Source organism: Cheilinus undulatus, linkage group 2 (assembly GCF_018320785.1).
Source record: "Cheilinus undulatus linkage group 2, ASM1832078v1, whole genome shotgun sequence".
Classification (NCBI taxonomy): domain Eukaryota; kingdom Metazoa; phylum Chordata; class Actinopteri; order Labriformes; family Labridae; genus Cheilinus; species Cheilinus undulatus.
In genome coordinates this window covers 6,406,214-6,694,571 of record NC_054866.1, presented here as the reverse complement: position 1 = coordinate 6,694,571, position 288,358 = coordinate 6,406,214, and the positions used below count along the sequence as shown (strand labels likewise).

Sequence of the window (288,358 nt, the reverse complement as noted above, 5' to 3'; positions counted from 1 at the left end):
ATAGAAAATTGTGTGGTGATGACGTCTCTACACTTGTGATTAGTTTGGACCGGTTGACACTCTGCCAAGACCTCCAGTTTCTTCCCCTCCGCTGTCAGCCTCATGAGCAGTGCTCTGGCCCTCCCTCCACAAACTCACTGAACCTCAGAACCATCAGACAAAAATAGTGTGTGATTTTATACATTATAGAAACGCACAAAGCGGCTTTATGTCCTCTGTTAACAACTGTGTGTGTCACACTCCTTTAGAAAGCTGCTGTAGGACCTCTTACATCCTGTACATCCTAACACTTGAATATGAACAGGGATACGATGTGGCATCAGCAGGTCCGTGGTCGTGTAGACGTGCGCTCTCAGTGGAGCATGGACTGAATGTTTGTGTAGCTGAGGGATGCTGCGAGAGGAATTATGGGAGAGCTAACAGGATTAGTGTAAGGAGGTTTAACTGGCTTCTAGCAGCTTCAGAGGAGGAGACTCTGACACTGTCTCCTTTTAAAGCCTTTTTTTTGTCTTCATGAATGATTTAGCAGTAAAACTAATGACATCCTGTTTTTATTAAACAGTCTGCTGTGTTTCATCTCAACAATCAATAAATACTGTACAGAGAGTGAAATACAGAGAGCTTGAAAGAAAGCATCAAACCAGATCAGACCAACAGGAGAGTGTAATGTTCTCAGGATTTCAACATTTTAAGTTTTTAGTGTCTGTCAGGGTCAGGGCCGGCATGTTACCAGGCTGTATGTCCAGATGTTCTTAAAAGTTTGCACAAATGTCCACTCTGTCTGGAGGATGAGCTGATCATATTTTGGAGGTTTTATCAATATATCACTAATTCTTGAGACAAAAGATGCTCCAAATCAGACTCTATACTTTTGTTCTCCTTCAATAATTTGAAGCTGATGTTTGTGCAGTTTGAAGTCTGAGTGACTTGTGGGAAGGAACAAATTGTTTATACTTTTTTTTTTTTTTATAAATCATGACTATTTTACCCAGCATATCTTTTTTGTCAACTCCACCAGACACAATAAAATTTATTTAATTTTTATTTTATTAATTCAAGTTGAATGTCAAGTTTTCAGTCATCTAATACTGGTATTCACTCATGATGTTAAATAAAATGCATTATTTTATCTCTTATTTTTTTTGTCCGGACATGTCATATCTAAACTTCATGCTTTTCTCACTTTATCTTTGATCTTTGATTAACCATAAAAAAATAATCTTTTTTAAAATAAATTGTTTCTTATTGAACATAGATTAGCTGGTATATTGACAAACTATCAGAAAAATAAAGTGGGAATAGTGTTGTTGTTTTTTTTTTGACCAGGAATTCCCTCATAATATATGCCTATAGAAAATCTACAAATTACAAGTTTACCTGGATAATTAAATAGCCTATGTCACATTAATGAATGCATTAATCCCTAATTCTTAAGTTTTTCCACACTCATATTTGGAGAAAAACTTCCTGTTTTAGTTAAGACATAAAAACTGAAAACACAGAAAATTTAATTCTAAAATGGCATGAACAGTTATAATACAACTTTGTATAACCATCACAACCCATAAACACTGTCCTCACTGGAATATCATCTGAAACCATAACATTACTGCTCTGTAGCCTGTTGCACAAGTTCTGGCTTGAGTTATGGTGTAGAGTCCACACTAAACCCTACGTTGAAACGGGTTAAGTCCTATCTTATGTTGTGTCAGTGTTCGGTTGCACCACAGAGACGTAACGTTGATTGTAACTAGTAGAGATTTACATCCAAACTAACCAAAATACTGTCATGGATATGACGTTCTCTCTTACTTTAACCAATCACTGAAAAGCATTTTTTAACCCAGTGCTACAGATGCTAACGGATAAAAATAACGTAAGCTCACTGCTGTGAATCCTCAAACAGCGTCCACTGTGAATAAAAAATCTGACAAGGCATTTTGCATATTTGAGTATTGTGAAGCCTACACCTTAAACCTAAAGCCAGTATAAAATAATAACACTGATATCGAGTGGTGAAATTGCTAATAACACGAGATAATTTAGCAGTGGACGGCGGAAACGATCTCATGGAAAACAACAGTGTTACTGATCATGGAGAAATGGAACTGTAGAGGAATGGAACCGTAATTCTTTCTTTTTGTGGACACGGCGTCTGAAAGAACCTCTGGGATTATTTGGGAGAGAGAGAGTTAGAGAGGTGATTTCTAAAGAAAGAGTGTGTGATTGTGTTTTTATCAGACGGACCTTTAAAGAATAAGGTGGTCAAAGACTTTTTTAATCGAAGCTCCCAAAGCCTCAGCGTGTTCTTGGGCTGGTTAATAAAGTTCCTGTGATCTTTATCAAGGCCAGGATTGCTTTATTTGCTGCTTTACTGAGACTCCAGCTCACGCTCCAACAAGCACAGTCATGATTATCGTCCAACAACTCCAGGGGAAGATAGAAAAAACTGGCTTCAATTTGTCTTTCCCAAAATTTGATTTTAGATGCTGTTTGTCTTTAATGAGGAAGCTCTCACTGTTTGGTACAAAGAAACGACTTTATTTTATATTTTATGAGAAAGCTGATGTAAAAAACATGAAGAAAATTAATATTGCAGTTAATCTAGTCATCAGGAATGGATTAGAAATGTTGACTTCATAACAGGGAATGACTTTTATGTCTCTTTAAAGATTTCCCTTTTTGAGGAAGTTTGTGAATAATATTTTTATGACGATACAGAAAAGTATCTGCCCAAGTCCTGGTTTGAAAAAAGAAAAAAAAAAAAATAACATCCAAAAACCTTCCTGGCCTCATGAATAAATTAATTGCCTGATTACTGCCAGACCTGTTTAACCCAGAAACCTTAAATAGAACCTGTCTGACAAAGTGAAGGAGGCTAAACGATCTCAAAAAGCCACACATCATGGTGCCATCTAAAGAAATTCAAGAACAGGTGAGAGACAAAGTCACTGACATCTACTGAAGCCATTTCTAAAGCCATGGGACTCCAGTGAACCACAGTGAGAGCCATTATCCACAAATGGGGAAAACTTTGAAAAGTGGTAAACCGTCCCAAGAGTGGCCGGCCTACCAAAATTAGTCTTAGAGGTGGCCCCAAAAGATCCCAGAACAACATCTAAACACCTGCAGGCCTCACTGGGCTTGGGTAAGGTCAGAGTTTATGATTCAACAATCAAAAAGAGACTGGGCAAAAATGGCGTCCATGGGAGAGTTCAAAGACCAAAACCACTGCTGACCAAAAAGAACACAAAAGCTTGCCCCACATATGACAAAAACATCCTGATTACCCCCCCAAGACTTTTGGAATTCTGGAGAACATTCTGTAAACTGAAGAGACAAAAGCTGAACTTTTTGGACAGTGTGCATCCCATTACACCTGGAGCAAAACTAACAGCATTTCATTCAAAAGAAGTGTGATGGACCTGGGGCTGTGTTGCTGTTTCAGGACCTGGACCATCTGTCGCTATTGATGGAACCATGAATTCTGCTCTCTAACAGAAAATCCTGAAGGCTAACATCCAGCATCAGTTCATGACCTCAAGCTCAAGTGCACTTGGGTTATGCAGCAGGACAATGATCCCAAACACACCAGCAAGTCCACCTAAAAACAAAATGACAGTTTTGGAGTGGTCTGGTCAAAGTCTGGACTTAAAAATGATTGAGATGCTGTGTTGTGACCTTGAACAGTCCATTCATGCTAAAAAAAAACAACAAAACCCTACAGTGTGGCTGAATTGAAACAGTTCTGCAAAGAAGAGTGGGACAAAATTCCTCCACAGTGATGTGAAAGACTCATTGACAGCTTTTTTCCTTTAACAAATGAAACCATCTTAATTTTGTTTTTACTTAGGTTATCTTTGTCTAACATCAAAACTTATTTGATGATCGCACACATTTAAGTGAGACAAACATGCAAAAAGCAGCTAAGCCTTGTTTTAATGTATAATGATGCTGTTTATTTTTGTGGTATAGTAGAGAACGTCCCTGCAGAGTTACAGTGAGGTAAAGCATCAGTAATTGAAGACATCACTGTCACTGCAAAGCTCATACTCATCAAACCGCTGTCTGTGCTGTCATACTTCATCCTCGGCTCTTTAATATTTAACTGTCAGAAAAGACTGATCCAGTTTGAATCTCTGCTGCGCTCGTTGAAATCTCAAAGATCTGCTCATGAAAACAGGAACAAACACTGACATGTCAGGCTGACGGCTGCAGTGCCTTTAACCAAAACCATTAACTACTTTATTGACTTTTTTAATTTTTCATGGTTTCAGCCCTTCAGGAGTTGGATCTATGGTCAACATCTATGTACAAGACTGTAAGCAGATACCGTGGAAGTAGTCGTGGAGTTTGAGCTCATATTGACAGCACAACAATCGTCAATGACCAATCAGCAACACTCATAATTCACATGCTCACACTAAATCAGGACAGACTGTGAGTAATGTCCATAACATTGTCTTTAAAACGCCCACAGATGGAGATGAGGTGTGGCTGTTACTCCATGTGAACTACAAAGAGAGTAAATTTAGAGAAAATGTGGACAAACCAGAGTCACCCAGACATTTGCTTTAGAAAGCTTATGTGACTGATAACCTTCATTTAACTAACCTTCAATACTAAGCATTTGGGAACGGGCAGAGGATTTGAAAAAAACTCAGAGTGTGATTGGATGAACGTTCTGTCTGTCATATCTTTACGGGCCAATCAGAGCAACAAAACACGTGACATCATCGTCGCTACCGAGGTGCACGTGCACAGCTATTGAGGAATAACATGAACCATGGCGACTGTAGACATGTCAGTACAGACTTGTGTCGTTTTTGAAAAGACAACTCACTGCTGTTCTTTGTTCTTCTTTTAATGAAGAAATGTCATCAAGCTCTGATAAAACTGATGCTTTAGCAGCATCCACACTAATGTCTTCTGCCATAATTGCACCGGCCTCTTGTTGCTACTTCCTTATGTCACGACTCCACTGTGCCTGAAAGTACTGCCCCTCGACGCTGATTGGTCCTGCCACTTTGTAACCCCGCCCAAACAGTTCAGACGGGAACTTTGAAAGATGGATTCGCCAGTGAACAACAAGAAAAGGGGTGTTTCCAACTGCTTTGGAAGGTTAGCATTTAACAGCAATAAAACACAAAATCAGAAACCCTATGATACAGCTGCACGTCCGTGCTAAAGCAGGACTGGGGACGCATTTCTGTCTCTGAACCCAACCCAAGACTGAGTAGAAACTGAGCCAATAGTTACCTAGAGTAATAGTTACCCTGTTATTACCTGCTTCTCTACTAGTGTTGTAGTACTCGAGAACGGTCTTGGTCTTCAGATTGGTGTCAAGACCACATTTTGAATGTCTCGGTCTTGTCTTGGACTGGCTGGACTAGGGATTTTCCATCAAGAGACCAGCACTGATCTGCTATTCTTTAACTTTATTAATGTGATAATATGAAAGCACTTGCTAAAACAACAAATAGCTACACCTGCAAAAACCTGGACATCAGTCCGTCTTATTTCTTGTCAGAAATACCTCTGAACACTTACTTTAGGCCTCATTCACCTGACAAATCTCAATAAACATCAACAAACATTATTTCAGATATTTAAAATAATTCCAGACTTGTCTGGCTTTTAAATACATCCAAAGATTTATCTTTTACAAGAAGTTTGTTGAACAAATTTGTTAGAATTTGAGATTTTTGCATGTTCTTTGAAAGAGTTGCAGACACCTTGTTTTTATCTGTCAATTTTATTTAAAAGAAAACTAAAATTAAAGAGAGAATGCTCTTTAACTATTCAACCTTGTCATGGTTAAAAAAAAAAAAAAAAAAAAAGATTTTTATGGTCTCGGTCTTGTCTAGGTCTCAACCCCCGGAGTCTTGGTCTTGTCTTGGTCTCAGAGCACTCTGGTCTCTGGCAAGTCTTGGTCTTGGATAGTGTGGTCTTGAGTACAACACTATTGTTTACACAGATTACACATGGCCAGATCTTGGAGATGACTGAAGAAAGATTTTCTTGTATTTGTCTTTGTGTAAGCTGTTTAAATGAGTGTAATGAAAACTGTGAGCTTTTCCTCACACACACATAGTCAGTTGCATGTGACTGCACACCTATGTTTAACACCGATACAACAAAAACACTTAGCTTCACATTAGCTTCATTAGCTCTAGGTTAGCTGGTTAGCACATTAGCTGCTACCATAACTTAGAAGTATACAACAGCCATATACCAGGATTTTCCTTTATTTTGTTGCATTCATTTTACTCTCTACCTTTACAAGCCTTCCTGGGCTGACTGATGAGAAGCATCCCCACAGCATTATGCTGCCACCATGTTTGGAGTCCACCAAACGTAGCTTCTAGATGACAAAAAAATGCAATTAGGCGAGTGTCCACTAGAGGCTGGCTGCAGGAACACCTGAAGTTCCATCTGAGCACATGTTAAAAAGCCGGTTTTTACACTACAAATAAAATGTTTTACAGCCAGGTTCAAAAACCAAACGTGTCTCATTAGCTAATGTCTTCATGTGCTCTCACTGTATGGGGGTGAATTTTTTTTGTACCACAATTGTTCTGATTATTTTTAGGAAAAATCTCACTGTGGACTGATTGGTGCGTCTCATTTGATTGACAGTTAGCTTGACAGGCAGAAGCTACGTTTCTGTCAACCAGAATGCTAGCTAGCTGACAGGAAGTCGAGCTTAGTGGGCGGGCTGTTAGGTTGATCCAAAGTTCAGTTAAGACCGCGATTTCAATATGGAAGCAGACTGACTTCAAGAGCAGTTTGAGTCTGCATATTGTAAGAAGACAACTGACGTCACACAGGCTTTGTCCAATTCTTTCTACAGCCTGTGGTTAGCACATTAGCTGCTACCATGACTTAGCAGTTTACGACGACCATATACCAGGATTTTCCTTATTTTTTCCACATTCATTTTACCCTCTACCTTTACAAGCCTTCCTGGGCTGATTGCTGAGAAGCATCCCTACAGCAAGATGGTGACACCTTATTTGGAGTCAGCCAAAAATAGCTTCTTGATGGCCAAAAAGCACCATTTTGGTCTCATCAGACCAAAGAACTTTCTCCCACTTGACCATGGAGTCTCTCACATGTCTTCACTAGTCCAGATTTAATCTGAGTTTTCTTAAACGGTTGCTTTCTCTTTGCCACTCTCCCATAAAGCTTTGACTGGTGAAGAACAAGAGCAACTGTTGTTGTATGCAGAATCTCTCCCATCTCAGCTGCTGCAGCTTGTAACTCTTCCTGAATAGTCAACAGTGTTTTGGTGGTCTCTCTCACTATAGTCTCCTTGCATGGTCACCAAGTTTGTAAGGACGGCCTGATCTAGGCAGATCTACACATGTGCCATATTCCTTCCATTTGTTGATGATGACTTTAACTGAACTTTGGGGGATGTTCAGGGCATTGGAGTTTTTTATCCATTCCCTGACGTATACTTTTCATTAACCTTTTCCCTGAGTTGCTTTGAATGTTCCTTTGTCTTCAGGGTGTAATGGTAGCCAGGAAAACTGATAAACCAGTGACTGGATCTTCCAGACACAGGTGTCTTTATACCACAATCACTGGAGATACATTCATTGCAGTCAGAGGACCCCCATTTCATTAACCTAATGGCTGTACCTCTGTTGAATTAGGCCAGTCACTTTAAAGGGGTTAGTATTTAAACAGAAATGTATTTTACGCTACATATTTTAATTAACTGACTTTACTTTGTAGAAATCTGTGCAGAAACTTTGCCGTTTAGACCCAGTTAGTCTGTGTGACAGAATCAAATCTTCCCACGCCTGATGATGATGACTGAGTGGCGATGGACCTACGTCACCGCCTGACTAAAATCCTGCTCTTCTCTTTGTTTCCTGCTCCATAACTAGCAGTTGCTCTAATCTTCACCGGAAGCATTAATGCCAAAGTAGCTTAATGAACCCCTGGCACAATTACAGAGCAGTGAAATTACTGAGTAGGCCAATAACATGTCAGAGCACAGAGTAATACAAAGACCCTGGCAGTTCTCAGCAACAATGAGTTAATAATAGTTAAGAAACAAAGGCATCAACATCACCAGGCCAGCCTCTCTGGCCAATCAGAGCTCCCCGCTGACTTGCTCTCTTACTGCTCTCAACAATGGAAGATAATAACAACAGACGGACTCTGTTCATCACCATGCTGCTCTGTGTCTGGATGCTTTCTCTCTTTGAACGCTGTTATCAGCGGCTGAACCCTTCAGATGATTCCTCCCACTTATCTCCATCCTTTCTCCCCCTCACAAACACACTCAGAACAATCCTGAGCAGGTAAAAACAGGAAAATGTGGGCCACTAAATAATTCAAACCCTCAGCAGGACATGTCACCATCAACAAACGACAACCTACTAGGCCTTTTTCACATGTTTTTGTCATTTTAAAAGACTTTTCAGGACAAATGGGAAACAGAAAGCTCTAAGCAGTAGGTTAAAAAAAAGATGTGAAGGCATCTGGATGTTTGTCATATTCAAAAAACAGCATGACTTATTCATATTGGCCCAGGATGACACAAAGTCCTCTGGATCCATGGTTCATAACTGGACTCAAACCCATCACCAAGTCTCTTACATTTTCCATCATCACTGATTGAGTTTGATGAAAAATGGGGCCGTTAGACGTTGCGATGGACAAAGATCTGTGACAGGACAGAGAGATGGAAACTTATCCTTCAAAATGAAAGCACATCATAGAGTTTTTCTTAAATCTTTTTTGAGGCCCCCATCCTCGACCCAATGAAATGGCTTCATGACCCACCAGTTGAGAACTAAGGCGAGAGATGGCCCAAAGCTAGAAATTTGGAATTCAACCATTTTGACCAGAGGACATTCTGTATTTTTGAAGTTGGGTTGTATGAGGTACTTGGTGATACAGATGCATGGTGTAGTTTAGCAAGTTTACCATAACAATGGGCTGAAAACCAATGCTTGGCTAAATTATACGCTATACTGATGAAAGTTTGTCAGAGCCAAAAGGCGCAACATTATAACAAAATCAGTCTGACAGTCTCCTGATCCATCGCTGCTTTCAGAGACGTATACCTGTCTGCTCTGTTTGACGTGGTTTCATTCAGTCTGATCGACGTTAGGAACAAAAGTTAGCCACGGACCACGATGGACTTCACATTATTAATCTATCTCTGATATGACTTATGTCAGCGCATATTTTTATTCTTTATGTAAAACATCAGCTTGCTTTAAAAAAAACAAAAAAACAACAACAACAAAAAAAACAGACCCCTAAATATCTGCATTTGTTAAGCATAACAGCCTGTTATCATTTGGTTTTATGGGGGAAAACCGTCTGTCAGTTGTTTGTGTATGTTGTACTTGGTACACAAATGTTCAACTAAAAAAAGTGAACTATAATAACAGTTATGAAGTCAGAATAATTCTTTGTTTTTTGAAAAACATGAGTGATATTAGTTAAAATAAGTTATAAATATCTTTGCTCACTACATATTAACCCCTTCTTACCCCCAGACGTGCATAAACACATCAAATAAACTTCTTTTGTTAAATCAACGATTGAAAAAAATATGTCGGTTATTATCGGTTATCGGTCATCAGGCGTAGGAAATTATCGGTTATCCGTATCGGTTCAAAAAAATAGTTATCGTGCATCACTACCAATCAGCATTGAGGGGCAGTATTTTTGGGCACGGGGGATTTGTGACATAAGAGGCAAGAAGCCGATGCAATTATGGCAGAAGAGAGTAGCTTGGAATGCTATCGTCAGTTTTATGAAAACTTCGTTAAAAGAAGAACAAAGAACAGCATTGATTTGTTTTCTTTCAAAAAAGTCATGTACTGACATGTCTGCAGCCGCCATGGTTCGCAGTTCTCTGTAGAGTTTACTTCTCGGTAGCGGTGCACCTTGGAAGCGGCTACAGCGTCACGTGTTTTGTTGCTCTGATTGGCCCATAAAGATGCGACAGACAGAACGTTCATCCAGTCACCCTCTGGATGAACGTTTTTTTCAAAGGCTCTGCCGTTTCCCAAACACTGTCTATAGGAGGTTTCCCAGATGGATTTCCAGATGACTTTGTGAAACAAAGAACAGCTAATCCATCTGGTGTGTCAGGTTAGCTAATAACCAAATCTGCTATAAAGTAAATAAAAGGGATTTTTACTTCTGGAACCTAACTGTTCAGCCTTTTGACCTACTATTCTCAGTTGAGGGGAGAAGGTCCCAACATCCACAGCTTCACCAACATTACGTCCTCTTACTTTGATGATGAAATGATGATGTCATCAAGCGTATGAACATTCCATCCTTTAAACCAGCCAAGTTAAACAAAGAACAGAAGGATGGCAGCCTGCAGTAGCTGGTTTGTCATTGTAATACTTTGGTGTTTATGTTGATTTCTTATCATAAATATTCATCTATATGCTCAACAACAAACTTTAAAGCATGAACTTCACAGCAGAGAGGCCTTATTGGACAGACTGGGAACATAAAGGGTTTTTTTATTATTATTTTTAGTAATCCAGCCTGGGGTCTGTTTTTTAATCTACCAGCAGCTACAGCAGTACTATTCACCAGGTCGCTGTTTCCCTTAAAGTCGCTGCTGTAAAAGAAAGCAAGTGTTGGTTTTTGTCTCCTCTCTTGGGTGTCACGCTGCTCCACTAAGCAGAGGACATTTTTATTCCTCTCTTAGATACCCCAAGGTTAATTTTACTGAATACCAAACAAAAACAAATCCGTCTGACGTCGTGGCCCCCTCCTTCTGTGATTATCTGTGTGTTGGAGAAAAACGGCAAACCAGCTGAGATAACCAGAGCTCTACATCCTGAAAAACTGATGCCTGAAGGGACTGTTACTACGAGAGGAGGGCCCACATACAGCGGAGATCTGTCCTGGTTTGTTTCCAAAGAAAAGCTCACACAAAACCCTTCTGTCATTATTATTCAAAAACTGAACAATACTTCTTCTTATTGCTTGTTGGTACTGTTTTAGTCAACACTGAGAGCTTTTAAATCAACTGCTTTATATCACATCCTCCAATGACATTTATTACAATCTGGATATCAACAATTCCTTTAAACAGGAAACCAGACAGAGCAGCTATCAAAATAATCCTGACAGTTAATCATTTGATAACGGGGGTTGGTGAAATGTTAAATAAACATCTTAGATAAAAAACAAAAGTGAATTTTCTGGCTGATATTTGAGTTATCAGGCTTTCAGGGGCTAACAAACACACAAGAGGCTCTCATTTTTCCACAGTGACGTACAAAAGTCTCTCTCCATGACTTAAAGCTTTTAAGCTCAGATTTTTCTTCAAACATTCTGTTAAAACCTGTTTTTGTGCTCAAAGCTTTTGCGTACGAAAAACTTTCTCTGCACCACAAAGCACATTTCAGCTCTTTTTAAAAATAAACCAACTAATAGGAAACAGGTAGAGGTTGGACCAATCATGTTCGCTCTGACTGCTCTAGGACAGTGGTTCTCAACCTTGGGGCCAGGACCCCCTTTGGGGTCACAAAACAGTGAGAGGGGGTCTCCAGATGCCCTAAAAAACCAAGAACATTTTTTTAAATTACACTGTTGCCACTTTACACCAATTTTGTCACATTTTTTACCCCTTTTCATCTTTTTTCCCACCAATTTTAACACATTTTTGACATTGAACACCTATTTTGGTCAGTTTTAAACTCTTTCCATCATTTTTTTCTGTCTGTTTTTGCCACTTCTAAAACAATTCTTGCCACTTAAGCCTAATGATGCCTCTGTTGACCCATTATTGCTACTATTAAACCCTTTTTACTTTTTACACCCAGTTTTCCCCATTTTAACCCCAGTTTGTACATTTTGAGATGCCCAATTTTGGTAGTTTAACCATTTTTCGCCAATATTTGCCTATTTTTTGTTTCTTAGTTAACCCTTTATTGCCAGTCTGTATCAATTTTTTCATCACATTTCACCAAATTTCCACCCATTTTTGCCAATTTAAAGGCATTCCTGATTTTATATCTGTTACCACTATTTATGCCTATTTTTGCCACTTTAACCATTTTTTGCCATTTTTATCTAATTTTTGCCACTTCTAACCCATTTCTGCTACTTTTAAAATCCAACTTCACCATCTTTTCCACCTTTTTTTTTTTTTTGCCATTATTGACCCATGAAGATATTTGTTTCTTTGACAAGAGCAGTTATTATTCAGGTTAAATGTAAAATATGGGTATCACAGCTTAACTTTACAATGGACCATGGTTTTGCTGACCTCCATGGTCCCCCAGTTTGGCATGGCACCAGAAAGCGCTCCCATTTACCCCCCTTATTGACAGCCTTGTCAGCACATGACTATTCTGAATTTTGCATGGCTTTTGAGCCACCTCCAGGTACAGAGGGGGTCCCCAGTCTCTGGTACCTTTATTTCAGGGGTCGTGGGCTGAAAAGGTTGAGAACACCTGCTCTAGGAGACATTTGCTTTGATCTCACTAAGATAGTCCCAATATTCTATCACATACACACACACACACACACACACACACTGTGAAAGGCTGAGAGCCAAAAGTCAACATCAGACTTTTAACAGTAATTTGAGATCTAATAGATAGCCAAAGAGTGAATCCAGTATGAATAGCTGAATAATTGTTATACTTTTAAAAGCAAAAGTAAAGTCTGTCGGAGGAGCTGAGATGTAATTATAGGGCTTGAACCTTGACTGTACGTGATATAATGTTGGGACTCTCGTAGTGAGCAAATGTCTCCTGGAGAACAGCACAGCAACAACAGGCAGAGCAAACATGATTGGTCCATCCTCCATCCTACTGTCCCTTACCAGCCACAACATCATTCAGCCTATGTTGCTATTTAGATTTGATCATAAGATGTAATGTCATAACCATTCAAGGTAGACCTAACACGAGCTACCTGGGTGATAACCCATGAGAAGACACTGTTTCTCATGTACGCAACCTCATTTTAATAAAAACATGGTTTATTCACAATGTTGGTCAACAAAACTACATTACCCACAATCCTACACAGCAAAATCGCCAGTGTTAGATTAACACTGAGAGTGTTAAATCTAACACTAGAAAAGTGTGAACATGTGTCCACTCTTTTGAGTGTTAATTTAACACTTTTCAAAGAGTTACTTTTTTACACTGAACCAGTGTTACTGCAACACTGTATGGTGTCAGAAATTTACACTGGTGAGCACTGAGTAGTGTTGATAGTACTTGACACTGGCGTCAGTGTTAAAAAATTAACACTAAGGAGTGTATCACAGTTCATTTCAGCAGGTGTGAAATACTGTGGGTAGCAACTGCCCCTCTTCCACCAACTTGATAATAACAAGAAACAAGACATGTAAGTTCAACAGAACGGGTGTTAGTAACCAGACAGTCCTGACAAGACTGACTGCCACCTCACATTGTTAAATATTCGGCAGTGATGAGAAAATAATGAGGCAGACTCATAGACAAAGTTTGTCCTTAAATGGCAACCTGCCCTCATTTCACGGTTATAATTAAAGTGTTACCACAGCCAAGACTTGACCAACCTAGAAGACAACTACACTCATGGTGTAAAAGTGTTTATGCATCAAAAACTTAGGAACTCAAGATAATTCAAGAAATATGTGCAAGTGAATCCCAGCAGTGACCCCTGTACAACAGGCAACATCTAAACACAGCTAATCATCTAAATACATCTAAAAACATCTGAACCCAGCTTAACACTCTGCACTAAGGCATGATGGGAAAACTCTGCCCCCCAGATTTGAAATTGCAGTAGTTGGGGCTTGGATCAACTGACTCTCTACAGTGTTGGAATAACACTGGTTGATTTAACACTGTCAAAGAACTCCAACACTGAAGACCATTTACTCTGAATGGAGTTAAAATAACACTTTGAGTGTTAAAATCTACACTGAAATGTTTAACACTGAGAATTCAACACTCCAGTTTTTGCTGTGTAGAGGGTCACAGCAACTCTGTGATTGGCTGAAGCCACATTAACATGCAAAACTTACTGCCATTCAAAGTGAATTTAACGGTCAATTTTTTAATAAAATATGGTTTCTTCAGAATTTGAATGAGTGTGTATGTGATAGAATGTTAGGACTCTCTTCAGGCTGGCTCAGACTACACTATTGTTTTTCTTTTTTTGTTTTCTTTGTGGGCTTTTTAGTGCCTTTATTTGACAGAGGAGGACAGTGGATAGAGTCAGAAATGGGTTGAGAGTGGGGGAGAGACATGCGGCAAAGGGCCACAAGCCAGATTCGAACCCAGGCCACCCGCGTACATGGGTCGTGCCTTATACCGCTAGGCCATTAGTGCGCCATACATTATTGTTTTAGTCATTCATAATGGCACCATGTCAGACTATGAAACAAAGACCTTGTCCTGTCTTGGCCGACAGACTTGCCACACTCGCATAATCGCTGCATGCTGTCTGAACAGGATTTATATTTGATAATGTACATTGGGGTCCAACAGATAAGGGGGTCCTGTTTACTGTTATAAATGAGACAAGCCTCTACCATAGGTGAATGCATCAGGAAGAAAAAAATGTTATGGGTGGTTTTCCACCTCAAAAGCTAACTCTTAATCATCAGCGGCGCCGTAGTAGCTCTGTGACCCTCTGACTGACCTGGGAACTGTAGCTTGTACCACAGGATGAGATGTAAGATTGATATAGTGATGATTTACTATCAGGAGTCTGTGCCCTGTGTTGTATTTAACCTGATGTTTTGCATCTTTATCTGGCTCTTCGGATCAGTCTGCTCTACGGTGCACATCTGAAGCCAGAGATGGACCAGAGCAGCGGAATTAAAAAAAAAAAAAAAGACTACAGAAGAAGTGACATTTTGTGAGCAAAGTGCCTTACAGATTTAGGATGTTGCATATGGGGGTAGGTGGTAGGGCCGAGGGGAGCTGGCACTGAGCCTTATATTTTAGGATGTGGATGGACATTTAATCCATGTGGACACTTTATGTTGGCGTGCTTCCAACATGGAAGGAGCCTAAGGAGTTCAGAGAAATGTTTTGACAGCCATATTGATTTTTTTGACAAATGTCTCTCTAAATTATGGTTTGGATGTGGGGTTAGTTGAAGCTTAACTCCTGTATTGATTTTCTGATTAGGTATCCGTTAATCCATACATGTCAACGGTCAAAGTGACACAACAAACCAATAACAGTACAGCTCTTTAAATTAGATCAAACCCTGCAGGGAGCAGGAGAATCGGTTATAAATGTCACATGTGTTTGGCGTGATTTTAACCCCCTATCTCGTCCCAATGTGGACACGTCTCCTGGAAACGGGGGAGGAAATGAAAGGGTGCGTTCAGAGGTGAACTGCCTCCTCACAGGACCATCCATCATACACCCGGCTACAGATGGCAGCGTTGACTCTCCTTGTGCATGTCAGCAGCATATGTTAGTGTGTTTTCTTTGTGTACATGTCAGTATATGAAGATATGCTCGGCTGCTGGGGGCCTCCGCGGTGTCCAGGGGCCCGCTGTGCAGGATGCTGTCAGGACAGTGATGACAATCTGCCAGTTTGACAGCTGATGTTCTCCAAGGAACAGTCAACTGGAAGGACGGGAATAAACAGGATCCCAGATTGGACATGAGCCCTAATGGTGTTTGGACTGACACCGAGGGGTCTGGGAGGGTTTAGGAGAAATAAAAGGACTCAGTAACAATGATAGAGATCAGCGGTGGGGGTCCAGAACCCATCCCTCCCCCCAAAAGCAAAAAGTAGACTGGACTGGAAGAAGGAAGAAGAGGAGGGAACGCGAAACAGAAATAAAACATGATTAGTGATAAAAATGTTTAATACATTTTATCTGAGATGTTATCTGCCCAATTCTGAGCCAATCTTACAACACAAACACATTAAAAGACAAACTGAATGTTATGGATGAAAACGAGAGAGAACAATTGTTTTTAAAGTGTTTAATTAAACTTTTGCTTTTGATTATATCTGAAAAAAAATTAAGACTGTTAAAAGAAGGTCATTAAAGCCATTATTAATTTATTATTAATTTCATCAACTAGAACTCCAACTGGAAATGTTCTGTATGTACAGTTCTCCTGTTTATGTTTTTACTTATTTGTTGTTTATTTATGTTGACCTATTGTTTTTTGAATCCTTCAACATTTTTACAACCTTCCTCTCTAATGATGCTGAGAGGCCAAAATTTCCCCTTTGGGGGCCAATCAGGTATTTCTTATAGAATTTCAACATTTTCTCATATTTTAGACTTTATCATCTCATATTTTAGACTTTTTCATCTCATAATTTTGACTTTTTCATCTCATAATTTTGACTTTGTAGCTGATAATTTTGACGTTTTAATCTCACAATTTTGACTTTTTTCTAATAATTATGAATTTTTATCTCATAAATATGACTTTTATCTGATAATTTCTACTTTTTATCTGACAACTGACTTTTTCCTCATAATTATGACTTTTTAGCTCATAAATTAATCTTTTATCTTAAAATTTTAAATTTTATCTTTTTTGTTGGTCTACTCTTGCTGTTATAGTTTTGCGTCCTTCATATTTATAGTTTTATTTTATGTTGGTTATTTGCCTTTTATTGATATTTTACTGTTTCTACTGGCTCTTGTTCTGTGTCTTTTATCACATTTTGCTGCTTTCACACTTAACTCCTTTTATTGTTCTGATTCTCATCTTGTTTTTATACCTGGCTGTTTCTCTTTTAACAGCTCACACCTTGTTGGTCCTCTTGGTCTTTTTTCCTAGCTGTGTGTTTAAAGATGAGAATGTAACATTAAACGTTAATGTTGTAAGAGGACAGAAACTGAGAGCAGAAACTGTGAGAGAATATTTTGAAAGGCTGATGACATGAGGGCAGTAAAATCATTGTATTTATTACATTATGTGTCTGAACAGCTGTAGTTGATAGTACACTTGAACAAATACAGTGTTGACTTTCTTAACTGACTGCTGTCTTGCCCGTTCCTTGCCCCAGGAAGTTTTAATAATATTTCAGGTTTCAGGTTGATAATAAACCCACATCTTCACATCAAACCCAGATTTTATAAAACCACCCCCTGTCCATTGTAAACCAAGCCTCTCATGGATGGTTTCCTGGATTTTCTCTGAAATAAACGGAGCGGGGTCACCGCTCCTTCCTCTTCGTCTGCCTCTGACTTCGGATCAGCTCTGACAAGAACGAAGCTTTAAAGAGTGAAGGAGCACCAGGGTGAGGAAAGAGAGAGACGGGGGGAGGAAAGGTGAGAAGAGGAGGCAACAGGGAGGAATAGAAAGAGAGGGAGGAGGAGGAGGAGGAGGAGGGATGTAATCCTGTTAGAGAGGGGGGATCAGCTCGCCGTTCTGCTGTCGCTCTTTAACACGTTTTCTACCTGCTCTCTGAAAAACCTTACAACATGTCATTGATCTCCTTTAACTGAATCCTTTCCTGGGACTTTTTTAGCCACCGTCCCTGAACCTGAAAATCAGATTTAACCATGCTGAAGTGAATCGAAATAGTTCTCTAAAAAAGCTTCCTTTAAAAAACCGCAACAACATGCAGGGAGTGAGGAGAGACGGACGAGTGCTGCAGGAACATTCACCCTTTTCTTCTCTTCAAGCACTAACTACTCTCTCTACCATCCTCATTACTAATTTAATCTATCTGTCGTACAACGTGCTATTTTATTTGCCATAGTAATCACGGTTTTCATCCATTACCATACTCAAACATTATAAGAAATCAATCGGTTCAGTGTAACTCAGATACTGTAAGAAGCTCTCACCTCATATATCACAATGATAAATCTACCAACTGAAGCTTAAATTGCTGCTGTGAAATGCCTCACCTCGTATGCACATTGCACTAACAAATCTACTAGCTGTAATTTAAATCACTACTGTAAAATGCCTGAACCTTAATAGAAATTGCCTGATTAATTCACTAACAATAACTTAAATCACTGCTGTATTATGCTTGACCTCATATGTACATTTCACCAATGAATCTACTAAACGTATTTTAAATCACTGCTGTAAAATGCCTGACCTCAAATGGAGATTTCACTGATTAATTTGCTAGTAAAAACTTAATCACTGCTATAAAATGTCTACCCTCATATGGACGTTTGCACTCACCAACAATCTTTAATTATCCTATCTGCCTCTGGTAAATCTGCCCACATTTCGGCACACTTTTATCTGCAAACTTCTAATCATGTCTAACCAGCATTCTTGTGCTTTTTGCACATCTTGCAACCACACGATCAATGCACACTTATTTTTACAGACTAGAACAATACTTACAAGAGCTTTTACCAGCTAAAATTGATTTTTCACTTTAAATTGTATATGGGTCAATTTGTGTTATTCTGCAAAGGTTTTTTATGTCTAATTTCTATTTAAGTTTTTGTTTTAGCATAATTTTTTTTATCCACCTTATTCCTGGGGCCGCTGCTGTAAATCTGAATATGGGCAAAACTAAGGCGGTGCATAAATACATGTATTTTAATACAGTAGCTAACGATAGATGCTAACTATGAATGATAGTTGTTGATAGGAATTTACAGTGAATTTGTAAATATTAATATATTTTTGTAATCATGTGTTCACATTGTTTGCTTTGTAAGCTTTAAGTTAGTAAATAAGGTGGATACTCCATTATTCCTGGGGGGTTTACTGTAGCAAATGTGGGTGGAACTTTTCGTACAGTAACAATAATAGCAAAACGCGATTCTTCCAAGGGTTTACTAAAGTGATTAGTGTCAACAGTGGTGGAATAAGGACACCTACTGACCCCCGCACCACAGGCCTGTACAGTGGGTGCAGTGGTGTGGGGGGGCACAGTGGGTCATCGGGGGGGCATGGCCCGTGAATGCCCCCCCATGACACTGACACCAAAGTAGAGAATGACAATAAAACGTGAGCTTTCCTCTTTATTTTGCTCAAACAGCCCTCTATTGATCCCTTGGCCTCCTTTATCTCTTTCTTCACCTGACTGATGCTGTTAAGTGTGAACTTGTCTTAGCTTTTCATGCTTCTTTTAATGTGATTACTGTTCATATTCTCCGCTGACACTACGTTAGTCCGACGGACATACCAGCTTAGTATGAAAGGTATGTTGTTTCCACATCCCGAACTTCCCCGGCTGCTAAACCAGATTTCAGAAATTCAAAACTTTACTCGTATGATGAGCCCAAAACTCCCGCTTCAGGTGTCATTTGTGACAGGACCGTGTCCAGACCTTTGTTCCCAAGACAGGAAAGCGCCAGTATGTGCTGCACCATAGAGGCATATGACGCATATTAAGTTGATAAAATAGGCCTATTTATAAAAATGAAGTTAAAATAAGAGATACACATTTCATAAATAAAATATACAAAACTATCTGAATATAGCATTACAAAAAATATTTGTTTAACGTTTAAAAAAAACAAAAAAAAATTCCTTTATTTCAAATTTGACACAGCTGCCGAGAGCCATGTGGGGAGGGGCAAAAGAGCCACATGTGACTACGGAGCCGCAGGTTCCCAACCCCCGGTTTAGACAAACTTGAGGAAATGTGAGCGTATCATTTATTAGAGACGTCTGGACAGAGATCCTAGATGAGAAATCTTGCCTCTTGGGCCCTGCAGTGTTCATCTTGTTGTTTTATTAAAGAGCTTTTCATCATGTGGAGTAGAAACAGAGGAGAGGCCCTGACAGCAGCAGTGGGAGAAGATATCAGATGACCAAGGCCGTCCTCATGAATCTAATCCCTCAGCACAACTCCACGGCTCCAAATTAAATAAAGTCAACAGCAGAGCAGACTGGGCAGCACGTCCAGAGACGTCCTCCCTCCTTCAGTGATTCTTCTTCATGTTGTCCTTTCTCTCTCTCGTCCCTCTGATGCGTCTGTTTAATCGTTCACTAAAGGTTGTTTAAATGATTGTTTCCTGAGTTGGCAGCGTCTCTCTGAGATAAATGTATTTTCAGATGAGATCCTGAGTCGCAGCAGCGGGAGTTGTGGGATGAGCGTGTCCTTATCACTGCCGTCCACAGAGCCCCAGGATCCCCTGGCTCATCACCCAGCAGACGATTACCTTCGCCCTGAATGTCTTCTTTGTTTCTTTATAACTCTGAGTGGTCTGCTCTGAGGAAAGTGATGGTAATGTTAAACTCCATTGTTGTTGCAGAATATGTCTGTCAGGTTGACTGAGGGTACGGAGCAGAGAGAAGGGCCTGCTTTGAAAGAGACACACAAATATGAAGGAAACGGAGAAATGGCGCTCAACCATGAATGATCAATGTAGCAAGTCCTTCTTCATCGTCTCAGAGCCCGGGACTTTTAAAGTTTTCAGCTGGAAGTTTAAAAAAACATGCAGTAATGCAAGCTTAAGAACAAAAGATAAGTAAAAGGGGGTGACAGCCTGTTATCTTTCTATTTTATTTTTAGATCCATTTTTATAATAGTCTGCAAATCAAAACATTCTTAACATTTCTGACTAAAAAGTCAAAATTCTGGCATTATTCTCAGAGTTCTGACTTTTTTCAAGAATTCTGACTTTTTGTTTCAGGATTATGACTTTTGGTTTCAGTTATGACTGAAATCTATAAATTCTTACTTTTTGCTTCATAGGTCTGACTGACATCTCAGCATTCTGACTTTTTGTTTCAGAATTTTGACTTTTTGTTTCAAAGTTCTGACTTTTTGTCTCAGAGTTATGCCTTTTACCTCAGAATTCTGAGTTTTGGTTTCAGTTACTACTGAAATCCTAAAAAATCTGAGTTTTTGTTTCAGTTATGACTGAAATCTGTGAATTCTGACTTTTTGTTTCAAAGGTCTGAATGAAATCTCAAAAATCTGACTTTTGGTTTCAGTTATAAATGACATCTGAGAATTCTGCATTTTTATTTTAATATTATGGTTTTTGTTTCCTGAATTTGGACTGAAGTCTCAATTTTTTATTAAATCTCAGAATTATTACTTTTTGTATCAGAATTATGACTTGAATCTCAAATTTTGTATTTAATCTAAGTATTGTGACTTTTTGTTTCAAAATTATGACTTTTGTTTCAGAATAATAAATAATTGTTTCAAAATTATGACTGTTTCAGAATAATGACTGTTTTAGAATTAACTTTTTGTTTCAGAATAATGACTTTTTGTCTTAGAATAATGACTTTTTGTTTCAGAATAATGACTTTTTGTTTCAGAATAATGACTTTTTGTTTCAGAATAATGACTTTTTGTTACAGAATAATGACTTTTTGTTTCAGAATAATGACTTTTTGTTTCAGAATAATGACTTTTTGTCTTAGAATAATGACTTTTTGTTTCAGAATAATGACTTTTTGTTTTAGAATAATGACTTTTTGTTTCAGAATAATGACTTTTTGTTTCAGAATAATGACTTTTTGTTTCAGAATAATGACTTTTTGTTTCAGAATAATGACTTTTTGTCTTAGAATAATGACTTTTTGTTTCAGAATAATGACTTTTTGTTTCAGAATAATGACTTTTTGTCTTAGAATAATGACTTTTTGTTTCAGAATAATGACTTTTTGTTTTAGAATTGTGACTTTATGTTTCAAAATTCTGACTTAAATCTCATTTTAAAGCTCTTCTGCATTTTTGCGAAAGACCACGTAAAATCGGGTCAGTGACCACTAAGGTGCTCGGTGTGTTTGCCCACACTCTGCTGATTCCATAGCTGAAGATTTCTTAACTTCCACTGACATTAATGTAAGCACAAAATATGTACAACTGGAGCTTTGTGGATTGGGTTTACATGGCTGAGCAGATGCATGATGGAGTGACGTAAAGCTCACTGACACTGGACTGTAGTGTCACCGTGTGAATGGTTCTGTAGAGTGACAAATCACGCTTCTCTATTTGGCAGTCAGATTGGTTAGTCTGGGTTTTGCTGATGCCAGGAGAACGTTACCTGCCTGACTGCATTGTGCCAACTGTGGAGTTTGGAGGAGGTGGGATGATGGTATGGAGCTGTTTTCCAGGGTTTGGCCTAGGCCCCTTACCTCCAGTGAAGGGCAACCTTAATGCCTCAGCAGACCAAGACATTCTGGACGATGCTATGCTCCTGACTTTGTGGCAACAGTTTGGTGAAGGCCCTTTTTCCAACATGACTGTGTCCCAGTGCACACAGCAAGGACGATAAAGACACGGTTTGATGAGTTTGGTTTGGAAGATCTTGATGAGCCACACATAGAGCGGACTTCAGCCCCATCCAGCACCTCTGGCATGGACTTGAACTGAACTGGAGACTGTGAGCCAGGTCTTCTTGTCCAACATCAGTGCCTGACCTCATGAATGCTCTACAGAATAAATGGGCACAAAAACACCCCAGAATCTTAGAGAAAATCTTTCTGAGAAGACTGGAGGCTGTTATAACTGTTAAAGGGGGGCATGTATTTGAACACAATGCCACCTCTAGCAGCAGCTCCAGATTGAATGTGGAGGTTTCTGGCATAAAGGTGGGACTTTGCTGTGACATGATAGATCCATGAGTAACGCAGCACCATTATTTTCCCCATGAGAAACAGTGTCCTCTCCGTGACCATTTATCATGGTTTCTCACTCAGGAAGCTCCTTCTACATTGAATGGTTCTGACATTAAGGCTAATAATCCAATCAAAAACAGCACAGACTGAATGATGTTGTGGCTGATAAGGGACATTAGGAAGGAAGGAGTGGGCGTGTCTAATCCTTCCTTCCATCCTTTATGACATCACAAAGACAGTAAAGACGTGATTCATAAAGGCGTCTCCTTAAATGCTAAAGTAGATGAACCTCAGCTGGACTCTGGGCTTTAGTTAGTCTATCGTTAGGAGGAGATCTCTGTGGATCAGTGGTGGAGTCACTCCTGCCGTCACGTTGATGTGTCCTGCTGTGTCAGTGGCGTGTAAATGTGTAGGGCTAGATTAGGTAATAGTAATGGAGACTTTCCATAGCAGCCTTACCTTTGAGTAGTCAGACAACTGGAAGAGGACTGTACAAGCTCTGGTGAACCTACCACTGACTCCAGTACTCTGCTTGGCTGTTTTAAACATGACTGCGTGACACCAGGCCCTCCTGAGCAGGACAATGAACTTTTAACATTGAAGGCTGAGCTCTGGGTGATTAGCTCCATTTGTCATAAGACAGTGAGAGAGAGAGACGGGAATGAGGCTCTCACCAGTGTCCTAGATTAATGGATTAGAGATGAATGGGCTTTTTCCTCCCTCTGTGTGATAAATGAAACACTTTATTTTCCCACTCTGAGCTTCTCGCCGTCTCACACGCTGACACAGTCCTCACCTCGGAGCTGCGCTCTTCCTCAGCGGGATGGGAATGGATTTTTAATCTGGAGGTGTGGAGTGTGCCGGTCCAACATCGGCTAGCTGCATTGGGAAAGGTCGCAGGTTCTGGTCATTTGGGGGGTTCTACTGTTCCCACTCGTCTGTGTCATCACCGCCACTCGCCGCCTCCTTTCTTTTTCCTTCAGAGAGACAGAGAGAGCCTCATGTCACTGCTGTCTGGCAGTTTCTGTTTGTCATCACCTTTTCTCCGTTCTCACTGACAACAGGAAACCAAAATGCTTCAACACGTCAGATTTAAAAGTTGCTAGAGCCTCAGCAATATCAAAAACGGCGCATGTAGTATCTACCATTATCAAGATCAAGCCTGAGTGGAGTGGGTACACAAGGGCTGATGGGAAATGTACATCCCACTTCACTTTGCTCTGCTTCAAAACTACACTCTTTGCCCTGAAGACCGACCATTTGGAACGTCACATGTCCACGATGACACCAAGGCGCTTCTTTTTTTTTTTTTAAAGATTTATTTTTGGTGTTTTTTTGATAGGACAGGAGTGGGGGGAGATGTGGTGAATGGGACCATGGGCCGGACTTGAACCTGGGTTGCCTGTGTACATGGCACGCACCTTAACCACTCGACTACTGGTGCGCCCGACACCAAGGCACTTCTGTCCCCACAGTACCGCAGTATCAATGATACTGATGCATCTCTATGATGTAACATTATTTTTTCTCTATATTTATGTGGCCCACAGCAGGTGTGGTGAAAAATTTAATGTTTAATCACCGGTGTTCCATCCTTTGATCTGCCTTTTCTTGATTCAGAAAATAAAAAAAAGATGAGATGGAAAACAATCTTTCTTTTTGAAAAAAAAAAAAAATAAATAAAAAATAGGAGAAGGGTCTGGCTGTCGACCATACAATCTTGACGGCTCCTGTGAGATGCTGTCTCTGTCAGAACGGAAAAGTGTGCTAAAATAAGTCAGACTGGCTCAGGGACAACTCTGTGGATGTCCTAGAGTGGCCCAGCCAGAGGCCTGACTTGAACCCTCTCAAACATCTCTGGAGAGACCTGAAACCGTCTGTCCACTGACAGTCCCCATCAACCTGACTGAGCTTAAGAGGATTTGCAAAGAATGGCAGAAAATCCCCCGATCTATGTGTGCAAAGCTTGTTGTGTCATATTCTTAAAGATTCGAGGCTGAAATCACTGCCAAAGGTGTTTCGACTTGGTTCTGGTAAAGGGTCTGATTTTCTTCAGATTTGCATTTGTTTACGTTTTGTAGAAAAGAATAAAAAGAAGCTTCTCTAAAGCTTGATTGTTGCTCGCTGCAGTAACTAGATTGATTAGATAAATATGAAGCATCTCAGATCTGTTTTTAATATCAAATGTAAATCATTTGGTAGTTATGTGTGTGGATTAATGTGCTATCTCTGCTTTGCATCAATTTCAGGTGAACTTTTGAATAATTGTTTGGATAAAAGAAGGACTTTTGAGATGACATGTCTTCTTTGCACTTTAAAGGAATAAGAAACAAGAAATTAATCAGTGGAGAAAATAATTAAAAGTTGAGGATTCTACTTGCATAAGCACATTTCTGAAAAGTTCAGGCACAGCGGCTGTCATCCCTCAGAAAGTCTGCATTAGTCATATTTTTAGGAGCCTTTTTGGTGGATTTGGAGAATTATTTTTCCTATTTATAAACTAATAGCAGGCCATTTAATGTCACACATCAGGTATCAGGCTCTGCATTAACTGCCTGCAGTGTTCTTCCAGCTCTGACAAATTGCTTTAGTTAGCAGTGTGCTCGGTCGTGACGTGGTGAAATATGAGCAATAAGAAAATGCAGTGCCGTTTGTGCTCAAAGCAGATCGACTTCAACCCTATTACAAGTGGAGTAACACAGTCTCAGCAGTGAGGACTGTTTTTAACCTCTATTTTCTGTGCTCACATCCAGCCATATGGCAGCACAGAGTCGCTATTTTTTATTTCTATTGTCTGTTAATGTTGCAGCTCTGCAGGGAGTCACTGTTTGCTGAGAAGAGCCAAGTTTGGTCAACTTTAAAGAAGCACAAAAGATGCAGTCGACAGTTTTAGTAAGGAACAATGTGGCCCTTCCCATGTGCCCATCTGTTAACTACGCCAGCTTTTCCCAAACTTAAGCATACCGTAGCCCAGTTTGAAGCCTGAATATCTTCAGCAGTCCACCAAAACTCTCCAACACTCAAGGTACCTATCAAAATACCTTCAAACATCCCTTTTCAATGCTCACTTCCTGACTATCATTATTTATCAGTGTCTTCTGAGAAATGTATCTAAGTAGGATTCATGAAGTCACAAACTGCAACAAACAAACCACTACTGTTTGTTTGTTTTTGATCAGGCATCTGCAAAGTCAACTCAATTTCCTTTCTAATTTTTATACTAAAGTGACCATGCAAACTCTTTTTACTCAACTTTAATGTCCCAAAAGCAGATAAATCATCAGACTGGAATAAAGAGGTAGAGTAGAATACAAAGTAGAGTGTCAGCAATTGATCCCATACTATTTAAACTGTGATAGTGTTCCTGTGGATAAGCAGGTGACATGTTAATTAGATAGATTACATTTTTTGTTAAGTTCTGAGAATGTTTAAAAATATAAATGAGTAAACAAGGATTTTAGGATCATTTAAACTGTTATTTCTTTTTAAAATTATGTTTCAGCTTTTTAATCATTGTAAAAGACCTCTATCAGCCCACCTGCGCAGTGCTCTCATTATTGGAACTCATATTTACCAAAAATCTTTCCCATATGTTGGCTGTCCATATTTGGCAACTTTTGGAAAAGTGGGTGGAACTGCAGACGAGCTCCTGGCCTGTTCTACTCACTTCCTCAAAGGTGGCCAACAATGACTTATGACCCAACATCCCTTGCTTTACAAACATTCTGTCCTCTGCCTTTGAAGATGATGTCATCCTTTAAAGCTCATAAAAGATTAAATCCTCTGCCTTTGAAGGTGATGTCATCCTGTAAAAGTAACAAACCTTGTGTTCTCAGACTTTGAAGATGATGTCATTCTCTAAAGCTCTTAAAAATTCTGTCCTCTGTCCTTAAGTATATCATCCTTTAAAGCTCATAAAAGTTTAAATCCTCTGCCTTTGAAGGTGATGTCATCCTGTAAAAGTAACAAACCTTGTGTTCTCAGACTTTGAAGATGATGTCATTCTCTAAAACTCATAAGAAATTCTGTCCTCTGTCCTTGAATATGATGTCATCCTTTAAAGCTCATAAAAGTTTAAATCCCGTGCCTTTGAAGATGATGTCATCCATTGAAATTCTAACAATTCTGTGATACGCCTTTAAAGATGATGTAATTCTCTAAAACGTATAAAACATTCCATCCTCTGCCTTTGAATATAATGTCATCTTTTAGTCTATAAAACCTTGTGTTCTCAGACTTTTACGATGATGTCATTTTCAAAAACTGATAAAAAAAATTCCATCCTCTGCCTTTGAAGAAAATGTCATCCTTTAAAGCTCAAAAACATTCCATCCTCTGCCTTTTACGATGATGTAATCCTCAAAGTGCATAAAACATTCCATCCTCTGCCTATGAAGACCATATCACTCTAGAGCTTACAACCCAGTCCATCCTCTGCCTATTAAGATCATGTCAACCTTGAAAGCATATAATACATTCCATCCTCTGCCTGCGAAGATAATGTTATCCTTTAAAGCTCAAAGAACATTCCATCCTTTGCCTTTTAACATGATGTTATCCTCAAAGTGCATAAAATATTCCATCCTCTGCCTGTGAAGACCATATCACTCTAAAGCTTACAACCCAGTCCATCCTCTGCCTATTAAGATCATGTCAACCTTGAAAGCATATAATACATTCCATCCTCTGCCTGCGAAGATAATGTTATCCTTTAAAGCTCAAAGAACATTCCATCCTTTGCCTTTTAACATGATGTTATCCTCAAAGTGCATAAAACATTCCATCCTCTACCTTTGAAGATGATGCCATCCCTTATAGCTCATAATACATTCAATCCTCTGCCTTTGAAGAGGAAAAAAAAATCTTTTTCTTTTTTTAAATAAAAAATTATATTTCAATTGCTGTCAAGTAGCATATTTTATATCTTGTTTATATCTTGTTTTCAGTGGAACTGAAACTGGACTGAGTTATATCACTAAGAGGGTCCCATCACTCTATCACATACACATACACATTGTAAAAATCTGACAGCCAAAAAAAAATCTGCAAACTTTAACAGTAAATATTAGAAATCTGTTAAAGACAGCAAAAAAAAGAAAGAAAAAAAAAGAAAAAAAAAGAACCCAACATAAAAAACTGAATAATTTGTCTACTTTAAAAAGCCAACATGAAGAAAACAAAAGCAAAAGTATGTTTAAGTGTGCAGAGAAAGTTTTGTACACAAGAAAGTTTAGAGCACAAAGGCAGGTTTGAATGGAAATTTGAAGAAAAATCTGAGCCAGAAAAAAATCAAACTCACTCTCAAAATGTAAAAAAGTGCTCCATAATGACTCTGTTGCTCCACGTATCATTAGCTTGATATGAAGATATTTTGGGTTTTATGAGGAGCTTGGACCTTGATGTTAAGGCCTTGGGTCCTCCTTAGGGACTTTGTAAGATCAATAAAATCGATTTTGATGCTGCTTATTCACTCTTGAACCCTTATTCATTATTTTATAGACACCTATAATAACTGTATCTTGAGACCCCTTGCTGCCCTGAGGGGCGGCTGTGCCTCTGCAGCAAAGTCCGTCATCTCTCAACCATAAGTTTGAGGGTGAGACATTTAATAACACATCACTCCTGAGCCAGTGGTGTGTGAATGTGCAGCAGCCTCTGACATCAGTGTGTGACTGGTTGAGTGTGATCGTTGAAGATTACTTTGAGTAGTCAGACATACAGAGAAGGAACATTTTCGAGCACTAAAGCTGGATGTTAAATCTGCCTATGACTGGATGAGGGAATCTTCCTCACAGTGATGAATTTTTTTAAACATGAAACATTTGTATTACACAGACAATGTTTGAGAAATGTGAAATACTTAAACAGACGCTGGCTGTGATTCTGATTAGACATGTGTCCCTGTGCGAGTCCTGCAGCGCGGTGCGTTACCACGTGCTGTTGATCATTAATATGCACTGAGGAGCTACGTGACAAAAGGCCACAGCCAAGGCAATTTCATTTCCTAAGCAGGCCCTCGGAGGAGTTCATTTCAAATGCCCTCCAACCATGGCTCAGTCTGAATTTCATTTGGAGGGAGAAAAAGTGAATGACTTAGAAAAAAACCCCACCAATTCAGACTCAGAAATAACACAGCACTGTCAGATATATATAAATGTCATGAATACATAATCACCCTCCAGTGTGCACTCCATCATCGTAGACCACGGCTGAGACGGAGGATTGACTGTCCTCCCTGGGGCAGCGGCCATCAGGTCAAAACAAGAATTTCAACACTTTGGCTCCACTTGTTGATATTCCTGCAATCAGACCGGCTGCTGCGATGGTCGGTGAATGATACCATCAGCACAAATCTGGATGAAAATTAGGTTTGTGGAGTTACTTCTAAATAGCAGGTGAGGGAAAACGGTCCTAAAATGGATTTAAAATGATATATGAGAGCATAAAAATGTAGATGGAACAGTTAGGGATTCTGAGGGACCTTCACTCATCATTTCCTTTACCCATTTTAACATGTTTCAAAGGCTTTACATCCCTAATACCAAAAAAGCTGGGGCGCTATGTAAAATTTAAATAGAGACAGAATGCATTGATTGTCAAATCTCATAACAACTTTTTTTTATTCACAATAGAACATAAACAACATAGAATTTGAGACAGAGACATTTTACCATGTCATGAAAAACAGCCCATTTTGAATTTAAATATCAGTAACACTTCCCAAAAAAGTAGGGACGGGGCAACAAAAGGCTGGAAAAGTAGGTGGTTCTAAAGAAAAACAGCTAAAGGAGCATTTGCAAGTAATTATTTTAAAGGTCACATATTTTATGCCTTTAAAACAAGTTCATATTGGTCTTAGAGGTCCCCAAAACATGCATGTGAAGTTTGTTGCCAAATAAAAAACTCCAGTATTGGATTTCTGCATGTCTAAACACCTCTCTGTTTCAGCCCTACTCAGAACGAGCTGTTCCTGTGTCTGTGGCTCTAAATGTTAATGATCTATCTGACTCCGCCCCTGACTCCATCCCTTTCAGGAAATGGGTGGAGCTTTATGTATTAGCTGTCCTGGTCCTCGACTCAGCTAGCAGCTGAGAGGAGGATCAGGAGAGGAGGGAGGAACTGTCCTCCGAGCTGGAAGGCCCAACCGAACTTGGGGGTGGGGCTAACTCACAACATGACATCATGAGGGGAAAATCTGTGAACGGCTCGTTTCAGCACACATTTTCTAAGAGGTGGTGAAAGAGAGAAGGGGAAGGAATGGATTTTTCTGATTCTTGGAGGGACTGTGGGCAGGCCAGAGGCACAAATTTTTGTTAGAAAAGCCTGAAAATGTGATTTTGCATAAGTAACATAAATGGGTATAAAGGAGCATTTAAGACAGGAGGTTTACTTATCTATGGAAAGCTGTCTAAAATGGTGGACCAATTTCAGAAAACATTCCTATATAAAATTGTGAAGACTTTGAATATCCCACCATCCACAGTCCAACATATCAATAGATTCAGATAATCACGAGAAATCTCTGTGCACAAGGATAATGAGTCTGAAGGACAATATTGGATGCTTGTGATCTTTGGGGACTCAGGCACTGCATTAAAAACAGTTATGATTCTGCACTGGAAATCACTGCATGGGCTCAGGAACAGTTTTAGAAATCATTGTCCATCAACACAGTTGGCCGTGATCTAGAAACGCGGGAATGTCCTCTGGGCCAGAGCTGATTTAAAATGGACTGAGGCATAATGGAAAACTGTTCTGTGGTCAGATGAATCCAGATGTGTTATTCTTTGTGGAAACCTCCCTTTGTCCTTTGTAGCATGTTGCGCAGACACCTTGCGCATGGCAGTGACCCCTAGAGTTATGCAAGCGGGAGCACAGTCTGATAGGGTCACCCAAACTGAAGGGTAGAGGCCTTAAAAAGAGTGATCCGCTGGTCCTCCAGGCTGGGCATTTGGCATAGTGCCAACAATGCCACACTGTTAAAACCTGTTACAGAGCTACAATATGGAATTCTACTGGCATCATAGGCCCATCGAACCCTACCACCCAGGCATTGTGACCACTACTGATGAAAGCCAAAAGGAAACTAGTAGTGCGAAAGGGGTCTACTAAGTCCAAACCCAAGTTCCGCATTGGAGCATGAAATGTCCAAGCTGACGGATGCCATGTTGAAACAGATTAACTGTTTGATGCCACTAATGAGTTCTGACCTCATACATGTCTAGACAGATGAAGGGAGACAACAGTCTAGTACTGACCTGAGAGGCTAGCTGAGCCCTTAAATAGCGTTTCTCCCCTATTTTGTCATAAAAATGCTTTAAATGGAAATTCTGACATTTTATTTAGACTATAAACCTTGTTGGGTACCAGTTAGACTGGGATGAAAACTGGGGGTCTGGACCTGATTGCATGCAGAATGCAACAATTAAATGTTTTATAGATATAAAGGGTTACGTCATCTTCAGAGGCAAGAGTAGAATGTTTTATAAACTTTAAAGGATGACATCATCTTTAAAGGCAAGAACAGAATATTTGATAAACTTTAAAGGATGACATCATCTTCAAAGGCAAGAATGTAATGTTTTGTCAACTTTAAAGAATGACGTCATCAAAGGCAGAGGATGGAATGTTGGTGAAGCTGGGGATGTTGGAGGCTTTTCCCTACATCTTTGTTACATAGTAGTCCATAGTTGGCAACTTTGGAAGATTGAGTGGAAATACAGTCAACAAAATGAAAGATTGTTGGTATGTGTATGAGACTGAGTGATGACGTGTCATTTATGAATAAGCCTGTTCTACGAGCCAGCTCGCTTACATGAATGACAAAAGCTGACTCCTGTTTGAGAGCCAATTTTTTTTTCTTCCATTTTGGTTATTTAATCCACATTTAAAAGTCAAACTGGTTTGGGAGCCAAAAAACTTGCTCTTACTACTGAGCTGAGCCAAATGATCCAGATCTCTAAAAACAGTTGGATTTCCCACTATAATAAGCGAGGCAGGATGGGCATGAGCTGTTGAGACACAATGAAGAACACTATGATAAACTGCACTTGGTGGAAATGGACCATATGTAAGCACTTTCTGGCTCCAGAGTTTAGGCAGCTGTTTAACCCATGGCTGCTGACATTTCTGGTAGCTTTCTAAAATATTTTGGCCTCTGTCAGTATTTTGGGAATTTTTTTTTTGGTCACAATTTGGCCTGTTTGTATAGTTGTAAACAGCACAAAACTTTTCATATTAGCAGTCCAAATGATGGCGGTCCATCCATAACTGTAACTGTGGTATCAGGAAAATCCCAAATGATACCCAACCCTTGTTAGTTTGATCTAAAGTTTGTTCTAGACAGGGACTGCTACAGATTTGCCTCCAGAGCCCTCCTCAGTAACTCCATGTCTGACATCACTCAGTACTTTCTAATGTCCACGGTTGTACTGCAGTTCAGAGGACAGAGAGCAGAGTAGTGAGAATCTTCACATTCAGGACTAGGAGCAGTATGAGAAGGACTTTAGAGGGGGCCGTCAGTAGAGGGAGCGTCTGTGGAATCAATGGTGTTTAATTAAAGTGATATGGTGAGCGAACAATGCAATAGATCACTGGAGCTGCTGCTCCTGCTGCTGATAAGAAGCCTCGGCTGCCCCACAGGTCAAGAGCAGAGGTTGGCTTAACACACTCTTAATCCATCACACTCACACACATGAACTCTGCTCTGTCTTTATACTGATCTGTTTTCAGCACACAAGATCACAACTTCAGAAACTCCTCGAATTTGTTGCAGCACTCAATAGATTATGGGATAACTTTGCTATTTTTTTGCAAATGTATTAATAGTAAAAACTGAAATATGACATTGACATAAGTATTCAGACTCTTTGCAAAAACACTTGAAATTTCCCTCAGGTTTCATCCATTTCTCTGATGGATTTTACATCTTGATTTGTGCTAAATTAAAAGGATTGGACATGATTTGGAAAAGCACACACCTCTCTGTAGAGGGCCTCACAGCTGACAATGAATATCAGAGCAAAAACCAAGCCATGCGGTCAAAGGAACTGCCTGTAGAGCTCAGCCACAGGATTGTTGGACAGATCTGTCGAAGACTACTAAAAAAATCTGCTGCACTGAAGGTTCCCAAGTCACAAATGGAAGAAGTTTGGCACAACAAGAACTCTTCCAAGAGCTGGTCACCTGACCAAACTGAGCAATCGGGGAGAAGGGTCTTAGTAAGAGAGGTGACCAAGAACCTGAGGGCCACTCTGACCGAACTCCAGAGAGCCTTTGATCCTCCTGAGCTCCACCTGGAGTTTGTAAAAAACACCTAAAGGACTCTCAGTCTGTGAGAAATAAGATTCTCTCATCTGATAAAACTGAGATTGAACTATTGTACCTTAATTCTAAATGTTATATCTGGAGGAAACCAGGCATTCCTCCTCACCTGCTCAAAACTATCCCAACAGTAAAGAATGGTGGTGGCAGCATCATGCTGTGGGGGTGCTTTTCAGCAGCAGGGTTGGGAGACAGAGATATCCTCAATGAAAAACACCAAAAAATGAAAAAAGTGAAGGGGGTCTGAATATTTTCCGGATGCACCGTATTTTACTTTATGTTGGTGGATGTGCTGAAGATTGCAATCAGTGGTTCTTAAAAACCACCCCTGATTTAAAGGAATACAAATCTGGATACCACTCGATCCTAATTGCTTTGCAATTCACAATTATTACAGATCATTTTGAATTAGAAATAAAATCGTCATCAAAGTCATCATGATTTTTCCATACTTGCAGTGTTGTTTTAGCTAAAAAAAAGAGCTTTAGAAGTAGGGACACAGTTGGCCTTAATCTCAGCGCTTCATGTGGACAGGACAGTCAAACTCCTGGCCTGAATTATCATCCTAATCTCAGCTGATACCTATAATCTCCAGTCGCAAACATTAAAATGAGTAAAGAAAATGTACCTATTTTTTTCCTCTTGGTCTTCTTTACCACCCAAGGTTGTCAGGATTAATTTAAGCTAAAAAAATTGTCCCCTGAGCTTTAAATGCATCTCCATCTGAAATGTTTCTGTTTGAACAATCTGTCTAACAACAGCAGCCTTCATGCGTTTTCCGTCTTTTCTAATATTAGAATGAAAAAAATTACAGCCTGTCACGACGCCCCGTCAGCTGAGGAAGTGTTTGCACTTTTACGGCTCCTTTTTTTTGTCTGAAATGTTTCCTTTTCCAGAGAAGATGGCAGGGGTAGAGGCGTGGGCGTGTAGGGCTCCATTTAGCCTGCACGAGTGCACTAAAGGAAAAAGGCCAACCAGAAGGCATGGCGTTTTAGTGAAAGGTCATAGTGGGCTTTTCTTCCTCCCAGTGGACCGGCCGTCTCACTCAGGAATAAAGACAACAACAAACACTCTGCTGGCTGACTCACCGGGCTGTAAAAGGAGATTAAATTCCTGTTTCTACCTCCCCAGCAGGCCAGTAATGGTGCTATCCTCCTGTGGATCGGGGACATTGTGGCGAATGTCCTGAGGTGAGCCCATCATCTGATGTTGGATGTATACAGGTAATATTTAACCACAGAGAGGCCGCCCTGCTGTTCACCTTCATTTTCAAAGCATGTATTTCTAATATGCCTCCACATGGCGAGGCTAAGTGGGGTGACAGTGACACTAACCAGAGAGGCCAATACATAAAACAACAAGCTCTTATCTCAGCCCATCCATGCTCTGAGCCCAAAACCGATGACCCCGGCCCTCCAAACAGAGCATCGCTGCAAGCTTCAAGCCCCAAAGATCCCCTGCAGATTGCTTATTTCACGGCCCATGTGTGCGATTTCAGCGAGGCCCTCAGGAGCGGAGCGGGATAATGTTAAATGCAGCTGGCTTCTCCATCCCTCAACACAACCCAGAGACACAGGCTATTAATAGCATCCAACACTAGGAATCAAAAGCATCAAATCCCTATTAAAATAGGCATCAGAGGGAGCTCAGAGCTCTCACCTGTTCACAGGTACGGAGCTTAAACTGTTCCTTTTAAAGAAGGGAAGCAGAAGACGGTCCAAAGAGTCTGTGAAGTTATTTTCACATAAAAGAAGTTTGATGTTGCTAAAAAAGGCTGAATTAATGAGGATTCATGTTCAGATCCTCAGAACTACTCCACTAAAAATCAAGACTGGAGAATAAAAAAAGACCTGAAGACAGAAGGAAAAGAGCTGTAGACACTTCTACCTTTAAATAGTTAAAACTGGAACAAGCAGCACACGACGTGAAAATTACATCGCAAGAAAAGTGAGAGCTGCTAAGAGTGAGAGAAGTGTGAATTCTAACAGCACTGTTGGAGGTTGAACTATCACGCACACGTGCACAAAACATAAATATGCACACGTGCAAAAACACATACAGGCACGTGTGCAAACACTGAAGCAGAGGCTGTCGGGATTGAAGAGCAGCAGATTAGAGTAACGGTTACCAAATTTGCTTTGATTTTTGGCTTTGCTGTTCAATATGCTTGTGACAGTGTGCTAAAGTCAGATGGTGGGTCAGGAAGTGAAGAAGAGGTGAAGTTATAAATCAATATGAACAAAGTAAAGTTTGTCTGTTAAAGCTCTATAATAATAATAATAATAATAATAATAATATCTTTATTTGTATAGCACTTTTAAAAACATGGGTTTACAAAGTGCTTTGACAAGTGCGGAAGCAAGTACAAAAACAAAGCAACAACCCAGACAAAAGACAAGAAACAGAACGTGACATGTAGACAGATAATAATTCATCTACATCGATAAAGAGCAACAATATAGAACCAAACCTAGATGACCTGTGATGCCATGCAAACTAAGACATCACAGACATCAGTCAGAGTGCAGACATGAAACTATACTGCACAGCTAAGACATCATGAACATCAGGATGCAGGCAAGACACAGACATCAGTACCATAAAATGATAGGAACCCAGGCAAAGCAGGAACCCAGCTACACAGGCTGAGACCGAGAGGACCAAAATTAAAGACATAAGAAATTAAAAGAGAAACAGTAAAATGTAAATAAGAGGGCAAAAACAGATATTAAAACAGGGCGAAACAAGCTCTAAAACTGTAAAAGCAGTAAAATTGATAAGTATTATAACAGAGGTAAACATAAGGGGAAGCAGTAAAGGAGAGATTAAGAGGAAATTAAACTAAAATATGTAAGAATCTGTGAGAAGATAAAAATTATAAAAATTAAATAAGAAGAAGATGAAGATGACATCACATAAAAGCCAGTCTATAAAAATGAGTTTTAAGAAGTGATTTAAAAGATGTCAATGATTCTGCATGCCTTATCTCCTAGGGCAGGTTGTTCCAAAGTCGAGGGGCTCTGATGGAGAAGGCCCTGTCACCCTTAGATTTGAGTCTCGACTTTGGAACGACCAGGAGGTTCCCACCCAAGGATCTGAGGCTGCGGGCTGGGACATAGGGGAATAAAAGTTCTGTAATATATTCTGGAGCCAGACCCTTCAGTGCTTTAAAAGTAATAAGTAAAATCTTAAAATCAATTCTAGAAGTAATGGGTAGCCAGTGTAAAGATGCTAACATCAGGGTGATGTGATGTCGTCTGTTAAAACCAGTTAGAAGCCTAGCTGCTGCATTTTGAACCAGTTGAAGGCGTGAGAGGGATTTTTGGCAGAGACCTGACAGGAGAGAGTTGCAATAGTCCAGGCGGGAAAAAATGAGAGCATGGATTACCTTTTCCAAATCTGACTGGTGGAGAATTGGTTTTATTTTGGCAATTGTGCGTAAATGAAAAAAAGCATGACTGTATAACTTTATTGATGTGTGTTGTGAAGGTGAGGTTGGAGTCAAATTCTACTCCTAGATTTCGAGCTGTTGATTTAATGTTTGTAGACAAAGGACCAAGGCTGTTTGTGATTGTATTGGGAGAGTTTGGAATATTGAAAAGAATGATTTCGGATTTGGAATTATTGAGTTGTAGAAAGTTTTGTGCCATCCAGCAGTTAATATCATTTAGACAGTCTATGACAGCAGCTAGGCTTCTAGGATCCTCAGGTCTCAGGGGCAGGTATATCTGCCCTGTCTCTAGGTCAGTGGTTCTTAAACTGTGTGCTGTGGCACACTGGTTTTGCCTTGAGACAAGTCTAGGTGTGCCTTGAAAACTTGTCTGACTTTACATAAGTACTACAACTATGCAACAACTAAAGAGACTTTAACCAATGTTCTTACTGCATGCAAGCGTTACGCTACATTGCATCATATAGCATTGCATACTCACCATGCATCTGTTATCTGTTAAATATGCAAATGTAAATTTACATGTAAAAATAGACATCTCATGCTTTTACTTAGAAAATCTGAGATATGGTGCCTCTAACAGCTGTGAGCCACATAGTTTTGTCTCCATGTTAGCTCAAGTCAGACCATAAAAATTCATAAATGGGTATGGAGATTATCCATGCATCACACTGCTCTTTGTAAAACAAGCTAACAAGTTTAGGGAGTGAGAAAAGTGGAAGAAAATTAAGAATATCCTCTGGTGGGACACTCCTGGTGTCTTGTCATCCTTTGTGCAACCTCTTCCCTTGTTACTTGTCATCTTAATAGGAGTGACAGAGAGAAAATAGGAACAGGGTGACTGGGGATAAACCTGGGGAGCTGCAGTGCATCACTTGCAGAGTGTCAGGATGCTACAAAAAGAAACTCTGTAATCAAACTGATGTAGCTGGCACTTGCTATGCAGGTGGGACTGGGACATGTTGCTACTTGCTACACATGCTATAGAGGCTATTTTGCAAGGACATTAATATGGTGCGCCTTGAGACGTTAGCTTGCTTTTTAGTGTGCCTTGGGCAAAAAAAAGTTTGGAAACCATTGCTCTAGGTAGACCTGCACACTTTAGTTATCATCAGAACATTTCTACATCCGTTGACCATGGTCCCTACAATTTACAGAAAAGTGAATTTTCCTGCAGACCTCCAGCTACACATCTAGACTAGAGAAGTCAAGGACTGAGCTAAGAAGCTAGCTGAGCCTTTTAACAGCTTTAACAGACTTTAAAGCAGGGGTGTCAAACTCAATCACAGCAGGGGCCGGATTCTGGATTCAGGTCTAACCTGAGGGCCTAACAGGTTCACCTTTTTAACCATAAACTATCAACCTCATGCCACCACCACCTCATGCACCAATGATAAATAATTTTGAGGTTAAAGTCTCATAACCTGAGAAAAGTAAATTTATTAGTTCAAAAAGGTCAAAACATAAAATTTATATCGAAAAAATATTTTTAAAAGGCAAATATATTAAAAAGTCAGAATTATAAGATTAAAAGGTCAAAATGTGAAATAAAATTTGTATTTATGAAATTAAAAGTCAAAATATAATTAAAAATTTTAAATTGTGAGTCTAAAAGGTCAAAGTATTGGATTACGAAGTTGAAGTCAGGAGTTGAAAATATGAGATAAAATACAAAATAATTAGTTAAAAATGTCAAAACATGACTTAAAATTTTAAATTATGACTCTAAAGGCTCTAAAGGTTAAAATTATGAGTTGAAATGCTCAAAAGATAAAATAAAAAGCCAAAATCCCAAGTTTGAGTCCTTATTGTGAAATGCAAAATTGAAAATATGAAATTAAAACACAAATCAATATATTTTCCCACACTCCTGACTTTTTTTTCTAATTATTTTTACTTCATAATTTTTCAGATTTTATGACTTAACGGAGATATCTTAAATCATCAAGGGTAAGTTGACATTTTTATACATGAGGAAATTTGCATACTGGTGGGCCAGTTATAACAGAAATATCACATAATTTTGCAGGCCGTATTTAACTGCTCCATGGGTTGGATATGACCCCAGGGCCTGGAGTTTGGCACCCCTGCTATAAAGGATGACATTATCAAAGGTAGAGGACAAAATGTTTCTTAGCTTTAAAGGATAACAGCATCAAAGGCAGAGGACAAAATATTTTTTAGCTTTAAAGGATAACAACATCAAAGACAGAGGACAAAATGTTTCTTAGCTTTAAAGGATAACAATATCAAAGACAGAGGACAAAATGTTTCTTAGTTTTAAAGGATAACAGCATCAAAGGCAGAGGACAAAATATTTTTTAGCTTTAAAGGATAACAGCATCAAAGACAGAGGATGGAATGTTTTATAAACTTTAAAGGATGACATCATCAAAGGCAGAGGATGGAATGTTTTATAGACATTAAAGGATGACATCATCAAAGGCAGAGGATGGAATGTTTTATAGACATTAAAGGATGACATCATCAAAGGCAGAGGATGGAATGTTTTATAGACATTAAAGGATGACATCATCAAAGGCAGAGGATGGAATTTGCGTGACCCTGGGGATTTTTTGTGCTATTTTCCTCCACTTTTGCCTAAAAGTAGGCCGTAGTTGGCAACTCATTGAAAAGGCTGTGCAGTGAGCATGTACGTGCATGTGTGTTGGTGTGGTCATCAGGCTGATCCCTGAAGGCCCCTGCGTCTCCCTCTCTCATCTGCTTTGGCATGATGAAGCAGCAGAGTTGAAAAAAAAAAAACATTGTTTTTTATTTGTGTTATTTCAGGTTGAGTTGATTAAAAATATATCCTGAAAACCAGTATTAGTAGTAGTTTCACACCGTAAAGGTCAGGACAGTTAGAGTCGTTTGTTATAACACATCAGCCTCCTATCATTCTTTCATCAGCAGCCGCTTCAAACACCAAAGGACTCTTGATTGTAATTGTTCTTTACTCTCTTGTCTCATTCAGAGATTTATTTGACAGCTCTTCATGAGTGACCACCGTGTGAAGTTAACAGTCGTCCTGTAAAACTGCGTGAAACAGTGCGGGCAGCTTTTTATTCATCTAACAATGTTATCTAGACCTCTAGGCTGGACAGCATGCGGCAATGCTCCCCAAGATGCTCTGACTCTCCAACAAATCAACAAATTCAGAAATAACTTGGATGAACTTTCAGGGTCTGGAGAGCTCAGCTGAACTGTAAATTAATTCAGCAACATCCCCCATCTTCTTCTCCCCTCTGAGGGGTTGAATCTCACAGACACATAATCCAGACATATGCTCGGTCTCAGCATTAACTGTAATTGGCTCCTTGTTTCAAACCGAGCAGCTTGTGGTGACAAACATTCTCCCACCGGGAGCGAAATCAACAGATGCTCTCGGTTTCTCTTCTCCCTCTGCATCTGTCCGTCTCTGCTCTCAGTCATCCCTTGCTGTCTCTCTCTTTCTCTCTCTCTCTTGCTGTGTTCCCTAAAGTCTCGCCAAGCTAATCATCCTTTGGAGCAGGATGGAGATAAATGGAGCTGACGACAGTGCTGGATTCAGCTGTGATAACTGAGTCTGTGAGCAAAATTTCAGTCTGAATGTCAGATTTGGAACTGACACTTGGATACAGATTAACAGTGTGCTTCCTGCTGTATAAAAATCCCATCAGTTTATCCGTAGTGGATCTGATTATTCGCCATGAAGTCATAACCATCCATAGTAGACTATGCATGAGCTACCTGTGTCTGAAATGATTGTAAATCTGTAATCTGGTTTTGGTTAATCCAGTGTAAATCGTAGCCTCTGTTTGCTGCTCTTAGCTGACAGTAGCTGACATCACCCGCTGTGGTCCCGAGAGACCGTTGTGATGGTGTAAAATCCCAGTAGGTCAGCAGTTTGTAATGTAATTTTGGAGCTGGAAAACCACAGGATTTTATTTGAGACCACACATTCTTTCTAGAAAACATAAACCTTTAAATTCCTAATGTAGCGTATCACATCACAACACGATATATCATGACATGTCAAGACATGTAAAACCACAACTTGTCACGATATGTGACAACATCTCACAACACGTCACGACATGTCAAGACACGTCACGTCACGATACAATACATCAGGACGTTCACAATACGTCACGTCTTGACACCTCACGACACAATACACAATACATTATAACCCTTCAAAATATGTCATATGACACACAAGACGACGTGATATGCCACGACATGTCAAGACAAATGACGACATAACGTCACGATATGTCCCGTCACAATATGTCACGACACTTCATATCATATCACAACACAATACATAACAACGCGTTATGCCACACCATGACACATCATGACATGATATATCATGACATGCCACAACACGTCACGTCATGACTTCACTCAACACTTCCCAATATGCCATATCACAACACGATACATCACGACATGTCAAGACAGTCATGTCATAACATGATGTGTCACATTATGACATATGTCACATCATGACGTCACAACAAGCTACATCTCATCACATCACCACATGTAATAATGTCACAACACATCCTGTCACGACATGATTGATTCATTCAGACGTCATGTCACATTGTGACACAATACGTCAAACACGTCTCATCACATCATGTCACGCACCTCAAATGCCACCGTTTGCTGGCAGCAGCATGTCACAGGTAAAACTACCCACCAGCCACTGCTGGGCCAGGCAATTAATGCCAGAAGCTAAAGTCTGCTTGGAGCTCGCCTCCCAGAACACCTGGCAAGTGAATAAAATGAAAGCAGTGGTTTTCACTGGCAGCTAAGGCCTCCCACTTAATCTACGCCTCAATAGAAGAAAGCTCAAATTTTCTTCTTCGCTGCCCTCAAAACAGAGCTGCTACTACGGCAGCTGGAATGCAAAAGCAGGAGTTTTCTCAGCAAAACACTTTGCCAGCTGCAGCCGGCTGCTTTGGGAAAAGTGCAGTGGTATAAAGTTGTGGTGTGTTACATCCAGCCACAGGTGTGGGTTTGTTAAAAAAAAGTACAGGAGGCCAATGCTTGGATATTTGTTGGACAGTGCAAGCCGTTTTCCCTATTGGCAGGAATCTGTTTGAAGTAAACAGGAAACGGCGTTATTTCAGCTTAAAAGTGCTGTCTTTTTACTAACTACAACTTGGTAATGTTCACCATGGTCAGTCTAGATACCTTCAAGGATAAGGAAGACCTTTATTTCAGCAGATCTACCATATGGATAAATAATACTAAGATAAAAAGGCATCTAATGACAACAGACTATGTTTAATAGCTGTAATAGTCCCCTGATGTTCCAGTTTTTTTCTATTTTCCTGAATTTTTTATTAGCAAACCTAATGTAATTATGATTTTGATTTAACTGGATCGACTCTATCGTCCCAGGAACATCCCGTATAGAAACGCTAATATATTTTTTTGTCATTATCTTAATGAAGACACTTCCCTTCCACTTCTCCCTCCAGCTGTTAGAACTCTTACTACTGTGTGATCTAGAGCCGAACAGTGAAACACTAAAGACTCTCATTGTCAGACGAGACTTGGAGTGTGATGGCATTGTTTGGAAAAATAACTGAACAAACCCCCACCCCTCCTCGCTGGAGATCTCTGACAGTTTCCCCAGCTAAACCCTCGCACGGCTCATGAGTCAGCCAGGGAACAGAAATAGGACGTTTTTGACGTCGTCTTCTTTTTTTTTTTTATCACAAATCTTGGACTCATGCTCGGCACGTCGCAGGCCAGACACAAACGAAGCGTCTGTTATCACAACACTCTGGTGAAAGGCTGCTACTACAGACTTCAGTGTGTAGACGCATTTAATCACTCCATGCTTGCTTCATTTCTACATCGGTGTTTGTAATCAGACCTCTACAACCCTGGGCTGTAAATAGAGTTTAATTTAGCCGGGATAACGTTGTGGCATTGTTATGCTGATGGAGGGTTATGATGTCTGCTCTCCATACTCTAGGGAGATTTGATCAAATCCAAACTGATAGAGATTCATGTCACTTTCATTTATCGAGGACAGTTTTCTCCCCTCAAGGAGAGTTTCTACTTCATAGTATGCAACATAAATATTTAATATTTGACTGTGCTTATTCTCCATGAATCGTGCAGTGTTGATGTCATCGGCTGAAACTTACAAAAATGTTCATCACTAACTTTCTTCTATGATGAAGACAAAACTAAGACTAGCTAAAACTAGACCATTGGTGATAAAAACTCTAAGTTTAGTTTCACTCTAAAATCTAGTTTCTTGCTCAAACTTCCTCAAACCATTCTCCTCAAAACATTTCTGCTCATTTTTTGAGAGGCGTCTGGCCAGGCTGGGCTTGTGCAAATCCAGGCAAGAGGCTATTCAGTTTGCAGCTGTAGGTAACAAGAAACAATACTTCAACCCTGAGGTCACGGATAATAGTCATTGTTTTTTCTGGACAGTCAGAGACAGAGAAAAAGTCACGAAATGCATCAGAATGTACAGTGCCTAGAGCACAAATAATGCCTTTATATGAACCGCAGCTGTCAATTCAGCACCATGGACAGCGTCACATCTACAAAGGCTCCTTCTTGAGCTAAAACACCAACAATGTCCCTTTTCACAACAAATGCTCACTTACACATCATGTGGTTTAATAAATATATTATATCAGCCCCATTGCAGCTAAACAAGAAACAACACAACACCATGCAAAAGAACGCAAACAGATTTATGCAAAGCAAGTCTGCTTAAATTGTCAACAATATTAAAGTCAGTCTGAGTCAACAAGCGGGCCTTTGGCAGCTGTGCACAGTATATAATGTATGGGTGTGTATAATAACTAATAATCTGACTCGCCCAGAAGCACTGCCCCTTGTCACTGATTGGTCCTGTCACTTCTAACCGGGCCCAAACGGTTCAGATGGGAGCTTTGCAAGATGGATTCGCCAGTGAGAAACATGGAAACAGGTGTAGTCCATCTGCTTTGCAAGGTTAGTAAAAATGTTTAGACTGAGATTTGAACCACCAATCTCCCAGACTGTAGTCAGCAGGGTAACCCACTGAGCTATCCAGCATCTCAGCTAGTAGCTGAGAGGATCAGTAGAGGAGGGCAGAACTTTCCTCAAAGTGGGAGAGGCCAACCAAACCTTGGGGTGGGTGCCTATGCCCCTGGTGAGGTCACTAGATGTAAAATCTTGTTTCAGCACACATTTTCTGAAAGGTGGAGAACGAGAGGGGGAGAGGAAATGGATTTTTCTGGTACTTGAGGGGACTGTGGACAGGCCAGGGGCACATATTTGTGTTAGAAAAGCCTGGAAAAGTGGTTTTGCATCATATGTCCCCTTTAATGTAAACATAGTTTGTTACAGTAAACTGATCTGTCATTGGCTCGTAAGGGTTAGAGGTGGGAGGTGAGGGTGTAGGAGGAATGATTGATTGATGGGTGCGGATTGAGTGACACATGACTCAGCTATTCATTGTGTGTATAGGGTGTTTACTATACTGAGTGGGAAAATTGCAATTGGTTGGATATTCTGTATATTTTCTGATCCTTATTTTTGCCACCCCTGCTAGAGTGCTACTCTAGTCACATGCTTAGTTCGCCTATATGGACGTGCCGGCCCTGCGTCTGGCTGCAGACCACTAAAGTGGGGCAACCTTGGCTGTGGAGTGATGTACCAAACCTTGTTGGGTTTTACTTTGTTTGTGGAGTGTTGTTTCTAATTTTATCCCCCTTACCCTAACCTTTAGGGCAGTGGTTCCCACCTAGTGCACCCATAGGTGCACATAGGTTGGATCAATGGCTGTAGAGGCCCCCTCTGGCACGTCAGACCCTCATTAGGGCATTAGTGACGTTATTATTGTGACGTTAAGACAGGAGACAGCCTTTTTGGAATTTCCCCTTGTGGGACTAATAAAGTAATATCTTATTTTTTGAGCTACAGAAAAGGTGAACGCTCAAACAGCAGTTAGAGTGCTCTGCAGAGTTGCTTCATGGTGATGATATGGAGTGGGGGTCCCCATGGTCACTAGGGGTGCTATAGCCATGCCATTCAAGAACAGTCATGTGCAGACCTAAATTTGAAGGATTTCGCAAACATTACATTGATTTCAGCATAAATCTCACCAGATGACCATGTTTTGTTTCAAACTGAACTGAACAAAAATGGGCAAAACATACCATTTAGAACATTCTTTGTTTTTTGAAAGCATCTTGTGACCCTCCAGGGGCCCCAACCCCCAATTTGGGAACCACTGTTCTAAGGCACTTCAGATCTCCCCTGTGGTAGGTTTGGAGAGTGCTTACCATAATGAGTCACAGATATCTTGTCCATTATTGACTAGGACTGGCGTGGGCTCAGACGGACATTACATTGTGTTGCTTACCTTTTTAAGGAGCGGGTGGTTGTTCTTCAGGCAAAGACATAGAATTTCTTCACCATCTCATCTATTAATACTGTCTCTGCATGCTTTACACCGTGTTTAATGAGGTGAGTCTCTGCATACATAAAAAAGGAAAATGAAGGTTATATACTCTTGGCATTATACTCATTATTTTCTGTCTTAAAAGGCTCTCAAAAGTGAATGGGGCTTTGTGTCTTTTTTTGCATAAGAAAAGGAAAAGGGCTTATATGATCACTGAGACACTGAGATATGATGAGGATCAGACCAGGTGTGAAAAGCACCTCTTAACGGTAGGACTGCTCACCCAGATAGGCTCTTTATCTGCAGATGCTTGTACGGACACTAAAGCCAGCGCCACTTGCCGTCTTTTTGCCTCTACGACTAATTTACACTGGGAGTAACGTCAGGATTTTCTCTTCACTAACACTAACACTATCGTGTTCAAAATTTACCGTGTTCCAAATTGTTATGCAAATTTGATTTTAGTATTATAAACATTCAGGTATTTGTTCTTCAGTTAAACTCATGGATGGTATTTTTTGTCAGGACTCTCTGGATCACTGAAATCATTCTCCGACACCTGTGATCATTAGTTTGCCAGGTGAGCCCAATTAAAGGAAAACTACTTAAGAGGAACGTTCCACATTATTAAGCAGGCCATAGGTTTCAGCAATATGGGAAAGAAAAATGATCTCTGCTGCTGAAAAGCCTCAAATAGTGCAATGCCTGGACAAGGTATGAAAACATTAGATATTTCAAGAAAACTGAAGCTTGAACATCATAATGTGAAGAAATTTGTGGCTGATTCAGAGCACAGACAGGTTTGTGCAGATAAAGGCATAATGAGGAAGGTTTCTGCCAGACAAATTCATCAGATTAAGAGAGCAGATGCTAAAATGTGATTACAAAGCAGCAAACAGGTATTTGAAGCTGCTGGTGCCTCTGGAGTCCCACCAACCTCAAGGTGTAGGATCCTCCAGAGGCTTGCAGTCATGTATAAACCTACTATTCAGCCACCCCTAACCAATGCTCACAAGCAGAAACGGTTGCAGTGGGCCCAGAAATATATAAACACTAATTTTCAAACAGTCTTGTTTACTGATGAGTGCCGTGCAACCCTGGATGGTCCAGATGGAGGAGTAGAGGATGGTTGATGGATGGCCACCGTGTCCCAACAAGGCTGTGACATCATCAAGGAGGGGGCGGAGTCACGTTTTGGAATGGAATCATGAGGAGAGAGCTGGTAGGCCCCTTTAGGTCCCTGAAGGTGTGAAAATGAGCTCTGCAAAGTTTCTTACTGACCACTTTCTTCCATGGTACAAAAAGAAGAACAGTGCCTTTTAAAGCAAAATTTTCTTCATGCATGACAATGCACCATCTCATGCTGCAAAGAATCCCTCTGTGCCATTGGCTGCTATAGGCATAAAAAGAGAGAAACTCATGGTGTGGCCCCCATCCTCTCCTGATCTCAACCCTACTGAGAACCTTTGGAGCATCCTCAAGCTAAAGATCTGTGAGGGTGGGAGGCAGTTCACATCAAAACAGCAGCACTGGGAGGATATTCTGACATCCTGCAAAGAAATTCAAGCAAAAACTTTCCAAAAACTCACAAGTTCAGTGATGCAAGAATAGTGAAGGGGATATCAAAGAAGGGCTCCTATGTTAACATGGAACTTGTCCTGTTAAGATGTTTTTGATTGAAATAGCTTTGATTTCAGTAAGTATGACCTCCTTATGCTGCAAATTCAACAAATGACCATTTCCAGCTCTTTACAACCTATAAAATTTTTTGAACGCTGTTGTGCATAATAATTTGAAACAGTGCATTTTGAGTTATTTTTATTTTTGAAAATAAAATAGTTATTATTGGGAGGTTTGTTCAACAAACTTGAATTATGCTCTAATGGTTGATGACTTGAAAATTATACTGACTGTCATTTTCATCAACTATTTGAGAAAATCAAGGAAAAATATAATTTGCATAATAATTTGGAACGTGGTGTATATTGATCATGATTAATTTATAAAATTAATAAAAGAGTAAATATCCAAGGAGATGAATACTTTTATAGCCTTAGTAAAATAGCTGCTAAATCAACACTGGTCTGCTGATTTTATTGATTTCATTGGTGAATTTCTTTGATTTTTCACTCCGTCTTTTATTGCTCTGCTCTCCTAACCAAATTAACAAAGGGAAAAACAAGCACACATTACCTCAGCCATCAGTCATGAAAGCCAGATGGAGCTAATTGCATTAACCGGTCGGATGCACTTTTTTTTCCACTGAGCGTGGTGTCATTTTGATTTTCCATTAGGGTCACCTTTCCCACATCACCTGGTTTGTATCGATGACAAAGGGAGGAGACAACTATGTTAGAATATGGTCGTAGTATGTGTAGTTAAGGTTTAAGTCCTGCATTAATCATTCATTTCCTCATGAAACATGGATAAAGATTTACTTCTGCAGTTTTTAGACAAAGGGACATAAATGATGCATAGCTGTAACTTCCACGTTTTGTCTTTGCATGGCCGCCTTTCCTGGTCGTGCTTCTCTCAGCGTGTCTTTGCCCACATCACCCTTCTTCTCTTTCATCTCACAGCGCGTCATCTGTGCAATCCCTAATTACAGCAGCTAATTACACCATATTTCCAGAGACCAAATGGATTTGATCTGCATTGACCTCGCATTATTTGCATCAAAAGACATGAGGGGAAAATCTATTTTTCCGCCCCGCCCCGCTTCATGTTCCCCTCCTTTTTCCCGCTCATATTTTCTCCTGTTTCTCATGCATTTGGACTTAAACGTGACACCACAGCCAGCGCTGTAGAAACATCCTTACATGCACATACATAATGCATATGCATGGACAAATATAGCCACATGAAGTCAGGCGTGATGCAGGTTGACATGATTTAGAGCTTTCTACATGCATCAGAGAGGATCATGTGAAGCTGGAACGTCGATACAGATACAATCAGGCGACTGTGAGACGCAGAGTCTCCTTTAGTAGGGCAGAAATACTCCACTTTTCTCTGTGGAGAATACAGCCTGTAACACGCATGCCAACAGAGAGACACGCAGAGACAAAACCCACACATCTTTGATGACATGAGTGCTGCATTGATCAGTGACCAGGAGGGACGCCACTGTCAGTAATATCAGCTTTTCTTCGGCCTCGCCACAGAGGCAGAAGGATATTGATTGGTGGGTAATGTTAATGTATGGATCTGTCATACATGAACTCATTCATACAGTCAAAGCAGCGAGCTCCAAACAGCCACGGAGACATTTATAGAGCAGATATTCTGACTACAGCACTGCTGCCATTTTACAAACATGGGGAGAGTTACCTACAGGCAGAGGAAGGAGCCTCTGGCACAAACGGGCCTCAAGGTATAAGGTAAAGGTGTGCATTCTCTTATACTTAGAAAGTACAAAACGGTTTGTGAATAAACAGCATCAAAATAAAGTCTGATTGTAGACCCCTGCGGAGTTCAAGTCCCTCAAAAAGTCAGAAAATGCCTCTTAAGCAAGCTCTACATCAGTCAATCTTTGTGTATTTAGAGGCGGGGCTAGACCATGACTGACATACAGAGGTAGACAACAGGCCACCAGAGGTTAGATTCTCTGCCTGAGCCCAACATGGCCTACAGCCCTGGAACCAGGTCAGGTCAGGACCCCTCGCCTTTACCATTGGAACCTGGGCCAGGTCAGGGCAATCGGACATCCTGTCAGACATGGTGGCATAACCGTGTTTAACCCTCACTTTATTAGATTTCTGTCTGTTCTTCTCCATTTTTAAACTGTTTTTAATGTTAGATATTGATACTTCCCTTCTTTAAATGCATGTTTTTAAAATTATGAGGGCAAGGCACCTACCTTTCAGGACATTTTGGTAAATCCACGTCTTCTTTGCCAGCTCCACCAACTCTGCTAAATGTTGCCAATGTAAATGTCCCATTAGAGGAAACACTCTCTCCTTGCCACTGAATTAAGTCTGGCAAATGTTGTCGACATATTTGTGCAATTGAATAAAATCCCATTTTCAGCAACCTTTCCTAAAGTTGCCAACACTCTAAAATAAACCCCTTGGCTTGACATTTCCACCCATTTTCTAAAATACTGCCAACTACTTGGTGCAATTTAATGAAACAGTCCTCACCAGTTCCACCCACTACTCCAACATTGCCTACATATTTGTGCAACATGTGGAAACCAAAGTTTTCTTGCTAGTTTTACCAACTAGGCTTAGTGTTACTGGTGAAAATGTGCCATTAGAGGAAACACTCTTTCCTTGCAAGTGAACCAATTTTGGCAAATGTTTTCTACATATTTGTGCAATTTCATAAAATACGTACTCCCAACCATTTCCACCAACTTCACCCACAGTTGCCAGTATACCAGTGCAGCTTAAAAAAAATCCCCTGTCCTTTACATTTCTGCCTATCTTTTTCAAATGTTGCCAATGTATTTATGCAACTAAATGAAACTCTTGTCAGTTCCCCACATCTTCCCAAATGTTGCCATTTACCTGCTAGTTCTGCCAGCACTGCTATATGTTACCAATGTAAATACACAGTACCTTTAGAGGAAACATCTCCTTGCTAGTAAACTAATTCTGGCAAATGTTGTCAACATGTTTTTTTCAGTTTAATGAAATTCTTATCCACCATTTGCACCAACTTTTCCTAAAGTTGCCACATGTTTATGCAATTTATAGAATCCCCCTGTCCTCTACATTTCCCCACACATTCCCAAATACTGCCATCTACTTACTGCAACACTCCTATCCCATTCCACCAACTACTCCATAGTTGCCTACTCATTGAGCAATTTATGGAAACCATAGTTTTCTTGATACTTCTACCAACACTGCATAATATAACTAATGTAAGTGTTTCATTAGAGGAAAGACTCTCTCCTTGCCAGTGAACTGATTTTGGCAAATATTGTCAACGTACAGTGCTTAACAAATCTATTAGACCACCTGTCATATTTGTCTCAGAGACCATCCAGCATCATGAAGTGCTTTAATGCGGACTCTTTCATTTTCAATGAGCTCTCCACGTTTTACCATTTTGAACAGGAATGAGGAATTTCAAACTAAATTCACATTTTTATACCCAAATTTGAGCTGGCTCACTGGGCTTCTCTGAGAAGTCAGAAATGAATCAAGCATAACATTCAACCACTAAAACTCATTTTTCTGTTCAGGAATGAAAGTAAATAACTATAATTTGACATATTAATCAAGAAATATTAATGTGCTTTACTATTTTTTTCAGTTTTTTTGTAAATCAGTACATTTGAAAATTCATGGATAACAATAATAATTAAAAGCATCAAAAATATCATTTGGGTTAAAGAGCTTCTACATATTGGTGTATTAACCATTGCAGAAACATAAAACATGATTTTGGTGATTACCAATGCTGTTCATTTAGGGCAGCTGTGGCATAAACCTTAATTTGGTGGTGGTCTAATAAATTTGTTAAGCACTGTATTCATGCAATTGAATGAAACTCCTGCTCACAATTTCCACCAAACTTTCCTGAAGTTGCCAAGATTTTAAAATAAACCCCTTAGCTTGAAATTTCCACTCATGTTTCCAAATGTTGCCAGTATTTTTATGCAACTTTTAAAACTCTTGCTTCTTGTCAGTTCCCCACATCTTCCCAAATATTGCCAACTACTTGCTAGTTTCACCAGCACTGCTTTACGTACCCAGTGTAAATATACTTTTAGAGGAAACACTATCTCCTTGCTAGTAAACAAATTTGGGCAAATGTTGTCCACATGTTTCTTCCATTTAATGAAATTATTATCCACTATTTCCACAAATTTGTCCTAAGGTTGCCAACATATTTATGCAATGTAAAGAACCCTCTTTACCAAACATTATTTTTTAAGCAACTTTTTAAAACTCTTGGTCCTTGTCAGTTCCTCACACATTCCCAAATATTGTCAACTTATTGTGTTCATCACTCTCTACCAACCAGTGCACACTTTTCCAAAGTTACCTACATATTTGTGCAATTTATGGAAACCATGGTTTTCTCACTAGTTCTACCAACACTGCTAAATGTTGCCAACATAAATGCCCCTTTAGAGCATACACTAATTTTGGCAAATGTTCTCAACGTATTTGTGCAATTAATGCAATTCTACACCATATCCACCAACTTTGGCTGAGGTTGCTATTATATCAATGTTACTTCAACAATCCCCCGACCTTTTCACCCATGTTTCCAAATGTTGCCAAAGTTTTTATACAACTTAATGAAACTCCTGCTCCTTGTCAGTTCCCCACACCTTTCCAAATATTGCCAAGTACTTACTGCAACTTAATGAAATGCTCAGTCCTCAGTATTTCCACCCACTATTCCAAAGTTGCCTAAATATTTGTGCAATTTATAGTAACCTAAGTTTCTTGCCTCTTCTACAAACACTGCTCAATGTAACCAAAGTAAATTTGCTCTTTCCTTGCCAGTGAAGGGATTCTGGAAAATGTTCTCAACATGTTTGTGCAATTTCAAGAATGCCCCTCTTTTACATTTTAACCCACTTTTCCAAATGTTGCCAATTATTTTTTATGCAAATTAATGACATTCATGCTCCTTGTCATTTTCCCAAGACTTTCCCAAATATTGCCAATGACTTAGTGCAGTTTAATGAAACACCTCATCCTCACCACTTGTCCGCTCTTTTCCAAATGTTGCAAATTATTTTTTGCAATTTATGGAGACCCTCGCTCCCGGTTGTTTATTTTGCCTTTAGACACCACTGAGCATTAAAATAGCAGAGATTTGATCAATTTAACACACATGGTTTAAAGAGGGTAGATGAGTTTATCCACATTGGTAAATATAAATGTTGCCAACTTTTTTGCACAATTTAGACAATACACAAGAGTTAATCTGCATTTTTGATCATTAAAATTGCCTAATGTTCTTAGTCTAGGTAGGACCTCTGTTGTTGTTGCTGTGGTATCAGGCAGGTTTCCAAATGGTTTGAATTTCACTGGAATCATATCGTACATTATATTTCTTATTTTCATATCCATCCGGGATTCTGGGTCCACGTTGCCCGGCCCTACGGCCTTCTCATGGTCCAGTGGTGGGGACCTCTGTTTAAAGCTGATGCCATCACATTGACCCCGATCCTTTCAGAGTGAATCAGCAGTAAATAAAGAAAAACAAATAATAGTAATAATGATGATGTTTTTTTAATGAGGCCAAGGATGACACCAAATGAGGTAACCCTTCAAAATAAAGCTCCACTTCCTTTGACTTTGCTTCCTCAACCTTGTTGTTGATGATAGCGCTTAATGAAGACATACTCCGGCGTGGAGTCACTCCATCATCTGTCTTTTTTGGATCGACTGGACCATTAAAGTGCCTACAGCCGTCTCTGCTCATTACTGTGAATAGGTGGCACATTAGGTACCCCGTCATTATACTGAAAAAGCTTTCAGCTTATGTGGAATAAAGAGTCAAAATGACTCACTGACTACTGTTTACTGCTATTGACTTTACAAAGTGACTTTTAAAGAACGAAAGGTTGTCACATTGATTCAGCGTTCCTTTTAATTGCTGCTGTAACTTATTTAAGACCATTTAAAATGTTCTAGTGTAATCATACGTTCCTAATTACACATAATTTGCACAACTTTCTACCTGATGAAAGCTTAAAAAGGGTTCAGTTCTTTGGTGTGGAAGAATATCAAGGGTTTTTTTTTGTTGTTGTTTTTTTTTTTTGCTCTCCATCCAGGAGTTATTTTCCTTCTTTACCTGATGAGTGTGCACTGATTTTAACTCAGCATTTACTACAGTAGACGTCTATTATGTTTTAACATTACTGTTTTAAACTGTGCCCAAGAAACCCTCCACCACAACTCAGTAGCTCCAAACACAGTCACATGCACTATATTGCCAAAAGTATTCGCTCACCTGCCTTGACTCGCATATGAACTTAAGTGACATCCCATTCTTAATCCATAGGGTTTAATATGAAGTCGGTCCATCCTTTGCAGCTATAACTGCTTCAATTCAGTCTCTGCTCTAATTCATCCCAAAGGTGTTCTATCAGGTTGAGGTCAGGCCAGTCAAGTTCATCCACACCAAACTCTCTCATCCATGTCTTTATGGACCTTGCTTTGTGCACTGGTGCACAGTCATGTTGGAACAGGAAGGGGCCATCCCCAAACTGTTCCCACAAAGTTGGGAGCATAGAATTGTCCAAAATCTCTTGGTGTGCTGAAAGATTCAGAGTTCCTTTCATTGGAACTAAGGGGCCAAAGCCCAGCTCCTGAAAAACAAGCCCACACCATAATCCCCCCTCCACCAAACTTTACACTTGGCACAATGCAGTCAGACAAGTACCGTTCTCCTGGCAACTGCCAAACCCGGACCTATCCATCAGATTGCCAGATGAAGAAGTGCGATTCAACACTCCAGAAAATGCGTCTCACTGCTCTAGAGTCCAGCGGCGGCGTGCTTTACACCACTGCATCTGACGCTTTGCATTGGACTTGGTGATGTATGGCTTGAATGCAGCTGCTCGGCCATGGAAACCCATTCCATGAAGCTCTCTACGCACTGTTCTTGAGCTAATCTGAAGGCCACATGAAGTTTGGAGATCTGTAGCGATTGACTCTGGAGAAAATTAGTGACCTCTGCACACTACACGCCTCAGCAGCTGCTGACCCAGCTCTGTCATTTTACGTGGCCTACCACTTCGTGGCTGAGTTGCTGTGGTTCCCAGTCACTTCCACTTTGTATAATATAGATTTTGTGTATCTGTGTCTTATTTGATTGATTAGTAGGGATGATCTTTCATCCTCTACTGTAGGCACACCATGCATTAAGGGCTTTAGTTTTGTCATACAGCCCAGCCAATAAGCAGATTTCATCTGACCCACAAGGTGTTTTTAGGAGACAGTACATTTTTAGAAATAATACATTTAATCAACTTTAAAACTGCGCATACAGTTGCACGAAAAAGTATGTGAACCCTTTGGGATTTCTTGGATTTCTGAATAAATTGGTCATAAAATGTGTTATGATTTTCATCTAAGTCACAACAATAGACAAACACAGTCTGCTTGAACTAATACCACACAAAAAATGATATGTTTTCAGGTTTTTATTGAACAAAACATGTAAACATTCACAGTGCAGGGTGGAAAAAGTATGTGAACCCCTAGGCTAATGACTTCTCCAAGAGCTAATTGGAGCCAGGAGTCAGCCAACCTGGAGTCCAAGGTGATGAGATTGGATGTGTTGGTTAATATATATCACTATTTATCAGAGGCAGAGACGGGATTTATGGCTCTTTGAAGGGAGCCGGATCTTGTGGATCCGTTCCTTTCAAATAACCTTTCAAAAATCCCATAAATATATATTCTATTGGTGATAAAATCACTGAAGGCATCTTTAATAAATCTAGTAGGCTATACAAAAGAAAAATATACATATATACCGCAGTAGTTCTGTACTGTTAGTATTGCATACATGTATGTAGTACACCTGAGTGATTTTAGAGAAAACATTTCACACAAGAATATTTTGATAGAAAAACTCAATACTTTTACAAAACAATATTTCAAGTGTCATGAAAATAGATAAAACTATAATAAATGAGAGGAAAATGTGCATACAGCCTACTAGTACTACTATTAACACTGCAGTGGACTGGTGACCTGTCCCAGAGTGCATATAGCTGCTTTGTAAAAAAGTTGAGCCCTGCAGAGGACTCCTGAACTGTCCTTGGGTGTATAGTCTTCTCACTCTGTCGAGTAGCAAAGGAGGAGCTTGAGTGTGCATCTGTGAGAAACATAGGGATAAAAATAAACGAACGGCTCACAACTGTTGCTTGGTTCCTGTCGTTCATGTTAAAGAGCCATTTAAAAGATTCGGATCGTTCATGAACGTAACATCTCTAATCAGAGGACAGGAGGAAACAGCGCACACTTTTGCAGCATGAATTTTTTGTAGAATGTGCAACATTTATTTGCAAAATTGTGTCGCTCCTGATGTGCATAGAAAGGCACAATAAAATTCACCTCTAAATTATTTGCATTTTAGTGCCGTTTTTTCCCACCGCCCTTAATGTGTAAAGTCCTTTACACTGGAATTCTATTGAAATAATTTTTAGTCATTTTAACATGTTTTTGCATGCATGCTATATTATAAATAGCATACATTTATTTAAAATTCCACGTACCAACTGGAGTGCCTTCACATATCTCCAGGAGCACGTGTAACCCTATTTGAGAACCACTTGCCTGTTGTACCATATTTGATGCACACTTTTATCATACCTCTATCTCAACAATAGGATCAATAAATTACTAAAAAAAAACTCTGAATACAATCTGATAAATAATAAAAAAATACCCTCAAGTGGATTTATCAGTTACCAGAAACACCTAATGTATCAAATGAGATTCAAAAAATATATATGTTATGGAAATCTGGATTTTTTTATTTCAGTAGAAAGTGAAATAAACATTTCAGCTCCAAAAAATTTCTATTATTTGTGTTTTCAAGCTTTAATGGTTTAAAGGTTGACAGCATCAAAGTCAGAAGACATATTTGCATTGCCTGTGGTGTGTAAAGGCCTTAAATGTAAGTTCTTCTTTTTCAACAGTTGCTTTTGTCTGTAATGTTCTTTTTTCAGTTTAACTTACTTTTCTCCAGACATAACCACCTGTATACTTCCATGGCTGCTTTTTTATATCTGTAGGTTAGCGTTCAAATCTGTGATGGTTATGGCTGGTAATATTCCAATAACATTCATTATTTTAACCTACTTCAAACCAAACAACCCCCATCTGGCCTCCTTCAGTCCTAAAGTCTTGATGGATAGCTGGACATTTGTCCTGATGGTTGAGTTGTATGGATGATAAGAAATATTAGCATCTAACACGTCTGCTTCATGATCATTAAATAGCGTGCTCCAGCCATCACTGGCCAGATGAGTGGGAAAAGGACGGCGAACGCATCTTCTGATGGAAACGCTGTGGGGGGTTGATGAGAGTGGCCAGTCCTGATGAAGTCTAACATTTGTTATCTAATTTGTCTGCAATAACACGCCTGTTGGTATACCCTGCAGTAGAAATGTATTATTACAAAGACTCGCCTGTCCATGTGGTTATTTTTACAGTGGCGTGGGGCTTTGACAAGCAGATCCAACATGTGTAATTGTGGCGTGACGGTGTGAAACATCCATGTAGTTAGAGCAGACACCTGCTGCCTTTAAGCCTTCAGTGTTCCTCCACTAACTCGAGGACTTACAGAGCTTCAGTTTCATTCACTTACCTGTTGCTCCTCTTCTGCATTATGTTCATCAGTAAACAGACTAAATGAGAGGAGAGGAAACACCCCGATGGCGTGCTGCCTTCTCTCCCTCGTTACTGCTTGTTGTGACTCTGTGTTAGTCACGCCATGTCTGTCTTGTCTCTGCATGTTTACGCCGCCATATGATCTGTGTTCTCCGATACTGTCACTGTCCCTCTCCGCCGCCCGGCACCCGTGGAAGAGGCTGTGACGGGCTAATAGCTTTTGACGGGGCAGAAAATTGATCAAGTGGCAATGAGAAAGCTGGGAGCGAGAAGCTGTAAAGTGACGGTTTGGGCTGATAGACGGGGGTGGAATTAGAGCTGTAACAGATACCACGGCACGGCAGGGAGCACACTGAGAGGAAGAGTCCGAAATATCAGCATCTACTAGGAGAACATGTCCTGAGGCAGAGGAAGAAGATTACAGGCAGTCATTATATTGATCCAAAATTTAAGAGAGCATTTTAACATTTTGAGATCATGACTTATTGATTTAGCCTTTGATTTTTCATCAAAACTTTACGTGTTTCTCACTAGTGAATCCATCTTCTGTCTGAACAATCTGGGCCCAGCTAGAAAGTGACAGGACCAATCAGCGTCGAGGGGCAGTACTTTTGGGGAGAAGCCCTTGACTGCAGCGTGCAGATCGGGCGGCACTCAACGTTCGGCGTTTGACCCACAAGAGACTAGTTTAATTATGGTGGAAGACGTTAGCGTAGACGCGGCTAAAGCACCAGTTTTATCAGAACCTGACGACATTTCTTTGTTAAATGCAGAACAAAGAACAGCAGTGAGTTGTTTTCTTTTCAAAAAACGACAAAAAACATGTACTGACATGTCTACAGTTGCCATGGCTCACGTTATGAAGTTCTATGTGGAGTTTACTCCTCATAGGGGCTCACCTCAGTCGCGGCTACGTCACGTTTTGTTGCTCTGATTGGCCCGTAAAGATGTGACAGACAGAACGTTCATCCAATCGCCCTCTGAGTTTTTTTTTTTTTTTTATCAAATCCTCTGCCCTTTCCCAAACGCTGTGTATGAGTGGTTTACCAGATGGACGTGGGAAACAAATCCATCTGGTGTGTCAGGTTATGTACCTCAGTGGTGTTAACAGTGAATGTGTTACAACTCAATGACCTGGTTTTCATTCTTAACTGTGGGCGTACGAAACTTTCCCTGCACTCTTTGCTTTGATCTCACTGGGACGGTCTCAACACTCTATCACATACACACTCACTGTAAAAGTCTGAGAGACAAACATTAACATCAAAGTTTAACACCAATTATTGGAAATCTTTAAAGGACAACAAACAAATGAATCCACCTTAAATAGCTTAATAAGAATCTGATGGTTTTTTTAAATCATGACATAATTCCCAGTTAAAAGTTCCATGATCCCACTTTGTGCTCATTGGGTTTGCTCTCCTTTGTTGATGTTGTTTTTTTGTCTTTCACCCCCCCCCCCCCATCTTAAAATAAGGCAAATAAACTAAACTAATTTTCCCTCCAGAGGCAGTATTTTTATTTAAAAGGAGCTGTATTTTAATGATTGCACCAGAGAGATAAAATAAAAACGTGGTTTTACTGTGATTCTCTGAGGCTGCTGTCTCTTTCAGACCCACTCTAAAGCTTTACAGTCTGTCAGCGCTGGTCCATTTAATCCTGTCCTTTTATTTTATGTCTTTGGCTTGCATCAGCGTTGAATTAGTAACAAGTGGAGGTATTAACACTGGGATTAGTGCAGTATGTGCTGAGGATTATGGGTAAAAGTGTTCTTTAGTTCTTGGTCACCTTTGGTCAGTGAGGAAATTGAATTTGGAGTTGATGATCCATGAAATGGACATAACATAAAAACCTTTTCAGGCAGGAAGTCATCAGAGTGGAGGTTTTCTTTTAACCTCTGAAGAGGTCATCTAACTCCACGCATGGAGCTCGCCGTTAGAGAGGCTTGTGCGGGGCCGCCTCGCTGCCCTGATGGTTATTGATCGAACAGTTTAGCAGATCAGTTTAAGCCTGGGAGCTCACCAACAAGATACAGCCTGTTCACCAGCAGCGTTTCACTTTTGATGGATGTTGAATTACTGATGGATCTTTGGATTTGGAGTGTTTAACCTTCGTCACCGTGTTTTCTAGGGCTGTGGTCAACCACTGAAAAACACCCACACATCAGTGATCCATATGTGGGAATAATACAACAAACAAACCAAAAAGGCATGTTATTTCAGACCTAATCACTTTTTTTCCTAAGAGTTCTGACTTTAATCTCAAATTCTGACTTCAGTCTCCAAAATTTTCTGAAACGGCTGTCCAATAAAGTCTGCCTCTGTGTCCTCACCTGCCTCCTTCAGCTTACTTTATCTCTGCTTATTTTCTTTATTAATTACTCAGTGCATCAGAGAGCAAATAAAAGCAAGCTTTCATTTAAATGTTAAATCATTCCCGTCTGAATCCCAACATCTTACAGCCACTTTTGGTTTATTTATTTGACTATGTTGATATTTATTTTGGGCTCTTGTTTTTTGTTCAGACAGGGCAGTGGATGAAGTCAGATACTAGGAGAGGGAGAGAGAGAGATCGGGGAATGACGTGCAGGAGAGGAGCCACACACTGGATTTGAAAGAGGGCCATCTGCTTTAAGGACAACAGCGTCTGTATGTGAGGTAGGCTGACACAAGACTAACACCGACCCTTAAACCAGGGTTGCCAGGTCTGAGTGAAAAATCTTGCTGAATGTCTGATAAAAAACAGCCCAAAACCAAGCCCAATGCTGCTAAATGCTGCTAAAACCTCTGCCACACAACATACAGTACTGCACAGAAGATTTAGGCATGTTTGGGCTGAAATTTGAGGCTGAAGTAAGGCGTGTAACAGCGAGTACACCCATCTGAGGGCCCCATCGGGTGGGAAGGAGGATTGACACAACCTAGGTCATGCTCTGGATGTCTTTGTACATTACCAAGGGCATGGGAAAATAATCTGATGAAAACAAAACAAAAACCACAACTTTAGGGAGTTATGGGTAGATGTGGTGCTTAAACATAGCCTAGGGTGCTGTTAGGGCAGGTAGGAGGGCTGCCACAACCCCCTGGTTGTCGTTTGTATGTTCTAAGCACCTGAAAACTGTTGGTGGTTGCTGGGTGTATTGCCAGGTCTGGACAAAAGAAATGCTGTTAAGCTTGACGTTGGCTGCTCAGCGACACATGTACATGTCAAATGTGTCGACACTGACTCTGGCCGCCCTCCCTCCTCTCTTCAGCCCAGGGTTGTGGAACATCAGGACCTGTGAAGAACCGTTAGCGCTCTACATGCCTAAAACTTCTGCACAGTACTGTATATATTGTGTGCGTACAGGTGTGCTGCTTCTGTATGTCTGTGTGCCAGTGTGGCACAGCGGATCTTTGGTTGGTTCTGTGTTCTGTGTTTTCCTGCTTCTCTGTTAGTTGATTAGTTGTATTTGAGGGTAAATAAAGTAGATTATTCTGCTTTAGATAATAAATACACATACACAAGACAGCAAAAATTAGTCTGCTCAACCAGTGACACTATGTAAAAAGTAGCCCAATTCCGCAGGTAAACTGCAAACCTGGCAACCCTGCCTTCAACCCTTTTTTAAATGTAAATGTGTACATGTTAAAAGGTGTTAGCTGCTTTAGGGTGTGCTCAGTCCTGGGTTAACAGTAGGAGTTTTTCTGAAAGGCTCGACTATGCATCAGTAGGTAGTCGTTTGGTCCTGGTTTTGATCCCGGTCACATTTTGATGTTTATCCTGGGCGAGACACTTAACCCCAGGGTGCAATTTTATTCACAACAGAACGTAAACAACATATAATATGTTGAAAGTGAGACATTTTACCATTGCATGAAAATTATTAGTTTGACAACTTAAAAAAGAAGGGACAGGGCTATGTTTACCACTGTGTAGCATCCCCTCTTCTTTTAACAACAGTCTGTAAATGTCTGGGAAGTGAGTAGACCAGTTGCTGGGGAGGAATGTTGTCCCCTTCTTGTCTGATGTAGGATTCTAGCTGCTCAGCAGTGCTGGGTCTTCTTTGCTGGATTTTTCCTTTTATGATACTCCAAGTGTTTTCTACCCCATACCATCAGAGGTGCAGGCTTTAGAACTGTGCACTGATAACAAGCTGGATGGTCCCTCTCTTCTTTAGTACATAGGACACAGCATGTGTAGTTGAGGAATTTCAAATTTTGATCCATATGACCACAGAACAGTTTTACGTTTTGCCTCATTCCATTTTAAATGAGCTTTGGCCCAGAGAAGATGTTGATGTTCTCCGGATCATGTTCACTTAAAGCGTTTTCTTTGCATGATCCAGCTTTAACTTGCATTTCTGGATGGCTTGGTTAACAGACAGTAATTTCTGGAAGTATTCCTGAGCTCATGCAATGTTTTCCAGTACAAAATCTAACTGGACAAAGAGTGAACAAAGATGGGACAAAACAAAGAGGTGGAGACATATCCTTCAAAATAAAAGCGAGTCACAGACTCTTGCTGCATATTTTTCTCCAGGCACACAACCACGACCCACTGAGGATGGCTTTGCAACCCACTTTTGGGTCCTCACCCACCAGTTGAGAGCCAAGGCTTTAGCATCATGAAGAAGGAATAGGCATTGATGTATCTGCAGCACTCATACACATGTCTGCACATGAATGTACGTTCATGTTTACATGTGCTTTGGGAAATTAGCCAATAAGACTGAAGAGAAAAGGTTGACATCCCTGTGGGGCAGCACGTCCACACATAAACCGGACAAACAGCCTGATGGAGCAATTAGGACGGCTCCTACTGGCTTAACAAGCCCCCCCACCCCCCACCCCACTGCACAGCTTATTAAGCCTCACATGTGTGGGCAAGCAGAGTGCTAATGAGCCAAATCTACGGTATGAAATCAATTAATGTGTTTGATGAGGGAACTGAGAGCAGGAAGTGGAACCTTTGAAATAAATAAAGAAATGAGGGCCGGGACTGATTTTTGTTTTTCTTCTGACGTCTTGTTGGACTCTTTCCCCCACCCCACCACCAAAGCTGTTACGTATTTTTGATTTTTGTGAGCTGTAAGCCGTGATCATCAACATTAAAACAAGAAAGTCTTCAAATATTTCACTATTCATAAGAACAATCTAAAATAAATGATAGTTTCACTTCTTTAATTCAATCACAGTAAAAAAATAGGTATGTTTTGATACCATTTTTTCCTTTCCGATACCAAGGTGTTCGTTATTGGCCGATACCGAGTACTGATCCCATACCAGTCTGCACTTTCTGAACTGACTGTTCAGACTAGCAAATTATTTAAGACCTATATTTGACTCAAAACATGTCTCAATAAATAGAACTGTAAATGTACAGCATCTCTGTGACCCTAAAGTTGTTTTTCTGCTGGTTATTTTGCTGCTAAATATTAAAATAACAGTAACACAGGGGGCTGCATCACAGGCTCTCTCTGTCTCTCTCTTTTTTTAATACAGACTTTATTGCACTTTTCCAAATACAATATAAAACTTAAAACTCGCATATTAGCATTTGTTGTATAGAGATATGAACTTAATGTATACAGTTGTATAAATTATCAAGTGCATTGAACTCTGTCTCTCCTTTCTGCTATTTTGTGCAGCATCACGTGATTACAGAACAGCCTGCTATTGGCTGACGGACACTCACAGAGAGAAACAATATGGCAGTAAGCATTCAAGCTAGCAGTAATAAATGATCTTAATTTGATTAAAATGGATAAAAAGACGTTTAATATCGGGTTTACTGGCGTGGATTCAGGGTATATGCAGGAATCTTGAAGTTCATCTTAATACCTTTTTAAGACTTTTTCAAGACCTTCTCAATATTTTTTGATACCTCACCGCCACTTCAAGCTGTAACCATTTACATCAGTGATATAGCTCGCCCTGGCGCTCTCAGAGACAATTTACGAACGCACCTACAATAGCCTAATTTTTTTATGTACCTGTTCATCTTTGTTTTTTAATAAATTCACACACTTTTACAATGTTTTTGGGACTCAAACTCTTCACAATAAAAAATAAAATAAAAATACTTTCAAGATTTAAGACTTTATAAAGTCGTGATAAGACTTTTTAATACTTTTTAAGGGTCTTAATTTTCCCAAAATTGATTTATCACCTTTTAATACTTTTCAAGACCCCGCGGATTTAATCATTAAAGTCCCCTAAAGACACACGAGTTCCAGGGTCGCTGAAAATACCGCAGCAAGGGATTTAAAGGCATCAATACCATCAATGGAAAAAAATAACGGCTAGCTTCGGAGGGAAAAACAAATGAGAGGCAACAATTTATGGTTCAGAAGTTATTTAACTTTGAGAAATTGTGTCACTTGTTGTCTTGTACAGCAGTGCTGGTCTTTTATGATCACATTCAGAGAAAAACGGTCACCCAGTCAACATTCTTTCAGCTGCAGTGGGTCCCTTGGTTGTTCTTTGCTGCCACTGTGCTTAAAACTGAAGCCCGTCTATACGGTGGCAGCGAAGAAGAATTGATTTCCGGTTAATAGCGCTAACAGTTAGCATGGCTAAAACGAAGCAAAATATAAAGCTAAACCGAACAGTATCAAATTGGTGCATAAACTCATGAACTCGCCGAAACCAATACCTGCATTTTAAGCAGTATCAGACGTATTTCCGATACTGGTATCGGTATCAGAACAACCCTAATATCCTAATTCTTTAGATGCTCTTGTAACGTGTTGTAGTGTCTTAGGCCTCGTCCACACGGAGACGAATTCAGGAGTATACACAAAAGTTTTTTGTCATATTGGCGTTTTGTCCACACAGAAACAGCGTTTGGGTGACTGTAAACGATACTTTTCGAAAATGGGTCCCAGAGTGCACAAATCCGTAAACGACTACCATTTCGTCTTCGACAGCTATCCACATCTTTCTTGAAATGATTACATCACACACAACGTAGCTCCCTTAAGGCACCTGCGCGGGTCCAACCAAAACAACATGGAGAACAACCAGGAAGGCAGCTAGAAGAAAGTTTGGGGCAGTTTTCTGTGTTCTTCTCTCTTTTAATGCATTTCCGTGGCAGTGCTACAGTGCCACGTATAGGCTTGGCACATGCACTACAGCGTTTTCAGTCATTTTCAGTGGTTCCGTGGTTACGCGGATATGTCCTGAAACGATCCCGTCTTTACAGAAAACTTTTTCAAAACAAAATGGCAATATATCGTTTTCATCTCCATGTGGACAGGGCCTTAGTTTGCCCACATAGAGGGAAATCAGGCTGTGATGTAATGACATAAGGCAAGCCAGTTACTGCCGAGAGCTTTGGCCCACTTTACAATAACACAAAACAAACCATCTTTTTACGTGGATCCGACAAAACAAACAAACTGTAGGAGTTAAAACAGCCTTTAATATATTGAAGGGATCAATAATGACTCCAGATTGAAAGAGTTCTGATTTTCTGACAGCGTTTGGCTGCTTTAAGTCATACGGGTTACATGAAACTAAACGTTATTGTGAGCGCTTCAAATAGAGAGAGCCTCTTCATAATAAAAGTCGTGATTTTTGTCCACGGTTTCTCGTCTCTTCTGGTCTGCATCACCTATTAACACTCATTACTGAAATACGTTTGCAGGACATTTCTCCCTTTCATTATTACTCTGCCAGTTAAGTGCGTCCTGATTCTATGTGAAGTGGCTGTCGTGTTCACTTCATTAAATCTCCACAGAGCTGGAATCTGCAGGATATTATGCAGATGTAGCGCAGGATTAACTGAGGTCAAATTAATTCGGCTGCAGCCACATTAAGGAACCCTTCAGTGCTCTGATGATACAATGAAAGTGTTTTATTACTGTTTCTGTGATAAATGCAGATGATACGGAGGTTTGTTGGACTCTAGCACTTCTGAACTTTAACCTAGATTAAAATTACTGAGTTCATATCTGCAATTATCCAAAAACCCATGAAGAAAAACAAAGACTAACTTCCTGTTTGGCCCACAAAAGTACATCATCCCTGCAGCACGTCCCTGAATAGATAAAAATAACAGTTCTTTGGTGCTCCAGACTGCTTTGTTTATTTCTGTCTAGTTTTAATTTCCAGGTCTTTTTGTGCTAGAGTAAAGGAGAGCTTTACAGATAAATCAGCAGGCAGTAACCCTCTCTTAAACTTTGAAAGCTCTCCGCCTGCTCCCACTGCTGCGCTGCCTCACTCTCTAAGGCTGGTTTCAAATCAGGGCCCCGATCTGAGTCCATGACCCTAAAGTGCTGTTCGTTTGATTTGTATGAACCTAAGCATGTCAGACCTGAAAAAGCAGGAGTGAAAAGTCGGATTCATTAGCACAGCTTTCACTCTTCCTTGAAGGCTTTCTGTGGGAATTTGTGCCCATTCTTTTTTTAGAGAAGTGGTTCTCAACTGGTGGGTCAGGACCCAAAAGTGGGTCATGGCGCATTTTTCAGTGGATCAGGACTAGGTGTCTGAAAAATAAAATGGTGGCAAAAGTCCTGAGGTCACTATTGGATAGGCATCGAGACCTTTTATTTTACCCTGTTCTACTGTGAAATTGGTTCAATTTAAACATTTGATCAGTATTTCAACTAATTTATCTCCTCTTCTTGTAATAAATGGCTACTTTTCCCATGATAATGAAGTAATTTCACAAGTTCTCTGGAAATTGGGACAAAATGTACACATAATGACTGGGAAAGAGGGTATAAAATTTGTCAGTTTTGTCCCTTTTCTTTTTTTATATCAGGTTTTTTGGTCCAATCATGCTCCAAACTGGAACATGTTCAATTAACAAAACGTGTTGTTGAAAAATGTTTGGAAACTTGGGTCACGATCTGACGTAAGACAGACTGGTGGGTTGCAATAGTGATTTAATTGCGATTATTTCTTAAGGTCCTTATCTCATGTATTTTCCAACAAGCAATAAGTCATTCTAAACTATAACCGACACAATATTAGTTTAAACTACGGCTGAACAATTCTGAAAAAAATATCAAATTTTGATGATTTTGACTAATTTTTGCAAATTGGATATGAACTGTTGTATTAAAGGGAATGATATTCTTATATTATTCTCATATTAAACAAGTAAAACATTTAAAAAATGAAGAAAATCTAACTTTTTTGTACACTATTCTAAAAATATGCCACTAGAATGATTGCATGATATGTAACACATAAAGTTTCTGCTGCAAAAAAGTTTGAACTCGTATTTTGACTCAAAATTCAGGTAAAAGAAATATTGCACCTTTTGCAATCTGAAAATTGCAGCAGGCCATATTGTGATTTATTCTAATTTGCAATTAATTTCCCAGCCCTAGTCTTGAGGCCAGACCAGTTGAGAACCACTGCCCTGAAGCATTTATGAGGTCAGGCACTGATGCTGCATGAGAAGGTTTGGCTCGCAATCTCTGTTCCACTCAAAGGTGCTCGACGGGGTTGAGGTCAGGGCTCTGTGTGGGCCAGTCCAGTTCTTCTACACAGTTCTTTGTTTGCTGGGGTACCGTCATGTTGGAATGAAATAGGGCCTTTTATTCCAAACTGTTGCCACACAGTTGGAAGCATAGCTTTGTCCCAAATTTCTTGGTACACCGAAACATTACTCTCCTGAGTTCTGAGCTTTTGTTTGGAATACAGTTTTAGTTTCTAACGTTCATATGGTAGAAGTTAAAACCACAGCATTTTTTTTGAACATGAATTTCATTCCTCTCCAAATTAAAAGCAAATTCTTCAAAAATTACCTAAAAGTTCGGTGAAAATACTACTTTAACATATTTTTGACTTTAAAAGCCTATTGTGTCATTTGATACATGATTTTTTGAGACCTTTGCTAGATAAATATGACCAATAATTTCCTTTAAAGACTTTAAAATTCAGTCTAATAAATTATTTAAAAAATGCCCTCCAGTGAATCACCAGTCACCACAAATGCCTGATGCTTTAAATGTAATACAAAAAAAATATTTGATCAAAATATGATTATTGAATATAAAACTGTGGTATAAACAGATAATGTGTCTGAAAGTTTTGATAGACAAAGGGTGTACAATTATATATTTATTTCTGTTTTCTTCATGGCTTTAAGTAAACTGAAAATATTTATGTGAAATTTCATGGCAGTTTTTCTGCTTTTATATTTTGATAGAAGGTTAAATAAACACCTCAGTTCCAAAAATGAGAATTTTCTGGCTTTTATATGTAGCCTGAAATGGTTAAAATATTTCCAAAAAACAAAAAAATTGCTTTAAATATTCTTCAAATGTTTCAGCGAGACTTTATTAGGAAGCCTTACCCCCCTCCCAAAAAAAAATCCCCCAAAATTTTGATGTAAATTGCTTCAAACTTTTCAAGAACCTTCCCCAAATTGCAAAGCAAATTCCTCGAAGCGTCCCCACGGCATGATGCTGCTACCACCATGCTTCACAGTGGGGATGGTGTGTTTGTGTGATGTGCAGTGTTTGGTGTCCAACAGATGTAGTGTCTTGTCTGACGGCCAAAAAGCTCCATTTTGGTCACATGGAGGACCATAAACTCTCCCACAAGTCTTATGGTGAACTCTAGTTCAGATTTAATCTGAGTTTTCTTCAATGGTGTCTTTCTCTTTGCCACTAAAGCTTTGACTAGTGAACTAGCAACAGTTGTATGCAGAGTCTCTCCCATCCCAGCTGCTGAAGCTTGTAACTCCTTCAGAGTAGTCATAGGTGTCTTGGTGGTCTCCCTCCTTAGTCTCCTTCTTGCACGCTCACTCACTTTGTTTGATCTGCACAGATCCAATCTTGGTAGATTTACACATGTGCTACATTCCCTCTATTTCATTATGATGGATTTAACTAACTCCCAGGGAATAGTAAGTGTCTTGGATTTTTTTGCATCCATCCCCTGACTTAGGAGTGTTCTTTTGCCTTTGTGGTGTAATGGTAGCCAGGAACTCTCATTAACCAGTGACTGGACCTTCCAGACACAGGTGTCTACAACCACTTGAGACACATTCACTGCACTGAGGTGATCCCATTTCACTTATTCTGAGACTACTGGCACCAATTGGCTGGACCTCTGTTGAATTAGATCAGTCACTTTACAAGGGGTGAATATTTATGCAGGCACTTGTTTTACCTTCATATGAGCTTAAAGTGAATAGTGGCAGTGTTTAGTTGATGTAAGAGAGGATGCATGGCTCTGGGAGGGATAGCTGTGATAGAAAATGTATGAGGGCGAAGGGAGGGTGTACCATGAAGAGAGAGTGAAAGAAACAAAGGAGCAGACAGGGATTAAATGGATGAGAGCACACATGTTCTTCTTCCACTACGGTGCAGGCATCGCCTTCCACGCTGATCCCAAAGGGTCAGAGCGCTCCGCTAATGGACACCGAGACCATTGATCCCTACAGCGTTACTGGAACACACAAGGCAGAGCTGCCAGGCACGCTCAGACACATATAGATAGATCTACACAGCTTATACTCCAGGAATAGAGCCTTGAACATCTGTCCATTAAGAGGACGGAGAAAACAACACAGAGGATCAGTTAAGATATCACAAACTTCCTGTTTTCATTCAGACTGACTGGTGTGGGAAAATAGCCTGACGGATAAATAATGCAGAGATCATGTTAAAAACAGATGAATGCTAGAGAGTCAGAGGACAGTGCTGTTGGATTATTTTACATAGGTTATATTGCAGCTGCCACTCAGCTGTTTGGAAAATTTGACTGATGGCAGCAAGAAAATTTCACTTTCTAGACAGTTTACTTGACAAGTTGTAAAGCAAATATACACTATATTGCCGAAAGTATTCGCTCACCTGCCTTGACTCGCATGAACTTAAGTGACATCCCATTCTTAATCCATAGGGTTTAATATGACGTCGGTCCACCCTTTGCTGCTATAACAGCTTCAACTCCTCTGGGAAGGCTTTCCACAAGGTTTAGGAGTGTGTTTATGGGAATTTTTGACCATTCTTCCAGAAGTGCATTTGTGAGGTCACACACTGATGCCTGGCTCTCAGTCTCCGCTCTAATTCATCCCAAAGGTGTTCTATCAGGTTGAGGTCAGAACTCTGTGCAGGCCAGTCAAGTTCATCCACACCAAACTCTCTCATCCATGTCTTCATGGACCTTGCTTTGTGCACTGGTGCACAGTCATGTTGGAACAGGAAGAGGCCATCCCCAAACTGTTCCCACAAAGTTGAGAGCATGGAATTGTCCAAAATCTCTTGGTATGCTGAAGCATTCAGAGTTCCTTTCACTGGAACTAAGGGGCCAAGCCCAGCTCCTGAAAAACAAGCCCACACCATAATCCCCCCTCCACCAAACTTTACACTTGGCACAATGTAGTCAGACACGTACCGTTCTCCTGGCAACCGCCAAACCCAGACTCATCCATCAGATTGCCAGATGGAGAAGCGTGATTCGACACTCCAGAGAACACGTCTCCACTGCTCTAGAGTCCAGCGGCGGCGTGCTTTACACCACTGCATCCAACTCTTTGCACTGTGCTTGGTGATGTATGGCTTGGATGCAGCTGCTCGGCCATGGAAACCCATTCCATGAAGCTCTCTACGCACTGTTCTTGAGCTAATCTGAAGGCCACATGAAGTTTGGAGGTCTGTAGTGATTGACTCTGCAGAAATTTTGCATTCCGTCATTTTACGTGGCCTACCACTTTGTGGATGAGTTGCTGTCGTTCCCAGTCACTTCCACTTTGTTATAATACCACTGACAGTTGACTGTGGAATATTTAGGAGGCAGGAAATTTCACAACTGGACTTGTTGCACAGGTGGCATCCTATCACAGCACCACGCTGGAATTCACTGAGCTCCTGACAGTGACCCATTCTTTCACAAATGTTTGTAGAAACAGTCTGCATGCCTAGGTGCTTGATTTCATACACCTGTGGCCATGGAAGTGATTGGAACACCTGATTTAATTATTTGGATGGGTTGGCAATATAGTGTGTTTTAAAGGTGTTTGCATTGGTGGACAGTAAAGGGAAATTCATACCAACATTTCTCTGCACTTCTTCCATCCGTATTTTTGCACATTTTTCCAGAGTTCAAGGATACAAACTAAACATTGCAGTACCACCAATAATCGTGCAGTCGGTGTTGAGCAGTGTATCCAGTGGTTCATAATCTTGCAAAGCAGATGCATCAGCCAGACTCCATCTCTGTCATCAGGCAAATCCATCTTGAAAAGCTCCAAGCCACAACATTTGTGTCGGTTCAAACACTGTTTGAATCAGTCGTCATTTGAGGAGAGCGATTTGAAGGCGGGGTTTACTCGTACTCAAAGCAATGGCTGCCCCCAGCGTCTGGTAGGGCGTCAATTCCACCAGAACTTTGTGTGAACTGAACTGTGTGAAATAAAGAATAAAAACAACACTAAAAGTAAAGAGCCACACTGAAATCTTGTCTCAGTGGAGAAGATGCTTACGCAAATCTCCCGCCTAGCCTTAGCATCAATTTTCTTCACTGAGAAGCTCCGCCATTAACAATCTACAGCAGCGGGAGCCCGTCAGTTCAAGAGAACCGCATGCATACACTGTCATTTTGTCATTCTTGTTGCTCTGATTGGCCCATCGTGAATGTGACAGGCAGGACGCTCCTCCAATCACCTTCTGAAATTTTTTTTTAATCCTACCCTTCCCATACACTTTCTATGGGAGCGTTCCCAGATAAATATGAATTACATCCATGTATAAGATATTAAACAGTCTATCTGGCATGTCAGGTTAAATGGTTCAAGCCAGTGCAAGTAAACGCAATGGAAACTTGGAAAATGGTGGACCTTTACTCAAACTTCTTGTGTGAGACAGCTAGTGGATTAATCTCAAGCTAGTGTCTAATCTCAACATAACAAACATACGGAGATAGTTGTTGTGTGTTTTGTTTTAAACTCTGGATTGTATTTTTTAATTAAAGGGAGCATAAATTAGGCTTAATTCGGGTTGCAAGCAGCGCTCACCGGGCCCTCACACCATCACACAAGTTGGGTTTGGGCACATGTCTGGCTTGAGGCCAGAGCTGTTTCAGAGATGTCAAAATAAGAGCATATAGTGAGAGCAACTGGATCATCTGATGCAAATACTATAGGTATAGCCTTTTGAAGTATAATCAGAGTTGGCATTTAGAAATGTCAGAACAGATCTGTAATCAAACAAGAACAGTATGATGCAGTTTGGACCCTGTATTTTTTAAATAGTAGTACACTTCCTGTCTTAGGGCGACACTTCAAAATTTGACAAGATGTCTCAGCCATGCCCTTTGAGCTCCCTTTCAAGAACTGGATAGAACAAGATGTGGATAGAACACCTTGTTACAAGGTATTTATTAGCTCTACAATCAAATTTAAACAGTTGAGTTCACATAGTAGGAGTTAGTCCTGGGGAAAGGCCTGGAATTGCTGGATATTATTTTTTAACAAAAGTGAAAGTTGATGTCTTAATGGGTCCCAGAGTCTTTTTGTGGGCCCTGGCATGGTTCATATGCCAGCCAAATTTCATATTAGTATGTGAAACTTGTCGCGGGGGCTGAATTCTTAACATTTTATAGGGAGGACCACTGATCTGTTTTACCTTCACTTACAAATTCAAAATAACCCCTCTAACTTTGTGACTGGGCTCATTTCTACCTACATTAATAGCACTATTAAGTCTTTAAGCACTTCAAAAAAATGCCTTGTCTAATGACGTCGGCGCATGACATATCCGTGCCCAGGCCTGGATGCGTTGAGCAGTGTGAGTGTGGGCCAAAGGGGGGACAGGGGAGGGGGTCAAATGGGCTTCAGCACGGTTAGAATATGGAACGATACGGATGGCCTAGTGTGAGTGCGCCCTAAAGTACATTTAAAGCAGCGTGACTCCAGTGTTGCGAACAGAATGTTTTATTAAAGAAATAGATGTGAAGGAGCAGCTCACTGACTCATTTTCAGAAACACCAAAAGCTTCAAGATTACAGATGAACAAACTCCCGCCTGCCTCGGCTGCTCAGACTCGCTGAGGATGGAAAAATAAAAAAGCTTCTTCTAGCTGTCTGCCGTCTTCCTCCTTCAGGGAATGGCAATGATATCAAAAATTAATTTTCCCTTTCAGTGGAATCACTCTAACCACAATGAGCTGTTTGCTCAGTGTTTCAGGAATCAGAGCAAGTTTAACTTTATGAAGATTGCTGTGACATGTTGTTTTCCCCGGTGAGCACAGGCATTATACGACGCTTGAGATCAGAGAAAATAATGTTTAAAGCATGTCTCTCATGATAAAAATATATAAAAAGAACGTCTGAAATGTTTAAGAAGATGAGGAAAAAAACTACATATCAAAAATTGTGAGCTTATCTACCAGTTATAATAGTTATAATATAATAGATAAGCACTGCTATCCACTATATTACAACAGTTGATCTCATCAACTAGCTATAAAATACAGTGGGGGAGAACAGGGTTGTTTGTCACACTTTCTACTCTCGTGTGAACTGCTCATCATCAGAACATGTCAATAGTAATTTCTACATTAAATTGTGGTTTAAGGTGTTGGTCTTAAATGTGTGTCTTCTTATTTTCCAACTTTTTGACACAAAAAGGAAATTAATGATCAAAAATACTCTGACACTTTGTGACAACCAACCCCATCACGGAGATAGTTGTTATACTATGGGGCTTTTCATCACAATGTTGTTTAAATGCAAAAAAATCTTAACAAGAAGGCACTAAGGCAGAATTAAAGCTAAGACTTTAACTACATTGATAAGTTGATAAATACAATGGGTCTTAACACAAAAAGAGCAAGAAACATGAACGGAAACATATTTGCATGAGCCTATATGCCTATAGGGACATAAAGAACAAAACAAATAGTCCAAACAGTAACAGCCTACCAAACTAGGTTACATGTATTCACTATTTGAGTGACAATGATGGAAAATGTTGGATCCACGCATTCTAACTGAGCAGAGCTTGTGTGCCAACTGGTTGCACATCCAACACGTCCCCTGAACATCCCTGACAACCAGCCCCAAAGACAGCGTGACGACCAACCCCAAAGAGGAGGTGACGACTAACTCCAAAGAGAATGTGACGACCAACCCCAAAGAGAATGTGACGACCAACCCTGAAGAGAATGCGACGACCAATACTGAAGAGAGGGTGACAACCAAACCCAAAGAGAATGAGACGACCAACCCTGCAGAGAAGGTGACAACCAACCCAAAAGAGAAGGTGACGACCAACCCCAAAGACAATGTGACGACCAACCCTGAAGAGAATGTGAGGACCAACCTCAAAGAAAATGTTACAACTAACCCCATAGAAAATGTGAGGACCAGCCCCAAAGAGAAAATGACGACCAACCCCAAAGAGAAGGTGAAGCCCAACCCCAAAGAGAATGTGATGACCAACCCCAAAGAGAATGTGACGACCAACCCCAAAGAGACTGTTACAGCCAACACCAAAGAGAATGTGACGACCAACCCCAAAGAGAAGGTGAAGACCAACCCCAAAGAGACCTTACAACCAACTCCAAAGAGAATGTGACGACCAATCCAAAGAGAATATGACGACCAACCCCAATAAGAATATGATAACCAACCCCGAAGAAAATGTTACAACCAACCCCAAAGAGAATGTGACGACCAACCCCAAGGAGAATTTGATGACTGACCCTGTTGCATTTGCTGCTCCGTCAGCCATGTCATTAAAGACATCTCGTTATATCTTCACTCAAAATTTTATCCTCCATATTCATCATAGTCACTGGTACATCCTCACTTCAGTGGCTATGGGTAACAACAAAGAGGTTTTCCTGCTACAGCAGTTCAGAGTAAAATGTAAAGTGATGTAAAGTGGGTCGCAAATCAAAACATTACAACTGGAAGTCATATACATTTCAAAATAAAACTGAAAGTACATCTCATATTGCTTACCAAAATAAATGTTAAATAAACAATCTATGGATGAGGACACAAAGCTTAACAGACCCCAAAGACAATGTGACAACCAACCCCAAAGAAAATGTGACGACTGACCCCGTTGAGAATGTGACGACCAACCCTCAAAGGAGTGAGATGACCGACCCCAAAGAAAATGTGACAACCAACCCCAAAGAAATTGTGACGACTGACCCCATTGAGAATGTGACAACCAACCCCCAAGGGAGTGAGATGACCGACCCCAAAGAAAATGTGACAACCAACCCCAGAGAGAATGTGACAAACAAACCCAACTGGAATTTATTGCTAGCATCAAGGCTTACAACTTGTAAAAACTAGTTAATTAGCTTTCAATCTAAGCAATAGCTTTCCTTCACAGTTTTTGAGGTAACCAATTGCTTCGATATAAACCTAGTGTGTAAAAGCCTAGAAGAAAAATACAGAGGAACTGAATAGAACAAGAAAGTTCCTCTCACCTTAAGTTCAGTTGTTCTCCTCCAGAGAAGACTATGTAGGTGAGCTTTTGCCCCAATTCTGGAACTTTCCCTTTTAATTCCAAATTTTGAGAGACCGCACCCTCTTGCAGTGAGTTTTAATGAGTGTGACAACCAACCTGTGTGAAAACCAGCCCTGTTTTCCCCTTGTCTAGCACATCTACCAGCTAATATGGTATTTGGGTCCCTCTACCAGTTATAATTTGGTAGTTGAGCTCACCTCCCATCTATAATATGGAAGTTGAGCTCTCAGCCTTCAATAATGAGACTTCATCCTCTTTCTTTAGCTGTGTGGAACAGAAACTCAGAAAGGTTCAGGCTGTGGTGAAATGTTCTTGACATTTTTAAGGTGTTGTGTTAAAGAGTTGTGGAGGTATGTTTGCTCCATTCTAACAGCTGAAAACTGAACAGATTTCTGCAGAAATGAAGCATGGCTTTAAATGATGATGCTTTTTTGGTGTGTTTCTTTAACATTTCTTTCGTCCTGAGTGTGAGCAGTGAATGCAAACCAAACACAGTGGCAAATGGCTCTGTGAACACTGACTCACACATGCCCTGTGCTCACTGCTTTGTCTCTGCTGCTTTATCTCCTCACCCACTTGTTTCTCACTGCCGGCCTACTCTCTCAGCAGGGAGGAGGGACAGACGCTCCTTAGCTCGTGTTCCTGCTGCCTTGGTGTTAGTTTGTGTCATTTTTTTACTTTCAAATACAAGTCAACCAACAAATGGCCATTATTAAAACATAACCAGCTCATCTCCGCTCTTGGCGGGACATGTGGAGACTTTGACACCTTGTCACCAAGCAGTTGGTCTGAAAAGGACCCTGCTGCTGCAGGACTCATTACAAACCTGCAGAGTCAATTAGAGCTAGATTTTAGCTACATGTATGCATGGATGGACATACATCTCACAAAAAACAGAAGCGGAAAACGTACAATAATATAATTCTAAGAAAACGCAATGGCCAATAAATTTGCTCAAGTAAAAGTTAAAAGTGTCTCATTTAGAATACTGAGTAGCTTCTGAGGAGTTGTGCAGTAAAATCTTTATTGGCAACAACACATGAGAGTATAAACCTCCAACCAGGTTTAGTAAAGTCACACCTTTATGATAATTAAATCAGACAGCTGTTTTTAATGTAATGTGGAATCACTCTCTTGTGTGTGTGCTACAGATATTTTATCCTTTTTTGACTTTTCTTAACACCATAGTTTATGATTATTTTCTGAAATGTGGTGAAATCCAGTACTTACCCAATAATATACTTAAATAGAAGTAAATTTACTGAGTTCAAAATGTGCTGAAGAAGTGCAAGTACACAATAAGGCTATTATATTACAGGAAAGTGAGTTAATGTTAATGTCCAGGGAAATTAAAAAAAAAACTTTTAAAGTAAAAATTCAAGATTTTGCACTTTTTCTATTAAAATAGGTAAAATGAGAGTAAATTAAATTTTTAGGATTAGTTGCCGGAGTTTTCAAAAGATGGTAACCCTGTATTACAAATGAAAAAAAAATTCTAGCTATAATATAGCAGTTAAACTCATCTACTAACTGTAATACGGTAATTAGCTGAGCCATGGACAGGTGTTGAACATTAGCACTTTGCTATAAACACTTAAAGCAGTGCATCTTGGGCCTGGGTATGATTAAATATCACTGCATCAGTGTTGCTGTATGTCCATGTCAAATAAATGCTACGTAACTAATACAGTTGTGAGATAATCTATTACCAACTATAGGGTGGTTGCGCTCATCTGTCAGCTATGGCAGCTAGTCTTATCTATTAGCTGTAATATGGTAGTAGAGTTCATCTACCAGCTTTAAAACCTAAGGTCAGCTCATCTAATAGCTATAAAGTGGTAGCTGAGATCATCTACTAGCTATGACACAGTGGCTGAGATACTCTATCACCTATTATATGGTAGTTGAGCTCATCTTCCAACTGTAATATGTTATTAGGACTAATCTATAAGCTATAATATGGTAGTTGAGCTCATCTAATAGCTATAATACTGTAGTTGTGCTAATTAATTAACTACAACACAGTATTTAAACTCATCTACTAACTGTAATACGGTAGTTGAGTTAATCTATTAGAAACAATATGGTAGTCAAGCTCATCTTCCAGCTAAAATATGTTAGTAGGGCTCATCTATTAGCTATAATATGGTACTTGAGCTCATCTTCTAGGAATAACCTTGAGTAGAGCTCTTCTACTACTATAATATGGTACTTGAGCTCATCTTCTAGGAATAACCTTGAGCAGAGCTCTTCTACTACTATAATAGGTAGTTGAGCTCATCTACCAGCTATAATGTGGTAGTTGATCTCTTCTAGCAATAGTATGAAAGGTCAGCTCATCTATTAGCTATAATACAGTCACCTGTTGTCCTTACTGAGGAGTGTTCTCAGTCAAACCAGCATTCCACACTTTATTTACTTAATGGTATTCTCTCTGTTTTCTTTATGTGCAGTATTATGACCTAACAGGGAAGAAAAGCTGTTAAAAAGTGGCACCAGCCCCAGCATGTATTCCAGTCTGTTCTGCAGATGGAGTCAGTTGGAGTCATTGGTGACAGTTCTGTTTGTGGCAGGTCCAGCTGCATGATCTTGTAGTCATGACGGCATCTGTCTCAGCACTGTATCCTGGTATACTGGTATATCTGACACAGCCAACTATTCAGATGATGGTACAGTTATTAAAAGTTCATCTCATATGCTGAATTTTTCAAATGTAACACTGATAATTAACAGGCTCCGGTGTCTGTATGAAGAGCTGCAGGGTCTGCTGATAAATGCTAATTTGCTTTAGTCTGATGGCCGAGTATATCAGCCTACAACCAAATCAGAAATCAGGACATGGTGTTAGCGGCATTGTTCTCCCCCTGGAGGTGTGACTGTAATTAATCAGTGTTTCTAAAGCAGTCCAAGTGCAGCATGTGTGAGCAAACACTGGTTTTACCTCCATTCTACATTTTCTCTGCTCACATAGGCTCATGTGGACTTTATGTGTGCTACGGAGAAGTAGTGCATCTATAAATAGAACGGCCTGATGATGGATTTACCTGCAGGTTATGGTCATGGGGCTCAGGCAGCAGCGGCCCGTGAGGCAGGACAGGAGAAATAAACAAGCTTTAGCACAATGCTCCAACTGGGGATGGGGGCAGGGCTGGCTCTGTCTATATGAAGATAATGCACCATGTGGTTGGACCTCATTCTCTAAGAAGCCTCTTGTTTTTGCTAATATTTTTTCACCCCACATAGAGAGAATGTTGGTGAAGCTGGGGATGTTGGGGGCTTTTTCCCTCCAATTTTACCACTCAGAATGCCATAGTTGGCAACTTTTGAAGTCGTAGGTGAAGTTCTCAGTTGATCTAACGTCAGGACCCATCATCAACTCTTTCATGACCAATCAGGAAAAACATTTCTTACATTTCTTAATCAAAACCAAATGTTTTGATAAAAACAGGGCTGTTTAGACTTGAGATAGAACAGATGGATTTGACAGAACAAAGGGACATAGAAGTGTTGTTCAAAACAAAATGAAACACTTTCTGGTCCTGACCCACCAGCTGAGAATCAGGGCTGCAAACTGAGTGTACTCTGTTGAGATGAAGGGAGGAGATGGGGCCCCTGGAATCAGAAACACACAAAAAAATTGAGGTAGCTTTCCCCACCTGTCAGTTACATGAATGCCAATACCTGAAACCCGCATGGCCCAGAAAGCTTTTCTGTGTATTTATACAGGTGTATAAAATCAAGCACCAGTCTCCATTTGCAAACATTTGTGATCCTAAATGTGTTGTTCTGAAAAGCTTAGTGACTTCAATACAACGATCTGTAACATTTCACCCCTGCTGGATATCATACAGTCAGCTGTAAGTGATGCATGGTGTGTAAAAGTCCCCAACACTCTGCTGGTTCCATAGCTGAAGAGTTCTGAACGTCCACTGGCATAAATTCAATCTCAAAAACTGTGTGGTGGGAGCTTTATGAATGGTTTTCCATGGTCTGGCAGCTGCATGAAAGCCCCACATCACCAAGTTCAGCTAAGTCTCAGATGGAGTGGTAAAAAGTACCCATCACAGCAGAACAAAGCAATGGAAATGTGTTCTCTGGAGTGACCAATCACGTTTCTCTGTTCGGTAGTCAGATGGGTGAGTCTGGGTTTGGTTGATACCAGGACAACTTTACCTGCCTGACTGCATTGTGCCAAGTGTGACGTTTGGTGGACAAGGGATAATGGTGTGGGGCTGGTCCAGGACCTGGCCCCTTATCTCCAGTAAAGGCCAATCTTAATGCTTCAGCAGACATAGACCTTTTGGATAATGCCATGTTTTCGACTTTGTGGCAACAGTTTGGGAAAGACCCTTTTCTACCCCAACATGACTGTGCCCCAGTGCACAAAGGAAGGACTATAAAGACAGTTTAAGGAGTTTGGTGTGGAAGAACTTGACTGGCCTGCACAAATCCCTGACCTCAACCCCACTGACCACCTTTGGGATGAACTGGAACAGAAGTCAGGAGGATATTTATGAAATACCTTTCAGTTAAAAATATGGTTGGGCAATGTTGTTATCTTTAAGGAGTGCCAAGATGAAACTAGAGGGCTTTCTGCAAACTAAAGGTTTAACATCACCTATGCATTGCAGAGAACTAAAGCTGCATTAGCACTGAGTCATCTTCCCCCTTGTGTCACAGCATTATCATAACATGCATCATCTGAGTCAGTCTGATAAAACTGTTTTTATCAGTTCAGCTTCCTATGCTGTTTGACTCACGCTTTACAAACATCATTTTGGAAACTCACCTCTTATGGATGCAGGGGCCACAAGCGCCGCTGGGTTTGAGAAAATGTGACTCACAGTAACTTTAAATCTGTATTTATTAGTTTACTCACCAACTTTGGAAACTTCTGCCATTATTCAGGAATCTGCTGTTCTTTATCCGATTCATGAGGTTCCACTGGCAGCTTCCTGTGACGAGGAAACATAAAGCTGTGAGCACAGACTTTGGAAACCGGACCGCCGTCTGCTCGTTAGACCACAGTCCTTCTCTGTTCCCTTCACTGAAAATGTGGTGTGTGGTTGCGGAGGTTTTCTGTGGAACTTGACAAACTGATAAATGAGCCAATTAAACTTGCTGTTCGACAAGAAGTAAAGCAATTTATTTTACTTTGAATAAATAATAAGATATAAATAATTAATCATATTTCTAAGTAACTTGACCAACACTGATTAAGTCTCCTCTTTACCCACTTTCTCCACAGGATCCATGCCTGCAGCATTCTGTCTGCACCATGGTGTTTCTTCATTAGACAGCACATGCATCCTCTGAATCTGTCCAAGCTTAGTTGTATGAATTGAGGATTTTTTCTTTCAATGAAACTGCCCTCTACATGGTGTATTTACCTTTGTGTAAATCAGTATTTTTGTGTTATAGAAGAAATTACATTGAGTGACAAAAGCTTGTTGAAAGAGTCATTGTCGTCTTGTTTAATGCTGCAAACACTCCCTGAAAATGCCTCTAACATCCCTAGCTTCACTGACATTTGATCCTCTGCCTTTTATGGCATCTTCCTTTAAAGCTTATAAAACATTTAATCTTTATCCCTATTAGTGATGTTGTAGGTCCCTGCTGCTTCATATGACACTCTTTTGTTCCAGTTTTTGCTATTTCCCACTTATTTTTTTTGCCTCTTATATACAGTTGCAAGAAAAAGTTTATGAGCCCTTTGGAATTTCTTGGATTTCTTTCTGCATAAATTGGTCATAAAATGTGTTCTGATCTTCATTTAAGTCACAACAATAGACAAACACAGTCTGCTTAAACTAATACAGCACAAAAAATGATATGTTTTCATGTTTTTATTGAATAAAGCATGTAATCATCCACAGTGCAGGGTGGAAAAAGTATGTGAACCCCTAGGCTAATGACTGGTTGACCCTCCTTTGGCAGCAATAACCTCAACCAAACGTTTCCTGTAGATGCAGATCAGACCTGCACAACGGTCAGGAGGAATTTTGGACCATTCCTCTTTACAAAACTGTTTCACTTCAGCAATATTCTTGGGATGTCTGGTGTGCATCGCTCTCTTGAGGTCATGCCACAGCATCTCAATTGAGTTGAGGTCAGGACTCTGACTGGGCCACTCCAGAAGGCGTATTTTCTTCTGTTGAAGCCATTCTGTTGTTGATATACTTCTATGCTTTGGGTCGTTGTCCTGTTGCATCACCCATTCTCTGTTGAGCTTCAGTTGGCAGACAGATGGTCTTAAGTTTTCCTGCAGAATGTCTTTATAAACTTGGGAATTCATTTTCTCATCAATGACAGCAATCCGTCCAGGCCCTGAGGCAGCAAAGCAGCCCCAAACCATGATGGCCCCTCCACCATATTTCATAGTTGGGATGAGGTTTTGATGTTGGTGTGCTGTGCCTTTTTTCTCCACACATAGTGTTGTGTGTTCCTTCCAAAGAACTCAGTTTTGGTTTCATCTATGGACAGAATATTTTGCCAGTAGTGCTGTGGAACATCCAGGTGCTCTTTTGTAAACTTCAAACATGCAGCAATGTTTTTTTTTGGACAGCAGTGGCTTCCTCCGTGGTGTCCTCCCATGAACTCCATTCTTGTTTAACGTTTTACTTATTGTAGATTTGTCAACACAAATGTTAGCATGTGCCAGAGATTTCTGTAAGTCTTTAGCTGACACTCTAGGATTCTTCTTCACCTCATTGAGTACGCCTAGGGAGAGTAGCAACAGTGCTGAACCTTCTCCATTTGTAGACAGTCTGTCTTACTGGGACACATGAACATCAAGACTTTTAGAGATACTTTTGTAACCCTTTCCAGCTTCATGCAAGTCAATTATTCTTGATTGTATATCTTCTGAGAGCTCTTTTGTGCCAAACATGATTCACATCTTGAGAACAGCAAACTCAAAAAATGAGTGTGTGTTTTTTATAGGGCAGGGCAGCTTTAACCAATACATCCAATCTCATCACATTGATAGGACTCCAGGTTGGCTGACTCCTGGCTCCAAATAGCTCTTGGGGAAGTCATTAGCCTATGGGTTCACATACTTTTTCCACCCTGCACTGTGAATGTTTACATGTTTTGTTCAATACAAACATGAAAACATATCATTTTTGTGCAGTATCAGTTTAAGCAGACTGTGTTTGTCTATTGTTGTGACTTAAATGAAGATCAGAACACATTTTATGACCAATTTATGCAGAAAGAAATCCAAGAAGGGTTCAAAAACTTTTTTTTGCAACTGTATATATATATATATATATATATATATATATATATATATATATATAATATACTACTATATCCTAAGTATAAATCTATACTTTTAAACCATTTCTGACACTTTTAAAATCCCATTTCATCACCTCTTCTGCCAGTTTACCCTTTTTTTTTTACCCATAATATTTATGTCTTCAAGAGAAGAGGGTAATGTTTAAGATGGCTATATACTATGCCACAATAAAAAAAAAATAGATATTTGGTGCTTTGATAAGAGGAGTTATTTTTCAGATAAAAAGACAATAGATATCACAGCATAATTTATGATGGACCATGGTTTTGTTGACACCATGCAGTCCCAGATTGGCAGGGCTTCCTGAAAGCTGTCCACTTTACCCCCCCTTATAAGCAGCCTTGCTGAAAGTGCACCAATCTGAGCTGCTGGAGATGAAAAACAAGCAGAAGAAAAACAACTTTTTGTGTTTGATCACTGAGAGCAGCTGGAGCCGTGCACAGAACGGCAGACACAAAATCAATAGCTGCATTTAGAAAAGTCTTTTTTCAGTACAGTACTCTGACTGTAGCAGACGAGAAAGCTGGGCATGAAGATTTGCACACACCAGGCTGTCAAACATGCAGCATACATAGAGAGGAAGGATGGGGAGATAACAGTAAAATCTGACAGTCAGAGCAGAAGAAGACGGAGCGCTTTAGATGGAGAGTGAAATGCGGAGCATCTGTCAGTAAATAGAAAGAGAGCTCGCTGTTGTTTGAGTTATGTCACCTTTAAAGTGCCAATCACAAGAGGAAGCTGTTTCAAAATAAAGTGTCCCTGCAGCTGTCACATTCAGCATGCACACTTAGAGATCCACGATTGATGAGTTCATCCAAATATAGAAGAAGCTAACTCAATAGTTTGGTTTTTAAGTTTGGGTTTCTACCCTCAACATCAGATATAGATTAGAATAGACATCAGTAACCTCTCATATAGGAGCTCATGGTGACAAAATTTTAGTTGGAAAAACGTCAAGAAATTAAACCAGTCAAGACCAAACACTGGGATGGCATCAGTATAATAAAACATAGATGTTGATTTAACTTAGTTGTCTGCAGTGTTTGGAGACAGAAAAATCTCTGTTTTTAAATTAGTCTAACACCCAGTGAAAAGGGTCCTTCGTTAGGGGTCCAGATCTGAGTGCATGTGAACCCAACATCTGGTAAAGTTTGGTCAAACACTCGATTGTTCCAAAGATTGACAACCACTATTTGGCAAAAATAGAGGAACAACGGCCCCAACATCCCTAGCTTCACCAACATTCCATCCTCTACCTTTGATGATGATGTCATCCTTTAAAGCCTTTGATGGGCTTTCTCATTCTTAAAGCTCATGAAACATTTCATTCTTTCATCTAACTGCCGTCACACCCCCTCCCACCGTGTCAGGACAGTTACAGTGGTGTGAGCTGAGGCACAGACGGACGTTACTGATGTGAAAGCAGACCAGCAGGGGAGAGGAGCAGGTAGCAGTCACGCTGCAACCAGGCATAAATGCCCACAGAATGGGTCAGGCCCCTGGAAAACCCAGATAATGGGCCCTCCACAGATTTATTTATGATGTCAATGCATGTGTGTTGGATCAGTAGCATTGTTGCTAGCATCCTGGCTAACAGCTAGCTCATGTTGGAGCTGAAAAGTGTGTCAAGCTGTTATTGGGTTCTGATGTTGAAATGATTCATTTGTGCTACTTTTAAACCCATTTTACCATTTTTTTCCCATCCATTATTGCCTTTTTTACACTTTTAACTCACTCTTGCCACTTTTTGCCATTTTTGCTGCCTTTCTTTTGCTGCTTTTTGCCATTTTTGCTGCCTTTCTTTTGCTGCTTTTTGCCATTTTTGCTGCCTTTCTTTTGCTGCTTTTTGCACTGATCTTTGCCCCTTTTTGCCCATTTTTGCAAGCTTCCTCCTTTTTTTGCCAATATTTGCCCTGTGTTGTAAATTTTTGTGTCACTTTTTACTGCTTTCACCCATTTTAAGCCACTTTATGCAATTTATTTGGCACTTTTTTGGCACTTTTTGCCACTGTTGTCTGGTGTTTTCCTTTTCCACCAATTTTTGCCCCCTTTTTTCTTTTTCTTTTTTTTTTTTTTTTTTTTTTGCCCATCTGTGCAATTTTTCCACCCTTTTTGCCAGTTTCTGCACATTTTTGCCCCACTTTATGCTGCGTTCACCTATTTTGTGCAACTTTATGTTTTTTTTTTTTTTTTTTGCCAATTCATGCAACTTATTTTTTTACATGCCCACCTATTTCTGCCTCTCTTTGCCATTTTTTTGCCACTTCAACCCCTTTAGGCCATTTTTAGAACTATTTTAGCAATGCTTTTGCCCCTTTTCACCCATTTTTTTCTCTGTTCACAATAATTCTACTTTTTTCAGAAAAGGTTGTCTCAGTTTCTTCTTCTTGACATGTGTGCACATTACGGCCTAGCTATGAAGTCTGACACTACAGCCCTAAACGTTTAGTTCACTATGCCCATCCACATTGTTTATAACACTAATAAAATGGTTATTCTGTTTTAAGGAAAGGGGTTTACATTTTAAAAATGCAATATATTGTACAACAGTGTAAATAAATAAAGATCCTTATTTGTTGCTCTGATAAGAGTGTGTCCAGTGTGGCTGGACCCCAGAAAAGCCCCCCCCCCCCCCCATGGGCAGCCTTGATGAATGTAATTCCCTTATGTAACTAGAAAAGCACTCAGAGAGCGCAGACCTCAACCATCAGTCCTGTCTCCCAATAGTGAAGAATCCTTTGAAATTCCTGGATCCAGACGGTGATCCAGATCACTCCCAAAATCTAATCAGTTTTTCCTTATGCCATTTCTGACATTTCCTGAAAATTTCATCAAAATCCGTCCATAACTTTTTGAGTTATGTTGCTAACAAACCCTCCTGATCACCTAACCTCCTTGGCGGAGGTAAAAATGTCCCAATCAGAACACTTTATAATGTTGATTTCAGTCTGTTTCATGACTGCCTTAAAGGAGCTTTAAGGTTTTCATCTTTAATTTTCCTGCCTATGAGGACTTATGATGTCCTCTAGTGAGGGGAATCTGATTATGTACCTGTTCATTGCTGCTGATAGACTCCTGGAGCCATGCCAGTTCAGAGAACATGAGTCAGTTATGAGCTATACTTGAGGTAACTCCTTACCCTTATCTCCTTAAAGCCACTATCCAGAAAGCCAATGTTCCACGCTGTTCTACCCGCCAGCTGGGAGTAGTATTGTGAGTGGGCAGAGTGAGTGCATGCTGTGGAACATGCTAATGGTTGGAAATGTCAGTGCATCTGTCCGTGCTCTCCACCTGTCCTTCCTCCATTCCCCTCTCTCCTCGTCTGTGTCTCAGTGGAGCTGGGCTTGTCCTTTGAAGCTGACGGACCGTGAACTCACCGTCTCCTGGACCTCACATTTTTGTTTTTGACTCTTTGGAGCCAGGACTGGAGCCAGCCTTGGCTGAAAAGAGTCATAATCAAAAACCTTTTTCTGTGCTTTCTAATTCACTCTTGATTCTGAATACACATCTGAATCAGTGAGAGTTGTTCTGCATGTTTGTCTTATATATTTAAAGTTGACGTCCACCTGTTATGGCGATATCTTGTAGCTTAAAGCCCTGGGCAATCTCTGACCTTTACCGGATGGTAAAACAGCCTAAAGGTGCTTTCTGCTCTTCCTCAGAAGTCTGAATTGGGGCTATGACAGAGCACTCTGCTGCTCGTCCTCTTTGTGGGGAAATTGCAGCTTGTTTGGCTCACACTTTATTTATAAAACACTACAGGCATTGAAAACATATCTGAATCTGAAGAAAACGCTACCACAATGCTGCTGAGACATGTAGTCAAACTGCTAACACCGCTGGCCAACGCTGACGGCAGCAATGATACAAAGCAGCAGCTCTGTGTGCCTTTATTTACTGCCTCTCTCCTTTAGGGCCCTGCTGTGTCTCTGCAGCTCAGAGCCAATAATGAGCCTTTAAGGAAACATCAGTGAGAGACAGCTCTCCTGAGTGAGAGTAACATCAACAAGAAGCTTTAACAGAACAAGCAGAGATGCTTCATCTCGCCCTGTCACCCCCAAATCTGCCAACAAACCAGCGACACTCACACACTGATTATTCCACGGTGACAGGCTCCCTGTGCCGGTTTGTCGTCTTCATGACTCACTTGTTTGACGGCGTCCCTCCTCCCCTCTGTGCAGCAGCGACTTTATCACTAACTGACAACCTGAGAGGATGCAGAGCTGATTTAAGCGTGTTACTGCTGATTATCCTACCGAACATGGTGTTTGATTTAACCCCTCGTTAGCTCTCTGCACGTGAAGCACAGGCAGCCGTAAGGATAGAGGGGGCCCCAGAAGGCCCTCAGTGAAAAATAAGAAATCTTTTCAGGCAATCTGATGATACTCTAGAGCAGTAGAAGTCAACCGTATCCCACCCAGCGACAGTGCCGAAAATACTTTTGCAACAGCCACAAGACTGGCAACCAGAGCAGGGTGTTCTCATGCAATGGCAGCTGGGTTTTGCATCAACCCCCCATGACCCAGAATGGAATAAGCAGTGTATTAAATTGATGAATAACAAAGAGTGTCCTTTCTCCTCACCAATTCCACCCTCTTTTCCAAAAGTTGCCAACTATGACCTACTATTTGTTAACAATGGATAGAAAAAAGGCCCCAACATCCCAAACCTTACCAACGTTCCACCCTCTGCCTTTGTAGATGATGTTACCAAAGTTTATAAAACATCCCATCCTCTGCCTTTGATAAGGATGATGTCATCAACATTTTTAAAACATTCAACCTTCTGCTTTTGTAGATGATGTCATAAAGGTTTATAAAACATTCTGTCTTCTGTGTTTGAAAATGGTAAAGTCATCAAAGCTTACAAAATATTTCATCCTCTGCCTTTGAAAATGATGTCATCAAAGCATAAAAAACATTCCACCCTCTGCCTTTGAAGATGATGATGTCATGAATATAAAACATTCAACCCTCTGCTTTTGAAGATGGTAATATCATCAAAGCTTAAAAAACATTTCATCCTCTGCCTTTGCAGATGACACCAAAGCGTATATAACATTCCATGCTCTGGCTTTGTAGAAGATGTCACCAAAGCTCATGAAACATTCCACCCACTGCCTTTGAAGATGATTAGTGTTATCAAAGCTTATAAAACATTCCACCTCTGCCTTTGATTGAAGATTATAATGTCATCAAGGTTTATAAAACATTCCACTCTTTACCACTGAAGATGATTAGTGTTATCAAAGCTTATAAAACATTCCACCTCTGCCTTTGATTGAAGATTATAATGTCATCAAGGTTTATAAAACATTCCACTCTTTACCACTGAAGATGATTAGTGTTATCAAAGCTTATAAAACATTCCATCCTCTGCTTTTGAAATTGATGATGTCATCAATATAAAACATTCCGCCCTCTGCCTCTAATGAGGTCATACTTTAAAGCCTTTTAACGGCTTCAGAAAAAATAAGTCATCCTTTACTTCCAGCTACTGCATCACACTGTCTACATACACAACTGTGCTCAGGCACAGAACAGTGTTACTCATGTGGAAGCAGACCAGAGAAGAGGAGGATATAGAATAGAGAAATATTAAAATCTACATCTGAACAACAGATTTTTTTATTGCTGTTCAGCTGTGTTTATAACATCATGGTTTTAACCTGTTTGGATCAGTTTAAACTGACTTGAGTGAAGTCAGTGCATTTAGTTTGTGTTGGTGTGGAAGCTGTGAATCAAACCTTGGGGCTGGATCAAATAGCCTTACCTAGATGTGTAAAGATGGATCTGAGTCCACTTTTATTTAGGAATCATTGAGCTTTTCTGGATGTGTTTAAGGATTTTGATGAAGCTGAACAAGGATTTGAGTTTGTGTGCATATTAAGCAGATATGTGAGTGCTGTGGGTAAGTGGGTGTGCTTGTTCAAACCTTAATCGCAGTATTGCCAGTGGCTTGTTTGAAATGACCATCAGTGTATGACCAAAATTAAATCTATGATGCAGCCTGTAGAGTTCAGAGAGGCCTTTAATATTAATAATGTAGTAAATATCACAAAGCTGGGTGTGCAGCTGCTTCCAGATGGCATTGTCTCATCGATGATGTTTACATAGAGACGTTAAGGTCTACAGCAGCACTTTTCTGAATTTAAATGTGAGCTGCAAAGAAAAGTGCAGCGGGAGGTGAAATGAGAAATGAACAGGTGAGACAGCAGGCAGATGGAGGCCCATATGGAGCCTTATCCAGGGGAGGAAACGGGGAATACGAAAGGGTGGCAGTTATTAAACTTAATCAAGATTGAGTAGCTGAGTCAGCAGAGGTTACCCAGCGAGCGGGAATCATCGCGGCTCTGCCGGCTGCTACCACTTTATAATATGAACAACCACTGTTCCCATTTCCCTTCCCATTTTCATCTCAGAGTCATCAATTCAAATAACTGAGCAAAGGAGCACGAACTGGGGACAAGAAGAGAAGTCTGTAGAGAGAGCTGGCGTCATTCTGTACTCCAACTAGCACAGACACAGCCAGAAGGCCTCAGTGACGCCAAGACGCCATCCTGATCTCCCAGCTCCAAATAAAAAGACAAATCGAGTAAAACTCACTGAAGACACTGCAGCCTGCTGGCCTCACTTAACTCAAGCCCCCTGCTTCACCCTAACCAGACCCCACTGAAAGATCTCTGTGGCGTTAATCTACTTTTCTGGACATTTCTGAACAAAACAATCAAAGTCTGGGGACAAAACCAGTGAGCAGAGGCTGTTAGATGAGGAGGACTCAGGACACTTTAAGAGAAACCCATGAGCGATTTAGCTACGGTGAAAAATCTGATCAAGCTGGACTGCTACAGATCACAGAATTAATCCACGAACTAAAGCAGGGACAGTGATATGACTAACGGGATATTCTGATTACAGCTGCTGTATAAACAAATATAAACATTACTTAAAATCCAATGGGGTCTCTGCCCCACTTTTGGTGCTTGGATTTAGTGAATTGGGTTGTTTTCACACCTGATAGTCCGGGGGACTCGGTCTGTTTTGGAACAGAAATTGCAACAATGTTGCACTTTCCTTTGGTTTGGTTTGCATTCATACTGCTCTTTGTTAAACGGTCCAAACCGTCTGAACACCTACAACATCTGCCCGTTAGGGGCGCTGTCGTCACAAACAAACGGCGACCAAGAAGAAAAGCTGGCGTAGAAAAAGATGAAGTGGGAAAATCCAGCTACTTCCACTGGTCTTTTTTTCCACATAAACAATAAGAAAACACAGAATTTACGCTGTCTTGGGGTTTCTGCTCTTGCTCTGGGGCATAAGGAGCATTCAGCCAGACTGTGAGCTGTCCAACATGTTGTTCTTTACACGAGACGAATAAATAAGCACGGACTATGACGTGTTGCCATGGCTACACAGACGCCAAGCGAGGTACCGGCATGTATTTGAGTGTATTAAATCACATATAAATCCTTATACCATTATGCTTTACGCCACTTCCTGTCTTTGGTTCACAAGTTGGTCTGCTTTGCTTTCACACCTCCAACGAACAGCACCAGGGTTCGTTTGGAAGCAGACCGAGACCCCCTGTTTTCAGGCAGACCAGAGTCCACTTGTTTGATCCATACCAGAGCTTTCACACCACTCAACAAACCGGGCTGTCCGGGAAACCAGACCAGAGTTCGTTTAAAGTGGACCAAACAGCTCTGGTGTGAATGCGCCCTTAGTAGAATTTTTTTTAATTCCATTAGGCACTCTACTGTACTTTAGGATTATTATATTAGAGAAATTGTTGAACTTCCATAAAGAAGCTCTACTGTACTCTGCAACCTTAATATTAGTAGGGTTATTGAATTTCCATTGGAAGCTCTTTAGTACTCTATGATTGTTATATCCGTTGAGTTGTTCAACAATTATAATGCCCTTTACTATACCCTATGATTGTAACAGTAGTAGAGTTGTTGAACCTCTATTAGAAGGTCTACCAAACGCCCTGGTTGTAATATTAGTAGAATAATCTAACTTCAAATAGAAGTTCTGCTGTACAATCATAGTATTAGTAGTTATTAAACCTCCATCAGAAGCTCTACTGTACATCATGATTGTCATGCTGGTGGAGTTGCTGAAGTTAAATTAGAAGCTCTACTGTATGCCAAGGTCATAGAAGTTGAATCATTGAACTTCTATCAGCAGGCCTACTGCACAAAATGCTCATAATATTTGTAGTGATTAAACTTCCATGAGAAACCCTATTGTACTTCACAGCCATAAAGCCGGTTACACAGCGCCGCGCGGTAACTACCCTGAAAACCGCCTCCCTGCCAGAGGAGTCCCCTGAAATGCCGAGCGTTTTTTAAAGCGGCTGCTGCCGCCGCGGTACGAGGCAGCAATGACGTAGAGGTTCTTCGGTGAACGTCACAGCAGAGCCCGTCCACAAGTCTATCACAGCCCCCCCTCCCCAAAAACACGTAGAGTGCCTCACAATCTCCGTATATCAACATGTATAATGTACTATAAAATGAAGGTAAAAAAAATATGGTTCCGTCATCAAAGTAATTCCCCCTAGAAAATACATTTCAATGGTTGGTTCCACAATTTTTCTTCTGGTTGTCTTTGTACGACGGTAGAGCTGTGTTGTAGAGCTCAGGATATTCCGACACCAACATTATGAGCTCCTCCATTGTTTGCTTTGACCTGCGAAGCCTTCTATTTCCGGGTTCTCTCCCTCCTTCCCTCCCTCCTGTGATTGGCTGCTGCCAGGCGGCTGCCGCCAGAAAGTTCAACATGCTGAACTCTGAGCGGCAGGGCAAAATCTGTGTGCGTTCACGTGGGCGGCAACCGCTTCTGGGTCCTACCGCCGCGGTTAAAACTGCTTCCCGTCTGCCGCCCTTCCCTCATTAAAATGACTGGAGGCAGCGAGTTGCCGCACGGTGGTGTGAAAAGGGCTTAAGGCTTATAGAGTTGTTACATTTTGAAAAGAAGCTCCGTTGTACTCTAAAATCATAATAGTAGGGTCACTGAAGTTCCATTTGAAGCTCTATTGTGTACTTCACAATGCTGGTAGAGTTGTTGAACTTCAGTTGGAAGCTCTACTGTACTCTGAGAACATCATAGAAATTGAGTCCATGAACTTTGGTTTGAAGGTCAGCTCTAGTCTACAATCATATTACTAATTGAACAAGTTGAAGTTCATTGGAAGCTCTTCAGTATTCTATGATTGTAATATTGGTGGAGCTGTTGAACCTCCATTAGAAGGTCTACCAAACTCTGTGATCCTAATATAAATATAGTCATTGAGCCTCCATTAGAGGCTCTGCTGTACTTTACAATCACAATATAAGTAGAGTTCAACCAGGAAAGACTTAATATAAGTGTAACAATGGAGGGTGGCAGACGGGAAGCGGTTCTGACCTCAATTACTAAAACCGTTGAACTTCAATGAGAATCTCTACTATTCTCTATGATCATAATACTTCAGTAAATCTAGTCATGCTAAAACGAAGATCAAACAGTGGAACCCTGGGGTTGTAACATTCTTTCTGTCACATACCTGCACCAGATCAAACACAAAAAGAATGTTACACTCCCAGTGTTCTGTTCTTTGAACTTTTTTTTTTTTAAATCAACACATCAAAACAATTAGAGTGCCCAGCTCTGCTCCCTGTGAATCAGCTGTTGCTGTCCTATTTGGAAGCTTCCCAGCCTGTCAGAGCGGATTCTCTGTGCGACTGTCGGCTCCTTCCTCCGTCAGCGTGGTCCCGATGTCCTGCTGTGACGCTCCAATATAGCACCTGAGACACTGGAGCCGTCGCAGCTGTGAGGTGTGAAATCCCTCGAACTCGTCAACAGCGTGGAGGACGACCTTAGATGGTGAAATGTCTCATTAACCTTGCTTCACCTTGACATTTCCTTCCTGTGGGGAAAATGAAACAAAAAAGCCAAAGGTGTGGGAAGTAAAAACAGTGAGTGGGAAGAAAAACCTGCAGTATGAAATGTTTTAAATGCAAATGTTCTTTTTTTCTGTATGTGTGTTTCCATTGACAGGATTATGAGACGACTCCTCTGTATATTCCCCATGGGGGACTGAGCTCTCTGCCTAATACCAATAAGAAAAGATGAAGGTATACCAGAATACCTCCACAAGTGAGATGACTCTGCTGGAACTGCTCACTCTGCCAGTAGAAACATGTTTAACACCTCCAAGGAAAAATGGTTGGGGAACACTGCTCTGGTGCAGTGCTTCATAAAGTGTAGATTGGGGTCCTGTTAGAGGGCCCCAGAGGTACTGCAGGTGGAGAGAGGTTGAGAGGTCATTTGCAACATTGGTTCTCAGTTGGTGGGTCAGGACCCAAAGGTGGGTTGTGGAGCAATTATCAGTGGGTCGTGACCAGATGTCTTTAAAAAAATGGTGGCAAAAGACCTGGAGTCCTTATTGGACATATATCCATACCTTTAATTTTACCATTTTTTATTGTGGCATTGGGTGAATTTAAATGTTTGATCAATATTTCAACTAAAATATCTCCTTTTCTAGCAACAAATGACTCCTTTTCCATGAAAATGAGGTAATTTCACAAGTTCTCTAGAAAACTGGCAAAAATTGACACTTAATGATGGGGTAAGAGGGTATGAAATTTGTCCGTTTTGTGCCTTTTCTTTTTTAATATCAGACTGGTAGATCCTGAGGCCGGACAAGTTGAGAACCACTAATTTACAATAACTAAACTGATAGCAACTAGAAAAGCACTCAGAGAGCGCAGACCTCCACCATCAGCCCTATCTCCCAATAGTGAAGAATCCTTTAAAAACATTCCTGGATCCAGACGGTGATCTGGATCACTCCCGAAATCTAATTCGCTGATTGCTCCTTCCCCGGTGGGGTGGAGACACAGGCAGGCAAAGCACTGGCTTCGCTACATGTGGAAGTCATGGCATAGAGTGAATATTCCTCTATTCCTCCCAGCATTGTGAGTATTCTCACTACAGTTCACTGTCTTTCTCTCTGTAATGCTCCGACTCGTCTCCTCGACAGGGCGTGCGTCTTTCAAACACTATGAACTCCTAAACTTTGAATAGAAACACACCCAAAATGCTGCTGGGATTGAAGTTACTCATGTCTGCCATCTCCTGGTGTAAAGTGGTAACAGCGCAGAGCTCTCCCATTAGCCCTATCTCCCAATAGTACAGAATCCTTTTAAAAATTCCTGGATCCAGACGGTGATCTGGATCCGTCCCAAAATCCAATCAGGTCTTCCTTATGCCATTTCTGACATTTTCTGAAAATTTCATGAAAATCCGACCATGACTTTTTGAGTTATGTTGCTAACAAACAAACAAACAAACCCTGTCGATCACATTACCTCCTCAGAGGAGGTATTAAAAACATTTTATAACAAAACGCAGAATTTACTTTATTAAAATAAAATCTAATACAGCACTTAATCCATTTACAGACACTAGACAAAAATTTAAGTCACTGCAACAGTATTGATTTTTGCAGCTATTTTAAAATAATTCAAAGTCTTTATATTAACCTCCTATGACCCTGCATCCACATATGAGGACATTACATTTTGGCTTTCCTACATTATAGCAATCATTTTTGGTATTAGAATTGATGTCATAATTGTCCAAAAGTCCATTCAAGTTTAAGGTATTTGCTTAAAATGCTGGGATAATTTGCTGTTTGGATGTTTCAGGGAATTTGCTTGGAAGTTATCAAGGTATTTTTTATGGAAATTGAGAAGATAAATTTGTATATTTTGGAGGGTTTTATGGCTGTGAATTTATTTACATTTTTTAATGCATTTTCATGGGAATACAGGGAAAATATTACCAAATTTTGGGGGAATTGGATTGGGAATTTGGGGTTCATGATTGTCCTTTGAAATTTTCAGCATTTTTCTTAGAAAACTTTGGGGGTTTAGGTTGTTTCCATCATTTTCATGAAATTTTAGAGAATGTTTTTGTAAAATTTCTAGAATTTGCCGATAAATTTAAAGGGGTAATTACTTTAATATTTGGGACATTTGCTTGAGTTCTGAGAAATTTGTTTGGAATTTTTTGGGAAACTTTTCTTGGAATTTTAAGGCTTTATGAAGAATTTTCACTGAAAGATTTGAGGACTGTCTCATGAAATATTCAGGTACTTTTAATACTTTTAAAAATATGTTTAAGAACTTTTTAAAGCCTTTGTTTCTTAAATTATGGAATTTTGGGGGGTTTTGGAAAGGAAAATTTCCCAAAAAATTCTTGTTCAACGACAAGACTGATATTTTAACTCATCAGACTGTATTTATCCCAAATAAGTGGGAGAAAATAAAAATAATCTCCAAACAAGGGCTCAGGTCTCAGGAGGTTAAAGTGTTCTTCAGCTGAATGCCCATTTTTGTCGTTTTTGACCTTTATAGTTTTAGTCTAGTTTTAAATTTTTAGATAAAGTTGTAGCTAACCAGCTCGTGTCTGTTATAAGTGCCCACAATATTTTGAATAAATTTCAGTCAGGTTTCAGACCAAAACATTCAACTGAGACAGCTCTTTTCAGGCCTTCTCCACATGGAGACAACAAAGATATATTTCTGTTTCGTTTTGAAAAAGTTCTCTGAAAGACGGGATCGTTTTCAGGAAATGTTCAAGTAAGCAAGGAACCACTGAGAACGACTGAAAACGCTGTAGTATAATTGCCGAGGCTGTAAGTAGCGCACAGAAATGCACCAAAAGAGAGATGATTATGGAAAACTGCCCCAAACTTTCTCCTGGTTGCCCTTCAGGTTGTTCTCTACGGTAACCTTGCAAAGCAGATGGATTTGCTCGTTTCCATGTTTCTCACTGGCGAATCCTTCTTGCGAACCTCCCGTTGGAACTGTTTGGGCCCAGTTATAAAGTGAAAGGACCAATCAGCGACAAGGGGCAGTACTTTCGGAGTCAAGACACATGCGAGCAGCAACAAGAGGCCGGAGAGCGGAAGAGCTTAGCGTGGATGCTGCTAAACAGCAGTGAGATGTTTTCAAAAACGACAAAAGTCATGTACTGACGTGACTACAGTCGCCATGGTTCGTGTTATGCAGGTCTCTATGGAGGTTACCCCTTCAGTAGGGGCGCAGCTTGGTAGCACCATGTCACGTGTTTTGTTTTGTTCATAGACTGTAGACAGAATTGGACAAACCCAGTCGTCTGCTTACAATAGGCGGACTCAAACAGCTCTTGGAGCTAATCTGCAGCGGCTTGAAATCGCGGTCTCAACAGAACTTTAGATCAACCTAACGGCCTACCCACTAAGCGTGACTTCCTGTCAGCTAGCTAGCATTCTCGGTGACAGAAACATAGCCTCTACCTGTCGAGCTATCTGTCAATCAAATGAGACGCTCCAATCAGTCCGTAGTGAGGTTTATCTTGAATATAATCAAAATGATTGTGGTACTAAAAAATTCACCCCCTGTACAGCGAGAGCACATGAAGACACTAGCTAATGAGACACGTTTGGTTTTCTGAACCAGGCTGTAAACCAGTTTATTTTTAGTGTAAAAACTGGCTGTTTAACAAGTGTCCAGACGGGACTTCCAGTGTTCCTGCAGCCTCAAGTGGACACTCGTTGTACGGCAATTTCCGTATTGGCTTTATTTTTCAGGACCAGAGGTTGCAGCTTGTTTTTGTTGCTCTGATTGGCCTGTAAAGATGTAGCAGACAGAACGTTCATCCAATCACCCTCTGAGCTTTTTTACAAAGGCTCTACCCTTTTCCAAATGCTATGTATGAGTGGTTTTCCAGATTTTGCTGCAAAAGCCATAATAAGGTCAGTAGCTTCTGCAGTAGGAATACAGCCTGTAACCCGCCATTGTTGTTTTGGTTTGACGCGTACATGCAGCGTAAGTGGGGCTATGCTATGTATGATGTAACTGTTTCAAGAAAGAGAGAGTTTAATTGACCTACCGTGGGTAGTTATGTTGTTAGGTTCATTTGTTTCAGAACAAAAGAGATGTAAAACTGTATTTCAGGAGTTCTGGAGGTAACAGGAAGTTTGAGACACTCTGGGCTGATTTGTCAGACGCTGTGATTTCACTTTCAGTGATGTTGGTGCAAGTGTCACGGTTTTTTGTGCTGATTTTTTGGCGTTCCTCAGAGGGGTTTTTTGTTAAAGTTTTTTTGCCCTCCAGCAGTACGTCTGTGCTGCGGCTGCTTCGAGTGTCCACATGAACTTTAAGTTTTTCATTCAGTGCTGTTAGAGTTGTTTTTCCCCCCAGCATGAAGAAGTATGCCGAGCTCATACCTTTCCTGTTGTTGGTGATGTTACATGGTGTAATACTGTTTTCATTGTGACCATCTGAAGGAAGAGGCCGTGATGATGAAACACGCTCGCCGCTTCCTCGCCTTGTTGTCAAAACTTCAAAGCGTGTTGTTGTACTCAGGCTGAATAAAACCATTAAAGGAGCTTCTTGGCAAACATTTACTCATTTATAACATGCTCTTCCTGCTTTCTTTTCATCGTTCGATCCCAGAATGTTGTGTGGGGGTTTAAGAAAATAATAAACTGAAAATCTGCTAGATTTAAAGACCACTAATATTGTTCTACAGCTCCATCATTGCCTTGGAAGCTTTTCGTGTACTTATACATTTGATTTCACTTAGTTTTTGTGTAATACAGAATAGATTTCAGTTGTTTCTGCAAATTTCAGCTGGTTCATGTTCTTTCCTCAGCTAATTTTCCCAAAATAATGAGACACTTCCTTAAGAAATCACTAAAACTTCCAGGCTATCTTCAGAAAATGGTGTCACAATTTTCTTTTTCTCTCATTATGCCTTCACACTTTCAATCTAACATCTGTCAGACCCCCTTTTCTTTTTTATTTTATGTTAGCCTGATGCTAACAATCATTTAAATTCATTTTTATTCTCATCGATCTACTCTCAGTAACCCATCATGCCAAAGTGAAAACAGTTAAAGCAGCCCAAAGCAGCTAACTAAAAATGTACCGTAGATGGTGGGATATTCAGAGTTTATGCAGTTTTCTGAATTTGCCCCAATATTTTTGGAGAGACTCTGCTTCTCTAAAATACTCCTTTAGCTGCAAAAGGCTCCTTCAGCTGTTTTCATTGATACTGAGCTAATATTTTTATTTAAATTAAATGTTTCAGTTTTAACATCTGATATGTTGTTTCCATTCTATTGTGAGTAAAATCTGAGTTGAAATTCCTGGGTTAGTGCTGTTGCCTCACGGTAAGAAGGTCCCTGGTTCGCTTCCCAGTCAGGGCCTTTCTGTGCAGAGTTTGCATTTTCTCCTCCTGCATGTGTGAGTTCTCTCCGGGTTCTCTGGCTTCCTCCCACCACCAAAAAACATATTCATCAGGTTAATTGGTGACTTTAAATTGGCCGTAGGTGTGAATGTGAGCATGCCTGGTTGTCTGTCTCTATATGTCAGCCCTGTGATTGACTGGCCAGTCCAGGGGGTACCCCACCTCTCGCCCAATGACAGCTGGGATAGGCTCCAGCCCCCCTGCGACCCCAAACGGGATAAGTGGTATAGAAGATGGATGGATGGATTTTACACAGTGTCCCAACTTTTTTGACATCTGGGTTATAATTGTACACCATAAGAAATTGATGTAAACTCATCTCATCTTGTCCCTGACTGTCTCATTAGGACAGATGATGAAGCTGAATTGACCAGAAGATGTAGTCTTACCCTAAAACCTTCAGATCTACTCAGCCTGACTCAAAGATTTGACTTCTCTGTGGTTAAACATCGACAGGCTGTTTACAACTTTACTGTTCTGTACTTGATCTACTGTAGATCAACAAGCTGTCACTGGGAAGTTACCACAGTGATAAGAATCGGTAAAGAAATAAAGAACACAGCAGTATTAGCTCTTCCTTCAGTGATCATGACTCAGTGAACAGCATTAATCAAGTTTGCAGCCATCTTCAGCAATCACAGAGGATGTGGCCTTCTCGTGTCACAGGATGCAATTAATGTGCATGTGCATGTATGAGATTAACACAAGCATCAACACTTGTCTAATGACTTCATCATTGTATGCTGTGACCTCATTAAAATCCACAGTAACTTCATTAATGTGAGCAGGAACATCATTACGATCTGCCGTGACCTCGTGACAACTGTGAGAAAGCAACCGCGCTGATGAGCTGAGGTAGAGAGACCTACCTACTGACATCCTGTTCCTGAGAAATGAAGACCATGATTAAACATCATATTTCTATCTGTATGTCATTATGACACTGCATGTTTATATCTGCAGATATTAAGAAGATAAGACAAGTGTCAAAATATGGCTCAAGCTTACCTATTTCAGCTTTTATTGTTCGTGGTTTTAATTTCTACCATGTATTCTTATCTTCCAGTGCAAATACAGAATGAAACTTTAGAGTGTATCCAGATCGTGGAGGTCTGGTTTATTTGATCAGCTCTGATCCATACAAAGCATTACTGTCAGTCGAGGAGTACTCGAGCATGGAAATGTGAATGTGACTGTGCTTAAGCATAGGGTACTCACCAGGAAGAACATCTGTAAAGGAAATTCTAAAAAAAAAAAAAAAAAAAAAAAAAAAAAAACCTGTCTCTTCAGAAACGGTCTGTGTATTTTACATCCAGTGGATATTTAATTTGAAATGGGAAATCTGATATTAACAGACAAAATGTTTCCCGATTTAAAGATAGGAGAGCAAAACATAGTGAAAAAAAAAATCTGCCCTGGGCTCTTTAAGAAAGCACATACTGAATTGTGAATAAGTTTAAAGAAATGTTTTTTATTTCTTCACCGAAAACAAAAGAAAAAAAATGAGAAATGGCTCGTTTTCACATTCCGATTTAACAGGGAGATCAAGGAACAGAACCCTGGGACTTAAACATTCTTTCATCTTGGTTTAAAAAAGAATGTTACAGTGTTTGGTTCTTTAGTCTTCCTCTTTGATCTTGATCACAAAAACAGTAAGATGAAAAAACAACAGTTTTTTGAATTTGTTTCTTTTTGGGGCAACAAAATAAGAAAATAAATCAGAAGTAAAGAAAAAAGAAATGGAAATAAAAAAACAGAGAAAAAAGTTTTATATTTTAAATTTTTTTCATTTTTCTTTTTTTCTTTTTTTTTAAATAGGAAACCAATCAGGAACAGGTAGAGGATGGACCAATCATGTTTACTCTGCCTGTTGTTGCTATGCTGTTCTCCAGGAGACATTTGCTTTGATCTCACTGAAAGAGTCCCTACATTCTATCACATACACACACACTGTAAAAGTTTGAAAGCAGTCAGAGAAAAATCTTCATCAAACCTTAACAGTAACTTTTCAAAATCTGTAAAAGAATGCATAAAAGTGAATCCAGGGTAACTAGCTGAATAATTTGTCCTCTTTTTAAAGCTAGAATGACGTCTGCAGGGGGAACTGAGATGATGTGTGAGTACGTGACAGAATGAAAATATAACAAGGAGCTTTAATAAGAAATAACTCAGAAAAGAAAGTGAATATTCATTCTGGCCATGTTGATGAGAATCTTTAGCCAATGTGGCAATAAGCAACAACTCCACAGCAACAGCGCCTAGTCTCTTGCATCATGCTGTGGAAAGAGCTCAGATGTTCCTGATGGAGACTTTGATATTTAAGACATGTCTTCCACGGAAAAAGAAGGAACAACTTACATTAAAAAGTCCAATATTTTCAGCAGGGTTTTACTTTTTCATGCTGCGGGAGGTTTCTACAGGCTTTAATGTTGCTTGTCAACTGTGTCCTGAGGTCTCATACCTCTAGAATGAAACATATCCCAGGTTTGAGTCCATAGCCCCAAACTAAATACAAAACAGATCACTTTGGTTTTCTCTGTTTAAAAAAGTTCCTCTTATTTGGCATGGCCCTGATTTTATGATGATAAACTCTGAATTATTAAAGCTGTAATGGTTGTTGTTGTTGGCAGACTTCTGAGCCTTCCTTTGACTAGAACAGGTCAGACTAGGGAACTGTTTCCCAGTCCTCTAAGGTCTGATTTATTAAATACCTGAACTCTCTCTGCACCTCAGTCTCTTTATTCCCACTTCTTCCCAGTTCTCAAGAACCCAAATCTAATCTAGCCATGTTCACATTAAACCTATTTTCATCTCCTGCAGTCTTATTCACATAAAAGCTTATTTATCCTGGTTATCATGAACCCAAATCTGGTCTAGAGTCATTGTAATGAACCCAAATCTGGTCTAGAGTCATTCTCATGAACCCAAATCTGGTAAAGTCTGTTTCTTATGAACCCAAATCTGGTCTAGAGTCATTCTCATGAACCCAGATCTGGTCTAGTGTCATTCTCATGAACCCAGATCTGGTCTAGAGTCATTGTAATGAACCCAAATCTGGTCTAGAGTCATTCTCATGAACCCAGATCTGGTCTAGAGTCATTGTAATGAACCCAAATCTGGCCTAGAGTCATTCTCATGAACCCAGATCTGGTCTAGTTTCATTCTTATGAAACCCAAATCTTGTCTACCCATATCTGGTCTGATCTTATTCTCATGAACCCAAATCTGGTCTAGAGTCATTCTCATGAACCAAATCTGGTCTAGAGTCATTGTCATGAACCCAGATCTGGTCTAGTGTCATTCTCATGAACCCAGATCTGGTCTAGAGTCATTGTAATGAACCCAAATCTGGTCTAGAGTCATTGTAATGAACCCAGATCTGGTCTAGTTTCATTCTTATGAAACCCAAATCTTGCCTACCCATATCTGGTCTGATCTTATTCTCATGAACCCAAATCTGGTCTAGAGTCATTCTCATGAACCTAAATCTGGTCTAGAGTCATTCTCATGAACCCAGATCTGGTCTAGTGTCATTCTCATGAACCCAGATCTGGTCTAGAGTCATTGTAATGAACCCAAATCTGGTCTAGTGTCATTCTCATGAACCCAAATCTGGTCTAGAGTCATTCTCATGAACCCAAATCTGGTCTAGTTTCATTCTTATGAAACCCAAATCTTGTCTACCCAGATCTGGTCTAGAGTCATTGTAATGAACTCAAATCTGGTCTAGTGTCATTCTCATGAACCCAAATCTGGTCTAGAGTCATTCTCATGAACCCAAATCTGGTCTAGAGTCATTCTCATGAACCCAAATCTGGTCTAGTGTCATTCTCATGAACCCAGATCTGGTCTAGAGTCATTCTCACGAACCCAAATCTGGTCTAGAGTCATTCTCATGAACCCAAATCTGGTCTAGAGTCATTGTAATGAACCCAAATCTGGTCTAGAGTCATTCTCATGAACCTAAATCTGGTCTAGAGTCATTCTCATGAACCCAGATCTGGTCTAGTGTCATTCTCATGAACCCAGATCTGGTCTAGAGTCATTGTAATGAACCCAAATCTGGTCTAGTGTCATTCTCATGAACCCAAATCTGGTCTAGAGTCATTCTCATGAACCCAAATCTGGTCTAGTTTCATTCTTATGAAACCCAAATCTTGTCTACCCAGATCTGGTCTAGAGTCATTGTTATGAACTCAAATCTGGTCTAGTGTCATTCTCATGAACCCAAATCTGGTCTAGAGTCATTCTCATGAACCCAAATCTGGTCTAGAGTCATTCTCATGAACCCAAATCTGGTCTAGTGTCATTCTCATGAACCCAGATCTGGTCTAGAGTCATTCTCACGAACCCAAATCTGGTCTAGAGTCATTCTCATGAACCCAAATCTGGTCTAGAGTCATTGTAATGAACCCAAATCTGGTCTAGAGTCATTCTCATGAACCCAATTGTGGTCTAGAGTCATTGTAATGAACCCAAATCTGGTCTAGAGTCATTTTCATGAACCCAAATCTGGTCTAGAGTCATTCTCATGAACCCAAATCTGGTCTAGAGTCATTCTCATGAACCCAAATCTGGTCTAGAGTCATTGTAATGAACCCAAATCTGGTCTAGAGTCATTCTCATGAACCTAAATCTGGTCTAGAGTCATTCTCATGAACCCAGATCTGGTCTAGTGTCATTCTCATGAACCCAGATCTGGTCTAGAGTCATTGTAATGAACCCAAATCTGGTCTAGTGTCATTCTCATGAACCCAAATCTGGTCTAGTTTCATTCTTATGAAACCCAAATCTTGTCTACCCAGATCTGGTCTAGAGTCATTGTAATGAACTCAAATCTGGTCTAGTGTCATTCTCATGAACCCAAATCTGGTCTAGAGTCATTCTCATGAACCCAAATCTGGTCTAGAGTCATTCTCATGAACCCAAATCTGGTCTAGTGTCATTCTCATGAACCCAGATCTGGTCTAGAGTCATTCTCACGAACCCAAATCTGGTCTAGAGTCATTCTCATGAACCCAAATCTGGTCTAGAGTCATTGTAATGAACCCAAATCTGGTCTAGAGTCATTCTCATGAACCCAATTGTGGTCTAGAGTCATTGTAATGAACCCAAATCTGGTCTAGAGTCATTTTCACGAACCCAAATCTGGTCTAGAGTCATTCTCATGAACCCAAATCTGGTCTAGAGTCATTCTCATGAACCCAAATCTGGTCTAGAGTCATTCTCATGAACCCAGATCTGGTCTAGAGTCATTCTCACGAACCCAAATCTGGTCTAGAGTCATTGTAATGAACCCAAATCTGGTCTAGAGTCATTGTAATGAACCCAAATCTGGTCTAGAGTCATTTTCACGAACCCAATTGTGGTCTAGAGTCATTGTAATGAACCCAAATCTGGTCTAGAGTCATTCTCACGAACCCAAATCTGGTATAGAGTCATTCTCACGAACCCAATTGTGGTCTTGTTCTTATGAATCCCCATCTTGTAGTCTGGTCATGTTTTCATGAGCTGGTTATGTCTTGTTGTCAATAATCCAAATCTTTAGTATTGTGCTTTCAATCCCAAATTTTGTTTAGTCTCATCTTCATACTCCCAAATCTTGTCCTAATAAACCCAAATCTTGTTTTTTCTTGCCATCTTTTCTTCAGTCTTCAGTCACCTTGTCTTTGTACTGTTTTTGTGTTTGTGGAGATTATTAAGCAATTTCAATCTTTCTTCATGTTTTTTAGGTAAAACAAATCACGACCACTTTGGAGTGCAAACGACCATAAAAGGCAAAATGTTGTCATCCCTGCTGACCATGCTGCGGACCTTCACTGAGCTGTAAGAACCAAACCTTCATGTTTTTAAACATGGAACTGTTACAGCACCATCAGTGACGCTAACCATGGATGTGTGTTCATGAATGTGACGTTCCTCTGTTTTCATATGGATGAAGATGTTACCAAAAATTTTGTGCATAAGAATGGGATTATTTTGGACACAGACAAAGAAAACCTAAAGTTTAAAACAGCATCTTATGGACCAGACTTTATTTTGGTACCATTATTTCTTCATTAGCTCAGCCTCATTTAGCAGCATTTTGACCTATAAATGATATCTGTGAATGTATTTAACTCAGATTGTGCTCAATAGATCAATTAATTCATGTCTCATATAGTTGTTTTCTTAAATACAAACCCAATTCCAAAAAAGTTGGGGTGTTGTGTAAAATGTAAATTAAAACAGAAGTCAATAATTGTCAAATCTCATTACATAAACAACATAGAAGTTGGAACTGAGACATTTTACCATTTTTATGAAAAATTTGAAGCTTATTTTAAATTTGATGGCAGAAACACATCTCAAAAAGGTAGGGACAGGGCCTTGTTTACTACTGTGTAGCATCCCCTCTTCTATCAACAACAGTCTGTAAATGCCGGGGAAGTGAGGAGACCAGTTCATTGAGTTTTGGGAGAGGAATGTTGTCCCATTCTTTTCTGATGTAAGATTCTAGCTGCTCAACAATTCTGGTTCGTCTTTGCTGGATTTTGGGGTTTTATGTTGTTCCAATTGTTCTCTATTAGTTAAATGTCCGGACTGCAGGCAGGCCAGTTCAGCAGCCGCAGTCTTTTACTGTGAAGCCATGCTGTTGTGATGGTGTGGTATGTGGTTTGGCATTGTCTTGCTGTAATAGTCAAGGTTTTCCCTGAAAGAGACGTTATCTGCATGGGAGCATATGTTACTGTACCTCTATCTACTTTTCAGCGTTGTTAGTTCCTTTCCAGATGTGTAAGTTGCCCACACCATAGGCACTAATGCAACCCCAGACATTCAGAGATACAGGTTCGGAACTGTGCACCGATAACAAGCTAGATGGTCCATCTCCTCTTTTTATCCCTAAATGAACTTCCAATTTTGAATTATCTGACCACAGAACAGTTTTTCATTTTAACTTACTCCATATTAACATGTGGCCACATACTGAATGGCTTGAGATTTGACAATCATTACATTGTTTCTATATAAATTTTCCAACTTTTTTAAAACTGTGATCCCCAAATACAGTGAGGATGCTGTTTTCCATTTAAATGTGTAGTAGTTTAATGTCTGTCTGGACTTACACATTTCCCTTCAGTGAGTGACGCTGCCATAGTCACATGTCTACATGTTGTCATCTGATTGTGATTTCCTTTTCTACACCCACTTCCATCAGTGTGGATCTGTATGTTTCATTTTCTGTAGCTGTTATGATCAGACTCCCATCTCTAGAGCTCCTTCCATCCTTCCCACACGGGGGCACACTTGGTTTCTCTGCCCCATTAACTCTTGTCCCCAGTCTGTGGATGATTACCTCCATTAAATGTGACAGTATATCATCAGGGCCTGAGCCGGCATTTCTCTTAGGGGCTCAAGACAGGGAGGGGGAATGTTAAGGCAAACAGTAGTGCGTGCTCGGGGACCACTGAGGCACAAAACTGGTCATAAAACTCTAATGGCAGCAGCAGCAATGCCTCAGCAGAATGGGCGCCGCAATCCAAGAGATGGGAAGACGAACAAATGGGACGGATGCTTAAAAGAACAGGACCATTGTGTGTTTTTATGTAACATCACAGGGCAGGTGGAGGAGCAGGACGTGATGGTTTGTTTTCTGTGAAAATCTGCAGTAGCTGAGGCTGAAATAATGTGGTGTCGGGGATTTGTTTCCACTAAGGGCAGTGCTTGTTTGTCTCCAGTTTTTGGGTTATTTATGCAGACAGAATATCCGGAAAAAGAACCATAGTCGATGCATGGTAGTGAAGAATAATGGAGCAGAGAAATGCTCTGATTAACAACCTTGACCTCCTGTTGGGTGACGTCCACAAACGTCTGCATGTGGAGCAGCTAAATGCAGATACGGATGTCTGACGTCCAAGGAGCAGGTTGAGGGGCCGAGGTGATAAATTGTGGAGGGCTGCAGAAACAGCTGCTCCAGGAGCAGACGGATCATTTCGGCTGAGTCATCTGGGATGAGCTGAAGTAGGGCAGAAGATAATCAGAGGTCAAGATGTATCATGGGAGAGGAACAACCTGGATGTTAATATGTGCACAGGTGTTACTCTATGGTTAATCTGTCATCTCTTTATGTACGTGGACAGGTGTTGGGCATGTACAGCGTATCATAGCTGCAGTCTGATAGGCCATTAATCAGAGCTGGGCATGGTTAACAGAAGTTAACCTTCATTAATCCGTTAAGATACTGTATAATAGAGACATAAGTTTTGATGGCAGTTAATACTTTAAAAACTGCTGAAAGGGACAATTCATCAACTCAAAAAAGGACATTAAAATGAGAGAAACCAATCACACAGAGTTCAGATATGCCTAGTGAATAAAGGAAAAAAACAGCTCATATTGGCCTATATTTATAGCTGATAAAGGCCAATATTTATAGCTAATTTAAGCCAATACTTACAGCTGATAGAAGCCAATATTTACAGCTAATTTAGGACAATATTTACAGCTGATGAGGGCCAACATTAACAGCTAATATAGATCTTTATTTACAGCTGATAAGGGCAAATAGGAACAGCTGATTAAAAACAATATTTACAGCTAAAATAGGCCAATATTTACAGCTGATAAAGGCCAACATTTCAACGAATGTAGGGAAACATTAAGAGATGATATAGGCATATATCTACAGCTGATCTAGGCCAATATTTACAGCTAATATAGGCCGAAATTTATAAATGATTTTGGCCAATATTTACAGATGATATTGGCTCATACTTATTAATGATTTTGGCCGAAAATTACGGATGATATTGGCCGATATTTCCGGATGATATTGGTGGATATTTATAGATGCTATTTGCCTATATTTACACATTTTATTAGCTCATATTAACTGATGATATTGGCCAATATTTACAGATGATATTGGCTGATATTTATAGATGATGTTGCCTCCTATTTACAGATTATACTGTCTCATATTTACAATTGATATTGGTTGATATTTACAGATATTGGCTCATACTCACAGATGATTTTGGCCAATATTTACAGATAAAATTGGCAAATATTTACAGATAATATTGGCTCATATTTACAGATGATATTAACTAATATTTACTGATAATATTGGCTACTATCAACAGATGATATTGGCTGATATTTACAGATGATGTTGGCTAATTTTTACAGATTATATTGGCTCATACTTACAGATGATATAGGCCAAAATTTACAGATGAAATTGGCTTGTATTTACAGATGATATTAACTGATATTTATTGATGGTATTGGCCAACATCAACAGATGAAATTGGCTCATATTCAAAGATCATATTAGCTGATATTTACAGAAGATATTGGCCGATATTTTTTAGATGATATTTGCTGATATTTACGGCTGATTTACACAGAAACACTTTATTGCCAAAAGTATTTACTCACCCATCCAAATAATTAAAATCAGGTGTTCCAATCACTTCCATGGCCACAGGTGTATCAAATCAAGCACCTAGGCATGCAGACTGTTTCTACAAACATTTGTGAAAGAATGGGTCGCTCTCAGGAGCTCAGTGAATTCCACTGTGGTACTGTGATAGGATGCCACCTGTGCAACAAGTCCAGTTGTGAAATTTCCTCAGTCCTAAATATTCCACAGTCAACTGTTAGTGGTATTATAACAAAGTGGAAGTGACTGGGACTGACAGCAACTCAGCCACGAAGTGGTAGGCCACGTAAAATGACAGAGCAAGGTCAGCAGATGCTGAGACGCATAGTGTGCAGAGGTGGCCAACTTTCTGTAGTCAATCACTACTGAACTCCAAACTTCATGAGGCCTTCGGTTTAGCTCAAGAACAGTGTGTAGAGAGCTTCATGGAATGGGTTTCCATGGCTGAGCAGCTGCATCCAAGCCATACATCACCAAGTGCAATGCAAATCGTCAGATGCAGTGGTGTAAAGCACACCGCCACTGGACTCTGAAGCAGTGGAGACGCGTTCTCTGGAGTGACGAATCACGCTTCTCCAACTGGCAATCTGATGGATGAGTCTGGGTTTGGCGGTTGCCAGGAGAACGGTACTTGTCTGACTGCATTGTGCCAGGTATAAAGTTTGGTGGAGGGGCGATTATGGTGTGGGCTTGTTTCTCAGGCGCTGGGCTTGGCCCCTTAGTTCTAGTGAAAGGAACTCTGAATGCTTCAGCATACCAAGACATGTTGGACAATTCCATGCTCCCACCTTTGTGGGAACAGTCTGGGGATGGCCCCTTCCTGTTCCAACATGACTGTGCACCAGTGCACAAAGCAAGGTCCATAAAGACATGGATGAGAGAGTTTGGTATGGATGAACTTGACTGGCCTGCACAGAGTCCTGACCTCAACCTGATAGAACACCTCTGGGATGAATTAGAGCGGAGACTGAGAGCCAGGCCTTCTCGTCCAACATCACTGTGTGACCTCACAAATGAGCTTCTGGAAGAATGGTCAAAAATTCCCATAAACACACTCCTAAACCTTGTGGAAATCCTTTCCGGAAGAGTTGAAGCAGTTATAGCTGCAAAAGGTGGACCAATGTCATATTAAACCCTATGGATTAAGAATGGGATGTCACTTAAGTCAAGGCAGGTGAGCCAATACTTTTGACAATATAGTGTTTATACAGCTCATAAGAGCTCATGTTTCAATAAAGGTAAACTTAAATTTACAGGGCAGAGAAATAAATGGTTTCCAGATCTCAGTATGGACAGAGATCAGGCTATGCTTTGAAATGTGATATTCACATGCTGTTTGGACACGGCACTATTTTAGGTAATGAATTGAGAACTGTTCAACTAAAACTAATCATCTGTTATATTTATCAGCAAACTGCCATTTTGATTTTATTTATAAATTTCACATAATTAGGGAGAAAACCTGTTAATGTTTGGTCTGATATAGATGAAGATTGTGGCTGCAGAGGTGTTTGAATCTTGAATTAGATTAACAAGAATCAGAATGTTGTAGGGAAGTATGGTGTGATGCTTTAACACATCAGGATTAACTGATATTCATATACATTTTGTTTTGTGGATTTTTTTCATGATCAAATCTTACAGATACAGACCAAGTGTTGCAGTGTGGAGCAGTGTAGCTGTATGTTTAAATATGGTAAGCAGACACACTACCAGAGCTGCAGGGCTGTAGGTCGCTGTGCAGGTGTGTGCTGCAGTAATCAGCAAGCTACGTCCAGAGAAGACTAATCAGAGAAAGGACGGGGCTTCAGACAGCATGAGTAAATCTGCAATTATCACACGCCGTCTCTCTGTGTCTGCATGAGTGAACTCACCATTAAGCAGAACAAAGCTAATGGGCCGATGCTTTCTCGTCCTCATGGGCCTCAGCGTCAGCTCCAGTCTTTGCTCCCATCTTCATCAACCAGGCAGATGTAGTCGATGCATGAAAGTGAAGTGAGCCAGGTTAGACCAGCTCTTTGGCTCTGGGCCTTCATGCTGAGTCTTTCTGCTCTGCTGTGAAATATTTCCCTCTGAAAGAATGAAAAAATTGATTTTCAGCAAAAAGAGTGACTTTGACTTTCAATCCAATGGAGGCAGAGAGGTGAGAGGCTGGGTTCTGGTGCTGTGGCAGCCTCACAGCTCTGTCAGCCTCCGGGGTTGAGGTTTGGAAAGAGGCATGCTGAGAGAGTGATTGTTAGTGTGCAGTGACTCTGCTGTGATTCAGCATTGGTGGACTGGATCTCTTTGAGGATGATGGTGAAAGGACTGATGTTTCACAAGTCTTACACTGACCACCAGACGAGTGCCTCTTACACAGAGGCCTCATTTCACAGCCCTCTCTCTCTCATGCTCGTCACACAATAGAGAATTTTCAAACCTTAACCCACTTTGAAAACGTAGAAGACTGCAGACATGAGGAGAGTTTCAACAAACTATTTACAGTCATGGACAAAAGTATTGGCATCCCTGGAATTTTTCCAGAAAATACAGCATTCCTCCCAGAAATTGTTGCAATTACAAATGTTTTGGTATACATGTGTTTATTGCCTTTATGTGCATTGGAACAACACAAAAAATCCAAAGAAAAAAGACAATATTGACATAATTTTACACAAAACTAAAAAAAATGGGCCGGACAAAATTGTTGGCCCCCTCAATTTAAAGGTACAATGTGTAGAATTTGGCATTTTAGCGACATCTAGCATTCAGATTTTAGAATGAGCAAATCTGTTACCAAAACATCATATTACTAAGCGACGAGAGCCTGTGAAGACCAAAAAGGATCTTGAGCTGGACATCATTTACAGCAGTGACGAGGTGAGGGTTTATTCATTCATTTTTGAAACCATTATTTTTATAGATTACAGGTCAGTCTTCTTCTCCACCTGCCTTCCAGGTAGCTTTCAGGACCGGCGGGCAGGTTTGTATTTAAAAATTGCGTTTTGCTCTTTCTGTCCCCAAAACGTTGCCGTAGACAACATGGCGGTTCGTTATGTCAGCCTCCGTGAGGGCGACCCGCGGTAATGTAAATTTAAAAAGCTTTTTTCTAAGTTTGTAAAAAGAAAATGGAAGTTTAAAGGGGATGATTGTGCTCTTATTTTAACCTACTTCACATATATATATAAACATTATATCCCATGTACACCGTTTCTGTTCGGTGAAATGCAGTCAAATTCTACACACTGTTCCTTTAATATTTGGTTGCAACCCCTTGGGAAATATAACTGAAACCACTCTCTTCCTATAACCATCAACAAGCTTCTTACACCTCTCAACTGGAATTTTGGACCACTCTTCTTTTGCAAACTGCTCCAGTTCTCTCAGATTTGAAGGGTTCCTTCTTGCAACAGCAGTTTTGAGATCTCTCCATAGATGTTCAATGGGATTTAGATCTGGACTCATTGCTGGACACTTCAGAACTCTCCAGCTTTGTCTCCAACCATTTCTTGGTGCTTTTTGAGGTATATCTGGAGTCATTGTCCTGCTGGAACACCCATGAACTCTGACGCAGAACCAGCTTTCTGACACTAGGCCCTACATTGCGGCCCAAAATCTTTTGATAGTCTCAGATTTCATGATTCCTTGCACACAGTCAAGGCACCCAGTGCCAGAGGCAGCAAAACAACCCCAAAACATCCTTGAACCTCCACCATGTTTGACTGTAGGTACTGTGTTCTTTTCTTTGTAGGCCTCATTCTGTTTTCTGTAAACAGTAGAATGACGTGCTTTTTCAAAAAGCTCTACCTTTGTCTCATCTGTCCACAAAATGTTCTCCCAGAAGGATTGAGACTTACTCAGGTACATTTTTGCACACTCCAGTCTGGCTTTTTTATGTCTCTTTGTCAGCAGTGGGGTTCTCCTTGGTCTCCTGCCATAGCGCTTCATTTCATTCAGATGACCACGTATGGTCCAAGCTGACACTTTTGCACCCTGAGTCTGCAGGACAGCCTGAATTTGTGTGGAAGTTGACTGAGGATGTTTATCCACCATTCCAACTATCCTGCGTTGCATTCTTTTGTCCATTTTTCTCCTCTGTCCTCATCCAGGGAGATTAGCCACAGTTCCATGGGTTATAAACTTCTTGATTATATTACACACAGTGGACAAAGGGATTTCAAGACCACTGGAGATGGTCTTATAACCTTGAGATTGTTCATATTTTTTTTACAATTTTGCTTCTTAAGTCCTCAGACAGTTCTTGGCTCCTCTTTCTCTTCTCCATGCTTGGTGTGACACACACAGGCACACAACACAAAGGTTGAGTCAACTTTTATACGTTCTAACTGGCTTCAGGTGTGATTTCTAGATTACCAGCACCTGTTACTGCCACAGGTGAGTTTAAATGAGCATCACATGCTTGAAATAAAATGATTTACCCACAGTTTTAAAAAGGTGCCAATAATTTTGTTCCACTCATTCATACCCCACTGATGCAGCATGGGGCTTTGCTATGGTGCACAAATAATTTAATCACAATCAAACAGCAGGCAGTGCAACTACGTCATCACATTAAAATCTGCAAGCAGGGCTGGCTCAAGCTTACTTGGGGCCCTAAGCAAACTTTATATTGGGGGCCCCGAACCACTGATCACTGTAACTGATGCAGTCAATGCCCACTGGCATGCATGCAGTAAACTGAGCTGTCAGCTGGACTGTTGTGGATCTGGAGAGGACTGTGATTTTCTCTGGGAGATCAGGAAGTCCTCCATTCCTCTGTCTGCTGGGATGTTCTGGGTTTTACCTTCATGCACACAAGTCTGCAAGAGTGGACATTTGAGAAGGAGATGGACTTCTTTCTCTTTTTCTTATCTTATCATTGTTTTGGAGACCAGCCTCATCAGCATGCATCCAAACTAAAAGAATAAAATCAATCTTTTTAATGTGTTAATGGTAAAAACTTACATTTATGTACAAAACACACAGAAATAAGAGGTGGAAAGTTACTATTTACATTTACTCAAGTTATTGTAATACAGTATTATTTTTGTGTACTTTTACTTTTTTGAGTACTTTTCAAAATCACTACTTTTACTTTTACTTAAATACATTTTGAGGGAAGTATTGTACTTCACTACATTTTAAAAAGTATTAAAGACCCTGTAAAGTGAAATCCAAAGTTTTTGTCTTAACACTCTAGGAATGTTGGAATATGGTTGCTGTAAACATGTGAAAACTCTGAGATCTACATGAGACTGAATTCTGGATTTAGGCCATTTCATCTCTTTCCTGGCTTGGTTTCATGTGGGCGGGGCCAATATGTGGACTCAAAATGTCATGAGCCTACAGTAGAGAATGATCCCACCCCTCTAACACTACAATATTGTGGAAGGAAGCAGTCACATGGAGCAGGGACTTCTGGTTCATTTTGTGTAAAGGAATTCAGTCTTGTACTCTTGTACTGTTCTATAATGTTCATGTTTCATTGCAAAGTTATAGTTCTGCATGTTTTCTTTATTGGTTCATGTTTTTAGGGTAAAATATTTTTCCAAGTATGACACCATGAGTGAGGGGGTTAATGCTGCAGACTACCTGTGTCCTGAGTGGGCATGGTTTCAGCTCAATCAACAGACCCGCCCACACCATCCTGGAGCAGATTTTACTGCCCCATTTTTATGATTTGAAGCTTCATTTTATAAACTTGGACATGCTTTATGTGGGGGACCTGGGGATTCATAACACAATGATCTATCATACAACAAACCTAAATACAGATTTATTTTTACTTTACAGGGTCTTTAAGTACCAAGTAAAAAAAAAAAAAAAAACACTAAAAGCCAAATGAGGCAACTAGCTTTCAGCCAACAAGAAAATGGCCAGAAGTTTGACTTTCACAGCACATGATTGTCAGCAGTGAGAGAATGGTTTCACATTTCATCCTAAAACAGCTGTTGAATTTGACTTTAGGTTAAGTCTCACCTTTCATCAACAACCTGGTTATAGATTCATATTCTCTTGTAGTTATTTCACATTAAGAAAAGATCAGATTTTACCATAAAACCTCCTCAGGTATCAAAAATATCTACTCATTACTGTGAGTAAATCTTAAATGACTTACTTTTTACTTTTTCTTGAGTAGATTTACAAAGTACTACTTTTACTTATACTTAAGTATATTTTATTCAAAGTAAATGTACTCTTACTTCAGTACAATATTCTAGTACTCCACCTCTGTCAGAAATAAACCTGCTGATGTCCTACACCCTCCCTTTAAAACACATCCTCCTCTTTCTGAAACATCACATTTTAGAAGGATTTAGTGTGATGTGTAGATGTGGCTGAACCCAGAATGCAGAGCCGGAAACAGTTTTAACAATTTATTTTAATAGTGAAGGGGGGAAGGAGCAAATCCAAGGTCCAAGGTAGTGAGAGTCTTCGTGGGAGAGAGTGCTTAAGCTGAGCAACAGGTGAGTGGTGAGGGAGGCACTGGAAGGCAAAAACAAGAACGTTAGAAAACAGTTCACAAGAGGCACTGGAAATAGACAAATACTCATGTGTGAGCGAAGAGCCGAGCACAGGACTTTACCACTGGTGAGTAGCCTGCAAAGCTCTGGCACTGTGGAGAAGGAGAAGCAGCCTCTTGAAGGATCTTCTAATTAGAAACTCGCTGCAGGTGTGAGCGCTCTCCTGGGGGATGGTGCAACCTCCGGAGAAGCCAAGGTAAGTTGCCAGCAAACACAAGTGACCAGCGGAAGCTGGAAACTGGAAGTTCATCAAAATAAAACCATTATTCAAAATAAACACCACGTTTAGAGCCATAAAACACAATACAGAAGGCTAGTAGTCCATTTATTTTACATGCTTTTGACCTCAATTATAAACCCTGTTACGATAACAGAGAGCTAGTTTTATATAATAAACATTTACTTTACAGCTCTTTAATGATCAGTATTAACATGAAATCCCCTCTTTTAGTCAGTTATGACTTGATGCAAGCTTCGTTTTCTTCATTAAACGCAAAAATAACAGGCTACAGATCTATAAAGTCACGTCATTACTCTAATTATGTTAATCTGGATAAATTCATTAAACCGTCTCTTACCTGATCGTGTTTATGTATCCCTGTGGTTTGCAGATGCTGTGTGTTTTTATCCTTTTATGTCCTTTCTTCTAGTCCGTACTAAAACAATTAGACCCTACACAGCTCGGCTTTCTGCTAAGAAGAGACCAAACTGTGTGTGGAGTAATTTGGTAACAGAAACTCTAGTTCGTGTTTAGCATGCCTGTACTGCTCCGGTGCAGAGACGCTGTTTGACTGTTGTGTGGTGCATTCAGGAACATTACGTAAATATTCATTTTAATGAACAGACTTGAGAAACAGCCTAAAACAGCGTTATATGAATCCCCCGATATAAAACATCGACTTAAACTATTGAATCTGAGGTGGGGCTCTGTTTCTTCCTGAGTTTTACTCTCAGCACTCCAGTCCCCTTATTAGCCTGGCTATGCTATAGCCTGGTAAATAATATTCAATCAAATAATTTAAATTATTATTTAAGAGTGATTCATAATCTAATCTATAATTTAATCTGTATTAAATGTTTTTAACAGTAACTGTTGCTATGCAAAAAAAAAAAAAAAAATTTACCCAAAAAACAGAGTATATACTGCAAGACGTGCATGTATCATGGCTTGATTTTTCCTTGTTGGAAAAATTCCAGATTCCAGAAATTCCTTGTTCCTCTTGGTGTGACAGAAGGAACAGTAAACCTCTAAATTTAACACGTCTGTCTTATTTTCAGGAATCAGGAGTTTTACGCAAAAATATTCTTATGGGTTCTGCAGCTTCATGGGGAGAATATCACAGTCATCTTTGATTTCTATTTTGAGGAAAGGGATGCTACCTCACCTCTAGTCATGAACTGCAGATAGAGGGCGCTGAAGTTCTGTGGGATGTTGGAGACATTTCATCGACATGTGCAACGTTAACGGGTATAACTCATCAACTGAAAGTACTCCAGAACCTCTTCCTTTCACTGGATGCTTGAACACGCACGTTAAAAATAACAAGTGGTTGATTTATCGAAATCGAAGGCATAAAGTTTCTATAAATCAGATATTCCAAATTAAGATGCAGCTACAATAAAGATAAACTGCACTGGATGAAAGACTAAGGAAGATTTTTCCCAGCATGCCCCTGGGTATCTTACTTTTGGATGTTTAAAGAAACTGTTTAAATGTGGTCTGATGTCTGTTCTGCAGTAATCACTGAAGATTCTCTCGCTCATGTTCCTGAGGTTAGAGTTGCTTTTGTGTTAGACACTTTTGCACCATGTGTGAAGTTACTCACACAGTTACCCCATGACAGGTGCACTAAACTCAATTTAGGGGCCCTTCCTAGGTCAGAGTTCCCACATCTTTCTTTTCCTCATGATGAGCTGCTCAGGATTACCACAAATCCACATCTGCACCTCATTTGAGTGAAAAAGAGAAACAAAATAATATTGTGCACACCTAAAGAGTGACAAACGCATCAGAAGAAAGAGCCCTCTTGTTAAAAAGAAACAGTAACTATTATTCATTTTTATTAAGTTATAAGCTGTAAATTCTGTTAAGAAGTTTAAGAAGATATTTATCTAATTTATTTATATTATAGTTGTTAAATTTAGGTACCATGTACACCAAATATTGGTGAAAATTTACTCAAACTGAGTGCAAGTCTTCTCCTCCATTTTATTGAGTAGACTGAATAGGTTAACCTTGCAAAGCAGATGGATACGCCTGTTTCCTTGTTTTTCACTGGCAAATTTATCTTGCAAAGCTCCTGTCTGAACTGTTTGGTCCCGGTTAGAAAGTGACAGGACCAATCAGAGACGAGGGGCAGTACTTTCAGACATGGCAGAGTCATGATGTAAACAAGCAGCAACAAGAGACCGGTGCAATTATGGTGGAAGAGATTAGTGTAGATGTTCTTTGTTGTTCTAGTGAAGAACAAAGAACAGCAGTGAGTTGTTCTCTTTTCAAAAACAACTAAAGTCGTGTACCGACATGTCTACAGTTGCCATGGTTCACGTTATGCAGTTCTCTATGGAGAACCTCGGTAGCGGCTACATCACGTGTTTTGTTGCTCTGATTGGCCAGTAAAGATGTGACCAACAGAACGTTCATCCACTCACCCTCCGAGTTTTTTTTCAAAGGCTCTGCTCTTTCCCAAACGCTGTCTATGGAAGGTTTACCAGATGGCGTGCCAGGTTATCAATAGGTTGTTTTTAAAGTTTATTTAGGTGGTACTTTGTCAAATGTTGCCCACTAAGAGGGTACTTAAAAGGGCACTCGGTCAAATTCTATTCGGATCATCGAATCTTGGCCTTCTGTACATCCCTTCATCAAATTTCAAAACTAAAGGTGATCTGGCCTTTTCTGTGCTAGCCCCCACCCTGTGGAATAAACTCCCGCAGTCCGTCAGATCGGCAGAGTGTTTAGACGGCTTTCTTGTGATCTTGTAACCTGAAGTTCCTCCAAATTGTAGTGTATTATTATGTCTTGTATGATCATGTAAAATATGATGTCATTTAATTTTCTCCTTTTGTGGATTATTGGTTTTATGTATATATTTTTCTTTTTGTGAAGCACTTTGAAACTGAGTATTTTAAAAGTGCTATATAAATAAAGTTTTACTTTACTTACTATACAGAGGCATTTAAGAGGGCACTTTTGCAGTAACTTGAAATAATGGGGCACCAAAAGAGGCCATCACCCCCTCCCTCCCCTCTGAGTCCACACGTGTTCATATTAATGAGCAGCTGAATGGGTGTACCTAATGAAGTGGACGGTCTGGACTGACCTCTTTCCAGGTTTGCCACATAGACAGGCAGGGATAATGAGCTGACAGGGCGAGGGCTGATGGACTGACTGTGAGCAGTGCTGTGAGATGAGTGCTGAAGTTTAATGTTTGGTTTATTTTTGGTCAGATTGTTCTGTTTTTATAGAAAAGTTTATAAAGGAGGGACTGTAGAGCTGTTCTGATGACTGATTATAGATATTTCTTCTCTTAATTTCTGTCCTTTTTACCCTTCCAACATCCTTCCCTCTCAGGCTGGCTACACACCAGATTTGTGTTTTTCACAGTCGGGGTCCTGACCCCCCAGGCTGGCCACCAGGGGGCGCTGAGGGGGTCACAGAAACTTAGAGGGAAAATCGATCAAAAATAAAAATCTAAAAGACATCATAAGATGAACTGCATTTAGAAAATAGATTTTAAACTGTAAAATAAAGGAGAGTTGATTTTAAATGTTCTGTTTTCTATCAAACTGTATGAGGACTGTTAAAGAACATTTTCAAACCGGCGTCCAGCAGCTGTTTGGTCTGAAGTGATCGGAGGATTTTACTGTTAAAAATCAGTTAAACTGTGCCTTCGTCTTTGGTCCACCATGTTTAAAACTCACCTTTCTGACCTGCAGCTCCCTTATCTCCATCTCCCTCTCTGAACATGATGGTTGTTTTCTGGAGATTCATCGTCTTACTTCATATTTCATAGATATGCTCATTCTAAACAGACGGGCAGAGAGAAGCTCAGTGAGCAGACGCCGTGTGGTCGGAGGGTTCAGATGGACACTGTTGTACCCATACTGAAGGAGACCGTGGTGTGTTTGTTGACAGTAGGACGTCTGAGTAAATCTGGCGTTGGCCATCTGTCCTTGGATCTCGTCACACACAGACGGTCTGTGAGGCCGTGGCACGAGTGTAGAGTGAGCTAAAAAATGCAGAGTCAGCAGTTCTGAGGAATGCTGTAAGGAGTTTGGTTGATTGAAACGAAGAAAGTTCAGTGCAACTTTAGAGGAGTAAACTAAACATGCAAATACACAAATATACCTGAGACTGGGCATAATGGCCCTCATTTCTCAGACTTGTGTAGAAACCAGCACGGATTTAGGTGTAGAAATCATCTCACGACAAGGTCCACATGATTTAGGTAACATACCTGGCAAGTAACAGCGAAGGACTGAGCGGGTGATGATAAATATGGCTGGTGAAAACAATCGCATTTAAATAAAACACCCCGGCCTCACCTCTCGAGTTTACGGCATGGAAAAACTAAATTCAGCAAAGACACCTGCCCCCCTTATTATGATTTCGGTCTTCAGGTCAGAGAAATGACAGACAATCAAACATTTGTTCTTTCTCAGCCTAAAAAGTGGCATTAAAGTGAATCTGAAGGAATGTTTCAAATGGCACACATCTGTACTTAAGACTGTCCAAGATCTGAGTGTGGAATGATGGACACTGCCCAACCTTAAAGGTCACATATTTTACCCTTTAAGACAAGTTTATACTGAGGTCCCAAAACCATCCTGTGAAGTCTGTTGCTGAAAAGACACTCCAGTGTTGGTTTTTTAGATGTCTAAACACTCCTCTGTTTCAACCCTGCTCAGAACAAGTTGTTTCTGTGTCTGTGGCTTTAAGGGTTAATGAGCTGTTTGACTCCGCCCCTCTCAGGAAATGGATGTGACTTAATGAGAAGGGTCTAACTGCAGCCACAGCCGCTACAAAACACGTCCCATCGATCCATACAGTAAATTAATTCTAACCCTAACCAGTGGAATTTACATGTTAAACCTAACCCCAGGAAGCTGATTAATTAAAATATACACCTACCCCAATGAGCTACCCCTAAATCTACCCAGTGGAAAATAAAATGCTAAACCTTACCTAAAGCTAATTAAGGCCTATCTAAACTAAAGTTAACCTTAAACTAAGCAACTAGCACAAGTGGGTGTGGTTTTTTAGGGGGCGTGGTTTATACGATACCTGCAGCTGCAGTTGGGTATTATTGGACTTAATGGATGTGGCTGTGAGGGCAGAACTTTTTTCCATGTGGGGAGGGCAAAAGGAACCTGGGCATGGAGCTTACTCCCCACATGACATCATGAGGGGAAAATCTGAGAACACCTTGTTTCAGCACACATTTTCTGAAAGGTGGAGAAAGAGAGGGGGGAGTGAAGGAATTTTTCTGATTCTTGGGGGGATTGTGGACAGGCCAGGGGCGCATATTTTGTTAGAGAACCGTGAAAAAGTGAATTTTTCATAATATGTGACATTTATTGAACACCATACTGGTGATATAGCTGATATTAGCATGCTAGCACACAAGCTAACATTAGCATCCACTAGCTTGCTTTCAATTCCTGTCTGCTGTTGTTTCACCGCGAGTGTTCTTTTTTTCCTTTTTAAATTTTTTGCCAAAGTGTTTCACAACTTTTGGGACACAAAAATGACTTAAGAAAAAAAAGTTATAATTTTTGCATTTTGAGTGCTTGGCATAGTCAAAAACGGCTCAGAGCGTGGCCTTTTTCATAGAGTTCCTCTGTGCAGAAATCACTACTTACCCCCCATGGAGAGTTCTCTGCTATTGCTCGACATCATCTGCAAACAGCCTATAGTAACAGAAGGATGCCGTTTTTTGGGTTCTCAGTTTAATATGAACTGTCTGGAAGTGCAAAGGGTGGATGTTTTTCCATGGTTTGGTTTCCAGTTTTTAGAGATATCTGGGAGAACATTTGTTTCTTGATGTAAAAAACCCTGACTGGTGTTGATGCCCCTCCCCTTCTGCTACATAAATTAGTACTGGTGTCAGCATGTGAGCTGTTCAGTTTATAGTATATCCATAATGATAAAAAGATGAAGATCTGATTAGAGAAAGGAAAAATAGCAACCTACTGTATCTTTTTCACCTTTTATTAAAACATAATATGACACTGAAAGCTTCAAAAGTGGTCACAGAGAAGTCAGAAAGGAAGAAGGAGCAGAACCATGGTGGGGGGTCCTGATCCAGTTTAGTCTAACAGCGTAGGAAATGGCAGCTCGCTGCACCAGCTGACCGAGACAAAGTGTTAGCTCACAGCCTGCAGCCTCTCCCACGGTCGGCTCATTCATGACCTTCAAAATGATTGCTGATTAGGAGCAGTTGGTCGCCTCCAGCGGGGGGGGGGGCTCCTATCTAAACAGCAGTGTGTACTGTGAGTATTTTCGTTCAGTGTTTGCAGTCGTTCCAGAGCTGAGCACACAGAGAGCTGATAGGAGAGCTCGCTCAGTTAAAGTGTGTCCTCAGCAAACAGTCACTGTTTCACTGGCATCTTTTACTCACTGATCAATCAATTTGTCTGGCATCATCACATCCTCACAATCTGGTGAGTCTAGTTTCCAAATGAAGGGGTTCATTCTGTCAAGAATAACTAAAGCCCAAATTCAGCTGAGGTTCATCTGCCCTAGAATTTTAAGAAATGGCAGCCAGAAGTGAATTTAACGGTTGCTTTTAAACAGTGAAATAAAGATAAATAAAATACAGAATCAACCTTCTTTTAATAAAGACATGGTTTATTTGTAATCTCAGGCAATAGTCCCATAACCCTTCCACGTCACAGCAACATCTCTGATTGGTGGAGCGTGGTTTGGATGCATGGAGAATGCTCCTGTTACATCTTTAATGACAAACCTTTAACACTTTCCTTGTATTAAGAGCCTTTACATTATGTTATTGACACATTTATTGTAGTAGTCCAGAAATAATGTAATATCTTAAGCAGGAGATTTGGAAAACTGTCTTTGTTGCATGCATGTATGTTGGACAGAACCTGTGTATCTCTTAATAAAGTCAGTGAACACAACCTCCCATCCCGGCCCCCGGCAGCAGCACATTATCCCTAATCTCTGGTGTGTTCAAGGCAGCCATCAAGCTCTGTTCCAGCTGAATTATTCAGGGATCCACTCTCATCTATTGTAGGTGGTCCTCTGCTTAGGTAATCTGTTTGTCACCTATTTCTGCAGGCAGCTTTGGTGAAGCTTGGTGATAAACAGGAAGGTCATTTTGACCAGGAGCAGGCACGTTATGGTGACTGTTAGGTTTCTACCTGTTAGCTGGCTCTGAAACATATAATTTATAATTCTTTGAATTATGTTGTTTTTCTGTAATAAACAATTCATGTATTCAGGAACACTCTTGTCATGTATTTTTTAGCATATACAGTTGGATTGATGGCAGTTTAACTTGGTGGAGAACGATCTGCTGAAAAGATGCTCCCTCAGTTAGTCAGGCAGCATGCTTTGACTTCCCAGGGAGTGCAATGCAAGAAAGCATATCGATAGATACATTTATGATAATTCATACTGAATACAATAAAATTAGTTCAAAAGGAATGAATCCATAGCATGAATCTGAATGAGGGTGCAACAAGTTTTATGCTATACAGGGAGGCTGGGGTGGAGGAGGTTAAGTTGTGCCAACAGCAGCAGTGTGTTGCTTCAGCATTTATTCAAGCAGTGATTAGTGAGAAGTACATCATATTCATGGATGGATGGACGGACGGACAGAGGGATGGATGGATGGATTGATGAATGGACGGATGGATGGATTGATGAATGGATGGATGATGGACAGATGGATGGATGGATGGAGGGTCGGACAGACAGACGGATGGATGAATGGATGGAGGGTCGCATGGACGGACGGATGGATGGATTGATGAATGGATGGATGATGGACAGATGGATGGATGGATGGAGGGTCGGACAGACAGACGGATGGATGAATGGATGGAGGGTCGCATGGACGGACGGATGGATGGATTGATGAATGGATGGATGATGGACAGATGGATGGATGGATGGAGGGTCGGACAGACAGACGGATGGACGAATGGATGGAGGGTCGCATGGACGGACGGATGGATGGATTGATGAATGGATGGATGATGGACGGATGGATGGACGGACGGGCGGATGGACGGACGGATGGATGGATGGATGGATGGATGGATGAATGGATGAATGATGGACAGATTGATGGATGGATGGAGGGACGGACAGACAGACGGATGGATGGATGGATGGAGGGTCAGATGGACGGACGGATGGATGGATTGATGATGGACGGATGGATGGATGGACGGACAGACGGGCGGACGGATGGATGGATGTTGCTCAGCAGCTGAGGTCAAACTCAACAGCATCTCTTATGTCCCAGCTTTTTCACACCTAGTAATACACCCAGAGAACACTGGCGGTATTAAGACCCTTGGGACCTCCACAGTGTGACCAGGGGCTCGTAGAAACCTTACTGCCCACCTGGACAGTACCCTAGGCTGTGCATACTCACTAAGGTGTGGACTGTATGTTTTCAACAGATTGTTTCCCCCTTCCCCTGGTAATATGCAAAGACATCCAGAACATGAATGGGGTTGTGTCAGTTCTCCTTCCTTCCTGATGGTGCCCTCAGACAGCATTCTCACCATGTCCACGCCCTACTTTGGCCTCCATTTTTGGCCCAAACATGCCTGCACAGTACTATATGTGTTAAAATAATGATAGAGAGCTGAAGTCTGCTGATTTTTTTTGTATACTTCATCCATTTTGGTTTGAAGAAGGATACCTGTAGTGTTAAATTACCATGTGGTTATGTCCAGTAGTTCTGTGGGTTGGTACCAAGATAAACATGGCTTTGGGTATTTTATTCACCCATTATATATGCTGTTAGCTAATCAGTAACAGGCCCCATATTGGTTTTTGCACAGGGCCTCCAGATGACTAAAACCAGCCCTGCTAATAGCTTTCCTCCTACATTGAAGAAAGTCACTTTAACAGATGCAGTTATCTCTTTGGCTCTGCCAGAGGAAATTGTTGTGGGAGTATAAAACATCTGATCACTGATATCCAGCATGTTTTGAATCCTGATGAATAAGATATAAGCATAGAAATACTGCAGCAGAATGACTGTTATCATAATAAAGAGCAGCCTCTGGTGTGTCACTGCAGCGGTGACAAAATACTGTATACGCCATGACGGTTTACTGAGACATGAAAGCACATTACCCGGCTGTGTCAGACCCAAACACACGGGAGAGAAAAACAACCAATGGGGCAAAAACAAATGGAGCCGAGCCGGGAAGGTGGACGTGATGAGGCAGCGAAGAAAGCGACTGAAAGACAAAATGAGTCAGCGATGGCTTTCGCTCCCTCGCTCTCTAAGGACAGATGTTTCTCCAAGATTAATAATCCCACTCTGAGTTTATTCAGCTGTTATCCCCACCTTCACCAGGTGATTTCACGCCTCCTGAGCAGCCAAAAAGGCCCCCCCTTTTTTTTTTTATTGTCGCTGCCGTGTCCAGCCTGTCACAGACTCTGATGAATGATGATAAACCCAGGCCTGTGGGACACCGTGTAAGGTCGTTCTAATTTTAGCCCACCAAAGAACGAGCATTGATCAGCCTGTTTATGCCCCTCCCTAACCATTCAAGCCTTTTCATTTCTACATGAATATTTTAAACTGTAGTAATCAGTCATGTTTCACTCACCCTCAACAGTTGTCAACACTTTGGGCAGCAGCCACCAGTCATTACAGCTCCCCCATTCACTGCGGGCTTTACTTATCGCACATTTGATTGGCTGTGATGAATTATGAATCAGTTTCCACTCGTGTCTGAAGGTGGAGTACGATGTCCTTTCTCTGCAATAGCGTGGGCTTTAGAATACAGGCATGGCTCCAAGATATTGATCTACTGGGGGTCAATTACCTGCCTGTGAATGGTTGGTCAAATTTCAGGCATGAGACGTCTTTGTGTGCATATGGAAAAGCCTGACAGTGAACTTTCTGGAGCCTTTGTCCACTCAAACCATGCAATAAAATCCTCAAATGTGAATGGATTATCTTTTAACTCCAGATCTAGGTCCTGCTTCAATCTCCACCTCAATCAAACTTCCTCTGACTACCCAGACCCTGTTTGTACCACATACCAAGTTGTAATCCTTAACGCTTTGTGTGGACGCACTTTGATGAAAACTCAAAACAGTTTGATACCCAGTAGTTCAGACTCCATACAGAGTTGGTCTTCATCTGTATATGACTGGTTGTGTAGACGCCAGAAGTACTCATTTAAGACTGATGTGATTGGTTTGATCTCTGATTTAATCCTGTCAGACAAAAGTCAGGCTTTTCACGCCCCTCCAGCTTCTCTTGGAGCGATGGAAAATGTAGCTATTTTTTTGAGATCTAGATTCTTTGTCTGAGCTTGGTTGTAAGAGCAGAATTGTTTTTCATTTGGTAGCATTTTGCCTTTCCTAAAGGTGTCAACTATGGCTTACAAATGGTAGGAAAAGCCAGAAACATTCCTGGCTTCACCAAAATTCCATTGAGAATGGAGGAAAAGACAGGCATTCGCAGCTTCATCAACATTTCATCAAAAATCGAAAATCGAAAGCCTCAATCTTGCCCAGCTTCACCAACATTACATCAAAAATGGAGGGAAGCCACAAACAGAGGCAGAAGGAGACCACAGTGGAAACTGGGGAGTCACAGTAAGGTTAAGGGGACAGGGATGTGGGCGGCAGCCTCCCCCTACAGGTGGAGTCAGCCCTGTTCAGCTGGTAGAGACTGTCCTGTAGCAGACCTGGGGTTTTGGTATTAAAAGCAGAGCTGAAACCACAGGTGAACTGCAGGAGTGAGTCCATGATGGATTTAAGATGTGACAGCACAAGGTGCAAAGATGACTTCATCACCACAGAGGTCAGAGCGACAGCTCTGGAGTCTTTAAGTCCAGTACCCTACAGGCTTACTGTCTAAATAGTCTATCAGTAGTAGTCAGTATAGTGTTGATATTAGGCCATCACTGTTGTTGATGGACACACAGATTAGAGTTCAGTTAACTTCGTATCCAAATATGAGGTATAAAGGTCCCTTTAGTCTTTCTAGCAGCTTGTGGTTTGTCTCTCTTCACCATGTCCTATTTGGGGCCTTTCTTTTCCTCGTCCCACCGCTGAGCTCATTACCTTTTCTAACACAGCTAAGACATTTTGTTGTCCCTTGTCAGTTTCCCAGTAAAGTGCTTTGAAATGTGACTAATTGCTGTGACTCATGGCACTTTTAGCTCAAATAACACATTTAAGGTTTTAGCCCATTTGTTTTTTTGTTTTTTTTTCAGGTCAAAAATCTTTTATAAAGGACTCCTGAATCAACTGCTCAACAGCCCTGCATTCTGCTGCTATTTTTACTCTGTGCCTTCTGGATAGAATTGAACTGCAATTTAACAGCAGTGCCAAGGACATCAGCATCGTTTCAAGTAGCATTTATAGTAACAGTGTTGAGGGGATTTTACACAGAGACAGTTAAAGATGAAGAGTGACTGTAAAGAGGTATTAAAACCTTTATAATCTATCGTTCTGCTCCCCTTCATCAGGACTAGCCTACTGCTTTAACAAGCAATGTTAACACCAAGGATGTGTCAATAACAGTACTCTCTTCACAGTTTTCATACTGTGACTATAGACTTCATATATTGTACATTCTTAATTTATAATATGTAGTCTTGTGTATGCAGGAAATACCAGGGTTCTACATAATCTTAAAAAATGATACAGCTTCTAACCTGTAGTACTAAACAGACCCGTAGCACAGGTCTTCAGACTTCCCAATGGTGGAGCTCACCGGACATCAAACAAGTACGTTAAGTTCTTTCCATTGAGAGATGATGTTATCCTTTTAAGTGTCTAAAACTTTTCCTCCTTGCCTTTAAAGGATGATGTCATCCTTTATATTTTTTTTTTTTTTTTCAATTTTAATCCCTCAGTCATCATTAGAATACCTATACAGCAAAAAAGTTTCACCCATGAAGATTAAAAAGTGGGTGTAACTGGTGAGGAGTGACATAATTGCCAACTATGGCCTATTATTTAGCAAAAATAAGGGAATAAAAACTTAAATAGCCCAAGTTTCACCAGCATTCCATCCTCTGCCTTTGAAAGATGATGTCATCCTTTGCTTTGAAGATAATGTCATTCTTTTAAGCATTTAAAACATTCCATCCTTGCCTTTAAATATGACATCATTTTAGGCTTACATAACATTCCACCATTGCCTTTATGCAGGCCAGTCTAGTTCCCATCCTCTGTCACTGAAAACCCTAACATCCCCAGCTTTACCAACATTCCATCCTCTGCCTTTAAAAGATGATGTCATCTTTAAATAATCTACCTTTGAAGATAATGCTTTCCTTTAAAGTTTATTGAACATGTTATCCTTGCTTTTGTAGATAGTGTCATCCTTTAGAGCTTATATAACATTTCAACCTTGCCTTTGAAGAATATATAATTTGAAGCTTGTACAACATTTCATCCTTGCTTTTGAAGATGTTGAAATCCTTCTCAGAATATAAAATATTCCATCCTTGCCTTTTGCATGCAGGCCAGTCAAGGCCCTATCCTCTGTCACTGAAAACCCTAATATCCCCAGCTTTACCAGCGTTCCATCCTCTGTCTCTAAAAGATGATGTCTTCCTTTAAAGCTCATAAAACATTCCATCCTTTTTTTTTTGAGATAATATGAAGCATTCAAGCTGATATAACATTATGTCCTTGACTTGTGAATATGACATCATCTTTTCAAGCTTATATAACATTCCATCCCCGCCTTTATAGATGTCATCCTTACAATCTTATCCAATGCTCCATCCTTGCCTCAAAGATGGTGTTATCCTCTAGAGCTTATATAACACTCCATCCTTGCCTTTGAAGATGAAGTCATCCTTTCAAGCCTATATAATATTCCATCTTTGCCTCTGAAGATAATGTTATCCTTTAAAGCTTCTATAACATTCCATCTTGCCATTGCAGATTATGTTGTCTTTTCAAGCTTATATAACATTCCATCCTTGCCTTTGAAGATGATGTCATCCTTTAAAGCTTCTATAATATTCCATCTTGCCATTAGAGATTTATTTTATCTTTTCAAGCTTTTATAACTTTCCATCTTTGCCTTTGAAGATGATGTTATCCTTTTAAGCTCATAATATATTCCATCCAGCCAGTCTAGGCCCCATCCTCATTGTGAAGATCTCGTGTCTTTGGAAACTCCACTGTGAAATCAAACAGCAGCTGTGTGATCTCAGTCTGGCTGGTTGTCTAGTGTGTGCATTCAGAGGATTATAATGTTCAAAATCAGTTAAAACTGCCCTTATGCCTGTGGTCTCCAAAACAAAGGAGCTTGTGTATAAGCAGCCTTAGAGAGACATTGTACTCCACAGCAGGCTAATTATCTTCATCAGTGCTACGGTCCTCTCATGTTTAGCAGCCAACATTTTAAAGTCTCTTAATTAGACAAATGCTGCCTCTGTGCTGATTAAACAGGAGCACAGACAGTGTAGTCAAGAGCCATTTGTCTCTCTGTGATCCTCAGTGCTCCTCTAGTACATAACAGTCCTTAATCGTAACACACCTTCTGACCTTCAGCGAGCTTGCTGCCAGTAAGTAGCAATAATTGAATTGTGGAGTCAAAGCAGCCGGTGGTTCATTTGTTCCTCCTGTTGATTGTGAATGTTAATTAAGTTCTCTCTCGTTGATGTCAGCAGGATTTCCTCGACTGTTTGTTTACAGCCAGAACTGCTGATGCAGGCAATTCAAGTCAGAAGAAAAAAGACCAAACGATTTAGAAAAAAATAATTTTAAACTTGTTAGAAATTTAGAAAAAAAATGAGACAAAACTGTTTCTCATCAACTTTGACTTTGAGAAGCAAGAAACACATTTTATATATAATTGATATATTATCTATAAAAAAATAAAAAGGCATTTCTTTCATTGATATTGTCACATTGGTCGTGAAATTTTGATAGTCCTATCTGCCTTTGCAAAAACAAGCCTTATGGTTGCAGGTCGTGCAATCATCTTTAAGTGTTTTCTGCAGGATGGGTTGGGAGTGTTCAGTAAACAACCCTCTATTATCTATAAGGCTAATCCCATTCAGGGATGCTGGGTGGTCCCTGCTGTCATTGGGTGAGGGGAGGGCTGAGTTTCACTTGGCAACACAAGGGTTGATTTTTATGGCACAATTTTAGACCTAGTTAAATGGTAGGAACATTTTATTTCAGTTTAAATGATAAAATCAACAAACGGCTCATTCTTATCAGTCATGTATGGAAGGCCAAATTGGACCCAGTATCACACTAAATTAATTTGTCCTTTACTGGTGTGTTTTAATTGTACGTGCTCAACTCTTCTGAAGCCATTCTCCGCCCACCAGATTAAGGAAGAAGGCCATTTCTCCACGGCGTGGGGGAGATTAGGGTGGACAGGCACTAATCAACTGCCAAAGGAGCCTAAGGTGATGGATGGAGCAGGTGATGGAGAGAGAGCGAAAGTGGGGCGGGGGCGAAGATGGGGAGAAAAGAGAGCAAGATACTCAGACAGAGAGGGGGAGAGATTATATTGAGTGTTTAGGGAATCAATTCCACCTGCTGCTCTGCTTTTCAATGAGCTCTGCTGCTTAGTGAGCCCACGGTCCAAGCAGGGTGCGATGTCGAATACCAAGTCTGTAGCAGGGGGGTCGGAGGGTTCGATAGGACTCCTCCTCACTGACAAGGGTCCAGGATTTAAAGGGGCTCTATGTAAGATTTTTGCTTTAAAATTTCCCTCTTTTGAGTATGTAATGGTGTGCACTTATCCCGATGTGAAGAATAAGGCTCTTTATGTCTTCCTTGTTTTCCTGTATAAGCCTGTGGAGTCATTCCTCTGTGGAGAACTCAACCAACAGTAGTTGGTTATCTATTTTCTGATCTGTTAAAATGTCAGGTTATTTATCTATAGGGCATTGTATTAATGCAGTAACATGAGGACATGTTTGTTTCTTCACGCTGCCCGATCAGAGAGCATTCTGGTAAAAGGATAATTTAACAAACCCTCATTAAAATCTTCCTTTGTTTGCCTCTACTGTTAACAGTTCCCATGCTACAGCTGTAGTCACATGGATATGAGGTAAGGCAAGTCCAACAATGATCGTCTCTACAGCAGTCCTGTCCAGAGGTTGTAACAGGCTGTATTTATCACAGACAAAAGAGGGCAGCTCTTAAAGCAGATTTGTCTGCAAATAACTCTTAGAGATTCCCTTGTAACTTATTTTGAGTTGAGTCATCATGTCAATAAGATCACATATTTTCCAGCAGTCTTCCCCATATGCTTATTTTCTTTCTTAGCAACTTTTGGAGAGTGAGTGGATTGAAAATTTCCACTCACAAAATATGGGGGGGGGGGGGCAACATCCTCAGCTTCACCAACATTTCATTGTCTGCCTTTGATTATGTCATCCTTTAAAGTTTTTATATGCTTTAAAAGATGATGGCACCCTTTGAAGTTTTTTTTTTTATATATATATAGCCATTAGAAAGATGATGTCATCCTTAAATGTCCATAAAACATTCCATCCTTGCCTTTAGCATGTAAGCCCTTACTGGTTGTCAGTTCAATCTTACCAGTGCCCTACATGATTTATTGTTTAAACAGTACCTGGTTCAGATTAAAGTCCCTGTAAAGTAATCAAAAAAGAGTATTTTAGTAGTTTAGTATTTTTTGTTGTATGATAGACCGCTGTGTTATGAACCATCAGGGCAAATTTCAGTCATGACAACGTCTCTAAGTTTATAAAATTAAGCTTCAAAATCATGAGAAAGGAGGCAGTAAAATCTGCTCCAGGGTGGTGTGGGCATGTCGATTGAATAACCTGAAGTCACACCTACTTTACTGTTTTCTGGTACAAATCTCCCTTTTATGAAACTTTTAATGACTGTAATGGGGTTTTAGCTCCTTTGCCTCAACACCCCCCACTGTTCTCTTTCTATGAAGCCTATCCTCTCATAGACATGGGGAAACGACAGGGCTAGGAAGGTGTCAACTTTACTGCATGTGTAAATACAAAACAGCAAAAGCTGACTGCCAGTTTCCTGACGAAGTGTTAAAGAGGGGTATCATACTTTTGTGATTTTTAAAACATAAATATAAAGTCACAATGTTGGGTGTCCATACTTCACGTATGCAAATTTTCAAACCGCAAGATAAATGTATGTGGCAGAAATCTTGGAATTTGTAAACTGATGAAAACGGTTCATTAGGAATCTCTCCGAGATCTTCACGAGATGAGATTTTGATGGAGCAAACTGATGAGGTCATCACAATAGGATCTCCTAACTGGTTCATCTGTGCTGCCGGCAAAGCAGAACAGACCACCATCACAAGATGAACAGAGAGTCCACCATTATCAAAGCCATTTAGTAACACAGTAATTAAACACTTACCGAACAGATGTGTCCTTCTCTATCCTTCGCTGCTGCTGGTTTCCTTCCCTCTCTCTCCAAACTATCAGGATCAGACTCCGGGTCTAACACATGCAGATGTATATCAAAATTCACCATATTTTACTCAGTCGGACCAGTACAGTCAAAGTTTACAAGTACTAGCATAGAAATATAGCCACATCCGAGGGGGCGGGCACAAAACATTGAGTCCTGCCACCGGCCAGCCTCCGGTAAATCAGCCAAGGAAAGCAGGTCTGTGGAGGGGTGGGATGTTAAAGAGACAGCAGTGAAAACAAAGCATTTCAGACGGAGGTTAAAATAAGGGTTTTTCAGGACGCCAGTGTGAGAAATATAAGGAGTTTTTTGAGCTGTAGACCATGTGAAGCTACTAGGTGGGTATCAGAGAGATGGTGTGAAGCCTTGAAAAAAGGCATAATACCCCCACTTTAAACCTGGAGCCCATGACTGTCCTTTTGACGGTCCTTTTGTGTGACGTCCAGACCGCCTGGAAACAAAGCCCTGTGTGGGTGTGGATTTTTCCCAGACAGAGGGGTGTCAAGCATACTTTGGGGAGGGGGCATAGCTCAAGCATAAAATGTTCTGGTCTCTTCTCTCTGGGTTCTTCTGTTTCTATCTCTGCTCTCTTGCACTTCTCCCTGTCCCTCTCTCTGGCTTTTGCTGCCTACTGACCGCTTTATGCGTTGACTGAGCCACTAGGGTGTGCACAGGATTATTCCCCTTCAAGACTGGTGATGTCATGGTCTCAGGTTTTTTGACCTACTCAAATTACCCCAAGCTAGGAAAGAGGTGAATGACTTTCTATCGGTCTAAATAAAAAACTTAGACACATACGTACAGATCAGTGTTTACAGCAACCTTATTCCAACATATCTAAGGTCAAAAGTTTGGGCTTCACTTTACAGAGACTTATGGGTCAGTGAAATAAACTGAAGGATTTGTGGCATCTTGCTGTATCTTCTCTGCAGTTGGAAATGGGCGAAAGAGGGCACTTTGTCAAATTTTCTCCATTTAGAGGACACCATAAAAGGCACCTCACCATGGTCCTCTACTAAAAATAAATCTACTGTAGTAAAAGCAAAAAGTTTTAAATTAAAGGTTTACTTTAAGCGCTGAGTACCTGGGTACCTCCCACCAGCCAAATGCAGGTAAGTTTGAGCAGTGTCAGGTGAATTTTCTCAACTTACAGGCCACAGAGCCAGGTAGATAAGAAAGCTAAGCTACTACAGTGATTTTGTTACAGTAAACTGCATAAATTAAACCCCTTTTTTCTGTTTGTTTGTTCTGAATTTATGAGGAAAACTGAGCAGACCTACACACTCACTGACCTTAAAACTATGTGTCCTCCTCCCTTTGTCAGAGTTGCTGTCAGATCCTAACAGGCAGCTGTGTGCTGGGATGGTTTGACTCAGTATCATATGAGAGTGTTTCTCCACTGCAAAAATTGGATTTGAACCAATGTCTTGCTTGTCGCAAGTAGTTAAACAAAGCCTGGATTTTGAAGACTGCAGAATTTTTACAAAATATTAAATTGTAGAGATTCTGACGCCCATAATGCAGGAAAATGCCGATTAATTTACAGTTCCCTGTAGGAAGCACTACTGAGTTGCTACTGAGGAGTTGTGCAGTAAAATATTGTTGCAACTGCAACAAATCTTACAAAAAGAGCTCTCCAACCAGGATGTTTAGGTTGCACTCTTTTCCAAGTCTTAAATATTTTACAGTATGACAGAGCTGCAGTAACTCTTGAAAATCTGTGAGAAGGTGGTTCTCAGCTAGCAAGAACAAAGCAGAGAGTCAACCTGGTAGCAAGACAAAGCAGAGAATACACTCTATGCATCCTGAAGGAAGTCATAGGCAAGACCTCTAACTCAGTGGATAACTTCACTTAAACAAGAAAAGAAACATGAACAAAAGCACCCTGTACAGCAGGTAACATCCAAACACAACTTAACCCTTACAGAACACATCAAAACACATCTGCCCAAGGGCATAATGGAAAACGTAACCCACACATCTGTATGGAATTGCAGTGAAATCTACAGCATAGATCAAATGATTTTTAAGAGAGTTGAACTAACCCTTGTAGTGAGACTGTCAAATAGCTCCAACACTAAAGACCATTACCCTCTGCCCCCCTGACCACCAGTGTACAGATATATGTTAAAACCTTAATATTTTCCCAGCCCTACCTATAAAGACTCATCCTGAGGCCTCAGACAGCTGCCTGCATTAGTCTGATGGTTAAACCTCCTCTACTTACTGTGATCAACCAATGACAGCAGAAGCAGCTGTGAAATACAAACGCTTTTCTCCTCTCTACTGTACACAGATCATGCTAATGTTACAGTGCGCCTTAGCCTCGCTGCTGAAAAGGTAAATAATGGAGGGTGTGACAGATGGCGGCGTGCGTATGGTGCATATTGTGAGGCAGCGGGATGATGGGGATGGATGGATGGAGGCTCTTAGGACATGCTGGTGGAGCTGGAGCAGTGGAGGTCGAGGGAGGGATTGATGGAGGATGGCACGAGATGCACAGAGGCGTGTTTGCATACTGTACGGGTCCATGGTGGTGGTGGTGACAGATTGTTGCTCTGTTGGCTTCTGGGGGGGGGGGGTTGGGCCAGACACAGGTAGAGGCTGTATTCAGGCCAGTTCAGTGACAGGCCTGCTGGGTGATAATGCAGTTATTTTAATGATTATAATGGAATTTAGAATTTAGAGGGAAAGTCTGACCAGATGACCTTGATGGAGCCTCAGTGGAGACAAATATGTGAGAGTGATGAGACATACAGAGACAGGTCTACTAAGGGGGAGGTGCTTATTATTTCTCCCTTTTTTATTCCTCTGTGCCAGTGACAACCAGGGCTGATGGTGCTGTGTTTTTGGATTGTGTGTAAATAAATATGTCTGAATTCTTATGAACTCAATATATTGTAAGACTGTGTTAATGTTTTCTAATTTTGCACAAATGTCAACTCTTAATTAAGGATGGCGTGATTAGATTTTGGAGGCCAGAGGTCACATTGGACACAAATCATGTCAGCACAAAAGTTCAATAATTTAAGGATGAAATGTTTTGGAAACTTTAAAGAATGACATCATCAAATGGTATACAATGTTTTGGATACGTCAAAGGATGTTGTCATCAGAGAGGATAAAATGTTTTTTTAAAATGTTTTATAAATTTAAAAAATGACATCATCAGAAAGGTTGGAAAGTTCTAGAAACTTCAAAAACTGACATCATCAGAGAGGATAGAATGTTTAATAAACTTTAAAGAATTGAAGAGAACAACTTTATTAGACCGACGCATTTAGCATGCCTTCATCAGGGTCTTCCATCCTCACATTACTGCTCTCTTCATGTCAGGATTACGGGAAAAAACTCTAAAGGGAGGACCCAAATGCAGATAACACAAAAGACTGATTTAATGAAACAAAAGAACTTACTCAAAATAAATCCAGGAATCAAACTCAAAGAAACAAAACAAAATCCATAGAAGCACGAGGAGTAACTGACACGAGGAAGACATTAGCAATGAACCAACACAGACACAGGGAGACACAGAGCTTATATACACAGGGAGTGATTAACAATGGCAGACAGGTGTGGACAATCAGACACAGGTGAAACTGGTGAAGGATAATCAAAGTGGAGGGAAACTCAAGAAGGAAGCAAAACTGGAATCACACACAAGGGAAGGCAACTACAAAATAAAACAGGAAACATGGAACCTAACACAAGAAGCACACAAGGACTGAAAACTGGACACAAGAAGCAAAACTACAGAAACACTGAAAACACAGGAGGATACAAAGAACCAAGGAGGGAAACTCAAACACAGGGAGTAAAACTAAAACATGAAACAAAACAAGAAGCACAGGGAAACTTAACATGAAACAGGGAATTAACTAAACATAAAACACAAAGAGCAAAAACTGAACATGAAACAGGGAAATAACTAGACATAAAATACAAGGAGTAACTAAACATAAAACACAGGGAATAACCTAAACATGAAGCACAGAGAATAACTAGACATGAAATACAAGGAGTGATAAAACATAAAACACAGGAAATAACCTAAACATGAAGCACAGAGAATAACTAGACATGAAATACAAGGAGTGATAAAACATAAAACACAGGGAATAACCTAAACATGAAGCACAGAGAATAACTAGACATGAAATACAAGGAGTGATAAAACATAAAACACAGGGAATAACCTAAACATGAAGCACAGAGAATAACTAGACATGAAATACAAGGAGTGATAAAACATAAAACACAAGAAGTAACTAAATACTAGAAAAAGGAAAATACTACACAAGAAACACGAGGGCTAAAGAAAACTCCTAATAAACTCAAAACCTAATACAAGATCAAACTAGAAATCACAGAATTCACAAAGGATAACCATAGGAACACTCAGAAACATAATAAATCAAAACCAGGATCATGACACTTCAAGACTCTCTTCATCCTCCATGCACCTTGGAAGTTGGTGAAGTTGTGCCAGAGTTACCCACTTCAGCTAAAACTTTAAAGAACAACATCATCAGAGAGGATGGAATGTTTTATATACTTTAAAGAATGACATCATGACAGAGGATGGAATGTTTTAGAAACTTCCAAGAATGATATCATCAAAGAGGATGGGATGTTTTAGAAACTTTAGACTCACACCATCAAAGAGGATGGGATGTTTTAGAAACTTTAGACTCACACCATCAAAGAGGATGGGATGTTTTAGAAACTTCCAAGAATGATACCATCAAAGAGGATGGGATGTTTTATATACTTTAAAGAATGACATCATGACAGAGGATGAAATGGTTTATATACTTCAAATGATGTTGGGACCTTTTCCCTTCATCTTTCCCAAATAGAAGGGCAACCTTTGGAAAAGTAGTTGGAACTGGTCAGGAGTAAGGGAAAATAGGGGAAACACTCATTTTTTCCTGAAAGTTGCCAACAAAGGACAGTTAACATGAGGGGAAAATTGTTGGTATACAGTCCTGAGTAGAAGTTTTAGGCATGTTTGGGCCTAAATTTGAGACTGAAGTAAGGCGTGTAATGGCAAGCACACCCACCTGAGGGCCCCATCAGGCAGGAAGGAGGATTGACACAACCCAGGTCATGCTCTGGATGTCTTTGTACATATCTAAGAGTATGGGAAAACAATCTGATGAAAACAAAACAATAACCACACCTTTAGGGTGGAGTTATGGGTAGATGTGGCACTTAAACATAGCCTAGGGTACTGTTAGGGCAGGTAGCAGGGCTGCCACAAACCCCTGGTTGTCGCATGCATGTTCTAAACACCTGAAAACTGTTGGTGGTTGCTGGGTGTTTTACCAATGGTGCAAAGGCCCGGACAAAAGAAATCCTGTCAAGCTCGACCTTGGCTGCTGAGTGACACACGTACATGTCAAATGTGTCGACACTGACTCTGGCTGCCCTCCCTGTATATCTGTTCTAATAATGAGAAAGAGATAAAGCATGCTGATTTTTTTAATAATTTATCTATTTTGATTTGAAGGATAAGAGTTTTGTGTCTTTGGTGGTGTTTGAGTTATGCTCTTCTAAGAAATTATGGAATACTGTTGTCCTTTTGGGGATTTAGATTTACCAGTTGCTATGATTGATTTTATTTGAATGGGGATGTTCCTCATTTTGATCTTGCCTGAGGCCTCCATATCACCAACAACCCCTTATAATAAGCAGAGCTGGGCACTCATCTGTTAATCTATTAATTTCTCTGTCAGATTTAACGTCACTAAAAGGGAACTGGTACGAAAAAAACCCATCCCTTTAGTTGATTTGTCTAAATTTACATAATAAATTTACAGCTGCTTTCCCATTCTTACTCTTATATAAATGTGCGTGGGCTGATCCCTTGTCCTCCCCCATACTTTTCAAAACTTCCTGACTGAGGCGAATTGTTGCTTAATTTAAAGGCAGCTGATGCTTCTCTTAATACTCGCCAGCAGACAGGATTGTCTCTGCCATCCTATAATGTAACACTTTATTGGTTTTATCCTCATGCATGAAACCATTCACTCCTCAGTTTTTGACCTCAGTCTCTCTGCAGAGTTTACTTGCAGCATATATGAGATATGTATCTCAGTGTATTTAAAGTGTTGTTTTTGGAAAGAATTTCTTTTTGTTTTTTTATTTGAAACAAGGACAGATTAAACTTTAGTTACAAAATTAGACACTGTTAATCCATCCAATAACAAAGATGTTTACCTTGATAAAAGTTATTCCTTTAATTCTACTCAAAATTAACAGAAGTCAACATTAACATTCAAACTTTATGAGAGTCCATCAGATTGCCACTGGGCTGTGAGTTCCATTTTCTAGATTTAAAGCTCCCAAAGTTTATAGTAATAAGTTAGTTTTAGATGCATATATGACTGTATTGTTTGCATAAAGCTGAGTAAATGTGTGTCATATGTGACAGTAAACCAAAATCTTTTTAGAAATTTTTAACCACACAAACCTAAGTAATGAAACATGATGTAGTTTGTACCTAAGACATAAAAAACAAAACAGTATGTCCTCCTCATGGCTTCACAACTCACCTACTTCCATTCGTTCCATAAGAAATCCCATATATTTGATGTATTTTGTATTTTGTATAATACTTACACCACATTTTGCTTAACTAAAAGAATAAATGAAGACAGAATTCTGGGATCAAAGACAGAATTCTGTGATTGAAGTCAAACATCTGAGATCAAAGAGAATTTTGGGATCATAGTAAAACATCTGAGTTCAAAAACAGACTTCTGAGATCAAAGTAAAACATCTGAGATCAAAGACAAAATTCTGAGATCAAAGACAAACATCTGAGATCAAAAATAGAATTCAGGGATCAAAGTAAAACATCAGAGATCAAAGACAGAATTCTGAGATCATAGTAAAACATCTGAGATCAAAGACAGAATTCTGAGATCAAAGTAAAACATCTGAGATCAAAGACAGAATTCTGAGATCATAGTAAAACATCTGAGATCAAAGACAGAATTCTGAGATCACAGTAAAACATCTGAGATCAAAGACAGAATTCTGAGATCATAGTGAAACATCTGAGGTCAAAGACAGAATTCTGTGATCAAAGACAGAATTCTGAGATCATAGTAAAACATCTGAGATCAAAGACAAAATTCTGAGATCAAAATAAAGCATCTGAGATCAAAGACAGAATTCTGAGAGCAGAGACAGAATTCTCGGATCGAAGTCAAAAGCATAAGATCAAAATCAGGCACCTGAGATCAGAGTCAGAGTTATGTGGTCAAAGAATTCTGGGAATAAAGTCGGAATTGGAGATTAACGTCAAAATTCCGAAATTAAAGTCTATATTTTGACTTTTATCTCAGAACATGAACAAAACAAGGTTGAAACTGGCTAAACTAAAGTTTCACTGTATGGTTTTATGGCCTGTTTACTGACTGATCTAAAGTATAACAATTTTTATACAGGCTGTTTACTGACTTAACTTAAGGTATAAGTTTGCCTCACCTCAAACACATATTACATTTATTAATCTACTTAACTTTACCAATAGTCATATATTCAAATTCTGCAAGCAACGCATCTACTCGCTGATACCTAAAGGCTTTAGAAAGCTTTCTGTGATAAATGCCTAACCTCATAGTGATATCTGCTCTAAATAATCTATTACCGTACTAATGACTAACTTTCCTTAATCTATTACCCATACTCAAATGCTTCAAATATCACTCTATACACTGTAACTAAAATGCTGTAAGAAGGCTCTCTTTGGTAAAATGCCTCATGTCTTATGCATATTTTCACTTACTAATCTGTTTAATTGCACTAATAACTAACTTTACCTAATCTATTAACTGTACTCAAATGCTGCAAGCAACTTATCTACTCGCCGTTACTTAAAAGCTGTGGAGGGCTCTCTGTGGTAAATGCCTAACCTCATAGTGATATCTGCTCTAAATAATCTATTACTGTACAAATAACTAACTTTACTTAATCTTTTAACTGTGCTCAAATGCTGCAAATAGCACTATTCACTGTTACTTAAATGCTGTAAGAAAGCTCTCTGTAGTAAATGCATCACCTCAAATGTATATTGCACAAATCAGCTGTCCTAAATCATCGTATCTATCTAATATAAATCTGCCCACATCCTTGCATTGAAACTCTGATCATGTTTAGTCAGCATCCTTGCAGCCCATGTCATCTCTTTCCCCAGCCAATCAGAGCTCACAGACTTGTACTGTATAAACTAGAAATAACACAATCAAAGGCTTGAAAATGTTTAAATCTGAATTCTACACTTTTGTCAGTTTATGTATTTTGTATTTAATTTTTAATTCCTGTGCATTGAGAGTTAAATTCCTTGCTGTGTAAGCAAACTTGTACAATGAAGCTGAAGTTGACTATTCTAAGACCTGTTTACTGACTGATCCTTCTCCGTGAACTCACAGCGCCCTGAGGTCGAGGTTGACTCGTTGGCTCTATAATCATCATTTCAAAGGACAGACACAAAGACTAATCATCATATCATCTCCTCTGTGTCTCTTTTTTCTTCTCATGCAGCATTTTCAGATTTTTACTCACTGTTGAATTAAAAATAACTCCAATGAGACGGCGTTTGTGGCAGCCAGGGAGTCGATACTCCAGCTCATTCCCTCTGCAGACGTCTTTTTACTCCTCCAGCTTCCTCAGATGTCTCCTCTCTGCTGATGAGAGCGGTCTGAGCTTTTATCTCCACTTTAGTCGTTTCTCCATCTTTTATTTTAAGAATAAGTGCAATGGATTAGTGCCCCATCCCCACCCCTCCTGTTTTAAAAGTCTGTAGATTGAGATGAGTGGAGGGCAGAGGAGGAGGAAATAGAGAGCAGACAGAGGGTAAGAGGAGAACACAGTTAGTGTGGTCACATGCTTAATAATAAACTCATCAGAATTCAATAAAGTAGTCATAAAAACAGTACGAAATTGGTCTGATAAAGGCCGGATTATGGAAAAATCTCACAAAGAAAGGAGGAAATAGAATAAACTGCTTCCTCCTCTTCTTCCTCTTTTACTCACTGGTGCAAGGGTGTGATGGATCAACAGAAACCAGATTAAACTGGTACCACACGCTAAGTTAAACAGATTCCTGGCTAGATGTGTTAATCTGATTATTGATAATCCAATGTCGGCCTTTACCTGATCAATCTGACCATGTTTCAGCGTTTACATGACAACTTGGATGTTCAGATGACACCTGAAGTCAGACAGCAGTTGGTTTATTCCATATAAACTCAGAAGGATGAAAATAGAGCTCTAAACTTACTCTGAGCTTCTGAATGTACGAGGATGAAGATGAGAGAAGTTGCTGTTTAGTATTCAACATTTGTGCAGCTTCCTGTGCTCCGCTCCTTGTTGGTTCGTCATATTTGGCTCTTTATTATCCATTTGTAGGCTTCCTTTGAAAAACACATAAAAATCTGCCTCGCTGTTGCTATGCAACGGTTTGAAACAGTTTCTGACCAGTTTGAGGCCCTGCGATCTTTATCTGGAATGATTTAATTCAGCAATCTTCAAAACCATCAGCACATTTGCATGCTGAGCTGCAATGCTAAATGCACCAATATCACACAGAGCCGCAGGCAGAAGTTCCTCTTCAGGGGCAGAAATGAAAGGGAGCTCCTCTGTGGGTCCATTTTTATCCTCTGTCATGATGGGATTACAGGACAACCCCATTAATGTCTGATCGGAAAACTGAATCAGGAAGAGCATGTTAACACCAGTAGGAAATCCCTAAAAATCCAGGTGAAGTACACTACATTGCCAAAAGTATTCACTCAACCATCCTAGTAATTGAAATCAGGTGTTCCAATCACTTCCATGGCCACAGGTGTATAAAATCAAGCACCTAGGCATGCAGACTGTTTCTACAAACATTTGTGAAAGGATGGGTCGCTCTCAGGAGCTCAGTGAATTCCAGCGTGGTACTGTGATAGGATGCCACCTGTGAAACAAGTCCAGTGGTGAAATTTTGTTGCTGCTAAATATTCAACAGTCAACTATCAGTGGTATTATAACAAAGTGGAAGCGATTGGGAATGACAGCAACTCATCCACCAAGTGGTAGGCCACGTAAAATGACGGAGCAGGGTCAGCAGATGCTGAGGTGCATAGTGGGCAGAGGTGGCCAACTTTCTGCAGAGTCAATCACTACAGACCTCCAAACTTCATGTGGCCTTCAGATTAGCTCAAGAACAGTGAACAAGAACAAGAACGTAGAGAGCTTCATGGAATGGGTTTCCATGGCTGAGCAGCTGCATCCAAGCCATACATCACCTGGTGAAAAGCACCAGGTGATGTATGGCCACTGGGCTCTGGAGCAGTGGAGACGTGTTCTCTGGAGTGTTGAATCATGCTTCTCCATCTGGCAATCTGATGGATGAGTCTGGGTTTGGCAGTTGCCAGGAGAACGGTACTTATCTGACTGCATTGTGCCAAGTGTAAAGTTTGGTGGAGGGGGGATTATGGTGTGAGGTTGTTTTTCAGGAGCTGGGCTTGGCCCCTTAAATCCAGTGAAAGGAACTCTGTATGCTTCAGCATACCAAGAGATTTTGGATAATTCCATGCTCCCAACTTGACTGACCAACATGACTGTGCACCAGTGCACAAAGCAAGGTCCATAAAGACATGGATGAGAGAGTTTGGTGCGGATGAACTTGACTGGCCTGCACAGAGTCCTGACCTCAACCCGATAGAACACCTTTGGGATAAATTAGAGCGGAGACTGATAGCCAGACCTTCTTGTCCAACAACGTGTGTGAGCTCACAAATGCGCTTCTGGAAGAATGGTCAAAAATTCCCATAAACACACTCCTAAACCTTGTGGAAATCCTTCCCAGAGGAGTTGAAGCTGTTCTAGCTGCAAAGGGTGGACTGATGTCATATTAAACCCTATGGATTAAGAATGGGATGTCACCTAAGTTCATATGCAAGTCAAGGCAGGTGAGCGAATACTTTTGGCAACATAGTGTAAGTAGGAGTTATAGCACATCCAAGGGGTCTTTAGAAAGGAACACTGTCAGGACAAAGTTATTAACCCCTTATGAAAATGTCCTTTATTTCAAGTATTTCCTAAGAGCTGTTAAACTGCACAAGGAATTTTCTTCACAGCTTTTCCAAAAATCTGAGTTTTAATTTGGATGCTTACATTTTTTCACTTTGCACACAGAAACAAAATAATTTCACAAAAACTAAAACCTACAACGGTCTAAATTATGCTCATAGTCAGTTATGTCTCCTCTGTGCCGGATTACAGCCTGCAGTCATTTAAGTACTAGTTTAAGTCTCTTACACGTCTCCTGAGGAATCCCAGCCCATCCTTCTTTTGCCAGTCTCTCAAGCTCCTCCAGATTTGATGGTCTACTGACATGGACACAGATACATAGTGGGATTCATGTCTGGGCTATATGGCAGAGTGGCTTCTCCTCAGTGTCAAACACACAAAAGCCCCCTTGGAATTGGCAAAAAACTCTCAGACTATGAGAAACAAGATTCTCCACACAGCCCATGACCTACCCAATACCATCCCACCAGTGAGGCATGGTGGTGGCAGCATCATGCTGTGGGGGTGTTTCTCAGCGGCAGGGACTTGGAGACTGATCAGGGTTGAGGGAAAGCTGAATGAAGCAAAGTATAGAGATATCAATGAAAACCTGTTCCATAGTGCTCTGGATCTCAGACTGGGCTGGAGGTTCACCTTCCAATAGGACAACAACCCTGAGCACACAGCCAAGACAACACAGCAGTGACTTAGGGACCACTCTTTGAATGTCCTAGAGGGGCCCAGTCAGAACCCTGACTTGAACCTTATCTGTCCACTGACGGTCCCCATCCAACCTGACTGAGTTTGGGAGGATTTGCAAAGAAGAATGGCAGAAAATCCCCCAGTCAAGGTGCGAAAAGTTTGTTGTGTCATATTCTAAAAGACTTGAGGCTGAAATCGCTGTCAAAGGTGCTTCAACTAAGTCCTGAGAAAAAGGTCTGAATACTTTCTGAATGCACTATAGCGGTGGTTCTCAACTGTTTGGGCATCACAACCCACTTCTTAAGAGAACCACGACCCAGGTTTTTGAAAATGTTCAACCAATCAAATTTATCTAATATAGTTTGGGACTCTAAAAGGAATAAAAACAAATACTGTGTAAAGAGAAAAGATCCAATAAACAGGTTTAAAAGCACCATTACAGAAAAAAAACAACACATTTATACATCTTATTTTACTCTATTTTTAGAAATTTCATAATTTCCTGAAGGATTTCCTTGTTATTTTGGGAAAACCAGAAGTGTTATCCAGAAAACGGAGATAAAATTTGGAAAGCTTGAAACAAATAATGAACTTTACCTAAACAAATATGTGTAAATTTTACTTATGGCTTCCGTATACAGAATTTCTGCCTCATGTTTCCTGGCACACATTTGTGACCCTTTGGAAAGAGCTTCGCAACCCACTTTTGGTCCCGACCCACCAGTTGAGAACCACTGCACTAAAGCAATGCTAATTATTGCCTAGAAAAATGCAATAAAACAGCAGATACAGCATACTACTGAGATCAACAGCAGCAAGTTTTAAATGATACAAACCAGTCCATGGATCTTTTTGTAATCTTGTTTCAGGATCAAATATTTGAACGGGTGTAGATTATGGGGGACTGGTTTGATGTGGAGAGTACAGGTCTGGTCTGCTGTGGTGGTTTTATTCCAGGATGGTTTACATGATCAGAGTCATGAGAATCAGAGCTTTCTGGTGGTGTATGGGATTTGGTATATGTAAATAACTGAATAGTTTAAAATCCCCAGGCCCCCCCGTGGGCCCTCAGTTTTTAAGTGCTGGCAGCAGGTGGATCCTCCTGATGACAGACTTGAATCAGCTTTAGCAGGTAAGCTAGGCTTTGGGAAAAGTTGTCTGTAGCCCAGCACGGTTGATGAGTCCAATGAGAGCCAGTGGGGTGTTAAAAATTCACCCAGCATAAAACTGAACATTTATCTCCTGTGCTTGTGCTGATTCTGGAAACCTTCCAGCTCTGAACCGTGATGCTGCATCTATATTTACACACTGGAGCCTATGTGGGGTGGGGGTTGTGTTGATGCTCGTTGGGTCACTTTCTGAGGTCGCTAGCAGGAAAATCTGAGAGATGATGTGGGAGTTTGTGCTCTGCCAAAAGCAAAATATGTACAGCTCCGTTTCTCCTTCCTGTCAGAAATGATTCCAGTGACTTCATCGATGTTTCTTCACTTTACTGATGGATCTGAAAATACTACGATTATGTAAAAGTTTCAGCTTTTTTAATGGAAGAGCCATCCACCATTTATCTAGTCTAGTAAAAAAAAAAGAGGTCGATGATCTAATCTCATAAACCCATAATTTATTCACAGTAGAGCATAAACAACATATAAGCTGAGACATTTTAACATTTCATGAAAAATACAAGGTCATTTCAAATCTCAAATAAGTAGGAACAGGACCATGTTAACCATTGTGTAGCATCCCCTCTTCTTTTAACAACGGTTGCTGGGAGAGGAATGTTGTCCCATTCTTGTCTGATGTAGGATTCTAGCTGCTCAACAGTCCTTTTGTCTTTTATGATGCTTAAATGTTTTCCATTGGTGAAAGTTCTGGACTGCAGGCAAGGCAGTTTAGCACCCAGACTTTTCTATTGTGAAGCCATGTTGTTGTGATGGATGTGGTATGTGGTTTAGCATTGTCTTGCTGAAATTATCAAGGCCTTCCCTGAAAGAGATGGCACTAATTTATCCCCATACCATCAGAGATGCAGGCTTTAGAACTGAGCCAGGATAAAAAGCTGGATGGTCCTCTTTAGTCCACAGGACATGGCATTTGTGTGTTTCCTCAGTCCGTTTTAAAATTGATTATTGCCCTGAGAGGACGGCAGCATTTCTAGATCCTGCTCACATATGAATTCTCCTTTGCATGATCTAGCTTTAATTTGCACTGATGGATGGCACAGCAAACTGTGTACAAACAGTGACTTCTGGAAGTGTTCCTGAGCTGATGCAGTGATTTCCTGTGCAGAATCATGCCTGTTTTTAATGCAGAGACCCCAAAGGCAGTGTTAATTTTGCCAGCTATGTTTAATTTTAGTCTTAGTCTTTAGACAAAATGCCTTTAGTTTTAGTCACATTTTAGTCATTTCTATCCTTTTTTGTTTTAGTCAAGTTTTATAGTCGACGAAAACTCAAAAATATTTTTAGTCTAGTTTTTGTCGATGAAAACTCAAAAATATTTTAGTCTAGTTTTAGTCAATAAAAGGTTCTCACGTTTAAGTCTTTACTTTTAGCCCAAGCCAAGGTTATTATAGTTAACTAAATCTAACCTAATAACTAAAACTAAAATTCAAAAATCATTACTGTGTAACTGAATCTAAATAAATACTAAGCTCTACAAAAAAAGACAAAATTTACTAAAACTGTATGGTGCACTTACAAAACTAACTAAAATAAAATAAAAATGGAGACAAAATATCCTTAGTTTTAGTCTTTGACACAACCAGACTGACCGGCACCTACACCCAAGTCTGGGGAGAGTAAAATGGCCTGATTTGATTGGTTAAGACCTCACACAGTGATAGTTTAATGGCTGGAGTTGTATTCAAACATCATCTTTAAATAAATGAATAATAAGTGAAGAGAAGCCTGTTTGAACATGCTTTAAAAATGTATGATGTTCACTCTGGCCGGATATGCATCTGAAAAAAACACTGACTCAGCTAACACGAAGCATATTTCCAAAATAAAAATTAAACGAAATGAAAAGAAAAACTAATGAAAAGTCCAAAACTATTATAACCTTGGTCCAAGCCTTTATTTTCTTGCCTAAATCTGGTACCAAGTTATGGTAGTGTAGTTCTATTCACTCTGGGGTCCCTGCTTTCTACAGCTGACAGTTAGAAGAGATACAGCTGCATTGTTTCTTGACAGATTTACCACCAGTAGAGAAATATGAAGGATTTTTAACCTCAGACGAGAAGTAGATTACATTTTAGTCTAGCTTTAGTCAACTTGACAAAAACTAAACTTACTTTTTGTCAGTTTTAGTCATCACAGATCTATTTTTGTTCGTTTTAGTCTAGTTTTTGTCATGGATAAAAGGGTATTGATGAACATTTTCAGTCATGTTTTAGTCGATAATATTACACTGCCCTGAGGGCCCTAAGATCACCAGCATCCAGTCAGCCTTGTTCTTACTCACAGTGATTTCTCCAGGTTGCTTTGATGATATTATAGAGTGTAGATGGTGGGATATGTAGTCTTCAGAATTTTACATTGAGGACCATTTTTCTGAAATTGTTCCACGAATGAACGTAAAGTTTTTCTCAGATTAGTGAGCCTCTGCCCCTCTTCACCTCTGAGAGACTCTGCTTCTTTAAAATGCTCCTTCTGATCCCAATCATATTACAGACCTGTAGCTAATTAACCTAATTAGTTGCAAAATGCTCATCCAGCTGTTTTTCATCAGCACTGTAGCTAAACCCCGGCCAGACAATAATGAGGCGTACTGATGTTTCATGAAGCCTTTAATTGTGTTCAGCCTTCGACCTTGACATTTGAACACAATTCCTTTCCTTCTGAATCCAAATAAAATACAGCTCTTGTAATAACAGAAAAATATGCAAAACATACACAAAAAAAATCTTTAAGCTGCTTTAATATCCACATCATGTAACCACAAAAAGCTAACATGAGTGCGACCCATAGCATGCTTGTGGCGGCTAATCATGAGAAACTAGATAAACAGAAACTTTTTAGAGAGGAGTTAATGTCAAAAGTACCTCTACTTTTACAAACACAATCATAAAAACACATAAAATGCTATAAACAAAATACCTTGTTCTCACTCCAGCCAGGTGTTTAAATGTAAGTAACAGGAGCCTAACATGAGAAAACACCTTTAATCCATGCCTCGATACTATGGCAGCTATTTTTAATTTTAGTCTCAATTTTAGTCTTTAAATAAAATGTCTTTTGGTTTTAGTCACATTTTAGTCATTTCTATCCTTCTTAGTTTTGGTCTAGTTTTAGTCGACGAAAACTCCAAATGTTTTAGTCTAGTATTAGTCCATAAGAGTCTTTATGGCGTTTATTCTCACTCCACGGTACAGGCTGGTGATTGGAGGAGACTCTCTCCTCTGAGAGCGTCTCAGCTTCTCAGACACTAAAATGTAGATGAGTTCCACTCTTTATGATTAAACAATAATTGTCTGATGTGCTTTTTTCCTCTGCAGCAGAGCGATTTCTGTTTCTCTTTTCTTCTGAGACATTAAAAGAAGAGCAAGCATACATTTTTTTCACTTGTACCTTGTTGTAATAATTATTCTCAGATATACTGAGCTGGAAAAAGCATTTTCTTTAGCCATGGAGCATGAAATGAGATTGTAGAGAACATAACCACATAGCCCGAGCCGTCTGAGACAGAACAATGCTTTATTTCATTAAACTGTTTATGTCACTGTATGGAGTTTCAGTGTGGGCGTCTTCATCGTGAATAGGCAGTAACCTAACAGCGGCCATGTTCCTGTGACGTTACGCTCACGGTGAGGAGCTCCAGTGTTGTCATCGTAGTCTGGAATATTCCAGGTCAGCTGTCTGATAAACTATAACACACTCCATTTTACAGAAATGTCTCTTCTAAGTCCAGATGGGAATGATAGAGTAAAGATTCTGGGATAAAATCACAAATATTTCCTCACTGATCAGTCCCGGTGAAATTAGACTCTGATTCAGCTCTAAACTGCAGACCTGGTAAGAGGGAAACTGATTCGTCTGGCAGGATTATTCCTCCATGCAGTCGGCTATTTTCAACTTTCTATACTCAAAAATTCAAGGTTTTGCTTCTTGTTTATTTGCAACTTTTTTAAACTGTGAAAATTCCTGTCTTTTTCCTTGTAAATGTAAAACGTTTTTACTCTTATTCCCACTTAATTAATGACTTTTTAAACTGAACAATTTTAAATTTTCTTCATAGATAATGACCTTTAAAATTTTGAGATTTTTTTCCTCATTAATTACTGATTTTTAGTTTGAAAAAAAAAAAGAATCTTTTGGTATTTAGCTTTTTTTTCCCTATTTAACTCATTGAGTGCCAGCCCTGTTATAAAATGGAAAGTGGCTTGTGCCAGCGTTTTTGGCCATTTTGACTCGTCTTTGAAGACCCACAGAATATTTTATACTATGACTCTGAAAACACTGAATAGCTCAAATGAAAGAAGAAACTCTCTATTTTATCAAACAAAAAAGGTTTGTTTGCACCTTGTTCCGTTCTTGATTTATCTGAAGTTGAACAGAGGCTAGTTTCACCAAAAAGACCACTTTTTTCTAGAAAGCTGAGAAAAATGCATTTTTGTGAAAGAGAGTCTGTCAAGCAGAACAGTGATTTGAATGTTATAATTTTGCCTTCAATGACATAAAAGACGTCTGAAAATTGTATTACAAATGTGCTTTATTGTAAAATAAATAAAAAAAATAACAATGAATACAAAAATACAGCACAATACAACTGGACGGCCGCCATGGGACCCCCGATACGCCCACGTCCCCTCCTGCTTGCGTGTCCCCTGGCACTGCCTGAAAATTATAGAAGTAATATAATATAAAATATGTTATATAGATTAAATATATGACCTATAATATGGAATTTTTTGAAATAGAATTTGACTCCCTCAGTTTGTTGGGGGGCATTTTGTGCCGATACTGAATATTTTAGAACTTCTAGCTTAGGTTACCTCCATTCCTGCGTCTCCACTTCTCTGTGATCTCAGTGGCTTTGATCTACCGTCTCTTCCAACTGTAGTGTTCGGACTACGTATCCCAGAAGCCCCAAAATTACTCACAGGGAGCGTAAGAGTGCCCCCTGTGCCAGCCACTGAAAAAACACTGACATATATAAATATGTGTATATATATATATATATATATATGGCACTCAATGAGTTAAGTTTTGCTTTCAAAAATTTGAAAATTTCAGCTTTTTGTCATAAATTTTTGACATAAACTGAAAAAATGTGCCCCCCCACCATAAACCATGACTTTCTAAACTCCATTTCTGAAGGTGTTCAAGTTTATTCTTAAACTTTTAAGTTTTAAATCTAACAAAAAAACCCCCCCCCCCCCCCCAAAAAAAAAAAGAAAAAAAAATCATGACTGTTTAAACTCCACATTTCAAGTTTTTTCCACTTGGGTTAAATTTGTGACCTTTTAATTATGGAATTATTTCCCCATAAATTTCAGACTCCTGAGTTTAAAATTATTGAGTCTTGTTCTTGTAAATTAATGACTTTCAACTTTAAATCTGAGGGTTTTCCATGTACATTTTGATGTTTTATATTTGAACATTTTAAATGTTTTCCTCATATTCCTTGATTTTTATGCTCCATATTTCCACAAAACTGTATAACTGATTTTCTTCTTTTAAATTTTCCTTTTAAATTTATTTTTTTTTCCTTGAAACTTTGAGTGTTGTCCTTGTTAATTAAGGACTTTATAAACTCATTTTTTTCTTGAAAAATAACCATTATTTTCTTTTTTTTTTTTCTTATTTTCTGATTTTTTTTACTTTTTTGTGTGTGATAACCTGCCCTAGGACAATGGAGTAGATTTAGCTTTTGCACTAATCCTGGCACATTTACATTGATGTGTATTGTTAATACTCTGATTAAAGTGCACCATACTAATTAAATCTTCATCCTCTCAGTGTCTGACATTTAATGAGGCCTTTAGTCTTTGTCTATCAGACATCAGCAGACCCCCGTTAGTTGCTGTGATTCAGAGATCACCTCACAGACAGGCAATTCCCTCACCACTGAATTGCTGAATGGGGTTAATAATCCAGAATGACAGGAGAAATGGCTGAAGATGAGTATGGTCTCTGCAGAAATCCTCCTCTCAGCAGAGAGAAGACATATGCTTTAGTGTCTGAAGGAATGCACGAGCAGCTCTGTCCTCTCTCTCTCTCTTAGATCATCTCATCAGGAGCCCTCTTCTCTGAATATCCTCCATTTTCCTCGTTTCTCTGCCCTCTGCCTCATTGTGCCAACTGTGGGATAAAACAGACTTGGGGGTTATGGCTCCTTTTACCCCCGTCTGATTATGTGTTGACCTCCCTAATGGCCCACAGAAAGAAATTTTAGCCAAACCATCACATCGATTTTACTTTTAAAGCTCTCCTATTGCTGCTGAGCCATAGAGATGATGGCTGTCTCAAGTGGCAGTTCAGAGAATGTGGAGGTTCTGTTTGTGTTTGTGCACCCTCTATTTCACAGCCATCACCAAAGTTAAGGGCTTCGAGTAAAAGGATCTATGATTTCTTCAAAATGTTCTCTGAGTTCAAAAATAGATGATTGTTTAAGAGACAGCAGAATAGTGGATCAGTGACAACCAGATATTGGAACTTACTGTCCCTCCTATTATTCAAATATCAGCCCATACATCATTTCATCCCTACATGCTGTGTGCAGTAAAGCTGCTGTTGATAAGAAGGAATGGGGACCAATTAGCCACCAACTTAGAGGCTAGCAGTGCCTCTTAAACAGCTTTTCTCCCTCATGTTTTCATAAACATGCTTTTAAAAGACATACTAATATATGATTTAGCTAATAGATCTTTGGGGTACTGGTTTGTTTGGAATAACAACTGGAGGCCTAGATGGGCCTAGATATGCAAAGGCAAGGAGGGGATTGTTTAATAAGCTTTAAAGGATGACATCATCTTTCTAAATCCTATTGAAGACTCTAAAAATGACATCATCAAAGGCAGAGGATGGAATGTTTACTAAGCTTTAAAGGATGACATCATCTTTCTAAATCCTATTAAAGACTCTAAAAATGACATCATAAAAGGCAAAGGATGGAATGTTTCATAAGCTTTAAAGGATGACATCATCTTTATAAAGCCTATTGAACACTTTAAAGGATGACATCATCAAAGGCAGATGATGGGATGTTTAATAAGCTTTCAAGCATGACATCATCTTTACAAAACTTTTAAGAGACTAAGATGACTTTAAAGGATGACATCATCAAAGGCTGACATTGGAACATTTAATAAGCTTTAAAAGATGACATCATCTTTATAAAACTTTAAAAGACTCAAAATACCTTAAAAGATGTCATCATCAAAGGCAGGGATTGGAATGTTCAATAAGCTTCTAAGGATGACATCATCTTTATAGAGCCTATTAAAGACTTCAAAGGATGATATCATCAAAGGCAGAAGGCGAAATGGGGTTTGCATCATCATTCTAAAGCTTACTAAAGACTTAAACCCTTTTAGACCAGAATTGTATTTGACAAGATGTGACTACAACTTTTGAACCATAGATCACATTCTCTTACTTTATTCCCTCTTGCTAGCCATTGTGCCATTCCAGTCATGCTATCCATGCCTTCAAATTCCTGATGGAAGTTTTTCTAGAGAGCCTGGAACTTGGGTGTCTCTCTTGGGTCTTGTAGCACCACATTATGTAAAGATGTCACATTATGTAATAACCCTACCATAGGACTTAGTGTGGGCTCCAAGGTATGTCCTACCCAACTACCTTGCCCAAACTCTTACTGCTTAGTGACTTGTGCCTAAACCTAACCCCCCTTCAGGGCTCTAGACGAAACACCTAACCTTAACCCTAGGACTTAAGGTGTGCTCCAGGGTATACCCTACTACCTTGTCCTAACCCTAACCGCTTAGTGGCTTACAAAATGTGGCGTTATTACATAATGAATTGAAAATGTATTACATTATTACATAATGCGGTGTTATTACACCGCATTATATAATAATGCAGTGTAATAACACTACTAACCCTAACCGCTTAGTGGCTTACAAAATGTGGCGTTATTACATAATGAATTGAAAATGTATTACATTATTACATAATGCGGTGTTGTTACATAATGTGGTGCAACAGGTCTTTAAAGATTAAACCCACATCAGTAAATCTGATGCTCAGCGTCTTTTAATTCATCATTTTGTATCATTTTTTGATTGTTTCTGCAGCTAGTGACTAATGCTTATCGCCATATTTGTATCTCACAATGCTTTCTGACAGGCTGTCAACCAGCTGTTGGCTGGTCTATCCACACATCATGCACTGCCAAACCGTGCACGTCTTTACACAGACGTAATAGTGCAGACGGCCAGAATAGCTCATTGTGTAGAGAAAGAGACACAGAGAGCCTGTGATGTGTCCGTCAGTGTTACTGCAGACAGGAGCTGCTTTGAATAATGGCACAAATTTTGCCAATGCAAAGAAGCGCAGGGTTTTTTATTGTAAATATGGGAATATTTTGAAGGCTTTTTGACACAGGATGATTTTTTTTTCACAGGAGGGCAAGTTTGTGCAAAAAAGTCATTACTGTTTACTGTACGTCACACATAAATATCTTTTATTTAACAATTTAGCTTTTTCTTTTGTCTTTATAGTTCAATCATTTTTAATTCAAGTGACATCACTGCAGCACACGGATTCTTAAAGCCCAAATTGTCCAGAAAAACAAAGGATGGTTATGGCTTGCATGTGTACCGTAGAGTTGGTGTTTTATAAGGTTTTTAAGACAATAAGTCCGGGCAACAAATGTATTAAAAATAGCTTAGAACTTGAAGGGTCAAATGCAGATGATGGAATGTTGTATGAACTTTAAAGGATAATAAAATCAGAGGCAGAGGATGGAATGTTAGTGAAGCTGGGGATGTCAGGGACCTTTCCCCAAATAGTAGGCCATAATGACATCTTTTGGATAAGTGGGTAGGACAGGCGTGGAGCAAGGGTTTAATATATCAACATAACACGAAAAATTACACTGACCCAGAATAATCAGAAAACATGTCCTCCTCAGATTGTTTCATGTCTGCTTCACAGAATTTAAGATAGAAATCAGCATGAAATCAGGTCATATTTTTGATTTGAACATGATGGAACACAGCCCTGTGGTCTGGCTGTGAAAAAACTGTTGCAGCAGACCCCGGTCTCCCCTACTTGGACACCGTTTTAGCTGTCCGGGGTTTTTTGGCACTCTTCTGGCAAACGGGAGGCAAAACGGCAACGTACGTGTGCGCGTGCGTCAGTTTGTACATATGCAAGTGCGTCGACATGCGCGCGCACGGTCCCTATCCATGCCCTTGCCTACGTCGTGCAGCTCACAGTACGTTTGATCCACGAGGGGCTCGCTCGGAGGACGGAGGCGCAGGGCAAGCAGGGGTCTTTGCTGCTAATGCTGGTGATTCTGGTTCTCTTTCTGGTCTCAAACTCCTCTTTGGTTCACGGTGGAACACTTCTGGATTCCTTCAGTGCTCGGTTTGGGATGCGCATCTGGACCGGAGAGTATCCCGGGGACAATTACGCGTCGAAGCGCTGCGCTGTACTTCCCCCTGTCCCCCTGCCCCCACTCGGGAAATAATCACAATAATCGTGGAGGATAGTTGATCTATTTTTGACGGAATGGCGGGAGCTAAGTGCCTTCTGAAAACACCGAGGTAAGAGACTCTTTACGGTCATTTCTCTGCGCTAACCAGACCGTCTCCATCCAGGCTGTATGTGATTCTATCTAATGCTACTGTCATCACTTTAACCGAGGCTGTTGATGCACATTTATGTTTTTGATGCTGTTTCACATATTTTTGATATTTACATTTTTTCTACTAAAGCATCACATCAGGAGTGGAATATCGTCTTTTATATCGGCTTCTCTTTTGAGGGAAATCGCAGTGATTCCCCCTCCAGTACAGAGTGTATCAGTGCGTGTTTAAGTGTGGAAAACAGCGCACCAAAATCCACGCAGAGTGGTGCAGTAAAGCCGCTTTCACAGCTGACTGCCAGTAAACAAGATGTCTCTGCTCCACTCATGGACACATGTGGATAAAAATATCATGTCTGATTGAGTTTGTTAGTGTGAAGCTTGGCTCATTCAACTGCTTTAAATATAGTAGACGCTTTCTGCAGCCTGCACGAGCCAAACTTGACACAATGATCAGCAAAGTGCTTCCAAATAAAGTAGGGATGGAAAATACATCTAGTTTATAAAGTTAACCCACATATAATCAACAGAGGAAGGCTAAAGCATCAGCTTAAAGGTTCACAGAGAGAACTACTAACATGCTATTTGACCTCAAGATCATCTGGCCTATTTGTAATGTCTTAATGTGGATTTATAGTTTCAGGGATGCACGGTGTTGTCAATATCAGCTTGTGAAAAATTTCTGCTGATATTTACAAAAAAATAAAACATTGGCCTTTATCAGCTATATTGGCTGTATAGGTATCAGCTGAAGTCAGTTTGCAAATATCAGCATGTCTGATATCATCAAACATCAGTACTGAGCATCCCTAACTGTGTATATATGTTACTGGATTCAACATTATACCAAAAGAAAAATCATTAAATGACAAAGATACATCAAATAATAATAACAATAATAGTAATAATAATAACTTTATTTGCATATATTTGTATAGCACCTTTTATAATGGGGTTGCAAAGTGCTCGGCAAATAAATGAAGGCATGAACAAAACCTTTCTGGACACATAATGGACAATTTCTTACTTTAATGATTCAAATTACCTTCAAACCCCTGCACAATATATAGTACAGCAGTGTTTCTCAACTGGTGGGTTGAGACCCAGTGGTGTGCACAGGGGGATGGGGGGCTGTCACCCAATTGTTGCGCACTAAAGTGCCCTCTTGGGAGCTAAAACACGCTAAAGTGCCCTCTTGGGAGCCAACATGTGTGCTAAAGTGCCCTCTTTGGAGCCAAAACACACTAAAGTGCCCTCTTGGGAGCTAAAACACGCTAAAGTGTCCCCTTGGGAGCCAAAACACACTAAAGTGCCCTCTTGGGAGCCAACATGTGTGCTAAAGTGCCCTCTTTGGAGCCAAAACACACTAAAGTGTCCCCTTGGGAGCCAAAACGCGTGCTGACTTACCCTCCTGGTAGGGAAAACACACTAAACTGCCCTCATGGGTGGAAAAAACACACTAAACTGCCCTCATGGGTGGAAAAAACACACTAAACTGCCCCCTTGGCTGGTTAAAATACAATAAACTGCCTGCTTGGGTGGCAAAAAGGTGTGTTTAACCCCTTAATGCCTGAAAACACAAATAGTAGCCAGAAAATTCTAATTTTCTGGGACTGAAATGTTCATTTAACTTTCTACTGAAATTTTAAAAAATCAAAATTTCCATAAAATTTAACAATTATATTTTTAGTATCTCATTTTGTTCATTAGGTGTTTTTGGTAACTGATAATCCACTTGAGGGCATTTTTATCATTTATCAGATTGCTTTCATAAGTTTTCTGAGTATTTTATTAAGTATATTGATTAGATACAGGTATCATAAAAGTATGTATCAAATATGCGACAACAGGCGTTAAGGGGTTAAGTACCCTCCTCATTGGCAAAACACACTAAACTGCCATCTTCAGTGAAAAAAAAAAACTTAATTGCCCTCTTGGCTGTTCAAACAGGATAAACTGCCCTGTTTGGGTGGTAAAAAAGCATGCTTAAGTGCCCTACCGGTTGGCAAAACACAGCTACTCTCTTGAGTTAAGAAACACTAAACTAAACTCCAGAAGACCATTAGGACCAAGAAGTACTATGAAACAGTACTGTTGCAATGACTTTTATTTTGGGCCCTTTCTTGATCTATATTGAGCCAGATCTATATCTCACAGAACCAGTTTGGATTATCTGGTGCTAGCATGGTGTTAAAATGCACTAGAATACAGGAAATGGCATCTACTTAATTGAAAATGTTCTGAGGGAAGACCCCCAGACCCCCTAGGGATTTATTTATTTATTTCTGTGTGTTCTTCACAGTCCAGCATTGAATCTATACAGTTTTTGTGGATGCTGATCCTAACTACAAACTAACTTGGGTAGTCTGTCTAGCTAGTCTGTTTTAAGGCTATATAATGGGCCATTTGTAGAACATATAAACATGTCTAAAGTGCCCACGAAAACACGCCAAACTTAGCGCCCTCTTCAGTGGCGAGAACGCGCTGTATATGCCCTTTTTTTTTTCTTTTCGCCCCTGCCCTTGAAAAAGTCTGTGCACGCCACTGTCGAGACCCAAAAGTGGGTCGTGGAGCTCTTTTCATTGGGGCTCAAGTGTGACACCAAGGGAAAATATTGTGCTATAAGAAACTCTTCAAAACGTGCTTATTGTCCTCTGTCTCTCTGTTTTGACACATTTTTGCACTGCCTGAGTTTTAACCTGTGAAATTTTTGCTGTAAGGCTGAAGTGGATAATTCTGGCACAACCACACCAACTTCAAAAGTGCATGATGAAGAAAGTCTTGAAGGAAACAGAAAGCCTACAGCAACACTTGTGGTTTAGAGAACAACTTTATTAGATCGACACGTTTCCGCTTGTAGCTTTCGTCAGGGTTGTCCAAAGATGGTGGATGGTCATCCAGGACGACCCTGATGGAGGCTACAAGCCGAAACGCATCAGTGTGGTAAAATTGTTTGCTTAACTACCCATTTTGCACAATATGAATTAGATTGGTTGAAAAATGTCAAATATTTGGGTCACAATTCCTCATTCAGGAGTCAACAGTGGGTCCTGAGTCTGAACCAGTTGAGAACCACTGTAGTAGAGAATTTTAGCTGATCTTGGAATTCAGAAATTCTTGGATGGGAGTGGGATACATTATCCAGGGTGTTCCATGAAGTTGGAATTGGATAATTGGTGGAACTTTACAACCCTACCCCCCCATAGAGTTACCAACTCCCGATAACTGCATCCCATCAGCTCTGGCGTGATTTCATTCTCTGCCCAACCAACAGCAAACCACTGAAGAGTGCTGCATAAATTACTAGGTCAGTTTAGATGGAACTCTGTCTTTCTTTGTGTTAAATGACTGACATACCCTTCCTGAGCATGACTGCACCTCCCTCCCCTGGAGAGAGGTCTGACTGCTGACTGTACTGCCTCTTACACAACGTTACCGCATCAGTCAGAATAGACACACACTAAAACTATCAAAATAAAATCCAAACAAACTTTTGGTTAGGTTAGGGAGAGGGTTGAGGTAAGGGTTAAAAGTGAAAAACCTGACCTGCAAAACCCAATTATAAAAGGTTTGAAAAAGCGAAATAAACAATTTGCTTACAGGATAAAAGTTGCATGAAGACATTCTAACATAGCAAACGCACCTTCATTAGCTGGGTAGGCTATGTAGATAACAGAGCTATGTAGCAAATGTTGCTAAAGCTAAATTCATAGGGCTCATAGATATCTGTGGTAATGAAGCCACAAAGAAAACAAAGCTAACCTTAACTACATAAGCTGCATAGAAAACTGAGTTGCGTAACAAATGTAGCTAAAGATCGCAAAGCTCATGGATATATGCTAACAAAGCTACAGAACTAATCTAAGCTACATAAGCTGTATAAGCTACGTTGCGATGTTATTTACAACTTATGTAGCTATGTTTGCTTTAGCTACATTTGTCAGATCTGCTTTAATTATAGTGGACGCTTTCTGCAGCATGCACGAGCCAAACTTGACACATTGATCAGCAAAGTGCTTCCAAATAAAGTAGGACTGGAATACGATTAAGATTAACCCACATATAATCAACAGAGGAAGGCTAAAGCATCAGCTTAAAGGTTCAGAGGAAGAACTACTAACATGCTAACTGACCACAAGATCGTCTCTTTTTAATGTCTTATTGTGGATTTATAGTTTCAGGGATGCACAGTTTTATCAATATCAGCTTGTGAAAAATTTCTACTGATATTTACAACTAAAAAATTTTGCAATAAATCGGCCATTATCAGCTGTATTAGCCATACAGGTAGTTTAATTTATCCTGTGTAGGCTATGTAGATAACCTAGGTATGTAGCAAATGTTGCTAAAGCTAAATTCACAAAGGTCATGGATATCTGTTTTAATGAAGCTACAAAGTTAACAAGGCTAACCTTAACTACATGAGCTACATAGAAAACTAAGCCGCGTGGCGAATGTAGCTAAAGCTAAGTTTACAAAGATCATGGATATCTGTGCTCACAAAGCTACAGAACTAACTTAAGCTGCATAATCTACATAAGCTGTGTAGTGATGTTAAGAAGCTATGTTTGCTTTAGGTATATTTGCTAAATCTCCCATTGCTTAAGATGATTTAGCTACTTTGGCTCACGTAGTAATGATAACTATGTAGCTTCAAGCTTTAGCTAAAGCTGACAAAGCTAAAACGATCCACTGTTAGCATATCTATTTCTTAAACTGGCATATACATAATTTACCCCTTGGTTAGACCTCTGACCTTCTCTCTGTTTTATTTATGAAATGTTGCTTAGTCTGTAATCTCTACAATGTAGTTAATTCATAAATGTACCTGCCAGACCGGTACTGGTAAATTACAGCACTTCCGTTCCGAAGGTATGAAGGCAGATGGTTTAAAGGATGGAATGTTTCTAAACTTTGAAGGATGACGTCATCTTTCCAATAACTATCAAAGGCTTTAAAGGATGACATCATCAAAGGCAGAGGACGGAATGTTGGTGAAGCTGGGGGATTTTTGCCAAATAGTAATCCATCGCTGGCAACTTTCCACCCTTCCAAGCTCCACCCAGTTTTCCAAAAACAGTCAATATAAGGGAAAGATTACTGGTTTGTGCTCTAATGATATAGAAAGATGAAGTATTGTAGATGGTTTGAAATCCCCCAAGAAGAAGAGAGAAGAAGCTAACCACTTAGGCTAACCTTTGTTTATGCTCCATGTGGACGATGGAGCCCATCCTGCTACTTTTTTTATTTAAAACACTCCTGCAACGAGCCTCTTCCTACTTCCACTTCTACTGTGCAGCTCAGAGGATGCAATAGGCCTGTGCTGCATGGATTTACAACTCTGTACTTGTTGATGCTTACCCTGTTCTTGAGCACATCTCCTTCAAACTGTACTCAAGTGCACATGAATCATGGCTGGGACAACCTCTGAAAGCAGACTCAGCCATGGCGATGGTTTATGTCTACACTAATCTAATGAACCAGACTTTGGGGTTAACAGTAGGTCAGATCTGGGCCCTGATGCCTGATGCCAAACCATTTCCTCCTTCTGGAAGCTGCTGGTCTATAATTATTTATCATTTTTAAACACTGGGAGAAACATACAGAAATATTTGACAACCTCAGTTTATGAAAGTGGTGCCAGTACTTTTTATTGTCAACTTTTATGATCAAGCACTAAGAACTGACCCGTAGGTCAATAGGACTTCTATTTTGTTAGACAGGTTTCACTATAGTTTGATTTCTTCTACTGTGACGACCATTTGTCATGTCTTTACAGAAATGAAGTATTTATCATGCATTGCCATTCAGGCATGAAATACTGAGATGATTTTTGGTCTACGTTTCCCGGCCCTAGGCTGTAGCCTTCAGTAAGAGGTTGAAATCCTCAGCCACTCAATCTGTCACAGTGAATTATTGTGGCGAGCCGGGGGCCGTCCTTGAGAACCAGACGTTCCAGGAGTTAATTGTGCCCTCACATCTGGGGGATGCCTGCTGGATACCTGGCGCCCTGGAGCACAAGAGCACGGCAATGTGTCAATCATTGGCGTGTCGTGATGGAAGCGTGCAAAGATTTAAAAGGTCGTACTTGACCATCCTATCCTGCTGGTGTTTTTCACTTGACTGTGAGGGGCACATCCTCTAACAGCTGTTTTTTTAACAGTGTGGTTCTTTTCCAGTGTGCTGCATGGATCCAGCATTTGCTCTGCAGAATATCTGCCTGTGTGAGTGGATGTGTCAACGCGTGCCTGCAGACAGCAGCAGCAGATTTAAAGTCATTCTGAATCCAACTATTCACAAACTGGCTCTTCCTCTGACACCATTATTTACATCAAGCATGTTCATTAATTCAAATACATCCAGTTGTGAGATCCCCGGGGGGCTTTCAGATGAAATGCAATAGATTTGCTTTGAAATATGTGGATTAGAGAAAAAAACAGCTGCTCCTATTTAAATATGCATCCCCAGCCTCTTTATTTTGCAAATTGATCCTCATTAATGCCATTCTAGATAAGCTTCGATTTGGCTTATCTCTGCCAAAGCAGACACGCAGGATAATGACGCCTTCCTGATTTCTGAGTTTGCTGTGTCGTGTTTGGGCTTGCTGTGGTCTGACCAACATCCCTGTGGCTTCAGATTGTTGATTAGTTTTGGTTGGTGGTGTGCTAAACAACAGACCTACTCATGTTTGTAGGGGTATCATGTTTCATGGTTGGAAAAAGGAACTGTAACTTTAAGAGTTTCATCTCTCAGCCAAGGGATTTTTTTTTTTACAATGGAGCAAAGGTAGGCGTTCCCCTGGAGCCCTTTGCACCCAGGGGCCTCATGGCTTGGGCTTCAACTTAAAGTATAAAGGTTAAAGAAGAACTGAAACCCAGAGTTCCAGCAGAGCTTTATCTACCCTAGAATTAAAAGAAATTAATCTATGACATCACATGTGTTAAATGTCCTTATGACATCATATGTCCATCCATCCAGGATAGATGGATGGATGGATGGACGGATGGACGGACAAATGAATGGGGGATGGATGAATGGATGGACGAATGAATTAATGGATGGATTGATGGATGGATGGATGGATGGATGGATGGATGGAATGGGTGAATGAATGGATGGATGGATGTGATGGATATGTAAATGGATGGATGGATGGATGTGATGGATGGATGGATGGACGGATGGATGGATGTGATGGATGGATGGATGGATGTGATGGATGAGTAAATGGATGGATGGATGTGATGGATGAGTAAATGGATGGATGGATGATAAATGGAAAAATAAATGGATGGATGGATGTGATGGATGAGTGAATGGATGGATGGATGGATGTGATGGATGGATGTGATGGATGAATGGATGGATGGATGGATGGATGATGGATGGATGGATGGCTGAATGTGATGGATGGATGTGATGGATAAGTGAAAGAATGGATGGATGGATGGATGGATGGATGTGATGGATATGTAAATGGATGGATGGATGGATGTGATGGATGGATGGATGGATGGACGGATGGATGGATGGATGGATGGATGGATGTGATGGATGAGTAAATGGATGGATGGATGTGATGGATGAGTAAATGGATGGATGGATGATAAATGGAAAAATAAATGGATGGATGGATGTGATGGATGAGTGAATGGATGGATGGATGGATGGATGGATGGATGGATGGATGTGATGGATGGATGGATGGATTGATGGATGAATGTGATGGATGGATGGATGATGGATGGATGGATGGATGATGGATGGATGGATGGATGAATGTGGTGGATGGATGGATGGATGATGGATTGATGGATGGATGGATGATGGATGGATGGATGTATGTATGGATGGATGGATGTGATGGATGGATGGATGGATGGATGGATGGATGGATGGATGGATGGATGTGAAGGATGGATGGATGGATGGATGGATGGATGAATGTGATGGATGGATGGATGTATGTATGGATGGATGGATGTGATGGATGGATGGATGGATGGACGGATGGATGTGAAGGATGGATGGATGGATGGATGGATGAATGTGATGGATGGATGGATGGATGGATGGATGGATGGATGTGAAGGATGGATGGATGGATGGATGGATGGATGGATGGATGGATGTGATGGATGAATGTGATGGATGGATGGATGGATGGATGGATGGATGTGATGGATGAATGATGGATGGATGATGGATTTTTTTTAGACAACAGGAGGATGGCTTACACAGCTGGGTGGTTTTAAATTATTAGAATATTGTTTGAATGAGAAGAATACCATATCTTCAGTGTGATTTTGGCAATAAATGGTATTTAGCCCAAAATAATTAACAGTGGTCTTTTTCTCAGAATAAATTAATGCCACAGTTTGTGTTGTAAAAATGAATATAACAGTTACTTGCCAAGATAAGATGACGTGATCAGAAACCAGGAAACTCATTTTCTCATGTATACAGGGATTTGAATGACCAAGTCTCTTTGTGAGCATGTAAACAAAGATTCCCTAATATGATCAAAACTGTAATAATGAAGTCCATGTAAATACACTCAGAAACTGAAAGGTGCACACTGAATCTTCCTGTTCTATCATGTTCAGTATATGTGCCATTGTATATTTTGGTTGCTCCCCATAGACCAGACTTTTCTAACTGAGTCAGTAACTTCACTAATGGTGCAAAGTGTCTACTGCCCTGAGGAGTTCTGAGAAAACTATGCACGTTAAGGGAAGACTGTGAAATGATCTGAGTACAATAACAAAAAATATGTTGTATCTGTAGTACTGTTGATCAGTTAGGGTCCTATACTTATTGTAAGTGAAGTGGCTGCCCTCTACAAGTTGAAACCTTCCACTGCAACTGAATGTTTTTGATATTTCTCTCTTAGTTGATCTGGTGCTCTGTGACATATGTGGCACCATTTGTCATCACCACAAAGCTCAACTGTTACAGTCCACTTTTACCTCGACTATCAATTGCTCATGCTCCATCAATCAGAGACATTGCTGTAATGCTTTAGGATTGTTGGTAATGTAGTGCCATTGAGAGATTGTGAACAAACCATGTTTTTGGTTGATTCCATGAAAAACAGTGTCTTCTCCATGAGGCTGCCTTGAATGGTTCTGACATGATGGCTAATAATCAAATCTAAAAAGATGTATAGACTGAATGATATTGTGGCTGTTAAGGGACTGTTGAAAGGAGAGAGTGGGTGTGTCTTACCCTCCCTCCCAGTCTTCATGAAGACAATACAAGACATGATGTCATAAAAGCACTAACGATGCGATGTCAGAAACACATTAAAGACGTGATGTCATAAAGGCACTAACGATGCGATGTCAGAAACACATTAAAGAAGTGATGTCATAATGGCACTAACGACGTGATGTCATAGAAACAATAAAAGACGTGATGTCATAAAAACGATAGAAGACATGATGTCATAAAGGCACTAATGACATATGATGTTATAAAGACAATAAAAGACGTGATGTCATAAAGGCACTTACAACATGATGTCATAAAAACAATAAAAGACGTGATGTCATAAAGGCACTTACAACATGATGTCATAAAAACAATAAAAGACGTGATGTCATAAAGGCACTAACGACATATGATGTTATAAAGACAATAAAAGACGTGATGTCATCAAGGCACTTACAACATGATGTCATAAAAACAATAAAAGACGTGATGTCATAAAGGCACTTACAACATGATGTCATAAAAACAATAAAAGACTTGATGTCATAAAGGCACTAACGACATATGATGTTATAAAGACAATAAAAGACGTGATGTCATCAAGGCACTTACAACATGATGTCATAAAAACAATAAAAGACGTGATGTCATAAAGGCACTTACAACATGATGTCATAAAAACAATAAAAGACGTGATGTCATAAAGGCACTAACGACATATGATGTTATAAAGGCACTAACGATGTGATGTCATAAAGACATTAAAGACATATGATGTCATAAAGGCACTAACGATGTGATGTCATAAAGACATTAGAGACATATGATGTTATAAAGGCACTAACGTCGTGATGTCATAAAGACATTAAAGACATATGATGTCTTAAAGGCACTAACCATGTGATGTCATAAAGACAATAAAAGACATGATGTCATAAAGGCACTAATGATGTGATGTCATAAAGACATTAAAGACATATGATGTCATAAAGGCACTAATGATGTGATGTCATAAAGACAATAAAAGATGTGATGTCATAACGGCACTAACGATGTGATGTCATAAAGACAATAAAAACATGTTGTCATAAAGGCATTTATTTGGATTCCAGGAAAGATGAACCTCAGCTGAAACTCTGGGCTTTAGTTACTTTTTGCAATAAAGAAAGAAAGCCTTCAAAATGATTTTCTTCACTCCCTACAATTGTTTTAGAGGCCTCATGATGTTTTTGCCAGGGGCTTCCATATGACTAAAATGGCCCCTTCTCCCAGAGCTTATTTTCTATCAGAAATGAGGGGGACTGACTGAGGCAGAGCTCCCTAATGGGCTGAAAGAACAGCTCATGCAAGGAAGAGTCTGTGCAAAGTCTTCACAGAAATCCCTGAAGAAACTTTAGCCCTGATAGTTGGCCCTCATAAATAATAATGTGATTTAAAGTTCTTGTCAGTAAAGACCAAAAACAAGAACTTTCTGTACGCTCCAGTAGATGCTGAAGATGTCCCTTCAGCTGGACATGAACTGGTGCATAATATATTCTTAATTAGCAACTGTGATGGTGAAGCTGTGCTGACCCTGTCAGGGTGGACTAAGAATTATGGAAGTGATGGAATTAACAATATCAAAACAACGACACAACTTTACTCAAGCTGTCAGATAAATTCTCTGGAAAAATACTACAGCTGGATCGTTTGGACAAATATGACAGGCTTTGTGCTTGTCAAGTCAGTGCAGCGAAAAAAACACATAAATCAGAATTGGTTCAAGACTGGTTTCACTTTAAAGACCCAGACTGGATCCAGGCACACATACATGGGGTATCAGCATCCCTTCAAAAACTGGCCCATTTCATCATCTTAGCTCCACCAAGATGTGGAAATAGGAAGAGGGGTCAGCTGTAGACTCAAGATCACAGAACTACAAGTTCATGCCAGAATAGTATGTACACTACAGATTGTTTTTCCACTCTTTGGGTTGATTTACTGTTTATTTGAGTATCTTCCATGTTTTTTGCATATACCATGGTTGAGTTACATTATAAAGTTAAAAAGTTTATGTTATGTATTTTTGTTGCTGGTTCTGACAATGGGCCTCACGTAGGGCTGTGTATTGGCAAAAATGTGGCGATACAATACAATTCACATCGTGATACAGGGGTGCTGATATGATATTTTGAGATATGTTACGATACTATGAGCAAGGTTATATGTTGCTATACATATATATATATATATATATATATATATTGCAATGTGTGTGTGCATATGTGTGTGTATATATTTATATATATATATATATATATGTATAAATTCTGTTCAATTTGTATCCGTGTGTCTTGGCAAGAAGAACAGATCAGAAAGGATTAAATCAGTCTTGACATGCCTCTCTCTGTTGCTGGGCGTTTTCAGTCTCAATTACAATGTTTGCTTCCAATGATCATGAAAAAAGATGTTTATGATTGAACGCTGTGCTTGATTTTTTTTCCTTCATAGTCAATGCTTTAGAACACAATGAATCTAACTGAAATTCCAACCTGTCTAATTACATGATTGCATGATTATTTCAGTGTTCAGTAGTAGCATTAAGGTTTATTAAAATGCCTTTAACTTTACAACAGTGCCAGCATTGCACTTTGTAGAAGCACCTTTATTTCCAAAAGCACGAAGAACTTTTATTTTTTGGAAAATTTTAAGTTATTTTGAAGGCAGTGCTGTACAAATTTTAGGTTTTTTAATAACATTTGTGTATTTTGAGTCAAAAAATACAGACTTCAAAACTACCAATATTCTCTGCATTTTCCTCACAAGAGCAGAGCTGGGGAAATATATTTGCCCCTTCCTGATTTAATTTTCTTTGGATTTTTGTCACACTTAAATGTTGCAAACCGTCAAACACATCCAAATATAGCCAAAGATTATGAGAGTAAATATAAAATGCAGTTTTTAAGTGATGATTTCATTAATTAAGAAAAAAGTAATCAAACCTACCTGGCCCTATGAGAAAAAACTTATTGCCCCTAAACTTAAAAACTTGTTGTACCACCCAAGAACTGCAAGCAAGCATTTACTGATAACTGGTAATGAGTCTTTCACATCACTGTGGAGGAATTTAGTCCCACTCTTCCTCAAAGAATTGTTGTAATTCAGGCACATTGATGTGTTTTCCAGCATGAACGGTCTGTTTAAGGTCATCATATTTAAGTCCAGACTTTCACTAGACCACTCCAGATTTTTTTTTTTTTTTTTTTTTGGGACCTCAGTATCAGTTAAAATAATTGTCATTATCATTTTTACCTTAATCGAGCAGATGCACCTCACACCACTGGAAAAACTGTCCAGATAATCTCAAGGACTGTCAGATAATCTGGTCTTTGCTGACTTGTGTCAGAGGAGGAATCAGACTGATAATCAGCTCTGTTATCTCGTAGTGAGTACCTGGTAAGAATTTTAGTAAAACTTCTTTTGCCCAAACCATTCCCAGTTTGTTCCTTTTTTATAAAACAAAGGGAAGTGCTGAAGACTTGACATAAATTCTCTCTGACAATGCTAACTCGGCGCCCTTTTTCCCTGCAGCAACTTCCAGTCGTCTGCCATGTTTGAAGGCTCTGATTCAGTGGAGGTGGAGGGCGGCAGCACGGAGAGCACCATGGCCTCGTCCATCAGCGCCTGTAAGAAGGTAAAAGAACCACAGAGCTGTAAAGTCTGTCAGTGTGACCTCCCATCAGCCCCTTCTTCATGTGCTCCTGTCTATCATATCTGCCTCCTCCCTTATCTGTATCTGTTTGTGTGACTCCAGCAGTGCGGTGATTTTCATTTCCTCCTACGGGGGTTCCTGTGACACCTAGGGGTGGTTTAATAAGAGGAACAGTCGGGGCCCGGGGTCAGCCCCGCTACATTTATCATCTCTGAGAGACTGAGAGACAGGAGGGGAATCACGCAGATCAGAGGGCTGAGGTGGAGTTAATGTTTGTGTTTGAGTGTTCCTGATGGAGCTGGGCACACCACCGTTAGATAAAGGTGCTACCATTTTTACTGACTCTACCAATGTCATAGTCAGTATAGTGGAGCTTCTAACGGAAGTTAAAAGACTCTAGTAATGTACAAAGTAGAGCAGAGCTTCTAATAAATGCTCCAAGACTCAACTAATATGAATTTATGGTAAAGTAGAGCTTCTAATTATTGTCTAACAACTCTACTAACATTATGATTGTAGAGCCTAGTTTGTCTTCAAATGGATGTTCAGTGAATTTACTAATATTATAATCATAAAGTACAGTAGAGCTTTTAAAGGAAACTTAACTCTACTAGTATTTTGGAGTACTGTAGAGCTTCTGAAGGAAACTCAATGGATCTTTACCAGTGATCATGGAGTACAGAAGAGCTTCTAATAGTTTAAATGCTCTTCTTGTATTTTGATTGTGTAGTACAGTAGAGCTTCCTATGGAAGTTCAGTGACTCAGTGACTGAAAGAGCCATTTTTGCCCTCACCACTTTCTAGAACATCTTTACAGAGCCACAAAATACATTTGAACCTTACAATGAAGTCTTCCCTGTCAACATAACTGATAGAGCAAAGGTACACTATATTGCTAAAAGTATTCACTCACCTGCCTTGACTCGCATATAAACTTAAGTGACATCCCATTCTTAATCCATAGGGTTTAATATGAAGTCGGTCCACCCTTTGCAGCTATAACAGCTTCAACTCTTCTAGGAAGGATTTCCACAAGGTTTAGGAGTGTGTTTATGGGAATTTTTGACCATTCTTCCAGCAGAGCATTTGTGAGGTCACACACTGATGTTGGACGAGAAGACCTGGCTCTCAGTCTCCGCTCTAATTCATCCCAAAGGTGTTCTATCGGGTTGAGGTCAGGACTCTGTGCAGGCCAGTCAAGTTCATCCATACCAAACTCTCTCATCCATGTCTTTATGGACCTTGCTTTGTGCACTGGTGCACAGTCATGTTGGAACAGGAAGGGGCCATCCCCAAACTGTTCCCACAAAGTTGGGAGCATGGAATTGTCCAAAATCTCTTGGTATGCTGAAGCATTCAGAGTTCCTTTCACTGGAACTAAGGGGCCAAGTCCAGCTCCTGAAAAACAACCCCACACCATAATCCCCCCTCCACCAAACTTTACACTTGGCACCATGCAGTCAGACAAGTACTGTTCTCCTGGCAACCCCCAAACCCAGACTCGTCCATCAGATTGCCAGATGGAGAAGCGCGATTCATCACTCCAGAAAACGTGTCTCCACTGCTCTAGAGTCCAGTGGTGCTTTTCACCACTGTATCTGACGCTTTGAATTGCGCCCATTCCATGAAGCTCTCTACGCACTGTTCTTGAGCTAATCTGAAGGCCACATGAAGTTTGGAGGTCTGTAGCGACTGACTCTGCAGAAAGTTGGCACTCAGTCATTTTATGTGGCTGACCACTTGGTGGCTGAGTCGCTGTCATTCCCAATCGCTTCCACTTTGTTATTATACCACTAACAGTTGACAACATTTCACCACTGGACTTGTTGCACAGGTGGCATCCTATCCCAGTACCACGCTGGAATTCACTGAGCTCCTGAGAGCGACCTATTCTTTCACAAATGTTTGTAGAAACAGTTTGCATGCCTAGGTGCTTTATTTTATACACCTGTGGCCATGGAAGTGATTGGAACACCTGATTTCAATTACTAGGATGGGTGAGTGAATACTTTTGGCAATATAGTGTATGTGGCCATGCATTGATATGCTTTAACATGCCGAATACTCTTCATTTAGTTGCGTTATTTTATTCTTTTATGGCATTTTAATCATCGTTTTTATTTTGAGGTTTTTATGGATTTATTATGCATAATTATTTTTTTAATCTGTAAGCACTATTATCAGCCAGTTATTTATTTTTATCCTTAATGACACTGATAAAACCATTATCATTATTTTCATATTCAACCACACACATATTATAGCAGCCTACTGTTTACCTTTAACAACAGCATCCATGATCATTGGTTCACAGACCGCATCCGCAATACAATCTGAAGGACATACTGAAGCAATCTCAACAAACACTCCAAATTTCCATGAGAGAGAAGAATCAGCTGTTAACAGCCTTTCTCCCTCCTTCAATCTATTAGTGACAGCAGCCAGTCAGCACCACGGACAGCTCCACACAAATACACACGCCATTTTCAGCACAAACATCAACAGTCTCATCTTTTACAACACAAATTCCCACTCATACACAGAACCTTAAAGCCATTATACGCCATAATATTTAAACCATCATCACATCCATTAATCTTCTGAATAATAATGAGGACTTCACAGCAGCAGAGAAGAGAATTAGTACAGTTAAGCTTCTAATTGAAGACTTTAATGGACGTGTCCCTCTTAGTGAATTCTTTGGTAACCATGACCGGGCTGGATGAGTTGAGCAGGTCGTTATTGGTGTTTTTGGAGGATTATAAGACCTGAATATGCATTTACATTTGTTCTCTCTTTTGATTTTGTAAAACAATAATATAATATGAATTTCAGGTCATATTACCTAGCCCTAACTGTGCCTTCTTATAGTGAACATACCACCAGTGTTTGCCTCTAATTGTCTGACTGTTGGCGATCTTCACTGACTCTCCTTCCTTCCACCCTCCTGTGTGGTGACGTCTTGGTTATTTACGGGCTCTGTGCCTCTGACCCGTGCCTGCTATGATCAGCCGAGTCCACGTCACCTTTACCTGGCTGAGGGCCCCGCACAGATGGCCTTTTCCTGCTGGATGCTGGCATAAATGTGGGCTGGGGTATGTCACTAAAAATACACTGCAAGAACACGTGCAGTATCTGTCATGTTGAATAGCAGCAGATTATAAATATAAATATGGATGTAATTCTATCATATGCTGATTTAATCAGTACTTTACTGGAAACTCACACAGGAATTAGCACTGGATTCAAGCAAATCTTTATTTCTGACTCTTTTAAATTAGCCTGATAATTTGGTGGTTTTATTGACAGAGAAGTCGATAAAAGAGTCTCTGTCCATGACAAATAAAGACAGCTGGATCATGAAGGTGTCCCCTGAGGGAGCTGAGGTCAGGGGGGATAAGTGCTGCACGTATACTGAGATCAGCTGACGGAGTATTGATCCAGCATGGCAGACACTCATGAACGTCCTGCAGAAAGGTCACCTGATCCCAGAAACCGGGGAGGTAGAGTCTAAAGGTCTTTAGACGCTAATCCATGACCCAATAAAAATGTCACTCATAGTAACTCTGCATCCAGTGGGTTTATTTTTCTTTTCACAGTGACACTGGGCAGTACTCTTTTATTATTGTGGCTTTATTTGAACGTAGACTTTAAAGTCTGAAGAGCATAACAGACTGACTTTGTGATCAGATTAAAATAAAACTCTTAAAACCTGTGTGAGTGCTCAGAAGGCTTTCTTGTGCTTTGCTTTTGTAAAAAAAGCACAGGAAATGTGAACAAGCAACTAACAATACGAAAAAGTAGACATTTTAAAATATGCTCTGTGATAAAGCCACAATAAGAAGTCTATACATCAGGATTAGAAGGTATCCATTTTACCAATTAACCTTATTTTTCAGCGAGAACCTTTGAAGAATGAGGTTTATTACGACATAAACCTCTGTATCTGTGTATTTCATCATACTGTTCATCAGTTAGGGCCCAAATCTTGACATTTGATTACGAAGTATTCAAATTCTATATTTTGTGTTACAGGTTTGCACAGTGACTGCCCCCTATAGGTTGAAATTGTCTACTGCAACTAAATTACTTGGTGCTCTCTGACTATTAGGTCATTTCCACCAAGCGGTCCGGCTCAGTTTGGTGCGCTTTTTTTGGCGTTTCTATAGAGAAAGAGTCCCAAAAAAGCGACCCGTACCGTCCCACTTTTCGGCACCCTTCAGTAGGGGTGCCAATCTTACCTAACTGTACCAAAAAGGTGGAGCTACACACACAACAATAGGGACTGCACTGATGTCATGTCAGTGCGCGACTCAGCTGCTCACCTCCAGGCTTCAAACATAGAAGTCTGCGCTGTGATAAGCGGGCGAAAACGGGAGAAAAATGGACCAATATCTGCCTAAATGGGAAATATCTGGACTCGACGGAGGTCCAAACTGTTTCCTAGTCTATGGATATTGGTATCTGGCCACAAATCAAGTTTCCATGTTTATCTGGACCTGATTTTAAGAACACCAAGCAGAGCCCAAAGGCTCACATCAGCCTGATCCATCCGCGATGGATGGGAAACTAAATTAATACAGAAGTTTAGTGAATACGAAGCCTTAGAACACTTCATTCTCATCTGTAACTAGTTATTTATCTACGTCTTATGTCAGGTAACCTGTGAAAACCTGTGGTTGTTGAACGTGTTTGTAAAACTTTAGGCTGCAGACTATTTTAAAAACGAGATCAGCGCACCCCGGATTTCTGACTTAATCTAGCTTGATTTTAACACCAGCTGAACTTTTACTTTATTTTTAATGCGGCGAATTCTCACAGTACAGCTCTGAACTTTCATATTTTGTTGTATAAACTGTTCTAGACTAGATATATTCACATATTAACGTATCGTTAAGACTCAAACCATCTCTGTACACGTATTCCATCAGCTGAGGATCTGAACTGACAGCGGTTAACATCATTAAAATGTAGTTATTTTTTAAAAAAGCACTTTCAGCTGAAATAAAGCTGTTTACTGCTTATTCCAGACTGATTTCTGTCACTCATCCTTTCTATAACTCTGCGGCTAGACCAGCAGACTCGCGCTGTCTGTGACTTCACATGCATGCTTTTACAGCCCCGCCCACCCAAGTGAGAGCACGGGTGTCGGTGGAAACGCAAACTATTTTGGGGTTTAGCGTACCAAACCATACCAAACTGAACTGAATCAAACCGGACCCCCTGATGGAAACATGGCTTATGTGGCGCCATCTGTCGTCACTACAGAGCTCAACAGTAACCGCCCACTCTTTCACTGACTGTTAACTTCACTGGTAGCAGCCCACAGCTGAAATTTTCAGCTCCACCAATCAGAGATTTTGCTGTGACAGTAGAGGATTTTGGGTAATGTAGTGTGCTTTTGTTGTTAGCAACCATTTAATTCACTTCTATCAGCAGGCCTGGCTTGAAAGTGAAAGTTTCGAGTCTTAGGTTGGGATCAGCCAATCAGACATGTTGTTGTGACCTTAAAGGATTGTGGGTAATGTAGTACTGTTGGCCAAGATTTAAAATAAACATGTTTTTTATTTCAATTCCATGAGAACTAGTCTTTCTTTGAATTGAGTGAACACAGAAGTTTCTCGTGTAAAGTTGGGTTCAGCCAATCAGGGGCATCGCCTTAAATTGCGTCTTCTTCATGACCATGTCATGGTCTCTCACTCAGGCAGCTCATGATTAGTCGACCTTCAGTGGTTGTGACAGTAAGGATGCATTCACACTAGGCCTGGTTACTACCCCTCCACTCTCCTGCTGGCTTGCTTTCCACTCGGGTCATGACCTAAGGGAAGATTGTTTATGTGTTAAGCCTCTAAAAATGTCCATCCTACCACCATGGATTTTTTAACATCATTGTTAAGATGGCAGCAATGTCTGTCTACACGTCTATGTGCAGCTCAGAGGATTAAATAGGCAAACGCTGCACTGATATAGTAGAGATGTTCAGTGCCTTTGCATCTCATCTCGCTGACTCCAACTTCTGTTCATCTGTAAGGTGAGCCATAACAGACCGTCTGTTGACTTGTTTAATGAAGCTCAGTGTTCATGCAAGACACAGTCGTCATACGCCTAGCTGTGATCAGCCGACAGCCCGCTGATCCCAACTATCGCCTCCCAGCTCCCTCAGCCAATCACAGCTCTTTCTCTAAACACAGCAGTGCAATTAAACATGATGTACCTCTCACTAATCCCTGCTTCCATCAAAGCTGATGCACCACTCTGCTGCTGCTGGAAAAGCTTAATCCCCTCCATCCCAGCCTCCTCCTTTATAGCATAAAGCTTGTTGCACCATCATATTCAGATTCATACTACTATGGATTTATTGCTGTTGAACTAATGTTGTTGTTCAGTACACGTTGTCATAAATGCATCCATCTATATGGGGGTTTCTCATTATGCTGGTTTATCATAAAGCTGACATGACTCTCTGCCCTGTTGCATTCATGTCTCATTTGAATGGTAACAGAGTCCACTTGAATCGCACCTGAGACCACCTTTCCAAGTGGGCTTGCCTGGTGCCTGAGCGTGAATTTTGGCTCAAGTGTACTTGGATCTGGGACCGAACCCTTAGCGTGAAAGCCACTGAAAAAGCAGCATGGACTAAATGACCTTTCATGTGACCACAGAACAGTTTCCCATTTTGCCTCATTGCATTTTAAATGAGCTGGCCCAGAGAAGACAGAAGCACTATTGGATCCTGTTCACATATGACAGGGACGTCCAAACTTTTTTCCACTGAGGGCCACATACAAAAATATATAAGGATGGTGGGGCCACTTACACCTTGCCATGAGGATATTAATGTTAGAAAAAAAACAATCAAATACAAGCTGAGTTATGCTTTGTGATTGGGTATGCTTAAATGGCTAATTAGTGGTTGACAAGGCAAATAGACAATGATTTTAAGGATTTTAGGGGGTCCAATCAGATTTCAAGGGGTCCTGGTCAGCCCTGGCCACTACTGGCACTACCTCAAGAACTTACGTACTTACTCACTTACTTTTCCAGCCTTTGTTGCTCCGTCCCTACTTTGAGATGTGTTGTTTTTTGATGTTTTGCTCCATCTGAGGTCCATACTGCTGCTCTATTCATTGAATATGTTAAGGTACAGTAGTGGTGGTTCCTGAGGCTTCAGATCACATGAACATGATAAACTGGATAGTCAGAATGCAAATGTGACTGTGATTTCCAAGCTGCGTTTATGTCTTTGTGCTCCAGGTGCTGTGCAGTAACAGCGTGCTGGACTCGTCCGAGTACTGGCTGAGGAACGAGAAAGCTCTGTGCCGGCTGGGCCTGCTGGACGACGACGCCGACGGCGGCTGCAGCACGGTGAGTATCCCACTGTGGATGATGAAACAGGACGAAGAGGATGGCGTCATCTCTAATGTGAAGGTTTGGAGCTGCATGGAAACACGATTAAAGTTCTTGTTACACTATCCACAGATTTGGTGGGAATTTTTCAGTCTTTGCTCTGATATTTTTGCCTTGACTGTATTTTTCTTTTGTCTATTCATAGTTATTATATATCATAACCTTACAAACTTATGTCTTTCCTCTCATTTATATTCATTGATTGCGTATTTTCAAAGTGTTTAGAGCATTTAATTGATAAAATGAATGTAATTCAGATGTTGCAAAACCAGTGAGTAATCATGTTTAATAGATGGGATCTCAGAACCCATCAAAATTATTCAGTCAGTACTATTTTGTCAAGAAACACGCAGGATTTGTCATAAATATTCTTCTTCATTAGCAGTTATTAATTTGCACTTATTGCACTGACTTATATTTGGTGGTGTGGCTGTTCTGGGATCCCCTGCCTTTCCACAAGCCTGTGTGAAAAAACATCAAGCAGGAAAATCACATGCTGCTGCCTTTACCGGCTTTCAAGAAAAGGCTTAGGCAGGGAGAGAAGCAGCAAAACCCCCAGAGCAGAGCAGACATCAGTGACAACAGAATGACACTGATAAAGTCAGTAGCAGAATAAAGGAGGAGCTGGGGTGGAGGAGGGTTGGAAAAGTAGCTTGCAGAGCGAGCAGCAAAGAGTAGGAAGGCTAGAGCAGTTTAGTTACAGCAGCTTGAGTGCAGTTAGCCAATAGAGTGCTCAGAGTGAATCAGCTGGCCGTCAACTGATGAGAGCAGTGCTTGACCAGGGCCTGCCTGAACTAATGCTAATGCTCGATTGGTGATTATAATTTTGCTAAGTTTTATCTTACTAATACTAAAACTGATACACAGTTTAATATCACAATACTTGAATCTGAAACGGTAGTAGTTGAATAATTGATACCTGATGGATCAGAAACAGGAAATCACAAGGGATGGTCATATCTTAGAAATGACAATTTATTTATGACCTAAAGTGTAAAATAAAAACCCTCAGATGGCATCAAAGAAATTGTTATACTCAGAGAGTTCATGACCAAAAAAGGCAGCATAACAACAGCAATAAAAATTATACATTTTAATATTTTTACAACTTCTTTTACTTTTTTAAATTGATATCAGACCTGATTATAAATATCAAATAGTGATGAATTGTTAAGAGTTAAACCATTTCAGTGCCAGTTTAGGTGCAAAAAATTCAGATTTCTATAATATATTTAAAAAAAATAGTTTATTCTAGTTTTTAGTTGTATTTACACTATGGAAATTGTTAATATTTTAACTTTCTTGCAGTCTCAAAACTCATAGTGCTGTTTTAACAAATTAAAGTTCTTTTTAATGAGAAAGTATTTTTAGTATAAATTTTAACTATTGACAAGGTGCAATGCACTTTCAATATTCAATAATCATAACCCCCTCTGACTGAGCGCCTGTGGCAAATTTTTACGGCAAGAATGGAGCAAAGAGACAAATGCAGAGCTAGAATATGACACTTGTTGCAAATCAACACAGCACCCTTTACTGAAGACCACAGACTCGGTGGATAACTTCACTCATGGTGCAGAAATATCTAGCATCAAAAACACTGAGCAAAAGAATTCCAACAGTGATCACTTCACAAAATGAAACATCGAAACACTCTTCCCAGGGCATGATGGGAAAGCTCCGCCCTTTAGATTTGAAATGGAAGTGGGTGGAGCTTAGTTCAATCAACTCCCAGCAGAACTGGGCTAAGATTGGTGGATCAGCCCTGTCAGCTAACTCCAACACCACGATATTTTTCACTCAGAAGGAATTAAAATCAGCTCAGAAATATTTAACCATGAAATTTCAGCATGGTGTATTATTTGCTGTGTATTATCATAAAATGCATGTTTTCTACTGTGATGGTTGGGGGATTAAAAATGTGGTTTTAATGGGGTTATTTGGTCCCCAACACCCTTTATGTATAGTAAAAGTGTTTTGTATGCCCTTAGCTTCATTTTACAAGTCTGTTCCTCCATGTTGTTCTTTCTCATGTTTCTATGGAATAATGAACATTTATAGTTGAGATGAATAAAAAACACCATCCTGTAATTTGATTTTAAAAATGAGACATTCTTTTGGGAAGAGAATAGAAGAGTTTCTCCAATCCCGTGTCCTTGCTGCTTAAACCGCCGTCAGTGTCTCCATAATCCAAACACAGAGAGAGCAATAAAAAAAGCTTTTAGCTGCAGAGGACGCTCAGCTTAATCCCCTCCGTCACCCGATTCTGACATGTCACCTCTGATCGCTCTTTCAGCTGAAATTGCAAGTTGAGCATGAATTGCATTGAGGATTTACATCCGTCAGCGGCTCAGAGGCAGGCTTTTGTTGGGAGAGCAAACAGGCATTTAATTCTTAAAATGTAATAATTCAATTTTACTGCAGGCGTTGGCTTCTATAAATAGATTCAGCATGAATGTCTGCAGCCACTAAATACATCTGGATGTTTTTTCCTTTCTATGCTTTTGGACAGTGAGCAGCACGACCTTTGAACCATAACCTGGACAGGACCAAGACCTCTAAACTGTGAGGTGTCGGTTTGATTTTAAGAGTATGAAGGTCAGTCCTTCAGGTCTGGATTAATCTCATCCTAAAATAGATGGTACTCCCTCACTCTGCATCTATGTGCTCCATATCCTAGTTACAAACAACCAGCATTACCTTACATAGGGGAAACTGAAGAGCAGCTAAAAACATTAAGCATCTTAAAGAGTGAGAAGTGGAGCTCAAAGCCCCAAGTGAAGCTGTGACCTTTTTGACCGTGCTTCATACCTATCTGATGTTTGATGCCATTAAACCACCCTGCCAACTTCTCATGCCTCCCTGCTAGTAGTCCTACTATTAACAGAAGTATTCACTCTGACTCAGTACTTGGTTGAAGCACCTTTGGCAGCTGTCTTTTTAAATATGATAAAACAAGCTTTGTATTGTCATTCTTCTTTGCAAATCCTTTGAAGCTCAGCCAGGTTGGATGGGGGCCGTTAATGTCATATCTCTCAGAGATTTCTGAGAGCGTTAAAGTCAGGGTGCTGGCTGGGCCACTCTGGGACGTTGACAGAATTGTCCCTGAGACGCTCCTTTGCTGTCTTGGCTGTTTGCTTAGGGTATTTCCTTGTGTTGGAAATTAAACTTTTGGTCTAGTCTGAGGCTCCGTCCACACGTAGAAAAATTCAGGAGTATATGCAAAAGATTTTTGTCGTATCGGCTTTTCAACCACATGGAAATGATGTTTTGGGTGACTGTAAACTTTACTTTTTCACACAGGGTCCCAGAGTGCACAAATCCGTAAACGACTACCGTTTTGTCTTCTTGTGGATGGCCAACTGCATCTTTCTGGAAACGATTACGTCACACATAGCGTAGCTCTCTTAAGACGCGGGTCTGTCCAAAACAACAATGGCAGATTACAGGGTTGTGTTCATGCTGCAGAAATCCAATGCGAAGAACAACCAGAAGGACTCTAGAAGAAAGTTTGTGTCAGTTTTCTGTGATCTTCTTCTCTGTTTTGGTGCATTTCCGTGGCAGCAATACAGCGCCACATACAGGCTTGGCATATGCACTACAGCATTTTCAGTAGTTCTGTGCTTACGTGGATATTTCCTGAAATGATCCCGTCTTTATGGAAACCTTTTTCAAAATGAAACAGCAATATATCGTTTTCATCTCCATGTGGACGGGGCCTGAGATCCTGAGTGGTGTGGAAGAGATTTTCATTAAAGATGTCTTTACTTTCCTCTGTTCAGCTTTACCTCAACCCTGTCCCCCTCGTTGCTGCTGAAAAGGACCCCCCACAGCATGATGCTGCCACCGCCATGCTTCACTGTTGGGAAGTCATTGGTCCTGGTTCCCACTAGAAATAATGTTTAGAATTAAGGCCAACAGTTAAGTCTTGGGGCTGTAGTTCGTAGACCAGGCGCATGCGCGGTGCACCTGCCCTGCACCGCGCCTGCACCGCGCCTGCACCGCGCCTGCACCGCGCCAACGGGGTGTGTCCAGGGCATTTTGCAATTTTCGTGCACAGCGCAGTCCGGTGCAGCGTGGCGCGCTCACGCCTCCGTCCCTCCCACAGGCGCAAGTGGCAAAGAGAAGGGAGAGAAGGCATGAGTGGGTTTAACACAGCCGAGTGTAAACTTCACCAATCAAATGAACGCCTCTCCTTGCCTTTAAATGCACTGCGGGCAAGGCGCAGTGCCAATTTCACCTCGCCACCACCATGGATGAAGAGAGCAGCAGCAGCTCCAGGTGGCCAAACTTCTCCCAGGAGGAAACTGATGTGCTGATGCAAAAATTGCCTGGGAGGAAGTTACTAATATTGTCAATCAAGTTTGCCCAGATATTCTGAGAACCGCTGCCCAATGTAAAAAAACGGACGGAGAGCAAAGAAGACACACAGTGGCCACCGGGCTGTGCATCAGAGACCACGATGCGCGTCACTGTGTGGATCCCCTTGCGAGACAGATTTAATCTGTTCCTGTGTCATGAATAGGAGTACAAAATTAAGTGACAATTACATTAAACACAGAAGCAGGCTAATCCAGGCATCATGCTTGTGATCCACCTGCATTCCTGCTCTGTCATCGCCAAACAGGAGAACCTTTGGTGATATATTCTCTCCCGGTATCTCCTCCTCATCCTCCTTGCAATAATGTACTCCATCTTTTTAGATCACATTAAGAATAAAGATTAAAACAGAGAAATATGGGCAATCACAGGTAAATCCTTAAGACACCGACTGACTTACATTTATTCAGTGAGCGTCTCTCTCTTTTTTCTTTTCTTTTGAATTTCATGAGATGAGGGAAGCCGAATATATACTCCGTATCGGATGCCGTGGCTGTTTGTGGTTGGCTGAGAGATGTGAACTCGCTAGTTTTTATCACTCTTAGCTGCCAACAGGTTGAGTTTCAATTACGCGTGACAAACATCTTTGATCTGACATCAGATGTGACGGGACAATTTATATAGATACAAATGTATATGCTGGTTTAGACGGTTATATTAAATAGTGGTTGCTGTGATGGTTTATTGCATTGAAATGTGCCTGACACTCTGGAAATCTGCCTGTGAGGTTTTGGTGATGTGTGCGCACTGCGCGCCTGTCAGCCAAATTACCACTACACCGGGCGCGCTTCGCCTGCGCCGAGAATAGACCAGGTTGGAGCTGGCGGGCTTTCAGCGCACCTTCTGGCAGTGTTTTGGCACGAAATTGTCACTGCGCCAAGCTGAATCTGTCGACACCTCCCCCTGGTGCACCGCCACACCCATCTCGGCGCAGCCCGGTCTACCAAATTGCCAAATTGGCTGCGCACCGTGGTGCACCGGACGAAATTACCACTGCGTGGGGTGCGCCACGCTCCGCCACCCTGCGCCACTCTGTGCTACACCATGAAAATAGAGTCCTTGGTGTCATCAGACCAGAGAATCTTGTTTGTTACGGTCTGAGAGTCCTTCAGGTGCTTTGCTTTTGCAAACTCCAAGCAAGCTTTCCGGTGTTTTTATCACAAGGAGATGCTACCGTCTAGCCACTCTCTAGCCAGATCAGTGGAGGGCTGCAGTGATGGTTGTCCTTCTGGATCTTTGTCCCATCTCCACACAGGATCTCTGGAGTTCAGTCAGAGTGACCATCAGGTTCTTTGTCACCTCTCTTACTAAAGCCCTTCACCCCTGATTGCTCAGTTTGGTCAGGCGACCAGTTCTCAGAAAAGTCCTGGTTGTGCCAAACTGCTCTGAAATGAGAATTATGGAGGCCACCGTGCTCTCGGGAACCTTCAGTGCAACAGAATTTTTTTGTTTTGTGTAGATCTGTGCTTTGCAACAATCCTTTGACCTCAGGGCTTGGTTTTTGCTCAGTTATGCATTGTTAGCTGTGTGCCTTTCTAAATCCCGTCCAATCAATTTGATTTAAAAAAAAAAACATCAGTGTCACAAACAAGCAGAAGCAACTGCAACAAAGCAGTGTTAATTTCTTGGACTTAAACTATGACTAAAAATGTTCGTCAACAGCCTTTTATTCCCATGAGAAAAACTAGACTAAGGGTAAATCCAGTTTCTACCCCTTAGCCCTTCCCCTTTGTCTACCCCTTCCCCTCGCCCCATGAAACAGAGTGGTAAGGGAAGGGGTGAAAACCTTCCCTTAAGAAATGAGACGCCACTTATTTGCAGTTGATCATCACACATTGCCGATATACAATACAATACAATAAACTTCTATCCTCAGTGGCTAAAGATTGAACATACGAGAAAATACAACTTTTGTGTTTTCTATAGTCATTATGCCAAAAATATTTATTCATTTTTGCGCCTCCTTCTCACTCTGTTGAGCCATTTCACTACTGAACACAGTGCATGGAGGGGAAATTCATCATACCCCTTGGTTTCAAGTGTGGTCCTGGAAAATCTTTGTTTCAAGGACTATGTAGCCCTTGGCCCTTAGCCTTACACCTTGATTCAGAAGAGAATTGGGACATCACTTCACCTGACGTGAACGCGCAAAACCAAGGGGTAGGGCTAAGATAAGGGCTAAGGGGTAGAAATGGGATTCACCCTAAGACTGACAAAAATAGATCTGTGATGACTCAAACCGAAAAAAACAAAGTTTAGTTTTCATCAAGATGACTAAACTAGACTAAAATGTCATGTAGTTTTTGTCAGACATTCAAAATCCATGATGTTTCTCCACTCTGGGTAAATCTGTCAAAAAGCACTGCAGCTGTATCTCTTCTGCCTCTCAGCTGTAGAAAGCAGGGACCGCAGGTTTAGCAGGGTGCAGAGCACACACTACCATGACTTGGTACCAGATTTAGGAAAGAGAAAAAATGCTTGGACTAAAAGTAAAGACTAAAATGTGAGGACTTTTTATGGACTAAAACTAGACCAAAATCTTAAAAGGGTAGAATTGACAAAAATGAGAAACTAAAAACTAAAAGACCACTAAAACTAAACTGAAAGACATTTCACATAGCACTTTGCTAAAAAAGCAAAACTTCATAGACATTTTTGTTTAAAATCGACACTACCAGCTCAGAGAAAGCAAGCTTTTTGAAACACTAAATCTTTGCCTTAGTTCCATTTCTGCTTTTAATCACAATGATAGCCTTCTTCAACAGTTGTAGGGCTTCAGGCAGTGTTAGTTTCCTCGAATAAAACTATAACTAAATGTGTTAAGCGACAGCATTTCTTCCATTACAAAAACTATACCAACACTAACAAAAATAGATCTGGGATGACTAAAACTGACAAAAACTAAGTTTAGTTTTGATGAGTAAAAATAGACTAAAATGTAATTTAGTTTTGATCGACATTCAAAATCCATTATATTTCTTATATTTTAGATCACTGTGAGAGCAGGATGATGCTACGCTGAGTATCTTCCAGCTGCTGCTTCTTTATGTTTGCTGAACTACTGTATGCCTAAAAGGACAAAATAGGGTATTACTATTGTAATCAAAAACGTAGTGTGTTCATTTTAGACCTGATGATTTCCCTTAAAGTACCAGATACATTGCCATGCCTTTGGTCCTTTGCTATTTGTTCTGTGAAGAGAGGCTTTACTAGGTTCTTTATAATGTAACTGACCATAAAGGTTTTAAAGGAACATTAGGATGAGCTCTCACTGCCTCATAAAGCTGTTACTGCAGAGGGTCAGAATTGTTTCTTAGTACAGATGTTGTTACTTTTTAAAACAGGCCAAAATCATGCTTGTAAAATATAACAGAGCAATTAAACTCCAATGAAAAACAATTTCAAACCTTACCCAAAGAAAGCAATAAAACCTCTCTGCGGTCTGTCCTCAGCAGAAGCTCATTACACCAGCCAGAGATGCTCTTTATCTGAAATTCCTCCATCATGCTCGGGAGCTGGCCCGTCTAATGCAAAATAAAAGCAACACCAGTGAGTGTTTTGACTTTTTCTTCCTCAAACATGCCTCGAGTGTTTGGTAATCATTGCCAAGGTAACAGGAAGAGCAGTAATTTAGCAAAGAGCGGCGTTCTCACACGCTCCCGTCACACTTTGTAAGTGCGAGCAGACGTGTGCAGAATTCAATGTTCCTAAATCCCCCGACAGCAGCTGTGCTATGTAGGACGAGACGCTGGAATCAGACAAAACTGTGAGCATTATATCAGAGATTTTAGGGTTTATTTTTTTATTTTATGCTGCTGTCACATATTACCAAATTTTGGAGGTTAAACAGCCCAGCACACCCAGCTGATTAAGTTCCTGTATGAAGAATAAAACTGGCGGTACATCAGATGATTTTAAGCCTGAAAGGTTGTGTGATCCCAGTGGCTCAAAGGTCAGATGGGGGGCAGGAAGAGAAGAACAGCTACTGTATGAGGAATGACTGTGAATGGAGGTAAGTCAGTCTTAGTAATCTACTGTATATAGGCCTGCACACTGCAGTCATCATCAGAAAATGTCTACATCCACTGGCTATGATCCCTACACTTGACAAAAAAGAGATTTTTACTACAGGTTCACCGATATACCTGGTGTGGTGGTGATAGATATCACAAATGATTTAGTCCTGCTGGCCTCTTACTACATGTCTAGATGGATGAATAGAGACAAGAGTCTAGTTCTGAGCTGAGAGGGAAGCTGAGCCCCTTTGAATGCTTTTCTCCCTCGTTTTGTCGTGAACATGCTTTTAATGGAAACACTGGTATACTATTAAGAACATAAACCTTGTGGGGTACTGGTTGGAGTGGCATGACATCTGGAGGCTAAGATTGGCATGCAACAGGAAAGAAAGGAATGTTAATGAAATAAGAGGACTTCATTTTCAAAGGTAGAGGGTGGAATATTTTATAAACTTAGATGACATCATCTTCAAAAGTAGAGGATGGAATATTTTATAAACTTAGATGACATCATCTTCAATGGTAGAGGATGGAATATTTTATAAACTTAGATGACATCATCTTCAATGGTAGAGGATGAAATATTTTATTAACTTCGATGACATCATCTTCAATGGTAGAGGATGGAATATTTTATTAACTTCGATGACATCATCTTCAACGGTAGAGGATGGAATATTTTATTAACTTCGATGACATCATCTTCAATGGTAGAGGATGGAATATTTTATGAACTTAGATGACATCATTGTCAAAAGCAGAGGACAGAATCTTTTACAGCCATAAAAGATGATGTCACCTTTCTAAAGATTATTAAAGACTTCAAAGGATGACATCAACCAACAGAATGTTGGTGAAGCTTGGAATGTTGGGGGGGGGGGTTCCTCCATTTCTGCCAAAAAGTAGGGCATATTTGGCAACTTTTTCGGGTTGAAATGGTGAGTAGTAAGGTTTTAACCCAGTTTTCCACAACAGTCAACAAATGACAGTCAACATAAAGCCAGGCATACACTATGCAATTTTCATCCAGTTCAGACACAAAATTTTTCCCTGTACAACTTGTTTCATTTGTTGTGTTGTGTCCAGAGGGTAGCCATGGCCAACCACGACTGAACTATGTCCCGACCTGCTGTTCACGACAGTCAGATGTATCTCTGACATGTTTGATATTTTAGTCATGCAGCTGCACTCACTCTAAAGGTGAGAGCAGAGCCCCTGAGCAGAATCCTCAACTTCGAGGCATTTTTTAATTTGTAAACCATCGGACAATGTCTTAAATCACCATGAAAAATGCAAAAATAACTTTCTAACGCCCCGTTATAATGGACATAGATGAGCAGGAAGTTTTCCTATTGGTATTCCTGCTCTGTTTTTGTATTCATTCCTGAACTGCTTTTATGGATTATTGTTTTGTGTGTCCACAAAATGACAAACAGTTATCAATGGTATTGATAAAGACATGGATCAGTAAGGAGTATTGATTAGGGTACCAATATCAATAAAAGTTAATGATCTCTATCACCCTTTCTGCCAGCTGCCAGAAAGAAAAACAAAGACATGAGTGACTCCTGTATATTGGCCCGTTACCCTCTAAACTCCTAAATATGTGTATATTTTCCTCCTCATTGTTCTCCTGGAATATAAATATTTAACAGCCTTGTCTTCCCTGTTAAGTTTAACAGGGACAAAAGCTGTTTATTTACTTCTTGTGTCTGTTTTCTATGAATCACAAAGAACTGGAATAGAAAAGCTGACGGCTCCCGGCATCGCTCTCAGACGTGACGGATCATTCATCTGACTCTCGTCTCTCCATTTGGCTCCTCCACACTTTCCACGACAAATCAATCAAAGCGGTAGCTTCTGATTAATGGCGCTCTGTAAGTAATACATTTTCCTGTCCTAGTCTGAACTGTACTTGGAGGCAGAAGAAGCTAGAGAGATGAAAATGGACGGAAAAGTGAAAGAAAAAAGAGGCTTTTACATGAACGCTGATCCTAACAAGAAGAACTACTTCACTCAAACATCAGAAACTTTGATAGAGGAAAAATAGATGGGAGGAAACCAGACTTCAGGGAAGTGGAGAAAGAACTTTGGTTCCTCTTTATCCTGTTGACTTTGTTTTTTTTTAGCATTCATAGATCAAAGAAATCAAAACATCAAAGATCAAAGAAATAAAAATATTTAATAAGGGGCATGGCTGTTAGTCACAGGTTCAACAGCATAGAAACAGTCAGCACTCACAGTGAAATCCTTCAGTCCCAGTGGATAAGCCTTATCACACGCTGTAAGAAACATCAGCCTCAGATTTTTATCAAACATGGTCGTGTGGGTGTCCACCTACATTCAGCCTCTGCAGACAGGAAGTTAAATGAAGATGGGATTTTTGCCTCTGACTAGCTACAGAAAAAAAACCATCAAAATATTAAGTACTTACTTTGCTGTGAAAACATGGAGGGACAAAGTCTCCAACATCCACAGCTTTCCAACATTCCATCCTCTGCCTTTGAAGATATCATCTTTTAAAGTTTCTAAAATAATTCCATCCTCTGCCTTTGAAGATATCATCTTTTAAAGTTTCTAAAATAATTCCATCCTCTGCCTTTGATGACGTCATGCTTTAAAGCTTTTAATCATTCTTACCCTTGCCTTTGAAGATGATGTCGTCCTTCAGAGAGTTGTGTTAAAACAATAAAGGGTATGCACTGACATTACTTTCTGTGCGTGACATGACTGCTCAAACGGCAGAACACAAAAATGCTGCTGTCTTCTCTATGTGAAACAGATGGGGGGCAGACTAACATCTTTTTAAATATGTGATAATTTCAGCTGTTTCTCTGTATTTCAGTGCTACATTTACTTCTTTTTACTTTGGCTAATCTGTTAAAGATTGCGCTGTGGTTGTCAAATCTCTTCACAAAAATTCAAAGTGTAGCCTAAAGGCTATATGATAACAAGATCAACAAGATTCCAGCATTTCTGTAGTTAATCCCCATTAACCACAGCCTTTCCATCCCATTGTAATATTCCACTATTTTGCATTTAAATCTGTTTTTGTGTTGTTTTAGATTTGTCTACTGTGTTAAACTAAAGGTCACTGACTTCCTGTTTTGATACAGACCTAATTTTATAGACAAATTGAACTTAATATGAGCTTAATCACAGAAAATGAAACTTTTATGTACTGAAAAGGAAATATATGAACACCAAAAAGTATATGTTTGATAACACATGGTTCCGGTGACTTCTGACCTGTCTACTGAGCTGTCTATGAGTTTTGAAACTGAAATGAGACATTGAGGACCAGTGGTGGACTTACTTTACATTACTGTGGCAGCAGGGAGATGCTGCACTGGCTCAACCAAAATGTGCTGAAGACAAAAATAAAGCATGCAATTAAACGGGATTAACAGATATTAATGCACTAATTGTGGATAATAGTCAACCGCGGTTAATCTTGACAACTCTATTTTATACCCAGTCAGTTTTTTTAAAAGAAATTTCTAATTTGAAAAATTCACATGGCACAGCTCTGAAGCTCTTTATTATGTTGAAAAACGGTTAAAGATACAAACACGTTCATGTTAAATCCACGGCGTTAGATCCGGTAATAAGCATCTTTATGTCCCTTTTCCATTTTCTAATCCATTTTTCAATATTTTACTTTGGCTTTCTTTGGTGGAAAGGGCCATATTTGTTGAGGGCAATGTTTAGATGCAATGCATTGTGGGAGTTGTAGTCAACTAGTTGCTTCTCTACTCCTTAAAGGAACGGCACAAATGAGTCTAACTGCAAAAAAGCGCATGGACTTTTTTGTATATATGTACATATTTTGAAAACCGTTTGTCGCAGAATGTTTTTTTTTACTGTTTTGTCCCCAAGAGATGGGAGAACAAGTCTGTGCAAAGAAAAAGCTTTGTCACTATTGTTTACTGTGTTATCAATGAAAAGCTTTGAGTTTCAAATTACAATTTGTTTTTTAATTTTGTCTTTAGAGTCCTATAACTTTTTCAAAATTCAAGTGACATCACTGTAGTAGATTTATCTTAAAGCCCAGGTTGTCCTGAAAAAAAAAAAAAAAGATATAGAGCTTGACTGTGCACCACAGGGTTGATGTTTTACAAGGTTTTAAAGACATAAATGCATCAATAGCCACATTCACATTTTCAGAAAGCTTCTGAAATCGCCCTGAAATGTTTTTGTTCTGAGCGTCACATCTGAACACAAACAGGTTTGCCCTTTGACCCTCCGCATCTACATGTGAAGTCATGGTGGGCTGATGTGAGAACGCAGCAGGAAATAGTCAGGAATATTCACCAGGAGTGAGTGGGAGGGGCCGATGATGTTTATAATCTCTGGCAGTCATCAGCGGTGCAGCAAATGACCGGTTAGATCTCTGTGCACATCATAAACCCATTTCAGCATCAGGGTCTGAGTCCCTCATGGGAAACCACTCTTGGTCATAGATTTTTTTGTAGGTTGGAGGGTTTTTAATACACCATATTTTTAAGTATCCCAGTTTCTGTACATGTAGTTTTCAGAAACCAGGGCGCTAGTATAGATCATGTCTACAGGGATTTGAATAACCATGTTTCTCTGTGTGCTGGTAAACACAGTATCTACGATCAAAACCAGAATAAGGCTCCTAACCAGAGCACATAATCAGGTCTATCAGTAATGAAGTGTGCATGTAATGTACTGCCTCTTTAAAGTTGATAAAGAGTGAAGTTTCCTTTTTATCCTCCTTCATATGCGCAGTCTTCTGAATATAAAACAAGAAAATCTTCAGATGAAAACACTTGGCATTAAAACCGCTGTGATGAAAACACTTCTTAGCACTCCTCTGAGTGTGAAAACAACACTTCAAAATTTATCCGATTCCAAGATGCACAAACTGCTGTTTGCAATTTTCATCACACTCCTTTTAGAGTTTTTGGTTTGCAGTCATGAGCCTTCAGATTTCTCTTCATATTAATGATGAAATGATGAGCCTTTAGGCCTGGAAATGACATTCAGAGATGTTATACATCCCCCATGTCTGAACCTTTACCATCACATCTCCATACGATCATGCTCTGAGAGAAACCAGGACAACATGTTCTCTGTTGCCTAGGGCGCCACACTGTGCAGCTCTCAGCCAAGAATATATCTGTGTGCACTTTGATATATATACACCACTCATGTTATTGCACCACTCACATTATTGCAGAGTGTTTCCTCAGCAGTAAAAAAGGAACAACTGTTGATCAAAAACACTGTTTTCAGTTCTGATCTTTTCTACAGTCTTAGCTCCATGTCTGCAGATTTCTGCCTCAGTTTTCCTCCAGCTGACGGCGCATGTCTCACCAACTGGGTCTGTTTCCAGAGCCGAGGGTAGCCTGGAGCCCAGAATAAAGACAACAACACAAGCAAGGACCATGCCACCAATAGGATGCAAGTGAACAGTTCAGAGCAACAACCTCAGAGCGAGGATCCTATTGAAACTATCAGAAATAAATCACAAATTTGAAGGCCTTAACATGCCCCCAAACTCACCAAAACCCCCAAGAAAGTTGTCCCTCAGTGGACATGGTTGTCTGATAGTGCATCCATTCAGGGTTAGCCTCCACAGCAGTTAGATTTTTCATGCAAGGACATCTCACTGGTGATTGATCATTCACTATCCCTTGTCATTTCACAGGAAGTTGGTCTAACTCTCTTATGAAACACATTTGCTTCCTTGTCCAACTATTTATTCACCATTTGAAAATCAAAGATGCTAATGTTGTAAAATCTGTTAGCAATCAAAAATCATGATCTTAAAGGGAACATATGCAAAAATCATTTTTTAGGGTTTTCTAACACAGATGTCTGCCCTTGGCCTGTCCACAATCCCCACAAATACCATAAAAATCCATTCCCCCTCCCCCTCTCTTCCTCCACCTTTCAGAAAAATGTGTGCTGAAACAAGCCGTTCTCAGATTTTACACCTGGTGACCTCACTAGGGGCATAAGCACTCACCCCCAGGTTTGGTTGGCCCTTCCTCACTTGGAGGAAAGTTCTGCCCTCCTCTAATGATCTTCCTCTCAGCTACCAGCTGAGATGCTGGATAGCTCAGTGGGTTACCCTGCTGACTACGGTCTGGCAGGTTGGTGGTTCAAATCCCAGCCAGGTCTTAAACTTGGGATAAAAGTGTCGTAACATCAGGAGTGCTGCATCCATGTCCTGAGAGGTGGTCGGGGGCGGTGTCAGAAACGACTCGTTCTGAGAAGGGCTCAAATAGAAGGGGTTTTAAACATGCACAAATCCAATACTGGAGTGTTGTTTCAGCAATAACAGGCACATTCACAGGCATGTTTTGGGGACCTCTGAGAACAGTATAAACTTGTCTTTAAAGGGTAAAATATGTCTCCTTTAATATCTGCCAAAATAACTGTGATAAATCTTCTTCTCCAGACTTTGCTAAAAACAGTTAAACCTCCCAACCTTACTTTCTGCTAGACTTTTTTGTCTCCAGGTAAAATGACCAGCAATCCTCAAGGATTCTGGCCATTTTGACCAACTAGAGGTCTGTAGCGCCACATTATGTAATAACGACGCATTATGTAATGACCCTAACATAGGACTTAGAGTGGGCTCCAAGGTATGCCCTACCCAACTACTTTGCCCTAACTCCAACCACTTAGTGACTTATGCCTAAACCTAACCCCCCTTCAGGGCTCTAGTCTAGACACCTAACCTTAACCCTAGGACTCAAGGTGGGTTCCAGGGTATACCCTACTACCTTGCCTTAACCCTAACTGCTTAGTGGCTTACAAAATGCGGCATTATTACATAATGAATTGAAAATGTATTACATTATTACATAATGCGGCGTTATTACATAATGTGGTGCTACAAGGTCATTTGCTTTAGATTGCTGTGTGTGACCAATAACCTGCATTTAAGACTAATAAAACACCTTAAAAACAGAAACACTGTGATACAGTTTCAACCTGAGCCAAGACTGAGACAGTAGGAAGTGAGCCAAGTCAACCAGAGTAATTGCTACCCTGTTATTACAGTCTGTGTGAGACATATTACTCATGAGCAGGCCTGGGGAATAACTGCAGAAAGACATTCTTTTATTTGTGTTTTTGTAAGTTGATAAACAAACAATGAAAATTGTGAGCTGTTCCTCACACACAGTATAAGACAGGAACAACAGCAGCACTTAGCTTCACATTAGGTACTATAACTTAGCAGCTAACAATAGCCAGACTGCACTGATTACACCAGCAAACAGTCCAAATACATAAACAGTGCTCCATTCGCTAGACACCACCTTAAAGCTTCACATTACAAATGAAAATTGAGTCTTGCTGTAAATTGTCCCATATTAGTCCTCATAGACTGATGATCTCAACTGTAACCTTCGCTTAAACAGTAAAATCCAACCATTGTGGTTTCTTTGTAGTATTCCCAAAGACAAAAGGGTCCACTGTGGATAGTCTAGTACAGTCGAGGGTTGTTCCCGCACTGCTGCTCCTGATTGGTCAGGGCACCCCAAGCATGAACACCCACCAACAGGGAAGTGAGATGATCAGCCCTAGTGATCCATACCTTTCTGCATGACATGATTCTGTGCTGAATACAGTTCCAGTTTATCCGAGAACTAGTCATAGGTAGATTTACCCACTCACTGAGGTCCAGTACAGCTCTCTGCTCAGCCCAGACCCGCCCTTGTCCTGGCTGCTGTATCGGTTTATGTCGCTCTGCTATCTGCAGTTCCTTTTGTTTCTGCCTCTTTATTACCTAAAGATATCACTAATTCAAAATCCTTCCTTACCGCTGATTTCCCTGCATAGTTGTCAGTAGCTCTAAACTGATAGGCTTTATTTGACGTCACCCACGTTGATCATGTGAAATTAGCCATGTAGCCTAAGTAGATAAACAACCCAAGTGCTGAACAGGAAGTAGGTCATAGTAAAATTACTTTGAGTTGATATGAAAGATTCTCTCAGCATATCTTCTAGGTAACACAATAGAGAATGTCTAATTATCCATGGAAATCCACCCGTGAAACAGAACCTCTGGTCCTAACATTCTATCACATTCACATACATAATCTTAGTTGACCTCCAAGCCCTGTAACTCCATTTCAGTTTCTCCTACAAGCTTCATTTTGGCTCCTGAAGTAGTCAGATTATTCAGCTATCTATGCTGAATTCACTTGTTTGCTGTCTATTTCAGATCTTTTAAATGATTGTACAAATTTTTTGATAGTTTTTGGCTCTCAGACTTTTACAGTGTGTGTGTATGTGACAGAATGTTGGGACTATCTTAGTGAGATCAAAGCAAAAAGCAACAAAGGGCAGAGCCAACATGATTGGTTCATCATCTTTCTGTTTCCAGTTGGTCATTTCACTGAAAATCCAAGAGCAGAACTACATTAAGAGAAAGGAAGTTAGAAAGTTTCATATGTGAGAAAGTTTAGAGCACAAAGGCAGATTTAAAGGAAAGTTTAAGGGAAAAATCAGAGACTGGAATCAATGCCTGGAACTGGAGTTTTGCAACAATACCCAACCAAAGTTATTTTACTCTAAAATTCTACATCCCAACACTCTTGGTTTCCTCTTCCACTACTTTCTATCCACTAGTAAAGCAGATGTTTGGCTAAAAAGCTTGGCATATTCGTTCAATGTTAACAGTCTATTTCATAAAAACATTGTGTTGTGCTGTTTAAAGGTCTCCTTGAATAATTGGGTAAATCCAGACAATGATCAGTTAATTGGAAACAAATTAAGCAGGGCAGCAGGAGTTATGAGGATTTCAATTTCAATTTACCAAAATGTTTGAAGAAGCTTTATTTAATTGTTTCTCTACAGACAGACCACAACAAAAAAGAAACACTGAATCCAATATATGAGGGAATGAATAAACAGAATATGAATAATATTTCATTTTGAAGTCATGAAAAGAGCAAAAAAAAAAAAAAAACATAAAAGAGACAGAGTGAAAGAAAGAAGGCGACAGCAGCAGCTGTGTGTGGGAGGATCATAGTGAGAAGAGATGGACAGCCGCCGAGGAGGAAGGAAGCTTTGCTGGACCGTGCAGACCAAGATGTTTGTAACGCTTGGCTGTTCTGACCACGTCTGTGCTCATATTGTTCTGAATAGAGCTTGGTGTGTACATCAGCTCCGTCAGGAGGTGTCTGTATGTTAGTGTCAGGGAGAGGAAGAATGAAATCTGCTAGCTCAGCAGTTCTGAATGCCTGAGGCTGAATGGTGTTTATGGGTAAATAAGTCTGGACAAAGGATCCATTGTGTATGCAGTGTTATAGTTTGTACGCACAAATATAGAGCCATTATTTCTGAAAACTCTAGAGCACGATTTAACTTTTTGAGAGCATTACATGTTGATTCTGGGCTTTGGACTTCTTGATGAACCAACCAATCGGAAACAGGTAGAGGATGGACCAATCATAACTGCTCTGCTGTTCTCCAGGACAGTGTTTCTCAACTTGGGGATCAGGACTCTCTTGGGGATATATCTTAATATCGTATCTTTATATCTTAAAAACCACCACATAAAAGAAAACACATCTTTTTATTCAACATCCACCTCTCTCTGTCTGATAGGAATACTTCCTGCTGATGAAGGCAGTGATAGCGCTAAACCGACTTAGACAAAAGTTAAAAGAGATCCTTGACTGTGGAACTGTTTGGTTTCCTTCCTCCTTCCTCCCGGGCTGGGAATGACTTTCTCTTCAAGGTTAATCCAAACCAAAGAGAACTTGTTGAGGGCAAAGCTGCTGCATTTAACCTCTTTATTTTACAGTTAAGGGGAAAAAAAACGCTGAGGTAGAAAATATAGAACAGGTCCAGACATCCTTCATGCTCACAGATGCAAAGACAGAATCATTACCATTTTCCTGAAGGTGAAACTCAAACATGCTCTATTTCCTCACTGCTCCCCTCGAGGCTGCGTCCACAGCTCCTTACTGCAAGGGTATTACTGTTCAGTCTATCGGCACAGGTGGTCACAGTCACCCCGAGTTTCCTCTGCTTGGCTGGACCGATGGACCCAGCTGTAGATCTGTGTGGGTAGAGCACCCAGTGACGCTAGAAGATGCAGCCCAGATCTGGGCTTGTTTAGATACTTCCTAGAGATGTCGTTTAAACGGAGAATGGAAAATTATGTTTGTTCATTTAGTCTACAATCATACGCTCATATAAATGTATATGAAGTAGGGAGTCCCGGGATCTACTGCTGCCACAGTAAGAAGGTTTGATATCAGTACTGTTTGAATTTTGATGCTTTGTGTCCCATCCAGCAGATCCTATCATAACTTGTGTTTTACCTCATAGATTCTTTGCAGTCATGTGATTCTGATGATTTTGATCCGGCAGTCCTCCTAACGTTGCTACCCAGATAAAGTAAGTCAAGAGTATAGAGGAATCTAACAGAGCTAAGAGGCTGGCTGAGCCCCTTCAAACCTTGCTGGATACTGGTTAGATTGGAATGACAAATGGGGGCATAGACTAACCTTCATACAAAAAACAAGAATGGAATGTTTTATGAGCGTCGACGGCAACATCGAAAAGGAGGACAGACTGTTTTCTAAACTCAAAAGGATGACATCATCAAAGAAGGACAGAATGTTTTATGAACTTGAAAAAATGATATCATCAAAACAGGAGGACGGAATGTTTCATGAACCTTGGAAGAATGATATCATATTTCAAAGCCTATTAAAGGCTTTAAAACATGACCTCATCAAAGAAAGAGGACTGAATGTTTTATAAACTCTTAGAGCATAACATCATGAAAGAAGGAGGCATAATGTTTTATGACCTTTAAAGGATGACATCATCAAAGAAGGAGGATGGAATATTTCTAAACTATAAAGGCTGACATCATCAAAGCAGGTGGATGGAATGTTCTATAAACTTTAAAGCATGCCATCATCAAAGAAGGAGGACGGAATGTTTTATGACCTTGGAAGAATGATATCATATTTCAAAGCCTATTAAAGGCTATAAAGCATGACCTCATCAAAGAGGGTGGAATGTTTTATGAACTTTGAAGCATGACATCATGAAAGAAGGAGGACGGAATGTTTCATAAACTTTAAGGGATGACATCATCAAAGATGGAGGACAGAATGTTTTATAGACTTTAAAGGATGACGTCATCAAAGAAGGAGGACAGAATGTTTTATAAACTTGAAAGCAGTGACATCATCAAAGAAGGAGGATGGAATGTTGGTGTAACTAGAGATTTTGGGGGCATTTTCCCTCCATTTTTGCCAAAATGTAGGTCATAGTTGGCAACTTTTGGAAAAGCGGTTGAAACTGGTGAGGAGTGAGGGACACCTGCTTCTTTGCAGTGTATACATGATGCATTCATTGATGTAGCTGCAGTGTATAAAGGAATAACCATCATCACCTTTCACCTGCACCCTTAACTGATACTGTCTATAGGTGTATTCTCAAAAAAACATCTTCTAAAAACAAAACACATTGAAGCCAGAGTAACGATGAGTCTTGAACGCGAACGACAGGACAACAACTTGTAGTTTACAACTTTAATAACAGAAAGTTGTACATAACAGTCAGGTCGCACGGTCAAAAACTGTCTCGCTTCTATGCTGAGCTGGCTTCATCTCTCCGCCCACACCAGCTTACGCTGCGTATCAAACTAAGTAGGTCACGTGACCAGTCTGGAGCAGTTCTAAATAAAACGTTTTTATCACACATTGTCTGTCTGTGTCTCATTAACCTTTTGAACTAATGAATTCTAAATATATGTAAATAAGAAATAACCATGAAAGTCCCTTTTTAACTAAATTATTATCCATGAAATATATCCAATATGAAATATATTGAATGTACATAAACTGTAAATATGTCAACATTTAAATAACCTTACATATGAACTATTGATAAGGCAGGTCCTAAATGAATAAGCCAATTCTCATTTGGTCCCTACACTGTCTTTGACCAGTATTTAAACAAACTTGAGATTGCATGGCATCATGCTGGATTAGCTTGCAGCTCTGTGGCTGTGGAGCATCATCTTCACCCAGCCAGGAAAATCCAAACTTTCAATCGTCATGTTTAGCGTCGCCTTTTTCTGCTTGCCCTAGAATCTGTGTTCACTCTTCCTGTTTTGAAAAAGTTAGCCAAGCAGATCCCTTTTTTCGGATTCTGATGCTCTGCCTGCCCTGCAGTCTTCTGGAGCCAACAACTGAACTGGAACCTTGGACTTTGAAATCTGCTGGTCTACACAACCAATCCACTCTGGATGATGACAATACATCACCTCTGTGTGCAGTCTGAGTGATCAGATATAAAACTGTGTTCAAACGTTTTAGTCACACTTAAGTAATATTTAGACTTTTTCCTCACAAATACATTGTGGATAGCCTGACAGTCATGTGACAATCATCATGTTTCTCCATGAACAAACCTCCACTCTTAAACATGCCGTTGCCCCTGTGTGCTTTCCCCCTTCTCTGTATTCCTCTTGTTTACGTGGTCAGCCCTTCAAAGACGGTGGATGACGTGAGCGTGCGTCGTCTGGTGTGAGAATCTGATGGAATGGGAGCGTGTCCCTGGGCTCGGACCACAGTGACACACAGAAAAGCTTCTCTGCATCCTAAATTTAGAACAAACGCCTCTTGGCTTTGGCCCGTCAGATGGGGTTAAACTGCTTGAACCCATTTCAAAGTCCCCATTATGGATCACTTGGCTTGCTTCTTAAAATGTGTTTCATCTGTAGGCGATGTGTTATCAGGACGGCCGCGGTGGTGTTGCTGCTTTTCTGGGAAGATTTCCAAAATCTGAGCAAGAGAAAAAAGCTGATGTGTTCCTGAGCTAGAGGCTTCTTAACAGGATGTGATACAGAGAGAAAGTGACGGTTAAAGGAATCTTACACAATGAGTCTGTTGATGTAAAACATCAGCTCGCTTTCAGTTCTGACTTCTACACTACAAATAACGGCTTTTGATGTTTCGTATCTGCAGGCCAATTTAAAACAGTCCCTTAATTTTGTTTTTCGTTTGTTTTTTGTTTTTCTCATTTGACATATTTCTGCTGAATTCTTGTGTAGTTGATAAAAACGTCAGATCTGTTTGCTTTTCATGATATTTAAATTCAATTCATGACACAAGTGAATAAAGTTTAATCTTTAAAACAAAAAAACTGAGCTCAGCCTTGACTTGCCTTTGTGGATGGCACGGCCACATGTGTTGACAGACAAGGATTTCATGAAGTGTTTCCGAGCCTATGCAGGGATTTCCAGTACAGGACCATGTCTGTTTTTAATGGAGTGGCCCCTTAGGGCCCATAGATCACCAGCATCTGAGTTTCCATTAGCCGGCATTTGCCAGTCATTGGCCAGCAAAAAGGGCGGAAGTTCAGCAGATAAAAATATAACTGGTCAAAATGTCCAGCAGAAAACATGCAAATGACCAGATAAGTAAATACTGAGTACTTGCATATTATATTTTGTGTAACCTAGAAGATGAGTCGTAAGAGTGCATTAATATAAACTAAAAGTTGCCTAATCTTACTACATCTACTGTCCCGCAATGCTGGGGTTAACTCCTCAGACAGCAAGCACATGGCTAATTATGTATGCACGATGACTTCAAGCAAATCTATCTCTCTGCACGTGCCCAGTATTGCTGGAGACAATGCAGGGAAGTTTGACCAGAGCTTTCTCATAAAGCAGAATTTTAATCTAAGTGAGGTTTTCATGTTAACCAAAGGCTTGATATCATCAGCAGTATGGAGGGATTTTGAGTATTTCATCGCTGCGAGTAATGAAGAGGCTGAAACAAAGGGAATCGTATAGCTGAGCATCCTAAACACTGATGCAGCAGCAGCAGAGAGAGGCCTACGCTGGCTAATTAGCAGAAGTAGTCTTGGATAAGCCTTAATGAGAGGAGGACTGGACCGGACTATCTGCTGTGGAGCTTTTGTCTTTTCAGGACTAGTCTAAATAAACCAGGATGGTTGGATTTCCAGCTTTAGCAGAGGTTACTGATATTAGCAATTGACGGTAAGACTCATTTTTCATTTGAAATGTAGAGTTTTAACGTGGTGTCCTGTTAACAGAGCACCGGGGAATTATGTTTGGATGCTTCATTGTTGGTGGAGGATGGTATTTGGCTGTTGTAAGCTGCTAAGTAATGGTAGCGTCCAATGTGCTAACAGGCTAACGGTGCTAATATGAAGCTAACTGTTATTGTTTATGAGTTTAACGTGGGCGTATATTGTGTAACTGACTGCGTGTGTAAGGTAAAGTGCGCAGCCTTTATTTTGATACTTTAAACCACTTACACAAAGAAAAATAAGAGACCATCTTTGTGCAGTCGGTTCTAGGGTCTAATCATGTGTCTGTAAGAACAGGGTAATAATTACTCAGGTTTACTGTTGGCTTGGTTTCTACTGTCTCGGTTTTGGGTCAGGTCTGGAAATAAAAATGTGTCCTTGCTCCCGTTTAGCACAGACTTGTATGTATTGATGTATCACAGAATATCAGATTTATGCGTTTTGCTGCTGTTAATGCAGCAAAACAATGTTAAAGCAAATGTCTGGTAGTTGTTTAAATGGCCAGAATTCTTGAGGACTGCTGGTCATTTCGACCGAGGACAAAATAGTCAAGCAGAAATGCTGACCAGCATCCAATACTGACCTTCAGCCTTGTCCCTTGCTCACAGAGATTTCTCCAGATTCTCTTAATCTTTTGATGATATTATTGACTGTATTGATATTTTACGCAGTGTCCTAACTTTTTCAGACTGGGTTGTATTTTGTTTCATGCAGAAGTGTAGTGGTTAAAGTACAAAAGAACTCTTTAAAACCAAAGTATGTGTGTTGTTAATTCATGTTGACCCATAGTCCAGAGATGTATTTAAGTAAAAGAGAAAAAAAAATTTTTTAGAACAAACTGTTCTTTTTTTATGTTAATACCAGTGATGTCCTTAAGAATTGGATATTGATATCTACTCTCTACATCAGTTCATATTAACCCCTCTATCACCAGAGGTGCATAAATAAATAAAACTAAAACTTCTTTTAAAAATCAACATTAACAAGAATTAGAAGTTATCTTATCGGTAGTGGCCATCTGGAGTAGGAATTATCGGTTAGCTGTTTCAATTTAAAAAGAAAGTGCATCCCTATTTCACAGATGGCGCATGCAGTCATGGCGTAGCAAGCTTAGCTGTTTATGCTAACTGCTGTTAGCCTGGTGTCTTGTGAAGTGTACATGGAGGTTGACCTTGTAGTTTTACCACCGCTTACATAGTGCTTGACTCACATTGAACTCATAACTTTTGTATCTGAAGAATCAGAAAATGTTTTGTATCTTTGCCTTCGGTCTCACTGACAGTTTCTCATCCATGTTACTGGTGGTTTGTTTTGATATGAAGCGTGCGCTGCATCATGCAGTTTAGTGCCTGCTTTAGTGTTTTTTTTTGTTAACTGCACCTACAGTATAGGACATAAACATCTCTACTGTTGCTTTTATTGGTAACGAGAAGAGAGGATAGGGTTATGGTCATATCAGTATTGGGGCAGAAGCCTGTAGTGCCAAGGAGTAAACGGAGACAGAATTCATCTTTTCATCTCAGTCTTTCTTGTTTTATGGGGCTGTGAGATCAGGTGCTGTACCTAATCTCTGATTTTTCATGGTTAAAATCCACAGAATTGGCAAAACACAATGTTTAACCCTTGGAACAATGAGCCAGTATTTTCTTTTTTTCATCTACCTTTATTTTTAATTCATTTTATTTTTTATTTTTATTATTTTATTGGCCAACAGGCTAACAGGAAGTTGTTGTCCTTTATTTCAGAGCTGCGTCTCACATCTACTTTTACATGGCTTGGGTCTCTGGCTCTGGGTCTCTTAAGTCTTTTCCTTGAGTCTTAGTCCGCCCCACCACAGACTCATTGAGAGACTGGAGGAGTTGAAGCGGAGGACTTAAGCCAAAAGACCGATGATTAACAGCCCATGAGACAACCTTCCCTCTGCAGCTTCTCGTACAGCGATGTCAGTTTTTGATGACGGTGTGGGCTGAGCATCAGTCAGCTGTCAGGAGGCATAAACAGCTGGTTGTGTCTGAATACATTTGTGCTGTTTTTATTCTAATCAAATATCCACATTTACCGTGTTTACTCTCAGTGTGGGATCACAAACACCTGAACATGGAGAGAAACCTGCAATATATAAAAAACATGCAGACTCTTTCTAACAGGAAATGCTTTACCATTTTTTTTATCATCCTAATTATTCAATGTGAAGTCTAATGATCAAACCTGACACTCACTAACGATCAGACTTTGAAACTTTATTGACCCTGCTATGATTTAAAACGTGTTTCTTCCTGAAAGACAGACTGCTGATCGTCTGACTTTAATTCTCTTCATAAACTAACAGACAGAAATAACTGACGACTAACCCACCCAGCAAAAATTTGTTGAAAAGATGTTAAAAAACATCTCCACTATGTCTAAACAACATCTAGATTAAATTGAAAAGTGACAGATGAAAAGCTGTAATTTTCAGGTTGTTGAAAAGACTTCTCCATAAAGACTTAGCTGTAATATGGTCATATTTAAAATGACTATTTTTGGGCTGAATTTGGACCAAATCAGACGGACAAAACAGCCCAATTTCCTACGACTATCTTTTGACTAAATTAAGGCTATAACAGACCAAATTTAGCCTGGAAAAAAATGACTAAATGATGTGGGTGTTTTGTGGGAAAGGGAAGATTTATATCTGAATCTTTTGATTTTATGAGCTTTTAACATGTTTGATGTTTGAAGGTGAATCAGAAAACAAATCAAATATTTAACTCCATAGTATTCATGCTTTAATATTGATTTTATTGAATTTATTCTCTGTACTTCACTATTAAAACTTTTTTCAAACACTTTTTAAACCCCAGCCCATCGGCTATTGAGTCTTGAAACACTGCTGGTGTTTCTGTTCTGTTTAACATCTGTTATAAACTCCGTTTCTCCTCCATTATTTATCTCTGCTGGTGCTGTGAAATTTCACTGACATCCACTGTAGCAGCGTCCAATCAGAGAGTGATATCTAATAAAGGGCGTGTCTTTGAGTAAAAAGAGGGAAGTCTGCTCTCATGTGTCTCTGCTCATCGGTCTTCAAATCTTGGTCGTTGGTCTTCAGACCAATTAGGGGTCTTTGGGACAGTCCTTAAGAAGATCAGAAACTACTTCCGGTTCAAGCGAAGACTGAGGATCGAGGACTGATAAACAAGCGACATGAGATCCACCTCAGGTGTCAAAATGGCTATGCTTTGCATTGCAAAACTTGCTATAAATAGTCATATTGTCATGGATTTAGCAATGTGGATTTGTAGTATCAAAGCTCTGAATAAACTGCACTTTGAGCCTGGATTAAAAATGTTCTGATGGGGATATAAACACCAAGAGCCATCTGTAGATCGGCAAAAAGGTGAGCTTTAGATCAAAATTCACTGTATAGAGATCCGTCTGATGGTTCCTGAGATACAACAATGAATGTGCCACCACTTGGGATTGTCAGAAATCCAGTGAAGTTAGGAGTTAAGCGTAAGCAAGTAAGAGAGAGAGGAAGGGAGCTGCAGCCGCTGCGACTCAGATTCAAAAACACTTGAAACCAGCAGGATTGATGAGTAAAAATGCAGAAAATACAACCTCTATAAAAACATAGTGACATAGCAGTTACTGAGATAGCATGCAACCATGACTGACATATGAGACTGTAATTCTCTAGGAACGTGAAAATTTATAACAGAAAACTTAAAAAAGTTTGTCTAATGTGCCTTTCGTTGGATAAGTAAATGTTGTTGCTGCTGTTTGCTGTGGTGGTCTGTATTTTAGACTGGCATTCTGTCAGCAAAAGAAACAAAACTATTTTCCCCAAAACCTCTTAAAACCAGATATTTAAGTCTGTATTTTTGTCCTTTTTTCAAACACGGGTCATGGAGTTCCTAAATACGTTGGGATAATCACAGCTCTCACAGTGACATTTAATGGTTTATTTTGACAAACGTCCTCATCATTCTCACTTCACTAAAGTGAACAACAGACAGGCAAACAATAAAACATCCCTGTGAGAATAATGGCTGTTATTTAGAGGGAAAAGGAAACAGAAACAGCTGTTTGTTATTTAGATAAATGCTGCAGGTTACACAGCAATCCAAGAATAGGGTAGAGGAACACTAACAGAGGGTTTCATCAGGATGGAAAACCTTTTAACTCAGAACAGAATCCAGTGTCACACAATGTCACATGGCAGTTTTCACCACAGCAGACATAATAGTAAAAATCATGGCTGACTGGTAGAAGAACAGGTTCAAGGTGACGGGAGATCAGCCTGATCTCAGTGTGCAGTATTACATTATCAACTGAAGGAGGTTTAAACTCACTGATTCAACACAGAGGAAGACGCTCAAAGAAGATGAGCCATCAGGATTAAAGAGTAACTAAGAGTTCTAGCTGAAGTTCATCTACCCTGGAATAAAAAAAATGTCTTTATGACATCACATTTCTACTGACCTCCTTTCTACTGCCGCTTATCAGGCACATCATTAAGGCCTAGTGTACACATAGGCAGGTATTATATAGTGGAGTTTTTCTTTCAACTGTATTGAAAAATAATCCAGTCTACACAGCATTTTTAAAGCATCTTCATCCACATTAGGACAGAATAACACAGTGCTGTGAAGAGGGCGAAGCAGCTCACTCACATGGTCACACACACACCTGCTCATTGGCACACCTTTGGAGTGTTTAATAAAGCAGTAGTTGGCTCTTTTGTCCATTCAGTCTTAACAACATAGTGAAAGAACTTATACAGTATTATATTACTAAGAGATAACTTTATGACATCACATGCTTTTAATGAGAGAAAATTTGAGAGGGAGGGGGTTTAAGACACACCCACTCCCTCCTTTCTACTGTCCCTTATCAGCCACATCATTCACTCTGTGCTGCTTTAAGATCTGATAGTAAGCGATAATGTCAGAACCATTCAAGGTGGACCAGGAGCTACCTGAGTAAGAAACCATGAGAACTCACTATTTCTCATGGAATAGAGTGGTGCAGTCGTGGCGTATTTTCATAGGCAAACCTGGATGTTGGCGTCGCATGGGTTCCCTACGGGATTTTTCAGTGGGTTAGCTGAAAATAAGATCTGTGTCCAATAAAAGTTGATGAAACTTAAACATTTTGTTCATAAAGATAATCTTCACAAATCGATAATATAAGCATCACATCTGGTTTGTCAATCTCACCGACCAAAGTAAAAAGCTAACATCATGCTATCACGCACAACATCACAGTCAACTGAATTTAACGTCATCACCCATGGATACAAGTGAACGGCCGGCTCAGTAGCTTTGGATGATGAAGTAGTCTTCCCGACAAACGCTGCTGTCTTTTAGCAACCGCCTTTATAAAGACGTGAAAAGATACACAATTCAAAGGTGGGGCATGTTTCAGATGTACAGTGCTTAACAAATGTATTAGACCACCACCCAAAGTGAGGTTTATGCCACAGCTGCCCCACATGAACAGCATTGGTAATTACCAAAATATTTTTTATGTTTCTGCAATGGTTAATACACCAATATGTAGGAGCTCTTTAACCCAAATGATATTTTTGATGCTTTTAATTATTATTGTTATCCATGAATTTTCAAATGTACTGATTTACAAAAAAACTGAAAAAAATAGTAAAGCACATTAATATTTCTTGATTAATATGTCAAATTATAGTTACTTACTTTCATTCCTGAACAGAAAAATGAGTTTTAGTGGTTGAATGTTATGCTTGATTCATTTCTGACTTCTCAGAGAAGCCCAGTGAGCCGGCTCAGATTTGGGTGAATTCAGTTTGAAATTCCTCATTCCTGTTCAAAATGGTAAAACGTGGCAAGCTCAGTGAAAATGAAAGAGTCCGCATTAAAGCACTTCATGATGCTGGATGGTCTCTGAGACAAATATGACAGGTGGTCTAATAGATTTTGTTAAGCACTGTATTTTATGTTGTAGGATAAAACATTAGACTCTCTTGAGCTTGTGTTCACCACAGACCTTATTTCAGGCATTTAACCGAAAACTCATTCAAAAGTCCCATAGACTTTCAGACGAGGGAACCGGAAGTGCTAAAATGCTAACTCACTTCTGCGTTTTAGGACTCATTCTTGCACCACTCTATTGGATACATGACCAACAATCCTAGAGTGTCACAGCAGTGTCTCTGATTGGCTGATCTTTCCTTTATGTGCAAAACTTCTACATTCTAAACAGTAAGGCTGTTAGAAGTGATTGTAACTGTTGTTTTCAACAGGACAGTTTAATTGAAGCCACTTTTAACTGCTTTTCTCCATCATTATGTAAAATTCATCCATGCAATCAAAACGTCAGTTTGCTGTTTAGTAGGGCTGTCAGCATTAATGCATTAATTACGATTAATTTAGGGCCAAAAATAGTGCATTCATTTGTCAAAATCCTGATTAATCTCACATTTTATTGTCCTTTTCTTTGGTCAACATGTCAGCAACTCTATGTAGGCACAGTGATGTAGAATAAATCCACCACTGCTCCGTAATGTCTCATTTCACTGTGAAAGACTCAACCATGGACAAGTCAGAAGTCATCAGACTTTTACCTTTTTACTTTTACCTTTTAAGATCCGTACATTTTCAGTGGTTAATTTCGTGTAATAATGCCTGATCTGTCTGTAAAAGGAGGTCTATATCTAAACAGTAAGACAGCTAGCCTCAGTAAAGGACAGTAAAAAAAATCCCAAATGACAGGGGTTTCAGGTGGACCTCTTTGTTTGGAGGGTTATGTAGCCCTAGCTTTTCCCTCTTGGGATTAAGGGGCGTTGGGATGTAGCCTTACAGTACGTATAACACTGAAATCCGACCACACTTCTTGTTGCTAATGAAGTGTTGTTGTTCTGTGCGTCACTAAAACTGTCTCCATGTTTCCTAATCAAAGCTCACTCAGGTGGGATCCTGCTGGCTCCTCTTTATCTCCGCCCTGCCTTCTGCTCGCTCCCCCTCCTCTCTCCTTTCTACACCTGCCAAATAAACATTTCATCTGGAACATTCACATTTTCACACAAAGCTGTGTTTGAATTCATCCTGACGGCCCCACCTGTGAATCATCGGCATCGTGGCTGCTCAGGAAGTATGCAAATGTCAAACACGGTTTGAAATTCATGACAGTCTAATATAATTTCAAGTTGTCTCAATTAATTATGGTCCTGTTGATTTCAAACAAGCATTAAAAAAAAAATCCAAGTCATCCTGTAAACAGACTGAGATTGTTTTCCTTTTTAAATGTGCAGCAGTTTTAAATGAAAACATTGGCTGGTGTGCAAATGCCTTAATGTGGCAGCTTGGATTTGAGGCAGTAGATGTGCTGACTGTCCCAGACTCCCAGCGCTGACATGCAGGCTCCATCACAGTCCATTAGAGCCACAGCTGGAGGCGAAGGTGGGTGAGATGTGGGGAAAAGACGAGGCAGGGAGTGTGACAGAGGAGAGGAGACAGAGAAGAAGAAAAGGAGTGACAGGGATGGAGATATTTCCACCTGAAACCCTGAGAGGGAAGGAGGTGTTTTACCACAGAGGTTACTCAGACAGCCGCTGTAGTCTGATATGGCGAGTCACTAGGAGGGCAGCGATACGCACGTCTGTTTGCAGGAAAGAAATGTCATAGTGGAAGGTGATATGGCACCGACAGCAACCTCGTAACTGGGACACCTTTGCAAACGTTTATTTTAAGAGCTCTATGAGGTGTTTCCTGAAGTAAAAATCCTGTTCTGTTTCTCAATAGTATATTTAATTACTCGCTGTGATGTCACAAACAGCCAAGTTAGACTTACCATAACCTAACTGAGTAAGAAACAATGGTATACTCCTGTAGAAGACAAATGTTTTTATGATATTAACTTTGTTTAAAAAAAAAAAAACATGGTGCATTCACAGTTTCAGGAAAAAAAAAAGAATAATTATAATTATAATTATAAATATAAGTAAGCACACTTACCAGTCAAGATAATAAATAACAGGGCACTACCCTGAAAATCAGTTAAAATCTAAATAATCATACTTTTAATGATGAATAAATATTGGAATTTAAATAAAATGAAGGTGCAAAATTGTACATGACCCTCTCAACCAGCAGAGACATCTTTTTTTTATAAATATAATTTTTTAACTAATTATGAATATTAACTAAGCAGCATTAATCAGAATCAATGACACTTTATTTGACTGATAACGATCATAAAACCAAACTACAACCAATAAATTATATACAGAGAAAAGTGAGAGAATGAAAGACAGTGACAGAACAAAGTGGCCGTTGGTCTCAAAATGACTGAAGCACCTGTCACTTAAAAGACGGTGGACTTATAACAAAGAAAGCTTCCCATTGTGGCTGAGAAGTCTACAAATTCAGTTTGTTGATTTCACCACAAAGAACCCCAGCTCCTGCAGCTACGCTGCACCACTTTCCAAATTATTATGCAAATGTTATTTTTCTCAGATTTTTCTAAAAAACCAGTCAGATGGGATGACAATCAGTATGATTTTCAAGTCATCAATGGTTTGAGCATAATTCAGATTTTATTGACCAACCTCCCAATGACAACTTTTTTTCAACAATTAAAAAAAAAAAAAATCGTAAAATGCACTGTTCCACATTATTATGTACAACAGAGGTCCAAAACATTTTATACACTGAGAAGCACTGAAAATGGTCATTTGTTGAATTTGCAGCATTAGGAGGTCTTATTTACTGAGATCAAAGTTATTTCAATCAAAACATCTAAACAAGCCGAGTTACATGTTAACATCTTTGATATCACCTTCACTATTCTTGCATCATTGAACTTGTGAGGTTTTGGAGAGTTTCTGCTCGAATTTCTTTGCAGGATGTCAGACTAGCCTCCCAGAGCTGCTGTTTTGATGTGAACTGCCTCCCACCCTCATAGATCTTTAGCTTGAGGATGCTCCAAAGGTTCTCAGTAGGGTTGAGGTCAGGGGAGGATGGGGGCCACACCATGAGTTTCTCTCCTTTTATGCAGCCAATGACACAGAGGTATTCTTTGCAGCATGAAATGGTGCATTGTCATGCATGAAGATAGTCATTCTACAGACAGCACTGTTCTTCTTTTTGTACCACTAAAGAAAGTGGTCAGTCAGAAACTCTATATTCTTTGCTGAGGTCATTTTCACACCTTCAGGGACCCTAAAGGGGCCTACTAGCTCTCTCCCTATGATTCAAAACGTGACTCCTCCCCCCTCCTTGCTGACGTTGCAGCCTTGTTGGGACATGGTGGCCATCCACCAACCATCCACTACTCCTCCATCTGGACCATCCAGGGTTGCGAGGCACTCATCAGTCAACAAGACTGTTTGAAAATGAGTCTTCATGTCATTCTGGGCCCACTTCAACTGTTTCTGCTTGTGAGCATTGGTTAGGGGCGGCTAAATAGTAGGTTTGTACATGACTGCAAGCCTCTGGAGGATCCTACACCTTGAGGTTGGTGGGACTCCAGAGGCACCAGCAGCTTCAAATACCTGTTTGCTGCTTTGTTATGGCATTTTAGCAGCTGCTCTCTTAATCTGATGAATTTGTCTGTCAGAAACCTTCCTCATTATACCTTTATCCACACGACCCCTTCTGTGCTCTGAATCAGCCACAAATATCTTCACAGTATGATGATCATGCTTAAGTTTAACTGAAATATATAATGTTTTCATTCCTTGTCTAAGGCATTCACTATTTTAGGATTTTCAGCAGCAGAGATCCTTTTTCTTTCCCATATTGCTGAAACCTGTGGCCTGCTTAATAATGTGGAACGTCCTTCTTAAGTAGTTTTCCTTTAATTGGGCTCACCTGGCAAACTAATGATCACAGGTGTCTGAGATTGATTTCAGTGATCCAGAGAGGCCTGGGCCACAATACCATCCATGAGTTTCATTAAAAAAACAATAAATTGAATGTTTATGACACTAAAATCCAATTTGCATTTGGTGTAGTGTTTGTCTTTATGTTAGTAAAGGCACTGTACTGGATATAAATGGATACAGCAAAGTAAATCAGCAACACATAAGGAGAAACAATAAGACAACAAATGCAGCTTTTAGCAAAGGTACATGAAACATGTCCTACAGCATATTTCCTCTTTACCGGCCGACGGTGACGTCAGTAAGCTTACTTGCCACATCTACACCTTACCTCAGCCTCGATGTTTTTGCCCAAACATGTCTTAAAGTTCTGCACAGCACTGTATCTTTACAGATTCTCTGAAGAACAGCTGTGTAAATATACATCTGAATGCAGATCATCCCTGATAGTGGGTGGTCATTGTTGGGCTCCATTTGGAAATAATCCTCTAATAAACATATTCTTTATTTTTCACTTTGTCTTTTTCAGATCTGTTTCGTGAACCTGGACCCAAAGAAAACAGACTATCATGATGAAAAAAGCATCAAGGTGAGCAGGATCCTCCTCCATACTGAGGTAGCGGTGCTCCATAAGTGCCTCCAGTTTGACCAGCTTTAACTCCGTTCAACTTGACTCAACTCAGCTCAACTTGGCTCATCTTCACTCGACTTTGCATGACTTAGCTTGGATCTACTCAGTTCAACTTAAGTGAAATCTACTCGACTATGCTTATCTACTACCAATTAGGCTAGGCCCTGCTGGACTTAGTTGACTCTGCTCAGATCTGCTTGACTCAGCTTGGAGTTAATTGACTCTCTACTCAGCTCGACTTGGCTTTACTTGGCTCGCTCTACTGTTGACTGTACTTGGCATGGCTTGACTCCTTGACTTGGCTCAACTTCCTTTACTTGACTACTTACAGCTACACTTGATAGGTATGCAGGATATTGGATTTTTGAGAATATCTGACATCTTCTAACTTTAAAGTTTAAGAAATGCAAAGGAACAAAAGAAGGGCTCTTTGCTGTTTGTTGGTCCTGCCTTAAACACGAATGTGAATGGAAATATGGCTGATATTTTGGTTATAAATGATATATACATCCTATATTGGCCAAAAATTAAAGGCTGACATTTAAAGTGGATAAAAATCATATTTGCCTCCAATTTGTAGCTGATAACAGCCTTTATGTACAACTGATAGGCCAATATTAACATCTGATACAATACTTACAATACTTACAGTGGCTATAGGATTATATTCACAGCCCATTAAGGCCAATATTTATTACTGAAAAAGGCTAATATGTATGGCTAATAGAGGCATTTATTCACCACCAATATAAGCTGATATTTACAGCTGATATAGGCTAATATTTACAGCTGATAAAAGCTGATATTTACAGATGATATAGACTGATATTTACAGCTGATATAGACTGATATTTACAGCTGATATAGACTGATATTTACAGCTGATATAGGCTAATATTTACAGCTGATAAAAGCTGATATTTACAGATGATATAGACTGATATTTACAGCTGATATAGGCTGATACTTACAGCTGATATAAACTGATATTCACAGCTGATATAAGCTGATATTTACAGCTGATGTAAGCTTATATTCACAGCTGATATAGGCTGATATTTACAGCTGATATAGGCTGATATTAACAGCTGATATAGACTGATATTTACAGCTGATATAGGCTGATGTTTACAACTGATATAGGCTGATATTTACAGCTGATATAGGCTGATATTTACAGCTGATATAGGCTGATATTTACAGCTGATATAGACTGATATTTACAGCTGATATAGGCTGATGTTTACAACTGATATAGGCTGATATTTACAGCTGATATAGGCTGATGTTTACAACTGATATAGGCTGATATTTACAGCTGATATAGGCTGATGTTTACAACTGATATAGACTGATATTTACAGCTGATATAGGCTGATGTTTACAACTGATATAGGCTGATATTTACAGCTGATATAGGCTGATATTTACTGCTCATGTAAGCTTATATTTACAGCTGATATAGGCTGATATTTACAGCTGATAGAGACTGATATGTACAGCTGATATAGACTGATATTTACAGCTGATATAGGCTGATGTTTACAACTGATATAGGCTGATATTTACAGCTGATATAGGCTGATATTTACAGCTGATATAGGCTGATATTTACTGCTGATGTAAGCTTATATTTACAGCTGATATAGACTGATATTTACAACTGATATAAGCTGATATTTACAGCTGATATAAGCTGATATTTACAGCTGATATAGGGTGATATTTACAGCTGATATAGACTGATATTTACAGCTGATATAGGCTGATATTTAAAGCTGATATAGACTGATATTTACAGCTGATATAGGCTGATATTTACAGCTGATGTAAGCTTATATTTACAGCTGATATAGGCTGATATTCACAGCTGATATAGGCTGATATTTACAACTGATATAAGCTTATATTTACAGCTGATATAAGCTGATATTTACAACTGATATAGGCTTATATTTACAGCTGATATAGGCTGATATTTACTGCTGATGTAAGCTTATATTTACAGCTGATATAGACTGATATTTACAACTGATATAAGCTGATATTTACAGCTGATATAAGCTGATATTTACAGCTGATATAGGCTGATATTTACAGCTGATATAGACTGATATTTACAGCTGATATAGGCTGATATTTAAAGCTGATATAGACTGATATTTACAGCTGATATAGGCTGATATTTACAGCTGATGTAAGCTTATATTTACAGCTGATATAGGCTGATATTCACAGCTGATATAGGCTGATATTTACAACTGATATAAGCTTATATTTACAGCTGATATAAGCTGATATTTACAGCTGATATAAGCTTATATTTACAGCTGATATAGACTGATATTTACAGCTGATATAGACTGATATTTACAGCTGATATAGGCTATTTACAGCTGATATAGGCTGATATTTACAGCTGATATAAGCTGATATTTACAACTGATATAAGCTGATATTTACAGCTGATATAAGCTGATATTTACAGCTGATATAGACTGATATTTACAGCTGATATAGGCTGATATTTACAGCTGATATAGACTGATATTTACAGCTGATATAGGCTGATATTTACAGCTGATGTAAGCTTATATTTACAGCTGATATAGACTGATATTTACAGCTGATATAGGGTGATATTTACAGCTGATATAGACTGATATTTACAGCTGATATAGGCTGATATTTACAGCTGATGTAAGCTTATATTTACAGCTGATATAGACTGATATTTACAACTGATATAAGCTGATATTTACAGCTGATATAAGCTGATATTTACAGCTGATATAGGGTGATATTTACAGCTGATATAGACTGATATTTACAGCTGATATAGGCTGATATTTAAAGCTGATATAGACTGATATTTACAGCTGATATAGGCTGATATTTACAGCTGATGTAAGCTTATATTTACAGCTGATATAGGCTGATATTCACAGCTGATATAGACTGATATTTACAACTGATATAAGCTTATATTTACAGCTGATATAGACTGATATTTACAGCTGATATAGACTGATATTTACAGCTGATATAGGCTATTTACAGCTGATATAGGCTGATATTTACAGCTGATATAAGCTGATATTTACAACTGATATAAGCTGATATTTACAGCTGATATAGACTGATATTTACAGCTGATATAGACTGATATTTACAGCTGATATAGGCTATTTACAGCTGATATAGGCTGATATTTACAGCTGATATAAGCTGATATTTACAACTGATATAAGCTGATATTTACAGCTGATATTGGCTGATATTTACAGCTGATGTAAGCCTATATTTACAGCTGATATAGGCTGATATTTACAGCTGATATAGACTGATATTTACAGCTGATATAGACTGATATTTACAGCTGATATAGACTGATATTTACAGCTGATATAAACTGATATTTACAGCTGATATAGGCTGATATTTACAGCTGATATAGGCTGATATTTACAGCTGATATAGGCTGATATTTACAGCTGATATAAACTGATATTTACAGCTGATATAGGCTATTTACAGCTGATATAGACTGATATTTACAGCTGATATAGACTGATATTTACAGCTGATATAGGCTGATATGTACAGCTGATATAAGCTGATATTTACAGCTGATATAGGCTATTTACAGCTGATATAGACTGATATTTACAGCTGATATAGGCTATTTACAGCTGATATAAACTGATATTTGCAGCTGATATAGACTGATATTTACAGCTGATAAAAGTGATATTTACAGCTGATATAAGCTGATATTTACAGCTGATATAGGCTATTTACAGCTGATATAAACTGATATTTACAGCGGATATAAGCTGATATTTACAGCTGATATAGACTGATATTTACAGCTGATATAAACTGATATTTACAGCTGATATAAGCTGATATTTACAGCTGATATAGACTGATATTTACAGCTGATATAAACTGATATTTACAGCTGATATAAACTGATATTTACAGCTGATATAAGCTGATATTTACAGCTGATATAGACTGATATTTACAGCTGATATAAACTGATATTTACAGCTGATATAAGCTGATATTTACAGCTGATATAAGCTGATATTTACAGCTGATATAGACTGATATTTACAGCTGATATAAGCTGATATTCACAGCTGATATAGGCTATTTACAGCTGATATAAACTGATATTTACAGCTGATATAAGCTGATATTTACAGCTGATATAGACTGATATTTACAGCTGATAAAAACTGATATTTACAGCTGATATAAGCTGATATTTACAGCTGATATTGGCTGATATTTACAGCTGATGTAAGCCTATATTTACAGCTGATATAGGCTGATATTTACAGCTGATATAGACTGATATTTACAGCTGATATAGACTGATATTTACAGCTGATATAGACTGATATTTACAGCTGATATAAACTGATATTTACAGCTGATATAGGCTGATATTTACAGCTGATATAGGCTGATATTTACAGCTGATATAGGCTGATATTTACAGCTGATATAAACTGATATTTACAGCTGATATAGGCTGATATTTACAGCTGATATAGGCTGATATTTACAGCTGATATAGACTGATATTTACAGCTGATATAGGCTGATATGTACAGCTGATATAAACTGATATTTACAGCTGATATAGGCTATTTACAGCTGATATAAACTGATATTTACAGCTGATATAGGCTATTTACAGCTGATATAAACTGATATTTGCAGCTGATATAGACTGATATTTACAGCTGATAAAAAGTGATATTTACAGCTGATATAAGCTGATATTTACAACTGATATAGGCTATTTACAGCTGATATAAACTGATATTTACAGCGGATATAAGCTGATATTTACAGCTGATATAGACTGATATTTACAGCTGATACAAACTGATATTTACAGCTGATATAAGCTGATATTTACAGCTGATATAGGCTGATATTTACAGCTGATATAAACTGATATTTACAGCTGATATAAGCTGATATTTACAGCTGATATAGACTGATATTTACAGCTGATATAAACTGATATTTACAGCTGATATAAGCTGATATTTACAGCTGATATAAGCTGATATTTACAGCTGATATAGACTGATATTTACAGCTGATATAAGCTGATATTCACAGCTGATATAGGCTATTTACAGCTGATATAAACTGATATTTACAGCTGATATAAGCTGATATTTACAGCTGATATAGACTGATATTTACAGCTGATAAAAACTGATATTTACAGCTGATATAAGCTGATATTTACAGCTGATATAGACTGATATTTACAGCTGATATAAACTGATATTTACAGCTGATATAAGCTGATATTTACAGCTGATAAAAACTGATATTTACAGCTGATATAAACTGATATTTACAGCTGATATAAGCTAAAATTTACAGCTGATATAGACTGATATTTACAGCTGATATAAACTGATATTTACAGCTGATATAAGCTGATATTTACAGCTGATATAGACTGATATTTACAGCTGATATAAACTGATATTTACAGCTGATATAAGCTGATATTTACAGCTGATATAGACTGATATTTACAGCTGATATAAACTGATATTTACAGCTGATATAAACTGATATTTACAGCTGATATAAGCTTAAATTTACAGCTGATATAGACTGATATTTACAGCTGATATAAACTGATATTTACAGCTGATATAAGCTGATATTTACAGCTGATATAAGCTAAAATTTAAAGCTGATATAGACTGATATTTACAGCTGATAAAAACTGATATTTACAGCTGATGTAAGCTGATATTTACAGCTAAAATCAGCTCATACTTATAGCTAATGTAAACAAATATATATATACAGCTAATGTTGGCAGCTATATACAATGGATATAGGTGGATATTTGTAGCTGATCTATTGGTTGCAAATATCATCAGAAACTCCTATATCTGCTGATACTATTTGTTAACATCTCAAGCAAATTTTAGCTTAGTATTGTCTGACTCTGCTTGATCCCACTAGACTCTTTTAAGTTATTTAGGTCATTTTAAAAAAGATTTGTAAATGCTCTATTGATACATTAGTAATGCGTTATATAAGAATTTGTATATTATGAAAGATCTTTTATCTCCCTAATGGAAAAATGGCCACTGAGGAACATTTTTGGTCTTATTTTTTTTCTGATGGCATTAACACCTTTGTTCCTTACCTGAGGTGAAATCAAAAACAAGGTAGGATCCTTGATGGAAAAATTACAAGGAAAGAGTAGGGTTGAGATGAGTCGAGGTGGCACCACATAGTGAAAACGCACTGAGGACATCCCTACATTGCTTTTATAAACCCTGACTCTGTTCTGGATTCAGAATCCTTAAGCAGAATTAGTTTTGTTGAAATGCAGATGTAGCTGTCAGTTGTGACAGTGATTAACCGTTAAAGAGCATTTTTGTGGCTCAAGCCTTCTCGCTGGAAGGATTTCATAATTATGCATCTGAATTGGAACAACAGAGAACACATGTTCAGTTTTGAGACTGCCTGGAGAAAAGCTTTTTTATCTTTGAGCATTGTGTCCGTGTGCTTGGCATGTCTCCTGCAGAAACTGGCATCGGTGTCTGCTGACCTGCCAAAGCTTGTTGAATTACTGACGGTCCACCAGCCCAAAGAAAACGAGATCCTACTGCTTGGCGGCCTCGATGCCTCGGACTCTTGCCAAACGCATCCGCACCCCTCCTCTCAGGTGAGTTTGTCCTCAGAACCCTGCAAGGGCTTTTTTCTGGGTTTGGATTAACCGGCCTGCAGCGAGAGGCAAAAAGAGCAAGCTGTTCCTTTGTATCCCAGTTTAGTGTGATTCAATTTGAACTTTCTGTGCTATGAAGATGTCCACTCTAGGAAACGTAGTCCTTCTATCGAGTAGTTCTCTGCCCAGATCTTTCCTCTCCTTCATCACATTCATGTGAGGCTTGTTACATTCAAGGTGACTTTTAAAAAGTTGATTCAACAGCTGTATTTTCCTTCTCCTCTCTTTTCTTCTTTATAATGACTGCTGTTTAATCAACTGATGATCAATATTTATCAGCTCCAATTTCAACAAAATATTCTCACTTTTGGAAACAATGGCTTCCCTAACTAGTAGGAAATGTGCTGGCAGGACCAAGAACTGGCATTAAAAAAAACATCGGCATTGCAAATTAGCATTTGGATGGAGTATTGCAAAGACACGGAAAATCCATTGCATCTAGTGCATTCAGAAACTATTCAGATCCCCTTTAATTTTTGAAAAAAAATGTATGTTGCAGCCTGACGCTACTGTCAAATAATTCATTTTTTTCTCATTAATCTACATTCAGTACCCTGTAATGACAAAGTCAAAACAGAATTTTAGACATTTTTGCAAATTAATGGAAAATAAATACTGAAATATCACATTGACATGAGTATTCAGACCCTTGAAATTTAGCTCAGGTTCCTCCATTTCTCTGGATCTTTCTGAGATGTTTCTACACATTGATTTGAGTCCACCTGTGGTGTATTAGATTAATTGGACATGGACTTGAAAGGCACACACCTCTCTGTAGAAGGCCTCACAGCTTACATTCCATATCAGAGGCAAAAACCAAGCCATGAGGTCAAAGGAACTGCCTGCAGAGCTCAGAGACAGGATTGTTGACAGGCACAGATCTGCGGAAGACTACAGAAAACTTTTTGTTGCACTGAATGTTCCCAAGATCACAGTGGCCTCTGTACTTCTCAGATGGAGGAACCAGGACTCTTCCGAGAGCTGGTTCGTAAGAGAGGTGACCAAGAACCTGATGGTCAGTCTGATTGAGCTCCAGAGATCTTATGTGGAGACGGGACAAAGTTCCAGAAGTGCAAAACACAATGAAAGCCTGCTTGGGGTTTGCAAAAAAGCACCTGAAGGACTCTCCTACCAGTGTTAATAGTCTTAGTCTTTTGAGCACGTGTTTTAGTTTTAGTCACATTTTAGTATTTTCTATCCTTTATAGTTTTAGTCTAGTTTTAGTCCATAGAAAGTCCTCACATTTTAGTCTATATTCTTAGTGGGAGCATTTATTTTCTTTCCTAAATCTGTCACCAAACCATGGTGGTGTTTTCTATGCACCCTGCCAAACCTGGGGTCCCTGCTTTCTACACCTGAGAGGCAGAAGAGATACAGATGCATTGTTTGTTTACAGATTTTCCCACAGTGGAGAAATATCACAGATTTTTAATTTTCAACAAAAGCTAAATTACATTTGACTCTCAGTTCTAAACATTATGTTAGGAGGAAACCAGGCACCACTCATCACCTGCCCAATACCATCCCATCAGTGCAGCATGGTGGTGGCAGCATCATGCCGTGGGGGTGCATTTTAGCAGCAGGGACTGGGAGACTGGTCAGGGTTGAGGGAAGGCTGAATGGAGGAAAGTACAGAGATTTTCTCAAAGAAAACCTGTTTCACAGGGATCAGGACTTCACACTGGGCTGAAGGCTCACCTTCCAACATGACAGCGGCCTTAAGCACATAGCCAAGACAACACAGGAGTCAACTCTGAATCTCCTAGAGTTAAACACTATCAAACATCTCTGGAGAGACCTGAGAATGTCTGTCCACTGACAGTCCAAACCCAACCTGATTGAGCTTGAGAGTAGTTACAAAGAAGAATTGCAGAAAATCCCCAAATTCAGCTGTACAAAGCTTGTTGTGTTATATTAAAAAAAGACTGGAGGCTGAAATTGCTGCCAAAGGTGCTCTAAGTATTGGGGCATGTCGGTAGTCGAGTGGCTAAGGCGCGCACCATGTACGCGGGCGGCCCGGGTTCAATCCGGCCTGTGGCACCGTTCCCTGCATGTCTCTCCCCACTCTCTTCTCTGTTTCTGGGTCTATCCACTGTCCTTCTCTATCTGATAAAGGCCCAAAGTTATTATTATTATTATTATTATTATTATTTTTTAAAGGTGCTCTAAGTGCTGAGTAAAAGGTCTGAATACTTATGTCAATGTAAAATTTCGACTTTTTTTTTTTTTTCATAAATTTGCAAAGATGTCTAAAATTCTGTTTTCTTTTGTGATGGGGTACTGAGTGTATTTTAGCCACACTGACCATCTCAGTGTTTTTGATGCTCATATCATATCATACATCATTGTATAAAGCTATGGTTAAAATCAAAGCACAAACCCAGGAGTATGCAATTATTTTATTCATACAGAATATTTACAATTTAAATGCATGAACAAGTTAAATAAGTTCAATGTGAGCAGAATAAAGAAAAAATGTATGAAAGAAACAGAGTAAATCCAGGTGTAATGGGTATTTCCAGTATCACATAATTGCTGATTTATGTGTATGCTGTCCTGTTGTGTTTCCTCATTTCTGTGTGCATTGTGTGTTTGAATAGTTGGTATGAATATTCACGATACATGAACGTTCACGTGTCTCTGTATGTACAACTAACAGGTTTCTGTTTATGTTCCACCTAGGTTGGACAGCAGAGAAGTGCAGGAGTCTGCCTGGTTCAGTGTTCAGGACCGAGACGCTCCAACCAGCCCACCAGCGTCATCATCGATATCAACAAGTTTCTGATTGGTCTGCAGTGGGGGAAAGAGCGGCAGCTTCAGCACAGCCGGGCGCCGCTGCAGCGGGTTGACGACGATACAAATCGCTCCATCTCTTCCATCGAAGAAGACTTCCAGACGGCGTCAGAGCACTTCGGCGATGACAGTGAAGACGATGGCTTCAGAAATGGTTGGTCACGGTTTTGATTCTAGTTTTATGTGCCTATTTTTTTAGAATATCGCCATAAATTTAGATATGTGAAAAAGTATTTGTCCCCTTCCTTACTTTTTATTTTTGCATATTTGTCACTCTTAAATGTTTCAGATCGTAGAATAGATTTTTATTTTATACAAAGGTGACCTGATTAAATACAGAATGCAGTTTTTAATGAACATTTTATTTACCAGGGGAAAAAAGGCCATCACGTTACCACCACCATGTTGGTATGATGTTCTTTTGATAAAATGCTGTTGGCTTTGCTCCAGATGTAACGGGACGCACACCTTCCAAACATTTAGCTTTTATCTCGTCACAGAACATTTTCCCAAAAGTCTTTGGGCTCATCCAGATTAGTCAAGTGAGGCCTGCAGGTCTTAAGATGTTGTTCTAGGTTCTTTCGGGACCTCCTGAATGAGTCGTTGTTGCACTCTTGGAGTCATTTTGATTGGCTGGCCACTGCTGGGAAGGGTCACCACTGTTCCAAGTTTTCTCAGTTTGTGGATAATGGCTCTCACCATAGTTGGCTGGAGTTCCGAAGGCTTAGAAATGGCTTTGTAACCCTCCCTGGATTGATCTCATCTGTTCTTGAAATTCTTTAGCTGGTGCCATGATGTGTTGCGTTTTTAGATCTTTTAGCCTACTTCACTTTGTCAGACAGCATGTTTTTTTTCCCTTAATGAATGAAATCATCTTTTAAAAACTGCATTTTGTTTTTGCTTAGGCTAAATTAACCTTGAAAAGCAGATGGATATGCCTGTTTTCCGTGTTTTCTCACTGGTGAATCCATCTTGCAAAGCTCCCATGTAAACCGTTTGGGCTCGGTTAGAAAGTGACAGGACCAATCAGCAACCAGGGGCAGTACTTTCAGGCGCAGCAGAGTCGTGACGTAAGCAAGCAGCAACAAGAGGCTGGTGCAATCATAGTGGAAGACATTAGCATGGATGCTGCCAGTTCTATCAGAACTTGACATTTCTTAATTAATAGTAGAACAAAGAACAGCAGTGAGTCGATTTCTTTTCAAATTTGACAAAAGTGTATACAAAGTGTAAAAATAAAGACACTTTTTATTCTTCAGCTACTTTTGTGTCCTGAAAGTAGTGATATGGCAAAAAAAAAAAGTATTACAAAAACTGACATTAAAAAGGCAGCCGGCTGGACTTTAAAAAGCCTCTGTTTAAAGGCTGGAGCCGTGTCACACAACTCATGTGGTCCGCTCCCACAAAGTGGTCCAGTTTGGATCAGTACAGTGTAGCCATGATTCAGCTCATTAAACTCCCATTCTTACCTGTGTTTCTTTATCTGATTTCCGTCTCACAAACCTCGTTATGACAGAAAATCTGCCTTTGTTAAGAGATCCAGATATTTGGCTCAGTTCAGTAGAGCTGACTCTTCATGTGGTACCAGTTTGGCTTTTTAAATGTGATTGAAAAAATTATAAAGGATAGAGGAAAGGAAACTGGCACTCAAAGGGGAACTAGCTACTGTGGCTAATATTAGAGAGTTGTTTCATAGCACAGACTTGTTCGATCGCTCACCCAACAAGGCTTATTCTGTTTGTTCATCATCATTTGAGTTAAAAGCATGTTATTTAAAATGAGGATTCTTTTTTGTGAAGTTTCATTTAAAACTTTACAGTACTAAATTTTCCTCTGTTCCTGTTCATTCTTAATGGCGGCACCCCACAGAGAAACAGGGCAGAGGGGTGGAGGGAGCATGATATGATGAAATGCCCACTATCTAATTCATGATGACACTTTTAACCCTCTGTTCTCTCTTATGTCTTCACAGAACCAGATGGTGGTGACCCTACAGAGAGCTTGGTAGAAGCAGCTCAGAAACACTGCGTCAGACTTCAGTGTCAGAGGGGACCGCCGGCCCATCAGCAGAACCGGGACGGTGCAGAGGTCAAAAGAGAGGCACATCAGCAAGCAAGCTTTCATACGAAGGAATCAGCTGGTCACTACGCCACCAATCTGGCTGAGTCGGTTTTACAAGACGCCTTCATACGCCTCTCTCAAGATGAAACCTCCTTTGTGTCTGAAGCTGCTGTCAGTGTGTCGCTCTCCAATCGCGCCTCCACCACAGACCCATCTAGGAACAAACAGTCCTCTCAACAGCGAACCTGTTCTTTTGAGCTCCCCAAGATCGTAATCGTTCAAAGCCCAGATAGTTCGGAGAGCGCTGTTGAATGGCAAGAAAGCCATGGGTCTCATGTGCCTGATCAGGGTGTGACTGCCAAAGCCAGCGAGGTTCCTGAGAATGGGACACAAGCCTACCACAATGGAGAGCACCCGTCCAAACATGTGGAGGTGGCATTAGCTTGTGCGGCCAGTGTCATCGGCACCATAACCACCCCACAGCTGACTGAACAGCTCGCCTTGGAATCAGCGTCAGAGGAAGACATCGAGGAGGAGGTGCAGGGACCAGAAGACCCAGCTGACTATTCCTTCTCCTCTGCAGTGTGCGGCATGGCTCAAGTAGCTGGCGCTGTAGCCGCTGTGGAGCTGACAGAAGAGGTGGGGGAAGTCTGTGATTCTGACGCTGATTCCGTTGAGGTCTACACAGCATCCCGCGGTCTGATGACTGCTGCAGAGGCCTCAACGGCCATCCCGCTGCACTGTAGGGTGGCAGAGGGAACTAGTGTTGAAGCGTTTCGTGCCAACATTGCGGAAGTCCTACACAGAGAGGCAGCTGAGGTACTTACTCAGCCACAAGGTTATAGGAGTGTAGCCCAGCTTCTGGAGGCCACACATAACAAGATTGTAGATGGCATTACGTGTCCGAAAAAGACCTGCATGGATGAAAGGGAGGTAGATGACCTGATAAACGAGGTGGCGGACAGTCTGTTTAAGCATGCTTTGGAGAAGGCTAAAAAGAAAAAAGAACTTGAAGGGACTGGTAAAGATGCACCAAACCTTCAGGTTTTTCTGCAGGACAGCGTAAACAATTTGCTTTTTGATATCCTTTGTCTGACTCAGAGGAAAATCAGTCACATCTCAACATGTGACCAAGAGTCATTTGACACACAAGAAGATCATACTTGTGCAAGAGAGCCTGCTACCAGCAAAGACCGCAAGGATCCTCCGATTCAACTACAGTGCCTAGTAGGACAAAGCCAGCCCCCAAATTCAGAGAAGCACAGCAGTGAGGAAGCTGATCCTATTGCATCTTCCCTCTCATCAAACAGCAAAGAGCAACAGATCCAGTCGGCATGCAGACAAAGTATGTATAAATCCACTTCACTGCCGAGCAAGGACATCCCCGACCACCCACAGATTCAGCAGATCAGGGATGCTTGGAGTGAGCTTCCGTCTTATAGCCTAGAAAGGAGGGAAAGACTCGGGACAAGCAGTGACAGTAGGCAGTCCTCGCTCACACCCCAGTCCTCTCTCAACTCTTGTAGCTCCCTGCTTTACTTGAGAATGGACTCAGAGTCCAGGACACCCATCACTTGCTATGCTGATGATTTGGCTTCTACAGTGGTGTCTATGGCTACAGAACTAGCTGCCATCTGCCTGGAGAACTCTACTGGTAAACAACCCTGGTTCTGTGCACTAAAAGGAACGTCAGCTGAGGCACATGAAACCTACTTGATACCCTCTTGTCGTTCGGTGCTGAGAAGAAAAGACGGTCAAAGTGGCAATGCTTCCTCAAAGAAACATCGGGCGCCACGTCTCAGTGAGATCAAGAGGAAAACTGAGGAGCAGCCAGAGCTGATGGAGAGGCTGGTGAACAGGGTGGTGGACGAAACGGTCAACCCCGAGGAGCTACAGGATCCTTTTGCACTTTTTGCCTCCGAAGTCACTGCCAGGATCATGAACTGCCCCGAGCTTAACGTGGTGGATACCTCCAAAACGGGCCAGACACGCAGCAGGTTGCAGTGTGAGCGGTGGAGCAGAGGGAAGGCATCGAGTTATGAGAGCATACCAGAAGAAGATGCAGATCCCTCAGGCACAGCAAACACCCTGGGTCTTGGCAGCCGGTTAGGTCAGAACTTAAGTCGAGGAAGCTCGATCTCCAAGCAGTCGAGCTGCGAGAGCATCACCGACGAGTTCTCACGTTTCATGGTCAACCAGATGGAAACCGAAGGTAGGGGCTTTGATCTGCTTCTGGACTACTACGCAGGAAAAAATGCAAGCAGCATTCTGGCTGCAGCAGTGCAACAGGCTGCCTCAAAGAAAAATGGTCATCTGAACGTCCGCACATCATCCTGCCTTTCCAAGCAGTCGAGCACAGAGAGCATCACTGAGGAGTTCTACAGGTTCATGCTGAAGAACATGGACAAGGAAAACAAGGAGTATGGGATTGCAAAGACTAAAGAGTGGAGCAACAGCCTGTTCCCCCCGTCCCCTCGAACACCTTTTTGTATAAGACAGTCCTCAGTCCCAGACCGAAGATCCTCAGACTCAAGGCTGACCGTCAACTCGCCTATTAAGGCCAATTCTTTTGATGGTTTTGCCCGCAATGTGCACGGAGACACATTGAATATTTTCCCTCACAGCTCTGTGTCAACCACAGGACTCTGTAAGTCAGACTCCTGCCTCTATCAAAGGGGCAAGTCTGACCAGATCACTGACATGCTGATTCATGAGACGTGGTCGACCTCTATTGAGTCCTTGATGAGAAAGAACAAGATCATTGCTGATCCAGAGGACAGTATTGAGTTGGAGGCTGCAGGCGACTCCCAGCCCCACGTGCAACAGTTTGCCAATCGCCTTGCAGCGGACATAGTAGACATTGGCAGGTCTGCACTCGGGGGCCAACAAGATGCAGCTGGGGGCTCGTTTGGGTCGTTCCCACAGCCACACATGCCTGTTGGTGAAAGGAGACGGGGGTTCAAACAGTCCCATCTGGGCTGTGGGCGGAGTAGGTCCAGCCAGGAGAAAAGTGGCAGTGGAGTAGGGTCTTTTGGCAGTGACAGTGGTGCCCCGTGCCTGCGGGGCCACAGAGACGTCCCGCTCATCCACATTGAGGGAGATCAGCGGGAGGAGGACGCTCTTTTAAACAGGGCAGGAGCACGACCGCAAGAAACAAGCCAAGACACTTCAGCTACCAGGCGTGCGGAGAGAGCAACAACCACCAGCAGGTATAACACTGATCACTTCTTTGGGAGGATTAGACCGCCCCTTTGGCCATAAGATTATTGGTAGACTATCAGCTAGCATACCAAAACTACAGTTGCATCTCAAAAATGTAAAATTCAGTGGAAATCTTTTATTTTGCTTCATAACACTCGTCGTGAAATATTTTAAGCCTTTATTGTGTTTTGATCTTGCTATTTATGGCGTAAATGTTACAAAAAACAAAATGCAGAACTGACATAAAGTTAGACTCACCCGCAATCAAAGCCCCTGAATCCATCCAGTATGATTTGCATAAATTACTGCATTAATTCAGCAAGTATAGAGGCAGTAAATTAACATCTTCAGTCTTTAAAATTCACAACTTTTTTTTTCCTAAAAAGTAATTACTATGATATGAATCACAGTTTTAGGCCTGTATAGTTTTGACATTGAGGAACTTAATTACTTCTTGTCTACTCAATTCTTCTAGCTTAACAGCTCTGATTTTATAAACTAAAGATTTGAATTCCATGTTGTAGATCAACACTTTATTCTCATTAATTAAGACAGAATTTTGGGAGTTAATGACTCTGATCTTATAAAATTGTAACTTTAATGTCAAAACTTTGCAAAGTCAATCTTGTGAATTCAAACGCTAATTCTCATATATCCTTTGCCTTCGAAGATGACGTCGTCTTTTGAAAGTTTATAAACATTCTTCCTTGCATGTGAAAGATTAATTCATCCCTTAAAGCTTATAAAACATTCCATTCTTTGTGTTTGACAGTGTCATCCTTTAAAGTTTATCAAGCATTCCATTCTTTATACGTGGTGATGTCATCCTTTAAAGTTTATTAAGCATTCCATTCTTTATACTTGGTGATGTCATCCTTTAAAGTTTATCAAGCATTCTATTCTTTATACGTGGTGATGTCATCCTTTAAAGTTTATCAAGCATTCCATTCTTTATACTTGGTGATGTCATCCTTTAAAGCTTATAAAACATTCTGTTATTTGCTTTTGATGATGTCATCCTAAAGCTTATAAATCATTCATTCCTTTGCGTTTGATGATGTCATCCATTGAATCTTATAAAACATTCCATTCTTTGTACTTGGTGACGTCATCCTTTAAAGCTTATAAGTATTCCGTCCTTGCCTTTGAAAGGTAATCTCATCCTTTAAAGCCTGTACGACAATCAATCCTTGCCTTTGCATTGAGGCCGGTCTAGGCCCTGCCCCTTATCACTGTGAAGCCATGCTGTTGTAACTCATGTAGAATGTGTCTTGGCATTTTCTCACTGAAACAAGTAAGACAACCAATCACAGATTAAATGTTCTAGATGTTTTGGAGCATTCTAAACATTCCCAGTCTTTTCTCACCCCTCTCCCAGCGTTTGAAAGCGTCAGATTCATTTTGTGCTTTTTTAACAGCCATGCCTGTAGTTGACTTTTAAAAAATTCCCACTCTACAGGTTACGTCCATAAAGCTTTTTTATTGCTGCTTGCATTAAATAGTTCACACTAAGTGAAAAGAATCTAGAATATTTGAAAGTTTCCCTTTTGACTATGAATCGCCATTATAATTTTTGTGATGCAGCTGTTTGTTTTCTGGTTGATCAGAGAGAATCACATTAGATCCATTCATTCATTCATTGGAATCAAAACCTCAAGTTTGATGAATGTTTGACTTTGGTTTGACTCATTCTGTCAGTGTTGTAATACTCGAGTCCAGGACTTGGACTCAAGTCCGACTCGAGTCCTGATTTGGCAGACTCGTGACTCAACTTGGACTCAAGCACTGATGACTCCAACTTTGACTCAGACTCGAGCTTTCACTGCATCAGGACTTGAGGATAAAGAGAAGGACTCAAACCTTATTAGACTATTTTAATTGTAATATTTGTTGTTTTTGTGTGAGAAAACCCCTCATAACTGCTCAGTGCAGCACCCGGCACGGGCGTTCACCTGCAAGCACGTTTATGTGAGTCTAACCTGCTGTCTGTGAAAATAACCAGGAAAGAGGAGGAGGAGCGGGGAGCCTGGGTGACAGAGAGAGGACCTGAAAGGCAGCTTAAACCTGTGGCTCTTCTCTGTATTCCCGCAGTAATCTACAAGAAATTAAACTAAAGTGCAGAGAGCCTACCTTTGAATGGCTGAAAATCTCCAACAGCTGCTCGGACTCGTCATATTAGCTGCTGTTGCTGCTGTACAGTAATCCTCCTCAGTCTTGGACAGAGTGATAAAAACTCTTAAACCTCGTGGTGAGTCCCGTTAGTTAAAAATATCAATCCAACGTTGAATCTCGGCGAGATAACGCTGATTAGTGAGCTAAACAGGCTGACATACGGTAAAACTGTGATGTGTTTAATGACAACTCAGACTTAAGAGTATCGAAGGGAGGACAAAGTGAAGACCTTTTTATGATGTGTTCAAATGCCCCATGGAGAAAATTGGAATTTTTGTTTTTAGTGAGAAATCTGAATAAATCCAGTTATTTTAAAGGAGGAATATTTAGTATAAGATAGCTAAAAAGAGTTCAGTTAAAAAATGTTGCCTCATTTTTCCACCCTAAATATACAAATAATCCTGTTAATATAACTAATATTGTAGATGAAGAGTGTTACAGCTCCTCTAGCCTTTAGAATAAAAAGTTGAAGAAATTCATACATTACTGAAACACAGCAGTGTAGCCCACCTGTAAAGCTGGAATGACTTAAAAACAATTGATAATTTAATGTAATTTTAGATACTGGGGACTCGTCTAGGACTCAAACACAGGTAATGGGGATTGACTTGGACTCAGACTAAGGTAAAGAGGACTTGACTCTGACTCGACTCGAATTTTTCTTCGGTGACTCGGACTTGACTCGGACTTGAACACTAGGGACTCAGGACTCGACTCAGAGGTTTGGTGACTCGACTACAACACTGCATTCTGTCCTGATGATGTTCGTTATGTGTTGAAACCTTTAGATGGATCTATATCTTATCTACTCAGACAACTTATCTTAACCTGGTTACCAGAGATCCCACCAATCACTGATGCCATCGTGATACACTAGGATTGTGGGTATTGTAGTGTTTTTTGGCTGAGATTGGGAATAAACTTTGTGTGATATCTCACAAATTTTGACTTGTACAGTAGCATATCCCACTGTTTCACACCCAAGTAGCTCTTGGTAAGACTGATTTGGATATTTTGGACAAAATAGTTAATAATCAAATCAGCAATGGGGAAAATGAAAGGGATTTTTAAAGAAATTTTTTCCTACAATGAGACTCGTTCAAATGAAATTGGAGAAGAACCAACGGAAAAGCTCTAAAGCCCCAGGAGAGGCAGACTTGCTTTTACTAGACTATGACTGTAATCCTGGAGCAAGTGGAGTGAGTCTGTGAGCCCCTTGTGTCTGAGTGGAACTCAATCACCCGCCTCGTCAATAAAACATGATTTCCCCCCAGACTTGTCAAGGATGGCAGGCTTCAATCATCTGATTATAACTTCATTTAATCCAATTTCCAAAAACCAGGGGAAATCCAGCAGTCTCCTCCTGGGAACACAGCAAAGATCCTGGAATGAATTTGCTTTCTTTCAATCACAGTTAATTGAAGTTCCATCAGCCTACATCTAAATGTTTCTGTAGAGCTCCATGAAGTATCCTGATTGGTCAGTGTATTTTACAGCCAGCAGGTTTTTTATTTGAAATAAGGAATCCAAAATCAAGAAATGGCTTTTTTCACAGCCACCATTCAAAAGTATGAAAACCAAACATTTAAAAAAAACATGCCTTTTGCCTTTTAAGGCAGTTTTTATCACATGTCAAATTTGGGTTCATTTTCATTAAAGTATCAGAATAAATGAGAAACAGTTTGTTTTTTGTCATATTGTTTTTGTGTATTAAAAAAAAAAAAACGAGCTCAAAGTAACACCCACCTGTAGCAACAGGCGAGGGGCCATTGTTTGATCTTTCTTTTTGGATATAAAGCACAAAACTGGCACAATGAAAAAAGTTATTTTCTTGTACTCATTCCTTTTGGAAAGCAAAAATTAAGACATGGAGAATGAAAAAAAGGTTTGTTCATTTTTTGTGTGTTTTCAGTTTCTTTTTTTATTTTCTCAACCAAAAAGAGAAAAAAAAAAACATTAGGGAAGGCTGATGTAATGACCTTTTTTACAATCATATTAAAAAATAAGATGTAACATCACTAGTGTTCTGAATCCGGATTGGTCTCTTTTTTGATTTTTTTTTTTTTTTTTTTTTTTTTTTGCGGATCTGAACAAAATCACAATGAGAAGATAAACTCAACTAAATAAATTTATTTTTTAAAATTCTTTTTGGCAAACAGAAAACGAGAAATAGAAAACAAAACACCTGTTGCGGGTCACGCATAAAGAAAAAAAGAACATAACATCACCAGTGTTCCAGTCTTTGATCTTCCTTGTTTGATCAAAACTCTAAGATGTTACAATGAAAAATGAACCATTTTTCTTGTACTAATTTCTTTTGGAAAACAATAAATGGGAAATGGAGAATGAAAAATAGTTCTTTCATTGTTGGTTTGCTGTTTCTTTTTTGTTTGTTTTCATAAAGAATATAAAGAAATGAGAAATGGTTGTTTTTTTTTTTTATCTTATTGATTTTGTGTTTGGAAGGAAGATTAAAAAACAGAACACTAGTAATGTAACATCCTTTTTTTCTCAGAACACCTGCAACATCAAAAAAGTTACATCACCAGTGTTCCATTCTTTGATCTTCCTTCTTTGATCTTAAGATGAAAACAATAAGAAAAAAAAAAACAAATCTTTGATATTCATTTTTTTTTTTTTTTTTTTTTTTGGAAAACTAAAAACAAGAAATATCAAACACCTTAACACACATGAAGGGGAGAAAGAGGTTACATCTTATTGTTTTTGTGTTTGGAAGGTAGATCAAAAAACAGAACACTAGTACCGTAACATTCTTTTTTCAGAACATCTGCAACATTGAAAAAATGTTACATCACCAGTCTTCCATTCTTTGATTTTCCTTCTTTGATCTTTAGATGAAAACAATAAGATAAAAAAAACAAATCTTAAACATTTATTTCAATTCTTTTTGAAAAAAAAAAAAACAAGACATGAACAAACACAAAATAAGACACAGAAAACAAAAACATGTCTTTATTTAAATTCCCATTTAATTTGAACTGCCTGACATAGCCGAGGGTATGTTTTTCTATGTCTTGCTTCTTATTTTTTAACAGTAACTGGGAAAAATCTGTTGGGCTTAAACTGCACTGACCCTGATTCTACCTTTTTACAACTGGGTTTTAAAAATAAACTGAACAACGACTGATCTAGAGAAGTCAAAGGTCAAACTCAAAGCAGCAGATGCTGAGTTGCATGGTCGATGGTCATTCCCACCATCTTGCGGTTTGCTCTCCCCAGCAGTGAGAGGGACAGGCCAGCTGTGGCGGTGACCGCCGTAGTGAAGAGGGACAAGCGTTCAATGAGCGCTAGCAGTGAAGAGAGCACGGGAAGCTGGTCGCATATAACCCCTGAGGACGAACCCCACGAGGAGACAAGTAGTTTTATCCATCTGAGCGAGGGGTCAGTAACCATTGCTCCTAAACCTGAGACGTACTTGCTGTTTAACCCTGCGTCCAACTGCATTATGAATCCATAGTTAAATCCTTTATGGTCATTGTCACCAAAAACAACAAAACAGCAGAGCAACTCCTGAGCCACATAGTGCACACAGTAAAAATAAATCCATTTGAATAAGAATGAATTGTAAAAGATGCCATAAAGTTTAAATTAACATTGTTAAACACTTGTACAGTAGTAATAATGTATGGTTGCAGAAATTTCCAGCTCACCTAGGCTAGACCATTTGAGAACCACTGTGCTAGTCACCAGTTTAAACGGTCTCTAGCTGGACTGAAACACAGATTGTGTTCCTCTTTAGTTTCTCCTGTTTCAACATTAAACCTCTAAACAGAGCTGATCTGTCCCTGATATTCTGATAGACTGTCTCTGTAACGTGAGAATGACCCATCACACCTGTGACGATTGTAGACTCAGTTTACCAGCTCTGTAACTTTCTCACATCGTTGCTTCACATCCCCAGTGTCTCGGCACTCAGGTCTGAGTCGTATCATTGTAAAGGAAGTGCACAGCATCAGGTGGACACAGGTCATACGTATGTGACGCAGAGTTAACAGCACGTGTATCTCTGTTACAAAACTGCTGCAAACGCTGCTGCTCCCACCCTCACCCCACGCTCATCGGCCCATTGCTGCTGACACTCGTGCTCTCCGAAGCCGATGCCAATTCTCCCCCTAAGTCCAGCTCTGCTGGGCTGGCTCATGGCAGAGTGCTCTCCATAGCTTCCATAAAGCACGCCATGCCTGCACCACACCACAACCTTCAACCTTCAGACATGTAGAGGCCTTTAGGAAGAAACCTCGGCAGCGCTATGGGTATTTTTGTTGGTTTACCTTCAGCCAAACTCAGGGGAATGTACAAACCTTTATGATAATGTCATGTTACAGTAAAGTTAGAATCTACACAGGGACCACAGATGTAAATTAGCTTTATAGCTAACTCTGGCTCAACAGTTATGTTGTGCATGGCCCCTGTCAAATAAACTAATAAACTAAACTAGACTACAACCCCACTTTCAGTTGGAGCACTGTCTAAAATGTAAATTTAAACAGAAGTCAATAATGTTCAAATCTCATAACCCTATAATTTATTCACAATAGGACATAAAAAACAAATCAGATGTTGAAAATAAGACATTAACCATTTCATTAAAAAAATTAGCTTATTTGAATTTGATGATGGCAACATATTTTAAAAAGTAGGGACATGGTAATAAAAGGCAGGAAAAGTAAGTGGTCCTCATGAAAAGAAACAGTCAGAGGAGCATTTTGCAGTTAATTTGGTTAATTGGCAACAGGTCAGTAACATGACTTGGTATAAAAGAAGCATTTTAGAGAGGCAGAGACTCTCAGAAGTAAAGATGGGCAGAGTTTCAATCTGTGAAAGGTGTCTAAAAATTCTGGAACACTTTCGGAAAAATGTTCCTCCGTATGAAATTGTAACAACCTTGGAGATCCCTCCATCTACAGCCCATAATACCATCAGAAGATTCAGAAAATCTGGAGAAATCTGTGTGAGCAAGGAGTAAGGCTGAAAGTCAGTATTGGATGCTGGTGAACGTGGGGCCCTCAGGGGCCACTGCATTAAAAACAGGCCTGATTCTGGACTTGAAATCACTGCATGGGCTCAGGAACTCATGGGCTCAGGCCTTGTCCACATGGAGACGAAAATGATTTATTTCCATTTCATTTTGAAAAAGTTTTCTGTAAATACGGGATCATTTCAGGAAATGTCTGTGTAAGCACGGAACCACTGAAAACGACTGAAAACACTGTAGTATATATGCCAAGCCCGTAAGTGACGCTGTGTTGCTGCCAAAAGAGAGAAGAAGATTACAGAAAACGGCCCAAAACTTTCTGGATGCCCTTCTGGTTGTTCTCCTTGGTGGATTTAAGAACATCTGGTGTATGTTGTTCTCTGTGGTAGTAAAGGAGCATCAGATTTTGCTGTAAAAGTCATAATAAGCTCAGTAGCTTCTGCAGCACGAACACAACCCTGTCACCCACCATTGTTGTTTTGGTTTGGCCTGTGCATGCAGCTTAAGTGGGCTACGCTATGTACGATGTAAAGAAAGTTGTGGTTGGCTGTCCAGATTTGTTCACTCTGGGAACCAGTTTCAAAAAGTAGGGTTTACGGCCCCCCAAAACCGTGTGGATTAAACGCCGATACAACAAAGAACTTTTGCATATACTCCTAAATTTGTCTCCATGTGGCTGTGCCATCCACAAATCCAGAAACACAGCTGTCTTCTTTGGGCCAAAGCTCATTTAAAATGGACTGAGGCAAAATGGAAAACTGTTCTGTGGTCAGATAAATCAAAATTTGAAATTCTTTTTATAAAGGACGGATGCCACGTCCTGAGGACTAAAGAAGAGAGGGACCATCCAGTTTGTTATCCTGGTACAGTTCTAAAGCCTGTATCTCTGATGGTATGGGGTTACATTAGTGCATATGGCCTGGACAGCTTACAAATCTGGAAAGGAACTATCAATGCTGCAAACACAGATAGAGGTTTTAGAGCAACATATGCTCCCATCCAGAAACGTTTCTTCAGGGAAAGCCTTGACTATTTCAGCAGGACAATGCTAAACCACATACCACATCCATCACAACCTTATGGCTTTACAATAGAAGACTCTTGGTGCTGAACTGGTCTGCCTGCAGTCCAGAACTTTCACCATGAGAAAACACTTGGAACATTATAAAAGGAAAGATCCAGCAATGACCTAGTCCAGTTGAGCAGCTAAAATCCTACATCACCTCTCCCAAAACTCCAGAAACTGGCCTCACTTCCCAGATGTTTACAGAAGACATGGCCCTGTCCCTACTTTTTTGAGATGTGTTGCGTCCATCTAATTAAAACTGAGTTAATATTTTAATGAAATGGTAAAAAGTCTCAGTTTCACTCTGTGATATGATGTTTGTGATGGGGTTGTGCAACTGACACTGACAGAAATCCTGACATATTAGTAACACAGTAGAGAAATATCATGGATTCTGAACGTCTCACAGTCCAGCACTAACATTTTAGTCTCCTTGATGAAAACTAAGCATAGTTTTTATCAGCGTTTTCTTACCACAGATCTATTTTTGGGTTGTTTTAGTTGATTAAATGAACACTCCACCACATCCGCTGCTCCTCCAGCCTCTCCATCTACCTGCTTACTTTAACCTTGCCTCATCCCCCCGTTACTGTGACACTGCCGGCCCACCCTCCCCGCCTAAACTGCCTTAACTCTCCTCATCCTCATACTCAGAAAGGCTTGCTGCTGGACAGAAATCGTCCGCTCCCCCGCCTTGAGTGTCCAACTCCACCGCAGCTGCTATTTATATGCTAATCACCCGCTAATGAACAACATGACCTGCATCGCTGGGCCTGGTTATTGTTCCCTTCACACGCCGCTGATCATGTCAAATGTCTTGAGACAACGTGTGGATGACGCTGTCTCTTGTTTCTTTTGTTGGATGACAGGAATGGAACCAGCAGCGCGTCCAGCCTGGGCTTGGCAGACCTCGATGCTTTTTGTGACGTGCCCACTCAGAACACAGCCATCAGGTAGCTGTCAGAGCCCCCGAGCAGGACTCCGATGTTTCTCATTAACGTGTCACTGTGAAGCCCATTATTGTAGAAGCAATTTCTACACAAGTCTGCACAAAGAATATTGCTTTTTCTGAAGGAGGAATCAGGAGACGAGGGGCTGGACTGACAATCCTGTACATTTACACTAATTATAAATTCTGCTGTCAACCGATTATTCTGTCCACATTCTGTCCACATTCCACATTTAGAAAATCTAGGCTGCCTTCACTCCTGGATCCTTGTGAGAAGCTATCCCCAAACGGGGACACGTTCCTCCTTTTATTAGATTTTTTGATGAACCAACCAATAGGGAACAGGGAGAGGATGGACCAATCATGTTTGCTCTGCCCGTTGTTGCTATGCTGTTCTCCAGGAGAAGTTTGCTTTGATCTCACTAGGAGAGTCCCAACATTCTATGCCATACACACACATTATAAAAGTCTGAGGGTCAAAAAATAATGTCAAACTTGAGCAGTAATAATTAAAAATCTGTGAAAGATAGTAAAAATTGAATTCAGTATAAACAGTGGAATAACTTTTTTACTTTTTAAAGCCAAACTAAAGTCTGCAGGAGGAACTGAATGTTATAGGGCTTGGAAGTCGACTGTGATGGTGTGTGTGTGTGTGTGTGTGTGTGTGTGTGTTAGAATGTTGGGACTCTTTTAAAAAAAGTTTTTTAGATATAATCTTGGAGTTTTTAGTGCCTTTTTTTGGACAGAGGAGGACCGTAGATAGCGTTCGAAACAGGGAGAGACATGCGGCAAAGGACCACAGGCTGGATTCAAACCCGAGCCGGCCACGCACATGGGTAGAGCATTAGACTGCTAGGCCATCTGCACGCCCCGATGTTGGGACTCTCTTAGTGAGATCAAAGCAAATGTCTCCTGGGGAAAGGGCAGAGCAATCATGATTGATCCATCCTCCACTTGTTTCCTGTTGGTTGGGTCATCAAAAAAAAAGCTCCAAAGCAGAAAAATGTTTAGAACATGTAGAGAAAGTCTGGTTCAGCAGTTGCCTATATAAAGAGGCCAAAGTCTCTCTCTGGTGCTGTTTGGTTCATGTCTTATCCCTCTCTCTCTTTTTCCTGTTTCTCCTCAGCTGTCCTGACTTACAAAGGCAAAAAGCCTTCACAGCGATAGTTTTGTATGTGTAACTTTATTTTCTTCTTCTATCCCAGTGGGGAAACAGAGAAAGACCATCATGCAGGGACCAAGGAGAACGCCTTTGGTGAGTTTAGACTTTATGATTTAAAAAATAATACATAAGGGCCAACCTACAAGGTGAAAAAATGAAAAAAAAGGTTAGTTTTGTGTAAAAAGGACACAAATTTTTGAAGGGAAAAAACAAAATTTTTGACATTATGAATTTGTACATTTACATAATCAAACTCAGTTCAGAGTTTGAAACTTGGAATTTAGAAGAAAAATAAATAAATTTCCAAATTCAAGAAATCTCAAATTTTGATGCTAGAAACTCAAAAATGTCACGTTTATAATATCATAAATTTACAACAGTGTAGCTTATAGTCTCAAGACTTATTAATTTTAGTCTCAGTACATTTAGAACTTGTAAAGTAAAAAAAAATATTTATTTTCTTGTGAATTAATGACTTTGAGAATTTTGAAGGGTTTTTTTCTTGAAAATCAACCAATCTGTATTTTTATCATCATTCTTGTTATTAATGTTATTGTTATTATTTTTATTGTTGTTATTGTTATTATTGTTGTTATGGTTTTGTTGTGGTTGTTATGGTTTTGTTGTGGTGGTGGTGGTTGTTGTTGTGGTGGTTGTTGTAGTTGTGGTTGTTGCAGTTTATGTTGTGGTGGTTGTTGTTGTGGTTGTTGCAGTTTATGTTGTGGTGGTTGTTGTTGTGGTTGTTGCAGTTTATGTTGTGGTGGTTGTTGTTGTGGTTGTTGCAGTTTATGTTGTGGTGGTTGTTGTGGTGGTTGTGGTTGTTGTTGTGGTGATTGTGGTTGTTGTTGTGGTGATTGTGGTTGTTGTTGTGGTTGTTGTGGTGATTGTGGTTGTTGTTGTGGTGATTGTGGTTGTTGTTGTGGTGATTGTGGTGGTTGTTGTGGTGGTTGTTGTTGTGGTTGTGGTGGTTGTTGTTGTTGTGGTTGTTGTGGTGGTTGTTGTTGTGGTTGTTGTTGTTGTGGTGGTGGTTGTTGTTGTGGTTGTTGTGGTGGTTGTTGTTGTGGTGGTTGTTTTTGTGGTTGTTGTGGTGGTTGTTGTTGTGGTTTTTGTTGTTGTGGTTGTTGTTGTTGTGGTTGTTGTTGATGTGGTGGTTGTTGTTGTGGTTGTTGTTGTTGTTGTTGTGGTTGTTGTTGTTGTGGTTGTTGCAGTTTATGTTGTGGTGGTTGTTGTTGTGGTTGTTGCAGTTTATGTTGTGGTGGTTGTTGTGGTGGTTGTGGTTGTTGTTGTGGTGATTGTGGTTGTTGTTGTGGTGATTGTGGTTGTTGTTGTGGTTGTTGTGGTGATTGTGGTTGTTGTTGTGGTGATTGTGGTTGTTGTTGTGGTGATTGTGGTGGTTGTTGTGGTGGTTGTTGTTGTGGTTGTGGTGGTTGTTGTTGTTGTGGTTGTTGTGGTGGTTGTTGTTGTGGTTGTTGTTGTTGTGGTGGTGGTTGTTGTTGTGGTTGTTGTGGTGGTTGTTGTTGTGGTGGTTGTTTTTGTGGTTGTTGTGGTGGTTGTTGTTGTGGTTTTTGTTGTTGTGGTTGTTGTTGATGTGGTGGTTGTTGTTGTGGTTGTTGTTGTTGTTGTTGTGGTTGTTGTTGATGTGGTGGTGGTTGTTGTTGGGGTTGTTGTTGTGGTGGTTGTTGTTGTTGTGGTTGTTGTTGTGGTGGTGGTTGTTGTTGTTGTTGTGGTTGTTGTTGTTGTTGTTGTTGTTGTTGTTGTTGTGGTTGTTGTTAATGTGGTGGTTGTTGTTGTTGTGGTTGTTGTTGATGTGGTGGTGGTTGTTGTTGGGGTTGTTGTTGTGGTGGTTGTTGTGGTTGTTGTTGTTGTGGTTGTTGTTGTGGTGGTGGTGGTTGTTGTTGTTTTGGTTGTTGTGGTTGCTGTTGTTGGGGTTGTTGTTGTGGTGGTGGTGGTTGTTGTTGTGGTTGTTGTTGTTGTGGTTGTTGTTGTTGTTGTTGTGGTTGTTGTTGATGTGGTGGTGGTTGTTGTTGGGGTTGTTGTTGTGGTGGTTGTTGTGGTTGTTGTGGTTGTTGTTGTGGTGGTGGTGGTTGTTGTTGTTGTGGTTGTTGTGGTTGCTGTTGTTGTTGTGGTGGTTGTTGTGGTTGTTGTTGTTGTGGTTGTTGTTGTGGTGGTTGTTGTGGTTGTTGTTGTTGTGGTTGTTGTGGTTGCTGTTGTTGTGGTTGTTGTTGTGGTGGTGGTGGTTGTTGTTGTTGTGGTTGTTGTGGTTGCTGTTGTTGTGGTTGTTGTTGTGGTGATGGTGGTTGTTGTTGGGGTTGTTGTTGTGGTGGTTGTTGTGGTTGTTGTTGTTGTGGTTGTTGTTGTGGTGGTGGTGGTTGTTGTTGTTGTGGTTGTTGTGGTTGCTGTTGTTGTGGTTGTTGTTGTGGTGGTGGTGGTTGTTGTGGTTGTGGTTGTTGTGGTTGTTATTGTTTTTATAGTGGCCCTAATACACCGCTCTAGTAATGGCTAATTTATACATAAATCTTTGTCAAGAAAAACTGACAAAACTGTATGTAGGTCTTTATATCAGGGTTTTCTCAATGATTTTTTTTTCAAATATTTCCAGGTAGGTCCTGGGGGAACTTTGCTTTCCTTAGATATGAGTAGGGGTGACACTAAGCAATAAGGTTGGGGACCACTGGTCTAAACACAGTCATATTTAATGTCTTAAACTCCATCAATGATAATAGTAATAATGAGAAATTACGCTATTTTATGATGTCATGTTTTTTTTTTTTTCCAAGTGAGTACAAAAAGAATGAGAGTCTTAAAGTGTTTCTCTGAACAGGGATATTACAGGAATCACTTAAGCCACCAGTCCATCAGTTTACCTCCTTCAGGATCACAGTACAATAACTTAAAAAAAAAAAAAAAAAAAAAAAAAAAAAGGAGGACGGCATCTATCCTATTTCCACACTGGTCCTAACTCTGGCAGTCATGGTTCTCTTAAGAGAAGTGTATGTGTCACTAGTTCACACACCAGCCTTCTGCTAAGAGATCCAGTTAGCTCGACTCAGTACTGTATGAAAGAACTGCTGGAGCTGAGAGATGAGAGAGGACGTGGCAGATAAAAATAGCAAAACAGACAAAAAGCAACAGTCCAACAGTTTCCAGAAATTCTGCAAAAGAAAATGTAAATTGATGCAGTAGAGAAAAGTATAATATACTTACGTACTTCTAAATCCTCTCTCCCAGGGCAAGGACAACTAAAGAGTGATCTGAGTACACTGTTGTGTTGCTTTGTAATGAATTACCTCCAACACTGTTGGGAAATATAGAATAGCCATGTGGTGACCTACAACCATTAACCTTTGGAACAGTGGTGATAAAATTGGCCCATCTTTGGCTTTTAACTTCATAATGACCCTCACTACCTGAAGCAGCAACAATGAGTAAATCACTAAATATCAAGATACTCTCACATGTCTTTGTTTGTAATTAAGGATGGAATAGCTCAGATTTTTGGCGGCTGAAAGGAAATCACTGTCATGTCTGATTTCCAGAGACCAGCCCAGCACGGACAGCTAGCACCAGCGGGAACCTCAGGGGACTGCTGGTGGTGAACTGTGATCTGGAGTCTGAGTGTGTGGACTCGGAGCTCAGAGTGGCTCTTCAGTGGATTGCTGCCTCCGAGCTGGGCCTTCCTGCGCTCTACTTCAGAAAGTCCAGAGAAAAGAGGGCTGCAAAGGTGAGTATCTATGGCAGCCTTTCCCAAACTTAAATGTGTCACAGCCTAATTTAACACCTACAATTCTTCTGAGTCCTTCCAAGAACATCCTAAAACCAAAGAATGAGACTCAAAATATTTCCCTTCATGTATTATTTCATGCTTCATTCAAAAATTTCTGTGCAAATGCTAAATTTTCAGATACATTACCCTTTAAGGAAAGCAAAAAACAACGTAAAATTAACAAGCCACCACTGTTTGGATTGTTTCAGTCAGGCATCTTCAAAGCCACCTATATTTTCCATTAAGCCTTTCAAAATAACATTAATGTCCCTGAAGGCATTAATTAAGTCCTATAATTAGGAAGGAGGCAGAGTAATGGAATGTTTCACCCAGCTTCACCAGTGGATTCAGAAACAATTACACCAGGACACCAGTTCTGTACATCAGACAAAACATATTCAAACTCTTTTTAGTTTAGTTGTGACATTTTTCTCATAATTCTGATCTTTCACATTTTTGATCTCAGAAATACGACTATAATCTTAGGGTGCATTCACACTAGGGGCCCGGTCCTGGATCCGAGTGCACTTGAGCCCAAAGTCCGGTTCGTTTTGGTAGTATGAATTCAAACGAACCGCGCCCAGGTACCGGGCCCGGGCCCACTTGGGGAGGCAGTCTCTGGCTCCATTAAAGTGGACTCTGGCTTTGTTCTGATGAGATGTGAATGCAACCCAGATACGGGACAGGGCGTCGTATCAGCTTTATGACGTCATCATAAAAGCTAAACTTCTTTCCTCTGTGCGGCAGTTTGTTCACATTTTTCCTCTACAAAGTGCAGAAATCACCAGAATCCAGCCAATAAACGGTCTGCTGTGACTCACCTTACAGATGAACACAAGTTGGAGTCTTTTCCTCCTTGGCAGGGTTGTAAACCAGCTACGTGCATACCGCCACCTGCTGTGTCAGACCGAGTAAATGCGCAAGTGGGCCCAGGCACAGATTGATGTTGCAAGTGTGAAAGCAAGCCAGCGGGGGGAAGGGGGAGAGGGAGGAATCGTGCTGCGGTGCGGTTCAAAACAACTGGGCCTAATGTGTAGGGGCCCTTAGAATTCTGGCTTAAATCTCAAAACTTCAACTTTAATCTCAAAATTTTAACTTTAATCTCAGAATTCTGATTTAAATCTCAAAATTTTAACTTTAATCTCAGTATTTTAACTAAAATCTCATAATTCTGCGAATTACATAAAAATTCTGACTTTTTTCAAAATTTCAACTTAAATCTCAATTTTAACTAAAACTGATCTCAAAATCATGCCCCCCCCCACACACACACACACACACACACAAACACACACAAGAATTCTGACTTAATCTCAGAATTCCGATATTATTTTTAGAATTCAGTTTTTAATCTAATAATTCTAAATCTTAAAAAATGCCCCCCCCCCCCCCGATTTCTAACCTTTTCTTAGAATCTGGCCTTTTTTTAATCAGAAAAAAAAAAAAAACAAACCAGAAGTTGGATCTACAAATAATTCTTGGCCCTAATCCTTTTCTGTAATGTTTGATGGTCTAAAACCTGACTTTTTTATTTAAAGATATGTTAATTATAGTACTTTATTGTAATGACCCCTTGCAGCCTACCTGCAGTAACTCCTAAACCCACCAGGGGGCGAAAGCCCACACTTTGGGGAACACTGATATACAGGAAAGGTTGAACCATCACGTGTTCAACATTGAATTAGGATTTAACTGATACATGTCTGGAAAGTAATTCTTCTGTATTCTTTCTTAACATTGCCTAAACTCTTACCCATAACGTAATGTACACTTTTTTATTATTTAGAATACCTCTTTTCATAGAAAATGTTTAGGTAGAATCTTAATAAATCTTCGTACAAGTGACTAGATTGTTTAACAGAACAAGGAAAATGTCAGAATAAAAGCATGCTGGACAAATAAGCCCAACCTGCGCCTTTTCTCCTGTTGTAGTTTTCTCTGATTGTTGTAGAAACAGTAAAGTTTTGAATTTGACATTGTTATTTGTGGAGGCTAACTGTGAAGATTATATTGAGCATGTCTGAGGCCTTTCACTATTTTCAGATGAAACCATCCTGAATATTTACGTATATCACTCAGGCTGAACTCAGTGATCATGTATTGTTTTGTTATACTCATCACCTGCATGTCTTCTCCCAGTTTCAGAGGGTGGTCCATCTGATGTCCCAGAGGGCGTGGCGGATCGCGGACTTGTTCGGCGCCGTGGTTCAGTTCTGCAAACTTTACAAGAAAGAGGAAGAGGACGGCCAGTCTCTGTCCAGCCTGTTTGATTGGCTCTTGGAGACCCTGTAGGAAGAACCAGTGTCTGCAGACATGAACGCACATGCTCACTTATTCACTCAACAGTTCTCACCGTCTGCCCCGTCCTGTCCCATCACGCTATGTGTCTCCAACAGCACGCTGAGAGCCGGACACGATCAGCACACGCCAGACATCCTCACACACCCATGGAAGTTATGGATTTTATATATTTGACTTTTTTCTGTTTGTAAAGTTGATGAACGAGTCTCCCTTTAATGAAAGCATGGTTATTTTTTTAGATTTACTCTCTAATGACACAAACACAAAGCTGGGCACAGTTCATGAGAAATTGACCTTTGTTAGCCATTAATCTGTTCATCAGAAATTTAGCTCTGTTAGCTATTAATCTGTTCATCAGAAATTTAGCTCTGTTAGCCATTAATCTGTTCATCAGAAATTTAGCTCTGTTAAAAGGTAATCTGTACCAAAGACATTAATATCAGTAAACTTAAACCTGATTAAAGTTTAATGGTCTGCTCCAGGTCTGTCCTGGTAGAGATGGGCATTCTAGGTGGTTATTCAATATGCTCTCTCTTTGAAAAACCACATCAACGACTAACTAACCCCTCAGAGCTCTTTATTCAGACACAGACATCTGCATCTGTGTATTTAGCAGTACTGTTGATGAGTTGGTGTCCAAATCATGACATTTTTGCACAAAGTATTTCAATTCTACATTTTGTGTTAAAAATGTGCATAGTGACTGCCCTCTACAGGTTGAAACCATTTACTACAACTGAATCATTTTGCTTATTTTCTCCTGGCTGATATGGTGCTCTGTGACATAGGTGGCGCCACCTGTAGTCACCACAGAGCTCAACAGTTACAGTCTACTTTTTGACTGACCGTTACCTTTACTAGTAGCAGCCCACAGCAGTACCCTTTAAAACACTGTTAGCATGCTAGTGCGCTAGCTAATGTTAGCATCTGCTAGCTAGCTAATGTATTATGAGCACTGGCAGCACATTTCAACCACGAAAAAGGCAAAATAAATTCCTTTTATTGCAGTGAATAATGTTAACATAAAATAAAAGTTGCATGAATTCAATAGTGAGCAGAAATAGCTGTCAAATTTTGATCAGAATCCCCTAACGTCTGTCTGGTTTCTGCTTTTAAAGAAGAAGAAAAAACAGCCAGTTAAATCATCACTTCCTGTTAGTGCAATACATCAGTATGCGATGCGAAACAGTGCAAACCCACTGTGATAAAGAACTCTATACTGCATTTAAGTGTACTATATTACTGACCTGACATCCCAGATGGATGTGTTTGACACATCCATCTGGAAAACCTTCAATACTAAACATTTGGGAAACGGCAGAGGATTTGAAAAAAACTCAGAGTGTGATTGGATAAACGTTCTGTCACATCTTTACGGGCCAATCAGAGCAACAAAACACGTGACATAGCCGCTATCAAGGTATAACGTGAACCATGGCGACTATAGACATGTCGGTACACAACTTTTGTCGTTGTTGAAAAGAAACAACTCACTGCTGTTCTTTGTTCTTCTTTTAACAAAAAATGTTAATTTCTGATAAAACTGATGTTTTAGCAGCGTTTTAGCAAAGCTCTTCTGCCATAATTCCACTGTCCTCTTGTTGCTGCTTGCTTACAACTCCACCGCACCTGAGAGTACTGCCCCTTGTCGCTGATTAGTCCTGTCACTTTCGAACCGGGCCCAAACGGTTCAGACTGGAGCTTTGCAAGATGGATTCGCCAGTGAAAAATAAGGAAATTGGCGTATCCATCTGCTTAAGGTTACTGTATTACAGTATACTAACAGAAGTATGCAATGTAAGACACACTGCATGTCCTTCTTAAAAGAAGGTTGATTATTTTCTTGCTTGTGTCTTTGACATGATCCTCAATTCACCATTTAAACTATCTATTGTTGAAAAACAGCTAGGAACTTCACAGTACTAGCACCACTGGATTGAATCTAGTGCTTAAAAGTGACAACAGCCAATGAGAGGCAGCGCTGTGACACTAGAGCATTGTGGGTAATGTTGTACTGTTAACAGTGATACAAACAAAGCATGTTTTTCTGAGAATTAAGTAGATAACATACAATCAGTCTTCTACATCATATAGCTTCATTTCTCTATTTAAACCTCCTTTGTTGGAAAACAACCGTTAAACTCACTGGGAGCGGTAGTGCTAAATTGAACACAGAGGTTATAGGCGTAAAGGCCAGTTCAGCCAATCAGGGACATTGCTGTGACACTTGGGCATTGTGGGTAACGTAGTGTTAATGACTAAGATTGCAAATAAACCATGTTTTTCTTAAACGAGGTTGATCCCATGAGAAATTGTATCTTGTCTGTGAGCATATGTCAAGGTTTCTTACTCAGGTAGCTTGTGGTAAATCTATCTTGAATGGTTCTGACATTATGGCTAATAATCAAATCTAAAAAAACAGTATAGACTGAATTATGTTGTGGCTGATTAGGGACAGAAGAAAGGAGGGAGTGGGCGTGTCTTATCCTCCCTCACTCCCAGCCTAGACATGAAAGATGTGATGTCATAAAGTCACTTATTTAAATTCCAGGCCTTAGTTTCTCTTCAACAGAAACTGAATTTAATAGGCGTCAATAACTGTTTTGCAGATAAAAATCCTCTAAAGAAAAAAAAAAAACATTAAATGATAGCTAACAGATGGATGAACATGTGCCCAGCTCTGCACGAACACAAACACAGTGTACTGTAGGTTTTACTTGGTTGGACATTCCTGGTAGGAATGAACTAGCCTTTAAGAGATTATAGTTGGCAGGTTTTAACTGCTCAAAGATTATATATAAATCTTAATATATATTTACAGATTAACATGACCAAATCTATGTTTATTTATTTATTTATTGGTTCCTAAAGGATGCACACAAGCCAATAGAAGATAGGAAAAATCAGGTTAACTTTTCAAAACAACTCATCATGCTTGAACCTTTTGTATTAAACTACCTTGCTAGAGATGCTGAAGGTTAGATTTTTACTCCTGTATTGAATCTACTCCATTGTGAGCACTGCATATTTCTACATTGGTGTGTCGATGCTCTGAAATAAAACAGGACACTAGTCAGCAGAGTTTTTATACAGATACATCAACAGGAAGCGTAAACATCATGGCTCTAGATTAGGCTAACTGAGAGTTTTTCTGATGTTGGCAAGTAGTTTTGGCAGATCTGTTCAACGTCTGCAGCCGTTTATATAACAGCAGAGTTCACAGTCTGTCTGTAGACAGTTCTCTTAGACTGTAACTCAGTGCTACCCAGCTGACCAATCACAGCTCTTGTGGTCTGTTTTGTGGCACAGGTACATTTTTGATAGAGTCCTCATGAGGCTACATGTGTAGTTTCAGGGCTAATCAAACCTACGGCGTAGATTCAGTGCAGAAGTTTTAATCAAGCTTCGGTATAGACATTTAACCCAGGAAAAGCGTTGTACTCTCTACTGAGAACCATTTAAAAGCTTCTCTAAGGAAGACAAATGTCCGTATCCTCGTTGTGTTCATCAGTCAACATCCCACCTCTGTTTTGACCTTGACATCGGGTTCTAAGTGTGTTTTCTTGTTAATGTTACTTGAGAACTGATCCTTTCCATTAGCTGTTCTGTATATACTGTAGACTGATGAACTGCAGCACCTTGGAGCTCTCTTTAGCTTTGACCTCGTCAGGAAGACAGAGTACGGTTTGTTCTGTTGACTTTGTACGTGAATTTGGTCGGTTTATTTCTCTTCTTAGCGGTACTTTAGTGTCACATCAGCATTGAGGAAAAACAAACTGTCACAGTAGAACTGAATGTAATTTATCTTTTGACATCAATAAATTTATGTGATGTGAGAAACAGTGTCCATTATTTATGACATTCAGCAGAAAGACAACACTGTTTAACCGAACATTAAGACATGTCTGTATTACACTTGATTAGGGATGCACAATATTCTCAGCATGGTAAAAGTAGCTGGTAAAGGTAAAGGTAATATTAGCTTAAAAATTCAAATATCAGTATCAGTACATATGGAAATTTCTGCAGATATTCATATGTCAGCAGTATCAATCATCTATCAGCCATAAGTATCAGTGAAATGTCCATTTTATCAGGTGTAGGAGGTTGTCTGGGGCCCCGCATCTCTTTTTACTGGGCCTTTTCACCCCTGGTAGTACACCCCGAGACCTGCAGCAGATTTCAGGCCCTTGGGACATCCACAACAGGACCAGGGACTCAGGGCAACCCCCAAGTCCCAAATAGAGAAGAAAAAGTGACATAGATCAACATAGATTTTAAATGTTTCACTGATAAAACCCTAAAAAAGCATATCTATTTTCGGCAGTCTCAAAGCAGACAAAGCCTTACAGCCATGCTTAATCGCAACATCCAACCCTTACTCTGCCGTAAAGGTGTGGACTTTGTAGTTTTTTCAACATATTATTTTCTCATGTCCCTGGTAATACGCAAGGACGTCCAGAGCATGACTGGGGTTGTGGCAATCCTCTTTCCCATTCATCGGTGACCTCAGGCAGCTTACTTCCTACATCTACACCTTTCTTTAGCTCCAGTTTTTCGCTCATACATGCCTAAAAGTTCTGCACAGTACTCTTTATCAACCAAAATGAGTTTTAAAATATCAGGTCATCAAATATCAGCAAGAATCCAAAATTGTGCATCCTTTCCTTGATTAAGATAAAATCTCAAGGTACAGCATTTTCTTTAATCATGCAGAATAGCCTCTTCAATACATTAAATCATCTTTAATTGTAGTTGTACAGTCATGGCAATAACATGGTGTTGTACAAGGGCAAACCATTTAGGAAACACTGCTGGGGAGCACTCACACTATAAGTAGACTTGGTATGGAATTATGTCTCAAAATTCAAGAACACATTTTAACGTCTTAAGATCATGACTTATTGATATTAGGCTCAGATTCTTCTTCAAACTTTCCATTCAAACCTGCCTTTGTACTCTAAACTGTCTCCTTGTGCTTAGATTTCCCCTGCTTGTGAATGTCTGTGCTCATGCTTTAACCATTCTCCTCTCGTTCAGGTTGATTCTGCCTGTTTGTGAAACTGGCTCTGATTTTTCTCTGTGAGCGTACGAAACTTTCTCTTTCCTCTAACCTTATTTCTGTTTCTTTTTTTTTTTTTTTATTAATGAACCAATAGGAAATAGGTAGAGGATGGACCAATCACCTTTTTTCTGCCTGTTGTTGCTATGCTGTTCTCCAGGAGACATTTGATTTGATTTCACCAAGAGAATCCCAACATTCTATCACATACACACGCATCATCTTGGTCGACTTCTAAGCCTTTTAACACTGACCCAGTTGCTCTAACAGACTTCATTTTTGCTTTCTAATGTAGACAAATTATTCCGCTATTTATGCTGGATTCACATTTTTTGCAATCTTTTAAAGATTTGTATAAATTACTGTTAAAGGTTGATGATTATTTTTGGTTCTAAGAAATTTAAAATGTGTGTATGTGATAGAATGTTGGGACTATCTGAGATCAAAGCAAATGTCTCCTGGAGAACAGCATAGCAACAACGGGCAGAATAAACATGATTGGTCCATCCTGTGTTTCTTTTTTCCAAAATCCAACAGCAGAAATACGTTTTGAGCGCTCAGAGAGAGTATCATACACACTGCATAGAAAAATAACAACGTTTCAGTTTCACAAACAGGCAAAATCTATAAGTCATGCTCTCAAAATGTTGAAATGTTCTCGGGAGTTTTGCAACAATAATGACTCCAGGCTTTTGGGGTCAAACTTGCTTAGGCATGCAGACTGCCTTATTTGAGTGTGCCCTTAGAAAATAAAGAGATTTAGTTTTAATTAAACTCTCAGCATGAAAGCAAAGTTTGTCCTAAAAATGTCAAATATTCTAAAAGAGCACTTGAAGAATTCATGCTAGTTTAGATAACATTTATGAGAACATGTCAGTAATTTAAAAAATAAGCTTTTCTACAGGGCAAAGTTAGCCATGGTAGGAGTAAGGCTGGTACCAGGAGGACCATCACAGAGACATGCTCAGCCATCATGCTTCAACTTTTCACAGATGTTAACGAGATTTTTCACGCAGTCACAGGGTGAAAAGATATACAGCAGGTCACACGTGGCGGACACAGACTCATTGCTGTTTCCAGGTATTTGGCAGCCTGCCTGGGTGGACGGCGGGATCAGTACCAGATCCGGCATGTGTTATCCTTACTTCCTGCAGGACAGCACAAACAAGAACAGGTGGCTGCACAGAAGGACACAGCTGCACGCTTTTCAGCCAATATGTGCAATTAAAAATTTGTGATGGCTAGAGAGGAGCAGTTTAACCACCGCCTGAGGCGACGTTTAACAGTGCATGGCTGTCAGGATTTAAAAAGTGTTATGTACCTGTGATGATGGTGTCGCCCTCGTAGTTAAAGACACAGGAGAAGATCTCGTCAGTGTGCCCCTCCAGGATTTGTAGGCAGCTCCCAGACTGAACGTCCCACAGACGAGCAGTCTTGTCCACACTGGCGGTCAGGAGCCGGTTGCCCTGTGGGCTGAAACAGACCTAAAGAAAGGGGCGGAGTCAGTGGGGTGCTCTGTCTGTGTGATAGTGGAATATTCAGACAATCAATGCATCATCAGGGATTAATGGTGTTTTTTGGTCGTTAGATACAGAGTGACTGACCTCTGGTCTGTTCATCCAGGCCTAGACTGGCCTGCATGCAAAAGGCAAGGATGGAATGTTTCACAAGTTTCAAAGTATGACATTTTCTTTCTAAAGCCAGTTAAAAGTTTTAAAGAATGACATCATCAAAGCAGAGGACAGAATGTTGGTGAAGCTGGGGATGTTGAGGGCCCTTTTCCCCTTATTTTTGCTAAATAGTAGGCTAAAGTTGGCAAAGTGGGCGGAACTGTGAAGAAGGTTTTTGCTGAAACCAAGTTCCAACCACTTTTCAAAAGTTGCCAACAAAGAAAGGTCAACAGAAGGGAAAGATTGTTGGTATATAAAGTACATTCAGAAAGTATTCAGACCCCTCTCACTTTTTTCAGTTATGTTGCAGTCTGATGCTACAGTCGTTTATATTCATTTTTTCTCTCATTAATCTTCAGTCGGTGCCTCATCATGATGAAGTGAAAAACAGAACCTTCAGCCCAGTCTGAGGTCCTGAGTGCTGATGAACAAGTTTTCATTGAGGATATCTCTGTACTTCTCTTCGTTCAGCTTGCCCTCAACCCTGACTAGTCTCCCAGTCCCTGCTGCTGACCCCCCCACCACCACAGCATGATGCTGCCACCATCATGCTTCACTGTTGAGATGGTATTGGGCCTAGTTTTCTTCACAATTTAGCTAAAAATTCAAAAACACCATTAACCAAGAACCACAGACCCGAACAGTCACAACACTTCTGCAACCTGCCAAGGAGCATCCCCACAGCATGATGTTGCCACTACTATGCTTCACAGTGGGGATGCTGTGTTTGTGGTGATGTGCAGTGTTTGGTGTCCACCAAACATAGCATCTTGATTGATGGCCAAAAGCAACATTTTGGTCTCATCAGACCAAATAAGTTTCTTCCACTAACCATGGCGTCTCCCTCATGCCTTTTGGCAAGCTCTAGTCCAGATTTAATCAGAGTTTTCCTCCAACAGTGTCTTTCTCTTTGCCACTCTCCCATAAAGCTCTGACTGGTGAAGAACCGGACCAACAGGTGTTGTCTGCAGAGTCTCTTCCATCTCAGCTGCTGAAGTTTGGAACTCCCTCAGAGTAGTCATAGGTGTCTTGGTTGCCTCTCTCACTGGTCTCCTTCTTGCACACTCACTCAGTTTCAGAGGACGGCCTGAACTAGGCAGATTTACACATGTCCCTCCATTTCTTGATGATGGATTTAACTGAACTCAGGGGGATGTTCAGTGCCTTGGAATTTTATTGTAACTATGCCTTTACTTTTCACTAACCTTTTCTTTAAGTTGTATGAAGTGCTCTTTTGTCTTCGTGGTGTAATGGTTGCCAGGAATACTAACTAACCAGTGACTGGACCTTCCAGACACAGGTGTTTTTATATTACAACCACTTACCGCACTCAGGTGATACCTATTTCACTAACTGTGGGACCACTAGCACCAGTTGGCTGGACCTCTGTTGATTAGGTGAGTCACTTCAAAGGGGATGAATATTTATGTAGTCACTTATTTTACCTTACATATTTCTGTTTTCTTGGCATGACATGAAGAAATCTGTTTTCACTTTAACATCAAAGTTATTTTTGTGATTTATATATATATATATATATATATAGACCATAAATGACTCATTAAGTCAATATAGGGGTAAAACATCCAAGGGGAGTGAACACTTTAATAGACACTGTATTTCCCTACATCAGCAGCATTATTTCACTGAGGGCATTTATGTTTAAGAAAAATAAAGTCCACTGTGAATGAGCTTTTCCAGGAGAGTATTATGAAAATCACAGCTGAAGCTGATTGTGTTAGCACCCCGGTTTATCATCCCCTGAATGGCTTTGTTTCCCCATAGTGAAGTAAACTAAGAGATGATTAAATGAAGCTGCCTCTGGATGGCCATGAAAGTAAAGCATGCTTTTATTAAAGCTCTAAACTTAGCAGCGAGGGCAAAACCTGGACAGGAAATAGGGAGTAAGGGCTGACAAAGACTTAAGGAAAACAATGACAGTGAGAACAATGACAGGTACAGAAATAGAAGGAAAAGTCTGAAATAGATCACTAGGATGGAGATATAAATAAACAAGACTAAAGCTAAACTCATTTCCTAATGCTAATGTGTGCTTATTATAAGCAGCAGCAGTAATAGTAATGGTTTTTGTGGTGTTGGTGCTGTTTTCTTTGGGGTTAGTTGAGCTGCAGGTTTCTGCTAAGTGTTCCCCTTCACCAAACCCCAACCGCCACCCTAAGCTTAACCATGGCTGAGAAGCAGAACGGAGAGGTCCTGTTATGAAGAGATTAGTGTTATAATCCTCTGGAATGATCCACCATCCAGACGTTTTTACTGATGGTTTCAGAGAGGAGAGCTGACTCCCAGAAACCCCTGGAGAACAAGAGAGCAGGAACACTTCAGAACTAGAAGATGATCCCCTCTGAAGTAAGCTGTGTTAAACTCTGTATTTTAAAGGTGTTAATACATATAAACTCCAAAAAGATCTCTTCTTTTTAACCTTTTAGATCTAGAGCAGGTAATTCTGACACAACTTTGCCTTCCTCCAAGGTTCATGAAGGATGATAAAGGTCTTGAAGGAACACAAAGCTCCGGCGACACTTGCAGTTTGGAGCAGTGGTTCTCAACGTGGGGGTCTGGACCCCCTTGGGGGTTGCAAGACACTGAGAGGTGGTCGCCAGATGCCTTAAAACATGTAAGAACATTTTGGGGTTTGTTTGGTTTTTTTGGCCACTTTTTAAGCACTTTTCCTTCCCAATGTTGTCACTAGTAGTTGCCATTTTTATCCACTTTTGCACAATTTGAACCATTTTTGCCACTTTACACCACTTTAAACCATATTCATCACTTTTTCCCCACAACTTTTAACAAACTGTGCCACTTAAATTCTGATTTTTGTCCAATTTAAACCCCTTCTGCCACTTTTTTTCTACCTGTATTGCCATTTCTAAACCATTTAGTGCAACTTTCCACCTAATGTTGGCTCAGCTGACCCATTATTGCCACTTTCATGCCTATTTGTGCCCATTTTAATTGCATTTCATCATTTGTTATGCTCAGTTTAACACATTTCTGCCAATTTCTGCCTATTTTTCTGCCTCAGCAAACCCATTCTTGCCACTTTTAAAACCATTTTAGACACTTTAAAATTCCCATTTGCCACTTCTTGTGCCTGTTTTGTCCATTTCAATCCATTTTTGCTATACTTTTGCCATTTCTAACCTATTTCTGCTACGTATAAAGTCCAATTTCACAACCTTTTCCACCAATTTTTTGCCATTTTACACCCATTTTTAACTTGTTAACTTTTAATTCTGTTTTGACAAAAGGGATTTACATTTTTAAGATGGCTATTTACTACAGCACAAAAACATTAAAAAAAGTTTTTTTTTTTCTTTGATCAGAGTGGTTATTATTCAGGTGAAATATAAAATATGGACATCCCAGCTTAACTTTACAATGGGCCATGATTCTTCTGACCTCCATGGGCCCACAGTGTGGCAGAGCCCCAGAAAGTGCTCCCCTTTCTCCCCTCTTATAAATGGCCTTGTCTGCACATGACTACTCTTGATTGTGCATGGCTAAGGTTTTAATACAGAGTAATGTTATATTTCAATTTTTTATTTTGAATAAATTTGCCAAAATTTCTACAAATCAGTTTTCACTTTGCCATGATGGGGTGCTGAGTGTAGATTAATGAGAATAAAAATACATTTAAACAATTGTACCACCAGGGTGCAACATAGCCACACTGACAAAAGTGAAGGGTATTTGAATACTTTCTGAGTACACTGTACGTGTTTAAACTAGTCAGTACGGACAAAAGTAAACTGCCCACCCCTAGTTAAAGTTTTAGGATGTGTTACAGGTTTTTTATAGGTCCTCTGAGTTTAAAGGTCAGACCATGTTCCCCTACAGTCAGAGAAAGCAGATGGTATTTACACTACCTAATGGAAATCTCCAAAATGTTACTTTCTAGTTTTAAACCAATTATATCCGGATTAACAGAGGGATCACTGCGGTGGTTTGTCCTACTTGTGGAGCTTTACCATGTGACAAAGTGAGCACAAACAGCCTATAGCCTCGATCCTATCCCCCCTCCTCACAGACCAGTTTATCTCTGGTAAACAGGCAGAGTCGAGGCAATAACCTACTTCAGGAACTGGAAGGAGTATCGAGCTGAAGCTGAGACTGAGGGCTGATTTTCTACTCTTAAATTTGAGCTCATTTTCGCCTTCTCCTTCCCTGGTGCATTCACTAACTTATGATTGAGCCCTGTGGTGTTATAAATAAATAAAGTGGTATTTCTCGCTTCTCTGCATGTTAATATGGCAGGAAGTGAAGCCTTTTTTTCTGGTAGTTCTCTCTCCACAAGCAGAATTTAAAGTAGTTCATGTAAACAGTAAAGTAGTTTGTGGAGAGCCTGGGTCTGAGGTATCGATTAATCACACGAGTAATAGCCAGAGCCAGAAATAAACCCATGGAGAAACAGCAGCAGATATGGACTAAAAGCCATCTAAATGCGGCCCTTGGCCCATTTTTATTTGGCCTGCAGCAAATTTTATAACATAAGTGAAAAAAGACTCGTGCTTGACGGTAGCGTATATTTTATCTGTTTTCTTATTGAATGACCAGTACAATTTTGTGTAACCTAGGGAGATTTGATTATAAGCCACATCATCAGAAATATTAAATTCAGACTAACCACAGGTTACATGAGTTTGAAATGCAGAACATAGAAGACAAAAAAATGGCTAGATCTCAACCTCGTTATAAGAAACACATAGTACAGGATGGTAACACTGAACTATACTTGGCTGTCAATAAGAAAACAGAAAAAATTAAACTTTGTGAAGACGGTGTCAGTTTATTTGGGTTATTGTGTATTTCAGTTTTAGCACTATGCAGTGCTATTGTGCTAATACTGTAAACAAAACATTTTGACAGGACAATTTAGTGATGTGGGTTGCATGGCGATGCAGGGATTAGCGCTGCTGCCTCATGGGTTTGCTTTCCAGTCTAGGCCTTTCTGTGCGGAGTTTGCATGATCTCTCATGCATGCGTGGGTTCTCTCCAGGTACTCTTGCTTCCTCCCACCCCCAAAGACATGCTCGTTAGGTTGACCGGTGACCCTAAATTGTCTGTGAGTGTGGTTGTTTGTCTCTATATGTCAGCCCTGTGATTGACTGACCACCGGTTCAGGTTGTACCCGTGAAATGAATGCTGGGATAGGCTCCAGCCCTCTGCTACCCCGAACAGGATAAATGGTGTAGAAAATGGATGGATGGAATTCAGTGATGTACTTTTGATGGGGACTTAAACTAAGGGCACATTCACACCAGAGCTGTTTGGTCCACTTTAAACAAACTATGGTCCATTTTCCCGGATAGTCTGGTTTTCATTTGGAGTGGTGTGAAAGTTAACACGAACTCTGGTGCGAACCAAACAAGTGGATTCTGGTCTGCTTGAAGACAGGGGGTCTCGGTCCGCTTCCAAATGATCCCTGGTGCGGTTTGTTTGAGGTTTGAAAGCAAAGCGAACCAACTTGTGAACCAAATTCAGGAAGTGTCATAAAGCATAATTATATATGGAATTATATGTGATTTAATACACTCAAATACATGTTGGTACGTCGCTTGGCATCTGTGTAGCCATAGCAACATGTCATAGTCGGAGCTGATTTATTCATCTCGCGTAAAGAACAACATGCTGGACAGCTCACCACCTCACTGGCTGCTCATAATGCCCCAATGCAAAAGCAGAAACCCCAAGACAGCGTAAATTCTGTTTTTTTTTCATTGTTTATGTGGAAGAAAAAAACGGCGGAAGGAGACAGGTTTCCAGTTTCGTCTTCTTCTACGCCGTCTTGTCTTCTTGGTCGTCTCTTGTTTGTGACGACAGCACCCTTAGCGGGCAGAGGTTGTAAGTGTTCACGTCTGTTTGACCAAGAGCAATGTGAATGCGAACCAAACCAAAAGAAAGCCCAACAATGTTGCAGTTTCTGTTCCAAAACCCCCCAGACTTTCATGTGTGAAAACGACCTTAAACTGAGACAACACGTTAAATTCTCCAAAGCATGGAGCATCATTCTCATTCTGACCGGGGCAGATCCAGTGATAGGCAGGGCCAACCAGGGCTCAACTGAAATCTGATAGGCCTTTTTAAAATCCATGAAATGACTGGCTATTTGAGTTGTTAGCCATTAAATAGCCACTTAAGCATTTTCAATTACTGAGCAAGTCTTTACCTAAATTACACTGGATTTTCTGACTTCAATATCACAAAAGTGAGGTATGAAAGTGGCCCCACCATCCTTATAACTTTAAGTATGTGCTCCTCAGTGGAAAACATTTGGACACCCCTGGTCTAATGTCTGGACATGTATGGTCAATTTCCACCAAGCGGTTTGGTTTGGTTCAGTCCAGTTTGTCACAGTTCTTTCTTGTGTTTTCATTGATGATGTCTGTCCACACTCACTTGTTGTGATTGGAAATCTGTCTCTTTTAATAGATCTGGATTATTTGTCTCAGCTGAGTATTAAGAGCCGGCTTTTTGGCTCCCAAACGGCTCATCAATAGGTACTAGTTTGGCCATACACATACAGTGCTTAACAACATGAATTTTCAAATTTACTGATTTACAAAAAAACTGAAAAAATAGTAATGCACATTATTATTTCTTGATTAATATGTCAAATTATAGTTATTTACTTGCATTCCTGATCAGAAAAATGAGTTTTAGTGGTTGAATGTTATGCTTGATTAATTTCTGACTTCTCAGAGAAGCCCAGTGAGCCGGCTCAAATTTGGGTGAATTCAGTTTGAAATCCCTCATTCCTGTTCAAAATGGTAAAATGTGGAGAGCTCACTGAAAATGAAAGAGTCCGCATTACAGCACTTCATGATGCTGGATGGTCTTTGAGACAAATATGACAGGTGGTAAATTTGTTAAGCACTGTATATACAAGCAATCTCCCCTTTTGTTGACTTTCCTTTGTTGGCGACTTTCGGAAAAGTCCAAAAGTCGCCAACTATAGTCTACTAATTGGCAAAAATGGAAGGAAACATTCCATCCTTTGCCCCTGTTGTCATGTCAATCTACAGTACTCAACAAGGTTATTGTCTTAATGTATAGCAACGTAACCTCTGGTAGACACTCCTGCCGGTATTATCAAGGAAGTAATCAGGAGTCTGTGATTTACCTTTGATATCTCTCCATCATGGCCTTCCAGGGTGACGAGACACTGATGTGTGGTTGCACTGAACACTCGTGCTGTACCTTTTTAGACACAGACAGGCAGGGTTGTTAACTGTGGACACCAGTGTAAATACTTTATTATTTCACTGCAGTTTTAGTGATGAGCCTCACCGTCAGCACAGGCGGTAGCAATGAGCTGGCCACTCAAATCAAAACACACATCCAGCACCTCTTCTTTGTGTTCAGCAAGAGTGGCAACACATTTCCCACTGCCTGCCTCCCACAGCTGAAAATAAAAATTACACAATAAAAAAATGACTGATTGCTATAGGTGCAGTGCTATAGGTAAATACAGGCAGCATATGGGCGTACATACAGTATGTTAACAAACTCATAACCAGTCTCATGAGACCAGCTTTCATGTAGTCCATATCTGTCTCATTTAGCTTTGAACGTCTCCCCTGGAGGAAAGCAGCGAGCTGCTTGTTTCTTACTTGTGAGCGTGACTCATCTAGGCATAATTAAGGAATTAGGAATTAATTTTTCTGCTTGAAATGATAGAGACCTCAGAGACTGGAGAGGGAGAGCGATGGAGTGTTAGTATGAGTGACAGCAATGATTAAAGAGGTGAATGAAAGACGAACGACTGCTAGGCTGTAAAACAAACTCTGAAACAGTTAGATGCAACATCCACATCAGGAAAACTCCCTCATAAACAGCGTTCACCTTGCAGGTTTTGTCCATGGAGCCGCTGACGATGAGGGAGCAGCCCCAGGTGAACTGAACGTTGGTGATTTCACCCCGGTGACCAATCAGAGCATGGATCCGTCTAAGAAAAGGAAAAACAACTCTGTTAGCAATGAATGTTTAAAATCTATGGAAGATGACCAGAGCGGGGCACACGTCATTAACACCCTAATCATCCAGGGCTATGCCATCACATCGGGGACAGCTGAGGACTTGCAGAGGTGTTTTTTCTCTGGTTAGTCAGTCAAGCGGTCCATCCAGGCCTTTCTTATGAAGGTGACAATCAGAATACTTTGCACAGTTATCTTCAAATGTTGCACAAATATACACTGTGACTCAGAGATGAAATTATTAGATTTTGGAGGTCAAAAGTCAATATGATATCAAATCTTGCAAGCAGAATAATTTAAGAATTCATGGAGGGATTTTTGCATGATTCGGCAGAAACCTAACACTTAAACTCAGTCCCAATTCTATCATTTACACCTACCCCTCTGTTTTGACCTCCCAATGAAACAGGGCTACAAGGACCAGGTGTGCATCTGGGTTTGCAATGTGTTCATATAGACCTAACCCTTCACCTAACTCCTCCAATTAACAGGAATCAGGACACCCTACCAACAAGTACACACACAACATAGAGCAGAGGTGGAAAACTACATGACTGTTGCACTCAAGTAAAAGTACAGTTGCTCTGGTTAAATTTTACTACATAAAAGTAAAAGTACTAGTCAATAAATCCACTCAAGTAAAAGTCACACAATTTTCCATTTCTTATCCTGGATTCAATCAGCATCTCTTTCTATTTAGGCACTGGCACCAAAAAGTATAAATTTAGCACTGGTTTCAGAAAAAAAATGATAACCAACCAAACTTGCATATCTAGAAAGAACCTATCAATGCTGAAAAGCAGATTTAGGTTTTAGTGCAACACATGCTCCCATTCAGATAACGGCTGTGTCCAAAATCACTCTCTATTGACTATATAGCGAGTACACTATTTTGTAGTGGTGTCCAAATTCTGAGTGAGCATTGTTATTCACTGTATAGTGCACTCACTCTATCCCACAATCCATTGTGACAGTAGTGAACAATCGATGGTCACTAGCCCAGCAACATTTACCATCATGCATCCCGGTTGCTGCTTTCCAACATGACGTATGAAGGAGAGGAGCACAGGAACACATTTAATAATCTTTTTTAAAGCTTCTTTTGTCTGTTGGTTTTAACCAAAGTATTTAATCTGTAGGAAAATGTCAAGGATTGAAAACGGAGTAACTTTTTTTCCCCCATTAGGATTACAAGACATGAGACCATCATCTTTAAGTAAAAATAAGTGATAATACACACAAAAATGTACAAGTTTTTACAACTAAAGACACAGAATTTTTTTTATCTATTAGTATTTTTATTTTTCCTGAAAGTACGTCACATTCAGTACCAGTTTTCAGTAAAATTCTACTTTTAATTTCTTTGATTTTAAATGCATGTGGTACAGGCTGCAGTGTTGGTGACTCACTAATTAACCACCTTATGTACGCAGATGATTTGGTCATCTTTAGCCCATATAGTGCTGGTCTTCAGCAGCTTCTGAGAATACACACACAGTATGGTGCTGATTTTGATATAAAATACAACGCAAAAAAAGAGTAAGATCATGATTGTCAGAAGTAGAGAAGACAGACGGTCAATCTTTCCTGACTTCCACCTGTCTGGCACTGCACTCAGTATGTGCAGTGAGACTACATATTTGGCCCATATTATTGCAAATGACCTATCTGATGACAAGGACATCTACAGGCAGCGTCGGAAACTGTATGCTCAAGCGAATATGCTGTGTCGTAAGTTTAGAATGTGCTCAGTATCTGTGAAGATCTCACTCTTTAGACCGTACTGTACACCTTTGTACACTGCCTATCTGTGGTGCCGGTATAAACAAGGAAGCATTAAAAAACTCACAGTGGCTTATAATGACTGCATGAGGCTGCTGCTGAGAGCCTCAAGAAGCTCCAGTGCAAGCCAGATGTTCTTTAGTGTCAGGGTACCTACCTGCTCTGCTGTTTTACGTAACCTGATGTTTAGATTTAGGCATCTGGGTCAGAAAATGACTTAATCAATGTTTTGGTTAACCCTGTATGCAGTTTTGTCAGAGTTTTTTTCCAGACAGTGGAACCATTGGTGAACATGTCTGTATGTTAGACACTGAACATATGGAAGGCTTTGTACTATTCCTTTGTGTTATTTTTTCTTTCTTCTTCTTACATATTTTTTACCCTGAACTATGGATCCCCCTGGGTCTGAAATAAAGAGTTTGATTGATTGATTGATTGTGATTGATTGATCTCCAGCCGTTGTCATGGAAATTTACAAGCTGTTGTTGCTAAACTTTTTTATTTTTTCAGCGGCAATGACATCATTATCTGCATTATCTGAGTAGTATCCAAAGTCATTTTTGTGTTTAGAAGATGAGTCCACTATTTAGTCCACTATATGCTGCTCACTATATAGTGGATAGGGAGTAGGGAATGAGTGTGTGGTTCAGTCAGTGTATTTTCTGGCAGATCCATTTCCTGGATGAAACCAGACTCAAACAATGTTTTTTTCCATTTTTTTGATTTTGACCACGAATGGTCATTTTGGTCACAAAAAATGGAAAAACAAATAACATTTTAACATAAAAGGTGGGAAATGATCAGTGTATTTTCCTGTCTCAAAAAATGGGAGAAAAATCTGTGTATCATTTGTTCATTTAATATTTGATAATTGAATAACAAATAAATGAAAAAAGGCTCATTGTTCACTTTTCTGTTTTAAAAACCAAATCAAATTATAAAAATAATGTTCATGTTCTAGTTTTCATTCTGAAACGAAATCAAATAAACAGGAAATGGTGTGTCTCTTTGACTTTGCTATTTATGTTGGGATCAAAGAATGTAAAATGAAAAACAGCTGAAAGCAGTCAATTTGATTGAAACATTGATTTGCGTAACCTGGTGCAGGTGTTGTGCTGTGCAGAAAAAAGCATCCTGAGAATCACATGCCCATCGCTGAGGAGTTCACGCTTCCTGTAATAATATACAGGAATACATACGCCGGCACTGAGTTAGGGCGCACTCACACTAGGCAATCTGTCCTGTGCCTGGGTATGTTTGAGCCTAAAAGTCCAGTACATTTGACCAACATGAGTACACTCTTCCGTGCTTGAACACGGCATGCTTCCCTGCCTCCAGCACGGAGGGACAAGGTGGACCAAAGCATGGCACGAATGCAAATACAGAAGCACAAGTGTGGGAACATGACTTAACTTGGTGCCAATGTTTGTATTCCGTATATCATTCCAGGAAGCGTGAACTCCTCAGTGATGGGCATGTGATTCTCAGGATGCTTTTCTGAGCACAACACCTGCACCAGGTTGTGCAAATTAATATTGAAATCATACTAACTACTTTTTCATATTACATTCTCTGATCCCAACATAAATAGCAAAAGTCAAAAAGATGCATCATTTCTTGTTTATCTGATTTTGTTTCAGAAATTAAAACAAGTAAATGAACCATTTTTTCATTATTTGTTGTTCAATTATCAATCAAATATTAAATGAACAATGGTACAATGGTACACTGGCGTTTTTTACGTTTGTGGTCAAAAACAAAAAAATGGAAAAACAGCTTGTTTTTCCATTTTTGGTGAAAAAACAAAAAAAGGGAATAAGAAAAAGTTTCTCCAGATTTTTGAGTCTGGCTGCAACCAGGAAACGGACCTGCCAGAAAATACACTGACTGGTTTCGAACACAGCCATCATCTCTTTCAGGAAAGGCTTTGACTCTTTTTAGCAAAAAAATGCTAAACCACATACCACACCCTTCACAATAGCATGACTGCATAATAGTCCTGATGCTGAACTGGCCTGCCTGCAGTCCAGACCTTTCACCAATAGAAAACATATGGAGCACCATAAAAGGAAAAATCCAGCAAAGAAGACCCAGGACTGTTCAGCAGCTAAATTAGAATCCTACATCAGACAAGAAAGGGACAACATTCCTCTCCCAGAGCTCCAGCAACTGGTCTCCTCACCTCTTAGACCTTTATAGACTGTTGTTAAAAGAAGAGGGGATGCTACACAATGGTAAACATGGCCCTGTCCCTACTTTTTTGAGATGTGTTGCTTCCATCAGAATCAGAATGAGCTAATATGAGATTTGACAATCATTGACATTTTACAGTGCCCCAACTTTTTTGGAGCTGGGGTTGTACTACTATTTTACCTTCCTGAAGCAACATCCCATACGGACACTGTGTGGTCAAAAGAGCCGGTGACAAGTTGATTTCCTGCTGTGTTAAAGCAAAGAGCGATGACCTCGGCAGTGTGACCCTGGATGAAATCAAAAAGAGAGTTATACCTCAGCCTCTCATTTCTTCTCCCTTTTAACTCCCCCTCTTCTCTGTATCTCTGATCCTGAAGGGATGAAAATACACATCAAAAACTCAGGCAGTGAACCAAACCGTGACACCACTTCAAAGAGACCACACAACCCCCCTCAGAATGGGAAATCAGAGCCTGTAACAGAGCAAATTTTCATCTCCATCAGATATTAAGAGGATATTCTGGGCTAAAATTCACCGTCCATTAGCAGTATAGTCCTCAAAGAGTGGTTGATTACTTATGGCACTGAATAAAAAAGCTAATCAATGCATTATTGATGACTTGAATTAAGTCCTGATGGATTTGAAAGGACTTGGAGAAGCATTTGAGTGAAATTAGCAAAGAAAAAATGGCTCACACATAGAGTGGCCGCCTCCTCGCCAGTCTCGACATCCCACAGCTTGGCAGTAGAATCCATGCTGCCCGTGGCCACCAGCGTACTCTGTGGGTTGAACGCCAGGCACACCTACACAACACAGAAGTTCTGTATTGTCACTAAAGTTAAAAAGTTAACTAGCAGGAATATTTATTATCTAAGCAGAAAACAAAAGACAGATCAAAGAAGGAACAGTCTTAACATGGACATACTATTTCAGCCGTGTGTCCACGGAAGGTATGGAAACAAACACCTGTCTCAGCACACCACAGTTTGCAGGTTTTGTCAAAGGAGGCGGTGGCAATCTTGTCTCTAAATTTGAAACCAAAAAAGCAAAGAAAATGTTAATTTAATTGTCAAATCCTTCACTGTCCTGCCATTAAGGTTCTGCTGACTCAGCTCATTACCCATAGGGGTTGTTGAATGTGATGGCATACACCACATTTCTGTGACCCTCCAGCGTGTGCAGCTCTGTGCCCGAGGCTGTGTCCCAAACTCGACATGTCCTGTCATAGCTGCCTGTTATAAATCTGCAGAGTGGAAGAAAATTTGTGAAGGTGAAGGGCCATACCACAAGAAAAAATTCCTCACTTCTCTTGACATCCAGTCTGCAAGACTTAAGTGTCTGTCCTCTCTTTAACTCCTCGCATTTACATCTGTTTGGGTAATCCTGATATCAAGTCCAATCTTTAATGCTTTGTGTGGACACACGTCTATGGAGTCATTATTGCTGTAAAACTCAGAAGTGCACTTGAGATCAGCTCCTCCCACACACTTATTTTGGCTTTAAAAAGTAGACAAATTATTCAGCTATTTATACTGGATTCAAACTTTTGCTATCTTTCACAGATTTTTAATAATTAAAGTTTGATGATTTTTGGCTCTCGTGCTGTTACAATGGTTGTGTATGTGATATAATGTTGGGACTGTCTTGGTGAAATCAAAGCAGATGTTTCCTGGAAATCAGCACAGCAACAACAGGCAGACCAAACATGATTGGTCCATCCTCTACCTGTTTCCTATTGGTTGGTTCATCAAAAAAATGCAAGAGCAGAAATAGGAATCAACATTGTGGTTCGGAAAGTAAAAATCCCATTCATTTTCTCCACTGGAGATTTGATTATTAGCCATAATTTTCAGATTATTTTTGAATTAAGATTTTCGACAAGGTACCTTAGTCTAAAATGATTGTATATGGCCCTGTAGAAGACAAAAGATCACAAGGTTTCAACCTGATTTTAGGAAAATTAAATATTTTTTGTGAGTTCAGCCAGAAAACACTACTATACCCACAATCCTTGGGTTTCACAGCAAACACCTCTGACTGGTGGGGTCTCCTAGTTAAATGTCTACTGAGCCTACAAACAAAGGCTGTCCACCATTGATGACGACAATACAGTCATGGACGAAAGTATTGGCACCCCTGGAATTTTTCCAGAAAATACACTGTTTGTCCCAGAAATTGTTGCAATTACAAATGTTTTTGGTATTCATGTGTTTATTGACTTTATGTGCATTTGAACAACACAAAAAATCTGAAGAAAAAAGACAAAATTGACATAATTTTACAAAAAACTCAAAAAATGGGCAGGACAAAATTGTTGGCACCCTCAATTTTGTATTTGGTTGCACATCCCTGGGAAAAAATAACTGAAACCAATCACTTCCTATAACCACCAACAACCTTCTTACACCTCTCAACTGGAATTTTGGACCACTCCTCCTTTGCAAACTGCTCCAGGTCTCTCAGATTTGAAGGGTGCTTCTTGCAACAGCAGTTTTGAGATCTCTCCATAGATGTTCAATGGGATTTAGATCAGGACTCATTGCTGGCCACTTCAGAACTCTCCAGTGCTTTGTCTCCAACCATTTCTTGGTGCTTTTTGAGGTATGTTTGGGGTCACTGTCCTGCTGGAACACCCATGACCTCTGACACAGACCCAGCTTTCTGACACTAGGCCCTAAACTGTGGCCCAGAATCTTTTGATAGTCTCCAGAATTCATGATTCCTTGCACACAGTCAGGGCACCCAGTGCCAGAGGCAGCAAAACAACCCCAAAACATCCTTGAACCTCCACCATGTTTGACTGTAGGTACTGTGTTCTTTTCTTTGTAGGCCTCATTACATTTTCTGTAAACAGAATGACGTGCTTTTCCAAAAAGCTCTACCTTTGTCTCATCTGTCCACAAAATGTTCTCCCAGAAGGATTGAGGCTTAGTCAGGAACATTTTTGCTAATTCCAGTCTGGCTTTTTTATGTCTCTTTGTCAGCAGTGGGGTTCTCCTCAGCCTCCTGCCGTAGCGCTTCATCTCATTCAGATTATGACGTATGGTCCGAGCTGACACTTTTGCACCCTGAGTCTGCAGGACAGCCTGAATTTGTGTGGAAGTTGACTGAGGATGTTTATCCACCATTCCAACTATCCTGCGTTGCATTCTTTTGTCCATTTTTCTCTTCTGTCCACATCCAGGGAGATTAGCCACAGTGCCATGGGTTATAAACTTCTTGATTATATTATGCACAGTGGAGTCCTCAGACAATTCTCATCTCTTCTTTCTCTTCTCCATGCTTGGTGTGACACACACAGGCACACAACACAAAGGTTGAGTCAACTTTTAGGCATTCTAAATGGCTTCAGGGGTGATTTTTATATCGCCAGCACCTGTTACTGCCACAGGTGAGTTTAAATGAGCATCACATGCTGGAAATAAAATGATTTACCCACAGTTTTAAAAGGGTGCCAATAATTTTGTCAGGCCGATTTTTTGAGTTTTGCGTAAAATTATGTCAATTTTGTCTTTTTTCTTCAGATTTTTTTGTGTTGCATGCATGCATACAGTTGAAACCAGAAGTTTACATACACTATATAAAAAGGCACATAAACTTTTTTTTCTCACCCTCTAACATTAAATCAGATTAAACTTTTCCTGTTTTTGGTCAATTAGGATTACCAAAATTATTTCTATTTGCTAAATGCCAGAATAGTAAGAGAGATCATTTTTTAGACAATTTTTTATTATTTTCTTGAGAGTCAGAAGTTTACATACACTAAGATTACTATGCCTTTAAACAATTTGGGAAAGCCCAGATGATGATGTCATGTCTTTGGAAGCCTCTGATAGGTTTATTGACAACATTTGAGTTAATTAGAGGCACACCTGTGGATGTATTTTAAGGCACACCTGAAACACACTGCTTCTTTGTGTAACATCATGGGAAAATCAAAAGAAATCAGCCAAGATATCAGGAAGAGAATTGTGGACCTGCACAAGTCTGGTTCATCCTTGGGTGCAATTTCCAGATACCTGAAGGTGCCACGTTCATCTGTTCAAACAATTATACGCAAGTATAAACACCATGGGAATGTCCAGCCATCGTACCGCTCAGGAAGGAGACGGGTTCTGTGTCCCAGATATGAACGTACTTTGGTCCAAAAAGTGCATCTCAACCCAAGAACAAAAACAAAAGACCTTGTGAAGATGCTGGCTGAAGCTGGTAAGAGTGTGTCATTAACAACAGTCAAACGAGTCCTGTACTGACATGGGCTGAAAGGCCACTCTCCCAGGAAGAAGCCATTACTCCAAAAGAAACATAAAAAAGCCAGATTACAGTTTGCAAATGCACACAGGAACAAAGACCTGAATTTCTGGAGACATGTTATGTGGTCTGACGAATCTAAAATTGAACTTTTTGGCCATAATGACCATCGTTACATTTGGAGAAAAAAGGGGGAAGCTTGCAAGCCTGAGAACACCATCCCAACTGTGAAACATGGGGGTGGCAGCATCATGTTGTGGGGTTGTTTTGCTGCAGGAGGGACTGGTGCACTTCACAAAATAGATGGCATCATGAGGAAAGAACATTATGTGGAAATACTGAAGCAACATCTCAAGACATCAGCCAGGAAGTTAAAGCTTGGGCGCAAATGGGTTTTCCAAATGGACAATGACCCTAAGCACACTGCCAAACTGGTTACAAAGTGGCTTAAGGATAACAAAGTCAATGTTTTGGAGCGGCCATCACAAAGCCCTGATCTCAATCCCATTGAAAATTTATGGGCAGAGCTGAAAAGGCATGTACGAGCAAGGCGGCCTACAAACTTGGCTCAGTTACACCAGTTCTGCCAGGAGGAATGGGCCAAAATTCCTGCAAACTATTGTGAGAAGCTTGTGGAAGCATATCCAAAACGTTTGACCCAAGTCATACAGTTTAAAGGCAATGCTACCAAATACTAATGAAATGTATGTAAACTTCTGACTCTCAAGAAAATAATAAAAAATTGTCTAAAAAATGATCTCTCTTATTATTCTGGCATTTAGCAAATAGAAATAATTTTGGTAATCCTAACTGACCAAAAACAGGAAAAGTTTAATCTGATTTAATGTTAGAGGGTGAGAAAAAAATAAGTTTATGTGCCTTTTTATGTAGTGTATGTAAACTTCTGGTTTCAACTGTACATGAAATAAACATGTGTATACCAAAAATATTTGTAGTTGCAACAATTTCTAGGAGAAATGGTGTATTTTCTGGAAAAATTCCATGGGTGCCAATACTTTCGTCCATGACTGTATATGCTGCCATAGCATTGACAATAAACGTTTAACGACGACATATTATGTCTTTATGATTTCAGATATAATCACTGTAATAGAGGTGAGTGTAGAAAAAGGTACATATATGATTTGAAAGCTTGGAAAGTTTCCATTAACAGTGAATAATATGTATCGCAATGGGTTGTGGGATTTGTAGTTCCTTCCTCCTTGTAAAGAAATATAAGCACCTTTGCTATTTTCTCCGCTGTTGAATGCTGATTTTCCGTCAAATCTAATGTTTATAGTCACAAGCACTCAGGTAGCTGATTAGCTTGATTCATGCTATGAAAGTGTTGTAATATTAACCTGACACACCAGATGGATTTGTTTCACACATCCAGCTGGGAAAGCTTCAATATGAAAACGTTTGAGAAAAGGCAGAGGATTTGAAAAAAACTCGGAGTGTGATTGGATGAACGTTCTGTCTGTCACATCTCTATGGGCCAATCAGAGCAGCATAACACGTGACGTAGCCGCTATCGAGCTGCGCGTGCGCAGCGACAGAGGAATAATGCAAAACATGGCGACTATAGGCATGTACGTATTCCACTTTTGTCGTTTTTGAAAAGAAAACAACTCACTGCTGTTCTTTGTTCTTCTTTTAACAAAGAAATGTCATCAAGTTCTGATAAAGCTGGCGCTTTAGCAGCATCCACGCTAATCTCTTCCTCCATAACTGCACCAGCTCTTGCTGCTGCTTGTTTACGTCACGACTCTCTTGCACCTCAAAGTACTGCCCCTCGTCACTGATTGGTCCTGTCACTTTCTAACCGGGCCCAAACGGTTCAGATGGGAGCTTTGCAAGATGGATTCGCCAGTGAAAATCAAGGAAACGGGTGTATCCATCTGCTTTGCAAGGTTAGTTGTAATAAGGATTTTACCAAATGTCTATGGGCGATTTGAATGCCAAATTTACTTATGGAGTGCGGACGAAAAAGTGGGCGGGTACTCTTGGGCTCTATAGGTTTTGAGAATGTACAGTGAAGATTCAAAGTGTCAGTCAAACAAACAAACAAAATCAACCTGAATGAGAGGAGAATGGTTTGAGTATGAGCTCAGGAATTTTGATCAAGTAACTAAAGGTCTAATGAAGCAATATTCTATGGTGGCCATGTTCCTGTGATGTCACACCAAGGGAGGGAAACTCAAACATCATTATCACGCCCTAACGCTAATATTTTGTTGTTTTTGTTCAGTAAACAAAGAGTTTCTCCAATATGTTGAATAAATTCAAACCTGATCTATCATATCCTTATATCCTACATAAAAACTAGTGTATGATTGAAGCTAACATTAGCTTTGATATTCTTGGTCTAATCAAGTGTGTTTTTTAACATAAAATGAAGTTGAATTATCTGTCCTCTTTAGTATCCTATCCCATTTTCATTCAGGAAACAGTGGAATTAAAACAGTGATCATTCTCACCCTGTTTATATGACAAACAAATGGAATATAACAGTACGATTACAGTATTTAGCGTTTCACTGAGCCTGACTACAGAAACTCGGCCACCGTTGGGAATACGATTCACTGAAGGTCTTTACCGGAGACGCGTTGTTAAAGTACAGGCACATCTGCTAAAGTGCAGTCACTCAGTATCCAAATTCCCAAAGCAGATTTTTTAGAAAGAATATGAAGAGGGTCTCTGTTAACCCACCTGGATCCAGCTTTGTCAAAGGCAACATTTGTTAGTGGAAGGATGTGCGCCTTTAGCTCCTGAAAAAAAAAAAAAACAAAGATAAGGAAGTTCAACCACTGTAAAAATATCTTAATTTAAATACAAACAATCTTGAACCTCCAGCCATGTAGGCTAAGCTGATCTGATCTGTCTACATGTCAGAGATCCACGGTTCCAAAACTTTGCAATGCAAAGTGGTAGGGCTGCAACAAACCATGATTTCAATCATTGATTCACCAGATGATGATTTTCCTCATTCATCGAATCTGTTGCTTTTAGGGGCAGGGTAACCTGACACGCCAGATGGATTTGTTTCACACATCCATCTGGGAAAGCTTCAATAGGCATAGAGGCATAGAGAAAAGGCAGAGGATTTGAAAAAAACTCGGAGTGTGATTGGGTGAAGGTTCTGTCTGTCACATCTCTATGGGCCAATCAGAGCAACAAAACACGTGATGTAGCAGTTATCAAGCTGCACGTGCAGCTACTGAGGAATAATGCAAAACATGGCGACTATTGACATGTAAGTACTCGACTTTTGTCGTTTTTGAAAAGAAAACAACTCACTGCATTTCTTCGTTCTTCTTTTAACAAAGAAATGTCGTCGAGTTCTTATAAAACTGGCGCTTTAGCGGCATCCATGTTAATCTCTTCCTCCATAACTGCACCAGCTCTTGCTGCTGCTTATTAATGCCATGACTCTGCCGTGCCTGAAAGTACTGCCCCTCATCCCTGGTTGGTCCTGTCACTTTCTAACCGGGCCCAAATGGTTCAGATGGGAGCTTTGCAAGATGGATTCACCAGTGAGAAACAAGGAAACGGGCGTATCCATCTGCTTTGCAAGGTTATGTCTCTCCCCTCACTCCAAACAAGTTGATTCTTAGACAGGGAGCGTGGATAGTGTTTATCTGCAGGCTACAGGCTAAAAGAAAAGACACTGGATTATTTCGATTTTCCTCAAACAGCAGAAAGTCAGGAATTGGACACGAATTGTGCAAGCTGTAAGAAGGTAAAACACTACAGAAGCACCACTCTTCATCTACACCAGGCTTATCAGAGGTTTGCAACAACAGCTTGTCTCACTGGGCTAATCGATGTTGTACTGCACTGAATGATGCCGTGAACTCAGATTACTAACCCCCACCTTCTGATCAGGAGATCATAAGCAGCACTTTATGATTTATGATAAAGACATGAGCTGAACAGAGGTGCTGATAACGGCTTCAGGCAGCTGCTGCAGGCAGGAGGAAAATATTTTCTTTGCTTCTTAATATAATCACAAAAGACAAATGGATTAAGTTATAACAATATGGGCAAAAAGGTTGTTAAATTATATGCTCAGCATTTTGTTACATTATTGACCAGTTATATCGTTTTAGTTTTTATTACATTTTTGTCCTATTATGATCCATTATTGTTGTTACATTATCAGCTCTTCAGGCTTTTCCAAATCTTGTAGTCAATTTATTTTACTACAGATGGGCTCTCATGAAGATGTAGAAATATCTCAGCAAAGAGAAATGGGAGGAACCTGAGCTAAATTTACAGTGTTTTTGAAAAGAGTCTGAATACATATCCATGTGATTTGTTTTTCATAAAGTTGCAAAATTTTATAAAATTCTGTTTTCACTTTGCCATGATGGGTACTGAGCGTGGATTAATGAGAGAAAAATGTTTTTTAATGGTACCATCAGGCTGCAACACAACCAAACTGAAAAAGTAAAAGGGGTCTGAATATACTCTAAACTGTAGTTTGTTTCTATTTTCCTTTGAAGTTTCTGTGACCTCCCTAGCCTCCTCTAGTGACCCTCCAAGGGGTCAGGGCCCCCACTTTAAAACCCCTATCATGGATTCTTGTTAAAATACAAGGACACATGTGAAGGAGTGTTGTTGGTGTTTTATCACTGCATACATGTTTACATGGTGTCTGTGTGTCTGAAAGCAAACCACTGCCCTCTAGTGTCTTTTACAGCTATAAATGTCTACTGATCAAACTAACAATCAAGAGCAAGAATAATGAAACTAATACACTGCTGTTATAAGTCTTTATACTGTCCATGAGGTCACGACTGCTCTGTTCCATAAACCAGTAAAAACATTAGTACTGACAGAAAAGACTGAGAGCTTTCTTTGCTTAACAGAACAACATGACTGAATCACAAAGCTTACACTACAACGGAGGATAAATGAGTTCATGGCTGTATTTGTCTGACTGAATGTAAAGCTGCGTTACTGTGTTGCTTTGTGGATAAAATGCTATGTTTGAGCGCCCTGTCTGACCTTGGAGAAACAGAAGCGGTGGTTCTTCTGGCGCTGTTTCTGCTGAAGTCGAAGGATCAGCTGTTTGACCTGATCAGCGCGGGACGCTGTAATCAAAGGCTCTGATTGGCTGATTTCTGCCACCAACTCATCAGGATTTGTTCTAAGAGATGAAAAAAAGTCTTTTTAAACAAATATTTGAAATGAGGGAATGAAGGCATTAAGAATACATGAAAAAAGCTTATTTTCTTGTAAATCTAAGATTAGGGCTGGGCAACACACTGAACTTTCAGGGTACATGGATATCTGTTTGAAATGAGATATAGGGTAAGAGATTTATTTCAGTATGTTGATAATTTAAAAGTTGATGTCTGAATTAACTGTTATATGTTTATTAATCACAAGGTAATCAGTGTGAAAACGTATCATCAAAATGGGTTATGATCATTTTATAGATCTCACTAAAAGATCATATAATAATGATACCAGTTTGATACCAGGGCAACTAAAACAGAAGTTCCAAACATCCAATATTTGGCAGTTTCAGGTCGGTGTCCACAACAACTGGTATTTAAATAAGCAGCACTTATTTTCAACCCAAACCAGTGTAGTCTAGAGCCTTGGTTCTTTAACCTTTTTTCTCAAATTTCTGACCTTTTATTTAATAATTTTGACTTTATTATCTTCTAGTCTCTAACATCCAGTCTTACAATTGTAATGCATTATCTCTCAGTATTTTCATTACAAAATTTCAACTTTTAATGTCATTATTTAAACTTTTTATCTCATAATTCTGACTTTATTTCATAACATTGGCATTTTATCTTATAATTTCAACTTTAATCTTACATTCAAACTTTTCATATCACATTTTAAACTTTAAATCTAATTATTTTGATTTATTATCTCATAATTTAAACGTACTATCTCATAGTTTCAACTTTTTATCTTATTATTTTCACTTGTTGTCAAAATCTCAACTTTTAATTTCATAATTTTGACTTTCTATTTATTAATAACAATGGCTTGTACGGTAATAAACTTGGACTTCTTGTCCCATAATTTTGACTTTTATCTCATACCTAATTCTGACATTTTATCTTATGATCATGACTTACTATCTTGTTTGACGTCATAATTCAATGATTTCGACTCACTATATCATTATATTGACTTATTATATTGACTTATTATTATATTGACTTATTATATAAAATGTATGAGCTGGACCTCCATTGGAGCTCCAGCTCATACATTTTTAACCTAACTCCTTCTGCTTTTTAATGTCATAATTTCAATATTTTACCTATTTCCTGTTGCTTTTTAATGTCATCATTTTGTCTTTTTATGCTGTTTTCATGACTTTTTACATAAAAATTTGATTTTGATAATAGATCTATTTCATAAATTTGACTAGGCTATTTAATATCATAATTTCGACTTTTTTTCCTCATAATTTTGACTTTTATCTCATAATTATGATTTTCCTCAGAATTTCAACTTTTGACATTATAATTATGAAATTTAATTTTTAATCTTTTTTTTTTACACTTTTTAATCTCAGAATTTAATTTTTTTTTCTGTCAATTATAATGACTTCTTTTGTCATAGTTTGTTTTTCTTATCTCATATTTCTTTGTATCTCATAAATTTGACTTTCTATCCCATGATTGACTTTCTATTTTGCAATCTTCACGTCCTATCTTACAATCATGGACTTCTTTCTCATAATTTCCATTTTGGAAGGGTTTTTTTTTTTTAGAGAACAATTAGCTTTCTTTCATCTTTCTGTTTTTTTAGTGGCAGAAATGGGCTTCCATACATATCATATGGACAAACATGAATTCCTCCCACTTTTAAAAGTTAAATGTTAGTTTATTTATAAGTGATTTTAGTGTTTTGGTGTAGGGGGAGCTTGGTTTGAATAACAAGATCATATGGAACTTTTTTAAATTTAACCACATGTAAAGAATTAATAAGATTATATCATTTACAAACAGGTTTAACATCATCAGGTGAACTTTAATCCTGCTATAATTTAACTCTTCGTAACTTTTAAATAGGAAGGCGTTAGCTGTAATACTGTGTTTAAATCTCTGAGTACATGAGAGACAATCCCAAACAGACAAAATGTTGTAGCTCCTCTCATGAATGCTAGGATTAAAAAGACTTACTCTGGAGTCAAATCAAAAAGGTCGATCGATTTAGACCTCAGACATCCCCTCTTCTCATATTCCAAAACTATTCCTGGTGGAGAAAAGATCATAAAGAAGGGCGGTGAACGCCGGAACACCGAACACAACGGTACAGACAACCAGCATCATCTTAACGTTAGCTAACCAACATCTTTATTTTAGACTGGAAACATTGTTAGCTACGTGCTAGCAGCAGTTGGTAAAAACAGAGAGAAAAATGACTTTTTACTGACCTGGAGGATAATATCTGAGGTAGAATCGCTTCAGTTTCATTTTATCATCCACACAGACCATCAAAGTAGCTTCTCTCGTCAACAAACCGTTACTAGGACGACAGTCGACACGTACATGCGCCTACGCGGGCGCCATGTTGAAGAGGGGGACACGCAGGTCAAAACGAATGTAAATTTATAGTAGAAAGACGTTTATCCATGATTTAAATGTTCATAACTCACTGAAATATGAATTAAAGTCCAAGCCGTTTGCCCTGTCATTAAGGTCAGACTTTCATTCATTCATGATTCAGGATATTTGATTGAATTAAAAATGTGGGTTTGTGCGTCAGAAAAGTACACTGAAAAAAATAAAACATTGGTTAAAAAAAATAAAGCGTTTTTTTTTAAATCAGATAAATCTATATTTTTAAACTTCATAGAAACTATGTTTGACGGTTGAGCGAACCTAATTATTTTAAATTGTCCTAAAATAAATGTTTCATTTGTCACCCAATATAAATATTTCACTCATTTGAACTTAAAATACTTAAGTTCATACAACTATTTTATAAAGGTTGGAGAAATTATTTTTTTTTAGGTTGTTTCAATTAAGAATTAATAGTAATAGTACACCACTTATCCCATTAGGGGTCGCAGATGAGTATATTGTAGGTAACTGCTTACCTTAAAGACCCTGTAAAGTAAAAATAAATCTGTATGTACGTTTGTCATATGATAGATAACTGTGTAATGAACCCCAAGGTCAAATTTGGGTCAAATAAAACACCTCCAAGTTTATCAAATTAAGCTTCACATCATGAAAAATGAGGCAGTAAAATCTGCTCCAGGATGGTGTGGGTGTGTCTGTTGAATTAGCTGAAGCCACGCCCACTCATAAGGAATATGATCCTCTCAGGTTTCAAAATGTTACAATCTGAATGGAAAGCACTCATGCCATTAGCCTGTCTCTTGACCTTTTGTTGACCTTAGAAGAAGAGACAAAGTCTGTTCAAAGCTCTGCGATGATGCTTTAAATGATCCATAAACCACTATGATAGCAAACTGTACTGAGATGAACTGCTCTGTGATTTTAGATTGTGGCAAACTATGATGAGGAGTGGCTCATAGATAAGTTGAATGAGTTTGACAAGTCCTCACACAGGAAGCAAGAACAGCTATTGTTTAATCAGAACCACAAATAAAGACACATACAGGCAGTGTAGTCTGCAGCATTAACCCCCTCACTTATGGTGTCATACTTGGAAAAATATTTTCCCCTAAATACATGAACCAATAAACAAAACATACATAACTATAACTTTGCAATGAAACATGAACATTATAGAACTATACAAGAAAACCAGGGGCTGGTCAGATTGTGCTAGCTGCGGCAGGAGACCCCGAGTAGCAGGCAGCTCCTCCTCCATGGTCTCCTGTGTGCTGGGTCCTGGCACCGCCACTGTAACCATCTCCACCATCTGAGCCTTCCTCCTCCTGGTGTGCCTTGTAGAAACACGTTCAAGCACATGAGTTGCAATCAGCATCTTTTGTTACCAACCAACCAATCGATCAGTCAGTCTATAAATCACAGCGTGACAGGCTTAGAGACACAAGTCTTACCACTGCAAGAGGGTCCTGAGGTTGACCTCACACAACTGGATTGGCGCGGCTTCCAGGTGGCCAGGGTGGTTATGCACATTTGCCCTGATAATGACCTAATTCCTCCTAACAGCTGCCCAACGGTTCACCCTCACCCCGGCAATGGTGTGGCCCTTGTAGTGGATGTGGCACAGCTCCAAGAAGATAGCCTCAACTATCTTGCTGCAGCTTGGAGACTGCTGCACCAGATACCACTCCCAGAAAGGACCTGCAGAGAGAAGGAGAGAGAGGGACAGAGAGAGAGAAATTTCAAATATATTTTACTCAAGATAAAAATATGCATCTCAATCTGTAAGTTGTGATAATTAAAGCAATTTCAGAACTCCAATCTGTCAACTTCTTTTCTACTTTCCACCATACATTATTAAATCTATATTTGTACACTGTTCTGGCAATGCAAACACATGCTTTCCATGACAAGCAAGCACACTAAATTTTGTTCTAAGTTACGTTTGATTATAACAGTTGTGTCATGACGTGATTATTGATTATTAAGTCTGTGTGCGTGTTTCTTCAAAACAGAGCATGTGTCGGGGAAAGAAGCAGTCATGCTTTCCGTGAAAAGAAAGCACACTAAATTTAAAGAGTGCGGGCTTCTGGGTTAGTACTCATGCTCTTCAGAACAGGTGAAAAATTAAAACACGTACCGAGTGACGCTGTCAACCCCTGGGATGCCCACGTGCTTGGAAGGGTCTGCCCTAAAGTGTCCCTTCACTAAGTCCACCAGTCCTGGTGGAGAGGCAGAAAAGAGATAGCTGCCTTGTCCTTGTCAGACAGTTTCTGCCATAGGGCGACTATCTCCCTAATCTGCGGCTGTGTCATGTGGGCCCTGTGATGCAGCTCCACCAGGGCCAGACATATGGCAAGGTGGTAGCCACCGTGCCCATCCAAGTGGACAGCATCCTGCAGAAGACACGGAGGGGGGAGAGGAGGGTTAAAACAAATGGCTACTTTGCCCTTTAGCCATCTCAAAAATGGTAGATGAAGATGGAATTTGGCTAACTTACCTCTTTGTCTGCCTCTTCCTACATCAGAGGCGTGGTGGCAGTGCTGGCATCGACTGCGCTGGGAGCTTCAGGGACAGCAGGGGCTTCAAGCTGAGATGTAGGCTGCCAGAGGATCCGGTTCATGTAGTCCGTGAACCGGAAGACCTCCAGCTCCTCCTGGGAGCTATCGTCTTGCTGCTGCAGTTGCTCCTCCTCCACCGTCCCATCTGGAGCATCCGGGTCTCTGCCTGGGTCCTGCAGCAGAGTACCCCTCTGCAAGCATGGGTACTCCAGGCTGATGAGCTCCCATAAACAATATTTTAAAAAACACAAACATGTACAGTGAGTTGGGCCTGTGAGAGTCTGCATCTACACCCCCTCGCTCATTCACTGACCCCTCACCCGTGTACTCCCTGGGATTTGTGTAAGTCGCGTGGAAGTGGAACAACTCCAGCTGGAGGTGGGGCCCCGCGTGCAGGGATAGAGGGGCAGGACAACCCCAAAAATCATTTCGCTTGTCTGTCAGCATCACAGGCATGTCCCTCCCCTCTTCAACCTGCCTGGCCTGCTAGAGGAGATCTACCTTGACCCCAGTCCCACTCACAGATGGCAAAACTCAGACGTGCCATGAAGGGGCTGAACAGCGGGTGACTGTCTGTGGTGACACCTCTCACAAGGTGGCGCATGAGACGCCGCACGTCCAGCTGCACCACCATCTGGTCCCACTCCAACAACATGGCTGAGACTTGGAGAGAAGAAAAAGGCGCCAAGTTTAGGTCCAAAATGTGCAATAACAGAGAATTTCAGAGACCCCCACAGAGCCCAGAAACCAGACTTTGCACTGCAGATGGCCATGCAGCAGTCCCAATTGACGTAGATCATGCTGCATGGAGCCTGGCATGCCTCCCTGTAGCGCTGCATCAGGCCGTCCACCTTGGGTAGGAGCCCCTTGCCCTTCGAGTCAGTAAACGTGGACATCAGAACCGGCCTGTGGTCATTGCTGACGTTGGTGACCCAGGTGGCGTCCCAGCTGCCTCTCCCGCCAGCGTCTTGGTCATCTGTAGGTAGATAGAGAAAGAGATGATCAGAGAATATCACATGATGCACACTGACATTTCTCTCCTGTGTTTAATGAAAATACTTGCCTTCTTGATGGAGTCCATTTTCAGGAAATCCCCAAACACAGACATTATCCTGGCCTTTGTCTCTTCCATGCAGCCCAGCACCCATCCGGCATAGATGGACAAAAGCCAGTGTGAAGTGGTGACAGGGTGCACAGGACGGGGGTGGTGGTGTTACCTCATTCCTCTGCATCCTAAGCTGGACCAGGACACCAGTGTAGTCCAGGGCACGGCTCATCCACTCCTCGGTGTGGTGCTCCAGTAGGGCAGCTCGGAGACGGGAGGCGTTGCTCCAGCGTGCACTAGCTATCTTAGTGATCCCCCTCTTATCACTGAGGAGAAAAAATCTAAACAACATCAATACTGCATCGATATCTACGAGGGTGAAACACATGATCAAAGTAATTTACATCGGACCTGGTCACCTGTGAACCGACATGTTAGGTGTGGGGTGCAGGCTCTGCCAGGGCCCTCTCTAGCAGCTGAAAAACAAAATCTACCTCTATTTACTCCTACAGCTGATACAGTATGTGCACTCGCTTATGCCATTTGAAAAAAAAAAGAAACACAAAAAAAAGAACACCAGCAGAGGGCCATAAAATGTAGAAATGGAACAACACAGAGAACATCAGCATGGGGCAAATTCTATGGCTCCCTGCTGATCTTCTCTGTATCAGTCCAATCTTAAATTTTGAATTTGGCCCCATGCTGATATTCCCTATATCATTCAAGTTCTCATTTCTAAATTCATCCTATTCTATGGCCCCATGCTGATCTTCTCTGTATCAGTCCAATTTTTTTTTTTTTAATTCACCAATAAGTGCATACAAACAAATATATGTGAACAGACAGATAAACGGGTAGCAAGTTGTAGTGTTGATTTACAAAATTATATATATATGATAAAAATAAATAAGAGACAAATTGATGTAGACAAAGAGAAAGAAAAAGAAGGAAAAAATCAAGGAGGAAAAGAAAGAGGACAGAAACCAAGCAAACAAAATAATAAAAATAATAATAACAATAAGATAGAGAGATAAGAGCAGAAAGACGGCATTTTGGCAGGTATTTCATGATGTGTTTGTTATGGTAAGTTTCCTTTTAGGTTCAGATAGATTTCCATTTTCAAATTTTTTTTTTTTTTTAATTTATTTATTTTCATTTTTATTTTTTTACCCCTTCTCCTCCACATGATCAAGCCTTTGTATCCTTATGCTGTGGCATTAACTCACCGGCATCGAGATGGCAGTGAGAATTGTGGAGTATATATTGTCAAATTCTTGTAATTAATTCTTATGAGTTGCTGACTGTTGTTCCATTGATATGTGTTGTGTAAAGAGATATAACCATTGTGTTGTTGTGATGTGTTTTTCTATTTTTCCAGTTGAGCAGTATTGTCTTCTTGGCGATAGTTAGGGCTACAAGAAGGGGTATTGTGATTTGTTTTGAGTTAGTGTTTAGTTCTTCTAAGTTTCCAAGTATGCAAACAAAGGGTGATAGTGGGATGTTGTGGCCAAGGAATTGGGATAGGGTGGTGGTTATTTGTTTCCAAAAGTTGGGAATTAATGGGCAGAGCCAGAGTGCGTGGAGGTGGTCGTCGGTGGTGTTGAGTGTGCAGTGAGTGCAAATGTCTGTGTCAGTGAGTCCCACGATGTGCATCTTGTGCTGTGTGAGGTGTGTTCTATGGATGATTTTGTACTGTATTAGCTGAATTTTTGTGTTGCTGGACATGGAGAATATGTTGGTGCAGACTGTGTTCCAAAATTGACTGTTAGTGTGGATGTTGAGGTCTCTTTCCCATTTGTTTATTGGTATGTGATGTGGGTCGTTGTTGGAGGATATGACTTTATATAGTTTTGACAGTATTTTTTTCTTTGACTTTGTTATTTTATTGATGCTGTATAATAGCGGTGGATGTTCTAAGTGGATGTTTGGGATATTTACTTTCGTTTTGATTGACTCTTTGAGTTGGATATATCGGAGGAAGTATTTCTTGTCAATGTTCTATATGTCAGTGAGCTGCTGGAATGTTAGCAAGGTGTTGTTGTAGAAGACGTGGTGGAGGTGCGTGATTCCTTTTTCTTTCCATTTAGTTCCTGTTAGGGGTGTTGGCAGTGAAGTCGGGGTTGTTCCATATGGGTGTTTGGCTTGTGGGTGAGAATGATGTGTTTCTTATTTTGTTGATCTTCCACCAAGCTGTCAGAGTTGTTGCGATTGCTGGGTTTTTGAAACAGTTGTGTTTTTTGATTGTGGTACTGATAAACGGAAGGTCTCTGATTGAAATGTCTTGGCAGTCTGTCTGTTCTATATCCAGCCAGGGGTGATAGTGATGGGTTGAGTGGATCCATTTGGTGAGGTATTGTAACTGATTGGATAGGTAGTTATGATGGACATTTGGTGCTTCTAGGCCTTTTGACTGTTGTAGTGTGATTAGTTTTATCCTGGGTTTTTTGTTTTTCCAATAGAATGACATTATTGTTGTGTCCAGTGTGTTAAACCATTTTGATGTGGGTTGGATGGGGATCATTGTGAATAAATAATTAAGTTTTGGCAGTATTATTATTTTTATTGTGGTGTGGATGAAATTTTTCTCTGTTGCTACTGGTGAACAAAAGAAATATTAGACAGTCTGCTGGCTGACAAAAAGGTTTATTATTATAAGGTAAATCACATGTACAGCAGTCAGTAAGCATTACAAGACAGACAGACAGACAGAGAGAGAGAGAGAGTAAGGGGGTGAGAGGGACGGGGGGGGGTCCAAGAAGTAGACCGTCCGAGAGAGAATGAGCCCAGAGCACTGGGAGATGAGCATCTTTATCCAAGAGCAATGTCCCTCCCCAAGATGTTTGACACCCCTAAAACATTCTTCCTGCCCCCTCTGTCTGCTGAGACCCCCACCAGGACTGGGCCTCGTCTGGACACAAAGGGACCTTTTGGTTCACACCTGGAAGAGGGTTTCACATCTACACAGGAAGCCTGGCCCAGCCAGCCTTTGTTGTTCCTCACATAGCAAAACTGGTCTGGCCGGGGTCTGGCCCACACATTGCACTTAAACTCGGTCCACATACCGCAAAGAATGACGATCCTTTGGTGGCCCAGATATAGTTTGCCAGAGGTGGCCCACACATAGGCCAGCATAAAGCCAGCCACAGAAACACTGGTGGCCCTGTGATGGCCCAGAACAGTTTCAGCACTGGCACCAAGAGTCAGCCAAATCTATACCACAATTAAGCTATGTAATAACCACGTGCCACATTCCAGATTAAAAATACTTCAGCAACAATGACACCAGTATACATTTTTAAATTTGAAAATCTATTCACAAACATCAAATTCAAAAAACATTATTTTTAATTTTTACACTCAAAAAAAAAAAGATTTTTGACTATCATAGGTATTACTTGAACAAATTCACTTGGTTTTACTCAATTTAACATTTCCTACCTTTAGTTATTCTAAATAGATAAAACCAATGTGATTCTTTAAGTTTGAGTGAATTCAAATGAATTACATACAACCAATGAGATTTGTTTACATAACGGTTCGGTCAGTAGGTGGCAGTATGCATCTGTAATGTTGCATTGTGGTCTGTAGGTAAGACCAAAGAACAAGAATAGTTGTTGTTTCTTTGGAGGAATGTTGACTCCTTGTTTGGAATTTTTGTCTCTCCCTGCCAGCATTTACTTGATACTTCAACTTTTTAGTAATCATTACTTATTCTTTCATGTTTGTCAAAAAACGTTGACATTACTAAATCAGATTAGTGGTTTGTACTATTCCGCTGAAAGATGCAATAAAATGATCATATTAAACTGAGATAACTTAGTATGTTAAGTTCTGTAAGGGGAGGGGCTAGTTCAAAATTTTCAAAAAACCATGGGTGAGACTGTCAGTGCATCTGTTGACATCGGCAGGCAACGCTTCATTTACTACATCTGAAGGCTGTGAAGTCACTCCTTTGACTTGCTGTGTCTTCTCCCCACCAGGCAGGGAGTCATTGACTTATCTGGATCCAGAAATGCTTATGAAGGGCTCTTAACTTTTGAGAGATGTAGCTAATGGTGGAGGTATTCAGTTCCTGAGTGTATGTTTTGTTCAATGTTGTGGCAAACAGTGATGAGATGGGATGATCATCAAACCACCAGAGCTGCTGTTGCCATGGTAATTAATGCCTGCATGGTTACGCATCGCTGATTTAAAAAAAATTCAGTCTATTTCACTCCTGAACAAGAGAGCAGTTGGTGATGATGTCACTCACTGACTGGCAGATCAAAGCAGCTGGTATGCAGGCATTAGTTACCGTGGCAACCGGGCAGCCCTCAATGAGCTCTGATCACGCACACACGGAGCTGTTCCAGTAAAGCAGCCCATTTAAACAATGCTTTAACGGGATGGTGGGACTGAGGGTGGCTTCTCACCCACATACAGTCCCCCAAAAAGTCTTTGGCAACATCAGTCGCCAAAGACAGCCACTCATATATCCCATATGAAGTGAATGGGAGAGATGGTGCATTTGAGTGTGTGTTAGCGCGTGAAGCGCGCATGAGTATGTGTTTGTGTGTCTTACAGTTGCAGGTTTTTTGAACATTACAATAAGCTTACCGTGCAGCTGGTCATGTGACTCACTGAACACGGGAAAATAGAATGCGTAATACACACCCATTAAAAAAATCTGAGGCTCCTGACAGAGCTGAAGGGACACACCTCAGTCTAACTTTGAGCAGGTCAAAGGGTCAAAAAGGGATGAAACCCTCAAAGTGGAGGTCAAACGGGCATGAGGGATGTGCGACAGAGCGAGGACCCGATCAATGCTGCTTGCAGCTTTAATTAGGGCCCGAGCACCGACCCTCGGTGCGAGGACCCTATTGAAATGCTAGCCGTTTTTATTATTATTTTTCCGTATGCGTTTGCTCTAATTTGAGGGCCTTCACATGCTCAAAAACTCACCAAGCCTTCACCCAAAATTGTCCCCCGTGAGAAATTCCAACCTTTTGGTGGAACTGTGCAAATCCATCCAGCAGTCGCCAGTGGGCGGGGCCAAAAGTGAGATAGGGCCGTGGGTAACACCCACATGCACCAAAATTGGTACACATATGTGTCATGATGAGACGAACAAAAAATTACATTATGGCCATCCTCTACACCGCACTCCAAAACGTCAAACATCAAATTTTGGCGTTTTTGGAAAAGCACACATTTCGCAATTCAACAAACTCGTCATAGGGCTTTCAACTGATGGACTCCAGAATTTTTTTGCATGAACTAGACCACCTGGAGATCTAAAGTTGTGCTCTGCAGGAGTTTTCACCAGTGGGCGGGGCTGTAATAGGAGCCCGATTTTGCCCGATTTTTGATGTGTTTTTTACAGTCAAATTTACACCTTAAGGCCTTATAACTTTTTAGTGCTTATGTCAATCATCACCAAACGTCACATGGATAATCACACATTGGTCCTGAATACAACCATGCATCAATATCATCACTTTGTCACAACGCCCCCTTCTGCCAGGTAAACATTTACACCCTTAATTTTTCCATGTCTGTTTTATGGGTTGTCACAAAAAAATTCACCAAAAATCAACCGTTCATCCTAGGCCTATGATTGTCACTGTGCTTATGGATCATCATCAGAGCTACGCAATTTGGACCCATGCCAAAATCCCAACAGGAAGTCCACCAACTCTGCCCCAAATCCAATATACCTCAATTTTTGGGACAATTATACACTGAACACTGATGTAACTTTGGTGGAGATCGTCCTATGGACTTCAGAATGTTATGGCAACACATCAGTATCACACTGAACACGCCCACATGAAAACGGATCTTAATGGCGCCATCCTCTACCAACAGGAAGTGATGCAAATATGTATTTTCTGCATTTTTCTTAGTGTGTTGAACCTTTCATGCTCTGGTTTTCACATAAAGTCCTCAATATCTGTCCCTACATGGACATGTTTCGTTAACAGACACCCCATTGGTCATGTCAGCCATTTTGATCCTTCGCCATTGGACAGGAAGTGGGTCATTTCTGTGCTATTCTTACTTTTTTTTACCTTTAATCCTCTGATTTTCACCTGAATTCCTCTATATCTGTCCCAACATGGACATGTTTCATTAACAGACACCCCAGTGGTCATGTCAGCCATTTTGATCCTTCGCCATTGGACAGGAAGTGGGTCCTTTCTGTGCTATTCTTACTTTTTTTTACCTTTAATCCTCTGATTTTCACCTGAATTCCTCTATATCTGTCCCAACATGGACATGTTTCATTAACAGATACCCCAGTGGTCATGTCAGCCATTTTGATCCTTCGCCATTGGACAGGAAGTGGGTCATTTCTGTGCTATTCTTACTTTTTTTTTACCTTTAATCCTCTGATTTTCACCTGAATTCCTCTATATCTGTCCCAACATGGACATGTTTCATTAACAGATACCCCAGTGGTCATGTCAGCCATTTTGATCCTTCGCCATTGGACAGGAAGTGGGTCATTTCTGTGCTATTCTTACTTTTTTTAACCTTTAATCCTCTGATTTTCACCTGAATTCCTCCATATCTGTCCCAACATGGACATGTTTCATTAACAGACACCCCAGTGGTCATGTCAGCCATTTTGATCCTTCGCCATTGGACAGGAAGTGGGTCATTTCTGTGCTATTCTTACTTTTTTTTACCTTTAATCCTCTGATTTTCACCTGAATTCCTCTATATCTGTCCCAACATGGACATGTTTCATTAACAGATACCCCAGTGGTCATGTCAGCCATTTTGATCCTTCGCCATTGGACAGGAAGTGGGTCATTTCTGTGCTATTCTTACTTTTTTTTACCTTTAATCCTCTGATTTTCACCTGAATTCCTCCATATCTGTCCCAACATGGACATGTTTCATTAACAGACACCCCAGTGGTCATGTCAGCCATTTTGATCCTTCGCCATTGGACAGGAAGTGGGTCATTTCTGTGCTATTCTTACTTTTTTTTACCTTTAATCCTCTGATTTTCACCTGAATTCCTCTATATCTGTCCCAACATGGACATGTTTCATTAACAGATACCCCAGTGGTCATGTCAGCCATTTTGATCCTTCGCCATTGGACAGGAAGTGGGTCATTTCTGTGCTATTCTTACTTTTTTTTACCTTTAATCCTCTGATTTTCACCTGAATTCCTCCATATCTGTCCCAACATGGACATGTTTCATTAACAGACACCCAGTGGTCATGTCAGCCATTTTGATCCTTCGCCATTGGACAGGAAGTGGGTCATTTCTGTGCTATTCTTACTTTTTTTACCTTTAATCCTCTGATTTTCACCTGAATTCCTCTATATCTGTCCCAACATGGACATGTTTCATTAACAGATACCCCAGTGGTCATGTCAGCCATTTTGATCCTTCGCCATTGGACAGGAAGTGGGTCATTTCTGTGCTATTCTTACTTTTTTTTACCTTTAATCCTCTGATTTTCACCTGAATTCCTCCATATCTGTCCCAACATGGACATGTTTCATTAACAGACACCCCAGTGGTCATGTCAGCCATTTTGATCCTTCGCCATTGGACAGGAAGTGGGTCATTTCTGTGCTATTCTTACTTTTTTTAACCTTTAATCCTCTGATTTTCACCTGAATTCCTCTATATCTGTCCCAACATGGACATGTTTCATTAACAGATACCCCAGTGGTCATGTCCGCCATTTTGATCCTTCGCCATTGGACAGGAAGTGGGTCATTTCTGTGCTATTCTTACTTTTTTTTACCTTTAATCCTCTGATTTTCACCTGAATTCCTCTATATCTGTCCCAACATGGACATGTTTCATTAACAGATACCCCAGTGGTCATGTCAGCCATTTTGATCCTTCGCCATTGGACAGGAAGTGGGTCATTTCTGTGCTATTCTTACTTTTTTTTACCTTTAATCCTCTGATTTTCACCTGAATTCCTCTATATCTGTCCCATCATGGACATGTTTCCTTAACAGACACCCCAGTGGTCATGTCCGCCATTTTGATCCTTCGCCATTGGACAGGAAGTGGGTCATTTCTGTGCTATTCTTACTTTTTTCCTTTAATCCTCTGATTTTCACCTGAATTCCTCTATATCTGTCCCAACATGGACATGCATCATTACAAATTTCAACCTCAATTTCATGATTTTGCTGTAGCGCCCTACTGTAACATGCCATTAGCTCCTCCAAAATACAAATTCCAATGTTTTATGATTTTACATGACAAATAGTCCTTCCTCATCAGCTCCACATGTCCACCTCCAGTCCAATTTTAAAATTGGAATGATAGTTATTTTTGTAAAAATTTTAGTTTTTCACCAAAATATGATGTAAAGAAGGAACGCTTCACGAATTTGCGTGCTATCCTTGCGCAGGGCCATGCTAATCTTCTCTGTATCGTTCCAATTTTAGTATATGTGTTAGAGAACTAACACAGTACCCTGGGAGTGTCTGAGATATATAGAGAGCGACAAGCCTTTGGGTCATGGAGGAAGTCCTGGAACCCTTAAGATTGACAATACAGGTCGCTACAGAGCCGTAGAAAGAGGTCTGACCACTCATAACAACAATCACAGGCTGTTCTCACTCACCGTGTCTCTTAATCACACTAGACTGCTGTCTGAAACAGGATATTTGGTCATTTTTACTCCTCATGGAGGTCTGCAGGGCATGCTGGGATATCTGAGGCACACAGAGATGATGTCAGAGGGAGTCGGGGGGCAGGGACAAAAGAATGAATGAACTACCCCTCCTCCGCTCTCATAACTGCTGCAGCATGGAGGACAACTCCCATGAAGGAGGGATGGGGGAGGGTCTCTGTGTCTGTGGAGAGAACAGAAAAGGAACCAGCCTGGTCTGGTCTACGTCACTTCAGGCACCGGAAGACACGAGCAGCAAATCCTTCAGCAGCTCTGGAACACGCTCTGTACTGCAGGGAGAAATGAGACATGTTAGCACAGCAGCAAAAACAGGAGAGCTACAGAGGCAATACTGGATTATTTCATCTCAGTAGTCACTGAAAACAGGAGAGCTAAAGAGGCAATACTGGATTATTTCATCTCAGTAGTCACTGAAAACAGGAGAGCTAAAGAGGCAATACTGGATTATTTCATCTCAGTAGTCACTGAAACAACACGAGCGCTAAAGAGACAGGAGACCTAAGAAGACAACACTGGGATTATTTCATCTCAGTAGTCACTGAAAACAGGAGAGCTAAAGAGGCAATACTGGATTATTTCATCTCAGTAGTCACTGAAACAACACAGCTAAAGAGACAGGAGACCTAAGAAGACAACACTGGGTTATTTCATCTTTAAAGTGACTGAAAACAGCGGTAAAATCCTCCTGCAGTTTATCTATTTATCACAGAAAGATCGGTAGGATAAACTGAGGAGTGAAAGCTCCTCCATTTTTCTGGTACAAAAAGGAGGGAAAGCTAGAAATAGAAACATTACAGAGAAGATCAAAGGCTTCAAAGGATGACATCATCAAATGCAGAAGACAGAATGTTTGTGATGCTGGGAATTTTTCCTCCATTTTTACCAAAGAGTTTGTATTGGACTTTGCCATAGTTGACAACTGTTAGAAAAGTGGGTGGAACTGGAAAGAATGGATGGACAGTCAACATACAGCAGGAATGGGCAACTTTGGTTACAAAGAGAGCCACATTAAAGTCACGGCCAATGTCAAAGAACCAAGTTGTTGCACATTGTCTGATATTTTCCTTTTAAGCATTGTGATTACTAATAATTTAACTGAATGAAGAGTATTTTCTTCCATGATCATGTGTAATTCCAGCATTCAGGTTTTTGGACTGAAGTGCAAATAGAAATCGTTAAGTTAATGAGGTAAACACAATTTAATCAGTTTCTACCTGCTTTCAATGCAGTCCACTTGATCATTACCTTTTCTTTTAACACATTTTACTGTCATGTTAATTATTTTACAAGTGTATTTAGTGATGGATATAAAAAGTTTTAAAGAAACAACTACAGCAAAATTGCATCTTCTAAATTCTTTCAAAGAACTAAACGTATGCCAGTACTCCAAGACTAGAAGAGAGATATTTCTATTTTCATGGTTTTGTCATGTTTTCTTCCTGTTTAGAGTTTATTGGTATTTGAAACTGACTTGGGTGGCCAGATTCAGTGAGGTGGAGGGCCGCATCTGGCCCCCGGGCCACCAGTTGCCCACCCCTGGCATACTGTCACTGAACTGTGCACTGATAAGAAGCCGGATGGTCCCTCTCCTCCGTCCGTGTCTCCGTCCGGACACGGCGTCTGTGGTTTCCAAAAAGAATTCCAAATTTTGACTCGTCTGACCACAGAACAGTTTTCCATTGCATGACAGTCCATTTTAAATGAGCTTTGGTTTAGTTTAGTTTATTTCTTTATCAAGGGACAGTGTACAATGACATTGATCATTCATACAAAGTAAATGAAAACATGGTTGCACCTGATTCAGCGAGTCGCTAATTTCCATCTGCTGTCCCACATAAAACTGACACAAAACATACATAAAAGTCCCAATTACAAGGGCAGACACCTGACAGGACCGCAGCTGACAAGACAAAGTACAAAAAATACACTAGTGATCATTATAGAGGATGATAAATAAGTCCTACTATGTATGGTAAGGTAAGAAAGTAGTCTAAGTTTTTCCCCAAATTCATCAGTTGCATTATGAGCTACTAAGATTTACGAGCTACATTATAAAATGACCAAGATACAGTAGCAGCATCATGACGTCATTAAGCTATAATAACTGCATGACTAAGTAAACAGGGGATGACAGCTACATTATAAAGTGACCAAGATACTAATGCAGATTCCCTGCTCTGCACATCTGAGGCAGTAGGTGCTAAGAGAAACTTGCTGGATCAGCGCTGACAAAACTGATTACTCAGAATACAGTTTTTAACGCCGTGGGGGAAACTTTGAAAGCTTGTTATGGTCCACAGAAGACAGTGGCGTTTCACTGCACTGGTTTCTGAGCCCTTCACGACCACTGCAACAAAAATCTTGGTGGCCCCTACATATTCCACTGTGGCTTTAGCTGTCCTTAATACTGACACTACGTGGCCACCGTATGTGCTAAGCCAGTGTTACTCAACCCTGCTCAACCAGAGAGCCAAACTGTTGAAAATACATTTGCAAGAGTCAGAATCTAAGTGGTGAAAGGTGGCAATTAAAATAAGTTAAATGTGACAGAAATGGTCAAAAAGCAGCAAACACTGGGAGAAATGCAGCTTAAATGGGTGAGAAGTGACAAAAAGGGGGAAAAGTGACAAAAGAAGTGGCCAAAATGGGCTTCAAGTGGCAAACACTGGAAGAAAAGTGGCAAAAGGACAGAAAGTGGCAAAAATGAATACCAGGTTGCAAAAATGGTCCAAGAGATGCAAAATCTTGTAGAAAAATGAACGAGAATTGACCAAATGGGCAGAAACCTGAAAAAAAGGTGTGAAAAATGGGCAAAAAGCATGAAAGAGTGGCAAATTGTGAAATTAGTGGCATTGAATTGCAAAAGGCAGCCTAAATGGGCGAAAAGTGGCAAAAAAAGGCAAAAAAGGGGGCAAAACATTACAACAAGTTGGATAAAAGTGTCAAAAATGGGCTAAAAGCAGTGAAAATAGAATTAAAGAAGCAAAAAAAAAAAAAAATGCAAATAAGGGCAATGGAAATATGCAGACAAAAACAGAGGTTGACAATTAAAGCCTACCGTGTAAGTCTGGGAAACAAACTGATTAATGTTACTTGCAATGGATAATTTCTGAGGTGTCTTGGAGAAAAGGATTTCAAATTAAGACATAAAAGAGCCAAAAATCATCACAAATAAGCCACACGTTGAATATCACTGCTCAAAGGTTAATCTTGCACTGAGCAAGCATGGCTTTTTGGCTATCACTGAATAACTTGTGAAAGTCCCTGCTCAACATTGCATTGTATCAGCAGCCTTCCTCTTCAAATGTTAGAGTTTTCCATTTACTTTGAGCTCTTTTCTGACCGGCTCGTCTCCAGGAATGGCCATCTCATTACCCAGATCACCCAGAGTCTGTCTTTTCTGTCTGCATTTTTTCACCTTAATAAATAACACAAAGCGCATGCGTCCGTGTGCAATCGTGTCTGCACACTGACGCAGAAACTTTCTTCCGTCATCATTTTCTTCATAAGAGGTTCGATCATTGGCCTTTCTCCCCATCGGCCCAACTTATTTAAATGGTGATTCATGATTCAGATCAGCGCCTGCTACTTCAGTCTCTCTCACCTCTTCGCCCCCCTCCCCTCCCTCTCTTGAAGTGAACCCTCGCTTTACACACCGTAATCTGTCCGTGTATTCATGAATACCAACCAGAGCACGTAACAGATAAAGGAGAAAAAGAATAAAGACGTTTTTACTTACAACCACGTAGCAGAGACAGAATGAAAAGTTGCGCTCCATCTCTCCATCTTTGCACAGCACTGACGCATGCGCAGCTGCTGTATGACAATCTCTGGTACCGTACGTACCTGCAGGCAGCAGATTCAGGACCGTAGAACTAGGACTTGTGTTTTTCGCGACAGCGCCACCCAGGAGTGAATGAGCATTGCAATAAGTAGCTTGAGTTGACACGACTTTGATAGGCAGGAATTTAGGTGCCTTCCTTTCATTCTACATAACTGTTTTATGCATGATAAGACATTTTTTTTCCCAAAGTCTTTGACTCCCATCAAATTCATAAACTCTTTCTCCAAACTTCTTTATTTTCCACTAAAAACAACACGTAAACAAATAAACAAACAACAAGTGGGGGGCAGGGCTTGCCGAAGGCTTCAGGGACACCTGAGAGAGGGAGAAATGCAATCAAATATGTATCTAATATTTAGGGTAATGTTAGCTCATTTCTAATGACATTCATTACCAGTATTGGTGTCTTATGAATAACCTTACACAATCCCATTCTGCAACATGATGTTCATTCTGCTTAGATGCTCCAAAATGTGGATCTTGTTTTAAACAGATCAAACTTTACTCATTAAGTACTTATGCTCTGATTATGGTCAATTGCTGTTGTGAATGGTAGCAATAGCAATAGCTAGCAATGTGCATTTCAAAAATGCTCATAATCAACAAGCATGTGCGCAAGCAGGTTCCTAGGTCTACGGTCCTGAATCTGCCACCTGCAAGCCTGCTGATACGAAGCCAGTGTGATTCTAAAGTGACTGAGCCACAGGCTTGCAGTACGAAACAATTTATCACATTCCATGAATTTTCTCAGTGAATATGAATAAGACGCAACAGACTCAGTGAGCAAAGTTTGAGGGTGACAAAAATAATAGGCCCAGTATGTGACGACCGTACATCGTGAAAGTTCTAAAACAAAAATTCAATGTTAAAAAATGTAACTAGCAAAAAATCCAACCAAAATCCAGCCATTCAAGCCACACTTTGCTGGACACATGATATTGGATCTAGAAACAGACTTTAACTGACATGTGTACAATAACAGAATCAATCAGGGTAATGTTTTTGTTAATCAGCCAAAATTGAGTAACAATTTCCTCCAGTTTTTACAGTGACATGTTTCCATACCATTTGTTTTTGCTGGGGGGGGGTCAACAAGTGGGATCCTCTATGATCAACTGCAAACCTGTAAAGAATTTGATTTTGGAGGCCAGTGAAAACAGGGATATTGCATGTAAATACATAGTAATGTGCCAGTTTTGAGCAACAATTTCCTCCAGTTTTTACAGTTTTATGTTTCAATACCAATTTTTTTTTGCCTGAGGAGAATGTCCACAAGTGGGATCCACTGGAATTATCCACAAACCTATAGAGAAATATGTTACTGACATCAGAATGGGAAATTGCAGTCTTTTTCCCCTATTCCTGTCATTAGTTGGTCTTTAAGCCTTTTTTTTAAATCATTATTCTTATTTTTTTTATTTTTATTTTAGCCTCCTATACCTAGAGAGGCCTTAGAGAGGTGCCTCATTTAACCCCTGACATTGTATTTTGCATTTTGAGTTATATAGCATTTGATACTCATTTGTTCTTTAAGTATTCTGAGAATGTGCCTGTAATAGAAATAGATTGATTTCAGACCGGTTTATGGTGAACACTGCCCTCTGCTGGTTGTATATAGTAAGCAGCACCTTTTTTTATTGTGTACAATAACATGGAGCAGACAGTCTTCTCTGTAGATCCCATATCATGCACTTGTAAAGGCACAATCTTTTTACAAAAAATAAATATGGTACATATTTTCAGTAAAAGCCCTGAAGAAAGGCTATGTCTCCCGAGTGCTTACTGAAGCCACAAGTGTTGAGCTCACTGCATATGCTGAATAGACACATTTAGACTGAGGGCAGAAGAGTAGTAGCTGTAGTCAATACAACAGTGTTCAATTTTTTGCTAACTAATATAATGCTATTATCTTTATCATTAGTAGTAGTCTAGGCTACTTTGAAGCTAACCTAGCATTTTTTTCTAGTTAGAGTATTATTTTTAACTCACTTTGATTACATTATTAAATTTTCAATCACAATAATTATAGTAACATCAAAAACTAGATCAAGATGCAATTTCAGCTGAAATTGCTAGGGATGCTGAGAGCTGAATTGTGGAAAAACGGCTGAAAATAGCCATAAGGCAAAAAATAGCTGAAAATAACATAAAAAAAGGTTGAAAATAGCATAAAAATAGCTGAAAATGACATTCAATAACGGAAAACGACATTCAATAGCCAAAATATGATTAAAAAAAAGCTCAAAGTGGCCTAACAAGGTGAAATTAGCCCAAAAAAGCCCAAACTAGCCTAAAAATAGCTGAAAATAGCAGAAGAATAGCTCAAAGTAGCCTTAAAATAACTGAGAGGAGCCAAAAAATAGCTCAAAGTAGAATAAAAATAGCTGAAAGTAGCATAAGAATAGCTCAAAGTAGCCTAGAAATAGCTGAAAGTAGCATAAGAATAGCTCAGAGTAGTAGGAGTGCAATACCTGATTTTAGACAATGTGAAATCATAGCTAAAACTTTTATATTAGTTAGCAAAAAAATTGAACACTGTTGTATTGACATAGTAGCCTCTTGAGTCTAAAGGTTGAAGGTGTGTACTTTGGCAAGAGTCATAAATCTAAGCGGGGAAGCAAAAACAGCTTGAAGTACAATAACAATACATTAAAGGTGGCAAAAATGGTCAAAAAGCAACAAAAATGGGTGAGACTGGAGAGGAAAAGTGGAAAAAGGGTCAGAAAGTAGCTTTTGGACACAGAAAAATATGGTTTAAAATTAGATATTGAAAATTTAAAGATCTAACTTCAGAGGCAAAGAATACAGATGGACAATTTCAATTCAGACATTTTCAGTGCTACACTTCAATCATTTGATTCAGAGGCATTCATTTCAGATAGATATTTTCAATGTATAAATTTTCAGTGCTCTAAATTCAATGAAAAATAGCTGGAGGAGCATTTATCTTTGTGTCTCATATGCATGGCACACTGTTGCTCCAATAGTCCTTAATACCTCTCAGAAAACTTCTTGGGTGTACTGGTTAGAAACTGGTGCCATGAAAAAAAATCATAAATACGTACAGATTTTCCGTTGTGTCATCAGTCAGGGACTTCCCCTGTGTCATGAAGTGAGTGTGGGATGTTATTGCATCTTAGTGCCAACAGAGGGAGCAAGAGTAATATGGAGAGAATGGGGGATTATGCATAGGTGTGTTGCTCTGATGATTCATTGACAATGTTGCTGAGAGATCATTTGATCCTTGGCATAAATGAAGACAGGATACAGTGGAGGCTGCTGTCGGAGGACAGAATGGAATTTGAAAAAGCTTTAAAGTTTGCATAAACAATGGAGGCTGCAAACAAAGACAGTGTGGATTTATATGCCATGAAAGAACAAGGTATATGGACCAGAGTGTCTGGGTCGGTAAATAAGGTCAGCAACACGTGACCAAAACCTGAGCTGGACATTAGAAAATGCTACAGATGAAGTGGAGAAAACCACCAGGACAAAGACTGCAGGTTTACAAATGAAAAATGTCACAACTGTGGAAAAGTGAGACACATAAGAAGAGCCTGCAGAAAATAGGGTAAAGAAAACAGTACACAGTTTAAGGGGAGGAAGAAGTATGAAAAGAGCGCTAAATTCATTTTTACAAGATTGAATTTTTGAATGAGGAAGTTTCACGATGTACGGTCGTCACATACTGGGCCTATTATTTTGTCACCCTCAAACTTTGCTCACTGAGTCTGTTGCGTCTTATTCATATTCACTGAGAAAATTCATGGAATGTGATAAATTGTTTGTACTGCAAGCCTGTGGCTCAGTCACTTTAGAATCACACTGGCTTCGTATCAGCAGGCTTGCAGGTGGCAGATTCAGGACCGTAGACCTAGGAACCTGCTTGCGCACATGCTTGTTGATTATGAGCATTTTTGAAATGCACATTGCTAGCTATTGCTATTGCTACCATTCACAACAGCAATTGACCATAATCAGAGCATAAGTACTTAATGAGTAAAGTTTGATCTGTTTAAAACAAGATCCACATTTTGGAGCATCTAAGCAGAATGAACATCATGTTGCAGAATGGGATTGTGTAAGGTTATTCATAAGACACCAATACTGGTAATGAATGTCATTAGAAATGAGCTAACATTACCCTAAATATTAGATACATATTTGATTGCATTTCTCCCTCTCTCAGGTGTCCCTGAAGCCTTCGGCAAGCCCTGCCCCCCACTTGTTGTTTGTTTATTTGTTTACGTGTTGTTTTTAGTGGAAAATAAAGAAGTTTGGAGAAAGAGTTTATGAATTTGATGGGAGTCAAAGACTTTGGGAAAAAAAATGTCTTATCATGCATAAAACAGTTATGTAGAATGAAAGGAAGGCACCTAAATTCCTGCCTATCAAAGTCGTGTCAACTCAAGCTACTTATTGCAATGCTCATTCACTCCTGGGTGGCGCTGTCGCGAAAAACACGGGTCCTAGTTCTACGGTCCTGAATCTGCTGCTTGCAGGTACGTACGGTACCAGAGATTGTCATACAGCAGCTGCGCATGCGTCAGTGCTGTGCAAAGCTGGAGAGATGGAGCGCAACTTTTCATTCTGTCTCTGCTACGTGGTTGTAAGTAAAAACGTCTTTATTCTTTTTCTCCTTTATCTGTTACGTGCTCTGGTTGGTATTCATGAATACACGGACAGATTACGGTGTGTAAAGCGAGGTTCACTTCAAGAGAGGGAGGAGGGGGCGAAGAGGTGAGAGAGACTGAAGTAGCAGGCGCTGATCTGAATCATGAATCACCATTTAAATAAGTTGGGCCGATGGGAGAAAGGCCAATGATCGAACCTCTTATGAAGAAAATGATGACGGTTTCTGCGTCAGTGTGCAGACACGATTGCACACGGACGCATGCGCTTGGTGTTATTTATTAAGGTGAAAAAATGCAGACAGAAAAGACAGACTCTGGGTGATCTGGGTGATGAGATGGCCATTCCTGGAGACGAGCCGGTCAGAAAAGAGCTCAAAGTAAATGGAAAATTCTAACATTTGAAGAGGAAGGCTGCTGATACAATGCAATGTTGAGCAGGGACTTTCACAAGTTATTCAGTGATAGCCAAAAAGCCATGCTTGCTCAGTGCAAGATTAACCTTTGAGCAGTGATATTCAACGTGTGGCTTATTTGTGATGATTTTTGGCTCTTTATGATGTCTTAATTTGAAATCCTTTTCTCCAAGACACCTCAGAAATTATCCATTGCAAGTAACATTAATCAGTTTGTTTCCCAGACTTACGGTAGGCTTTAATTGTCAACCTCTGTTTTTGTCTGCATATTTCCATTGCCCTTATTTGCATTTTTTTTTTTTTTTGCTTCTTTAATTCTATTTTCACTGCTTTTAGCCCATTTTTGACACTTTTATCCAACTTGTTGTAATGTTTTGCCCCCTTTTTTGCCTTTTTTTGCCACTTTTCGCCCATTTAGGCTGCCTTTTGCAATTCAATGCCACTAATTTCACAATTTGCCACTCTTTCATGCTTTTTGCCCATTTTTCACACCTTTTTTTCAGGTTTCTGCCCATTTGGTCAATTCTCGTTCATTTTTCTCCACGTTTTTGCCTCTCTTGGACCATTTTTGCAACCTGGTATTCATTTTTTTGCCACTTTCTGTCCTTTTTGCCACTTTTCTTCCAGTGTTTGCCACTTGAAGCCCATTTTGGCCACTTCTTTTTGTCACTTTTCCCCCTTTTTGTCACTTCTCACCCATTTAAGCTGCATTTCTCCCAGTGTTTGCTGCTTTTTGACCATTTCTGTCACATTTAACTTATTTTAATTGCCACCTTTCACCACTTAGATTCTGACTCTTGCAAATGTATTTTCAACAGTTTGGCTCTCTGGTTGAGCAGGGTTGAGTAACACTGGCTTAGCACATACGGTGTACGTAGTGTCAGTATTAAGGACAGCTAAAGCCACAGTGGAATATGTAGGGGCCACCAAGATTTTTGTTGCAGTGGTCGTGAAGGGCTCAGAAACCAGTGCAGTGAAACGCCACTGTCTTCTGTGGACCATAACAAGCTTTCAA

At 40.0% G+C, this 288,358-nt stretch overlaps 2 protein-coding genes and 1 non-coding gene across 3 annotated transcripts; 1 reads left to right on the top strand and 2 right to left on the bottom strand.

Annotated features, from left to right (window-relative positions):
* The first annotated feature begins 150,864 nt into the window (after positions 1-150,864).
* Positions 150,865-235,861, top strand: LOC121524352 (SPHK1 interactor, AKAP domain containing). The gene is made up of 11 exons (XM_041809702.1): positions 150,865-151,112; positions 163,937-164,039; positions 171,312-171,422; positions 204,304-204,363; positions 210,998-211,138; positions 213,881-214,145; positions 215,964-219,261; positions 228,357-228,440; positions 229,642-229,691; positions 233,135-233,319; positions 235,501-235,861. Exons 1-11 carry the CDS (start codon positions 151,078-151,080, stop codon positions 235,651-235,653), a joined length of 4,485 nt encoding a protein of 1,494 aa, XP_041665636.1. The 5' UTR covers positions 150,865-151,077; the 3' UTR covers positions 235,654-235,861.
* A 5,316-nt stretch (positions 235,862-241,177) lies between these two features.
* daw1 (dynein assembly factor with WDR repeat domains 1) lies at positions 241,178-266,164 on the bottom strand. The gene is made up of 13 exons (XM_041809986.1): positions 266,036-266,164; positions 265,782-265,854; positions 263,629-263,770; positions 261,328-261,386; positions 255,485-255,607; positions 255,290-255,389; positions 255,060-255,167; positions 254,544-254,650; positions 250,258-250,360; positions 249,703-249,817; positions 249,536-249,612; positions 242,046-242,208; positions 241,178-241,872 (listed from the first exon to the last, which is right to left on the bottom strand). Exons 1-13 carry the CDS (start codon positions 266,094-266,096, stop codon positions 241,838-241,840), a joined length of 1,266 nt encoding a protein of 421 aa, XP_041665920.1. The 5' UTR covers positions 266,097-266,164; the 3' UTR covers positions 241,178-241,837.
* An 11,958-nt stretch (positions 266,165-278,122) lies between these two features.
* Positions 278,123-278,227, bottom strand: LOC121527458. Its single transcript, XR_005993408.1, has one exon. It is a non-coding gene; the product is annotated as a U6 spliceosomal RNA (small nuclear RNA).
* Positions 278,228-288,358: the final 10,131 nt, after the last annotated feature.

Excerpts from the sequence above, each read along its gene's own strand:
- daw1 (XM_041809986.1), bottom strand. The coding sequence starts at position 266,096 with ATGGTCTGTGTGGATGATAAAATGAAACTGAAGCGATTCTACCTCAGA. Across the intron at positions 254,651-255,059 it reads AGGAGGCGGCCACTCTATGT|GGTCACACTGCCGAGGTCAT; the intron begins GTGAGCCATTTT and ends GATTTCATCCAG. Across the intron at positions 242,209-249,535 it reads ATGATGGAGAGATATCAAAG|GTCTGTTTCAGCCCACAGGG; the intron begins GTAAATCACAGA and ends CCCTTTCTTTAG.
- LOC121524352 (XM_041809702.1), top strand. The coding sequence starts at position 151,078 with ATGGCGGGAGCTAAGTGCCTTCTGAAAACACCGAG. Across the intron at positions 151,113-163,936 it reads TGCCTTCTGAAAACACCGAG|CAACTTCCAGTCGTCTGCCA; the intron begins GTAAGAGACTCT and ends TTTTCCCTGCAG. Across the intron at positions 211,139-213,880 it reads ATCCGCACCCCTCCTCTCAG|GTTGGACAGCAGAGAAGTGC; the intron begins GTGAGTTTGTCC and ends TGTTCCACCTAG.